This window comes from Bos taurus, chromosome 28, assembly GCF_002263795.3.
Source record: "Bos taurus isolate L1 Dominette 01449 registration number 42190680 breed Hereford chromosome 28, ARS-UCD2.0, whole genome shotgun sequence".
Taxonomy (NCBI): Eukaryota; Metazoa; Chordata; class Mammalia; order Artiodactyla; family Bovidae; genus Bos; species Bos taurus.
In genome coordinates, this window is record NC_037355.1 from 13,052,418 (window position 1) to 13,340,775 (window position 288,358).

The 288,358-nt window shown below is 41.0% G+C and overlaps 5 protein-coding genes and 3 pseudogenes across 13 annotated transcripts; 4 read left to right on the forward strand and 4 right to left on the reverse strand.

Moving 5' to 3' along the window:
* The first annotated feature begins 11,484 nt into the window (after positions 1 to 11,484).
* LOC107131926 (son of sevenless homolog 1-like) lies at positions 11,485 to 15,397 on the forward strand (annotated as a pseudogene).
* Positions 15,398 to 19,551: 4,154 nt separating this feature from the next.
* LOC104970930 (zinc finger protein 658B) lies at positions 19,552 to 20,942 on the reverse strand. Its single transcript, XM_059882656.1, is given in 2 exon segments — positions 19,552 to 20,477; positions 20,480 to 20,942. Coding segments are annotated over 2 exon segments (1,389 nt in total).
* Positions 20,943 to 21,475: 533 nt separating this feature from the next.
* Positions 21,476 to 33,945, reverse strand: LOC100138479 (zinc finger protein 33B). Its single transcript, XM_059882660.1, has 4 exons — positions 33,661 to 33,945; positions 31,652 to 31,778; positions 31,297 to 31,392; positions 21,476 to 21,582 (listed from the first exon to the last, which is right to left on the reverse strand). Exons 1-4 carry the CDS (start codon positions 33,790 to 33,792, stop codon positions 21,482 to 21,484), a joined length of 456 nt encoding a protein of 151 aa, XP_059738643.1. The 5' UTR covers positions 33,793 to 33,945; the 3' UTR covers positions 21,476 to 21,481.
* A 9,560-nt stretch (positions 33,946 to 43,505) lies between these two features.
* LOC132344125 (uncharacterized) lies at positions 43,506 to 75,991 on the reverse strand. 2 transcript variants are annotated; one of them, XM_059882661.1, is made up of 2 exons: positions 47,787 to 49,824; positions 43,506 to 47,698 (listed from the first exon to the last, which is right to left on the reverse strand). In XM_059882661.1, the coding sequence occupies exons 1-2, from the start codon at positions 49,419 to 49,421 to the stop codon at positions 47,621 to 47,623; spliced, it is 1,713 nt and encodes a 570-aa protein (XP_059738644.1). In that variant the 5' UTR covers positions 49,422 to 49,824; the 3' UTR covers positions 43,506 to 47,620. The 2 variants fall into 2 exon arrangements, 1 of the variants encoding a protein (XP_059738644.1); XR_009493241.1 differs by lacking the exon at positions 47,787 to 49,824 and adding an exon at positions 75,905 to 75,991 and having other exon boundaries at positions 47,610 to 47,698.
* Positions 75,992 to 76,044: 53 nt separating this feature from the next.
* ZNF248 (zinc finger protein 248) lies at positions 76,045 to 104,133 on the forward strand. Of its 3 annotated transcripts, none has more exons than NM_001191482.1 (6): positions 76,045 to 76,135; positions 77,734 to 77,879; positions 77,969 to 78,010; positions 91,084 to 91,210; positions 91,490 to 91,585; positions 96,864 to 98,764. In NM_001191482.1, exons 3-6 carry the CDS (start codon positions 77,996 to 77,998, stop codon positions 98,360 to 98,362), a joined length of 1,737 nt encoding a protein of 578 aa, NP_001178411.1. In that variant the 5' UTR covers positions 76,045 to 76,135; positions 77,734 to 77,879; positions 77,969 to 77,995; the 3' UTR covers positions 98,363 to 98,764. The 3 variants fall into 3 exon arrangements, with proteins under 3 accessions (NP_001178411.1, XP_005226318.1, XP_059738615.1); XM_005226261.5 differs by having other exon boundaries at positions 76,066 to 76,979; positions 96,864 to 104,133; XM_059882632.1 differs by having other exon boundaries at positions 76,066 to 76,135; positions 96,867 to 104,133.
* A 23,441-nt stretch (positions 104,134 to 127,574) lies between these two features.
* On the forward strand, positions 127,575 to 128,960 carry LOC784920 (heterogeneous nuclear ribonucleoprotein C-like; annotated as a pseudogene).
* Positions 128,961 to 145,362: 16,402 nt separating this feature from the next.
* Positions 145,363 to 177,568, forward strand: BMS1 (BMS1 ribosome biogenesis factor). 6 transcript variants are annotated; one of them, XM_005226258.5, is made up of 23 exons: positions 145,363 to 145,625; positions 146,944 to 147,158; positions 148,003 to 148,193; positions 149,180 to 149,259; positions 151,309 to 151,497; positions 152,112 to 152,254; positions 152,973 to 153,094; positions 153,769 to 153,962; positions 154,955 to 155,094; positions 158,135 to 158,898; positions 159,112 to 159,213; positions 160,041 to 160,198; positions 163,197 to 163,278; positions 165,132 to 165,205; positions 165,856 to 166,032; positions 168,777 to 168,965; positions 169,054 to 169,234; positions 169,432 to 169,490; positions 172,273 to 172,395; positions 173,360 to 173,507; positions 174,030 to 174,205; positions 176,204 to 176,365; positions 176,897 to 177,435. In XM_005226258.5, the coding sequence occupies exons 2-23, from the start codon at positions 146,983 to 146,985 to the stop codon at positions 177,125 to 177,127; spliced, it is 3,861 nt and encodes a 1,286-aa protein (XP_005226315.1). In that variant the 5' UTR covers positions 145,363 to 145,625; positions 146,944 to 146,982; the 3' UTR covers positions 177,128 to 177,435. The 6 variants fall into 6 exon arrangements, with proteins under 6 accessions (XP_005226315.1, XP_015316433.1, XP_005226314.1 ...); XM_015460947.3 differs by having other exon boundaries at positions 146,949 to 147,158; XM_005226257.5 differs by having other exon boundaries at positions 145,363 to 145,620.
* Positions 177,569 to 251,959: 74,391 nt separating this feature from the next.
* On the reverse strand, positions 251,960 to 263,490 carry LOC785075 (protein lin-28 homolog A-like; annotated as a pseudogene).
* Between the last annotated feature and the right edge of the window lie 24,868 nt (positions 263,491 to 288,358).

A 288,358-nucleotide genomic window follows, 5' to 3' on the forward strand; every position in this document is an offset into this window, starting at 1 on the left:
GAATATCTAATAACATATACACAGTCATATGCCCAATGGGTGAAAACTGCATTTCCAAAAGTGGTCACCAGAAACATTTGTGCTTATATAATGAATAGATTAAATATGTGAAAAGAGACACCAACCAATGTAAGCCTTAAAATCACACTGAAAAGGACCATTTTCTGTATTTACATTCTTAATCACAAATAAATGCTACAAGAATAAAACCATGACTGAACATTACCAAAACATGTGATCCATTATTTATGTCTGACTTAGGGACAAATAATAAAACAACTTAAACTGTACACGTCTTACAGACTAAAAATTCACTTGCTAGAGAATGAATGCTAAGAATACTAAGAAATAAAATTGATGTTGATTATTACACACAAAGTGATGCGTCTGATTTAAGTTGGCTTAAAACTCAACATTCAGAAAACTAAGATCATGGCATCAAATCCCATCACTTCATGGCAAATAGATGGGGAAACAATGGAAACAGTGACAGAATTTATTTTGGGGGGGCTCCAAAATCACTGCAGGTGGTGACTACAGCCATGAAATTAAAAGACACTTGCTCCTTGGAAGAAAAGATATGACCAACCTAGATAGCATATTCAAAAGCAGAGACATTACTTTGCCAACAAAGGTCCATCTAGTCAGAGCTGTGGGTTTTCCAGTAGTCATGTATGGATGTGAAAGTTGGACTATACAGAAAGCTGAGCACTGAAGAATTGATGCTTTTGAATTGTGGTGTTGGAGAAAACTCTTGAGAGTCCCTTAAACTGCAAGAAGATTCAGCCAGTTAATCCTAAAAAAAAATCAGTCCTGAATATTCATTGGAAGGACTGCAGCTGAAGCTGAAACTCCAATACTTTGGCCACCTGATGTGAAGAACTGACTCATTGGAAAAGACCCTGATGCTGGGAAAGATTGAAGGTAAGAGGAGAAGGGGGCGACAGAGGATGACATTGTTGGATGGCATAGCCCACGTGATGGACATAAGTTTGAGTAGGCTCCAGGAGTTGGTGATGGACAGGGAAGCCTGGTGTGCTGCAGTCCATGGGCTTGCAAAGAGTCAGACGTGACTGAGTGACTGAACTAAACTGACTGATCTGCAACTGAGACAAGTTTTCAGTTTGAGTCTAACCAAGTTAAATTGCCTACTAAAACAAAGTCATCCAGAGGAATTTAACAGAATCTAGTCTCCACAAATAACATTTTAAATGTTCAGGATACATTATAAAATTACTCAACATATGAAGAACCAAAAAAAATGTAACTCATTCTGAAGGAAAAAGATGACCAACATAGGCCAGTATCAATATTACTCAGTGTTGGAACTGTCTGATAAGAACTTTAAAGTGTCCATTATAACTAATTCAATGACATAAAGGACAATATACTCATGATGAGTGAAAAAAACAAGAAATTCTAGCATATAAATAGAAATGATGAAAAAGTACAAATTGGAAATTTTAGAACTGAAAAACACAAAATCAGAAATAAAAAATTCATTGGATGGATTTAATAGCAGGAACAAAATGGAAAAGCAAAGCATCAGTGATTTTGGAGAGGAAAAAAAAAAAGAAAATGAAGTATTTAAAGAACAGGTAGGAAAAAGCACTGAAAAAAATAAATAGAATACTAGACCTGTATGACATCCAAAAGTCTAATGTGCAAAATTTGAATTTAGAAATAGAGAAATGTACAAAGATAATATTTAACTCAATATGGGATAAATATGAAGAAAAGTCTAGATATTTGAAAGTCAAACTTCCAAAAACATGAATAAAAAGAAAATATTTAAAATATCCAAGATATATTACACTCAAGGGAGCAATAATCTGAATAACCAAAGAACTCTCACCAGAAACCACAGGCAGAAAACAGGGAAGCAACATCTTTTAAGGAAAAAAAAAAAAAAAAAAAAGTCAATCCAGCAGAAGTATCCTTAAACAATGAAAGCTAAAAGCAGACATTTTCAGATAATGGAAAACAAAGAGAACTCCTATATACCAGGCTTAAAGTTTAAGAAATGCTAAATGATGTTCTTACAGATAAAAGAAAATTATACCAGAAGAAAACACTCATATTTTTTTTAAAACAAATGAAGAGCACCAGAAATGTAAATAATTGGGTAAATATTAAAGAACAGTTTTTCTCTTAATTTCTTGAAGATACAAATAACTGTTTAAAGCAAAAAGCATGACATTGTACTGGGTTTATCCTATAAATTTTGATAGGTCATATTTTCATTGTTAAAAATATTTTAAAATTTCTTATGAGATTTAATCCATGTATTACTCAGAAGTGTGTTATTTAATCACAAACTATTTTAGAATTTTATAGCTATCTTTGTGTTATTGATATCTAGTTTTATTCCATGTTCTGAAAGCATACTTTGATATCTATTCCTTTAAATTTGTTAAGGTACAAATTAATGGCCCAGAGTATGATCTATACAAGCTTGAGAAGAATGTGTATTCTGCTGCTGTTAGATGAAGTATTCTATAAATGTCAATTAGATAGTTATATTAACTATAGCCTTACAGATTTTCTGACTATTGGAACTATGAACTACTAATAGAGGGGTGTTGACATCTACAACAAATAATATAGCTACTTTAGCTTTCTTATGATTAGTATTAGCATGGTATATCTTTCTCCACTGCTTAAAAGTGGGCTTTCTGTAGAAAACATTTAGTTGGGTCTTGCTTTCATTATCCACTCTGATAGTCCTTTTTAATTGGTGTATTTAGGTCACCCACATTTAAATTTATTGTTGATATAGTTGAAGTAATAGTCACCACATTTTTAACTGTTTTCCATGTTTTACCCTATTCTTTCTCTTGTCTTCCACTCTTTTATGCTTTCTCTGGTTTTGAGTATTTTATATTATTCCATTTTCTCTCCTCTCTTTGCATATCAGTTACACTTAAATTTTTATTGATTTCATAACTTTTTTATAATTTATAGACTTTTTAAGAGCACATTTAGGTAAACAGCACAAGTGAATATGAAGATTTCCAATATATGACCTGCCTCTATGTATATACTGCCTCCCTCACCATGAACATTCCCAGCTTCCATCTGCACAGAGTGGTGTAATTGTTACAGTTCATACAGATATTATTATTAACCAAAGTCCAGTTTATATTAGGGTTCACTACTGGTGTTGTACCTTCTGTAGGTTTTGACAAATGTATAATTAAATGTATCCGACATTACATTATATAGAATAGTTTAACTTCCCTAAACATCCTCTGTACTCCACATATTCAGCCCTCTGCTTCAATCTGTGTCAACCACTCATTCTTCTATGGTTTCCACAGTTTTGCATTTTCCATAATTTTATATTGTTGGAATCACACAATATTTAGTCTATTGGGTTCTTTCACTTAGTAGTATGCATTTAGGGTCCCTCCATGTCTTTTTATGACTTGGCACCCTCCCCCCACCCACCCCCCTTTTTAAGCAGTGAACGAAATCCATTGTCTGGATATACTAGAGTTTGGATATTCAGTTTTTCTTGTTGAAGGACATTTTGGTTGCTTCCAAGTTTTGGAAATTATGAATAAAGCTATTATAAACATCTGTGTGCTAGTTTTTGAGTAAGCATATGTTTTTCAGCACCACTGGGGAAATACTAAGGATCACAATGGCTGGATTATATAGTAAAAGAAGTATATTTGGATTTGTAATAAACTACCAAAGTATCTTCCAAAGTTGTACCACGTTGGATTCCCACTAGTAAGGAAAGGGTTAACTTAGGCACCTTATAAGGTATCCAAGCCTAAGGCCCCTTTTTGGAGGAGGTGAATTCCAGTTGAGCTATTCCAAATCCTGAAAGATGATGCTGTGAAAGTGCTGCACTCAATATGCCAGCAAATTTGGAAAACTCAGCAGTGGCTGCAGGACTGAAAAAGGTCAGTTTTCATTCCAATCCCAAAGAAAGGCAATGCCAAAGAGTGCTCAAACTACCGCACAATTGCACTCATCTCACACGCTAGTAAAGTAATGCTCAAAATTCTCCAAGCCAGGCTTCAGCAATATGTGAACCGTGAACTTCCTGATGTTCAAGCTGGTTTTAGAAAAGGCAGAGGAACCAGAGATCAAATTGCCAACATCCGCTGGATCATGGAAAAAGCAAGAGAGCTCCAGAAAAACATCTATCTCTGCTTTATTGACTATGCCAAAGCCTTTGACTGTGTGGATCACAATAAACTGTGGAAAATTCTGAAAGAGATGGGAATACCAGACCACCTGATCTGCCTCTTGAGAAATTTGTATGCAGGTCAGGAAGCAACAGTTAGAACTGGACATGGAACAACAGACTGGTTCCAAATAAGAAAAGGAGTACATCAAGGCTGTATATTGTCACCCTGTTTATTTAACTTACATGCAGAGTACATCGTGAGAAACACTGGACTGGAAGAAACACAAGCTGGAATCAAGATTGCCGGGAGAAATATCAATAATCTCAGATATGCAGATGACACCACCCTTATGGCAGAAAGTGAAGAGGAACTCAAAAGCCTCTTGATGAAAGTGAAAGTGGAGAGTGAAAAAGTTGGCTTAAAGCTCAACATTCAGAAAATGAAGATCATGGCATGTGGTCCCATCACTTCATGGCAAATAGATGGGGAAATAGTGGAAACAGTGTCAGACTTTATTTTTCTGGGCTCCAAAATCACTGCAGATGGTGATTGCAGCCATGACATTAAAAGACGCTTACTCCTTGGAAGGAAGGTTATGACCAACCTAGATAGCATATTCAAAAGCAGAGACATTACTTTGCCAACAAAGGTTCGTCTAGTCAAGGCTAGGTTTTTCCTGTGGTCATGTATGGATGTGAGATTTGGACTGTGAAGAAGGCTGAGTGCCAAAGAATTGATGCTTTTGAACTGTGGTGTTGGAGAAGACTCCTGAGAGTCCCTTGGACTGCTAGGAGATCCAACCAGTCCACTCTGAAGGAGATCAGCCCTGGGATTTCTTTGGAAGGAATGATGCTAAAGGTCAAAGTCCAGTACTTTGACCACCTGAAGCAAAGAGTTGACTCATTGGAAAAGACTCTGATGCTGGGAGGGATTGGGGGCAAGAGGAGGAGGGGACAACAGAGGATGAGATGGCTGGATGGCATCACTAACTCAATGGACGTGAGTTTCAGTGAACTCCAGGAGTTGGTGATGGACAGGGAGGCCTGGCATGCTGTGATTCATGGGGTCACAAAGAGTCGGACACGACTGAGCAACTGATCTGATCTGATCTGAACATCTTTCTTACTCACATTCTTTTGCCTTAGACACATAGGCCTTGTAGGCAGCAGTAAGTCTTGTTCAAGGACATACCTTTTTTGAGCTCAGAATGTGTGTTATGGGAGGTCTGGGTCCACAGCCTTGAGCTCTGGGTTAACCCTTCTTTCTGGCTAGTCTTGTGCTGATGTCATCCCAGGATGTATGTTATGGGAAATGGTCTGGGCAAAATTTTCACAGCCTTGAGATATTTTTTTCTATTCTCAGCAGCTGGCAGAAAAGTATATAATTTCCTGCTTAAAACTAGCAAGGCAGATCATCTTTCTACCCCCGTCTGATGTCTATGTAAGAAGCTTTTTTCTGCCAGTATCACTTTAACTAAATTTATAATACACAAAGCTCTGAGTGAGTGAGACTGTCTTTGGTCCCAGAGTTAAATCTTCTCCTTCAGAGGCAACGAATGTGGTAGAACACTAAGTTTTTATCTATCATCTTGGAGGCTCACTCGGGATCCTAAGACAAGGTGTAAGCTATCATCATGGGGGCTGAGCATAAAGCTTCCATCTTGGGGGCTCATCCGGGATCCCAAGATAAGCTAAAGCTTTCAGTAATGAAGAAGAGTTCTTGTTGCTTGACATCCTTGCCAGAGTTTGTTGTCAATGTTTTGAATTATGGCCATTCTAATATATGTCCAGTGTAGTTTGAGAATAGTTTGAATTTACAATTCCCTTATGATACATTTGTTGAGGGTCTTTTCATATGGCTATCTGCCATCTTTATGTCTCCTTTAGTGAGGTATCTATACAGGTCTTTGGCCAATTTTTAAATAGGGTTTCTTGATTTCTTATTCTTGAGTTTTAAGAGTTATTTGTATATTTTGGATAACAGTCCTTTATCAGATATGCCTTTTGCAAATATGTTCTCCCACTCTGTGACTTGTGTTCTCTATCTCTTGAGATACTTCTTGAAAATTTTTATACTCGTTGCCCTGGAATTTGAAATATACATGTACAACTAATTCAAGTCCACTTTCAGACAACACTGTATCACTTCACAGGTGGTGCAGGTACCGTATAACAGAGTATTCCCAATTCTTCTCTCCAACCCTTTATAATATTGTAGCCATTCACTTCATTTACACAAATCTATAATTACTGAGACTACTGGTACTAGTATTAAGTTGAACAAATTTTTATTTGTTAGATTAATTAATAAGAAACATGGAAGACAATATTTGGCCTTTAATAATTCCTGTTCATATATTCCATTCCTTACACAGCACAGGTAGAGCTTTCTAATACCATTTTCCTTCTCTCTAAAGAATCCTAATAACATGTTTTACAAGGTTTACTGGTGAAAAATGCCTTCAATTTTGTTTACTTGAGAAAGTTTTTATTTCTTATTTACTTTTGAAGGACAGTTTCACTGGATATAGAAATCTAGATTTTTAAATATTTAAATCTTTAAATATTTTGCTCCACTCTCACATGCATAGTTTTTGAAGAGAAGAACAATGTAATTTTTATCCCTACTCCTCTATAGCTATATTTTTCTCTAGCTTATTTCTTCTTTACCTTTTATTTTTCTGTAGTTTGAATATGAGATACCTATGTGTAGATTTTCCCCCCATATTTATCCTGCTTGGTGTTCCCTGAGCTTCCTGGATCTGTGGTTTTATATTTCTTTTGCTCCTTTCTCTCATTCTTCTCCTGATATTCCCATTAAAATGTGTTAATTTTTGTAAGTGTTCCACAGTTCTTCAAAATTGTGTTCCTTTATTCTTTTTATTATCCTTTTTCTAATTTTTAGTGTGGCAAGTTTCTATTGACATCACTGAGATCACAGATTCTTTCCCTGTTACGCTCAGCATACTGCTTCATTCTTCCTGCTTGATTTTGATTTCTAGCATTTCCCTTTTATTCTTTATTATCATTTCCATTCCTTTGCTTACATTAACCTTCTGTTAATACATGCTGTCCACATTTTCCAGCAGAGCTCTTAATATATTAATCATAATTATTTTAAATTTCTGTCCAAAATCTTTTCCATATCTGAACCAGGTTCTGAAACATGCTTTGCCTTTTGAACCTTTTTTCTTTCCTTTTAGCATGCTTTGTAATTTTTTGCTCAAAAGCAAGAAATTATGTATTCAATTAAAGGAATTGATATAATACACTTTTAATGTGAGGTTTGATTTTATGTGGCTACGAGGTAGGCTCTGTTTACTGTTTGTTATAGCTGTGCATCAGAGGCTAAAATTCCCTCTAGTGTCTTTTTGTCTCTCTCTTCTGTTGTCCTTATGTTTCCTTAGAGACTCCTTCTTAAATCAGATCTTAGGCTTGCAGTTCTTTCAGCTGTTGGTATTTTAGCTTCTTTTAGCTTTTAGTTCTTTCAGTTTCTTGGTATTCTATAGGAAGTTAATTGATACGGTGATAAGGTATTAGAGGAAGGAAGTGTTTATAGTTCTATGATTAGGTCTCAGTCTTTTAGTGAGCACGTGTGCCTATGATGTCACCTTAATAAGAGTTGCTCAATTTGGTTCTCCCCTGCCACACTTAGGTGAGATGGTAAGTTTAGAGGAGTCTGGGATGAGTCTCTTCTCTCAGGTTAGGCTCTGGTTTAACAGTTTATCTTGAGGTCAGGCCTTGTTAAGGAGAAAATGGTTTGCCCTAATTAAAGGCATATTTTAAATGGTTACTTTTCCCTTCTCCCTGCCAGAAGCACAAAGGGATTTTTCCATGATTTTCACAGTGAGAATTTGGTCATGTTCTTGGAGGACAAACTGATCAAAGACTGCCTCCCCTCGGAATTTTTAACTCTCAACTTAGCCTACAATTCATTAATTATAGGAATGCTGCTGTAAAGTAGTGGCTCCAGATGTGGGCTTCTCCTCCTGGGCTTCTGTCCTGTGGCTTCAATATTCTGACTAACCTAAAAAAAAATTGTTCATTTTTCAATGCTTGTTCAGTTTTTTTTTTTCTTGTTGTGAACATGCAGCTGCTGCTAAGTCACTTCACTCATGTCCAATTCTGTGCGACCCCATAGATGGCAGCCCACCAAGCTCCTCTGCCCTTGGAATTCTCCAGGCACGACCACTGGAGTGGGTTGTCATCTCCTTCTCCAATGCATGCACGCATGCTGTCGCTTCAGTCATGTCCGACTCTGTGTGACACTATGGACAGCAGCCCACCAGGCTCTTCTGTCCACAGGATTCTCTAGGCAAGAATACTGGAGTGGGTTGCCATTTCCTTCTCCAGTTGTGAACATGAGAAATGTACCATATATGGGGTGTCATATACTAGGAATAATGTAGTGAGTTGTATCATATCCTGGGTAGCTTATAAACAGCAGAAACTTACTTCTCACAGCTCCAGAGACTGGATGGTTGAGATTAGGGTGCCAGCATAGTAGAGTTCTGAAGACAGCCTGCTTCTGAGATAGAAACTACACACTTGTCATTATATCCTCATGTAGCAGAGACCAGAGAAAAGAGAACAAGCTCTCTGGTGACTCTTAAAAGGTACTAATCCCATTGTACCTAGAAGGTACAATAGGAGGCTCCATCCTCATGAACTCATCTAATGCTGATTAATTCCCAAAGGTGCCACTTGCTAACACCATCACACTTGGGGTAGGGTTTCCACAAATGAATTTGGGATTGGGGACAAACATTCAGTCTAAAACAACCAGACTAAAAGAAACTCACCTCTCATTTTAAGCTTATAATGTAGGTATGACAACAATAACAAAACGGACAGTGCCAGGTAGCTGGAAATGGACTTTTATATTTGCAAAGTTTCCATATTTTATGAGAAATGGTACATTATTAACTCTAAATAGATGGTGAAAAGTTGATGTATATTGTAACTGATAGAGAAATTACTATATACATAATGCAAAAGAGATACATGGAACAACAGACTGGTTCCAAATAGGAAAAGGAGTACATGAAGGCTATATATTGTCACCCTGCTTATTTAAATTATATGCAGAGTACATCATGAGAAACACTGGGCTGGAGGAAGCACAAGCTGGAATCAAGATTGCTGGGAGAAATCAATAACCTCAGATATGCAGATGACACCACCCTTATGGCAGAAAGTGAAGAAGAACTAAAGAGCCTCTTGATGAAAGTGAAAGAGGAGAATGAAAAAGTTGGCTTAAAGCTCAACATTCAGAAAACTAAGATCATGGCATCCAGTCCCATCCCTTCATGGTAAATAGATGGGGAAACAGTGGAAACAGTGGCTGACTTTATTTTTCTGGGCTCAAAAATCACTGCAGATGGAGATTGCAGCCATGAAATTAAAAGACGCTTACTCCTTGGAAGGAAAGTTATGACTGACCTAGACAGAATATTAAAAAGCAGACACATCACTTTGCTGACAAAGGTCTGTATACTCTAAGCTATGGTTTTTCCAATAGTCATGTATGGATGTGAGAGCTGGACCATAAATAAGGCTGAGCGCCGAAGAATTGATGCTTTTGAACTGTGGTGTTGGAGAAGACTCTTGAGAGTCCCTTGGACTGCAAGGAGATCACACCAGTCCATTCTAAAGGAGATCAGTCCTGGGTGTTCATTGGAAGGACTGATGTTGAAGCTGAAACTCCAATATTTTGGCCACCTCATGTGAAGAGCTGACTCATTTGAAAAGACACTGATACTAGGAAAGATTGAGGGCAGGAGGAGAAGGGGACTTCAGAGGATAAGATGGTTGAATGGCATCACTGACTCAATGGACATGGGTTTGGGTGGACTCCAGGAGTTGGTGATGGACAAGGAGGCCTGGCATGCTGCGGTTCATGGGGTCACAAAGAGTCAGACATGACTGAGTGACTGAACTGAACTGAGATATACATAAACAGTCAATAGATAAAGTGGAATTTTAAAAATATTCAAATTTAACAGGAAAAGAAACCATGAGCAAAGTGAAAAGACAACCTAAAGAATGGGGGGAAAAATATTTGTAAATGATGTGACCAACAAGGGCTTAATTTCTAAAATATATTAATACAAACAGCTCATACAACTTAACAACACCAACAACAAAAACAAACCCAACTGAAAAATGGGCAGAAAATCCAAAGAGACATTTCTCCAAAGAAGACATACAGATGGCCAAAGACATATGAGAAGATGCTCAACATCATTAATTATTCAGTTCAGTTTAGTTCAGTCGCTCAGTCACGTCCGACTCTTTGGGACCCCATGAATTGCAGCACCCCAGGCCTCCCTGTCCATCACCAACTCCCGGAGTTCACTCAAACTCACGTCCAACGAGTTGGTGATGCCATCCAGCCATCTCATCCTGTCATCCCCTTCTCCTCCTGCCCCCAATCCCTCCCAGCATCAGAGTCTTTTCCAATGGGTCAACTCTTCGCATGAGGTAGCCAAAGTATTGGAGTTTCAGCTTTAGCATCATTCCTTCCAAAGAGCACCCAGGAGTGATCTCCTTTAGAATGGACTGGTTGGATCTCCTTGCAGTCCAAGGGACTCTCAAGAGTCTTCTCCAACACCACAGTTCAAAAGCATCTATTCTTCGGCGCTCAGCTTTCTTCACAGTCCAACTCTCACATCCATACATGGCCGCTGGAAAAACCATGGCCTTGACTAGACAGACCTTTGTTGGCAAAGTAATGTCTCTGCTTTTGAATATGCTATCTAGGTTGGTGATAACTTTCCTTCCAAGGAGTAGGCATCTTTTAATTTCATGGCTGCAATCACCATCTGCAGTTATTTTGAAGCACCAAAAAATAAAGTCTGACACTGTTTCCACTGTTTCCCCATCTATTTCCCATGAAGTGATGGGACCAGATGCCATGATCTTCGTTTTCTGAATGTTGAGCTTTAAGCCAACTTTTTCACTCTCCTCTTTCACCTTCATCAAGAGGCTTTTTAGTTCCTTTTCACTTTCTGCCATAAGGGTGGTGTCTTCTGCATATCTGAGGTTATTGATATTTCTCCCGGCAATCTTGATCCCAGCTTGTGTTTCTTCCAGTCCAGCGTTTCTCATGTACTCTGCGTAGACGTTAAATAAGAAAGGTGACAATATACAGCTTTGTCGTACTCCTTTTCCTATTTGAAACCAGTCTGTTGTTCCATGTCCAGTTCTAACTATTGCTTCCTGACCTGCATATAGGTTTCTCAAGAGGCAGGTCAGGGGGTCTGGTATTCCCATCTCTTTCAGAATTTAATGGGAAATAGCTGTGGAGTATATGGCAACAGAAAACAATTTTAAATAAAATGGGCCCGGCCGGAGTGTCCCTCCGCACCCCTCCCACAGCCACCGGCTCTGCAACCGGGGCAGACCAGCCCAGAGTCCAGCGACCGCGGTGGAAAGCAACCTGGGGAGGCGACGGAGGGCCGGGGATGCGTGAGAGGCCTGGTCCTTGGGTGGCGTTGCCCGATGATGCCACCACCGCCGCCTACCGGCTGCGTTCTCTCTCCTCAGCCGGTGCCTGTGGGATGGGTGGCCAGGCACCAGCCTCACCCTCAGCCTCATCTCCAGGGCTAGCCCAGCAGCTCGGCCCCGTGCAGAGTCCGGGCCATCCGCTGAGACTGCGGCCCAGTTCCGCGCTAGGAGCTCACCCTCTGGTGACTCCCCCAGCCTGGCCACCGCTGGCCCTCTCCCTGCCCAGAGGCGGGGGCATGCAGGCGCAGCAGCTGCTCTGAGTGTTTAGCTGAAAAAAACACGCCCAAGTTAGGGCTGCTGGTGTCTGCGTTGAAAAAATGTTCAGGGGCAAGTTCATCCTACTGTTGAGTCTAGTGATGATGCTCTTCAGTATGCTGAAGAATTAACTTAGCAATTAAATATGCAATGTCAAGCTCAGCCCCTAAGTTCTTCAGATGTAGAGGAACATGTTCAAAAAAGTTTCCCTCATCCAGTTGATACATGGGCAATAGTTGATGCCCAGTCGGCTACTGAAAAGAGGAACCAAAGAAATTTTTTTCTCTCTCCCCGTAGAAAAAAATTCATCTTTTGTTAAAGGAGGTCCTAGATTATAAAACTGACCACCAGGTTTTATAATCGAGTAGTAGTGTTATAATTCAGTTCTGCAGACACTTTAAAAGTTGGTACAAAATATACAGCATTATGAAATTACAAAACAAGATATTAAAGTGGCAATATATGTTGATAAATTATTGATGGATATGGTTCATCAAGATGTAGAAGATATATTATCTTTAACTGGTGAAACAGCCTTCCACCTCAGGAGAGCAATGTTATTATCATTTTGTAAAAGCATTTATGGCAGAAATTTGACATACATAAGGGAAGTTAAATTATAAATGATTTTAGAGAGCGCTTTGTCATTAATACAAAACTGTTTTTCAGCTAATGTAGAAAATACATTTAGTCATATAGTGGATATACATGAACCTCGTGGAGAGTTACTGGGCCATATAGAAGATACTGTAGAAATGACAGATGAAGGCAGTCACCATCCATTAGTAGGAAGCTGCTTTGAAGGCAGCAGAGGAACTGGCATTTGGTCCATTTGAATCATACGCTCGAGATATTCTATTACCTGGTTTTCATGACCATTCCTTAGTCAGTTATCCAAGCCTGGAGTGGCACTCCTGTTGTTTTTCAGTCGCTAAGTCATGTCCAACTCTTTGCAACCTCATGGACTGCAGCACACCAGACTTCCCTGTCCTTCACCATCTCCTTGAGTTTGCTCAAATTCACGTCCATTGAGTCAGTGATGCCATCCAACCATCTTCTTCTTGCCCTCAGTCTTCTCAGTCAATAGGCAAAGGTTTCAAAGAAGCTGTTCAATATGTTTTACCCAGGCTACTTCTAGCCCATTTACCACTGTCTACATTACTTCAAACTTCTGAAGCAGTAAGAAGAGTAAAGAACAAGACAAGGAATGTTTGAAACAAGAAATAACAGCTTTGCTTAATGTTCATAGTGGTATAGGAAAAAAATATGTTCTAAAAGCCTTGCAAAATGTAGACTGGGTGAATCTGCATGTTGGATTTATAGTCACCAAATGAAGGGGAAACAACTAGCAATCAAGAAAATGAACAAGATTCAGAAGAATATTGATGGTTGGGAGGAAAAGACACTGGACAGTGCTGCAATGAATTTGCAATGGAAAGAACTCTTATACATGTAGGAGAAACATTAAAGAAACATATTTCTCTTTGATGGCTCAATGATTTGCTGTAAATCAAATCATGGGTAGCTAAAACTTCCTGGTGCTAGCAATGCAGAATATCACCTTAAAGAAAAGTTTTTTATGAGAAAGGTACAGATTAATGACAAAGATGACACTAGTGAGTACAAGCATACTTCTGAAATAATTTAAAAGACGTAAATAGTGTTATGTTTTCTGCCAAGTCAGATGAAGAGAACAACAGTTGGATGGCAGCATTGATATCTTTATCATATCAGAGAACACTGGAAAGGATGGTTGATGTGACAATACTTTAGGATGAAAAGCAGCAAATGAGACTCCCTAGTGCTGATGTTTATAGATTTGTAGAGCCTGACTCTGAAGAAAATATCATATTTGAAGAAAACATGTAGCCCAAAGCTGGAATTCCAGTCATCAAAGCAGGAATTGTTATTAAACTTACAGAGAGGCTCACATACCATATATACATGGATCCCAATTTTGTTCAGGCATTTCTTACAACATATAGATCCTTTTGTAAATCTTAAGAACTACTGAGTCTTTTAATAGAAAGGTTTGAAATTCCAGAGTCTGAGCCAACAGAACCTGATTGCATAGCTTTAGAGAAGGTTAGCCCTTGAGTGCAGAACTCAAAAAGGTTTAGAAAAATATATATACAGCCTGTGCAGGTGTAAGCATTAAATGTATGTTGGCACTGAGTAGTGCACCACTATGATTTTGAAAGAGATTCAGATCGTTTGCAGCTAATGGAGAAATTTCTTGGAACAGTAAGAGGTAAAACAATGAAAAAATGGGTTGAATCCATCACTAAAATAATCAAAAGGAAAAGAACTGAATTGCAAGAGACAATGGACCAGGTCATAATATTACATTTCAGAGTTCACCTCCCACGGATGAATGGCATATAAGCAGACCTGGTGGAAAGAGAGAATTTTGACCACATAGAGACTTTTGACCTGCTCTCCTTAAACCAACAGGAATTGCTCGACAGCTCACTCTATTTGAATCAGATTTATATCGAGCTGTACGGTCATCAGAATTAGTTGACAGTATGTGGGCAAAAGAAAACAAAGAGATTAATTCTCCTACCCTTCTGAAAATGATCCAGCATACCACGAATTTCACTCTGTGGTTTGAGAAATGTAGAGACGGAAAACTTAGAAGAAAAAGTAGCTGTGGTGAGCTGAATAATTGAGATTCTGCAAGTCTTTCAAGAGCTGAACAATGTCAATGGTGTCCCTCAGGTTGGCTGGGCTATTAAATTACCTGTTTACAGACTAGACCACATGTTTGAGCAAATACAAAGCTGCCAAAGGAAAATTTCAGAAACAGCTCATGAACTACGTGAAGATCACTGTAAGAAATATTTGAGGGGAAAAAAAGAGAAATATTTGGCAAAACTCAGGTCTATTAATCCACCATATGTGCCTTTTTTTGGAATTTATCTAACTAATATCTTGAAAACAGAAGAAGGCAGTCCTGAGGTCCTAAAAAGGCATGGAAAAGAGCTTATAAACTTTAGTAAAGGGAAGAACATTGCAGAAAATTGCAGGTGAAATCCAGAAATACCAAAATCAGTGTTACTGTTTACAACTAAAATCAGGTATCAAAAAGTTCTTTGAAAACTTCAATCCAATGGGAAACAGCATGGAAAAAGAATTTAAAGACTATTTTTCAACAAATACCTAGAAACATAACCATGAAACCCTAAGCCTCTCCCAAGATTTCCAAAAGAATATAGCCATTCACTAAAATCTCCCAGTATTTGTCCATTAAACCCAAGACCAGGTACTATGAGACATCCCACACCTCCGCAGCAAGAGCCAAGGAAAAACAGTTAAAGTAGAACCCCTGAAATTGAAACAGAAAATATAGCATCTGCACCAAATTCTCCAAGAACACCATTAGCACCTCCTGCTTCTGGTGCTTCCAGTACCACAGATGTTTGCAGCATACCTGACTCTGACCATTCAAGCCCTTTCATTCAAGATCTGCTTCAGTATCATCTGTAAGTTTAACCAAGAGCACTGATGAAGTGCCGGTCCCTACCCTCCTGTTCCTCCACTAAGATGACAAGAATCTGCTCCAACAGAATCTTCACCATCAAAGATGATGTCTAAGCATTTGGACAGCCACCCAGCAATTCCTCCGGGGTAACCCACGCCAAAAGCTTATTCACCACAATATTCAGTATCAGACCAGACCTCTATTTCAGGCCCTCCTGAAAGCTCTCCCTTGTTACCTCCATGAGAACCCATGAGGACATCTGATGTTTTCTTAAACTCACCACTATACCTCCAACCTCCCACTTTGGGGAAAAAAGTGACCATAGTAATGTCTTTGTCCCAAAGTGCCCTTTCCCCTTTACATCACCTCCTCCTCAAATACCTTCTCCACATGGCACAAGAAGGCATCTGCCATCACCACCGACACAAGAAGTAGACCTGCATTCCACTGCTGGGTCACCTGTTTCTTGATGACAAAGCACTTCTCAACATATTCCCTAAACTCCCTCCAAAATCTTACAAAAGGCAGCACACATCCATCCATGCACAGAGATGGACTACCACTCTTGGAGAATGCCCATTTTTCCCAAGTTCCTCTGTACCAGGATATAGGTTTTCTTGGCCCCAAATCCATTGCTGGTGGTGGATGCACTGAATGTGCCAGCACTGAGGGCTTAAAATGAGAACTCCAAACACTAATGACTCTACTTCAAGATGCAGTATAAGACAATAAATTTTAACCTAGATGTAATTACAAAATGGAAATGGTATCTGTTTAAAATACAGAAAGACTTATCTAGAGGAACTGGACAACAGATTGCACTTGAAAATCAAGAAAAGGGAACTTTTTCCAGCCAGTAAGCAGAAGTTCTCTTTTTGTGAGGTGATCTTTATCATTAAAGGAGTAGAAAACACAGTCTAGTGTCCAGCAGGCCCACAGGATGACAGCTTTTGTAATTCAAAATATTAGGCACTTTTAAAAAATAAATCTTAAACAGGGATCTTCAAATCCTCCTTTGTTTTTCTTTGCTTTTACTTGTCCTCCTTTAGAATATTTTCTTCAAAATCATTCAGAGGACTGTGAGAAAAGGATGTGGTACCTGACATTACTGGAATCAACGCCTAGCACTGTACTGCTGTTCTGCTTACAGATTATTACAGCGAACTGAATGGGTATTGAGGCTTCATCAGAGAAGTACTTCTATTTTTTAAGAATAATTATACCAATTTTATCAGAAGAGACCCTGATGCTGAGAAAGACTGAAGGCAGAAGGAGAGGGGATGACAGAAGATGAGATGGTTGGATGGCATCACTGACTTGATGGACATGAGTTTGAGCAAGCTCCGGCAGTTGGTGATGGACACAGAAGCCTGGCATGCTACAGTCCATGGGGTCACAAACAGTTGGACACGACTGAGTAACTGAACTGAACTGATACCAATTTTAAGAACATTCCTCTACTCACCCTCCCTACACAAACAAAATGTGGTGGTCTTGCCTTCAAACAAGAGAAGTTTTATGTCATTAACAATGACAGAAGAACTTTTTAAAATATGTAACTGTCAAGTATATGATTTATATTTAGGAAACTGTTAACTTATGCTAGATTGTCGTTTTCCCCCATTCTCAAAAGTTTACTGGTTTTCCATGTTCTGGCTTGTGGCCTCTAACCATACTATGGAAATGCAGTCACCCAGTGTGAAAGGAGCAGTGAACACCTTCATTTTTATTGCTGAGTGGTATTCTATTGTATGCATATATTACAATTTATTTATTCATCTATTGTTTCTAGTTTTTGATTAAGAATATAGCTGTAATGAACTTAATGTGCATTTTTGTGTAGACATCTGTTTTTATATTGATTGGTTAAATATTGAAGAGCAAGATTTCTGGGTTGTTACAGTTATTATATGTAGTGTCAAGCTTTTCTGACATGGTTGTTCCATTTAACATTTTGGTGATCAGTGTGCAGGAGTTGCAGTTGTTCCACAGTTTTGTCAATGCTTCATATTGTCACTTTTTTATATAGCTATTCTAATAGCTATTTTGGAGAAGGCAATGGCACCCCACTCCAGTACTCTTGCTTGGAAAATCCCATGGACGGAGGAGCCTGTTAGGCTGCAGTCCATGGGATTGCTAAAAGTCGGACATGACTGAGCGACTTCACTTTCACTTTTCACTTTCATGCACTGGAGAAGGAAATGGCAGCCCACTCCAGTGTTCTTGCCTGGAGAATCCCAGGGACAGGGGAGCCTGGTGGGCTGCCATCTCTGGGGTCGCACAGAGTCAGACAAGACTGAAGCGACTTAGCAATAGCTATTTTATTTAATTGTGGTTTTCATTTGAATATCCCTGATGAATAATGATGTTAGGCATTTTTAACTTATTTATTGGCCACTGCGTATCTTATTTTGTGAAGCATCAGTTCAAATCATTTGCCACTTTTTAGTTTGGGTTCTTTTATTTAAATGAATCCACTAAAGCAAATATACCCACATGTATAAATACCAAAACAACACATTTGAAGACAAAAGCAAGTTGTATAAAACATTCTCACTGATATTACTTGTAAAACAATGTTATTACACATATATACATGCAATGATATATATGCATTATTGTAAAAGTATGACATGTGTGGGATCAATATTAACCAAATTTAGAATCTGTGGAAGATCTAAATGGTTACAGGTTGTAGAATGGACTATGAAAAGCTTCCTGTGAATCTGGATGGGGGCACTGAAGTCATATATACCAGAGTATTCTAGCCAGTACACCAGCTCATTCACACTCAATGTTTCTGGTTACTGAACATAGTAAGAGGAAGCAGAACCAGTCCCAAAGCTACCTCTTGCTGATCCTGGCAATTGTTCTGATGTGGATCTAGTTCATTTTGAGATGCCCCAGAGGTAGGCCTGGGGCTGAACCAAACCATTAGGCAGTACAGTCACCCCTTAGCATCTGCTGGGGATTGGTTCCAGGATATCTCTTTGAATAACAAAATCAGCTGATGCTCAAGTCTTTCACAGTAGGCCCTCCATACCCTCAGGTTCTGCATCTGTGGATTCAACCAACCACAGAACCGCAGATAGGAAAACACAGACATGCAGGAACTGTATTTGCATGAGTAATTACACAGTTGGGGTTCAGATTCATCAAACACATGTAATAACTCATGATGGGGAGGACCATTAGCGACATGTGTTTCTCCAAAAGTAAAATCAGCGACTTAGAAGATTATTCAATGTGTGCTTTTAAAAAAGCTTCACATTCCACAGTTAATATTTTTGTAAATGTCTATTTTCAGTTTTATTTCTATGAAAAAATTTGAAATTACTACAAAACATAACATTTAGAATAAGGAAAATTTCTGTCCATATTTCCTAAGTTGATAGACTTCCTTCAAAACAAACTTCAGCTATAATAAAATCTGAATTCTGTTAAAACCATCACATTCAAAAAATCTTTAAGATTTCAACTTAGTATCAATTTTCTTGTTCAATAAAATGGCATTTTTTAACATAGGCTGGGTTATTGATATCATCCCTATTATTTACCTGACATGCAATAAGTACAACTTGTGTATGAAGGTCTCAAAAAACATATAAGATGTTGACAGCTTCCCCCAGGTGTGGTATATCTATTAGTAGTGGCCAACTTCTAGAAGAAAATTTTCTCACATCTGTTTGATTCATAAGATTATCTCCTACTGAAGTTATTTAATAAGCCTTAATTTATATTTCCACACACTCCCTACATATATTAGTAGGGTTTCTTCCACATGTATTCATTTTAAGTTGTCTTATTAACAATATTCACCACATTCATAGTAATTTCTCCCATGGTAACTCTTTCATTTGTTTTAGAATATGACTTAAGAGTAAAAAATTTACCACTTTACATTAATAAGGGCCATGTCCTGTATGAATTTTCCACAGTACTTCAAGGTATGAATAGCTAGGTACTAAGATTTCTCCCATTGCTATTAATATATTTAATGGATTTTCCCCATGTATGTAATTTTGAATATATCGGGAGAACTGATTTCTTAGAGGTTTTCCCAAATTCAATACATTCATAGGCTTTCTCCCTTATGTGCCTTCTCTGATGTACTTTGAGACCTGAGTTGCAACTGAAGGTTTTCCGACAATGACTACACTCATAGGGTTTTTCCCGTGTGTGTTCTCTGATGTTTAGTGAGATCTGACTTACGATAGAAGGGCTTCCCACATTCATTACCCTTATAAGGTTTTTCCCCTGTGTGTATCCTCTGATGTACAATAAGGACTGATTTTTCAGAGAAAGATTTCCCACAATCGTTACATTCATAGGGCTTCTCCCCTGTGTGAGTTCTCTGATGTGATCTGAGGACAGAATTGCAAATGAAGGTTTTCCCACACTGATCACAGTAATACAACTTCTCCCCTCTGTGTGTTCTCTTATGTACCGTATAGTCAGACTTATAGTAAAAGGTTTTCCCAAATTTTTTACACACATAGGATTTCTCCCCTGTGTGAGTTCTCTGGTGAACTGTAAGATATAAATTTCTAGAGAAGAATTTCCTACATTCCTTACATTCATAGGGTTTCTCACCTGTGTGAGTTCTCTGGTGTTTAGTGAGATCCGACTTATTGTAAAAGGTTTTTCCACATTCATTACACTTGTAAGGTTTCTCCCCAGTATGTATTCTCTGATGTACCGTGAGGACTGATTTCTCAGAGAATGATTTCCCACATTCATTACATTCATAGGGTTTCTCCTTTGTGTGTGTTCTCTGGTGTACTTTTAGGCCTGAATTGCGACTGAAGGTTTTCCCACACTCATTACATTAATAGGGTTTCCCCCCTATGTGAGTTTTATGGTGTTTGGTGACATATGACTTATGACAAAAGGTTTTCCCACATACCTTACATTCATATGGTTTCTCACCTGTGTGAGTTCTCTGATGTATTGTAAGGTATGAATTCCTGAAGAATTTCCCACACTGATTACACTTACAGAATTTCTCACCTGTGTGTGTTTTCTGATGTATTGTGAGAACTGAGTTGCTTATGAAGGTTTTCCCACATTGACTACATTCATAGGTTTCTCCCCTGTGTGAATTCTCTGGTGTATTGTGAGATATGACTTATGGTAGAAGCTTTTTCCACATTCTTTACATTCATAAGGTTTCTCTCCTGTGTGAATTCTCTGATGAATTATGAGGTATGAATTCCTAGAGAAGGATTTTCAACATACATTACATTCATAGGGTTTCTCTCCAGTGTGGATTCGCTGATGTAAAGTGAGAAGGAATTTCCTAGAGAAGCATTTCCCACATTCATTACATTCATAATGTTTCTCTCCTGTATGTACTCTCTGCTGTTTGGTGAGTTTTGACTTTTCACAGAATGCTTTTTCACATTCATTACATTCATAGACCTTGTCTCCTATGCACGTTTTCTGAGTTACATTAAGAACTGACTTCCAGAAAGGTTCCCCCAGGTTATTGCATTCAAATGTTCTTTCTGTGTCAAGAAAGTTTGATCTGCTGAAATTATCTACTGTCATTATGTTCGTAATCTTTGAGCTTCAAATGTCTCAAGAGAGGTACCTTTTCAAAGGTTTTACCATATTCACTAAACTCATAAAGACTTTCTCTTATCTTATGGACCATGAGAACTGAATAATTACAGAATGTTTTGTCACATTCATTATGTTCACAAGGACCTTGTATTTTGTGAGCTTGTTTATATGTGATGAAACTGTCTTCTCACAGAAATCTTCACCACATTCTTTATATTCAAAAGACTGCTCTACATGTTTAATTTTCTCATATGGAAAGAAGTCTTCATTTTGACTGACATACTTTCTATTCTGAATTAATTCATAAGGTTTCTCTCTTACATGAGCTTTTCATGGTTAACATGAAGGAATAATTTTTCATATGCACTGAGTTCACCAAACTTCTTTCTTAAATAGTTTTTCTCAATAATTAATTCTGAAATATATTTCAAACTCATCCCACTTGTGTCACATTTACAGGGTATTTTTATGAAAGGAACTGGGTATGTGCTGAAATTAAACATTTTCCCTAATACATTACCTTTCTATATAGTCAGTGTTTTGTCGTTGATAAATGGAGCTTGCCAGAAATCTCTGTCGTGCATTTCCTGAATCTGTTCCAGCCGATTAACAATCCTGCAGACTGCTAGAAATAAGCAAAAAACTGTACATTATTAATTTTATTATAATTATGATAAACTTACCCTTATATACAAATACCCTTTTATATGATTGACTCAGTTTCTTTAAATAAGAGTAATCCAAGATGTCTGTGTGCCCCATTGTTTCAGCTTAGAAGAAAGAAACAAAACTTGACACAGTGGAAATGGGGAATAAAAACTCAGAATAAAGACATCTACATTTGACAATGTTTACATAGGTAAATACTTCAAGACTTACTATAGGGGTTAAAAATAAATAAAAGCACAGTGAATAAAGGAAGACATATTTTGGGGGAAAAAGACTGAGCCAGGTCTGAGAAATGCAGAAAACCAGAAAGGAAATGAAGATTAGTATATAAGAGTACCCTGGAGAGATATCAGAGGATTGATTTGATCTTTTGAAGGAAACAAATTAGACGTTATCTAATTTTCTTATACTTAATATACTATAGATAAATCTCTATGCTTTACATGTTTCCAGTGTTTCTAGTTGAATTCTCTTTTTAAAATTATTTTAATGTTTTATATATTAATTTATTATACTGATTAAATTTATATAAAATTAAATTTATAGAAAAGCACCAATTTGTTCCTGCTTAAGAAGACCTGTAGCAGCCTACTTTCTTATTCTCCCTCTACTCATGTGACTTACAAAGTCTACAAATGTCTACCAGGAATGTAAAATCAAAGAGACAAGAAAGATTGAAAGAGGGCCAGATCTATTTGTTTTCAGTTTTGGTATATTCATATTATTCTCTAAGCTTCTGCAAAAGTTATCTTACCCTACTAACAAATGCTAACTTTTCCTCATCTTAAATTTGCTGTGATGAGTTTAATACATTAATACATTTTTTTAACTTCTAAACAGATCTCTACATTTCTGTGTTTTATTTATATTTAAAACCATGGAGGACCTAACCTAAAATAATTACTGATACTTATATTTATTTACCCTAAGAATTCTCAGCTAGACTTCACCTTATTATCTTCCTATTCAGTATATACAATATAACAATGATGACCTTACTCAAAAACCTGCCCAGATCCCTTTGCTTCCAAGCAACATTAGACAAATTAGACTATAGATACAATTCTAGGGGAAAAAATACTTTTTACCAACTATATTCATATTGGGTATCTATACTATCACACCACAAAGCTATAATAAATGTATTCTTTCTCAAAATGACAGACTATTAGATTGCCAGAAATTGATCAAGTTCAACCAAGACTTTCAGTAAACAGGCTTACATTTCCATTTTGGCTTTGCTCAGAACCTAAACATTAAACATCAGGGAAATTACACTGTGTCATATCTGTTTCCAAATAAATCTTTACAACATCTCTACAATTCCAAGTTATATTTATATTGAAATTTAAAAACAATTACATTCTGTACATCTAATTCTGTCACAACACTGAATAATACTCCTTTGTAGCATCAGATCAGATCAAATCAGTCGCTCAGTCGTGTACGACTCTTTGCGACCCCATGAATCGCAGCACGCCAGGCCTCCCTGTCCATCACCAACTCCCGGAGTTCACTCAGACTCACGTCCATCGAGTCAGTGATGCCATCCAGCCATCTCATCCTCTGTCGTCCCCTCCTCCTCTTGCCCCCAATCCCTCCCAGCATCAGAGTCTTTTCCAATGAGTCAACTCTTCACATGAGGTGGCCAAAGTACTGGAGTTTCAGCTTTAGCATCATTCCTTCCAAAGAAATCCCAGAGCTGATCTCCTTCAGAATGGACTGGTTGGATCTCCTTGCAGTCCAAGGGACTCTCAAGAGTCTTCTCCAACACCACAGTTCAAAAGCATCAATTCTTCGGCACTCAGCCTTCTTCACAGTCCAACTCTCACATCCATACATGACCACAGGAAAAACCATAGCCTTGACTAGACGGACCTTTGTTGGCAAAGTAACGTCTCTGCTTTTGAATATGCTATCTAGGTTGGTCATAACTTTCCTTCCAAGGAGTAAGCGTCTTTTAATTTCATGGCTGCAGTCACCATCTGCAGTGATTTTGGAGCCCAGAAAAATAAAGTCAGCCACTGTTTCCACTGTTTCCCCATCTATTTCCCATGAAGTGATGGGACCACATGCCATGATCTTAATTTTCTGAATGTTGAGCTTTAAGCCAACTTTTTCACTCTCCAGTTTTCACTTTCATCAAGAGGCTTTTGAGTGCCTCTTCACTTTCTGCCATAAGGGTGGTGTCATCTGCATATCTGAGGTTATTGATATTTCTCCCGGCAATCTTGATTCCAGCTTGTGTTTCTTCCAGTCCAGCGTTTCTCACGATGTACTCTGCATATAAGTTAAATAAACAGGGTGACAATATATAGCCTTGACGTACTCCTTTTCCTATTTGGAACCAGTCTGTTGTTCCATGTCCAGTTCTAACTGTTGCTTCCTGACCTGCATACAGATTTCTCAAGAGGCAGATCAGGTGGTCTGGTATTCCCATCTCTTTCAGAATTTTCCACAGTTTATTGTGATCCACACAGTCACCCTAACCCTTTGTAGCATAAACACCCTCTATTAACTGCTAAAATTTAAAATATTCAGCTGTCTTTTTTTTCTCCTCCTTTTTCTAACTGAAACCTATGATCTTACAAGTATTTACCTCAGATTTCCTTTGAGTACTGGAATTAGTGGTTCTTAACAAGTCGTGTGGTTTCAAAAACACAAATCTCAAGTTTTGTTCAAACCTTTAATTTCTGAACAGGAATCTAGAGGTTTATAACTCAATATCTGAATTGAAAAGTTATTTTCTTTCAGTGTTGTCTGAATGAATCAATATAAAGGGCCTCTCATTCATCAAGAGTTACAATTAAGAAATGATCCAATATCCATTATAAGTTATATAACAAAATAAGATAGGCTCTCTTTGGAGAAAGTATAACATAGATAAGAAAATAGCCTCATTCAATATCCATACACTACCAAGAATCAGAATCTATAGCTGGTAAGGCAAATCAAAACAAGCAAGAAACATTTCAAAAAGCTGGGCAAACAAAATAAAAAAACAATCTAAAAAGGAGAGTAAAAACAAAAGCTAAAAAATGTTAATAATAACAATAACAGGAAAATTAACAAACTATCACCACAACCCAGGCTCTGCTCCATGTACTTTCACATACTAATTCATGAGAATCATTAAGTATACAGAATCCAAGACATAGCTGTAGGAAAGGAAAGCATATATATGGATCATATTCATGAAGGATTAAATGGGAGTTTAGCAGCCCCAGTTTTGTTCCACAGAGATGAGATATAGCAGTATTTTAAGCATGATTAAAAAAGAAAAACTTAGATGTCATATATTACATTTTGGGGAAAAAGTAACTCAAGTTAATAACATGATAAACTAAATAGTTTGGGGAGAATATAATTTCATTTGGAAATTAGAACAAACTAAAAGAATATGGTTAGTGTTTTGGGTGGTCTCAGTGGAAAATGAGAAAATAAAAATATTTTTAACGCTTTTACAAAAGTATAACAATAGTATCTGTAAGAAAGGATGAGAGAAAAATAAAATGATGGTATATCAGTTTTAAGAGTAGAAGGTTCATAGAATCTAATGAATGAAAATAAGTATGGAAGATTGTGCTTTGTGAATGATGATTTCAATAGTAGTTCTTGCTATACTGGACGAACTGGAGTATCCTATAAGAGATACTCTGCAGACAGGTAAAACATTGAATACTGCAAAAGCAAAAGATGCTAAAGACAAATATCAAGTCACTAAAATCTGATGTCTTAGAGATTAATTTTATTTTTGAAGATCCAATGTGACAATTTTACTTCTGATTGGTAAATTTAGTCCTTACACAATTATGGTCATTATTATATCACATTGTCTCCTACATTTTACTTTCTGCTTTATATCTGTCAGCTTTATCACTACTTCTACTCTACCTTTCTTCCTTTGTTTTAGACTGATTTGGTTTTTTGTTATCTTTTCCATTTTCTCCTCTATACAACTTTCAAAGTTATACACACCTGTTTCTCCACTTTAGGTGGCTGTCCCTTAAATTTTGTCATTAATATTTAACTTAAAATCTAAAGTGATTCTATAATCTGAAACTCTTTTTCTAACAGAAGAATCAAATGCAATTTGATCAACTCCCAATTCAATTATGAAACTGTCTTTTAGTATATCATAGTCTTTTTTAGCCGTACAAATTAGGTATCATAATTTTTACCCATATATTATTTAGACTTACCTATAAGTTTACTAATTTCTTGTTGCTTACCACTCCTCTCAAGTATTCTTTAGGTTTCATTTTTTTTTCTCTTCCTGTAGTATCTCTGTTAGAATTATACTAACAAAATTATACACTAAAAGGTATTGCTTCTATAATTTATTTCAGAACCAATCCAAATTTAACGATATATCCTGACAAAGATTCTCTCCTTGACTAAATTTTAGTTAAGCTCCTCTGAGACCTATTCTTGACTAGGTCTCAACCTTGCCTTTCGTGTCTGTTTCTCCTGAGCAGTTTTAGCAAGAATCCTTGTCAGTCTAGGGAGAATCTCCTCACCCTTGGTATTTCCTCGCCCAAAGTTCCTCATGTTTCAACCTTGATATATAAACCCTTGGCCTGAATTTAGCAAGAATTCTGTAAGGTCAGTTTAGCAAGAATCTCCTTACTCTTGATGTTAACTCTTAGTAATTTTCTATTCACTTACCCCTTCACTCTGTTGGCTACAAATCCTCAGCTGTCTTTGCTGTATTTAGAGTTGAACTCAGTTTTAGAAAAAAAAACTTTATCCCCCTACTGCAATAGCTAATGAATAAAACCTATATCGCCTTTAACTAGTATCTGGCTTTATTTCTCTTCGACAAATCTCATCGTTTAAAAAATAGTTTGCTGAGTTCATTATTCTAGATTGACTTTTTTTTTTTTTGCTTCAATTTAGATGTCTCTAGCAGTTTCTCACACCACCCTTATGGCAGAAAGTGAAGAGGAACTAAAAATCCTCTTGAAAGTGAAAGAGGAGAGTGAATAAGTTGGCTTAAAGCTCAACATTCAGAAAACTAAGACCATGGCATCCGGTCCCATCACTTCATGGCAAATAGATGGGGAAACAGTGGCTGACTTTATTTTTGGGGGCTCCAAAATCACTGCAGATGGTGATTGCAGCCATGAAATTAAAAGACACTTACTCCTTGGAAGGAAAGTTATGACCAACCTAGACAACATATTAAAAAGCAGAGACATTACTTTGCCAACAAAGGTCCGTCTAGTCAAGGCTAAGGTTTTTCCAGTAGTCATGTACGGATGTGAGAGTTGGACTGTGAAGAAAGCTGAGCGCCAAAGAATTGATGCTTTTGAACTGTGGTGTTGAAGAAAACTTTTGAGAGTCCCTTGGGCTGCAAGGAGATCCAACCAGTCCATTCTAAAGGAGATCGGTCCTGGGTGTTCTTTGGAAGGGATGATGCTAAAGCTGAAACTCCAGTACTTTGGCCATCTCATGCGAAGAGCTGATTCATTGGAAAAGACTCTGATGTTGGGAGGGATTGGGGGCAGGAGAAGGGGACAACAGAGGATGAGATGGCTGGATGGCATCACCAACTCGATGGACGTGAGTTTGGGTGAATGCCGGGAGTTGGTGATGGACAGAGAGGCCTGGTGTGCTGCAATTCATGGGGTCGCAAAGAGTCGGACACAGCTGAGCAACTGAACTGAACTCAACTGAGCAGTGTCTCATTCCTTAGGAGGCAATGTGACTTTCCCTCTGGCTGTTATTAAGATTTTCTATTTTGGAGAAGAAATTGCTTTTATGGAATGCATATTGAATCTCTTTTATTCTGTTATTTACTTCAAATTTTATGTCAGTTTCTTCTTGCTTATTTTTCTCATCTTTCTGTATATAATTTTAGCAGTATCTATTCTTCCTTAAGATTACTCTAATTTGTTTACTTCACTGATTTTGTTTCAACTGTTTTCTGAATTTGACGTCCCATAATTGTTTTCTACCTTACTAGCATATTTCTTCGGAGAAGGCAATGGCACCCCACTCCAGTACTCTTGCCTGGAAAATCCCATGGACAGAGGAGCCTGGTAGGCTCCAGTCCCTGGGGTCACAAAGAGTCAGACACAACTGAGTGACTTCACTTTCACTTTTCACTTTCATGCATTGGAGAAGGAAATGGCAACCCACTCCAGTGTTCTTGCCTGGAGAATCCCAGGAACAGGGGAGCCTGGTGGGCTGCCGTCTATGGGGTCACACAGAGTTGGACATGACTGAAGCAACTTAGCAGCAGCAGCAGATTTCTTGAATTCTTCTATCACAATAGTAATTGATGCATTATCCTATTTAAAATTCATGATTCAATATTTTATAACATTTCTTATGTACTTTATAACTACTATGATCATGCTTCTGCTGCTGCTAAGTTGCTTCAGTCATGTCCGACTCTGTGAGACCCCACAGACAGCAACCCACCAGGCTTCTCTGTCCCTGGGATTCTCCAGGCAAGAATACTGGAGTGGGTTGCCATTTCCTTCTCCAATGCATGAAGTGAAAAGTGAAAGTGAAGTCACTCAGTCATGTCCAACTCTTTGAGACCCCATGGACTGTAGCCTACCAGGCTCCTCCATCCATGGGATTTTCCAGGCAAGAGTACTGGAGTGAGATGCCACTGCCTTCTCCCTGTGATCATAAGACAACTTTATCTAATCTACTCCTTTTGTTACCTTTTCCACCCCTTTTTTCTTGTAATTGTCTTGAATGAATTTGTGCTGGTTCCTTTTTGATTATTCAGCTTCAAAGAACATGAGCTTTTTAAGAAACAGCCAACTAAATGAGGTTTACTTGGGAGAAGGAATAGAGCCATGTCTTAGGCCAACAGGATAATTCCTTATGAACAAGTGCTTTACACACATACCAGACTTGGTATATAGATCAACTCAGATCTGCATTCCTTTCTCAAGAGAGTAGCAAGTGGCTTGCTCTGTTGGTAATCATGGAGTCAGGGTTGGCACCACTGCAGCTACCAACTGAGGAACACCAAAAGTTGTGCTGACTTCACAGAGACTACATTGCCTAAGGAGCTGAACTGGAGCCAGGAAGACTCTGGCTTCCCCAGCAGTTACCTAGAGAGGCTGTTTGATATAATCCATAAGTGAGAGGGAGTTAAACACTCTACAGACCAGTCTTATCTAATGAGAGAGAGGAACAAGAAGACAGAAACTTCCCTTCCACCTCTCTGGCAGACTGTTTGAGGACACAGTGGTTCACATGAAGACTATGAAGTCTTGCTGACTGTGAAATCAGAGGTGCTTATCATAGAGCCATAGCTAACTAGGTAATGGCCCCTTTGCACCTACCATTCCTCTTCACCAGCCTTACTCCTCATTTGCTCATTTTTTAAGGTGATCTGTACATGAGTTTGATTAAGCTCCAGGAATTGGTGATGGACAGGGAAGCCTGGCGTGCAGCAGTCCATGGAGTCACGAAGAGTTGGACACGACTGAGTGACTGAACTGACTGTACATCCTAGCTAATTACTATCAAGTAAGTTTTTGCTTTAAATTCAGTGTTCTAGGATTACCCACTAAGACAGCATGTAAGTTTATTAACCCACGTTTAGGTGTCTGAGAGGGTCTTTTTTTCCCCCCACAAACAGAAAGTCTCTTTTCTTACATTGTCAGAGAAATAAGACTGCTACTTAAAAATACGGTTTAAGTATCTGTTTCCACACTTAGCCCGAGTGAGTCTGCTTTACAGAACCAAACTGTATCCAAAGAAGTTCTACCTCCCTGGGGGCAACATTGTGGTTAATCTAAAGGTTAGGTTTCACACCTCAAGAGTATTTACTTGACTTTGTCCCCGAAAAGTACTTTGCCAACTTCTCTTACGAAGAGAAATGCTTTTTTCCATCCACCTGCCTACTCCTACTTGAGTTTTTCAGTGATTTTAACACTTTTATACTTGTGCTGATTTGCGATTTTAGATATTCTCTAGTGTCATAAACTGAATTTGTATTGCTCATTTATATTAATGATTGTGGATGACCTAAGGCAAGGATGGAGAAAATGCTGACTTCACACATCCTTCTTCAAAGAAGTTCATTCTGTCCTTTAAATACCATCTTCACTTAGCTATAGGACACCACATTCTCCACCCAATCTGCAAATGCTTCTTCTCTTTTTTCTTCTGAGTCATCTCATTCTCATGTCTTCTGAAAGGTAGTGTCCCAGGGTATAAGCCTTCAGACCTTTCAAATATGTGCATTCCTCCTCCTAAGGAGAGATGTTATCTAATCCCTTAGCTTTAAATACTACATTTTGAAGCTTTAAATACTGTGATAGCTGACACTTTTCAAATAAATATCTACCACCTGGATTCTTCCCTAATCTACTTCTGCTTATATACCCAAATGCTGATTCACAAGTAAACCTGGATATTTTATAGTCACCTGAAACTCAATGTGTGCAATTTAAACTCCTATTGCTACTGCTAAGTCGCTTCAGTCGTGTCTGACTCTGTGCAACCCCATAGACGGCAGCCCACCAGGCTCTGCCGTCCCTGGGATTCTCCAGGCAAGAACACTGGAGTGGGTTGCCATTGCCTTCTCCATTGTGTAAAAGTGAAAAGTGAAAGTGAAGTCACTCAGTCGCGTCCGACTTGTACCGACCCCATGGACTGCAGCCTACCAGGCTCCTCCATCCATGGGATTTTCTAGGCAAGAGTACTGGAGTGGCTTGCCATTGCCATTAAAGTCCTATTAAGTCCTCCCAAACTGTTTCTCCCCATTTTTTCCCAATCTTGGCAATTGGTGCTCATTGATCCAGTTTTTCTGGATGAAATCCTTGGAGTCTTTCTTGATTCTTGTCTTTTTTTCATATTCCTTGTCCAATTCAACAGCAAATCTTATAGGTTCCCACCTTCAACATACATCCATAAGCCAATCACTTTTATTCTTCCTCACCACTTTCAACCAAGGATAAGCTACCGTCACATTTACACAGACAGAAATACTATTCTGATTGATGTTCTTGCTTTCAGCCCTCTTCCCCCAATATTTTCTTCACTCAGCAGTTAGAGAGATCAATTTAAAAGACATATCAATGTATGTTGCTTACTGGGTTAAATTATGCCAATGGCTTCTCATCTCAGAATAAAATCAAAGTCCTTATCATGGCCCAAATGGCCCTACATAATTTGAGCTCCCAGTGCCTTTACAATGCCAACTCTTACTATTCATTGCTCATTCATTTCCCCCAATCCAGAGTGATATTTATGTGTCCTCAAACACATCAAATACATCATTGCCTTAGGAGACTGACATTTGATGTTACCTTTGCCATCAAGACTCTCCACGAGTCTCATTCTCATTTTATTCAAGTTGATATCATCAGAAAGCCCTTCTTGATATCCTTTCTAAAGTATAACACTCCATCATTCTTACCCTTCTCGATTTCCTTGGTATTTACTGGCATATTTTATATATATACATGTGTTGTTGTTTGTTGATTGTCCTTCTCTCCCTATCAGAATGTAAGCTCCATGAGGTCAGGGACAAAATTTAGTTCACTGATGTATTTCCAACACCTAAAACCTGAGTGATGCTCGTGGGTACTCAATATTTGTTGAATGAAAAAATGAACATATGAGCAAAAATTAAGAATAAAAAGAATTCATACCTGTCACCAGGTGTCCTATTTAACACACCTTAACTCACCTGGGTAGCTCTGGCTTGGAGACTCTGCCTCTAATACCCATGGATGCTCTCCTTGTTCCAACTTGAAGATCAGTTCTGGTTTAGGGATGCAATACCCTGTGAACAGGAAATGACATGGGAATTGGGCTAGACTCACAGGCTTTGGGGCTTCTGAAGAAAACAGAAAATGAAGCTTCAGACACCCATTTCAAACTTTTACTAGAAAAAGAAAAACATTCTTTACAGTGTTTCAACAATCCTTCTACTCACCCTAAATCTGAAGCCTAAATATGATCAAACCCAAAAAAGCTTCCACAGGATTTAGCAACCAAGCAAGGATGTGCAACTAGGAATCTACATGGAAAACAATCCCTACCCACTGAGATGAGGTGACTATAGTTCTCCAGCATCACATCCCTGTACAGGGTCCTCTGAGCAGGGTCCAGCTTCTGCCATTCCTCCTGAGTGGAGCCCACAGTTACATCCTCAAATGATAAGGATCCCTGAAATAGCACATTTGTGTTCAAATTCAAGTAATCATAACTGGGAGACATGGAAAATATGCATGAAGTGGTTATACTGTTCACTATTCTGAATTAATAAAAATGTGTGTGATGTCTACTTTTGCATTCTACTTGGTTGGAGAGGGAGAAATCATAATAGATATTCCCTACTATTGTTATAAGTTATTGGTGCCTGCAAGCCATAAAGAACTCTCCTACTTTGAGGGAATCTGAAGACAAAGCAATGTTATTTTTATCAAGGTGCATATAATCTGAAAACAAACATACATGCATATAACTACAATAAGAGGTTATTATAGTGAGAAGATGGCAAAGTTGATAGAGATTACAAAGGGGACAAAAGATCTATTCCTGCTATTAGGGTAGGTTTCACTGAGGAGGTTAAAAAAATATTAGAGTGATACTCATGAACATAGGGCCACAGCATAACCAAGTATACATCTAAAATATATAGTTAAAAGAATAACAATTAGCACATAAGAGAGTGCCATTCAGGACTATGATAAGATTAAAAGCTATAGAGGTATTCAAGGAATGAGTTATTGAATAATTTTGGACCTAACACCTGTAGAATAGGGGTGTCCAAAATATCTGGTTACTCTTGCATCTGGGAAATTTATTTACAAATTTATGATTTAGAAAAAAATGTAGGTAGGCACCTGAGTATTTACTTCCCATAACTGAACAGACTGTTTCACAGTTTTCATCAAGAGTAGATTCCATCTCAAGAAACCACTTTCTTTGCTCATTTATAAGAAGCAACTCCTCATCAGTAAAGTTGTACCAAGAGATTGAGTAATTCAGTAACATCCTCACGCTCCACTTCTGATTCTAGTTCTCTTGCTATTTCTACCATATCTGCAATTGCTTCCTCCATTGAAGTCTTCAATTCCTCAAAGTCATCCATGAGGGCTGAAATCAACTTCTTCCAAATGACTGTTAATGTCGATACACAAACCTCTTCCTATGAATTAGAAACATTCCTAACGGTTTCCAGAATGGTGAATCCTTTCCAGAAGGTTTTTAACTTACTTTACCAGATCCATCAGAAGAATCATTATCTATGGCAGCTAAAACCTTACAAAATGTATTTCTTAAATAATAAGATGTGAACAGCAAAACCACTCTTAGATCTGTGGGCTGCAGATGTTGTATTAGCAGGCATTGAAAACAACATTAATCTCATTGTACATCTCAATCAGAGCTCTTGGATGACTAGGTGCACTGTCAACAAAGTAATATTTTGAAAGGAATTTTTTTTTCTGAGCAGTAAGTCTCAATAGTGGGCTTAAAATATTTACCAAACCATGTTGTAAACCAATGTGAGGTCATCCAGGCTCTGTTCTTCCATTTACAGAGCAAAAGCAGAGAAGATTCTTAAGGGACCTAGGACTTTTCATATGCCAAATGAGCACTGGCTTCAACTTAAAATCAACAGTTGCAATAGCCCCTAACAAGAGAGTCAGCCTGTCCTTTGAAGCCAGGCATTGACTTCTCTCTAGCTATGAAAGTCCTGGATGGCATCTTCAAATTTTTTAAAAAATTGACATTTTAATGATTAAAAAAAAAAAAAAGATTTATTTATTTTGATGTGCTGGATCTTAGGTGCAGCACATGGAATCTTCACTGTGGCACGTGGGATCTTTTAGTTGCATTATGTAAGAACTTTAGTTGCAACATGTGAACTCTTAGTTGCAGCATGCAGAATCTAGTTCCCTGACCAGGGATCAAACCTGGGCCCCCTGCACTGGGAACATGGAGTCTTAGCCACTGGACCACCAGGGAAGTTCTGTCTTTTTCTGGCTATAGGATGTTTTGTCTACACTGAAAATCTATTTAGTATACCCACCTCACGAATTACCTTAGCTAGATCTCCTGGATAACTTACTGCAGTTTCTACAACAGCACCTGCTGCTTCACCTTGCACTTTGATGGTATGGAGACAGCTTCTTTCCTTAAACCTCATGAACCAGTCTCTGCTAACTTCAAACATTTCTTCTGATGCTTTCTTCACCTCTTTCAGCCTTCATGGAATTGTAGAAAAGAGAATTAGGGTCTTCCTCTGGATTAGGTTTTCATTTAAGGGAATGTTGTGGCTTGTTTCATTTTCTATCCAAACCACTAAAACTTTCATATCATAATAAGGCTGTTTCACTTTATCATGTGTGTGTTTACTGGAGTAGCACTTTTAATTTCCTTTAAGTACTTTTCTTTTGCATTCACAACTTGATTAACAGTTTGGTGCAAGAGGCCTAGTTTTTGGTCTGTCTAGGCTTTCAAAATGCTTTCCTCACTAAATTTAATCATTTCCAGCTTTTGATTTAAAGCAAGAGATGTATGACTCTTACTTTCACTTTGACACTGAGAGGCCATTGTAGAGTTATTAACTGGTCTAATGCCAATACTTTTTTGTCTCAGGGAATGTGGAGGCCTGAGGAAAGGTAAAGAAACTTGGAAACAGCTGGTTGGTAGAACAGCCAGAACACATACAATATGTAAGTTAATCTTACATGAATGTGGTTTGTGGGGGTCCAAAACAATTACAATAGTAACATCAAAGATCACTGATCACAGATCACCATGACAAATATAATAATAATGAAAAAGTTGAAATATTGTGAAAATTACCAAAATATGACACATTGATATCAAGCGCGTATGCTTTTGGAACAATGTGCCAAAGACTCAATGCAGGGTTAACATAAACCTTCAATTTATTAAAAAATAATAATAATGCAGTATCTGTTAAGTGCAATAAAGCAAAGCACAATAAAACAAGGTATGCCTGTATTATACATGACAATGAAAAAATGGAAATGACAAGTGTCTTTCAGTAAAGAAATGGAAAACTAAAATGTGGTATGGTCTCATAATAAGACATTATATGGCTTTAATAAATACAGTATTAATCAACTTGGACCAATCTTAAATAAATATTAGAATTTTTAAAAATTGCCTCTGTGACTCTAGACAGATATTATCTTTGCCTCCCCTTCATTTCTGATGGTAGCCAGCAATATGTGACAATTTTTAGATTGAAGGTGCAATACTCCAATCTCTGCTTCTGTAATCAGACAGTGTTCTCCCCATTTGTCTCTATCCTGGTGATACTGTGATATAGTAAGGATTATATATTCTTGTCTCTGGCAAGAAGAAAGACAATAAAAATTAGAGAGATAAATAAGTGGAGTATAAAAATAGAATGAACAAAGCCAAAAGTTGCTTCTCTGAAAATAAATCAACAATATTAACAAACCTTTAGCCAGAATGACAAAGAAAAAAGAGAAAAGACTCAAAATATTAAAATCAGAAATGAAAATACTTTTACTGACCTAACAGAAATAAAAAGAAAATAAAAATAAAAAGACAATACTACAAACAATTATATGTCAAAAAATTAGAAACTTAAATGAATAAATTCCTAGAAACACAGAAATAACCAATTGACTCAGGAAGAAATACAAAAGTAAATAGCAAGCAAAGAGATCAAATCAGTAATCAAAAATCTCTCAACAAAGGAAAGTCCAGAACCAGATGACTTCACTGGTGAATTTTAGCAAACATTTAAAGAAGAATTAACACTAATTCTTCCCAAGCTCTTCCAAAAATAAATGGAAGAAATAGTCGACCCCTGAAAAAAACAGGGTTAGGGGTGATGACCTCAGTGCAGTTAGAGTTGGCCCTCCTTATCTGTTTCTGCACCTGTAGACTCAACCAACTGTGGATTGTGCAGTACTGTAATATTTAGCACTTAAAAAAATCTACATGAGGACGACCCAGAGGGATGGTATGGGGAGGGAGGAGGGAGGAGGGTTCAGGATGGGGAGCACATGTATACCTGTGATGGATTCATTTTGATATTTGGCAGAACTAATACAATTATGTAAAGTTTAAAAATAAAATAAAATTTAAAAAAAAAATCTACATGAGTGGACCTATGCAGTTTAAACCTATGTAGTTCAAGGGTAAACTGTAATTCTTAATTCAATGAGGCCAGTGTTAATTACCCTAATATTTAAGCCAAATAAAGGAATCACAATGAAATGAAATTACAGGTCAATATGCCTTATGAATATAAATGTAATATACTCAACAAAATACTGTAAGATTGAGCCCAAACAACATATGAAAAGGGTCATGGGGAATTTGCTGGCAGTCCAGTAGTTAGGACTCTGTACTTCCACTGCAGGAGGCACAGATTCGACCCCTGATAGGGGAACCAGGATTCCACAAGCCATCTGGTGCAGCAATCAATCAATCATGAATCACGATGAAGTAGAATTTATACCAGGAATGCAACATGAGAAAATCAATTTAATATACTAAATAATGATAAAAATCCCCACAAATTGCTCAAATGAAGCAGAAAAAGCATTTGACTACAATAAAAACCTTTTCAGGATAAAATCACTCAATAAACTAGGAACAGAAGTGAACTTCTCAACATGATATAAAGGCATGCATGAAAAACTCACAGCTAAAAATATTCAAGGGTAAAAGACTGAAAGCTTTCCCACTTAAGTGAGGAACAAGACGAGAATATTCACTTTGGGCACTTCTATTCAACACTGTAAAAGAAGTTCCAGCTAGAGAAAATCAGGTAATAAAAATAAATAAAGGCATCCAAATTAGAAAGAGTTAAGTAAAACTACCTCTATCTGTAGAACATAATTCTATACACAGAAAATCCCAAAGAATCCATCAAAAAACTATTAAAGCTAATAAATTCAATAAAATTGTAGAACACAAGATTAACACAAAAAAAACTCTGTTGTTTTACTACACACTGACAATGAACAATCCAAAAGTAAATTAAGAAAACAGCTCTACTTATGATAGCATCCAAAAGAATAAAATACTTCAGAACAGAGTTAATCAATGAGGTACAAGATTTATATTCACTGATAATTACAAAACTTTGTTGAAAGAAATTAAAGACCTAAATAAGTGGAAGGACATTCCTTGTTCATGGGATAAAATACTTAATATAGTCAAGATCAGAATACTCCCCAGAGTTTCACATATTTGATGAAAAATCCACTGGACTTTTTTTGCAGAAATGGACATGATCTTTAAATCTGAAAATCATGGAAATGCAAGAAACCTCAAATAACCAAAACAACCTTGACAAAGAGAAACAAATCACAAAACTAACACATCTTAACTTCAAAACTTGCCACAAAGCTAGAGAATCTAAACAGTACAGAACTGGCATAACGAAACACATATAAATCCAGTGAACGAAACTGAAAGTCTGGAAATAAACCTATACTAACCAGGTGGGGCTAGTGGTAACGAACTCACCTGCCAATGCAGAAGACATAAGAGATGTGGTTCAATCCCTGGGTTGGAAAGATTCCCTTGGAGGATGGCGTGGTAGCCCACATCAGTATTCTTGCCTGGAGAATCTCATGGAGACAAGAGCCTGATGGACTACAGTCTATAGGGTTGCAAAGAGTCAGATATGACTGAAGCGATTTAGCACAAACCTATACATCTCTGGTCAACTAATTCTCAACAAGAGTACCAAGGCCATTCAATAGGGGGAAAAACAGCATCTTCAACAAATGGTGTGGGGACAATGGGATATCCACATACAAATAAACAAGATTGGATCCCTTCCTGTTATATATGCAAACTTAACTCAAAATAGATCAAAGACCTAAAAATATGAGCTAAAACACTTTTAGAAGAAAACATAGTAAATCTTCATGCTCCTGATTTGCCAAAAAGTTCTTAGATACGACATCAACAGCACATACAATAAAAGATAAATATATAAACTAAACTCATCAAAATTAAAACCTTTTTGATTCAAAGTATATACAATCAAGAGAATGGAAAAACAAGTCAAAGAATGGGAAAAAATACTTTAAAATCATATCTGATGAAAGCCTAGAACTCAAAATGCTTTGATATTAAACAACCCAATTTAAAGATGGACAAAAGACATGAACAGACACGTCCACAAAGTAGATATAGAACTACCCAACAAGCACATAAAAAGGTGATCATTGGTTATTAGGGAAAAGTAAGATATGACTTCACATACACTAGGAAGGCTATAATAAAAAAAATGTAGACAACAAGTGCTGTTGAGGATGAGGAAAAACAGGAAATCTCATATATTGTTAGTAAAAATGTAAAATTGTGCAGCTGTTGTGAAAAAGTTTAGTGGTTGCTCATGTAGTTAAAAATAATTAACACAGGACCCAGCACTTGCACTACTAAGCCAATACCACAGTTAAAAACAGGTTTTCTTTCTTTAAAAGAAAAAAGAGAACCATTACTTTAATGAGAATATTCAAGACAGGAAAAGATGCAATGATACAGGCAGTAAACAGGTTTTCGAACAAAAATGTATACAAATATTGACAGCAGCACTATTCACAGTAGCTGTAAGGTGTCTATTAATTGATAACTGTATAAACAAAATGAGGTACATCAATACAGTGGAATATTATTGAGTCACGAAAAGAAATGAAATCTTGGTAAAAGGATACTATTAGCTATAAAATGAAAAAGGTCATTCTCCCAAATCTTCCCACCCTCTCCCTCTCCCACAGAGTCCATAAGCCTATTCTATACATCAGTGTCTCTTTTGCTGTCTCGTATACAGGGTTATCGTTACCATCTTTCTAAATTCCAGAGGGATGGTATGGGGAGGGAGGAGGGAGGAGGGTTCAGGATGGGGAACACATGAGAAATAAAGGAATAAAAAATTAAAAAAAAATAAAAGAAAAAAAAAAGAAAAAGGTCTGAGAATCTAATGTATAACATGGTGACTATGTCGATAACACTGTACTATATAACAATGTTTGCTAAGTGTTAGAAATTTGCTAAGAGAGAACTTAAATATCTCATACACAAAAAAAGATAAATATGTGAGGTGGCAGATGTGTTTACTAGATGGGAGGAATCCTTTCACATCAAACTGTCATGATATACAACTGAAATATCTTACAATTTTGTCAATTATACCTTAACAAAGCTGGGGGGAAGGAATAAAGTCTGATACATACAACAATATGGATGAAGCTTGAAAACATTATATTAAGAGGAAGACACAAAAAAACACAAATTGTATAGTTACATTTATATAAAATAGCTAGAAGAGGCAAGTCTTTAAAATCAGAGCATAAATTAGTGGTTGCCAGTGACTGGGGTAAAAAGGGGAATAGATAATGACTTTAAAGGGTATTAGGTTTCATTCAGGGATGATGGAAATGTTCTGGGACTAGAGAGTGATGATGCTTGCACAACACTGTGAATGTATTAAATGCCACTGAACTTACACTTTAAAATGGCTAAGTAGGGGACTTAGATGTCTCGTGGTTAGGACTCTTCTTCCACTGCAGGGGGGAACGGGTTTGATTCCTGGTTAGGGAACTAAGATCCTGCATGCTGTGTACACAGCACAGCCAAGAAATACTAAAGTTAAAATGGCTAATTGTTTACATGTGTTTAAATAATATATATTATTGGTGACTTATACTGACCAAATTCTAGCAAACGATGAGGAAGAATTCTGCATGAAGGAGACTGAAATTTGATTATGTGCAGAAATTTCTTCTATTAACTGAACACTACATATCAAGCAAGATAGAGAATTTTATAAGTTTATTATAAGGACATGCAGTCAACTTATTCTGTAGATGTTCTAACAATAGTTTTATCCAGGAGTGGGGAAAAAAAATCCTGTAGACAACAGAAAGCTGTCTACACAAGCATCAGTAATATGGTCTCCTGAGAAACCTCATTAACTGAGTTTTACTTGGGACCATTATTGGCATCCATTGAAGAATGATTTCAGGCATTTATTTCATGGTTGTCACTAGAAGGATGTTCATCATTTACATGAAAAGAAACAAAAGGTTTTGTTTTGTTTTGTTTTCAGATTTCAATGCCAGAAAGTCTTTAGGTTCCAAAAGGAATCAGGCAGCTTTATTCACATGATCAATGAAAGCCATGTAAGAGTCTTATTTTTGGCCATAACTACCAGAACAGTCAGAAATATTTGCAGCTCACTCTGATAACCGCATAACCTCTTAGAGACAGAGAGAGAGCCAGAGAGAGAGAGAGAGAGTGTGTGTGTGTGTGTCTCCTTGCCAACTCTGCTCTAGTGACTTACTATTCCAATGCTACTGGCCTGGAAAGGTTAATATCACCATCACCTGCAATCTCAGGCCTCATTCTGGGTTTTACAAACTTTCCAGGTGATTTTAATGCACATTAAAGTTTGAGAACAATTATGCTAGACTGTTTCCCTCAGGTTCATTTGATATATTTCTACTGTTCTGTTTCAAGTCTAGGACTCATTAACCTCATAAAATACATTGTAAAACAAACTGTAGAAAGACTTACAACAACTCACACAGAATTTCTTCATATTTTGCTGGTCTTGGAAAAATGCTGAAATCTCTGAAGGTATAGCCGGAATAGAAAAAGAGGAATAAAATCATTAGAGGTACAGATTGCCTGCAACTCTTGGATTTGCATATTTAAATAGCTACAAACATCACCTGGTTAAAATGCTTCTCTGTGAAGGAATATCCTTTTCATCCTGGAGAAGGGGCAAGAAGGGACATATGGAAAAAGTATCCACATGTCTATGTGTGACTGTGATATGGTCATGCAGATATTGGGTGCAAAAAATTTTCACTGGCTGAATGAAATTAGTTTCTACTTTTTAAAAACAACATATGTAGCTCTTTATTTGAAAGAAATTAAAAAATTATAAGGAAATTGGTTAAATTACAATACTCTAAGTGAAGGAACACTAAGCCTTCATTAAGTTATACAGCAAATATTGTAACATACATGGTTATTTTCTTATTTACTACTTGAAACAGAGAATTCACCCAAAGCTATGAAAAAAGGGAAGGAGGCACTTTAAGGCAACATTACTTTTTTAAGTGTTTTTCCAATGTATATGTATAGATAAATAACAAGGACTTACTGTATAGCACAAGAAACTATATATATATTATAATATCTTATAATAAACTATAAGGGAAAAGAATCTGAAAAAGTATGTACACACACACACACACACACACACACACATATATACACACATACGCTTCACAGGTAGCACTAGTGGTAAAGAACCCACCTGTTAATTCAGGAGACATAAGAGACATGGGTTCTGGGTTGAGAAGGTTCCCCTGGAGGAGGGCACAACAACCCACTCCAGTATTCCTGCCTGGAGAATCCCATGGACAGAGGAGCCTGGCAGGCTACAGTCCATAGGATCACAGAGTTGGACATGACTGAAATGACTTATTAAGGATGCATCCATACATGTGTGTGTGTGTGTGTGTATAAATACATATGTAACTGAATCACTTTGCTGTACCCCTGAAGCACTGTAAGTCAATGATATTCCAATTAAAAAATCAACTAATTAAAAAAACCATTAAAAATGGATAAAAGTTTAAAATGTATAGATCCTCAAAGAGTTGCCTTTTAATAAACGTTTTACCAGTGATGATGCAGCAGCCACTGGCCTGGGTATCAGGAGACTCAACATATCTTCTCGGCTCTGCCACTAACACAAAACCAGGGAAATTCACTTGCACCCTCAGAGCCAATTTTTCCCAACTTTTTAACAAGACAAATAGAAAACTCTTCTTATACTGATATGCGTAAGAAAATCATCAGAATATTTTTAGATGTCAGATTCACTATGATAAGAGCTCAAAATCTGGGACCAGTGAGTGAAAAATAGAAAGTGGGGTTAAACCAGGATTGGTAAAACAGAATGTATTCCAATCTAGCTTAAAGCTCCTTTCCCCATACCTTTTCCTCAAAACCTTTCCAATGAAGTTAAGTTTCCTGAGTAGCCTAACCCTCCCTCATTCCTCTCAGCCCAGTTCCCCTCTCTTCTAAAACAAAGTCTGGACTTTGTTCCACTAGGCAGCCTATGATGGCTTCTGAATGTGGCAACATCATCCAAATTTCATTCACGTTGAACAGGTGCTTCAAACCTGGGACCTGCTCTGCTAAGAAACTCATTCAAATGGTGGAGCAGTTCTCTCCCACGTCGTATTCTGTTCCTAGAGGCTTCTCCTTCTTACTTCACAAGAGGCACTTTATTCCAAAATATATGAGAAATGCGTCTAAGGGACAAATTCATTTAACTGGAACCTTCAGTTCAACTCTTTGTACACTTTATTCCACAGAATATCACGTAAGACCTTGAATAAACTCAAACGCGTGCTGCTCAGAACACAGAGAAAGCTAGACTGTTAACAGAACTCAGAAACAATTATGCTGCCCGTTCCAAGGACTCCAAAAGCATTCAGAAATCTCAGATACAGAGGTGCTACATGGAAATATTCAAACGTTCAAATTATGTCTTAACACGTCAAATTATTTCTGCTAAGTGCTGCGGATGATGCAAAGCTGGCTTTCATAATCAAGACAGTAAAGGCAGAAGATCATACATTTGGAGAAAATGTTTGTCTTCTAGTTACCAGATAGTTTCATGACTTTTAATATATAACTGTCCTTTCAGTCTCAATGTCCTAATTTGTCACAAAGCGGAGAGTTACACTATCCTACATGAGAAGGTCTGAGCCACAAACTAATGAGTGAGAAGAATGATTATTTCTATGAACATCAGCAGCTAATATTTACTGGCAGGCACTATGTTACATTATTCAATCTTCTGAACAACCCCACGAGGCACATGTTATTAATTCCTTGAGTTTTACACATGAGGAAATCAAGTGTCACGAGGTAACTGCCGGATAATTCCTGTGTACCAAGTTCTGCCCTGAACCGAAGCGTCCCTCAAACCCGCCCCCTCTTTCAGGCAGGGCTCACCCATCACATCACGCCTATGCACTTGCCGGGCTCGCGGCTCGCGTCTACGCTGTCCACCTCGTGGAAAGGCCGGACACATGCGGAACCGCAGCCTCACCGAGGTCCCGTGTCCCCTCGCCCGACGCTGGCTACTTCCCCTGACGGAGACTCCGCCTAGGCAGCGCCTACCTGTCCGCCTTCTCAGGTTCTGACGCCGAGGGTCCCTGCCCCACGCCGGCTCGCTGGAGCTGCGTAGGGTACCCCTCAGCTGTCGCCCAACCATTCTGCTTCGTCTGCCACTCCCACTCGGGCCGCACCTGCTCAGCCGGGGGCGCAGACCCAGACTCTTCAGAACCGTCTGCCACAATAGCCCCTGAGACTTTTTAGAGGTAGAGCCCAAAGGGTATTGCACATGCGCAGAAGGAGCTGCAGGCGAGCAAGTCCCACACATAACCACGCGCGGCGAGCGCTCGAACTTCGAGACTCTATCTCCCAGAAGCCGGCTCCCGGAGGACCCTAAGAGAATTTTAGAAATCCGACACCTTCTTTAGGAATTCAGAGTTTGTGGGCTAGGGTTATCACTTCTGCTATATGCAGCCCTGAGGGTTTTTTTAGTACCTCAGAAAAAGTCTCATGGCCAATGTGCCTTTTAAAACAGCAGTTGCCCAAAGAAACAAAGTTGCAAATCAATGTCAATTATGAATAAAAATAGGAAAGTTACTTTAAATCCCAATAAATAAATGAATTAAATACTAGGAAATACTATCAATAAGATGGTACTGTTTAAAAGTAAGCAATAAATAAAAGCCTTTCTTTCAGCAGTGACAAACATAAGTTGGCACTTCAGCTATCAAGTAAAAATAAATCCAGGCTTCAGGTAAAGAGAAACATTTTAAAAAGACTTTTGCAGTAGAAATAATGCCCTGATTTAAATATCAGAAAGCATCTCAAAATTAAATAGAAAAAGGCTCTTCTTTCCTAGGAAGGAATAAGAAGGATTAACAGGAACAACAGGAACTAATTGGGCAAGTGAGTGGAGGAGGTGAACAAACAGCACGATGGGGTAGTCTGGCAGGAAATTTGTCTGACTCTGATTAGCCCTTTTTAGAATGAGCCCTTAGGGGACAGAGGGATATTCTGTATATCTGTGTTTGGTCAGACTAGGAGAAAGCCAAGGTTCAGGGGCTTATGAGGGTGAGATAAGCCTGATTAAAGTTTGACTCAAGCTACACCTACCATCGGAGAAGGCAATGGCACCCCACTCCAGTACTCTTGCCTGGAAAATCCCATGGACGGAGGAGCCTGGTGAGCTGCAGTCCATGGGGTCGCTAAGAGTCAGACACGACTGAGCGACTTCACTTTCACTTTTCACTTTCATGCATTGGAGAAGGAAATGGCAACCCACTCCAGTGTTCTTGCCTGGAGAATCCCAGGGACAGGGGAGCCTGGTGGGCTGCCATCTCTGGCGTCGCACAGAGTCGGACACGACTGAAGCGACTTAGCAGCAGCAGCAGCACACCTACCATACAAGAAATTCTTAACTGAGTCTGTTAGCCTAAGAAGGAAGGCTACTCAACAACAGGACAATAACTTAAAGACATAATAACATATAAAGAATACCAGTGAAGATTACATAGGTAAACATAAAAACCAGTATTGTTGGGGTTTTTGTTAGTAACTCTTTTGTTTCTCATGTAATTTAAAGACAAACCTACCAGTGGTAATTGTAAGACAATATTAACTCCAGCCTAACAGAGGCAATTCTGACCTAACAGAGGCAGAAGAGATTAAAAAGAGGTGGCAAAAATACACAGAACATACAAAAAAGATATTAATGACCTGGATAACGATGGTGTGGTCTCTCACCTACAGCCAGACATCCTGGAGTGTGAAGTAAAGTGGGCCTTAGGAAGCATTACTAGGAACAAAGATAGTGGAGGTGATGAAATTCCAGCTGAGCTATTTCAAATTCTAAAGAACGATGCTGTTAAAAGTGTTGCACTCAATAGGCCAGCAAATTTGGAAAACTCAGCAGTAGCTACAGGACTGGAAAAGTTCAGTTTTCATTCCAATTCCAAAGAAAGGCAATGCCAAAGAATGTTCAAATTACCATACAATTGCACTCATTCACATGCTACTAATGTAATGCTCAAAATCCTTCAAGCTAGGCTACAGCAGTACATATACGGAGAACTTTCAGATGTACCAGCTGGGTTTAGAGAAGGCAGAGGAACCAGAAATCAAATTGCTCACATTCACTGGATCATAGAAAAAGCAAGGGAATTACAGAAAAACATCTACTTCTGCTTCATTGACTATGAGAAAGTCTTTGAATGTGTGGCTCACAGCAAACTGGAAAATTCTTAAAGAGATGGGAATACCAGACCACCTTACCTGTCTCCTGAGAAACCTGTATGTGGGTCAAGAATCAACAATTAGAACCTTACATGTAACAGCTAACTAGTTCAAAATTGGCAAAGGAGTACTGAAAGGTTGTTGTTGAATCACGCGAATACACCAGGATTCTTGGCCCCTGGAGGAGAATTCAATCCGGGGCCAGAGACGAGGCTTGATCGCTCAGAGCTTTTGTGTAATAGTTTTATTAAAGTATAAAGGAGATAGAGAAAGCTTCTGACATAGGCATCAGAAGGGGGCAGAAAGAGTACCCCCCTGCTAGTCTTCAGCTGGATGTTATATAGTCACTAGCAGTCTGTTAATGAAAGAAAGGAATGTCTTACAATTCAGAATGGCACCAAGCCCATCACCCATAAGATGCATTTGGGGATAATCTTGGCACCAAATGGCTCATCCTGGGCCATAAAATGATTAACTTGAATCTTGAAGAAGGGCAGACCACTATACAAATAGTTTCATTTACATAGATTAGGGGAACAATATCTGAGTATAACATACTGGTTTGTCAAGTAGGTTCTGGGCCAAGAGGCGGAACCGACTTGGAGACAGAGTTTGGGGTAAAGGCATAGTACATTAGCATAGCTTAAGACAAACATTTCCATAAGAAAAAGGCATTGGTTATCTCTAGGTTTGAGAATAGTTAACTTCAGGCCAAACCAGGTGTCATTATGGCAACACAGTATTTTAAGAGAAACCTCCCTTTAAATTTGTATAGAGAAGGAAAAAATATTGCTCGTTTGTTTCCTCCTGCCGCTTAAGAGAGAGAAAAATGTCTGACACTTGTAGGCTATTTCCTCCATTTGGAGACCCCTGGCCTTCCTGCCTGTTACCCTCTCATTTTCATCAACTCCAGTCTCCAGGTCCTGGTCTACAGACTGTGAAGTTTGTCCTTTCTTCCTCCTTGAGAATTCCAGACCCCTCTCTCCTTGGGGACCCCTAGATTTCCTATCAACCTGCCTAGGAAATGACTCTCTCATTCCCCCCTTTTCTTTTAGGAGAATTATGTTGTCTAGGGAAAAGGGGTGTCGTTCTCATTCCATAACTACTTCCATAACTACTTCCGAGCTGACAAGGGGCGTTGTCCCTAAATTGGTGAGGCAACATATTCTCCTAATCCTCATATTGAGGATATCTGATCCAGGGGCCCCAAATAGTAGCTGGAGGAAGCTACAGCAGTAGCAGGAGTTTGAGCAACCATTTGTAACTTAAAAGCTTTCATGCGGCTAGAAACAAATCCAGTTATACAATTACAGATGCAGGGAGCAAACAGCAAGAACAAAACAACCAGAATTATTGTAATTAAGATAGTTGTCCACCATGGGGAACTTGTTAACGTTTCCCAAAGTGAAGCAATTGAGGCTTCAGGAGTATCCATGGCCCTAATCATCTTGTTCATGTGGTTAGTAAAATGAGTAACATTCGTGCTCATATCAGGTATATATGTACAGCATTGGGTATGAATAATGGCACAAGTTCCTCCTTGTGCAGCTGTCAGAATATCTAGAGCAAATCTGTTTTGTAAAACCACCTTTCTAATTTGTGCTTGTTCAGCATTAAGAGCTGAAATAGCCTTTTGAGAATCTTGTAATGCCTGTTGAGTAAAATTAGTTAAAGCATCCACTCATAACATAACATCTGTAGTTCCCAAAGAGGGAACAAACGCTGCAGCCAAATAATCATACCAATGAAATACAGACCTTGCCCACCGAGTTCTAAGGTGGGGTAAATTAGCAGGCTTTTCTGGAAGCTCTGAAAATATAAAGCCATGAGTAAAGGCTAGACCCAGGGTGCATCTCTCTATCCAACCAGGGGGGAGCCATGCCCATAGGTAAGAGCCACATATCCAATAAGTCCCGTTTGGAGCAAGCCAGCGCGACTGAGATATCCAGTCCCAATTTGTGCCTGGCCAGACAAAGGGAGAGCCTGAACTAGGATTGGAAAACACGGGAATGATTACATTGCATGTTTCCTGAGACAAATATCCCACTTGTTTCCAATCATTGTAATTAAGTTGTTGGCTAACTTTTGGGGACAGCTCTGTTTGTTCCCAGCATATAGAGGCAGTAGATATTAAACGTCCTTTTTCAGGAGTTAGCCATGTAACCTCATCCCATATTTGATAAACGTCAGGTAAAAAACCATTAGATCTAGACCTATTTACCTTATATGTAGCAAAATAGTCATTGAACCGAGACAATGTATAATCAAAATTAAAAGTCACATTATGTCCATAGTTAGAGTACAAAGTGTTGCACCAGTCCATTTTAGGGTTGGTAGATGTCATCAGATGAAGAAGAGGCATCGCATGTGATTGTTGTCGAAGGTATTCACAGACTTGGAGAAAGTCTTTTCCTTGAAGTGGGGATGTCCACCACAGGAAGCCTTTCACTGACGAAGAGGGGAGCGCTCCGCAGACCCAGCAGTTAGACCGATTGTGGAATGCAGCATAAGAGTGAGTGCAGGACAGGAAGACGTTGTCTTGAGGACAACGGCAGACTCAGGATATTTGGAGTCAGCAGAAGTAAGCTCACATAGGTTATCAGGCCCATCAAAAAGGTACAAAGTCAGAGCATAGAAAGTAAAGACATAAAATGAAGTCACTTAATTTTGGTCAGGGTGCCACCTCTTAACTGGAGTATGATGTACCCACGAATCAATTCCTGGCACTTTGACAGCTGTGGGAGAGGAAAGAATAACCTGGTAAGGACCTTCCCAGAGAGGCTCGAGGGATGGGCCCCCAGATCCCAATGTTTTTATGAGGACCTCGGTTCCTGGCTCAAATAGAGGCTTGCTTGTCTCGGAGGCTGGGTCAGGAGTCATCTCCCGGAGTTCTGTTAATGCCTGTTGAAAAGCTGAGAGCTGAGTTACATAATTAGTTAATTCCAAGGCTTCAGGGTCTATAACAATGTCTCTGCGTAAGAAAGGCCTTCCATAAATACATTCAAAGGGGGACAGTCCCTCTTTTTTGGGGGTAGTTCGAGCCCTCATTAAAGCTATGGGTAAGACTTTAATCCATTTGTCCTGCGTCTCTTGAGTTAATTTGCGCAGATGCCTTTTGATAATGTCATTAGCTTTTTCAACTTTCCCGGAGGATTGGGGTCTCCAGGAACAGTGTAAGTGATATTCTATTCCTAGAGCTTTAGACACCCCCTGAGTTACAGAAGCTTTAAAGACGGAGCCATTGTCACTCTGAAGGCTCCGTGGCAGCCCAAACCTGGGGATAATTTCATGGATTAAAATCTTTATAACCTCCTTAGCCTGTTCACTACGACAGGGAAAAGCCTCAATCCATCCAGTAAAGATATCTACCCAAACTTGTAAGCAAGAATATCCATTAGCTTTTGGCATATGAGTAAAATCAATTTCCCAATCCTCTCCAGGATACTTCCCACTTCGTTGTAATCCAGATTTTGCTAGCTTTTCAGTCTTTGGGTTATTTTTTTTTTTTTTTTTTTGACAAATCTCACACCTTTTGATAATATTCTTTAAAGTTTTCATTACCTTTTTACCTTCAAACAAACGAGAAACCATTTGGTGAGTACTCTCGGCACCCAAATGAAAACTCTGATGTAAACCCTTAAGAATTTTCCATTGAGCATTTTCAGGAATTATTAATCGTCCATCCTCAGACTGTAACCATCCTTTATCAGTAATCTTTGCTCCTCGTTTCTCATATCTTTCTAATTCTTCCTCAGTATATTGTGGTCTTTCCTGTTCCACAGGACCTGTCCAGATCAGAGGCGTCTGTAGTGAAGGGGTTTCGTAAAGTGCCGCTTTTCTGGCTTGACAGTCAGCCAGATGATTACCTTGGGCTATTTTACTCCCATCCCTGCTGTGCCCTTTGCAGTGCATAACAGCTACTTCTTTAGGACAATATATAGCAGTTAAAAGTCTCTCGATCTCTCTGAAATGCTTAATAGGTTCTCCTGTTGCTGTTTTAAAGTGTCTCTCTTTCCATATTGCAGCATGAGCATGTAAAGTCAAATAAGCATACTTAGAATCTGTGTAGATATTTACCCGCTGCCCTTTGCTTAACTCGAGAGCTCGGGTCAGGGCCACAAGCTCCGCTAACTGAGCATTGGTTCCCTGGGGGAGAGATTTTGCTTCCAAAACCTGTTCAGCAGTCACCACGGCGTAACCTGCTTTCCGCTTTCCATCCTGAACAAAAGAACTGCCATCTGTAAATATTTCCATGTCAGGATTGTCTAATGGGGTATCCTTTAGATCCTCCCGAGCTGCATAGTTCAAAGTTAGGAATTGAGAACAATCGTGATCAGGTGTTTCATTTTCCTTCTCAGGAAGGAAAGTGGCAGGATTTAAATTTCCACAAACTTTAAGCTTAATTACTGGTCCTTCTAACAACAATGACTGATACTTAAGAAGCCTACTGTCTGTCATCCAAATATTAACCTTAGAATTTAAGATTCCACTCACATCATGAGAAGTCAGTACAGTAAGGTTTCATCCATTAATTATTTTTAAAGCTTCAGGTGCTAATAAAGCCGCTGCCCCAATTACTCTTAGGCAGTGGGGCCACCCACGTGAAACTACATCTAATTCTCTGCTTAGATAAGCAATAGGTTGCTGGTAAGGCCTTCAGGGTTGTGTCAAAACTCCCAATGCCACACCTTTTCTTTCAGTGACAAACAAATTAAATTCTGACCCTGTGGGCAAGCTCAGAGCTGGAGCTTGCAGGAGAGCAATCTGAAGAACCTTAAAAGCCTTTTGAGTTTCTGGAGACCAAACCTGTTTGTTGGTTTGGGCCTGCTGAGTTTCAGCTATAAGTTTATATAAAGGCCAGGCAAGTTCCCCATAACCTGGAATCCAAATGCGACAGTAACCTGTGATTCCCAAAAATCTTCTCAATTGTCTTAAAGTCATAGGTAGGGGGGTGATTTAGTATAGGTTTAATTCTCTCAGGGCCTATGGCCCTAGTCCCTTCTGATATGATTAGGCCCAGATATCTAACTGATTGTTGACAAAGCTGAGCCTTTTCTCTTGATGCCTTGTAACCACAGTCTGCCAGAAAGTTTAAGAAATCTGAGGCTCGCGAACAAGCTTCCTCTGTCTCAGCACAGAGCAAAATATCATCTACATATTGTAACACCACTGCTTCAGAGCTATTAAAGTTTTGTAGATCCCGTGACAAACTTTGTCCGAATAAGTGAGGACTGTCACGAAATCCCTGGGGCAAAACTGCCCAGGTTAACTGAGAAGCTGGCTGCGTAGGGTCTTCAAAGGCAAATAGGAATTGACTTTCTTCCGCCAAAGGCACTGAATAGAAGGCATCCTTTAAATCAATTACTGAGAAATATTTGGCCCGTTCAGGAATTTCAGACAATAGAGTATAAGGATTAGGCACCACGGGGTGTAAAGGAACTACAGCCTCATTTATTATTCGTAAATCTTGAACTAGTCTCCATTTACCATTTGATTTCTTTATACCCAAAATAGGAGTGTTGCAAGGACTGTTACAGGGAATTAATAGTCCCTGCTCCTTTAAATTTTCGATGATGGGCTTTAACCCTTCTTTAACTTCAGGTTTCAGTGGATACTGCTTCTTATGTGGAAATACGTGTGGGTCTTTGAGCTTAACAACTACAGGAATAGCATTTTGTGCTCGACCCACAGATTTTCCATCAGCCCATACTCTAGGATTTACATTTTGTTCAACTAAAGGGAGAGAAAGGGAGGGCTCCATATTCATGAAAACAGAGGCATGGACCTTGCTCAGCATATCCCTTCCCAAAAGAGGTGAAGGAGATTCTGGCACAATCAGAAACTCGTGTGAAAACAGCACAGAATCCCAGTTGCAAGATAAAGAATAACTGAAATAATACCTTTTGGCTCGTCCAGACAGTCCCATTACGGAAGCGGATCAGGAAGAAAGTGGGCCGGGGCTTCAGTAAGCACAGAATAAGTTGCCCCAGTATCTAAAAGGAAATCGACGGATTGGCCCCCCACAACTATTAATACCCGGGGTTCATCAGGTGTAATTAGGACGGGAGCTTGTGTGGGGACCCCCGGGCACCTTCAGTCCTGATTGTCTTGAGAGTCCGACCCAGGAGACCTACGCCTCTGGGGGCAGTCTCTCTTCCAGTGTGGTCCTTTGCAGACCAGACATGGAGCCGGGGGCGGCTTAGATGCCTGAGGGCAATCCCGCTTGAGGTGCCCCTCCTTTCCACAGTAGTAGCAAGCCCATCCCTTTTCACCTGGGCCCCTCTGGGCATTTTTCTCAGGCTGTTTAAGAACGTTCTTCATAGCCATGGCGAAGGCTTCCGCCTTTTTCTTTGTCTTTTTTTGCCTTTTTTTCTTTTTCTCATATTCCCTACCATAATAGACTGTCTGAGCCAGTTGTAACAGAGTATCTAAAGACTGATTTGGTCCATAGGCCTGTTTTAATAGCTTACGGTGGATATCTGGAGCCGACTGAGTGAGAAATCTATCCTTTAAAAAGATCACTTTTCCCTCTTCACTTCTGGGATCAATCTCAGTGAATCTGCGAAGGCCTTCTCTCAGTCTATCTAGGAATTTACCAGGAGCTTCTTTCTCCTGTTCTATATCTGCCAATTTGCCATAGTTTAAAGGCTTAGAACGCGCCTGCCTAAGTCCCTCAAGAATACATCTAACAAAATGACTCTGATCCCATCTTCCTTTAGCTGTGTTGTAGTCCCAGTCTGGTTCTATAGTTGGGACCGCCCGATTCCCAGTGGGGAGGGCCGCTATCTCGTTCTCCCTCTTCCCTACTGATTCATTACCAAGCCACTCGTCTCCATAAGCAACCGCTTTTCCCAAAACTCGAGTCTTTGACTCAGGAGTCAGCGTTTGTCCCAAGATATACATCACATCCTTCCAAGTGAGGTCATAAAGCAAAGTAACACCTTTAAAAGCTCTAATATATTTTTCTGGGTCCTCTAAATAGTCTCCCAGATCCTCCTTGATTCTTTGTATTTTTTGATAAGAAAAAGGCTTATTAACTCTCACAGACTGATTATTTCTCCCGGTGGGTGTTTCATAAAGAGGCAACAGCTTGTGTGGCTGTTCCTCAGTCTCTCTGGCTGCTCTGCGCATATGATCCCAGGGATAGGTTGGAGAAACCTGTTTCTCCTCTTCTCTTTGTCTCCTGTCCTCCATCTCATCTCTTACTTCGATGGTCTGAGTTTCTACTGAAACCAGAGTAGTCTGAGGTCGTACTGAGACAGGAGTTGTTTGGACCTCCATGTGGGCAGTTTGAATCCCAGTTTGGAGTCCCCGGTATGGGGGCAAAGTAAGAGGACAGGAGGGAGCTGAAGATTTCACGCCCAAATCTATACCCTTAGGACATAAGTCTGGCATATTTCGCAGAGAGAAAAAGGGCAACACATATGCTACTTCTACCCATTTCCCTTGTTCCTTACAGAACCGGTCTAATTGCAGAACAGTATTATACTTAAGAGACCCTCCAACTGGCCACCGTTCGCCGTCCTCCAGTGGATACCGTGGCCATGCAGTATCACATAGGAAGACCAGGTGTGTCTTCTTTAAGCCCTGGGGATCAAATCTATCCCAGTTTTTCAGGATACAGTTCAAAGGAGTGAGGCTGGAATTGTTAGCTCCCATCTGTAAGAGAGAAAAAAAGCGACCAGCGCCATTTTTTCTACTGGAGGCGTCCCTCCCTGCTCTAGATGGGGGTGTAGACAGACGTTACACCAAAAGCTTTTCCTTCCTGGTCGGACTTAGTCTGTCCCTTACCGACGCAGGCGCCGTACTCGTCCCTCCCGGTTCTACCACCGAGATGGGGTGGGGATGTACCAGGGGTAGACTTGATAGCATCCCTACTTGACGTCCAGCTCTTCACCCTTAACCTTGCTTGCCTCTGATGTCACCCGGGGTGAATCAGAGTAACCTTCCGGAATGCCTCCCAAGCTAAGACTACCGGGGGAAACATTCGTCACCTGAGTGCCTGTGCACGGCCCTGAGTATTTCCTGACCACAATAAGACCGACGCGAACATAAAACTGAGATGTTCTTTCCAAGCATCACCACGCCAGGATAACAGCCTCCTCTGATCCACTAAGAGCTGGCATTACCAAAGGAAAAAACCCATTGCAGTCCCAATCTGAGTAACCTTTAACCTCAGAGATGTTCTGGGAGCTAAAGCTCCATCTAGCTTCCAAACTTTCGATTCCTAGCGAGGCTAGACACTTTCTTGACTACCAATCCAAGTTTGGGACCTAAGCCACAGTACACAGTAACAGTATAGATCACAAGTCCCTTGAAAGTCTATGATCCGATAGATTAGGTTAGTACTTCTAATTCCCAAGGAGTTGTGAAATGGTCAAAGAGACCGAAAAGTTTGACCAAGAAAGGAGAGTTCGGTCCACACGCTTTGCCCATTTCTGGTCGGTTCCCGATGGAGACATTGGGTGCCTCTTGGCATTGGGAGATCGGTATAACGCCCCGACAGGTTTCTGCCATAAGCCGTATGAGATCACTGTGGAACCGCAGAGCAGGGCCTCTTACTTGCTTCACGCAGGGCATGCCATTCATTCACACATTTACTAACGTGCCATTAGTAAAGCACGGCAGAAAACGTGTTCGCTAAGAGAACAAAGAACTAAAGCTCCAAGCATCCTTACCTTGTCCTGAAGGATCCCGGACGAACCCTCAAGATGAAAGGTTGTTGTTGAATCACGCGAATACACCGGGATTCTTGGCCCCCAGAGGAGAATTCAATCCGGGGCCAGAGATGAGGCTTGATCGCTCAGAGCTTTTGTGTAATAAAGTTTTATTTAAGTATAAAGGAGATAGAGAAAGCTTCTGACATAGGCATCAGAAGGGGGCAGAAAGAGTACCCCCCTGCTAGTCTTCAGCTGGATGTTATATAGTCACTAGCAGTCTGTTAATGAAAGAAAGGAATGTCTTACAATTCAGAATGGCACCAGGCCCCTCACCCATAAGATGCATTTTGGGATAATCTTGGCACCAAATGGCTTATCCTGGGCCATAAAATGATTAACTTGAATCTTGAAGAAGGGCAGACCACTATACAAATAGTTCCATTTACATCGATTAGGGGAACAATATCTGAGTATAACATACTGGTTTGTCAAGTAGGTTCTGGGCCAAGAGGCGGAACCGACTTGGAGACAGAGTTTGGGGTAAAGGCATAGTACATTAGCATAGCTTAAGACAAACATTTCCATAAGAAAAAGGCATTGGTTATCTCTAGACTCAAGAATAGCTAACTTCAGGCGAAACCAGGTGTCATTATGGCAACACAGTATTTTAAGAGAAACCTCCCTTTAAAATTGTATAGAGAAGGAAAAAATATTGCTAGTTTGTTTCCTCCTGCCGCTTAAGAGAGATAAAAATGTCTGACACTTGCAGGCTATTTCCTCCATTTGGAGACCTCTGGCCTTCCTGCCTGTTACCCTCTCATTTTCATCGACTCCAGTCCCCAGGTCCTGGTCTACAAAGACTGTGAAAAGTTTGTCCTTTCTTCCTCCTTGAGAATTCCAGACCCCTGTCTCCTTGGGGACCCCTAGATTTCCTATCAACCTGCCTAGGAAATGACTCTCTCAGTACGACAAAGCTGTATATTATCACCCGTTTATTTAACTTATATGCAGAGTACATCGTATGAAATGTTGGACTGAATGAGTTACAAGCTGGAATCAAGACTGCCAGGAGAAATATCAACAATTTCAGATATGTAGATGATATCATTCTAATGGTAGAGAAGAGGAACTAAAGAACCTCTTAATGAAGGTAAAATAGGAGACTGAAAAAGTTAGCTTAAAACTCGGCATTCAAAAACTGAGATCATGGTATCGGGTCCCATCACTTCATGGCAAATAGAAGGGGAAAATTTTTCTTTTTGGGCTCCAAAATCATTGTGGATGGTGACTGCAGCCATGAAATTAAAAGATGCTTGCTCCTTGGAAGGAGAGTTCTGACAAAACCAGATAGTGTATTAAAAGCAGACATCACTTTGCCATAGTCAGAGCTATGGTTTTTCCAGTAGTCATTACGGATGTGAGAGCTGGTCCATAAAGAAGGCTGAGCACCCAAGAATTGATGCTTTGGAATTGTGGTGGTGAAGAAGAGACTTAAAGGAAATCAAAACAAGTCACTCCAAAAAGAAATAAATCATGAATATTCATTGGAAGGATTCATGCTGAAGCTGAAGCTTCAATACTTTGGTCACCTGATGCAAAATCTGACTCGACCATGATGCTGGGAGAGATTGAAGGAAAAGGAAAGGGGCACAGCAGAGAATGAGATAATTAGATAGCATCACCAACCCATTGGACATTCATTTAAGCAAACTCCAGGAGATAGTGAAGGATAAGGAAGCCTGGTTGTGCGGCTGTCCACAGGGTCACAAAGAGTCAGACGTGACCTAGCAACTGAACAACAACAAAATCAAATATTTAAAGAATTTCCCAAACTCTCCCATAAAATAGCAGAGGAGAGGTGACTTCTTAACTCATGCTATGATACTAGCATTATCCTTGATACAAAAACATCAAAAAAGAAAAAATACAGATGAAAATTCCTTATCTCTATGGAAATAAAAATCCTCAACAAAATACTAGCAAACTATGGAATAAATCCAACACCATATTAAACAAAAAAGACTATACACCATGACTAAGTGGAATTCATTCCAGGAATACAAGTGGTTTAACTTACAGAGTTGCTATCACATACAATTAGCCATCTTGTATATTTTGCAAATTGGTTCATAATAACAGTTGAGAGCAACTTAAAAATAAACTGTACTGATGCATAACATGAAACAGTAGTTGGCATATAAAAGTAATAACATAGATATACTAACTCACAAGTGGGAGTGGTTTTACATGTTTTTAATAAAAATTGTAGTTCAACCAAGAATGTGAAAGTTCTCATTGTTTCTTACTAATGAGAGTTAATCCTTACTAATTGAAGTTAATCCTTCAATACTACAATCTGCTTTAATAATTCCTTATATTAAAATTTCCCAGTTCAAGTTACTAAGTACTATGTTGGCTCTGATCAATACAGAACTGATACCAGGAGTGATCTCAGGAGACACTCACACAAAATGGAATTTTAGGATTGGTTTGGCTCTGCCTTTTGATTTGAGTGCAGTGCTGCTCTCCTTGCCAATGTAATCCATGACATGTAGAAACATCACAATTAATGAATCTACCATGTATGAAGCACTAACTGAAACGTGTGTCTTGCTGGCCCAAGAGGCTACATACAGAACTTGACTATTGTAGCAATAATGATGAATATAAGGATTGTGGTGTGGAAGAAATTCTTCTGAGTGCCTTTGGGAATTTACAAAGAGGAAATCACAAACTTAGGTCTGTCAGCAAAATCACAGTGTGAGATTTCTCAGCAAAAATCACAGTGTGAGAGCCAGACAATTTCCATGACAGCCCTAAAAGAAGCTCTTATTCATTGCTGCTGTTATGTCTGACACTGATAAAATTCAAACAGACTTCTGTTTCTGGCCAAGGTGGAGTCGTCCCATTTTTTACAATTATTCTCTCTTACAATGAAAATATCCTGAACATAATACACCAAGAAACCATAGAAAGTCTCTGAAAGGTGGAAAGAAGGCAAACTGTCTGTGGGACTACCAAGGAATATAGTACCACTAGAGCAATGGTGATGATTTCCACTGGTTTTCTTGTTCCCTCTTATACATCTCAGACAGAGTACTGCAGAAGCCTGAAAATAAAACAAAAGCCAAGCTTTTTCCCTCTAGCCAAAGGGCCAAGAAAAGAGTTGCCTAACAGAACCCACTCACCCACTTTGTGCTGTGTGGTAGCAGATGATGGTGCTCTGATTCCCCTACTCATCCACCATTCCTTCCTAGTGAAAGTAGGCAGTGTTTCAGTTTCCCCTGCTGGGTCATGCAACACAAGCAGGGATGTGAATTTCCATCTCTGCTCAATAAGAAGCAGAAGGTTCTCTGATTAAGCCACCACAGAAGTGTCAATGGGACTGAGCCAGGAGCTGATTTTTCATCTCTCACCTAGTGGAAGCAAATGGTATTTGGATTCCTCTGCAAAGGCAATGACAGAGGAGTCCTGTGGTGACCTAAGCCTCTCTGATCCCTAGCCTCCCTGATTCCTGTGCTGACCTAAGCCTCAATGATCCGACTGAGCAAGGTAATACAACTCAGCACTCCACTTTCTTTCCATTTTTAGTATCAGTGAGGCCCAGTGGGTAGCTGAACCTATTTAGTGACCTGGCAGCAATGAGATTAAATAAGGCAATATAAGGGAGGGCTGGTCTGTAATTTGGTGCCTCCAACCACCTAATGTCAGGGGAGCCCAGTGAGCAGCTAAGTTTCTACCCCCACTGGCAACAATGAGGCAGAGCAAGTGATTCAAGGGAGAGCTAGTTGACACTCCACTTCCCATTTCTGTAGTGTCAGGTGGCCCAGGAGAAGCTGAGCCTCCACAACTCAGCATCAAAAAAGAAGAACTATGGGTGGAAGGCAGGTACTGAGCTACCTTGTTTTCCTGGTATCAGCGAGGCCTAGCAGGGAGCTGAGCTTACATGCACAACTGGAGACAGAGATGGTGTGAGTCAGGGCCCTTTCTCTCAAGGAAGATGTCAGTGAGACTGAGGCAGGGACTGACAATGTATCCCACCCATCTACAACAAGGCAAAGTGAGTCAGAACTCCACTTTTTCCAGGGTAGTATCAGCAAAGCCCAGCGAGAAGCAAAACATATACTTCCAACCAGGTTTTCATGTTGCAGCTAAACAATGGGACTGCCTATTTAAAAAGTAAATGAAATAGGTCCAATTGTCCTGAAATATAATATCTCAAGTGTCCAGGCTACAATTGCAAATCTCTCATCATACCAATACCTAGGACAATAACAACTTGAATGAAAAAAAGACAGACACCAACATTGAGAGGAATTAAATACTGGAATGGTCTGATTGGGATTTTAAAGCAGCTATCAATCATCAAAATTACAAATATGCCTGAAACCCAATGAAAAAAATAGAAAAATCTCAGCAAAGAGATAAAAGTTAAGAGAGGGAGAGAGGGAGGAACAGGGAGAAAGACAGAGAAAGGGAGAGAGAGAGAGAAGAATATGGAAATTAGAGAACTGAAAAAATTCAATAACTAAATTTTGTAAATAGCTGTGTGGGATCAATAGTAAAGTGGAAATTAAAAGGACAGAATCAGTGAATCTGAGATCAATAGAGTTTATTCAGTCGACATTAAAAAAATGAACAGAGTCTCAGGATCTCTGAGATAACAATAAAAGAGCTAACATTCCTGAAGAAGAGGAGAGAGAGAGGAACTGAAAAAGTACTTAAAGAAATAATGGCTGAAGCTTTCATAAATTGGGGGGGGGGGGGGGGGGGGGAGGGGAATTAAGCCATAATCATAAAATAAACTGGGCAAATCTCAAATAAGCCTGAAGAAATCCATACCAAGTTACATCATAATTAAACTTAAAATAAAAATCTATAGACAAAGAAAAAACCTTGAAAGCAGACAGAGAAAAAAGACACTTGGAAATTTACTGTCATTTGAATTGATATTCTCCTTAAATAATAGAGATGAAAGGAGAAACAGATGAATCCACAATTATATTAATAGTTCAAGACTTCAACACCCCACTCTTAGAACTACTAAACAGTAAATCAGTAACAATACAGAAGAACAACACAGTCAACTAACAGGACCTAAGTGACATATATAAAACACTCTACTCAAAATCAACAGAATATATATATTTTTCAAGTACCATAGAAACATTCACTATGAGAAACCATACTGAGTCATAAAATAAGTTCATAAAATTTAAAATTACTGAAATTATACAGAGTATTCTCTCTGATCACAATGTAATAAAACTTGAAATCAATAACAGAAAGACAACAGGAAAATCTCTGAACACTTGAAAATTTTAACAATATATCTAAATAACAGTTGATAAAAGAGGTAGTCTCAAAGGAAAATTTAAAAATATACAGAACTGAATGAAAATGAAAATACAGCCTATCAAAATATTTGAGACAGTTAAAGCAGTGGTGTGAGAAGTTTATAGCACCAAATGCTTATTTCAGGAACAAGGCAAGATCTCAAATCAATTATGTTAGTTTCTACTCCAAGAAACTTAAGAAAAAGAAGAACAAAATATACCCACAGTAAGTAGACAAAGGAAATACTGAAGATAGAGCAGAAATCAATGAAATTGAAAACTGGAAAGCAACAGAGAATATCAATGAAAGAAAAAGTTGGTGCCTCAGAAAAATCAATAGAACGGGTAAACCTCCAGCAAGACTGACAAAGATAAAAATAGACATAAAACATCAATGTGAGTAAAGAAACAGGGACTTTCACTATAGCTCATTTACTCACTAAAATGATAATAAGAGAATACTGTGAACAACTTTATAAGCATAAATTCAAAAACTTAGAAAAAACAGATCAATTTCTCAAAAACAACAAACTTACAAAATTCGACCAAGATGAAATAGACATCTGAAGAGTCCTATAGCCATTTTTTAAAATTGAATTTGTACTTTTAAAAATCCCCTTAAAAAAGAGGATGCCAGGCCCACTGAAGAATTCTATGAAAATTTTAAAGAAGAATTCATTTCAATTATATACAATCTTGTTCAGAAACAGAATACTTCTCACCTCATTTTATGACATCTGTATTATTCTGATATCAACATCAAATCAAGACAGTACAAAACTAAAACTATAGACAAGTATTTCACATGAACTTAGATGCAAAAATCCTCAGCAAAATACTATCAAACTGAATCCAATGATGTATAAAAAGAATTATACACCATAATCAAGTGGAGTTTATTCTAGGTTTGGAAGGCTGGTTCAGATAAAAAAATCAATCAGTGACATTCACCATATCAACAGGCTAAAGAAGAAAAGTCATATGATCATATCTGACTCAGAAAAAGCATCTAATCAAATCCAACATTTACTCATGATATAAAAATAAAAACTCTCAGGAAACTAGGAGTAGAGGGGAACTTCATCTTGATTATCTACAAAACATCATACATTTAACATCACAGTTAGTGTTGAGGGACTGAATGTTTTCCTCCTAAAGTCAGGAACATCATCATTCACCATGCTTATTCATTCAGCATAATACTGGAAGTACTAGATGGTACAATAAAGCATACATATAGATACACAAGCTATAAAAGGCATACAGTTTGGGAGGAAAAAGAAATAAAATTATCCCTGTTTGCAAATGACATTGTATATTGTATATAGTCTACGTAGAAAATCCCAAGGATCTATAGAAATCTTTGAGAATTAATAAGCAAGAACAAAAAGGATCATAGGGTGCAAAACCTATCACATTTTCATATACTAACTAGGAGCATATGGGAACTGAACTGAAAAACACAATACCATTTACAATTACTCCATAGAAAATGAAATATTCCGGTGTAAATGTAAAGCTAGCAACTTATGAAAGAAAACCAAAAGTATAAACAAATGGAAAGGCAGAACTTGTTAGGCACAAAATAGGAAAGGTGGTTGCTGACTGTGTACCAGGAATGAGGACTGAAACAAGCATCTTGAATTACAATTTTGTTATTTGTTCTTTACTTCATATGGGACAAGAAATCTTGGTGGCTCAGATGGTAAAGAATCTGCCTGCAATGCAGGAGACTGGCATTTGATTCCTGTGTCAGGAAGATCCCCTGGTGAAGGAAATGGCAACCCACTTCCTTGGGTTTTCTTGCCTGGAGAATTTCATGGACAGAGGAGACTGGCAGGCTACAGTCCATGGGGTCTTAAAGAGTCAGACACAACTGAGCGATTAACAACAAAAACCAAACTCGTGTGGAACATGGAAGAAGAGTTCAGGAGTCTCCAGAGCTGCTACTATAAGGCTTTGGGTGGAGTGAGCCACAAGCAGCTGCTCAAACCTGAAAGTAAATGTGTCTCTCTTGTGCGGAGATATTAGTATTTTCTATATGTCTCACTGATTCCTCATCCGCCATCTACCCTAACTTCAGCTGCTTCAAATGAGGGATAGGTTCTTCCTATCCTTAAGGGGATCAAAGACTCTAATAGATCAACCTGAATATGCTGGGGGGCCTCAGGGAAGAAAGAGTCTTAAAATTTTAGAGCTGTATGGGATACAGGCAGCCTAGTCCCCGCCCTACCTGGTCCCCTGGGGGAAAAGGCACTGGACAGGGATGCAGAAGGTACCGTGGACTATAGGGCAGAGCCATCGCTTCATGTAAGGGAGCGTAAAGAAAAAGCTCCTGAGCCCAGTGCTCCCCAGATGCTGGAAAGCACACAGGAGGAGATAAGACTGGGGATATGTACCAAAGAGAAAAATTAAATCTCAAATGTGTCAGCCATCTCCTTAACCTAGCATCCAATACTCTCCACCCTTCAATCCTCTCCTTCAAACCCCCAACCGAGAGGTAGCAAGATCTGGAAGCTGTTAACGCCTGCAACAAGCAGATGTTAAGCTCCTGTGTTCCTGTAGGAGAAAAACAAACAACTGTCCACATGTGTCCAATTGAGCCAGTTCAAAGAAACAATGCAGTGGAGAAGAAAAAAATGTAAACGTGACTTTGTGGGTGGGGCCCTTTGGACAGATTTGATGTACAATATATTAAAACAAGACGTTTTTTAATTTATTTCCTCTTTAAATTTTTGGGCCACATCCATGTGGCACATGGAATGCTCGAGCAGGGATCTAACTCATGCCCCCTGTGTTGGAAGCCTGGAATCTTAACCACTGGACCCTGGAAGTCCCTTGATGTACACTTTTACTGTTGTTTTTGCATTAGAATTACTGTAGAACATTATAAGCTCTAATTCCCTGTCTCATAAGTTTGACAGGATATTCACCCCATGGCTGAAGAGCTGCAGGTAGAGAAGAATGTTGGGCCTGACTTTCTTGTCATTAGCCACCAGTGATCAGGTCATGATTTAACACAAGTTCCCCTCACCTTATTCAATTCTTTTGAAATTGGAGATAGTACAAGGTTCTGACACTGATGTCTTTTGCCTATTGGAACCTCTGATAAAGGGACTGGTATTTCTTATGGGTTTGGACTTTGGGTTTTGGCATGGCTACTACAGCTATTACAATACCTTGTTACTGAGCTGTTGTCCAATTAAATTCCTGATCCTTAGAGACCTCCTGAGTCTCCTATGTCCATTTTGAGGGTGAGTAACCTTGAATCCATGATGGATAAGGTGGGAAAGGACCAAATAAACCTTCACTTGTGAAATGGATATGTACACTGGAAAATGCAGTAGCATCTCAGCTTTAATTGCAGCTATCTCTGTGGAGGAAATTTTATCTCCCTCTGTGTGGCCTCAAAAAAGCTCAAAGTCACCAGGTCTTTGGGGCTTTCATTTCACAGATGATTCTCTGACTGCTAGGTCCTGGTTTACTAATGCTCCAACTAAATTGAAACTCAATATTGTCCACTAATAGTCTCAGAACCAGCTTGACCAACTATACAGACTGAAAGGGCTTAGGGTTGCTCCTACTGTGGGCAGAATGAAGACTTTTCTTTCCTTCTTTTTTTTTTTTAAACCCAGTAAAGAAACTCTCTTTGGGGCAGGAAATTGGGAAACTGGAAACAAATTGCAGGTGATGATGAAACTGTTTCACTCATGTAGATGCCCACAAAGAGCTCTCAGTTCAGTTCAGTTCAGTCGCTCAGTCGTGTCCAACTCTTTGTGACCCCATGAACTGCAGCATGCCAGGCCTCCCTGTCCATCACTAACTCCCAGAGTCCACCCAAACCCATGCCCATCAAGCCGGTGATGCCATCCAACCCTCTCATTCAAGTTGTCCCCTTGTCCTCCTGCCCTCAATCTTTCCTAGCATCAGGGTCTTTTCAAATGAGTCAGCTCTTCGCATCAGGTGGCCAAAGTATTGCAGTTTCAGCTTCAACATCAGTCCTTCCAATGAACACTCAGGACTGGTCTCCTTTAGGATGGACTGGTTGGATCTCCTTGCAGTCCAAGGGACTCTCAAGAGCCTTCTCCAACACCACAGTTCAAAAGCATCAATTCTTCAGCACTCAGCTTTCTTCACAGTCCAACTCTCACATCCATACATGACCACTGGAAAAACCATAGCCTTGACTAGATGGACCTTTGTTGGCAAAGTAATGTCTCTGCTTTTTAATATGCTGTCTAGGTTGGTCATAACTTTCCTTCCAAGGAGTGTCTTTTAATTTCATGGCTGCAATCACCATCTGCAGTGATTTTGGAGCCCCCCAAAATAAAGTCAGCCACTGTTTCCACTGTTTCCCCATCTATTTCCCATGAAGTGATGGAACCAGATGCCATGATTTTAGTTTTCTGAATGTTGAGCTTTAAGCCAATTTTTTCACTCTCCTCTTTCACTTTCATCAAGAGGCTCTTTAGTTCTTCTTCACTTTCTACCATAACCTCTCTAAGACCAACTGGAATCAGCTCCCAGCATCCAGGTTGCAACAAATGTTGCCTGGATTCATCGCCTTTCTGAACGTGGCAACATGTCCACCTCCACAGACTGAGCATAAAGGGAAAAGACTGTTTCTGATGCAGAAGTTATTGCTGCATGCCACACCTGTGACTCCTGTCAAAGCCAGGCTTGAACCAGCCATTTCAGGGCCTGTGGACACACACGTGCCTGTGAGCATGTGTGCAGGAAGGCAGTGCAGGCAACCTTGGAAACAGGCTGGGCAGGCTGGGTGGGGTTAAGGGTGTCTGTGAGGCTAGAGTTCTTTTAAGGAGCAGCAGCCCTGGACCTGCATTTGTCTCTCGCTGGTGAGCCCACATTACATGGAGCATGGCCTCCCTGCCCACTCCTGGCAGGTGCCAGCTTCAGTATTTGACCTCTTCTGGGGACTATCTGGCACCTTACCACTGCTGACATTTTCTTCTGGTTCCTGAAACAACCAACTCCAGCCACATGAGTCCATTTCACATGTATGGCTTTCTGGACCATTTCCAGTTTGACAATCTGCACCTTTATATGGCAGAAGGTACTCAACACAGACTGGTAATCTTCAGATCTCAATGGCATATTTAAATTATGGCCATTGAGATATTGCCATATTAATGATGCCTTATTAATAAGGATGCCATATTAAATGATGGCACATCTGCCATCACATATGAGAGGAGGAATGGATAATTGGTTTAAAGCAGAGACATTGAGCACCAGTCAGGAAGTGTGTGCCCAGTAAGGACCTCAGAAGGTGCCCCTCAGAGCCTGGCCCTGGGGAGGATCTGGGCCTTGTTGACTGCCTGGCGCCATCTGCCCAAGGTAACATTCCCCATAAAAACCTCAGGTTCTTAACCATTTCCTCTGAGGTATTATCTTTTAGACCATTGCTCTCCTAGTCAGGACTTAAATGTTTAGCATCCTTGCAAAATTACTTGGGAATGCAAGCCATGTGGCACAGCCAAAATAAAATTTTTTTAAAGTGTATGTAAGGATATGGAAAAATAGGAACCATCATACACTTCAGGTGAGAATGAAAAATGGTGAAGTCACTGTGAAAAAAAAGTGGCAGTTCCTCAAAATATTAACCATAGAATTACCATGAGAATCAGCAATTCCTAGGTAAATACCCAAGAATAACAAAAACATGTTCAAACAAATCTTATACATGAATATTTATAGCAATGTTATTCACAATAGCTAACAGATGGAAACAACCCAAACGTCCATCACCTGATGAAGGGATAAAGAAAATGTGGTATAAAACAAAAATATTCCACATAACAGAATATTATTCAGTCATAAAAAAGAATGATGTATTAATACATGCTAAAACATGGATGAATTTTGAAAAACATTATGCTAATGGGAAGGAAATCAGTCACAAGAGACCATATATTGTTTGATTTCATTTATATGGAAACAATAGATTAGTAGTTGCATGGGATTGGGGGATGAAGGCACCGGGGATGACTGCTAAAGCATATGGCATTTGTTTTGAGTTGATGAAAGTGTTCTGTAATTGACTGTGGTGATGATCACTCTTATCTGTGAATACACTGAAAATGACTGAATTGTACAATTGTGCACTTTAAATGAATGAGTTGTATGTTACATGAATTGTATCTCAATAAAACTGCTATTTTTGGCACTTCCCTGGTGATCCAGTGCTTAAGACTCTGCACTTCCAATATATGGGGCATGGGTTTGATCCCTGGTCAGGAATTAAGATCCCATATGCCATGCAGTGCAGCCGAAGGGAAAAAAAAAAATATTATTTTTTTAAAATGATAAGAATATGTTCAGTTCAGTTCAGTCGTTCAGTCGTGTCCGACTCTTTAAGATGATTCAAAAGCTAACCTATGATAGCTCTTGATGCCCAAAGATAGAACACTTTGAACAACATAATAATATAGTAGTACTGAATGAAGTGAAAAGAGTGGGAGAAAAGGAACTGACCTAAAAAAGTGGGGAGCAACAACATAAATGAATCTTACATGAATTTTGCTAAGCCAAACCCAGGAAATACACATAATTCCATGTGACATTCTGAAAAGGGTAAAATTACAGAAAGAAAACAGATCAGAGGGTGTACCAGAGCAGGGTGAGCACAGCCCTTAGTAGGCAGCCATTGCTGTGCCTCATTACTCTGCACTCTGATACCAGGCAATAGATCTTGCTCAGCCATTGTTCGATGCTTCAGGGGGCCCTTCCCACAACCAACCGTCAGTAAGTGACCGTTAGTTGTCCTGCTCAGCTATTGTTCAGTGCCACAATGGGCCCTGCCTACAAGTAGCTGTTAATAAGGGACTGTTAGGGAAGTGATTCAGCCAAGGCTCAGTGGTGTGGTGGTCACCGGGTGGTGAGTGAGCTAAGAGTCAGATTCAGGTATTCTCCTTGAGGCCCTCCGGCTCATCCAGCCTTGGGCTGGAAGGCCCAGGGAACAGAGTGGGGACTATGTTCTGTAGGGCCCCAGAGCCCTTGCTAAGGCCCTCCACTAGGTATTGGCCCAGGTATTGAGGTAGCAGTGAACCTCTCCCCGATCCCTGTCTCTGAGACCTAACAGCAGTGGCCGTCTGTTTTGGTCACAGTCTCTTGAGACATGATTTTCCCATTTAGGAACCCTGAATAGATTGAGGGCCAGTTGGGCTGGGTGCCTCACTCCCTCAGGGATGACAACTGGGTAGGGTGTGGGAACCTGGCCTGAAGGAAATACCAAATGAGATCTGCCTCCTGTTAGCCAGGACTGGGACCTTGGAGGCTGAAAGCTATGCCTTGGGATTTTACCCTTTCTTTCAGGACAGAGAATAACATTCGTTTGGTAGAGATTTACAGTAACATCTGCCACGACCTGACCTCAAGAAGATCCTACAGCAAGAAATTTGCAAAACCACACCCATCCCTCACCTTTTGCTTTGAAAGGGGCTTGCCAAAAGCTTTCAGTAACTTTGGGATTCTGAGGGCATCAGTCACCCATCTCCTTGTATGAATCTGTAATAAGCCTTTCTCTGTTCTAAACTCTGTTTTAGTATTGATGGGCCTCACTGTGTATCAGGCAGAGACTTGTGATTCAGTAACAGGTTGAATAACCATGGTTGTGTTAGGCAGTTAGAATAGGAAAAAGGAGTCCAAAATGGTGGTGGCTAAAAGACAAAGAAAGGAAAAAGCCCATGAAGATGGAACAAAAGAAAATCTGCAGATGGAGTGAGAACCTCAGGTGAAACAAACAGCCCTCCTGGCTAGCCCAGTTTACACTGGGCAGGCTCAGGGGGAGGAGACAAAACATATAAAAAGAGGAGCCAGGATTGAGCCTCTCTCCTTTTTGGGTAAGCCCACCCTCACGCCTCGAGGATGTACTATCTTTTGCTTGCCAAATAAAACTGAGCTGTAACCCAGCTGTAACACAGGTCTGCCATTTCAATCTTTGCTGTGGTGAGACAGAACCAAGGAAATTACACACTCCCCCCGACATATCTGGTACCTTAAATCCGACATGTCTCAGATTTAACCTGGCTGAAACAACCCCAGCTCAGCCCCATCGAGGCAGAGACCAAGCACAGCAGAAGCCCAGCTTGGTGAAATCTCACATGGTGGAAGCTGAATGCAAAGGAAACCCAGTGCAGTGGAAGTGACGAGAAGCCTAGGATGCTGGCAACTGGGACAAGAACAAACAGCAGAAAGCTCACGTGGCTCAGTCTCAGATTCCAGAAGACCTCCGGTTAAGGTAGGAGGTTCTCGCCCCCATGTCTGGAAGGACATATGGCTAACAAAATCTTAATTCCTTTACAATCTCTCGTTTCTTGTTTCCTCAAATCCCCTGCAAACAGACGAGCAGCAGTGGGTGCAATTGAGGGACTCTGGCAGGGGCTACTCCCCAGTGTGTCCCAAAGGCTCTTCTGTCTGCTGCACCCTAGGAGCTGTTGCCCAGGCGGGTGAGGGTTCTTCTGTCCCTAACCTCCTTTGTGCCAGTGATCAAGCCAATGAAAATAGTGTGCACAGGTCAGGTATATAGCAGATTTTCCAGCAAGTTTTGAAAGGGGTTCCTTGGTACGTTTTTCCCACTGCTTTTTCCTCCCATCCTTCAGTTCCTCTCTCCATCTATGCCACTGTTTACAAAGTATAGAGCAGGTCATCATCTTTCCATTTCTGAAAGTTGTGTTTGAAACTGTTTACCCAAGACTGGGACTCAAACCCACGTGGCAGGTACTATGTGCTATGCTCAGTCACTCAGTTGGTTTCTACCAGGACTTGAGCTAGGCGAAAGCCCATGGTGCCTCGTTTCAGGACCTAATGAAGCTCAGGTTCTTGATATCTCATTGCAAAAAGAATTCAGTGAGAGACACAGCAATAGGTAAGAGGTAGATTTGTTTGGATTCAGAGAGAAGCACAGTCCACAGAGTGTGTGCCATTACAGAGGGTGAGTGTGGCAGCCATGAAATGTGTGCTTAGTTTTTGTGAGCTGGGTGATTTCATATGCTAATGAGTGGGAGGATCATTCCAACAATTGGGGAACCACCCAGTCCTTGGTCTTTTGATAGTGCCTTGGAACTGTTCTGGTGCCTCTGGGTATGTTATTTAGCTTGCAGATTGAGGATCAAGGTTTAGTTAAATTTGACTTGTCTGCTATCTTGGACCCATTTTATTGTAATCATTTTATGCTATGCCCTTGGGCTATGTTATTCTTTCAAAAGTTGCGCCCTGCCCCCTTCAGTCCTGTTTCAGGCTCTTTTCATGAGGCCCATCTGGGCCCACAATATTGCGTCTATAATCTTCTGGCAGGACCACCAGAAGACAGCTGGCCCTTGGGAGGGAAATACTGTATACCCCTCTAGAGATTCAGGCCTTCATCTTCCACGTTTCCTACATGTGTGACAACAGCCCCTCTCAGTGGACCTGCTAGGGTGGGTGAGGCACACAATACCTGCCAGAAGTCCATCTGTGGGTGGCATCCCTTCAAGGGCAACTGGGCTTCCAGGGACAATGTTTATTACCTTGGGAGTTAGCCCTTCAGGCTGTTTGAGCCCAAACCCTTACCACCCTTCTCCTAAAGTTACAAACATACCCTCAGATCAAATCTCCACTCCACTTTTATGGAACATCTGGTCTGTTGCCTATTATCAATTTGTCCTTAAGCCACTTACTAACTCCTACAACCAGGACTCTGCACCCATGTAGGCAACAATGCTCCACCAAGTTTATTATTAAAATATTCTTAATGCCCCTAACAGGACCAGATAACCCACTCATTTGTCATTACTTCTGTTATTACCTAAAGTGGGCCTATTACAATGAAATGTTTACCATTGGAAACATCCTAAACTGCTCTTATTGAGGACTAGAGGAGGAAATTATACTATCTCAGAGCAATAAGAGGATAAGGCTTATGGCTATTTTGCCAGGTTCAGTCTCAGGCCACAGGCTTGGATTGCTTTACATCATGGTACCTATTCCCATCCGTGGTGAAGAAACTGGCAATGAGTTAAGATTACAACCCCTTAATCCTACCCAGCCCTAGTCATGCTGGAGACTTGGGGATGCCCAACTCCAGCCTGGGATCCCAGGAGGTCGACCTGCCTCGACCTGCCTAGGGATCTGGTCCCTGGGAGGTTGTCATGCCTCAGCCTGCTCGGAGATCCACCAGCCTGGGGTCCCAGGAGCTTAACCTGCCTTGACATGCCTAGAGATCTGGTCCCTGGGAGGTTGTCACACCTCAACCTGCTCAGGGATCCGCCAGTCCAGGGGTCCCAGGAGGTCGACCTGCCTAGGAACCAGGTCCTCGGGAGGTTGTCACACCTCAACCTACTCAGGAATCTGCCAGTCCAAGGGTCCCAGGAAGTCGACATGCCTCCACCTGCCCAGGGACCCAATTCTCAGGAGGCTGACTTGCCTCAACCTGCCCAGGGCTTTGATCTCCAGGAGGGTGTTATGCCTCAATCTGCCTGGGGATCTGCACCCGACCCAGGGATGCCCAGCTCTCAGGTTGCAACAGTACTAGGTAGGATAAACTTCAGAAAAACTCACCCCTAAGGAAGTCCACCCATGGAAATAGAAGGAAGCCTATTAGTTGTGGGAATGTGCCCGGTCTCAGCAATAACTCAGGAGTCTAACAAGAACATCATCGCCTTTCTGGAAAGTCTAACAGAGGCCCTCCAAAAGTTTACCAATCTGGACTTAAAGACTCTTACGAGGGACAGGTGATTTTAAAGGACAGATTCCTTTCCCAAAGTGCATCAGACATCAGGATAAAATTACAACAGCTAGAGAAGCAGGACCTTGCTGCCTCTTTAGATGAGATGGTCCAGACAGCCATAAATACCTTTTATAACAGAACAGGAGAGGGAGGCCAAGGCCCAGGAAAGGGAGAAAAGGAAAGAGACAAGGCATGCCCAGATGCTGGCCGCCATCCAGGGAAGCCCTATGGCAAACTCCGAGTACTCAAAGGACAAGGCATGAGGTAAATGCCTAATCTGTATACAGGCGGGACTTTGGGCCAAAGAGTGTCCAAACCGTGGCAAGTCTCCTAAAATGGCTTGCTACAAATGCCATCAATTGGGACACTGGACAGTACACTGTCCTTGGGACCTAAGAGCCTCAAGGTTAAGCACCGAGCTTTCCCTCACGATGGTTGACAGGACTGAAGTGGCTCACTCCAGCCAGCCCACCTGTCACAGATAACCATCATGGGGCTGGAGCCAAGAGTGCAGCAAGATGTGCCAGGTAGGTCCGAGAATTTCTTGGTTGACACAAGGGCTACCTACTCTGTCCTGACCTCCTATTCTGGAGCCTTCTCCTCCCAAACCCGTACCATTGTGGGTGCTACAGGAAAAACAACTACAAAAAGATTCACCCAAGCACTTCTTTGTTGCTTGGATGGACAAATATTTTCCCACCAGTTTCTGGTGGTCCCTGAGTGTCCTACTCCCTTACTGGGAAGAGATCTTTCTCTGCTTTCGAAATCTTGCAGCTATTGCAGTCCTGATAGAAGATGCTTTAAAACTTTCTCTTGGGGGCAAACTATTTTTACCAACTACCAAATGAAACAACTCCTGAATGGGAGAAGCCATTTATAGGTGTCTGATCAAAGGATCCACAGATATCAAGCAGTGCTGATGGAAAATCCGGGCCTCACTATATCCCCTTGTGAGGTTCTTAACCCAGCTATCCTCCTGTCTACCCCCAAGGGCTCTCTCCCTTCACTCTTGCCTAGAAATTTTGGACCATTGTTCAAAACCCCAAGAGAGATTGTCAGAAGATTTTCTGACCAATTCTGAGCAAATCTGGCACACTGATGGAAGCACCTTTGTCTTGGATGGAAAAAGAGCCAGATATGCAGTAGTCTCCGATTTTGAGATCATAGAGGCTAAACCTTTGCCACGGGTACTTCAGCCCAATTGGCTGAGCTCATAGCCCTGATTCAAGCTTTAGAGCTGGGAAAAAGAAAGAGTAGTCATTTACACTGACTCCAAGTATGCCTTTCTGGTGCTACCTGCACATGCCACTATTTGGAAAGAAAGAGGCTACTTGACCACCCCAGGGTTCCAAATCAAGTATGGTGATCAAATCCTTAGATCTTGGAGGCAGTCCATCTGCCCGCTGAGATTTCAGTCTCCCATTGCAGAGGACACCAAAAAGGGAGCACGGAAGTGGCACAAGGGACCAAGCAGCCAATCAGGCAGCTAAGAGAGAAGCATTACAGAACCATGACCTAATAGGGGTTGCCACCTTAGTTCCGCAGACTAATTTGCCAGAAACTCCTTCATATATTGAAAGTGAGACTCTTAAAGCTAAGAGTGAGGACTTTCAAGAAGACGATATGCTGTGGTTCCAAAAGGAGGGACTCCTTGACTCTTTTTTCTGCCTGGGAACCTCCACTGGAAGTTGGTTAACTCCTTACATGCCACCACTCATTTAGGGGAGAAGGCCCTCCAAAGATTACTAGAAAGGTCCTTCAGAGGAACAGGCCTCCAAAATGACTATAAGTCAAGTGGTTTCCAATTGTTCCACTTGCCAATAACAACTCCAAGGAGCTAGAAGACTCCAGTTGACCCAGGCTGTCCAACAGCGTGGGACATACCCAGGAGAGGACTGGCAGATGGACTTCACACAGATGCCAGTTTCTCAAGAGTATAAATACCTACTAGTCATGATAGACGCATTCACAGGGTGGACTGAAGATTTTTCCACCTGGACTGAGAAGGCTGAGGAGGTAGTATAAAAAAAAAAAACTGCTCGATGAAATCATTCCAAGATTTGGTCTGCCCAGGTCATTACAAAGGGACAATGGGACATCATTTACTTCTAAGGTCACCCAAGGGGTCTCTAAAGCATTGGGCATTACTTATTGCCTCCATTGTGCCTGGAGGCCTCAGTCTTCAGGCAAAGTAGAAAGAGCCAACCAATTCTTAAAATCACCAATAACAAAGATAACACAGGAGACTTCCCTTGAATGGAAGAAGCCTTTACCCATAGCTCTCCTCCACACCCATATTGCCCCTAAGGAATAGGTTGGTCTTAGCCCTTATGAGATGCTATATGGGAGACATTTTGTTTATATCAATGACCTCTTCCTAGATCCAGAGGCTCAAGCCCTCTGGTCTTACACCATGGCCACTGGGCAATTCCAACAAGAAATACCCTTGTGGGGTGTCAACCAGGACCCAAAAGATTCTAAAGAGCCACCACTATATGCTCCAGGGACTCAAGTCCTAATTAAAGTCTGGAAAGATGGATCCCCAAAGGCTCAACTCCAGCCTACACGGAAGGGCCCCTACCCTGTTATACTTTCTACCCCCACAGCAGACAAGGTTCCAGGGCACAACTCTTGGATTCACTACTCAAGAGTCAAGCCATGGAAGAAAATATAAGAGGGCACTCAGTACACCTGTGAGCCCCTGGGAAATCTCAGATATCTATCAGATCACATCAGATCAGATCAGTCGTGTCCAACTCTTTGCGACCCCATGAATCGCAGCACCCCAGGCCTCCCTGTCCATCACCAACTCCCGGAGTTCACTCAGACTCACGTCCATCGAGTCAGTGATGCCATGCAGCCATCTCATCCTCTGTCGTCCCCTCCTCCTCCTGCCCCCAATCCCTCCCAGCATCAGAGTCTTTTCCAATGAGTCAACTCTTCGCATGAGGTGGCCAAAGTACTGGAGTTTCAGCTTTAGCATCATTCCTTCCAAAGAAAGCCCAGGGCTGATTTCCTTCAGAATGGACTGGTTGGATCTCCTTGCAGTCCAAGGGACTCTCAAGAGTCTTCTCCAACACCACAGTTCAAAAGCATCAATTCTTCGGCGCTCCAATTCTTCGGCGCTCCAATTCTTCGGCGCTCGGCCTTCTTCACAGTCCAACTCTCACATCCATACATGACCACAGGAAAAACCATAGCCTTGACTAGACGAAACTTTGTTGGCAAAGTAACGTCTCTGCTTTTGAATATGCTATCTAGGTTCGTCATAACTTTCCTTCCAAGGAGTAAGCGTCTTTTAATTTCATGGCTGCAGTCACCATCTGTAGTGATTTTGGAGCCCAGAAAAATAAAGTCTGACACTGTTTCCACTGTTTCCCCATCTATTTCCCATGAAGTGGTGGGACCGGATGCCATGATCTTCGTTTTCTGAATGTTGAGCTTTAAGCCAACTTTTTCACTCTCCTCTTTCACTTTCATCAAGAGGCTTTTGAGTTCCTCTTCACTTTCTGCCATAAGGGTGGTGTCATCTGCATATCTGAGGTTATTGATATTTCTCCTGGCAATCTTGATTCTAGCTTGTGTTTCTTCCAGATATCTATCCAGGACTACAAATGAGTGTCATTCTAATGAACATTCTCAATTTAAGTTTCCAGGAATAAGGTTTCTCAGGATAGCTCTAAAGAGCCAACACAGCTTGACAGTGGTTGTACAACAAAACAGATAGAAGATAGATTTCCTGATCCCTGAACAAGGAGGGACTTGAGGCGTCTTGAATGAGACGTGTTGTTGCTGGGTAAATACCTCCAGAAAAGTTAAAGAAAGTCTCACAGTCCTCAAAAAAAAAAAAAAAATTAAGATCCTATGGGATCTCAAAGAACGAGCTGGAGAGTCCTCAAGGTGGCTATAATCTCTCTTTGGGGGATCCTTCTTCTGGCGAAGGGGAATTTGGAGTTGGCTAATGCATCTACTAACCCATGTTATCACCATATTAATGCTGCTTATGACTGCTCCATATATTAGCAATTGTCTAACCCATTTTGTCTGCTCAGGTCAACAAGCTACAACATGCAATGCCACTTCAACAAGGATATAGAAAACTACACCCAACCACAGAAAATATCATTCACCCTTAGATGAACACTGCTATAAGGACTCTGACGCTTGAGACTAGCAAGAGAGGGAGGCCCAATGCCCCTCGTCATCCCAGCTCAGCAGGAAGTAGCCAGAGAGACCTCAACACCCCTATTCCCAAAGAATTGGGCCTCCCATCTCTTGAGGGGGGAATGTTAGGTAGTTAGAATAGGAAAAAAGAGTCCAAAATGGCAGTGGCTAAAAGACAAAGAAAGGAAAAAGCTCGTGAAAATGGAACAAAAGAAAATCTGAGGACCAGAGTGAGTACCACAGGTGAAACAAACAGACCTCCTGGCTAGCCCCATTTACACAGGACAGGCTCAGCGGAAGGAGACAAAACGTTTTTATAAAAAGAGGAGCCAACATTGAACCTCTGTCCTTTTTGGGTCAGCGTGTCTTCACATCTCCAGGATGTACCATCCTTTGCTCGCCAAATAAAACTGGGCTGTAACAAAGCTGTAACACTGATCTGCCATTTCAGATCTTTGCATTGAGACAGAACCGAGGAAATTACACACTCCCCCGACAGTTGGGAATAAAACAAATATCCATACTGATATAAATAAATGATGTTATAAATACATTTGGGGAATGAAAATCTTCCCTTACAGAAGATTTCCAATTAATAAAGAAGAAAAAGGTGAAATATTAAATTGGAATACCACAGTAATAAGTGTTGCGTGCAAGATCCACCAATGAAAGGTAAAATTAGTGGCCAAAACTCTAAGCAGGAAGAGTATATCTGCGTAACCTCAGAGTTTCTCAACCCAAATTTACTACTAAATGTGGCAGTTTAAAAATATCACCCTAAATTTGAGATGCAGCTTATTTCTGCCCCCGCTGAGTGCACTAGACTTTGTAACCAGTGTATACACTGCACTTCTAAGCATAGATTGGAAAGGGAAAAATCCTAAAGATAATGGAGAAACTTGTCAGACACGACCTTAACGAAGTAACCAAGGCTAATATAAGTTATGTTGATAATCATGTGTCCCCTCATATATAGGAAGGACACATCCTCTCTGAGATATTTCTAAAAATTTAAAACCTTAGTCCAATCAGGAGAAAATATCAGACAAACTTAAATTCAGGGACACTCTTCAAAATATGTGACCACTAGTCTTCAAACATCTGAAGGTAATAAAAGAGAAAGACCAAGAAATTATTATAGATTGGATGAGACCAAACATGTGATGACTAAACATACTGTGGTAGCCTGGATTGAATCCTAGATCAGTAAAAAAGGGCATTAATGGAAAAACGAATAAACTCTAGTTTCATTAGAATTGTACCCATATCACTTTCTTAGTTTTGCTAAATGTACGCGGTTTTGCAAAATGTTAACAATTAAGGGAAACTGGGTGAAGAGTACATGGGACCAATCTGAGCAACTTAAAGTTATTAAAAAAATTTAAATGACGTTGACCAGAAAGAGTTAACTACATATTCTTTTATGAAAAGTTCATCATAAACTAACAGGTCATATGATTATACTGTGTTAAAAATGTCATGAGAATGCCCACATAAAAGAATATATATTTGGTTCCAGGGAAAACATAGTTGGTTTGGAGAGATGAGAAAGTCTTAATGTATGAACAGTTTCGCATATATGAACAACTTTTATTAATACTGAACTGCTAGGTCGCTTTTTTCCTCATTCCAGAGAACAACTCTGCTGCTCACAGATATCATTTTACTTTACATAAATTTGCTGTCTAAACTGCTAGAAGATAAGTTTATCAAAACTAAAATAACATCTGTTCACTTTCATAAATAAAATTCATGTGCCACTTGATGTGTCTAGTCAAAAATGCACACTGCTTTGACATATCTCTATGGGACACGGACAGAATCCAGGGTTCAGGTAGCAGGAGTGAGTATAACAGATAGTAATCTCTCAGTTCAGTCAATAAGGCAGAAACTCTCCAGCTGATTTCTAGAGTGGGCATGGTGTATATTTGGAAAGATAATCTTAAGAAACATACTGAACAATTTATGTGCCGGAACTCATCCTAAGTGCTTGTACAAGACAAACATCCCGAATCTTCATAAAAACCGTTAGGTACTGTACTACTATTAGCTTACTTTTACAATTTAGGAGCGAGGCATGCTTCTAAAGGTAGAGCCAGTTTTCCAAAGCAAACTACCAGGAGCTAAGTTCCAGCTCTCTGCTACCGCACCGCGCCGCGCCGCGCCGCTCCCTCCCTCTGCGCATGTGCATCCCCGCCTTCTGCTGCTGGCTCGTCCTTCCGCGGCCTCCAGCCCCTCGTGGGAAACAATCCCTATCCTTCAGGTCCACGGGCGAGGGAGCTGCGGGTGAGCCCCGGAGGGTGGGGGCGAGGGCCGAGCGGGCTCCGCGCGACTGGGAGAGCCGGCCGAGGCAGCGGTGCCGGGTGGTGGGTTGGAGCCCCGCGAACACTGCGTGACCCCGGGAGTCTGCAGCGTCTGCAGAACTGAAGGGACGGCAGGCGGGGGCGCTTCCGACTTAAGGGGCCAGAGTCCCGTGTGGGAACGCGGCCTCTCAGGCTCACTCGGTCTGCAGGTGTTCCGCCCCTCAGCGGAGCGGGCGGCGCTGTCCTGTGGCCGCGGGTGGGGAGTGCGCGTGCGTGAAGTGTGAGCTGGGCCCACGGGGGTGGGGGGGCGGCGGACAGGAGGTAGGGGAAGAGCGATTGCGCCTGTGTGACATGTTTGTGCGCACTTCACGTAGTGACGTATACGTCTCTCCTGCGCCAGGCTTACGGGGAGCCGGGAGGCTGTAGGAGACCATTGTCTCCTGCAGGGCCCAGAAATAAATGAATTTCCCGGACCAAATTGCCGCCTAGAGCCTTGGTTTTCTTATCTGTAAAATGCAGACCTCTATAGTGCTTGCCTCTTTGGGTTGTTTTGAGCGCCCACGTTTTGTCAGCTGCTGTTGTATTTGTTCTGTATAGGCGGCTGGAGCTTGGACCCCTCTGTTAAGTCGTTTGTGAAATGGATTGGAAGGGGCTGGACCACCTAGCCACCAAAGCCTTTTCCTGGCTCTGTTAACATTACTCGGATCCTAAGTTATTATTTGTTATATCTTCATTTGTTATTTGTTGTATATAATCATGACACGGTGTCCTGAAGCCATCGAAGGCTGTGTGATGGTGGAAGGTCTGGGACAAATTTAAGAAGAGAGGTGAGCTGGAGATGAGCGGGGTGGGCACACAGGCTACACAGGAAATGTCACCTCTTTAGAAATTTGTGAAGCCATAGTTCGGGTTGAAAGGCTCACCAGCCATAGTTAAAATTCTGTCATTATCCGAGCCTAACACCTCTTCCTCCTAACTCTCCATTCACCTTTTCCTGAGGTTAGCTGCCCTCGAGCAGTGTTCCATTATTGATGGCTTCTAGAGAAATGCTGAGATTCCTGCTCCCAGGATGGTAGTGCAGACAGGTCCTTTTTGGGTTATCAGTTTCTTATTGAAAGATGCAAAAAGAAATGAGCCCGAGAAGATGACTGGCTCAGATCATGCAGTTTGTTAGTGACAGAATCACAGTTGAAAGTCAGGTCTGCAGATTCTTGGGCCACAGCCCATTTTGTCATTTTGTTAGGTCAGAGTTAGTTTTTTATTAAAAGATCCTTTTGAAAATTGTAAGCAGCTTAGAACAGACTTTTTTAAAAAATAAATCTTGCCTTAAACACTCCCATCCCTTTTTTCAGAGGTTTCTTTGATTATCTGATCTCATAGGATTAATGGTGTCAGCAGATGAGAGTCAGATAGGATTAGTGACTAAACAGCAGTGAGAAGGTGTTTTTACCCCCTAGAACCTCAGTTATGACAAATCCCTAGTGTATCCTTTACTTTACTGTTCTGTGTTAAAAATCCTCTCATGTTTTTAATTTTTCTGTGTTACAAAACCTAAATTGGTAATAAATCTTCCCAACCTAGGGATCGAACCCAGGTCTCCAGCATTCTTTATGGACTGAGCCACCAGGGAAACCCGGTAATAAATCAGTAAGAAGCAAAAGTTTACATTCACTCGGTGAAAAGTATCAGGTCTAAGGTCAACATAAATGGGAGCCACACATGAGCAGGTAAGTGTCTTGTGTGTGGAGCTGTGTAGGCTGGTGAATCCAGAAACTACAGGACAAGCCAAGTTCTTACTTCCTTCTTTCTCCCTCAGCTCTCCCTCCTCCACTAAGAGTGAAAAATGAACAAATCCCAGGTGAGTTTTTTTTTATTCCCACTTTATCTAAAATGAGTTTTCTAAAGTTTTTAAAGGGATCAGCTCATTTGTGTTTCTAGCTTCAGTAGCAGATAGTCCTGGCTTTTGTTTCTGCATTTCCACTTAAATTTCAACCTAATACATGCAGTCTTGCTCCTTTAATACCTCTCCACCTGAATCATTTCTGGAAAAAGCCACCAAATTGTAGTCAAATCCAGTTTTTGTCTTTGTCTTAGTCTTAGTGGACCCTTTTGCAGCATTTGATACTATTATGCATAGTCTGTTTTGAAAGTCTGCTCTGCTGTTGTCTTTGACGCTACGCTCCTAGTTCTCCCTTTCCTAACTTCTTCCAGCGTGAAGTTGTCTTTGCCTTTTGCCCCAACATTGCTTATCCCTGGGTTTATTGCTTATCCATTGTTTCTCTGTTCTTAGACAACTGCTCTTCTCAGATACCTATTTTTCCTGACAACTTTTGTCTTTAAAAATTAAAATACTTTAAAATTGTTAGTATATTAACATGGTTTTTAGAAAAATGTAAGTGATACAGAGAAAGTAAAAATTCACATCCCTTCCTCTCTGTACCTTAGGCTTCCTCCACGTAGGGTGACATTTGTTTCTCATCTAAACCGTGTCTCTTTCACTGAGAGTGAGAGAGGTTTTATTAACGATTATGCTGGAACAACTGGCATATATTGGGACAGTCCCAGATAAACTGCAGTGTACAGTCACTCAGCTATAGGTATACATTCTTTCTGGTTTCTTGTTTGTCCTTCCAGTGTTTCTTTATTCAGTTGAAAGAAAGTATGAGCCCTCTTTTATTTAAATGGGAATCTATTATATTAGGGCTTTTTAAGTTTAGGTGCACCTGTACATACCTGGCAATGTCTTAAAATGCAGATTTTGATTCAGTAGATCTGGGTTGGGCCTTGGAAGGTGCATTTCTAATCAGATGGAGCTGATTCTGCTGCTCAGAGAACCACACCAAGTAGTGAGTCTAAACACTGTTTCCCATTCTTTCTTTTTTTGGTTGCTTTTTTCACTTCTTTTTTCAGCTTGTCCCAGGGAATCTGTCTGTAACAGAACGTGGATTACTTCTTTCTTTGTTATAATCACATGGAAATTCAATTCTGAATGTTCCATAGTTTATTAAACTAGTAATTAACTATTTCCAACCTTTTGCTACTATAAACTATGTTTTGATGAATAACTTTGTACATTAGGTTTATTCTATCATATACATCCCCAGAAATGAGATTTATTCTGTCAGGTAAATTTCCAGAAGTGATATTTGGGAATATATAAATTCCCAAAGGGTTGACTACAATTGATAAACTTGATCTGTTTGGTGGGATTATAGATACTTTGTACTTACATTGGCATTGCATGAGAGTGCTTTTTCTCCACAGCTTCTCCCATAGAAATAATGTGGTTCACTTTTGGATTTTGACATCTGATAGGTAAAAATTAGTATTTTATGTAGTTTACATCTGTACTTATCCTAATGCTCAGTGAGATTGAAGATTTTTTTCACATATCTAAAAGATGTCTTGTTTTTATGTTTCTGTGATCTGTTCATGTCTTTTACCCATTTTGCTCTTAGGTTTCTGGCTTTTTTTTCTTTTTTTCAATGTCTGGTTAGCTCTTTGCATGTTAGTGATACTAATGCTTATCTTTCATATAAGTTACAGAATATTATTTTCTTGTATATCATTTGTCTTTTGATAATTGTTCCTGGTCTCCCTCCCCTCCCCATGCAGGTGTTCTGCTTCAGGATACCACATTTCACTTAGTCATCATGTTTCCTTAGGCTCCCCTTGGCTGTGACAATTCCTCAGATTTTCCTTGTTTTTGATGACCTTGTCAGTTTTGAGGAGTATAAATCAGGTGTTTTGTAGAATGTCCTTCACATGGGAATTGTCTACTGTTTTTCCTATGATTGATTATATTGGGGTAATTGTTTTCTTGGAGAAAGACCAGAGAGGTAAAATGTCATTTGGTCATGTCTTATCAGGGGTAAATTCTCTCAAATGACTTTTCACTTTTCAAAAAATGATGTACCACTGTTGATCACCAGCCTGAAGCTGTGCAGTATTAACTTTCTCCACTGTAAAGTTACCCGTTTTTCCCTCTGTTTTCGTAATATACTGTTTGGAAGGAAGTGGGGGGTTATACCACCCCTCCTTCTCAGTGGCGTATCCACATAAATTAGGCATTCTGCACAGGAGATTTTAATATTTATTAACTCAGTCAGTGTTTAATATCAATATGAGCTCATGGCTAGTTACTTTTTACTTATTATAGTCCAAGTACTACCTTGTTCACTTTGTTGCTCAAATCGTTTGTCCCACCTTGGTTATTAAATAAACCACTTTCAACGAACCCCATTGTTGTGTTTCTGTTTGAGTACTTCTTCTATACTTTCTGATGCTAGAAGATAGTCCAGGCTCATATTTCCTGCCCTAGAATAAGCCATTTTCCCCTGAAGAGCTCTGCTTCCTTTTATTGGAGTTTAGTGTTAGAAACCAAGACTGGAGGGCTGAGTATGCTATTGGTTTGTAATTCCTTATAGATCCTGTCAGCTGACTGAACAAGAAAATATTTATGTATACTAACACATATCTATGAATATTTCAGCATGTAACCATCTGTATTTATATTAAGCTAAGTATTAGTTCACACTAATGTCTCCTGCTGTAATCATTATCACCTGAAACATTCTGACCTTGTCCCCTTGCTTGTCTATAACTCCCATTCCAGCATTTTGGCCACCACCATCATCATTTCTTTACTTAATTGTTCAATTCCAGCATACATATATAAGTTATTTCAAAGTTACTAACCTATGGACTCTTGGTTCCTTCCAGTTTTTGGTCATTATGAATTAAGCTGCTAGAAACATATGTAGGTTTTTACCTAGATACATGTTTTTTAAATAGCTAGAGTGTGAAATTAAAAATACTTGATCATATGTTAAGACTTCAGCTTTGTACAAAGTTGAAACTGCCCAATTATTTTACAAAAGTGCTGTATCATTTTATATTTCTAATTATGAATGAGAATTCCTCTTGTTCTGCATCTGGACCTGAAATTGACATTGTCATTGTTTTAGATTTAATGGTTCTAATAAATGTGTTATGGCATCTCACTTTTGTTTTAATTTACATTTCCTTAATACACATAATGGGCTTCCCTGGTGACTCAGTGATAAAGAATCCGCCTGCCAGTGCAGCAGATGTGGGTTTGATCCTTGGGTAAGAAATATCCCCTGGAGAAGGAAATGGCAATCCACTGTACTATTCTTGCCTGGGAAATCCCATGCACAAAGGAGGCTGATGGGCTACCGTCTGTGGGGTCACAAAGAGTTAGACACAACTTAGTGACTGAACAACAACAATGACAAATGACATTGAGCATTTGTTCATAAATTTATGAACTGTCTGTATGTCTTTACTTGACCTGTTCACATTTTTTATCCATTTTTTAATTAGGCAATTTATTTTCTTACTAATTCTTTTGTATATTTTAAATGCAACTTCTTTATTAGATATATATGTTGCAAATATTTTCTCCCACTCTGTGGTTTGTCCTTTCATTTTCTTAGAAATGACTTTTGCAGGGTAAAATATTTTTAATGAAAGCCAATCCATGTATTTTTTAAAAAAATGGAATGTGATTTTTCTGTTGTATTCAAAAACTTTTCATGAAACCCAAGATCACATAGATCTCCTATCTTCTGTGTTCTAGAAATTTAATAGTTTTGCATTTTATATCTAGGTCTGTGATTCATTTTTGTTAACATTTGTATAAAGTGTAAGGTCTGTGTCTAGGTTCATTTTTTTTGCATAGATGTAGAGTTGTTGAAGCATTTGTCAAAAGACTGTCTTTTCTCAATTTAAATGCCTTTAGGGCTTTGTTGAAAATCAGTTCACTAAAACAAACTGATGAATATGACAACAAAGAAACAGACTCACAGATACAGAGAACAAGCTAGTGGTTATCAGTGGAGAGAGGGAAGTGGGGAGGAGCATGGTAGTAGGTGGTTAAAAGGTATAAACCTCTATGTATAAAATAAATAAGCTATAAAGATATACTGTATAACACAGGACTATTGTCAAAATTATATAACCATTATAAGTGGAATATAGTCTTTACAACTTGTGAATCACTGCGTTGTACACCTAAAACTTACATAGTATTATGCATCATCTATACCTTTTTTTATTTCATCAGGTGACTATATTTCAGTGGATCTGTACCTGGACACTCTATTCTGTTCCATTAAGCTATGGGCTTCTTTCACCAATAACGCCCTGTCTTGGATATTAGTTGTTGTTGTTTGGTCACTCAAAGTGCTCGACTCTTTGCGACCCCATGGGCTGCAGCACCATCTCCCAGAGCTTGCTCAAACTCATGTCCATTGAGTCTGTGATGCCATCCAACCATCTCATCCTCTGTGGTCCCCTTCTCCTCCTGCCTTCAATCTTTCCCAGCATCAGCATCTTTTCCAATGAGTCGGTTCTTAGCATCAGGTGGCAAAAGTATTGGAGCTTCAGCTTTAGCATCAATCCTTCCAATGAATATTCAAGGTTGATTTCCTTTAGGATTGACTGGTTTGATCTCCTTACAGTCCAGGGGACTCTCAAGAGTCTTCTCCAGCACCACAGTTTGAAGGCATCAATTCTTCAGAGCTCAGCCTTTTTTATTGTCAAACTTTCATATCTGTACATGGCTACTGGAAAAACCATAGCTTCGACTATATGGACCTTTGTAGGCTAAATAATGTCTCTTTTTTAATATACTGTCTAGGTTTGTCATCGCTTTTCTTCCAAGGAGCAAGCGTCTTTTAATTTCATGGCTGTGGTCACCACCCACAGTGATTTTGGAGCCCAAGAAAATAAAGTCTGTCACTGTTCCCATTGTTTCTCCATCTATTTGCCATAAACTGATGGGACCAGACGCCATGATCTTCATTTTTTGAGTGTTGAGTTTTAAGCCAGCTTTTTCATTCTCCTCTTTGAATTTCATCAAGAGGCTTAATTTTTCTTTGCTTTCTGCCATAAGGGTAGTGTCATCTGCATATCTGGGTTATTGATATTTCTCCCAGTAATCTTGATTTCAGCTTGTGTTTCATCCAGCCCAGCATTTTGCATGATGTACTTTGCATGTAAGTTAAATAAGCAGGGTGACAATATACAGCCTTGACATACTCCTTTCCCAATTTTGAACCAGTCTGTTGTTCCATGTCCATTCTAACTGTTGCTTCCTAACCTATATACTGGTTTCTCAGGAGGTTGTGTGGTTTCTGAGGAGGTTGTGAGATGGTCTGGTATTCCCATCTCTTTAAGAATTTTCCACAGTTTGTTGTGATCTACACAGTCAAAGGCTTTAGCATAGTCAATAAAGCAGAAGTAGATGTTTTTCTGTAATTCTCTTGCTTTTTTGATGATCCAACAGATGTTGGCAATTTGATCTCTGTTTCCTCTGGCCTTTCTAAATCCAGCTTGAACATCTGGTTATTTGTACATGTTATTTGGTAGCTTTGTATAAGTCTTGAAATCAGGTAATGTGTAAATCCTCTTTTTCCTTCCATATTCCATTGGCTATTCTGTTGCTTTACCTTTCTATATAAACTTTAGAATCATTTGTCAGCGTCTCCAAAATAGCTGGGATTTTAATTTGAATTGCATTGAATTTGTAGATTATATTGGAAGGAACTGACATCTTAACAATACTGAATTGTCTTGAGTGATGAATATGGACTGTCTTTCCCTTTATTTAGATCTTTGATTTCTTCCATCAGTTTTTGTTTTTCTGTATATCCCTGTAATGTATTAGTTTTATATTTGAGTCCTTTTTTTGGTGGTGGTGGTGTTGTAAATGGTTTTTTTTTTCATTCAAAATATGAAATTCCAGTAGTTTATTCTGATATGGGAAAATAGTTGGCTTTTTTATATTGACCTTGTATCCTATGATGTTGCTATATTTGCTTATTACTTCCAGGATTTTTATTCTTTTCCTTTTTTCAGAGTCTTTGGGATTTTCTGCATAGACAATCATGTTGACTTCAGATAAAGACAGTTTTATTTTTTCTTCCTAATCATCTACCTTTTATTTCAGGTTTTTCTGTTTGTTTTGTTTTAGGTCTTTCTGTACTAGCTAGGACTTGAATAATAGTCTTGAAACAGAGCATCCTTGCTCTTTTCCTGCATTTCAGGGAAAAGTGTCAAGTCCTAACAGTAAGTATTGAGGGGGTAACAGGCAGGAAGGCCAGGGGTCTCCAAATGGAGGAAATAGCCTGCAAGTATCAGACTTTTTTTTTTTTTTTTTAATTTCTTTCTTAAGCAGCAGGAGGAAACAAACTAGTGATATGTTTTTTCCCCTTCTCTGCTGCTGCTGCTGCTAAGTCGCTTCAGTCATGTCCGACTATGTGCGACCCCATAGACAGAAGCCCACCAGGCTTCCCCATTCCTGGGATTCTCCAGGCAAGAACACTGGAGTGGGTTGCCATTTCCTTCTCCAATGCATGAAAGTGAAAAGTGAAAGGGAAGTCGCTCAGTCATGTCCGACTCCCAGCGACCCCATGGACTGCAGCCCACCAGGCTCCACCGTCCATGGGATTTTCCAGGCAAGAGTACTGGAGTTCCCCTTCTCTACACAAATTTAAAAAGAGATTTCTCTTAAAATACTGTGTTGCCATAATGACACCTGGTTCCACCTGAACTTAACTTTTCTCAAATTTTGAGCTAACAAATACATTTTTCTTATGGAAATGTTTGTGTTAAGCTATGTTAATGTACTATACATTTACCCCAGACTCTTGTCTTCAAGTCGATTCCACCTAAAGGCTTAGAACTGACTTGGCAAACCACTACGTTATCCTCATACATTGTTCTCCTAAGTCATGTAAATGAAACTTTTTGTATGGTAATCTGCCTTTATAGGAGATTCAAGTCAATCATTTTATGGCCCTGGATGACCCCCCTGGTGCCAAGATTACCTCATAATGCATCCTGTGGGTGAGGGGCCTGGTGCCATTCTCTGAGTTTTGAGACATTGCTTTCTTTCATTAACAGACTGCTAGTAACTATATAACATCCAGCTAAAGACTAACAGGTGGGTATCTTTCTGCCCCCTTCTGATGTCTATGTCAAAAGCTTTCTCTATCCGTTTTATACTTTAATAAAACATTATTACACAAAAGCTCTGAGCGATCAAGCCTCATCTCTGGCCCCGGATTGAATTCTTCTCTGGAGGCCAAGAATCCCAGTGTCTTTCGTGGTTCAGCAACAACCTTTCAGTATGATGTTCTCTTCTTCATCAAGTTGGGAAAGTTCCCCTCTATTCCTAGTTTACTGAGAGGTTGAGAGGTTGGTTTTTTTTTTTCATTATGATAAATGACTGTTTTTTCTTCATTAGTTGCTATTATTGTGTCATTTTGCTTCTTTGACTTCCTGATATGTTGGATCATGTTCTTGTTTTGTTTTTTTTTTTAATGTTGACCCAGCCTTTCATTGTCGTCATGGTCGTTGTGAAGTCGCTCAGTCGTGTCCGACTCTTTGTGACCCCACGGACTGTAGCCTACCAGGCTCCTTTGTCCATGGGATTTTCCAGGCAATAGTACTGGAATGGATTGCCATTTCCTTCTCCAAGGGATCTTCCCAACCCAGGGATCGAACCCGGGTCTCCCGCATCATAGACAGACACTTTACCGTCTGAGCCACCAGGGACCCTTTCATACCTGCAATAAATTCCACTTGGCTGTGTTTATATTTCTTTTTATACATTGTCAGATTTGATTTACCCATGTTTGAGGATTTTCGCATCTCTGTTATTGAAAGATAATCTGATCTTTATTTTTCTCATAATATCCTTATCTAGTTTGGTATTATGGTAATGTTGGCCTCAGGAAATGACAACCCACTCCAGTACTCTTCCCTAGAAAATCCTATGGATGGAGGAGCCTGGTGCAGGCTACTGTCCATGGGGTCACAAAGAGTCAGACACGACTGAGCGACTTCACTTTCACTTTCACTTGGCCTCATATAATGAGTTTGGAAGTGTTATTTCCTGGAGGAGATTATGGAGAATTGTATTAGTTTTTCCTTAAATGTTTATTAGAATTCACTAGTGACACTGTCTGGGTTGGTGCTTTCTCTTTTGGAAGTATTTTAATTATTGATTTAATTTTTTTAGCAGAAATGAATCTTTTCACGTTATCTCTATCTCCTTTGTGTGAATTTCATAGCTGTGTCTTTTAATTTCATCTATGTTACCAATTTTTCAGGGGCAGAATTGTTTGTAGTATTCTCTTATTATTTTTTAATGTCATTAGGATTAGTAGTGTAAATCTGACTTTCATTTCTGAGATTCACAGTTTGCTTCTTTTTTACTTGGTTAGATTGGAGGCTTTTAAAATTTTTATTGATCTTTTCAAAGAAGCAACTTTCAGTTTCATTGACTTTTCTATTTTTTTCCACATTTTCAATTTAACTGATTTATTTTAATAAAAATTCCTTTATTTTGCTTGCTTTGGGCTCAGTTTGCCTTTTTTTCCCTTTAGTTTACTAAGATAGAAGGTTAGATTATTGATTTAAAATCTTTTCTAATATATGCATTTGATGCTATAAATTTCCCTCTGGTACTGCTTTCACTGCATCCCACAAATTTTGATATATCATATTTTCATTTTTATTCCATTTCATTTAAAGTAGTTTAAAATTTTCTTTGAGACTTCTTTTTTGACCTATATGCTATTTAATTTTCAAGTATTTGAGGGATTTTTCAGCTATCTTTTGCTTATTGATTTCTCTTTAATTCCATTGTAGTCTGATAATATATTTTTTATGATAGCTATTGTTTTAAATTTGTTATGGTGTGTTTTGTGGCCTAGACTATAACCTATCTAGGTGAATGTTCCATAAGAGGTAGAATAGAATGTACAATGTGTGGCTTATTTTTTTGGATGGAATATTCTAGAAATTTCAGATCATGTTGATTGACAGTACTGTTCAGGTCATCTATATACTTACTGCTTTTCTGCCTGCTTTATTTCTCAGGACAATTGGAGGGGTATTGAAGTCTCCAGCTGTGGCTATAGATTTGTCTGTTTCTCCTTTCAGTTCTGTCACTTTTTGCTGTATGTATTTTGATACTTTTGTTGGATACATACAAAACCATCTAATGAGTTCTTAATTTCAGATATTATAATTTTCAACTTTGGAATGCCCATTTTATGCATGTATGTATGTACATGTACATGTTTGTATACACATTTATCAGAGGTCCCCAAGACTATCACTAGGTGCAGTGATTTTCTGGGACGACTCAGCATGTAGTTGTACTTAGGGCTGTGACTTATTAAAGTGAAAGGATACAAAGCACAGTCAGCAAAGGGAAAAGATACTTGGGGTTTAGTCCCAAGTAGAGGACCCCAGGCATAAGCTCCTAAGACTTTTCCCAGGACAGGCTTAAGTCCTACAGCAATGAGATGTGATGACAAATGTGAAATGTCTGCCAGGGAATCTCATTAGACACTCAGCGTTCAAAATGTTTATTAGCGGCTAGTCACGTAGGTACTGTTTGCTTAACATATAACAAAGTCTCAGACTCCAGAAGGAATGTACATGAGCAGAAAAAACCATATAGTTCACACAAACAGTTCAGGCTCAGTGAACCATTCTTACCAAGGACTGGTAAGAACCATCATGAACTCCAAATTCCCAGATACCAGCCACAAGACACCCTTGTAGCAGATCTTTCAGAAGATAGCAGTCTCAGGCCTGCTCTATTAATTCTTTATCTACAACAGACATACCATGTATCTGTTGACTTCTCCCATCCTTTCATTTATTTTGTTCATATTTTCCTCTTTTATATTAATTATAATTCATTCTGAAGTTCTTTTGTGTTATAATATCTGAGTCTCTATGTTGTTATTCACTCAGTCATGTCTGACTCTTTGTGACCCCATGGACTGCAGCATGCCAGGCTTCCTTGTCCTTCACCATCTTCAGGAGCTTGCTCAAACTCATGTCCTGAGTCTGTGATGCCATCTAACCATCTCATCTGTTGTCCCCTTCTCCTCCTGCCTTCAGTGTTTCCCAGCATTAGGGTCTTTTCTAATGAGTCATCTCTTTGCATCAGATGGCCAAAGTATTGCAGTTTCAGCTTCAGCATCTTTCCAGTGAATATTCAGGGTTGATTTCCTTTAGGATTGACTGGTTTGATCTCCTTGCAGTCCAAGGGACTCTAAAGAGTCTTCTCCAAAACCATAATTTGAAAGCATCAGTTTTTCAATACTTATCCTTCTTCATGGTCCAACCCTCACATCCATACAGGACTACTGGAAAAAACCATAGCTTTAACTATACAGACCTTTTGTAGGCTAAGTAATATGTCTGCTTTTTAATATGCTGTTTAGGTTTGTCATAGCTTTTCTTCCAAGGAGCAAGCATCTTTTAATTTCATGGCTGCAGTCACCATCTTCAGTGATTTTGAAGCTCAAGAAAATAAAGACTGTCACTGTTTCCATTGTTTCCCCATCTATTTGTCATAAAGTGATGGGACCAAATGCCATGATCTTCGTTTTTTGAATGTTGAGTTTTAATCCAGCTTTTTCACTCTCGTCTTTCACTTTCATCAAGAGGCTCTTTAGTTCCTGTTTGTTTTCTGCCATAAGGGTGGTGTCATCTGCATATCTGAGGTTATTGATATTTCTCCTGGCAATCTTGATTCCAGCTTGTGCTTCATCCAGCCCGGCATTTCTCATGACGTATTTTGCATATAAATTAAATAAGCAGGGTGACAATATACAGCCTTGACATACTCCTTTCCCAGTTTTGAACCAGTCCATTCCATGTCCAGTTCTAATTGTTGCTTATCGACCTGCATACAGGTTCCTCAGGAGGTAGATAAGGTGGTCTGGTATTCCCATCTCTTTCAGAATTTTTCACAGTTTATTGTGATCCACACAGTCAAAGGCTTTAGTGTAGTGAAGCAGAAGTAGATGTTTTTCTGGAATTCCTTTGATTTTTCTATGATCCAACAGATGTTGGCAATTTGATCTCTGGTTCCTCTGCCTTTTCTAAAACCAGCTTTAATTCTGGAAGTTCATGGTTCACGTACTGTTGAAGCCTTGCTTGGAGAATTTGTAGCATTACTTTACTAGCATGTGAGGTGAGTGCAGTTGTGCGGTAGTTTGAGCATTCTTTGGCATTGCCTTTCTTTGGGATTGGAATGAAAACTGACCTTTTCCAGTCCTGTGGCCACTGCTGAGTTTTCCAAATTTGCTGGCATATTGAGTGCAGCACTTTCACAGCATCATCTTTCAGGATTTGAAATAGCTCAGCTGGAATTCCATCACCTCCACTAGCTTTGTTCATAGTGATGCTTCCTAAGGCTCACTTGACTGGCTCTCGGTGAGTGGTCACACCACTGTGGTTATCTGGGTCATTTAGATATTTTTGTATAGTTCTTCTGTATATTGTTGCCACCTCTTCTTCATATCTTCTGTTTCTGTTAGATCCGTACCATTTCTGTCCTTTATTGTGCCCATCTTTGCATGAAATGTTCCCTTGGTTTCTCTTAATTTTTTTGAAGAGATCTCTAGTCTTTCCCATTCTGTTGTTTTCCTCTTATTTCTTTGCATTGTTCACTTAGGGAGGCTTTCTTATCTCTCCTTGCTTTTCTTTGGAACTCTACATTCAGTGGGTATATCTCTCCTTTTTTCCTTTGCCTTTTGCTTCTATTCTTTTCTCAGCTTTTTGTAAGGCCTCCTCAAACAAACATTGTGGTTATGCTATCATTGTCCTTTTCCTTTGGCCTTGTCTCTTCGTATAACATGACATTTTCTGTTGGATGGTGAGCATTATCTCTAACAACACAGATATTAGGAGAGGCTCCAAAAATTATCTGAAGTAGAGAGGATTCATCCTTTTCTCTGCTGGGCAGGTGGAATACAGAACTGGTCACTTTAATCAGACATGAGTGAGCTTGGTTAGGGCCCATAACATATTAGTTTTAATCCTTCTTTTCATTTTAACAACTGAAATTTTTACTTCCTTAGTAAAAGTTAACTTTATAATACAAAAGATAATATGAAATAACTTTTTCTTGGTCATCCCATTCTACGTTTTGTATAGTGCTAGCTCCTACAGTTTCCAGTTTAATACATGTTAATGTGTATGTCTTCTCATTAAGAATAATATTTGTAGCAACTAGGACCATTCCACCCTCTCATGGAAACTCAATTTATACAAGATACTACTTTTATCCTACATAGTATAGCATTAAAGGAAAGCAAAAGTTGCTCAGTCGTGTCCGACTCTTTGCAAGCCTATGGACTATACAGTCCATGGAATTCTCCAGGCCAGAATGTTGGAGTTGATAGCCGTTCCCTTTTCCAGGGGATCTTCCCAACCCAGGGATCGAACCCAGGTCTCCCACATTTCAGACAGTTTCTTTACCAGCTGAGCCACCAGGGAAGCCCAGCATTAAAGAAAGCAGTCCTAAATTTTTAGTAAACTAAAGAGATTCATTTCAGTTCAGTTGCTCAGTCATGTCCGACTCTGTGACCCTACGGACTGCAGCATGCCAGGCTTCCCTGTCCATCTCCAACTTCCGGACCTTGCTCAGACTTATATCCATTGCATCCATGATGCCATCCAACCATCTCATCCTCTGTCATCCCCTTCTCTTCCCGCGTTCAGTCTTTCCCAGCATCAGGGTCTTTTTTAACATCAGTACTTCACATCTGGTGGCCAACTTATTGGAGCTTCAACCTCAGCATCAATCCTTGCAATGAGTATTCAGGATTAATTTCCTTTCAGACTTTATCTGATTTTATCTCCTTGCAGTCCAAGGGACTCAAGAGTCTTCTCCAACACCACAATTCAAAAGCATCAATTCTTCAGCACTCAGCTTTCTTTATAGTCCAACTCTCTCATCAATACCTGACTACTAGAAAAACCATAGCTTTGACTAGACGGACCTTTGTTGGCAAAGTCATTCTTTTAAATATTTTCCACTCGTATAGCTCTGACAATTTCTTATAGAAAAGGAATGTACTGTTACAGGAGCAAGTGTCATTCAAAGATGTATGTGTGGACTTCACCCAGGAAGAGTGGTACCTGCTGGATCCTGCTCAGAAGATATTATACAGAGACGTGATCCTTGAAAATTATAGCCACCTTGTCTCAGTAGGTAAGAATTCTTTTCCACATGATTACCAGTAGCATGCATTTCTTAGCTGATGAAATGTAAAAACTCCCTGTGAAATTTTCTGATGGAGATTCAAGGCCCTAAATGACTGGTCCCTTTTGCCCACTATAAAGTATGCTGTAGTCTTACCTCCTTGGGAATTGGTTTATTTAGGCACCTCTTTTAGATAGTTCCCAAAGCTGTACCTTTCTTCCCCATCATTTTTTTAGAGTTCTTGAAGCCAGACTGTTCAGCCATAGTCCTGTGTTACTCTCTTTACAGGGAATTGCATTACTAAGCCAGAAGTGATCTTCAAGATCGAGCAAGGAGAAGAACCTTGGATACTAGAGGAAAGATTCCCAAAACAGTGGCACTCAGGTGAGTTAGTGAGTTCACAGGCAGATGGAAGCCAGAGGAAATGAGATCTTAGGCCATTGGTATATGATTCCAACCCCTGACCTTTGAAAGTGATTGACAGTTGGCCCACATACTTATGTTACCTTAATCACATTCTTCTGTATGTCACTTTCACTCATAAATCTTTCCCTTTCTTCTTTGACATTTTAGAGTCATCTACCTATAGTCATAATCCAAACTCATTTGGCTCCGTCTGAGATAATTTTTCTTGATTATTTTAAAACTGTCCACCTTCCATCTATTGTCTTTGGACATCTTTTGTTAGATGGTATGATTCATGTAATACTTTCATATATTCATTTAACAAATATATGGTGAGCATTCAGTATGACCCAATTATGTTTATACATAATTAAAAGACTGTCCCTATTATCAGAGTGTGTAATACAGTGAGAGACAAAAAGCATTCGTGTGTGTGTATGAAGATGTATGTGCATGTATACACACACACATGGTGTTGGGTGGTGGTAAGTACTGTGAAGAGCTGAAGCAGTGAAAAGGGGGTTAGAGAATGATAACATCCTATTTGTAATCAAATATACAGAATTCAAGAGAAAATGGGCTTCCCTCGTGGCTCAGCTAGTAAAGAATCCGCCTACAAAGCAGGAGACCTGAGTTCAATCCCTGGGTTGGGATGATCCCCTGCAGAAGGGAACAGCTACCCATGCCAGTATTCTAGCCTGGAGAATCCCATGCACTGTATAGTCCATGGGGTTGCAAAGAGTTGGACGCGACTGAGCGACTTTCACTTCACTTCAAGAGAAAATATATTTTATGAGGTACACAATAGATATGAGTCTCTAATAAATTAAAGTGTGAGCTCTGTGGATTCTGAATACTCCCGGCAGAGGGAACATCAGGTGCTGGTGTTAAACTTGTCAGACTAGTGTGCCGTTAGAGTATCTAAGGAAGTATAACGATGTCATGGTAGCTGGAGGTGAGTGGGCATGGGGGAGATTGGTAGGAGATGATGTCATAAGTAGCATGGACTGTGGCAGATATATTAATTTTATTTTGAGTGATGTGGGAAATCCTCAGGCTTTTTTCAGTATATATAAATCAAATTAAGCTAGCAGATTGGATTTACAGTTTAAAAGACTCTCTCTGACTTCTCTGTTGTGACCATGTGATGGGTGGATGGTGCTTAGGCACAAGCAAGGAAAGAATACCAGTTAGGATACTATTGTATACCCAGAGGAGAGAAGCTAGCTGCTCAGGCTATGTTGGAAATGCTGAAAAATGGTGGATTTGTACATATATCTTGAACATGAGGCCAAGAGGATTTGTTACTGGGTTGGATATAGAGTGTGAAAGGAGGAGGAGTTGAGCATGAATTCAGTGATTTGTTTCCAGTACCTGATAACTTAGAGTACTATTTACTGAGAGAAAAAATTTGGAGGAGCGATTAGAGGAGAGTTAGTACAGTTGGTCACAAGAAGCTTGGGATAACTGCTAGACTCTGGGAGAGACATACATAGAACTTCTTTGTAAAAGACCATACAGTAAATATTTTAGGCTTTGTGGGCCACACATGGTCTCAATTGCTGCTGCTGCTCTTCCTCCTCTTACATCTTTCTCTTCTTTCTCTTCCTCCTCACTCTTATATTTCCCTTTAAAAACATCCTTAGTTCTAGGCCCACAACCTTACAGTCAAGAGTTTGCTGACCCCTTTTCTAGAGAGTGGTTGTTTGTAAATGAGAGAGGTAGTTGTGGTGCAGTACTGCTTTTACAAGGTGTGTGAATCCACTAAATCTTGTCATTAGAGGAGATTGAGGGGAACAGTCTGAGTCACTTGAAAATTAGAGAGCCTGGTTTCCCAGGGGTCAAATAAGGAACATTCAGCCATCCATTACTACCTTAAATGGCAACCATGGGTTCAGTGTCCTAAACCTGTTATCCCCTGTTACTAGTTTTTTCAAATTCCTAATGTTATTTTCTTTTCCATCTTCTTCATATTCATCTATTCATTTTCTCACTTGTCACTGATACCTGACTTGATCTTCCTAGTTGTTGTTTTTTCCTGCCTAAAGCATCCAATTTATCTTTCACTAGCCTAACAAAGTTGATCCTTATTAATAAATGAAATCAAAATCTCCTTTCAGTGACTGTCACAGTCTAGCGCTGTTTTACATATCTGTATCTTTTTTACTGCTCTTCAGAGTTCATTTTAAACTTCATGCTATCTTATGTCTTAAATTTCACTTTTAAATATTTTTTCTTTTTTCTATAATTTTCACTTTAGTTTATTTTGCCTTTTAAGTAACTTAATTAAAATTGGGCATGCAAAGTGTTTAAACATTGCATGGTCTATAATAATGGCTTGTTGTTATTATTTTGGGCTTCCCTAGTGGCTCAGAGGGTAAAGCGTTATTATTGTTTCACTTACTTTAAGTTAGTGATCAATTTTTTGCTGTAACTTAAATAGTCTGTATTTTATAACCCTAATCCACTAGCATCTGTAGCCCCAAAACTCATACCTGATGATATGATTGTTGCTTAGGGTTTCTATCATTGCTGAGATGTTGTTTTCCCAAAGCGAAGCTTGAGATAATTATTTGAATCTGAGCTGGAATAAGTTTCATACATATATTACTCCAGGATTCTTGGGCTTCCCTCATGGCTCAGCTAGTAAAGAATCTATCTGCCTGCAGTGTGGGAGACCTGGGTTCAATCCCTGGGTTGGGAAGATCCCTTGGAGAAGGGAACAGCTACCCACTCCAGTATTCTGGCCTGGAGAATTCCATGGACTGTATCGCCCATGGGGCCACAAACAGTCGGACACAACTGAGCGACTTTCACTTTCAGTATATATAGATATATATGTACACATATATATGTAATGTACATATATATCTATATATACACACACACATACATATATATACATACACACCATATATGGTATAAAGTACATAGTTGAGGCCAGAACTAGAAGTATCCATACTTTCCTTTCATACTTTTCCTGATTCTGATATTTTAATAATTACTTTGTTGAACCAAGTTTAGAAGAGATCACTCTTTTTCATCCATTCAGAAAGCATTCTATAGTATTTTTACTAAATGCACATTCTCTTATTTTATCCTGAAGTACAGGTTGAAAATAATTCATACGCACATCAGTTTTTAAGAATCATAAATGTCCTGTCTCCTCAGTGAAGTCAGAGGAAATAGAATTTTGCTAACACCTGCCTAGACTGTGATCATGACACAGGGTGTATCGTTGAGCAATGGACTTGTTTCATCTTACAGTGAATTAAACAGGTAGTAACTTCTAAAGGCAGCAGGTGGAGACTGAAAATGATAGGGATGTTGTAGAGTTTGTTGGCTTTGTTATTTTATTATTAGTTTTGTGGTTTGTTGTTTTAAATTAAAGTAGCATTTCCTGGAGGATGTTCAGGTCCCAAGAAGAGCCAAGGCTGGAGTGTAACTAATTACATAAAAGGTGTGTTTTTGAGAATGAGCAATTTGTTAAATATCCAGCTAGAACTGCACATATTTTTTAATGGACTTACAGAATTATGACTTGAACTCATAATATGAATTCAGTTTTTGTTTTAATTTGTGTTTGTCAAGGTAGTAACTATTATCAGTTAGTCTTTGGAGCCATGGACTCAGGACTGTTTTAGATTTTTTTTTTAACATATATTAATATTGTTTCACCTAGTTAGTCACTCAGTCATGTCCAACTCTTTGTGACCCCATGGACTGTAGCCCACCAGGCCTCTGTCCATGGAATTCTCCAGGCAAGAATACTGGAGTGGGTAGCCATTCCCTTCTCCAGGGGATCTTCCTGACTCAAACAGTCGAACCTGGGTCTCCTCCTTTTCAGGCAGATTCTTTACCATCTGAGCCACCTGGGAAGCCAGTTTCATTGAGTAGTGACAGTAAAGAATAGCCAAGAATTTTTACAATAAAGTTTGTTGAAGGCCTCAGAACCATATATTAACAGAAAAATATGATCGTTATAGGTCTCATCTGTAAGCAAAAGCCACAGATAGTCTAGATATGAAAGCAGAAAACCTTGATGTAAATGATAAACTTAGATATGAAAGCAGACTTAAAGATCAGTATTGGTTCAGGAACAAAATTGTTTTGGGGGAAAGTAAGGCAGCAGATTGAAATAAAGAAACGTATGCCTTGATGGTTGGGACAACTTCATTAACAGCTGTGAGTCCACAGAATGAGCCTGGTCCTTTTGCAGAGATGGTCTGTCCATCATCTGTTTTGTATTTCCTGTTGGGCATTTGTGTTGTTGCGAATCACAGCTTGATAGAGAGTTAGAGTCTGGATTAAAGCATTGTCCTTTAGAGCATGAGGAAGTAGGTACCTTCAGAAATTTGTTTTGATGTTCATATATCAAATGGGAAAAAGGAATAGTAACATGCACATTAGTGAGGCTCCTACCACAGTAATCAAGCTGTGGGAAGGTAAGGACAAGAAAGCATGATCTGCCTCTGTCAAACTGAGTTCATCCTCTAATATGTTTCTTAAACAGTCTATTTTTCTTGAGAAACAAATGAACAAAACAAAACAAAAAAACCTCTCTTGTTAAACTCATCCAGTTCTTGGAGTTTCCTGTTCCCTAAATGAATAACTCTTACAAAATCTCCATCCCTTGCTTACCATGTCTTATTATAATTATTCCATGTGAATTAAAGGAATCCTGAACTCTCAGACTATTCTTCTGAACCTGAGGCAGTTGGTGTTTTCAGAACTTTAGTCTGGTGTTGATGTGTAGAGTAGAAGTGAGTACTCTAGTAGGAATCACACCAGGTAATCAGTGTCTGAGGGGGTTAGGACTCGACTGTTTGGTTTCCACAAAACATAGTTCATTTTCTGAAAGCCCTTGTCTACTAATCTTCAGTGTAATGATATTCAGTGTTCAATGTCTCTGTTGGGCTCACTCCATTCTCTTGAGTTTCCTGATTTCTGAATCAGCCACTCTCTGGTTCCCTGTGTTTTGAATATATTTCACCTTTTTCTGTCTAGTTTTAAAGTGTGTATTAATAAAGTATTAAATGTTACTGCCAGTTTCCTTCCCCTATTTTTACTGAAGCATGTTTTTATTTTCCACTCAAACCAGAAGAGTAAAGAAAATGTATGCTGGATTTTAGTTCACACCAGAAAACTGAGCCTAAAGCAAAAGAACTAACTGTGTAATAGGGCATTTGTGTAAAAGTCGAATTCAATTAGAAATGTACTAGGATTCATAAGATGTGGTTATTTTTCTCATTTCTAGAAGACTGGAAAGTTGATGACCTAATAGACAGCACCCAGGAAAATCAAGATGAACATTTTTGGCAACTTGCTTTCACCAGCAACAAAACATTAAGTACAGATAGTGGTGACAGAGTAAAGAAAACTTTAAATCTAGGTACAGACTCCATTCCTTCGAGCAATTTTCTATATAAAATATGTGACTCATGTGAAGTGAGTTTGAAAAATATTTCAGGCTTAATTATTAACAGAAAGAACTATTCTGGAAAGAAGCCTGATGAGTTTAATGTATATGAGAAATTGCTCCTTGATATTGGGCATGACAAAGCTCCTCTTGGAGGGAAATCTTATAAATATAATCAAAAAAAGAATGTCCTCAATCATGGACAGGATCTCACTCAGTCAATTTTTGACCAGCCTTTTGAGTATAATGAAAATGGAAGAGGCAACCATGGAGAGGCAGCCTTTTTCACAAATAAGAAAGTTCAGATAGGAGAGACACACTGTAAATATAATGAATGTGGAAGAAACTTCATCCAAAGTTTGAAGCTCAGTTTATCTCAGAGAACTCTTTTTGAAATGGAGCCATGTGAATGCAGCATTTGTGGTAAGTCCTTCTATATGGATTTAAGATTCGGACATCAGAGAGCTCTTATGGGGGACAGTCCTTATGAATATAATGAATATGGGCAAATTTTCTGCGGCAATTCAACTTTTGTTATCCATCAGGGAACTTACACAGGAAAGATTCCCCATGAATATAAAGTCAGTCACAAAACATGGGAAAAGTCAGCTCTCTTTAAACATCAGATAGTACACATGGGGGGAAAACCTTATGAGCACAATGAAAATGGAAATACTTTCAACAAGAAGTCACATCTCACCCAACTTCGAAGAGCTCACTCAGGAGAAAAAACCTTTGTGTGTGGTGAATGTGGGAAAACATTCTGGGAGAAGTCAAACCTCACTCAGCATCAGAGAACACACACAGGAGAGAAACCCTATGAATGTACTGAATGTGGGAAATCCTTTTGTCAGAAACCACATCTTACCAACCATCAGCGAACACATACAGGAGAAAAACCCTATGAATGTAAGCAGTGTGGGAAAACATTCTGTGTGAAGTCAAACCTCACCGAACATCAGAGAACACACACAGGGGAGAAACCCTATGAATGTAATGCATGTGGAAAATCATTCTGCCACAGGTCAGCCCTAACTGTACATCAGAGAACACACACAGGAGAGAAACCCTTTATATGTAATGAATGTGGTAAATCCTTCTGTGTGAAATCAAACCTCATTGTACATCAAAGAACTCACACAGGAGAGAAACCCTACAAATGTAATGAGTGTGGGAAAACCTTCTGTGAGAAATCAGCTCTCACTAAACATCAGAGGACTCACACAGGGGAGAAACCCTATGAGTGTAATGGATGTGGGAAAACCTTTAGTCAGAGGTCAGTACTCACTAAACATCAGAGAATTCACACAAGGGTGAAAGCTCTTTCAGCATCCTGAACATTAAGAAGCCTTCATCCACGCTTTCAAATATGTTATACAGGTTTTTAAAATGAGATGAATGAAACCCAAAGAATATCACAAATTCCTTTAGAGAGTGAGATTTTGTTGTAATTCAGATAATTAGTACTAGAATAAAACCTTATTCATGTTTTGAATATGTGAAAGCTTTCCAAAAAAAGTAAAACTTTTCATCAGAAAATTTATATTGAAGGGAAATTCAGTTACATAATATGGTGGAAAAAAAAAACACCTTTGTCTAGAATTTATGTTGTGTAGTGCCATATTCTGGATGTGATACAAAAATTTTATTGTTGTTAATATAATAGGTGATACTCATTTGCAGTCATATTCACAGTGGAATCTGAAGTTTAAAGACATTAAATGACAACAGCATTAAACATTTATGTGAAGAGTCCTTGATGTTTGCAGGCCTTTTGTTGGTATGCTAATATCATAGAAATTTGAGGTATTCTTGATTGGTATATTAGAGCCTAACATGCTTATGAAGAGAAAATCTAAACTCTTAATTAACTGTTAGAGTCTATATTAACATTTCCCACACTAGATACCATCAATGTCTTTTTAGGTTGTAATAATTATGTATATTTGTATATGTAAATGTATTTATATACACTTACCAATACACAGTGATGTGCTACAGTAAGTTTATACTGACTTGCAAGCACTGCTGATAAATTTTCAGGAAGTTTATGAGCCAGTTGTTAAACACAGTCATTATTTTAAAGTATTAATTTACAGTTAAATATTCAAAAAACAAAGGTAATACATACTCAACACTCATCATTTCCTAATTATTTCACAGTGTTTTGCTATTATCTTTGTTCTTTAGGTTATCTGTATTGTTAAATCAGCATGATGAATATTATATAATGATGTAGTACTATACATCTGTGACCAGCCCTACGTTCAGTGCCATTGTATTGGTAGTGTGGCATTAGTGGCAGTATTTACAGTGGTACATCACTGTGTATATATGCAAATACATTTGGCAAATTTAAAATACTAGCCACATACCCCTTCTCCCATTTCCATAGATAAATGGCTCTGTCCATTACTGCTGAATGGCCTCTTCAAAAAAGAAGCCAAAATATGTTTTGGGGGAGGTTTTTAACTACCTATGCATCAATCCTATTTTCAGTACTACCAGAGACTCTCTGTAATGTGGCCAGTATATGCTGTTTTACTACCTGTTGCTTACCTTTCTTCTAATTTTGCTGGCATATGTGAATGAGTATGGCCATTATTACTGAGCTTCCACTTCGATAAAAAGGCCAAACAATATTTTCCTGAAGTTACTCGGCTGCCTTGGGTCAGTCAATAATGTGAATGCTGTTAATAATAATGATAATTACATAAATTTTGCAAAGGTTAACATCAGTTATGAACAGTAACGCTCACGGTATTCGGCAAATAAAAGTAGCGTTGTATAATGAAATGCTTCTGTTCTACTCTTGGTGCTTTATTGCTGTATCTATTTGGGCATGATGTGTGTAACCCAAGTTGTATGTAACTCAGGAACTATGCATTTGTATCTAATTTAATAGAATGTAATATACTATCTCTCTCTCCTTTGTCCTACCGTTTTCTTTGCTTCTTTGGAAAACACTGATAAGCAGTTCCAAGAAACACTGCCCCCCAAATAGCCATTCCCTGCTTCCTCCTTGTTGGGCCATGTTTTGTCTTTTTGTCCATCCTTTCCCCAGATGATTTAGGGGTAAATCCATATTAGTCTAAGTTAATCATGAATATTCTGTTCTAATGATTTTGTTGGGATGGACAGGTGAATAATGAGATACTTGGAAAATATTCTCAGTGCTTCGGGGAAAGAACTCAGTGATAAAATATTGTCATGACATGAGAACAGATTGTCTCTCATCTGCTGAACTTTTTCATGGCTGTATGTTATCCTAGATTATAGTTGTGGCCTGGTAGGGCAATAGCCTGAAGAGAACAGTACACAAGATGGGAAAAACCTGACTCAGAGGTACTGTCACTGAACTGCACAACTCTTTCTGGACCTGCTCTCTGCTCAGTATTTAATTCAAATACTAGGACAAAAGAGGCTTCTTGTTTATTCTTGGAGATGTCTGTTATTTAGCACTGAAGGCATTCACCTGATTCAAATGAATTCTTTTCTAATAGAAGTGTTAATGTTCTATTTAATGTTCTGGTGTTACTGTTCTAGTTTTAGAGATGAATTATTTTCTTTGACAGATTAATGTAGGGAGGGCTGTTTGTATCAGCCATGGTTCTAGTGAAAAACCATTCTGATCCAACTAAGAAGACTTTCATGGCAGACTTACTACAGTGGTTTGCCAGAAACAAGGGATATTGAAGCACCTAGAGATTAGTGTCCCCAGGAGGCCATTACCCTTCTAAGTCCATAAGGGCAAAGGATGGAAGCAGGTGTTCACCAGAGCCCAATAAGAGCCGCTGCTCTTGTGGAGGAGGGGCCATCTCATGGGAGATATTGTCATCTCCAAAATTATGGACCACATTTCTGGAACCCAATCAGATGCCATCTGCAAGTGAGCCCACGTGGGCACAGAGAACGTAGAGGGGAAGGTCTGGGTGGAGCTACTGGAGAATAAGCAGCACAGTGTTTTTTATTCCTGTAAACTCCTATATAATGGCTCAGTATTAGAAATAAAATTATTCTTCTAGTTGAAAGTTAAGTATTTCTGCTTCATTGTGCTTTTATGCTGTCATAAGTAAATTCCTTTTGGAACTGAGCACTGTGGCAGGTATGTCTCTCGTTTGATATATGTGAAGCAGACATGTTAACTTGATTATTCATATAACCCCACATGATATTTCTTGTCATATGTGGTGTGAGGTTAGCAGCTCTGTGTTCTTCCAAATAAATAGCAAGTCCTCTCTGCACTGTTTGATTAATTCGTTCTTTTTCTTGTTGGCTTGATATGACCACTGGGGTAACTGGGTACCTCTCTAGGTAGCATAATAGTAGATGTTAACTCACATATTATAATAAGTACATTTTATGGGATTTTTAATTCAAATATAATATTTTGACAGTATTTCTGGTTGGTAAAATTCAAATGCCCATAAAATAAGACTCTGGTATGTTATAAATTCTCTATAGGTAGATATATAAGGTTAAGAAAGTGAAAGTGTTAGTTGCTCAGTGTGTCTGACTCTTTGTGACCCTATGGACTGTACCCCACCAGGCTCCTCTGTCCGTGGAATTCTCTAGGCAAGAATACTAGCATGGGTAGCCACTCCCTTCTCCAGGGAATCTTCCCAACCCAGAGATTGAACCCGAGTCTCCTGCATTGCAGGCAAATTCTGTACTATCTGAGCCACTAGGGGCGCCCATACATGTGTTAAATTACATGTCAAAAGGCCCAGGATACATGCTGATCTAAAAGCCAATTGTTATTTTAAGGGTGGTAACTATTGAGTGGGGAGAAGGCAGTGGCACCCCACTCCAGTACTCTTGCCTGGAAAATCCCATGGATGGAGGAGCCTGGTAGGCTGCAGTCCATGGGGTCGCTAAGAGTCGGGCACGACTGAGCGACTTCACTTTCACTTTTCACTTGCATGCATTGGAGAAGGAAATGGCAACCCACTCCAGTGTTCTTGCCTGGAGAATCCCAGGGATGGTGGAGCCTGGTGGGCTGCCGTCTCTGGGGTCACACAGAGTCGGACACGACCAAAGTGACTTAGCAGCAGCAACTATTGCATGTAGAGATTGAAGAACACTCTTCTGTTATACTCCAAAGAGTATGTATGCCCTCTTCGCACAGTATGGGCCCTGGCATAATCAGCATAGTCCTAGGAAAGCTTAGGAAATTCCACTACCCCCTGGGCACAAATCAGCGCTGCCATACTTCACCAAGTTCTTCCATTTTAAGAAATATAATTAAAGAGTGACAAGAGCAGAGCTTGTCATCACTAGGGGCTTCAAGGAATTCTGAAAACCCTCTTTATTCTCTAAGGACTTGAGCCTCTTTTGAGGGGTTAGACAACTGAGAACGTTTGGCCTGTGTGTTACTGGAAGTAAGTTCAGGATACGATCACCTCTTTTACATAGGGATAACAGCACCCCACTCCAGTACTCTTGCCTGGAAAATCCCATGGATGGAGGAGCCTGGTAGGCGGCAGTCCATGGGGTCGCACAGAGTCGGACACAACTGAGCGACTTCACTTTCACTTTTCACTTTCATGCATTGGAGAAGGAAATGGCAACCCACTCCGGTGTTCTTGCCTGGAGAATCCCAGGGACGGGGAAGCCTGGTGGGCTGCTGTCTATGGGGTCACAGAGAGTCGGACACTACTGAAGTGACTTAGCAACTTAGCAGCAACCTCCCCTATTTTGTGGATGAGGAATCTGAACCCAGAAAGGATCAACCATCCCATACTCTAGATTCCAAACATGTTCAGGGTGGCATGAAAAATATTAAGCCTCACTTCTCCACCTCCCCAAGTATCTGAGGGGAACCTGCTCTTAAACAGTGTGTGTCTAAGAGTAGACACCAGTTTCTCATTGTCTGGAAGACAAGCCTGAGTGTGAAAGGAGAGGCAGGCTGGGAAAGGGGAGACTTAGTTCCTCAGACAACAGGAAGGAATTTGAGATTATGTACTTAAAAAGATTATGTAGTGGCTACTGCAACTCTTATACGTTCTTCTAGTAATATAACCTATTTTTGTGTACATGGAGTTGGAATTTACCTCAGATGATACCATCTCTTCTGGCCCCATGTCTGTATTCATCCAGGAATAATCCTTTGTTAAAAATAAGCCAATGAGAACCCATTCTAGAATATTTTATCAAAAAGTCATCATGACCAGATAGCTTGTGTCCTTCTTGCTGTCAGCAGCCATATAAAGAAAATACATCTCCATGGGAGAACATGATCAGTATAAAATTTTCCCACTTATAGACATACAATGGGAAAAGTTGTCAGAAAGAGTGATTTTATGTAGTGTGGAAAGGGAAAGACCTCAATGGGGAGGCCAGCATGGAGGGACGGAGCCATTTGAATATCTGGAGGAAGCTGTGTGTGTGTGTGTGTGTGTGATGCATATATATGTATAACCTGTTTTGTTTTGGCATTGGGCCCATTTTCTATCTTGAACTTGACCTCCTCTTGCCTGATACGACCCATCACTTCATATCCAGTCTATACTTGGCAGGGAAGGTATATTTGGCAGAGCCATAGACTCTGGGAGGGTTCAACTCATGAGTAGACTATATGTCTTCAGCCACTACCCCTGTTATTGCTTCCAATTGGAGACTGCAGCTTCCAATTGATAGGTTGTCCTGAACCTACCCCTTTATCTGTGTTTTTTGGGGAAGGCTTATCCTGTTGAATCCCTGTTATTTTCACACTATCTTACTCTGCCATCCCAACACCACTTATTGAATAGGCCCATTTCTCTCCACTTCTTTGAAACACTATCATAGACTAAATTCTTATCACAATCTTAGGACTTAACATGTATATTTCCCCACTCAAAGCTAAAATATTTAGATTATTATAGTCGTTAAAGATACATTTTCAGATAAGTATTAGTCTCCATTTTCACAAAATGTTTGGCTCTTCCCAATATTACACATAAAATTTACATTTGTTCTAACAATGAAACCAAAAGAAATAAATAACTTGAGATTTTGTTGGGAATGTTGTGCCATAATATGCTTCATTTTTTATTCAGAAAAGTGATTTGTACCTCTAATTACTCAAATCTTTTAAACTGTTGTTTAATAAAGTTCATTTCCTTCATATAGATTCTGCATATTTGTTATTTATGTCTACATATTTTTCTTTGAACTTGTAAACCTCTTGACTGTATTATTGTGGACATAAGAGGGACACTTTATATTATTAAAATTTATATACCAATAAAGATTTTCACTGTATGCTCAATGAAAAGATAGTCACAAAGCATTTGTTTAAAAAAAAAAGAGCTGGTACTTAAAGTTAACTTTGAGAGAAGGGGGTTTCTTTTGGGTAATATTTGTTTTTTTGTATGTTTTCATTTTTGTTTCATAATTGTGTAATTTTTCCCATTTAACATAATTTGCAACCCAGGAGAATCCCTGATTACCATGGATATGACACTTTTTAATTGTTGGCCTCTGTTTTCAGCTTTATTTAAATGTTGTACCTGTATTCATAAATGAAGTGGATATATTGGTGACATACATCTGTGGTAGTTTTATGTTAGTATAGAGTCAAGGTGTGATTATAGCCCATTTCTGAATCATCTTCTTGGGATTATAAAAGAGGAGTATCTCCAGAGAGAAGAGGTTATTTATTTAGGAAGCACTGAAGGAGGGACCATAGAGGCTAATGTCCACTGAATCCAGAAAAGTGACGAACTGGGCCTCTGACACTGGGAAGGCAAGGTGCAGCCCTCTGCTCTGCACGTGTGCAGTTCACTGCCTCCAGCTTCCTAAGGCTCCAGCGTCTCACCTTCAGAGACCTAGTTGGGGCAGAGAGCTGGAAAGGAAGTTTGTGCACTTTGGGGTTCTGTGGAGTTTGACAGTCAGAAAAGAAGATTATTTTACAGTGGATAGATTCCAAAATTTCTCCAGATGCTTCTCAGTTGGGTCCATTTACATTTTAATTTATGCCCATAATATTTTTGTGCTTGCCCTGGACTTACCTTCAGATAAAGGCCTCTGAAGACAGGCTATGCTCCAGGGTCTGTGTTTCAGTGTAATGGGAACAATGCAGAGAGAGAGGATGCAGACTGGAATTAAGCAGGGGATGGGCTGTGGTTGCATTTGTTACTTTCCTTGAGGAAAGCTCCTTATGTCAGCAGCCAGATGTGTGCAGTAAAATGTATACATCTTAATTCCAGAAGATCTTTCTAGAGCTGTACATGCCAGGGCATGACCTCATGCCCTGTTATTGAGGAGAGTTGTTAAAGGCTCTCTGATAAAAGCTAAGGCTATGGGGTGTTAGTGGTGTGTAGTAAAGCACACTGTTCAGAAGCATGGACTTTGGAGTTAGGTCTGCATACATGTCCAGATTCTACTGCTTAATAATACATCTGTGATTCTACATAGGCATTCTGCATCGAGCCACTGAAAACCTAAGTTTATCCCTCTCTAAAATGTGAATGACAGCGGTGCCTACTTTATAGAGCTATAGGACTTAAATAAGCAAGTAAATTTTAAATTTATTCATTCAATTAATAGGAGTCAGACAATTTTACAGTTGATTAAGAGTTACTTGAAAATCAAACAAAAAAGTCTTTGGAGACTTACGTCACCAAGATAGTGAAGTAGGAGACCCCAGCATCCCCCAACAAAGATCAAAAAATAATTACCCAGGAACAAAAACAGCTCTGGGAGATCTCAGGAGTCCAATTAAGCCTGGAATACAGAGCAAAACAAGAAACCTGAGAAGAACTCAAAAAGAAAAGGAAGTACCACTTCATTTTGCCTGCATCATCACACTCACCCTGGCCAGCAAGGCTCGGTGCCAGACGGGACAACCCTGCTAGAAAGTTTTCTTGGAAAAGGAGGAGCAGGCAAGCAGCCAGCCTCCCCAGCCTTTCAGGGCATCACACAAAGGACTCACTTAGGTTTCACTCCACCCAGAAACTGGCACAGCTGAGGTGAACAGAGGTAGCTAGGAACAAGGAAGAAGAGCAGGGGCCACCAGTATCAGTCACACAGTGGAATAACCACGGTTCTGAGTCACCTGTTCTGCAGAGGATCCCAGCAGCTTTCCCACTGAAGAAACCAACAGCCAGCACAGCCACACAGTCCCTTCAGATTTCACCAGTTTTTGCCCAACAGATATTTGCATTTACCGACACCAGCTGCCTGAGTCCTTCTTTACTCCCTTCAGCTCCACCCCCTCCTCCAGAGCCTGGGATCCACAAGAGCACATAGTCAAGACCTCTGCAGCTGGGAGAGTGTAAGACACCAGCCTAGACCCCACACTAACCTCTACCACCATAGGCACCCTTGAGGTTAGCTCCTTTAGCTGTGCTTTTGCATAGTGCCAGCCTCTTTTTTTTTTTCCCCCCGGTCTTTATTGAATGTGTTACAGTATTGTTTCTGTTTTATATGTTTTGGTTTTTTAGCCACAAAGCACTGGGATCTTAGTTCACCAACTAGGGATCAAACCCACACTCCCTTCACTGGAAGGCAAAGTCTTAACTACTGAACTGCCATGGAAGTCCTTGCCAGCCTGACTTTTGTCACCAATTTCTTTGGCCATGTTCACACCTGTTGTGCTATCCTGTGGCCATGGAAGTGCATGCTGTCAGCCAAGTTCCCCATAAATGCTTGTGGGCCTGGATTCAGCCATATCTCAAGTCACTGGACTGTATCTCTCGATTCACTGGCAGAAAAGACCCTGATGCTGGGAGGGATTGAGGGCAGGAGGAGAAGGGAATGACAGAGGATGAGATGGCTGGATGGCATCACCGGCTCGAACGTGAGTCTGAGTGAACTCCGGGAGTTGGTGATGGAGAGGGAGGCCTGGCGTGCTGCAATTCATGGGGTCGGAAAGAGTCGGACACGACTGAGCGACTGAACTGAACTGAACTGAACACACTGCCAGCTTTGCACTGCATTCCTCTGGCCTGAACTATGTCACTAGCATCTACTGCTGTGTGCCTGTGGCTATACCTTATAGCCATAGGAGTGCAAGGCAATCAGTTCATAGGGGTACACACCAACAGCCAGGGCCCCCACAGCAGCCAGTGAGCCCACAGCTGGTGCAGGCCCTTTTTGCTGGCGTTGGTCCTCACCGCTGTGTGTCTGCAACCAACCCCTGTATGAACACCTATGCAAGAATACAGGGATTATGAAAAATTAGGGAAATACAACAATAGCAAAGAAACAGTAAACTTACGGTGAAAGTGGAAGTCACTCAGTCGTGTCTGACTCTTTGCAATCCCATGGACTGTATAGTCCATGGAATTCTCCAGGCCAAAATACTGGATTGGGTAGCCTTTCCCTTAACTGACCACAAAGAAATAGAGATTCATGAATTGCTTGGTAATTCAAAATGCTTGTTCTAAATATGCTCAGAGAGCTACAAGAGAACACAGATTAAGAATTTCATGAAATCAGGAAAACACAAAAACAAAATAAGTTTAATAAGGAGAAAGCATTAAAAACAAAAAAACAACAAGATTTTAGCTGAACAACACAATGAAGAATAACTTCACCAGCAGACTATACCTTAAAGAAGAAAGAATGAGTGAACCCCACAAAAAGATCACTTGTAATTTATCCAGACAGGAGGAGAAAAAAGAAATGAAGAAAGACTATGGGACTAATGTGACACCATTAAGTGAAGCAATATATGTATCATGTAGACCCAGGATAAGAGTGAGAAAGACAGAAAATTTATTTAAAGAAATAATGGCTGGAAACTTCCCAAACCAAGAGAGAGATTTGGACAGCCAGGTACATGAAACCAATAAATCACCCAATCATTTCAATCCAAAATAATCTTTTCCAAGACACATTTTAATAAAACTATCTGAAATCAAAGACAGATAAAAAGCAGCAAGAGAAAAAAAATTTCTCTCATACAAGGAAACCCTCATGAAGCTATCAGTGGATCTTTCAACACAAATCTTGCAGGCCAGGTTACGTTTGAAGTGCTGAAAGAAAAGAACTGTTAATCAAGAATACTTTACCCAGAAAAGTCGTCCCCTTTCCCAAACAAAAGCTGAAGGAATTCATCACCACTAGATTGGCCTTTGTCTAAATTATTTCATCTGATTGATGATTGTCACATAACTTTATTGCTACTTCTGTCTTGGGTATTCCTTTGGAAAAGGTGTATGGATTCATTACATATTCTAATATATTGTCTATAGATTATAAGATAAAGTCAAGTATATATCTGCTGATACTTTTTGAGTTGCCCTGTCTTTATACTTAGAAAAGTCTCTTTAATAGTAGGCTTCCCTGGTGACTCAGATGGTAAGGAATCTGCCTGCAATGCAGGAGACCAGGGTTTGATCCCTGGGTCGGGAAAATCCCCTGGAGAAGGAAATGGCAACCCACTCCAATATTCTTGCCTCAAGAATTCCATGGACAGAGGAGCCAGGCAGGCTCTAGTCCATGGGGTCACAAAGAGTTGGACACGACTAAGTGACTGTCACTCACTCACAGATCAGGGCTTATGAGAAATGCTGGAAGGAGTTACTCAAGTAGAAACAAAAAGATGCTAATTAATAACATGAAAATATACAACAGACTGGTAAATATAGGTATTCTAAGTCAGATTTGGAATACTCTTAATACTGTAATATGTGGTGTGTTAACCATTTAATTCTAGTATCAGTATAAACCTTAAAGGACAAAAGCATTAAAATAACTATAGCCGTAATAGTAAATGGACATACAATACAAAAATATGTAAATCAACAGCATAAAATGGGATTTAAAAAAGCACAGATTTTGTACATGATGGAAACTGTTTTGAGCTTAAACTGTTTTGTCAGCAAAATGTTTCAAATAAGCCTCATGGTAACCAGAAAACAAAAACCTATAGTAGATTCACTCAAGAAAAGGGAATCAAAGTATACTTTATGCAAAAGAATGAAATTGGACTGTTTATATGCAAAAGAATGAAACTAGACCTCTATGTTACATCACTCACAAAAATTAAAATGGATTAAAGTCTTAAACATAAGATCTAAAATGATAAAACTCCCAGGTGAATGCATAAAGAGCTCCTTGACATTGGCAATTATTTTTTGGATGACACCTGAATCACCAGCAACAAAGGCAAAAATCACAAGTAGGACTGCATCAAGCTAAAAAGCTGCACAACAAAAGAACCAAACTATGTAGTGGGGGGAAATATTTGCAAATAATAAAAGTGGTAAGGGGTTAATATCCAAAATATATTAGGAATTCACACAACACAATGGCAAAAAAAAAAAAAAAACCTGAAATAATTCTGTTTTAAAATGGGCAGAGGAACTGAATAGACATACCTTCAAAAAAGACATAATTGATGTTGAAACAACATCGCTAATCATCAGGGGAAATTAAGTCAAAGTGACCATGGCATATCACCTCACACTAATAACTCTTATCAAAAAGACAGTTCAGGGCCCTCCCTGGTAGTCCAGTGGTTAAGAATCCATGCTTTCACTGCAAGGGGTATGGGTTCCAAAAGACAGTTAACAAGTGCTGGTGAGGAAAAGAGTACTCTGGTGCACTGCTGGTAGGAATATAAATTGGTAAGGCTACCAAGGAAAACAGTACAGAGATTCCTCAAAATGTTAAAAACAGCACTACCATATGATCCAGGAATCCCACTCAGTGTATATCCAGAAGAAATGAAATCACAGTCTCAAAGAGATCCCTGCACCCATGTTCATTGCAGCATTATTCACAATAGCCAAAATATAAAAACAACCTAGGTGTCCACTGACAAAGGGAAAAAATAGAAATAATATATACATATTTTACATATATACAATGAAGGATTATCCAGCCATCAAAAAAGGAGAAAATCCTGCCATATGAGATAACACTGATAGACCTTGAGGGCATTAGGTTAAGTGGAATAAGTCAGACAGTGAAGGACAAACACCGTATGTTCTCATCTATGTGTGGAATCTAAAAACTCGTAAAAACAGTGTAGAATGCCAACGGGCTGAAAGGTGGGGGAAATGAGAAGATGTGGGGCAAAGGGTACAAACTCATTCATTAGATGAATAAATTCGTGGATCTAAGGAAGAGCTTGGAGACTGTATAGTCAATACTATTGTATTATATAATTGAAAGTTGGTATGAGAGCACAGCTTCATTGTTCTCACCATAACAACAAAATAGTAATTAACTAACCTTATGGTGGTAACCATTTTGCCATCTACAAGTGTATCAAATCATCACATTTTACACTTTAATCTTACACAATATTATATGTCAATTATATTTCAATAAAACTGGGGAAAATCTCTGTCTTCTTATAGAGCTTATTTTCTAACAGGGACAACAAACATAAAAATGGTTACTTATTACTCCCAGAATGGCAGCAAATGTAAAAACAGTTACTTTTGACTCCACAGACCCACTCCCATGTGAAGCAAGCAGATGCTTCACATTATGTGTAATGAAAGTTTTTTTTTAAAGCAAAGTCTCTGGAAATTGTCCTAAAGGCATATGGCAAAGAGGAAACATTCAAGAAAATCTACTCATGGTCATTAAGAACAGCAGGAGTTTGTGGTATTTGAACCTCAACTCCCCCACCCCTGCCTCCCTAGCTCTAGTCACATGCTATGGCCTCTGCCTGGGAAAGGCAGGCTTCCAGTCATTTCTTACATTTCTCCTGCAGCCTCTTTTACAGCCTGCGTTGTAGACAAGTGCAGCTGAAGAAAAGCCAAGAGCTTCTATTCCCCAGCACACTGAGAATACTGAGGCCCCAGTCACCCCCAATTTGACTATGTTGGGTAGAGGTTCCAAGCCAAAAGGGAAAATGAGAAGATCAGAGGCTACTATGTCCACACAGCATTATCCTAAAATATGGGTGTCACAGAAGAATGTCACTGTCTCCACTCCTACATCTGGAGCATGGCTCAGAGATTTCTGCAAAGGGGAAAAGGCAGATCATAGAATCAAGAGGTCCTATGCTCTCTCCAAGGAGACTGAAGGCATCATGAGAGATGTAGGCTAAATCATGGAACATGTAGTTTACTAGAAAGAAGCAAGGAAAAGACAAATAAGTGTCTACCTGAGCTCAAAATGCGTCTCCAATATTGACCTCAGAAACTTTTCACAGAAAGGCTGTCCAAAGCCAGTCACAAAAAGAGAACCTTGAAAGCAGCAAGAGAACCAACTTATCGCATATGAGGAATCACCAAGAAGATTATCATTAGATTTTTCACCAGAAACCTTAGATGCCAAAAGGCAGTGGGTGGTATATTCAAAGCTCTAAAGGAAAAACAAAAACACAACAATCTGTCAAGTCAAGAATCCTATATCTTACAAAACTGTCCTTCAAAAATGAGAAGCTAAGACATCGGAAGATAAACAAAGGCTGAGGAAGTTTGTTACCACTAGATCCATCCTTAATAAAATGTTTAAAGGAGTCCTTAAGATAGAAATGAAAAGACACTAGACAGAAACTCAAAACTGTTAAATAAATATCTATGGTAAAGTTAAATACATAAATAATTATAAAAACTAGTGTTACTATAATTTTTTTGTAACTCCATTTTTTTCTATGTTAATATATAGATGCATTGAAAATTATTAGTGTATGTTTTGGGATACATAATGCACAAAGATGTAATTTTATGACATCAGTAACTGAAAGGGGTTGGGATAGAGCTGTAAAGAAACAGATTTTTCATATCTTATTAAAGTTAAGCAGGTATAAATTGAAATTAAATGTTATTAACTGTAAAGTGTTAAATGTAATCCCTATAATAAATGCAAATAAAAGTAGCTATATAAAATACACAAAAGGAAATGAGAGAATTAAAAACACCAAATACTTTGGCCACCTGATGCAAAGAACTGACTCATTAGAAAAGACCCTGATGCTGGGAAACATTGAAGGCAGGAGGAGAAGGGGACGACAGAGGATGAGATGGTTGGATGGCATCACCAACTCGATGGGCATGAGTTTGAGTAAGCTCTGGGAGATGGTGATGAACAAGGAGGACTGGTGTGCTGCAGTCCATGAGGTCACAAAGAGTTGGACATGACTGAGTGACTGAACTGAACTGAACACTTCACTACAAAAAGACTAAATGGAAGACATTGATGTAGAAAATAAGGGGGAAAAGTTATTAGGCATATAGAGAATAAATAGCAAAATGACAGAAATAAATCCTTTCTTGTAAGTGATTAAATGTAAATGGATAAAACTCTCAAGTCAAAAGACAAAGATTGGCAGAAGGATTTTTTATAATGAGCCAATGGTATGCTGTCCTACAACATATTCACTTTTCATCTGAAGACAAAAATGGATTAAAAGTGGAAGGATTGAAAAAGATATTATGTACAAATAATAGCCAAGAGACAGCAGAGGTCTCTATACTATCAGTTTTTTTTTAAGGCTTTAAAATTTTAAGAGATAAAGCATTATATTTTGTTAATAAAAATTGAGAAATACAGATGTACCCCAGTGTTCACTGCAGCACTATTTACAAAAGCTAGGATATGGAAGCAATCTAGATGTCTATCAGTGGATGAATGGATAAAGAAGCTGTGGTACATATATAAAATGGAATATTACTCAGCCATAAAAAGGAACGCATTTGAGTCAGTTCTAATGAGGTAGATGAACCTAGAGCCTATTATACAGAGTGAAGTAAGTCAGAAAGAGAAAAATAAATATCATATATTAACACATATATATGGAATCTAGAAAAATGGTATAGATGAACCTATTTGCAAGGCAGCAGTGGAGACACATAGAGAACAGACTTATGGACATGGGGGTGGGGAAAGGATGAGAGGATGGGGTGAATGGAGAGAGTAACATGGATACATATACACTACCATATGCAAAATAGATAGCCAATGGGAATTTGCTGTATGTCTCAAGAAACTCAAACCCAGGCTCTGTAACAACTTAGAGGGGTGGAATGAGGTGGGAGGTGGGAGAGAGGTTCAAGAGGGAGGGGACATATGTATCCTATGGATAATTCATGTTGATGTTAGCAGAAACCAAGGCAATATTGTAAAGCACTTATGCTTCAATTAAAAATAAACTTTGTAAAGAAGTATAGTGATGTGAAAGTGTTAGTTGCTCAGTCATGTTTGACTCTGCGACCACATGAACTTGTGGCCCACCAGGCTCCTCTGTCCATGAAATTCTCCAGGCCAGAATACTGGAGTGGGTAGCCATTCCCTTCTCCAGGGGATCTTCCAAACTCAAGAATCCAACCCAATAAAAGGTTCCACCCAATAAAAGTTTCAAAAATAATCATTTATGCACCTAATACAGACCATCAAAATAGATGAGGCAAAAATGAACAGAAAAGAAGAGAAATATATAGTTCTGCAATACTTCTTGGAGACTTTAATACTCTATTCTCAATAGGGGATAGAGGACCGAGATAGAGAAATAAAGGATTAAAAAAACACAGTAAATCAACTAGATATAACAAATGCATACAGAAAACTACCAAACAATAGGAGAATACACATTCTTCTCAAGTGCACATGGAACATTCTCCAGAATAGGCTATGTTAGTCCACAAGTTAACTCTCAATAGATTTTAAAAGATAGGTGTCATAAGAAGTATCTTCTCTGACAACAACAGGATGAAGTTAGAAATCATAAATAGAAGAAAAGCTAGAAAACACACAGGTTTGTGGAAATTACAAGACACACTTAAAAAACCAAAGGGTCAAAGAAGAAATTACAAGGGAAATTGTAAAATACTTAGAGACAAATGAAAGCAAAAACAATATATCAAAACTTATGGATTCCATGAAAGCAATACCTATCAGTAGTTACATTTAAAAATAAAACGGAGCTCAAAACAACCAAACTAGGAACTAGGAAAAGAAGAACTAGCTAAATTCAAACATAACAGAAAGAAGGAAATAATAACAGAGTAGAAGAAAATAGAGAATAGAAAAGCAACAAAAAAAAAAATCAGCAAACTGAAGAATTGATTTTGAAAAGATGAATGAACTTGACAAAACTTTAGCTTGATTTAAAAAAAAAAAAGAGGGAAGGCTCAAATTACTAAAATCAGAAATGAAAGTGGGGACATAGCTGCTCATCCTACTGAAATAAAAAGAATTAAAAGAAAGTACTGAGTAATTTATTCCAACAAATTGCATAACATAGATGAAACAGATTCCTAGAAACACAAAACCTACAAAGATTGACTCATGAAGAAATAATATCTACGAAGATTGACTCATGAAGAAACAGAGAACATGAGCAAGATAAAGATGGCAAATAGGAGGATGCCAAGCCCACCTTCCTTCACAAACACGTCAAAACTACAACAACATATAGAACGACTTTCCCTCAAATTGACTTGGAGACTAGCAAAACAGCTCTTCTACAACCAAGGCTGTAAAGAAAGCTCCTTACAGGGTCTGGCAGGAAGAGAGGAGTGACCTGGTTGGGACCCACACCCCTAGTGGTAGACACAGAGGAGGAGCTACATCCCTGAGGAGTGAGAGGTTTGAACTACACATTAGGCACCTCAGCTATGGGGGTCTGATACCAGAAAATATGAGCCTTCTTAGCTTGTTAGGAGCTTCTTAGCTCCTTCTTAGTTTGAGGAGTATGTGCACAGTTTTGCTTTACTCCTGGTCACAGCACAGAGGCAGTAGGTTGAAAACTGCCTGGGACTCTGGCAGGCATGCCATGACCATCTCAGGGTACCTCCCAGCCTACATCAGGCTCCTGCTCCAGCCCCTCTTGCAGCGATGCTATTTCCCAACCTAAGGTAGAGACTACTATTGTTAATGATAGTGTGCATATGGGGAGGGAACAATTGGGTAACGCCAATTAATCAATAGTAGAAACAGCAGACAGAAAAATCATCAAGGACATAGAAAACTTGCATAACACCATCAGCCAACTATGATTTACAGGACAGAAATGGTATGGACCTAACAGAAGCAGAAGATATCAAGAAGAGGTGGCAAGAATACACAGAAGAACTGTACAAAAAAGATCTTCACGACCCAGATAATCACGATGGTGTGATCACTCACCTAGAGCCAGACATCCTGGAATGTGAAGTCAAGTGGGCCTTAGAAAGCATCACTACAAACAAAGCTAGTGGAGGTGATGGAATTCCAGTTGAGCTATTCCAAATCCTGAAAGATGATGCTGTGAAAGTGCTGCACTCAATATGCCAGCAAATTTGGAAAACTCAGCAGTGGCCACAGGACTGGAAAAGGTCAGTTTTCATTCCGATCCCAAAGAAAGGCAATACCAAAGAATGCTCAAACTACCACACACTTGCACTCATCTCACATGCTAGTAAAGTCATGCTCAAAATTCTCCAAGCCAGGCTTCAGCAATATGTGAACCGTGAACTTCCTGATGTTCAAGCTGGTTTTAGAAAAGGCAGAGGAACCAGAGATCAAATTGCAAACATCCACTGGATCATGGGAAAAGCAAGAGAGTTCCAGAAAAACATCTATTTCTGCTTTATTGACTATGCCAAAGCCTTTGACTGTGTGGATCACAACAAACTGTGGAAAATTCTGAAAGAGATGGGAATACCAGACCACCTGATCTGCCTCTTGAGAAATCTGTATGCGGATCAGGAAGCAACAGTTAGAATTGGACATGGAACAACAGACTGGTTCCAAACAGGAAAAGGAGTAGTCAAGGGTGTATATTGTCACCCTGCTTATTTAACTTCTATGCAGAGTACATCATGAGAAACACTGGGCTGGAAGAAGCACAAGCTGGAATCAAGATTGCCAGGAGAAATATCAATCACCTCAGATATGCTGATGACACCACCCTTATGGCAGAAAGTGAAGAGGAACTAAAAAGCCTCTTGATGAAAGTGAAAGAGGAGAGTGAAAAAGTTGGCTTAAAGCTCAACATTCAGAAAACTAAGATCATGGCATCTGGTCCCATCACCTCATGGCAAATAGATGGGGAAACAGTGGAAACAGTGACTGACTTTACTTTTTTGGGCCCCAAAATCACAGCAGATGGTGACTGCAGCCATGAAATTAAAAGACACTTACCCCTTGGAAGGAAAGTTATGACCAACCTAGATAGCATATTGAAAAGCAGAGATATTACTTTGCCAACAAAGGTCCGTCTAGTCAAGGCTATGGTTTTTCCAGTGGTCATGTATGGATGGGAGAGTTGGACTGTGAAGAAAGCTGAGTGCCAAAGAATTGATGCTTTTGAACTGTGGTGTTGGAGAAGACTCTTGAGAGTCCCTTGGACTGCAAGGAGATCCAACCAGTCCATCCTAAAGGAGATCAATCCTGGGTGTTCATTGGAAGGACTGATGTTGAAGCTGAAACTCCAAATTTTGGCCACCTCATGCAAAGAGTTGACTCATTGGAAAAGACTCTAATGCTGGGAGGGATTGGGGGCAGGAGGAGAAGGGGACAACAGAGGATGAGATGGCTGGATGGCATCACTGACTTGATGGGCGTGAGTCTGAGTGAACTCCAGGAGTTGGTGATGGACAGGGAGGCCTGGCGTGCTGTAATTCATGGGGTCGCAAAGAGTCGGACATGACTGAGCCACTGAACTGAAGTGAACTGAACTGAGGGCCCTCTTTCAGTTTGCAGATGGCCACCTTCTCTTTGTATCCTCATGTGGTTGAGAAAGAGGGCTGGGGAAGGGCAGGCTGTCTTGTGTCTTTTCTTCTAAAGGAACTAAATTTATCATGAGGCCTCCATGCTGACGAGCCAACTACCTCCCAAGGACCCCGTCTCCAAATACCATCACACTGGGGATTAGGGCTTCAACATACAAATTGGGACAGTGAAGAGGGGACACAAATGTTCAGTCCATTACAGGGTTTAAATAGACAATTTTCCAATGGTCTTGCTTGGTCCAGCAGTAAGATCTAGAATATTGGAAGGCGGTTGAATGCTCTGCATGCCCTTAAAATAGCTCTGCATGAGTATTTTCCTTAGCTAGATGGTGGAGCTGTGCATAAGACTGCCACTTACCCTGCTTTCTTGCCAGCAATCAGCAACTGGTATTGTCAGACTCTAGATGTATTACCAATCTCATTTCTTTCTTTTTTTTAAGAAATTTGATTATGACTATTTTATTTATTTATGGCTGCACTGGGTCTTTGTTGCAGTATGCAGGCTTCTCTTATTGTGGAGCATGGGCTCTAGGCTTGCAGACTTCAGTAGTTGTGGTGCCTGGGCTTATTGCTCCTTGGCATGTGGAATCTTCCCAGAGCAGGGATCAAACCCATGTCCTCTGCATTGGCAGGCAGATTCTTAACCACTGGACCACAGGGGAAGTCTGCCAATCACACTTCTGAAAAAAAGCTCATAATTTTAATTTGCATTTCTGAAATTACTTCCAGAAATGATTTCCCATGTAGCTCAACTGGTAAAGAATCTGCCTGCAATGCAGGAGACGCTGGTTCGATTCCTGAGTCAGGAAGATCCACTGGAGAAGGGACAGGTTACCCATTCCAATATTCTTGGGCTTCCCTGGTAGCTCAGCTGGTACAGAATCCCTCTGCAGTGTGGGAGACCTGGGTTCAATCCGTGAGTTGGGAAGATCATCTGGAGAAGGGAATGGCTACCCACTCTAGCAATCTGGCCTGGAGAATTCTATTGACTGTATGGTCCATAGGGTCACAGAGTTGGATACAACTGAGTGACTTTCACTCTGAGATTACTAATGAGCTTGTACATCACATATATTGGCTTTTCATTGCTTTTGTGAATGACTTCATTTTTAAATTGTATTTTTCCATATTAATTTAAATAATATTTTATATATTTTAAACAGTAATTCTTTGTCTATTGTATTTTTTGTGTATGTTTTCTCTAACTCTCCCAGACTCCCTCTGCAGTGCCTTTGGCCTTATGAGAGTTTTGTATTTTTGTGTAGGCTGATCTTTTGATCTTTCCCATTTGATTTTTTTTCTTTTGAATTTTATTTTAAAATTCTTCTCTAACCCAAGATCACAATATTTTCTTTAATTAACATTAATACTATTTTAAAATATTTAAGTAAAATATTTAAGCCTTGAATCAATATGGAATTCACTATTGTAGATAGTTTGAGGAAGGAATCTAGTTTTACCTTTTAACACATAAAGCCAGGTGCACCAACTCATTATTAATGTTTGTAATTGTAGTTTAATTGCAACTGTAATGCCACAGTGTATTAGCATGTCTCCACACATCTATTTCTGGACATTCTAATTTATTTGATTAGTTCTTAATTCATCTTAGAGTGTGGAATCCTGGATTAGATCTTGGAACAAAAAAGGGATATTAATGGAAAAATTGGTGAAATCTAAATAAAGAGTATAGTTTGGTTAATAGCATACCAATGTTAATTTCCATTTTTTTTTTTTTTTTTTTTTGGCCTGTGGAATTTTAGTTCCCTGACCAGGAATTGAATGCAGGCCCTTGGCAGTGACAGTGAGGAATCCTAACCACTGGACCACCAGGGAATTCCTATGCTGTTAATTTCTTGATTTTGATAATTGTACCGTTTGCAGATGGGACATGGAAAGTATAAAGTAAATTCTGGAAAATCACTTTATGCTATAAATAAAAATGTACTGAAATACCTGATTAAAAGAACACAGAAGGCCACCACTGACCAAACTGAGACAGCTTAGCTTCAAAAAGAATAACTGGTAATGGATTATTACACAACAACCAAAAAAATGTCATGAGTTCCTAGTGATACAGAAGAGAGATGTAGAAGAAAGAAAGAAAGCTCTTCATCATGGAAAAAAATGCCAGCTAGCAAATACAGAAGGAATGAGAATAAGAAAATCACCATTTTATAAGCCCCACAGTATTAACTGACTTTACAACAATCATCCATTGGTACTAAAACCATTGACTGAAATGTTGAAGGTGAACAGGTTAAATAATTATAAGGCCTTAAAGCATTGCTTCCTCTCTCTCCCCAGAGTACTTATCAATTCCAGGAGAAAGTGTACCTTTACAATGGAGATTGCTGGTGATCAAACTTTAACCAAATACTCGTACTCATTTTCACCAGTAGAGGGATAATCTGGTGTTTAGTTCCCCTTTCTGTTGCAATAAGAGGTGTGCAAAGCACCTGTGTTGTGCTCTTTTCCAAAATATAAAAAGCTGATCTGCATTTAGCCATAAGGAAACAATCTGACAAATCCAGGATATGGGATATTTTACAAAACAGCTGGTCTGGATTTTTTTTTATTTAATTAATTTTATTTTTGGCTGCTTCCACATGTAATGTGAGATCTTCCCTGACCAAGGATCAAACCTGCTCCCCCTGTGCTGGAAGCATGGAGTCTCAACCACTAGGCCACTGGAGAAGTCCTGGATATTTAAAAAAATCAAAACAAAAAGATAAACTTTGTTCTTAGATTAGAGAAGATAGAAGACAACAACCAAGTGTAATATGTGAGACTGGATTGAATTCTGGATTGGGGAACTATTTTGAAACAATTGCATAAATAAGAGTTGTGTTAGATTATATTATTGAATTAATCTCCTCAGGTATGAATGTGATGTATGGGAATGTGACTTTATTCTAAGGATATACATGCTGAAATATAGAAGAGTGAAGTGTCATGATCACTGCAAATTTCAAGTAATTCAGCAAAAGTTATATATAGAAAGAAGTACCAAAAATATTACAAAAAGGAATTTAGGTGATGATTATTCAAGTGTTCATTTTAGTTTTTTCAGCTTTTCTTTAAGTTTGAAAATCAAAATAAAAAAATTAGGGGTAAAAAAACAGCATTGTGGTTAAAACTTCCCTGATGGTCCAATGGATAAGACTCCATGCTCACAATGCGGGGAGGCCAGGTTCGATCCTTGGTCAGGGAACCAAACCCCACATGCTGCAACTAAAAAAAATAAGATCCCCAATGCCACAGCTAAAGGTCCCACATGCTACACTAAGGCCTGGCTCAGCCAAAAAAAAAACCCAGCATTTTGGCATACACCTTGCATCTGGAGCTTGATGTCTAATACCACTCCCCACTGAAAGGAACCAGAACTCACTGGAGAACTGATTGTTCCAGGGCTGGAGCAGGATGAGTGTAAGATGAATTTGGGACATCGTGTTATGCCCTAAAGGAAAGAAGTATTCAAAGTAACCACAGGGCATGTCAGGTTGAAGGGGCTTCTACCAGTCAAATTTGAGATAGTTGAACACCAATATAATTAGGTACAATAATGAATTGTAAACCACTGGGAAAAATAGGAATTTGTGAGTCTATATGTATAATAGGAGAAGGCAATGGCACCCCACTCCAGTACTCTTGCCTGGAAAATCCCACAGACGGAGGAGCCTGGTAGGCTGCAGTCCATGGGGTCGCTGAGTCGGACACAACTGAGCAACTTCACTTTCACTTCTCACTTTCATGCATTGAAGAAGGAAATGGCAACCCATTCAAGCGTTCTTGCCTGGAGAATCCCAGGGACGGGGGAGCCTGGTGGGCTGCTGTCTATGGGGTCACACAGAGTCGGACACGACTGACATGACTTAGCATAGCATAGCATAGCATATGTATAGTAAATTGGCAGAAAGGAGATTTCTTGCTTATGGTAGATTAAGAGCAAATTGGTAAATATGGAAGGAGTACAGAAGCTGAAAAACATTTTGCATTTATCATAGTGAAGATTGTATCAGGCAAGAATCATGAATTGGGGCTTCCCTGGTGGTACAGGGGTTAAGACTGTGCTTTCACTGCAAGGAGCACTGGCTTGACCCCTGGTCGGAGAAGTTCTGCATGCCATGAGGTGTGGCCAAAGGAAAAAAGAAAATTTGCAAATTTAAAAAAGAATCATCAACTGATGCTAAATCTGATGAGGACTGAGGGCTTTTCATGGTCTTAAAGTCTCCCCAGAGATGGCTTATTAGTTCCAAGGGAATTTAAAAAGGCAGTAATTATGTGGTGGAGAAATTCAACAACCCTTTGCCAAAGGGATCAGAATTAGCATTTTCACTGAGGGAGAGTGGCAGCATATGCTGTGGATGGGATGTCTATGGAGGGAACAACATCACCTATGCACTTTCCAGCCTAGTTCACATAACCTGAACCTAACCATGAGAAAACAGCAGACACACTGAAAGTAAGCATTCTAATTTTTTGAAAGGCTGTGCTCAGTCGCTTAAGTTGTGTCCAACTCTTTTTACCCTACGGACTGTAGCCTACTAGTCTCCTCTGTCCATGATGTTCTTCAGGCAAGAATGTGGAATGGGTTGCCATGCCCTCCTCCAAAAGATCTTCCCCACCCAGGGATTGAACCTGTATCTTCTTTATCTCCTGCATTACAGGTGGATTCTTTATCTCTGAACCACCAGGGAAGCCCATTTAGAAAGGGTTGGGAACCATATTTTTCAAAGATGCCAATGTCATAAAAGACAAAAACTGTGGAAATGTCCTAGAACAAGAGAACCTAAAGAGACATGGCAACTAAATGCAATACTTGACCCCAGATTGAATCTGCTTGGAAGAGGAAAGTTCTGTAAAAGAGGTTATTGTGTCCATTAACAAAACTGACATAAGAAAGATAACAGATAAAAGTACCATGTCAATGGAAGCAACCTAGATGTCCATCGGCAGACAAATGGATAAGAAAGCAGTGGTACATATACACAATGGAATATTACTCAGCTATTAAAAATAAAGCATTTGAATCAGTTCTAATGAGGTGGATGAAACTTGAGCCTATTATACAGAGTAAAGTAAGTCAGGAAGAAAAACACCAATACAGTATACTAATGCATATATATGGATTTAGAAAGACGATAATGATGACCCTATATGTGAGACAGCAAAAGAGACACAGATATAAAGAACAGACTTTTGGACTCTGGGAGAAGGCAAGGGTGGGATGATTTGAGAGAATAGCAGTGAAACATGTATATTACCATACATGAAATGGATCGCCAGTTGAGGTTCGATGCATGAGACAGGGTGCTCAGGGCCAGTGCACTGGGATGACCCTGAGGGATGGGATGGAGAGGGAGGTGGGAGGGGGGTTCAGGATGGGGGACACATGTACACTCATGGCTGATTCATGTAAATGTATGGCAAAAACCACTACAATATTGTAAAGTAATTAGCCCCCAATTAAAATTAATTAATTAATTTTAAAAAAGAAAAAGCACAACTTATATCTGAGCATATCAACTCAAGCAAGACATATTCATACAATTACTTGACTTTAAAAAAGAAAAAAAAATAGGAGCAATAACTAGATGAAAAGTGCAAGTGACTTACAAAGGAAAGAAAATTAGATTATCAGATTTTTGCCAGCAATGCTTTATGCCAGACCCCCCCCCCAAAAAAAACCCCATTATTTACATTGAATGAGTAACAAGTTAAACTCCAACTTCTCAAACAATATATGTAATGTAAGACAGATGCAGAGTTCTCAATAAATTTAAGAAACTTTAAAAAAAAGTACTATGTCGATGTGATATGTACTGAATTTGGTAACTATACCTTGGTTATATAGGATAATATCCCTATTCTTAGCAATACACACTGAAATATTTATGGCCATGATATATGTAACTTAGCTTCAAATAGTACAGGAAAAAGTGTGAGTGTATGTTAGCAGATATGTGTTTATAGGTAAAGAAGAAGAGGGAACACCTACAAATGACAAAATGGGTTAAATGTTAGCAAAAAGTGAATCTAGGTATGTGAGTATTCCTTGTACACATTTTATTTTTGCAGTATTTCTGTGGGTTTGACCACTTTTGAACATTTTTTTAAAAACTAACATTATAGAGTCTGGTCTATATACTTTCCAAGGTGACTCAGATGTGCAGGCAGAATTGGGAACCACCATTCCAGAATGTTAAATCTGAAATTATGTAAGTCCAGGACTTATTCACATCTTTTTACTGATTCCACATTTTCTGGAGTGGGGGCTTTCAGAATGGGAGATGGGCATTCCAGGATATAGGTAAGACTGTCCATCAGAATCTCTGAATAAGATATTACAATTTGTATTAAATTTTTATCTAAAATTGAGAAAGTGATTTTCATTAAATAATCCTTGAGTAGTAATTACATGTACTTATGTACAATATATACAAATAGTATACTTCAAATGATGGAGTGATGATCAAAGGATGTTTGGAGGCCACTGATTTATAGAAACTGGTTCTGAATTATTCCATGTCTGGCCTAGTTTAGTTCTTTATCTTACCATATCCCTTTACTCTGTTGATGTAACACACACTCTAGTTGCTCTCCTCTGAACTTAACTTCTAAAATACATTTTAAATGCCTACGAAATGCATTTGACCATGTGGAGGCTAATGCATATTTTTACGTAATACAACTACTCAAAGACTTTCAGCCTCATAACAGCCACAAAATAATAGAATGGAACTAATTTTTCCTTCCTTATGTCTACATTATATACCTTGTACAGGCTTCCCTGATGGCTCAGCTGTAAAGAATCCACCTGCCAGTGCAGGGCATGTGGGTTTGATCCCTGGGTTAGGAAGATCCCCTGGAGAAGCAAATGGCAACCCACTCCCATATGCTTGTCTGGGAAACCCCATGGACAGAGGAGCCTGGCAAGCTACAGTCCATGGGGTTGCAAAGAGTTGGACATGACTAAGTGACTAAACAATCTTGTAAGCATTTCTACATAGTTCCTATAATACCTTATTGTAAACAGATGCTTGTATATCTATTTTGCTACTAGAATTTAAGCTTATTGATCTTGATTTTTCTGGGCAATTAGAATGTTTCCATGTACAGAGTAGTGAGCTCAATAGAAGCTTTCCTAAAGCTTCTTTTCTTTATTATTTATGTATTTTATTTTCAACTGCACTGGGTCTTCATGGGTGGGCACAGTCTTTTTCAAGTTGCAGCAAGTGGGAGCTCCTCCCTAGTTGCAGTGCATGGGCTTCTCATCACAGAGGCTTCCCTTATTGAACTACAGCACAGGTTCAGTAGTTCAGTAGCTGCAGCTCTTGGGCTCTAGAGCACAAGGCTTAATAGTTGCAGAGCACAGGCTTAGTTGCCCTGTGGCGTGTGGAACCTTCCCAGACCAGAGATCGAACCCATGTCACCTGCACCGGCAATCTTAACCACCACACCACCAGAGAAGTCCAACCGAAGGATTTTTTAATTCAGTAATTAATTACTAAGCTTGTTGACAAGCTATTTCTAATACCTATTTCTCCTATAAAAATGAAAACATCATATACTGTATGCATCAAATCAAATTTTTATAACTTTTATAATTTTTATATCAGTGCAGCAATAAGGTCCATTTCTTATACATATTTTTCACATTCTCCAATTGTTAACAATTCAGATTAAATAAAATGTACTCTTACAGGGACTAGTATCATTCAAGGATGTGTTAACCAACTTCATCCAGGCAGAGTGGCAGTGGCTAGACTCAACTCAGAAGACTTTGTATAGGGATGTGATGCTGGAAAACTATAGCAACCTGGTCTCAGTGAGTAAGCCGAGCTTCCCACGTTACTTCTGGAACCTGATTTCCACTTTCAATTGATGAAGCATCAAACCTCTGAAGAGTTGAATTGTTTTTAGTGTTAAAGTTTTGGGTTCAAAAATTCTTTTCATAAAACATTAATTTTATGGCGGCACTGGCTTTCTCTAGTTGGAGTGAGTGGGGGCTACTCTTCATTGCTTCTCATTGTGATGGCCTTTCTTGTTTCAGAGCACAGGATCTAGGCAAAGTTGCAGCACATGGGCTCAGTAGTTGCGACTTGCAGGCTCTAGAGTGGGGGCTTAGTAATTGTGGCACACAGGCTTAGTTGTTACACAGCATGTAAGATCTTCACAGACCAGTAATCAAACCTGTGTCCTCTGCATTGGCAGGAGGATTCTTAATCACTGGACCACCATTGCTGTGTGCTCAGTAACTTAGATGTATCTGACTCTTTGCCACTATTTGGACTGTAGCCCGCCAGGCTCTTCTGTCTATGGGATTTTTTCAGGCAAAAATACTGGAATGGGTTGCAATTTTCCTCCTCCAGGGGATCTTCCCACCTAGGGATCAAATCAGTGTCTTCTATGTCTCCTGCATTGCAGGTAGATTTTTTACCCACTGAGCCACCAGGGAAGCCCTCAGAATTACTTAATTACTTTGAGGCTCTAGGAAGGATGTCAGTGTCTTTGCCCCTTGTGAGAAGTCCTACTCTGCTGAGGCTGATATAAGCACTGTCGTCATGCATGACAGTCTTTAGGTGCCATGAGGCACAAGTGTCTGAATATGAGCCCTGTGTCACTTCCCATTGACAGGGTGTCTCATAACCAAACCTGATGTAATCTCCCAGTTAAGCTGGGAAAAGAGCCATGGATAACAGAGGTAGAGTTCTCAAGCCAGAGCCTTCCAGGACAGTCATTGTGTACCAAAAGAGTGGAAGCTAGTGGAAATTAGATCTCAAGTGGACAATGAGTTGCTTGACACTTACACAGTTTCTTTGGCTGCTGTAACAAAGTAACACAAGCTGGGAGGCTTAAAACAACACAAAATTTATTCTCTCACAGTCCTGGAAGCTACAAGTGAAAAATCAAAGTGTCAGCAGGACCACACTCCCTCCACAGACTCTAAGAGGGAGTCCTTTCTGCTTCTTCCTAAATTTTGGTGGTTGCGACAGCACTTGTCCGTCCTTGACATACAGCTGTATTACTCCAGTCCCTGCTTCCATTGTCACATGACCTTCTTGTGTGTCATCTTCTTGTAGCGACAGCAGTCCTGTTGAGTTTAGGACCCACCCTAATCCATTATGACCTCATCCTAATTCATTACATTTGCAAAGACCCTCATTTCAAATAAGGTCACATTCTAAGATCCTGGGTGGACATGAACTTGGAGTAGACATTAGTCAACCCAGTATAATATCTTTGAAACCTTTTTGGAAATCTCTTTTTAGAGACTTCATACCTTTTCAAAGTTTGAGGATTTTCCAACCACCATTCCTCAAATACTTAAATTAACACCTTGAAATGTCACCTCCTCACAGGAAGTGCTCCCTCTATGCTTAGTGTTTATAGAGAAACTTCGTGCTCTGACATTACTCAAATCTAATTCTTGGTTACTGCTTCTTGAATATTTATTTCTTCATAATTCCGCTCTTTCAGTAGCACTTTCAGTTGCCAAATTTCCTCTTATTTTCACATAGTCCTTTGACCATCATCATTTTTAGATATCTTCTTTAGAAATTATTATAAACATCTGTGATTCTTGTGTGCCTTCAAGCTTCTCTGCTCATTCCTTCTTTCCTTTTGTGGTAAAATGCCTCATATTTTTTTTCTGTATCCTGACTCACTTTCTCAGTTATCCCTGCTGTTAAAGATTTCATTACCATTTTTTTTGCCCAAATTGATAATTACCTTCTGTACCTTTGTGATTTATTTTTGTTTTTATATATTTATTATTTTTAAATTTACTTTTATCTTTGGCTGCACTGGATCTTTGATGCTGTACTGGGGCTTTCTCTAGTTGTAGAGCACAAGCTTCCAGTCACACAGGCTTTAGTAGTTGTAGGCAAAGATTTAGTTGCCTCGAGGCATGTGGGATCTTCCTGGGTCAGAGATAGAACCCATGGCCCCTGCATTGGCAGGAGGATTCTTCACCACTGGACCACCAGGGAAGTCCCTGTACTTTATTTGATAGCACTCAAAATCCTTTCTAAAATACACTTAAATTTGCCTTTGGCAAGTAGAACTAATTCGATCACACTCACCTTTCCTAAATATTTATCCTTCTGTTGTCTGTCTACTTTACCAACCAGCACCAGTTAATTAAATCAATAAATTTTAATTTATGTAGTCATTTGTTCAATCTGAGATGTCTGTAAAGGCTCTGCTTTTACCTTCTGCTCTTCTCAGATGTTTTTAAGTGATTATTAACCCATATTCAGGGCTTAAGCTTTCTTTATGACTTCGAAATTGGTGGCAATCTCATAATCACCATAATCAACACTTGCATTATAGCCCACGGTGTACTGGGCACCATTCTAAGCAGGTTATGTATATTAATTCATCTACTTCCCACAATTACCCCATGATATAACAGTATAAATAGGCTTACTATTTTACTGGATTAACACACTGAAGTCCAAAGAGACTAAGTAACATGCCCAAGGTCCTCCTTTTTTTCCTGTTAGCATGTATGGAGTCATCTTAAACTGCCATCTCTATCATTCTTTCTTATAAATTTTCTCTCAGTATCGGTTATCTGTTATTATTATGCCTAAGTTCCTTTAGTGTGCTCAGTTGTCATGAGTTTTAACTAGAACCAGAACCGTATTATCACATATCTGGATTCTTATTGCATTTGACAGATCTGGTACCAAAATTGTAAAATATATGTTGATACTAGCCTAAGAAGATAAGTCTATATGTACTATAATTTCCAAATTTATAATTCTGTTTTTTATAAGGACTATCATTATGGCCCTGTGTTTCCTAATCAAGTTTTACTTTTCTCTATTTGTCCTAAACTTAGGCTTAATTTCATCTAGATCCATATTCTTAAATATCCTGAAACATATATAGATCTTTTATTAAAGTTTATTTTGCCTCATAAGAAACCTTAAATCTTTAATTTAAAAAAATGTTATTGGATTTTTTTGTGAAGAGGTGAAGACTGAGCAGTTGCCACCACGTTGCTGACCTTGAACAGCAATCAGCTTCTCCACGTAGAACCCAGGGGTAGGCGATTCAGAATGGAATCTCTTCTTTCCCCATCCTGGGAGATTTTTTTTATCTTCAGCTACATTTTTCAGCTTTGTGAGGCACCTTATCATCAAAGACAATGGCCAGCAATGTTACCAACAAGACGGATCCTCACTCCATGAACTCTCATGTATTCATTGGGAATCTCAATAACTTTGTGGTCAAGAAATCTGGTGTGGAGGCAATCTTCTCAAAATACAGCAAAATCGTGGGTTGCTCTGTTCATAAGGGCTTTGCCTTCATTCAGTATGTTAATGAGAGAAATGCCCAGGATGCTGTGGTAGGAGAGAATGGCAGAATGATTGCTGGCCAGGTTTTTAGATACTAATCTGGCTGCAGAGCCAAAAGTGAACCGAGAAAAAGCAGGTGTGAAATGATGTACAGCAGAGATATCAGGCTCATCTTTTAACTTGGACTATGACTTTGAACGGGACTATTAGGACAGGGTGTACAGTTACCCAGCACATGTTCCTCATCCTCCTCCTATTGTCTGGGCTGTAGTGCCCTCAAAATGCCAGCGTGTATCAGGAAACACCTCATGAAGGGGCAAAAGTGGCTTCAATTCTAAGAACAGACAGCGGGGAGCTTCTTCTAAGTCTGAAAAGTTGAAAGGAGATGACCTTCAGACTATTAAGAAGGAATTAACCCAGATAAAACAAAAAGTGGATTCTTTACTGGAAAGCCTGGAAAAAAATTGAAAAGGAACATAGCAAACATGGAATAGAGATGAAGAATGATAAATCAGAAGAGGAGCAGAGCAGAAACTCCCTTAAGAAAGATGAGACTAACGTGAAGATGTAGTCTGAGGGGGAGGCAGAGGGGTCAGATTCTGCTGAGGAGGGGAACCTACTGGATGATGATGATAATGAAGACTGGGGGGATGACCAGCTGGAGTTGATCAAGGACGATGAAAAAGAGGCTGAGGAAGGAGAGGATGACAGAGCACCAATGGCGAGGATGACTCTTAAGCACATAGCAGACTTTAGAAATCTTGTCCCATTATTTCTTTACCTAGGCGCTTGTCTAAGATCAAAATTTTCACCAGATCCTCTCCCCTAGTATCTTTAGCACATGCTCATTGTTTTCCCCATCCTTGTCCTTTCCATATTCATTAATTCACATTTCCCTGTGCCTAATCCCATTTTCACTTCCTTTGAAGTAAAAGGAAGTAGTAGTTATGTTGTCTTACCTTACTAACCCTCCTAGTAGTTATGTTGTCTTACCCTGTAATTTTTGCTTTAATTTTGATACCTCATTATGACCTAACAATAAAAAGGATGTATGGTTATCAACTGTCTCCAAAATAATATCTTGTTATAAAGGGAGTACTCCTCTCGTCTCGTTCTCGTTCTCGTTCTCGTCTCGTTCAAAAGCAGAGACATTACTTTGCCAACAAAGGTTCGTCTAGTCAAGGCTATGGTTTTTCCTGTGGTCATGTATGGATGTGAGAGTTGGACTGTGAAGAAGGCTGAGCGCCAAAGAATTGATGCTTTTGAACTGTGGTGTTGGAGAAGACTCTTGAGAGTCCCTTGGACTGCAAGGAGATCCAACCAGTCCATTCTGAAGGAGATCAGCCCTGGGATTTCTTTGGAAGGAATGATGCTTAAGCTGAAACTCCAGTACTTTGGCCACCTCATGTGAAGAGTTGACTCATTGGAAAAGACTCTGATGCTGGGAGGGATTGGGGGCAGGAGGAGAAGGGGACGACAGAGGATGAGATGGCTGGATGGCATCACTGACTCTATGGACGTGAGTCTGAGTGAACTCTGGGAGTTGGTGATGGACAGGGAGGCCTGGCATGCTGCGATTCATGGGGTCGCAAATAGTCAGACACGACTGAGCAACTGATCTGATCTGATAAAGGGAGTACAGTTCTTTCCATTCATATAGTAATTGCTTCCCTAACTTCTCATTAGTTGAGTAGCCCCTGAGAGCAGCTTTGAGTTACAGGTATGTGTGTTATACCCCACATAAGAGTGCTATGTGAGGCTTTTCAACACAAATGTAACAATGTATTTTTGTGAATAAGAGTTGGCATGTTAAATGCATCTTCTAGAAAAATAACTAGTGTAATTGTCTTAAGATTTGTCTTCTAAAGTTGATACTCTGTGTTATTTTTGTGAACAGCCTGATGTTTGGGACCTTTTTTCTCAAAATAAATAAGTCCTTATTAAGCCAGGAAAAAAAAAAATGTTATTGAAGTATAGTTGATTGACAATCTTGTGTTAATTTCTGCTGTATAGCATGGCGATTCATTATCATAATATACGTACACCCTTTTTCATATTCTTTTCCATTATAGTTTATCACAGGACTTTGATTATAGTTCCCCGTGATATATACTTGTCATTTATCCATTCTATACACAATAGTATCCATCTGATAATCCCAAACTCCCAATCCATCCCTCCCCTACCTCCTCTCTACCATGGTAACCACAAGTCTGTTCTCTATGTCTATGAGTCTGTTTCTTTTTTGTAGATAAGTTAATTTGTGTCATATTTTAGATTCCACCTATAAGTAATATCATATGGTATTTGTTTTTCTCTGTCTGACTTGCTTCATTTAGTATGATAATCTCTAGGTCCATTCATGTTGCTGCAAATGGCATTATTTCATTCATTTTTATGGCTGTATACATTTGTATTCATCTTCTTTTTCCATTCACATGTTGATGGACAATTGGGTTGTTTCCTGGTCTTGACTTTGTCAATAGTGCTGGTATAAATATAGGGGTGCATGTATCTCTTTCAATTATAGTTTTGTCTGGTGATATGCCCAGGAGTGGGTTTGCTGGATCGTAAGGCAACTCTATTTTTTAGTTTTTTGAGGAACCTCCATACTGTTTTCCATAGTGGCTGCCCCAGTTTACATTCCCACCAACAGTGTAGGAGGGTTCCCTTTTCTTCAGACCCTCTCCAGCATTGGTTATTTGTAGACATTTTAATGATGGCCATTCTGACCAATGTAAGTGTAACGTCATTGTAGTTTTGTTAAATCTTTAATTGTAAGCTCAAGTTGTAATTGCTTTCAAGAAACTATTCTTTACTGCTCTAGCTATATGACTTTAGATGAGTTCTTAATCTTTATATGCCTTAGTGTCCCCTTTGTGAAATGGGGATGAAATAGAACCAGTCTCAAAGGTTGTGAGGATTAAATCAACTAAGTGTTAATTCATATTAAATGTTATTGTTGTTCTCTTCTTTCTTGTCCTCCATTTGCTCCTAGGAGCTCTACTAACAATTACATATGTTGATTTGTGAGTTTCTTTTTCTCACTTGTTTATAATCCTGTTAGATAAGTGCATTAATTTTTCCCTTCCTAATGTTCATGTGTAAGAGAACAATATATTCAGTGATTAACTGATTGATGGAGGAGTTACTTGAGAAATAAACCTTTTTCTGCGATCCTAAAATTAATAAAAAATCAGAGATGTGTTAGCCAGAATGTAAAATTCAGTTAAGAAGTATGACTATTGCAAGAGTAAGACTTCTTTGCAAAATGAGGTAAGTTTAGAATATTGATTTGGGAAAAACTAGGAATTCATTATTAGCATAGATTTAGTATTAAATAACTCTGATAGACCAAAATGGCTGTATCAGCATTCAAAATGAAGCTCTTAAATATTTGATCTTGATGCAAGGATCACCACCTGGCCTACTTATTTCTTGCTGCTGCTGCTGCTGCTAAGTAGCTTCAGTTGTGTCCGACTCTGTGCAACCCCATAGACGGCAGCCCACTAGGCTCCCCCATCCCTGGGATTCTCCAGGCAAGAACACTGGAGTGGGTTGCCATTTCGTTCTCCAATGCATAAAGTGAAAAGTGAAAGTGAAGTCGCTCAGTCAGGTCCGACTCTTAGCGACCCCATGGACTGCAGCCCACCAGGCTCCTCCGTCCATGGGATTTTCCAGGCAAGAGTACTGGAGTGGGGTGACATTGCCTTCTCCAACTTATTTCTTACCTAGCATTAAAGATCACATTTGGAGAAACCAAAGACATGTATCAAACTGCCTGTTTTCTCCCCCTCTCTTTTTTAATTTTTTTTAAATATAAATTTATTTATTTTAATTGGAGGTTAATTACTTTACAATATTGTATTGGTTTTGCCATACATCAACATGAATCTGCCATGGGTATACACATGTTCCCCATCCTGAACCCCCCTCCCACCTCTCTCCCCCTACCATCCCCCTGGGTCATCCCAGTGCACCAGCCCTGAGCACCCTGTCCCATGCATCGAACCTGGACTGGCGATTCATTTCATATATGATATTATACATGTTTCAATGCCATTCTCCCAAATCATCCCACCCTCTCCCTCTCCCACAGAGTCCAAAATACTGTTCCATACATCTGTGTCTCTTTTGCTGTCTCGCATACAGAGTTATTGTTACCATCTTTCTAAATTCCATATATATGCGTTAGTATACTGTATTGGTGTTTTTCTTTCTGGCTTACTTCACTCTGTATAATAGGCTCCAGTTTCATCCACCTCATTAGAACTGATTCAAATGTATTCTTTTTAATGGCTGAGTAATACTCCATTGTGTATATGTACCACAGCTTTCTTATCCTTTCATCTGCTGATGGACATCTAGGTTGCTTCCATGTCCTGGCTATTATAAACAGTGCTGCGATGAACATTGGGGTACACATGTCTCTTTCAATTCTGGTTTCCTCGGTGTATATGCCAAGCAGTGGGATTGCTGGGTCATAAGGCAGTTCTATTTCCAGTTTTTTAAGGAATCTCCGCACTGTTCTCCATAGTGGCTGTACTAGTTTGCACTCCCACCAACAGTGTAAGAGGGTCCCCTTTTCTCCACACCCTCTCCAGCATTTATTGCTTGTAGACTTTTGAATAGCAGCCATTCTGACTGGTGTGAAATGGTACCTCATTGTGGTTTTGATTTGCATTTCTCTGATAATGACTGATGTTGAGCATCTTTTCATGTGTTTGTTAGCCATCTGTATGTCTTCTTTGGAGAAATGTCTGTTTAGTTCTTTGGCCCATTTTTTGATTGGGTCGTTTATTTTTCTGGAATTGAGCTGCAGGAGTTGCTTGTTTATTTTTGAGATTAGTCCTTTGTCAGTTGCTTCATTTGCTATTATTTTCTCCCATTCTGAAGGCTGTCTTTTCACCTTGCTTATAGTTTCCTTTGTTGTGCAGAAGCTTTTAATTTTAATTAGGTCCCATTTGTTTATTTTTGCTTTTATTTCCAATATTCTGGGAGATGGGTCATAGAGGATACTGCTGTGACTTATGTTGGAGAGTGTTTTGTCTATGTCCTCCTCTAGGAATTTTATGGTTTCTGGTCTTACGTTTAGATCTTTAATCCATTTTGAGTTTATTTTTGTGTATGGTGTTAGAAAGTGTTCTGGTTTCATTCTTTTACAAGTGGTTGACCAGTTTTCCCAGCACCATTTGTTAAAGAGATTGTCTTTTCTCCATTGTATATTCTTGCCTCCTTTGTCAAAGATAAGGTGTCCATAGGTGTGTGGATTTATCTCTGGGCTTTCTATTTTGTTCCATTGGTCTATATTTCTGTCTTTGTACCAGTACCATACTGACAAACCATTAGCCAGACTCATCAAGAAACAAAGGAAGAAAAATCAAATCAATAAAATTAGAAATGAAAATGGAGAGATCACAACAAACACAGAAATACAGAGGATCATAAGAGACGACTATCAGCAATTATATGCCAATAAAATGGACAACGTGGAAGAAATGGACAAATTCTTAGAAAAGTACAACTTTCCAAAACTGAACCAGGAAGAAATAGAAAATCTTAACAGACCCATCACAAGCACAGAAATTGAAACTGTAATCAGAAATCTTCCAGCAAACAAAAGCCCAGGTCCAGATGGCTTCACAGCTAAATTTTACCAAAAATTTAGAGAAGAGCTAACACCTATCCTACTCAAACTCTTCCAGAAAATTGCAGAGGAATGTAAACTTCCAAACTCATTCTATGAGGCCACCATCACCCTAATACCAAAACCTGACAAAGATGCCACAAAAAAGAAAACTACAGGCCAGTCTCCCCCTTTCTAAGACTACAAAAGGGTCTTTGACATAGAGAGATAGATTAATCAATAATTAAATAGAACACAACTAATTAAGAGGAATATACATTTTCTTCCTGGACAACCATGTCTGAAGCCAAAAGTTAACTACATTTAAATACAATTAGAAAGCCAATTCAAAACCAATGTTAAATTCATCAGATGTTTTCAATCTTCCTCTGTTCTAGAAAAAGTCTGAAGAGGCCAGAACAATCACGATCAACAATCCAGGCAGCTTATATTCATCAAAAACAAAACACTGATTAAAGAGAGAAATACTTCATGTGAAAAAACACTTACTATGGGTATAAATCCTGTAGGTTCAAGAAAAAGACACTATAAATGTGATTCATGTGAGAAAATTTGAAATATATTTCAGAATTAATGATCAGTAATAGAAACTGTTTAAGAAATGATTGATGAAGGTATTGTATGTGGAAAGTCACTTTTCAATACCAAGCTTAGAGAACTGTCTGCTGAACTTAATGAATATAATAAAAATAGGAAGGATATCAGTCATTATGAATACCTTGCTCATCTTCAAACTGTGGAGCCAGACTGTGGATTTAATGAATCTCGAAAACATTTTTACAAGGCAGGCTCTGATAGCTAAAAGAAATCCAATGCTGGAAAAGTAATGAATATGAAAGAACTTTCATCCAAAAGTCAGTCATCATATATGAGAAAACTCATAGACAAAAGCCCTTTGGAAGCAGTGAACCTGAGGAATCCTGCAGAGTATCAAAAAATTTAAATCAGAGAACACATATAGGAGAGAATCCCTTTGGGTGTGATTCATTCAGTTACTCATCAACCATTATTGTACACTGCATAAATCAAACAAAGGAGACACCCCACGAGTAGCCTCAAAATGTGAATGCCATAATTCAGACAGCACAGCCCACTGAACACCAGAGAGCTCATACAGGACAGGAACCCAGTGAATGTAATGAATGTGAATAAGCATTTAATATTTCAAACTTTAAATATAAGAACAATGACACAGTGGAGAATCGTTATGAGTTCACTGAGTGTAGGATGCCTTATACAACAAGACTCACCTCACCCATACTCAGAGAACGCACATAGGAGAGAAATTCTATGAATGTAATCGATGTTTCAGACTCTTCAACAAAAAACATACATACTTCACAACACATCAGAGGATACACACAGGGAAGAATCCCTATGAATGTTCCAAAAATATTGGAACTTTCAGTGTGAAGTCAGCACTTACTGTGCATCAGAGAACACACACAGGAGAGAAACCTTATGAATGTACTGAATGTGGGATAACTCAGTGACAAGTAGACACTGACTGAACATCAGAGATCACACACAGGAGAGACCCTTTGTGTGTTCTGAATGTGGGAAAACCCTCTATGGAAAGTCAAAACTGATTATACATCAGAGAACACACACTGAAGAGATATGTTATGAATGTACGGAATGTAGGAAAACCTTAGTGGTAACTCACACCTCGTTGGATGTCAGATAAAACACACAGGAGAGAAGTCCTATGAATATATAGCATGTGGGAAAACATTCAGTCAAAGTCTTCTCTTGTTGAGCATCAGAGAACACACACTGGGGAGAAACCCTTTGAATGTAGTGAGTGTGGGAGAACCTTCAGCAGCAATTCAAATCTCAAACTGCATCAGAGTACACACACAGGAGAGAAGCCCTATGAATGTACTGACTGTGGGAAAGCCTACAGTCACAAATTAAGTCTTAATTATCATTGTGGAACACATACAAGGCAGAAGCCCTGTGAATATGATAAATGGGACACATCGTTCTGCCAGTTTGTTCCCTCCTTGGAAGGAAAGTTATGACCAACCTAGATAGCATATTCAAAAGCAGAGACATTACTTTGCTAACAAAGGTCCGTCTAGTCAAGGCTATGGTTTTTCCTGTGGTCATGTATGGATGTGAGAGTTGGACTATGAAGAAGGCTGAGCACGCAAGGACTGATGCTTTTGAACTGTGGTGTTGGAGAAGACTCTTGAGAGTCCCTTGGACTGCAAAGAGATCCAACCAGTCCATTCTGAAGGAGATCAGCCCTGGGTGTTCTTTGGAAGGAATGATGCTAAAGCTGAAACTCCAGTACTTTGGCCACTTCATGTGAAGAGTTGACTCATTGGAAAAGACTCTGACGCTGGGAGGGATTGGGGGCAGGAGGAGAAGGGGATGACAGAGGATGAGATGGCTGGATGGCATCACTGACTCGATGGATATGAGTCTGAGTGAATTCCGGGAGTTGGTGATGGACAGGGAGGCCTGGCATGCTGCAATTCATGGGGTTGCAAAGAGTCGGACATGACTGAGCGACTGAACTGAACTGAAATACCAGGGAATTCCAAAAGGAAAGAAGAACTGTAAGTATAATCTATGTAAGAAATCTTTTTTGGTAGAAGGCAAACCCCATGGTACATCAGATAGCACACCTGGGAGAAAAATAAATAAAAATCAAATTCATAAATCAAACTCATTGTATGTCAAAGAATGGATGAGATGAAACACTGAGCATGAAGGAATCAGAATAATGCAATACATTCTTCAAAATCCACTTCCATAAGTAGGTATAACTAATTTTACATCAGAATGTTAGTCTATGATTAAAACTTTGTAGACAGTTTGAATATGTTGTAGCCTTTGATAAGATTTCAAAAAAGTTCACATCAGAGAATCATTTAGAGGACTCTTAAGATGGAAAAGTATATTACAAAGAAATAGCATAGCATCACAGTTTTAATATAAGATGTAATATGAAATACTTTATAGTATATAAGCCAATATTGTGATATGTATATGAGAATGTTGAGAAAAAGGAAGTCCTATTTTGTATTTTCCTCTTTTAATGCTCTAGTGCAAGAAATAAATAGCCTAATAAATTACCTGGTGTTCTTATATGTAACTATATTTACATCTTAGTTGAGAGAGAGAGAGAAATCTTCACTGTCCTGTCCCTTGCAAGGAAGGACACCTACTAAGAAGCTGATATCAAAAAAAGACATGCTTCTAAGTGGTTTGTCTTTCTGGGTTACCATAAAGTGTCATCTTAACTGATAACAGTATTTAGTAGATACCTTCTATTTGAATCTCCTTTGAAGTGTTTGCTCTCTCCACCTAATAGTGAGCTTATAGAGCCTGAAAAACTAATCTGTAGAGAAAATATTGTTCCTAGAAGAAGCTTCCTTTGGCCTTTTTCCTTTTTTGGCTGCACCTGGTCTTAGTTGTGGCACCCGGGATCTTTTTTTTTTTTTTTCTTTTAGTTTTGGCAAGCAGGAACTTTAGTTGAGTCATGCTAACAGTTGTGGCAAATGGGATCTAATTCCCAAGGGATCAAACCCAGGCCCCCTGCATTGGGAGCTCGTGGTCTTAGCCCCTGGACTGCTAGGCAAGTCCCTCCACTGGCTTTTTAAACAGCTTTATTGAGGTATAATTTGCATACCATAACATTCACTCACTAAGTGTACAATTCAGTGATTTTCAGTAAATTTTCTGTTGTGCAAATATCACTGTAACCCAAATTAGGGACATTTCTATCATCCAGAAATATTCCCTTGAGTAAATATGCTCTCAGTATCCACCCACAGCCAACCATTGATTTGCTTTTTGTCTCTGTAAATAGATGACTTTTCTGAATGTTTCAAACAAATATATGACCCTTTTCATCCAATTTCTTTTATTAGACAAAAATTTTCTAATCTAGATTTGTCTAATCCTTAGGTTTTTTCATCTTATGGAGATCCAATTTCTCTATATCCTGACTACCATTTAGTATTGTCTTTTTATAATAGTCATTCTAGTGAGTGTGAAATGGTATCTCATAGTTTTAATTTGAATTTCCCCAGTAACTAATGATGGTTAGCCCTACAAATGACTAACCATTTGTATATCTTCTCTGGTGAGGTGTCTCATGCAAGTCTTTTGCACCTTTTTGAATTGATTTGTTTTACTTGCTTTTAGATATATGCCTACATTTTCTAGTTACAGGTCTTTTATCAGAAATCTGATTTGCATTACATAAAGTACAAACTTCACTGCTTGTTTTTCAGTTCACAAATCACTACAAAATAACAGACATACATCAAGAACAATGATCAGTCATGTCATCTTCAAGGTCTATCTGCCAATCATTCATGCATACATCATACAGACAGCAAAGCATGTAGTTATATTGCCTCCTTATCTCTCAGCAATAAGACATTTGCAAGAACAGTTAACTGCAACAAGGCCAACAAAGATGAAAGAGCAGTAAAGAAATGCAAAGTGACTATATTAGACGTGAAATTCAAATTGAATATATATGGAGTTTGAGAAGAAATAGCTGACTGTGGGAATGTTGATACTTGCTGCCACTGGAGACATTTGAGATCTGTAGCCAGAGGAACTTAGTGAAGGGGAACTTGGTGCTAAATATGAGCTCTACTATTTCATAATAACTAAAAATCTGACCTGTTGTTTGGCTGGTGTTACTCAACTAAACAGTGGTGACTGAAATTCGTGCATATCAAAGCCATGCAAAGTTGGACAAGCTGTGTAGACATAGATTTTCATGCATACCTATCAACACAAATTTGTAGATGCTTAAAAGTTTTTCCTGGCAGAGTGGGTCTTCAGATACTTAGGAGAACTCTTATGTAAAGGAGTGTTCCCAAGATTACACATTATCTATGCCCTGAACAGACCAGGGCATTCTATATCATTAAAGACCCAAATTCAGTTCTCTCCTGACTTTATGCTATTTGTTAATCCAGTTTGCATCCATACCAGATTCTAAGCTTCCTGAGAGTAGAAACAGTGTTTTATGTATTTTATATATCCACAGAAACTAGGATGCTTTCATGCCTACAATGTATTTTATGTTTGTGTGTACTTATCTATACGTATATAGTGTAAGGGAGCAAAATTTGCAACCACAAAATGTGTCCTTTGGTATGAGGATTAACTTAAGCTGATTATTTTTAAGAAACAGAAGACTCAGGACATCTATCTTTTTACATAAAGAATTTAGATACAGGGCCAGTTCCTGGAGTAGAGCTGCCACCAGAGAATCTGCAAAAAATGAAGGCTAGGCATGGTGGGGGAAACTGCAGTCTAGAGATCCCAGCCTACTCTGTGTCCCATTGTCTCTGCAGAGCCCAGCAAACATTTGTTCATCAAACGTTTGCTTTTCCATCTCCAGGTAAATTGCTTTCCTCCCTTTTGAAATCCCAAATCCCTGCCACCAACATCCTCTTTTGTCTTTTGCTGAAGATGGTGTCTAAAGTGAGGGTTTGGGGCCATTTTGACAAGTTACTTAGTTTTCCTGGGTCTCGCCTCTGTATACATTTTATGAAATTTTTGTTTGATTTTCTTTTGTTAATCTGTTCCATGTTAATTTATTTTATTTTTATTTAAGTATAATTGATTCACAATATTGTGTTAGTTTCAGATGTACAGAATAGTGATTCAGTATTTTTGCAGATTATACTCCATTACCAGTTATTACAAGATAATGGCTATAAGTCTTTGTGCTATACAGTATATCCTTGTTACTTATCTGTTTTATGCATAGTACCTTGTATATGATAATCCCATACCCTAATTTGTCGCTCTCCTTTTCCCTCTCCCCTTAGTAGAATTGTGAATTGGTGCACCCATCATGTAAAACAGTATGGAGTTTCTTCAAAAACCTAAAAATAGAACTCCCATACTATCCAGCAGTTCTGCACCTGGCTGTATACCCAGAAAAAAAATGAAAACACTAATTCAGAAAAGGTATATGCACCCAGTGTTTATAGCAGCAGTATTTTTAACAGCCAAGACATTGAAGCAACGCATGAGCCCAACAGAAGACTGAATAGGATGTGTGTTACGCAGTCATAGAAAAGAATGAAACTTTGCCATTTGCTACAGCGCAGATGGACCTAGAAAATATTTGCTTAGTGAAATAAGTCAGACAGAGAAAGACGAAACTATATGATATCATTTATATGTGGAATCTAAAAAATAATACAAATGATGCATATGCAAAACTGAAACAGATTAACAGATACAGAAAACAAGCTTGACGTAGAGAGTATTATCTTTTGTTAATGTGGTGTATCACATTGATTGATTTGCAAATGTTGAACCATTCTTGTGACCCTACAATAAATCCAACTTGGTCACATATGATCCTTTTTATATATTGTTGGATTTGGTTTGCTAATATTTTGTAGAGGATTTTTACATTTGTATTCATCAAACAACCTGGCATATAATTTTATTTTTTGTAGTGTCTTTGTCTGGTTTTGCTATCAAGGTAATGGTAGCCTCATAGAATGAATTTAGAAGTGTCTATCCTCTTCAGTTTATTTATTTATTTTTGATCCTCAAGTTTCTTTTTTTTAAATTTTTTTAGAATTTATTTTTAATTGGAAGATATTATTTAACAATGTTGTGTTGGTTTCTGTCATACAGCAGCATATCATCAACATGAATGATAGACATCATGCAAGTATACATATGTTCTCTCCCTCTTGAACCTTCCTCCCATCCCCCTTCCCACCCATCCCTCTAGGCTGTCACAGAGTACTAGTTGAACTCCCTGTGTTATATAGCAACTTCCCACTAGCTGTCAGTTTTGCGCATGGAAATCTCTTCAGTTTTTTGTAATAGTTTGAGATAGGTGTATGGTAGAATACCCCTGTGAAGCCTCTTGGTCCTGAACTTTTTGTCCAGGGTGTTTTAAAATTACATATTCAACTTCACTTCTAGTGATTGGTCTGTTCAAATTGTTTCTTCTTGACTCAGTCTTGGCAGGCTACATGTTTCTAGAAATGTGTCCATTTCTTCTAGATTTTCCAATTTGTTGGCACATAACTGTTTCATAGTATTCTCTTATAATTTTTTTATATCTTTGTGATTTCAAAATTTAAAAGGAAGAGGTAAAACTCTCATGTCAATTTAATTCTTAGACCAGTCAGAAGAATCTAGAATGAAAGAGGAAAATTTCTTCCTCCCTGACAACATTAATACATGAATTAATAAATTAATTGGGAATTTTCACTATGTTTTTCTTTCTCTCACCACAAATAACACAAAACAGGTAGTGTACTAAACATCTTATGTAAACTTTTTCTAATTAACTCAACAGTGAACTTGGTGAAGAATTAGTTCCTAAATGTCTTTTCTCTATCTTACAATTGTGATTATTTCAGATTAATCAGATATTTCCTGTTATAAGGATCAACTTCATTTGAGGATGCGACTGTGAACTTCACCTGCTCAGAGGGTCTTGTACAGGGACATAATGCTAGAGAACTACAGCATCCTCATCTCACTGGGCAAGCAGAGTAACAGCATTGGCCTATCCTCTCTTTGTTACCAGAACATATGGATCATTTGTAGAGTTTAATGATATTTGATTTTGGATACCAGGAATATAAGGTGGCTCAATGGTAAAGAATTTGCCTGCCACTGCAGGAGATGTGATTTTGATCCCTGAGTCAGGAAGATCCCCTGGAGGAGGAAATGGCAACCGACTCCAGTATTCTTGGCTGGAAAATCCCATGGACAAAGGAGCCCGCTGGGCTGCTGTCAAAAGTGTCGCGAAGAGTCAGACACGACTTAGTGGCTGCATGGACCAGGAATATTGTTTGTGTTTTCACCTGCCCATTGAAAGATTCCAGTGGATTTTTTCATTATGCAGCTCCTGAAGCTGGATCTTGGTTTTTCTTCTAAATTCCTGAAGTCAGAGAGCTTTCTCTATGTCCTATATCACTTTCTACTCAGGGTATTGCATTACCAAACCAGAGGAGATCATCAAGTTAGAGCAAGAAGCACCATGGATATCAGAGGAAGAATTTACAAGTTAGTGTTACCCAGGTGAGTAATCCAAGGGAAACTAGATCCTTGGTGGTTGTTTTAGGTACAGGGATCTTTGGAGCTTCAACAACAAAAAATCTTTGGAGCATTTTCAACAAATCCTTTAGAAGCTCAATCTATTTGGAAATGACTAAGGATATTTAGCTTACTTGCCTCAGATTCCTGAATTCACCACAAGATATAGTCTCACACATAAATGTTTTCTTTCTGGCTTGGTTTTTTTAGGAGTTTAATCCCTATTACCTGTACCTTGAGTTTCATTTCTGTCTTGTAATAAGTATTTTATCTTTATTAGTTCTCTTTCCTCTAGCATTCTCCGTTGCCCACATTCCCTCCTATCAAGGACTTCTTTTGTTTTCAGGAGTTAATTAATTAACCAATACTAAATTGAGTATTTGATCCATTCCAATGATGTTCTAAGTGAAAGAGCTACCACAGTGGATGAACTAAGTCTTTTGCTATTAGGGAATTTACATATTTGAAGGAAACAGACACAGGAAGGTGACTGCAAAAAATGGTTTAGAAGAGTGGCAAGAGTAGAAGCAAGGAGATCAGTCGGGAAAAGTGATAGGGCCATGGACCAGGCCTAGGAGGACAGAGTGTATATAGTGATGGAGTTCTATATGATGACAGTGGGGTTAACAAAATTAGCATGCAGACTCTAATATACCTCCTCTGATCATTTCTTGGAACACTTTCATTCCTCTGATAAATTCTTGGAACAACATCCTTGTCTGCTTGTGCTCCATGTCACATTTACTGCATAATTCTCTGATTGAGCATGTTTTATGGTGAACTCCATTCTTGGTAATTCATCCATTCTTACTCAACCTTTTATTCTCTATTCCTGGTGTTTCTTTCACCTCTTCTATCCATTTTGAAAGGTATGTATGTGAAGGGCCACATAAATATATGTACATTCATTGCCAACTTTCCTCTCCCCTTTTCTACCCCAAAGTAGCTTTGATTAGTTGGTTCATTGTCACCCCTTCCCCTCAAATCCTCAGAAAAGTGGAGGAAATGGGAAAATGTATTTGGGAATTTTATCTCAAAAAGATGGTTCTGAAACCAAAGAGATAAATAGAGTGTATTTGTGTATTAGCCCAATTTAAGAATTATTTTCATTCATAACATATGTTTAATTTTTCTTGTCTTTAGAAGAGTTGAAAGTTGATGGCATGATAAAGAGCAAAGAAAACCAAGATAAACATATATGGCAAGGTACATTTATTATTAATAAAAAAGTAATTACAGAGAAAGAGAATATATTAAGAAAGTCATTTTATTTTTACATAGACTATTCCTTCCAGAAAAATGTGGAATAAATATAACCTAGAAGAAATCAGTTTAGAAAATAAGTCAGAGTTAACCACTAATAATAGAAACTATTCAAGAAAGAAATCTGGTGATGCCAATGGATGTGAGAAATTACTTCCTGAAATTAATCATGAGAAAACTCATACTGGGGAGAACATAATGAATTTAATAAAAATGGGAGCACTTTCTATCTTAATGAGGATTTTATTCAACAAGAGAGAGGCACAGTGTGGAGCAACTATTTGAATATAATTAGTGCATTAAAGCCTTCCAAAGTAATGCTCTTTTCATTACTCAAGAGGGAACTCACACTAGAGAGAAACTCTGTGATTATGATGATTGTGAGAAAACCATCAGGGATGAGTCAAATCTTATGTTACTTCAGATAATTTACTCAAGGAAGACTCACTATAAACAATGCATCTAAGGAAACCTGTGATAAGTCAGTCTTCTAGAGGAAATGTTGTCCACTTTAGACGGGTGAGAAATACCACGAGTGTAACATATGTGGAAAAAGTCTTCTTCCAGAAGCCAAACCTCACAGTACACCAGAAGGCACACACAGGAGAAAAACCCTATAGTGTAATGAAGTGGGAAATCTTTTTACCATAAGCCAGCCCTCACTGTACATCAAAGAATTCATACAGGAGAGAGACCCTAAGAATGTACTAAGTGTGGGAAAACCTTCTATCAGAACTCAGCCATCCATCAACATCAAAGAACACACATGGGGAGAGGCCTTATAAATATAGTGAGTGTGGAAAATCTTTCTCCCAAAAGTCAAATTTGACTGTGCATCAGAGGTCTCACATGGGAGAAAAATCTTATAAATGTGACGACTGTGAGAAATCCTTCAGTATAAGGTCAAAACTCACAGTACACAAGAGAATACACTCAGGGGAGAAGCCTACAAATATAGTTAATGTGGAAAATTTATTAAATGAAGTCAACCCTTGGTAAACATCAAAGACTTCACACAGGGGAGAAAATATATGAATGCACTGAATGTAGGAAGACCTTCTGTGGGAAGTCACTTCTTCTTAAACATCAGAGACCTCATACAGGAGAGAAACTTTGTGAATGTGTTGTATGTAGAAAAATAGTCAACACTTAGCAAACATCAGAGGATGTTTGGGGAGAAATCCTATGAATGTAACAAGTGTGGCAAAGCTTTCTGCCAAAAGCCACAATTCTTTCAACATCAGAGAACTCATACAGGGGAGAAACCCTATGAATGTCAAGAATGTGGGAGAACATTTTGCCAGAAGGCATCCCTCTAGGTACATCAGAGAACACATACAGGAGAGAAGCCCTTTGATTGTGAAGAGTGTGGAAAATCATTCTATGACCGTTCAACCCACCTTAAACATAAGAAAATTCACTCAGGGGAGAAACCTTATAACGGTAAAGAGTGTGGGAAGACCTTTGGATACAAACCAACTCTTGTCACACATCAGAGAATACATGCAGGAGAGATACGATGTAAAGATGGGTGTACAAAACATTCCTCCCATAATTCAGAGCCTTTGGTATGATAGAAACTGTATCTGGGAAAGAAACTTTATGCATGTAATGAATGTGGGAAGTCCTTGCACCCGAAGTCAGCGTTCAGTTTACATCAGAAAACTACATGGAAGGAATCCTGGCAGTGTTTTTATATGCAAAAATGCATTTCCCTTTGCTGCTAGACACATTGCTCATCTATATTTCTCAGCCTCTCTCACATCCATATGGGACAATGTGAATGAGATCTGGCGAATGGGATGTGAACATAATGATGTCATTCACCTCCGGGCTCCATGGCAGTCCTTCATGTTCTCTGTTCTCTGTGAGGTAGGAAGGTAGTTGACTTCCATTGAGAGGTCTGTACACATTGTATACTGGTGAACTGACACAAGAGTAGAGACTTCTGTCAAAATCCTGAATTAAACATGTGCACACGGAACAATCAGCGCGACTCTCAGTGGAGTGCTACTCCATTTGGCCAGTTGGAGGATGCAGTACCTGGGGCTTTTGAAGTGGATGGGCTTAGTGACTCCGGTGTGACTAGGACAAATGTGTCATTTCTAGCTTTTGTCCCGAACCAGGGAACGGGTACCATGCCGCACCATCACCACGGCTTCGGGACGAACCTGAGCGTGTGCGACGCCGGGATGGGGTGCGTAGAGGGGCTCCCAAACCCATCGTAGCAGCGCGGGTGGGACTGGGCTGTGGCCCGGGGCGGGGTGGGGCTCCGGGTAGAGCGCACAGCGTAGTCGTTGCAACATCTGCCCTCAGCCAATCACAAGCCTTCCTTCTGGCTTTCCTCTGAAAGTCTTCCTCCCACTGCTCTTTTTCTTTTGCCTCCTTGTTTCCCGCCGGCGTTTAGAGTCCGCTGGTAGGTTACATTTCCGCTTCCGGCGCTGTCCATGCGGGCCTGAGGAAGAGTAGCAGTTGTGAACCCGGTAACGGCCGCGGGCTGGGGGAATCGGCGGCAGTGGGGTCTTCCGGCCTGGGGCTCCAAGAGAGTCGCGAGTCGCGCGCGTGTTAAGGTCCTCCCTCGGTTCTCCTGGACAGTCTGCTCCTGAGGAGCGTCTCTTCCGCGGGCAGACATATTTCGTACCTGCCAGACAAGTGTTGAATGAAATTCACTCAAGAGAGCCAGGACCAGGAGGGAAGGTGACAAGGTGAGGTGAGAGGTCGTTTCATAGCTGGGTAATCCTAGCAGTGACTTAGACCTGAGCCAGATCTGTTGACTGTAAATTGTGCTTTTCTCATCACCCCCACCCCCACGCCACCACGCCCCACCCAGCCGTAAGAAGGAGAAAGTCATCAGTACAAGTTCGGAACCAAAATATATTCATAGTAGAGAGGAAAAATAATGTCTCTGAAATTCTACACGTGTTTAGTCAAAGTGTTCCTAGAACCCAGCACTCCCAACTCCCTGCTAGTGTTTTTCTGGGTATTTGTTTTTATTTTTTACATTATGCTGGTATATGTGGTCTTTCTGTTTCCTCTGGTGAGTGTCCGTGGGAAGTCTTTGCCAACAATTGTGCAGACTTCTGATGTCCCTATAGAGTATCACAGAACATGGGTTTGGGTTTCCTCCACTAGATCTTAGCTGTAGTCGTCTCCGTGTACAATGTCTAGCTTATTATAGGCCGATGCAAATATGTATTGAACTGAAATAAATTTAGTACCTTAATTGAATTAAGTAACCTCACCCCCCGCCCCCCAAGCAAGCACCAGATTGTATGCGACCTGTTTTCCTAAAAAACTCTCCAGTCTAGTGGTTCCTAATTTATGGGCCATGAATTCCTGGGACTCAGAAATCATTGTAAGGGTTTCTGCAAACCCATGTGGTATCCAGGCAACATCCAGAGTCAGTCACATCTCAGCAGGGAGATATTGCCATTTTTTTTAAATATATATATACACATGTATTAGAACTTAGAAATGTTGCATATTCAACAGTTGATAAAAGTAATACTGCTAATATGTTGGAAGATGATCAGATCAGATCAGTCGCTCAGTCGTGGAAGATTATAAAATGATTTTATTTTTCAAAATAAAATATCTTAAAAATATGTAAGTATGAAAGCCATTTCATTAATCCAGTTGATTTTTAAGGCTGAGTTTATAGGGTAACCACTAGTCACATGTGGCTATTTAAATTTAGAGTTGAATTAAGTAAAGTTAAATAAAATTTAAAATTCAATTTCACTAGTTCTCAATACCTACATGTGCCTGGCAGCTACTGTGTTGAAAAATACAGGATATTTAAGACAAAAGTAACCTAAGCAGAGGTAACCAATTTATAGCAAAATAGAAAAAAGTGAAATTGGGGATAATATTAAGCAGTCCCCCCTCCCCACCCCCGTTGAGTAACAGGGGTGGGAAATATGTATCCCTTCATAAAGATTCAAATGAAATTTACTATGTTTCTCTGGGGTTTTATTTTATTTTATTTTTTGATTGTAAAATGCTTCTCTTGCCTTCATCCCACTCAGTGTAGGTTAGAGTTACTTGTGAATTGGTAAAAAGCCACTATGGAGACTAAGGACCAGAAGAAACACAGGAAGAAAAACAGTGGGCCCAAAGCTGAAAAGAAGAAGAAACGGCATCTGCAAGATCTCCAACTTGGTGATGAGGAAGATGCCCGGAAGAGAAACCCCAAAGCATTTGCAGTCCAGTCTGCTGTGCGGATGGCGAGATCCTTTCACAGGTATGTTTAACTGGAATCTGAAGGAAATGGCAACCCACTCCAGTGTACTTGCCTGGAGAATCCCAGGGATGGGGGAGCCTGCTGGGCTGCCTTCTATGGGGTCACACAGAGTCGGACACGACTGAAGCGACTTAGCAGCAGCAGCAGCAGTGGTTCTTCCATTTATTCTTTTTAAATAGTAGGAGCCTCTCCAGTTATTTCAGTTCATGAGTCTGTTCCAACTCTGAAGGACATGGAGGTGCAAGCTGTGTTTCTTTTACTGAAATTTAAGAAGTCTTTCCTGTGGAAGCCACTTAGCCTCCAGCATCTGCATACAGATTGGCTTCTTTTGTCCAAGAGAAAAGCTTAAGAATTTATAGAATTTGTAAATTTTAAACAATTTCTATGATAACAGGTACACTTGTGTTACTTTCTGGATATCTTTTATAAAGTTACAGTGTGTAGTATTAAATAGCTTTCATTAATGAGTCCTTATTATAGGTATGTTAAACATTATTGAATTAAATTCTTCTAGTAGGAGAGCCAAATTTAACCCCAAAGCCTCCTCTTTTATTTATTATGGTACACTGTCTCCATGTTTGTCTCTTGTTTTCTTTTTAAACTATTGAAGTCAACTAATAAGGCAAACAGATTTAAGGTGTGTATAGTTTTCAAATCTGTACTATTGAAGTCAGCCTGATATAAGTATATTTACTGAAGTGGTTATTTGGATTGGGACCAGAAGTTAACAATGTATAATTGTATTCACATATTGTCTGTTCTGCTCGCTTTAAAGTCTTTGCTTCTAGGAATAATGCTGTCTATATTAAAGTGAATTTATTTATTTTTTAAAAAAAACAAATAGGACTCAGGATTTGAAGACAAAAAAGCATCACATTCCAGTGGTTGATCGAACTCCACTAGAGCCCCCACCAATAGTGGTGGTAGTGATGGGGCCTCCAAAAGTTGGAAAGAGCACTTTGATTCAGTGCCTCATTCGGAACTTTACCAGACAGAAGCTGACAGAGATCAGAGGCCCAGTAACAATCGTGTCAGGTAAGAGGTGCTATCACAGACTGGCATGGCAAGTGTTGTCATCTAGGGGACATGCCTGTCTTTGTTGAACACTTTCTTGACTGGTAAATGTTAAAGTAATACTGTCGCTTCATGTTACTGCTCTTGTACTTTTATTGTGGCTGTAGCTTCAGAAAAGGATAGATTCCCCAATGTAATAATAATGTAGATTTATACCTTATTCTGACTGCTATATGGATTTGCAAGCTGTGCTCCTCTGAAAGGCTTGGCTGACCTGGGTGGGCTGACTTGGTCATGGTGAGCACCTTCATTTAACAGATAATGAGTACCTGCTTTGCACCAGGCACAGCTGCTTGCCCTCATGAAGCCACATTCTTGTGGAAGTGAGTTTTTCATTTCTTTTTCCTGTGAGAACTCATCTGTTCTGGGAAATGGTGACCTTTCTATAAAGTCTGAGGGAAGATGAAACAAATTCCCATGTGACAGTGGTAAAATGTGAAGTCTCTTCTGATAGCAATAATATATTTGGATTAAGGCTTTTCTTTTTCTTTAAGGCATTCCCATGATTATGACTGATTTCTTTTAGTTTAATTTAAAAATAATGATTGCTACAGGAACTTTCTGTTGCACTATGTTTGAGGGTTTTTTCCGCTGTTATGAGAACAGGGAAAACTTTTATAGAGATAGAAGTGTTAATCCACTTCTAAATAGCATGATCATGGCCATCATGAAGCCTACTTATCTGCCCATCCAGTTGGAATTTTACCTGTTTGAGCACTTAATTCATAGGATGGACTTTTGATACTCTTTTAAAGTTAGAGAACATAGCAAGAAAACTAAGATGGAATTTGTTTGATTAGTTTTCTCCCATAAAAATGAATTTCTGATATACTCTTGTGAATGTATAAGGTGCTTTACCAGATGCAATTAAAAAATAATAACAATTATAGTTAACAGATTTTTTCCAAGATTTTTTAAAAGTAAAATTTTCATTTTTTCATTTATAGGTAAAAAGCGCAGACTCACCATTATTGAATGTGGCTGTGACATTAACATGATGATTGACCTGGCTAAAGTAGCAGATTTGGTAAGTCACTGGGGACAGCATGGGTTTCTGATGGGGACTTATAGCAATGAGATAGGTTATTTATCCCATGTTGAAGGAAAGAAAGGTTTAAGATTATAGAAAGAATGATGAGTATCATCAGGAATACAGAAGATGTGTTTGAATTGGTGATGATAATGATAATTGTTATAATAAAAATAGAATGTGCGTAATGAAACATATTTGGAAATCTAAAGGCAAAGAAAGGTCAGAGAAAACGTTTAATGAACGTAGCTAATAAAAGCACATTGATGGAACTTCCTTGGTTGTCCAGTGGCTGAAACTCCATGCTCCCAATGCAGGGGGTTCAGATTCAATCCCTGGTCAGAGAATTAGATTCCTCCATGCTGCAACTGAAGATCTTGCGTGTTGCAGCTAAAACCTGGCACAACCAAATAAATAAATATATATTTTTTTAAAGCTCATTAAGATATACATACATACATACATACAAGTTTATAATAATACCACTTCTTGGACCTTTACTAGGCACTGTGCTAACCGTTTCTACAAATTTAGCTCAGCTAATCCACCAGTATGTCTTTGCAGTAAGTAGGTATTAACTGTAGTTTACATATGATGAAATTGAGGCTCCCAGAAACTAAGCAACTTGTCTCAGGATGGAACCTCTGTTCTTGGTTGTATCAGAAACTCTGTTCTTAAATTATGATCAAATATGGATCTTTTTACCATATTGGGCAAAAAAATCTCATGACAACTTCTGAGTATTTACAATAGAAAAATCTGTGTTTTACTTAGCATAGGGAAATTTTATAGCCTTGATTGCATTTATAGAAATGTTAATTTCTGTTAATTACCTTTAAAACTAGCAAAAATAAAGCCAAAGAGAAAAAAAATTAAACCATATTGATTAGTAAGTGTGGGTTGACAGATACCTTTTTAAAAAAAAAAATTTTTTTTGTTTAGCACCTCTGAAGAGCTATTTGGGACAAAGAGCTGCAGATTTTATCCTTTGGCCCAGGAACTCTCCTAAAACATAAAAAGTAATTTAATATAGGTGTTACAGTTATGCCATCTTAATATCAGAGAAATAAATACCATTCAAATTTTGAATATGTAATGCTACCATTAATAAAAATGTGTTATTGCCTATACAAAATAGTATAAACTTATTAAATCTTGTATACTTAAAGTGATTGAAATAGTTCAGCATGTCATTAGTTTTTCTTTTATGTAATGTACACCATATACTAACTTTAAAAGCATACACATATTAAGAAAAGTGCCTTTCATATACATACAAGCTTTTAAAAGGCACACATGCCTTTGATGAGATATTCACATTGCTACAGGGTATGCACAGCGCAGGATTTTTGCTTTCCTTTCTCTGACCCCTCATTCTCAGTCGCCCTCCAATATCTTTCCAGATATGTATATAAACACACATAAAACCCTTTTAAAGCTAATACTATTTATCATACATGCTGTCTGTGCTTTGCTTTTTTTTCACTTAGTATGCCTTGAATGTGTAAAATAAGTACCATAGTTCAACCTCATTCTTTAAATATCCAGTTATGTAGATACTTAAAATATTTATTGATTTATTTATTCCAGCTTAATTTGATTGCTCTGTTCTGGGTTGTCACAGAGCCTCTGAAGTCACAGTGAAGGCACAATGGTATATGGATTTGTGTGCACGTGTATGAACATTGAAGGAGTAATAGTGGCTTCATTTATCTTGAGTTGACAAAGGGTAGTGCTCTTCTCTGTCACAGTGATTCCCGAAATAATCATTTGATTTAGGCTAGAGCAGGAATTGGCAAGCTTTTTCTATAAAGGACAACACAGTAGACATCTTAGGCTTTGTGGGTCCCAGTTTCTGTTGTAGTTACTGAGTTGGCGGTTGTAGTGCAAGTGCAGTATAGACTATATAAACCAATCAACCTGGCTGCACTCCAGTAGAACTTCAGTGATAAAACAAGTGATAGGCCAGATTTGGCTCATGAGCCATAGTTTGGTGGTGGTCTATTTTGGGTAGCCTCCTTAAGAAATTGTGTCTTCTGTTTTTAGGTTTTGATGCTTATAGATGCCAGCTTTGGGTTTGAAATGGAAACATTTGAATTTCTAAACATCTGCCAAGTACATGGCTTTCCTAAAATTATGGGTGTTCTTACTCACCTGGATTCCTTCAAGCATAATAAGCAACTGAAGAAAACGAAGAAGCGACTAAAACATAGGTTCTGGACGGAAGTCTACCCGGTAGGAAAAGAATTAATTATTGAATACTAACACTGTAATCCTTTGAAAATAGAATAAGTAGGAGAGATTAACAAGCGTCTCTACAGGATCACCTCCTTAGTTTCCTTAATATATCTGTTCATAGTCCCTGAAATATTGCCTTTAGATAGTCTTTGTTCTGGACCTCTTTCTGTGTCATTTGTCTCTGCATTCCTCCTGCACCAGGCAGTGTCTCGCTCTTAGGTATTTTGAATTTGTGATTTAAGAGAATTTATCCAAAGTTTTTCCTTGTTGCGGGACCAGGAACTACAGTGCACACACACTGCCCCTCGTTCCTCTCCGCAATACCACTGTGTCCCATCCGTCATAGAATTTTTTCTGTGCCAGGGAGCCTGTGTTCCTTATGTACCATACTCCAGACACATGCCACTGCTTAACTTGAAACTAAATATATTTGCAGTTCTGTCCTTACAAAGCCCTAACAATATGAATCCTGAGAGAAGCCAGAGAAGTTCTGGAAGCGTTGGCACAGTGGGTTGCTAGAAGTCTCCCTTTCTTAGAATTACTTCTTTAAAGGGCTTTATTTTTGTGCTGTATTGACAAGAATTTGATTTTTTGTTTTTCGTAATATTTAGGGTGCGAAGCTATTTTACCTTTCTGGAATGGTACACGGAGAATACCAAAACCAAGAAATTCACAACCTGGGCCGTTTTATTACAGTTATGAAGTTTAGACCTCTTACGTGGCAAACTTCTCACCCTTATATCCTGGCAGACAGGTAAAAAGTGAATGTAAACTTTTTCCTTCCTGACTCATGTGTTTCAAAGCTAAAAAGTTAGCTTGTTTTGTCTTAATTATTGAAAGTATGGAGAGAAGTATAGTTGATGGAAAATATCTACTGTTTTTGTACCATTACTTATAGATACTATGGCTTCAGGAGTAAAAAAAAAGTATGAAATGTTCAAAAAAATGTGAGGATTTTGAAGGCTATAGGATGTGAGCCCCGTCCTGCTGTTTGAGCCTTAATTCTCAGTGATGCTGTTTTTGGACTGTGGTGCTCCGGTCACTCTGATGTGCTGTGCGCTCTCCTTTCTTTATGCTTTTTTCATATTTTTTTATCAACCTGGAATACCCTTTCTCCACCTACCAAAGTCTAAGCCACACTACAAAACCCAGATCAAAGCTTATCTTCTCCTTATAGGGTTTTTCTGGATTTGTTCTCTACTTTTCCTTAACCCCAGGTACATGTCGTTTCCCATTTCTGGTGTCTCGCTTATGGAATGTGGATCCTGTAGAGCCTAAGAGAGATATAGTCAGGCGTTGCTTCTTTTTCTCTGATAGATGGTGAACTCTGCTCCCTTATTTTTGTATTTTCTATACTTTTCTAAATAATATGTGTAGTGAATTACTGAATGTGAGAATCATTGAAATGTGAAGAGAGTTATAAGAGCTCTGACATTCATTTCTGACATATAATATTGGGTTTGTTTTTCTAGGATGGAAGATTTGACAAACCCAGAAGACATTCGAACAAATACCAAGTGTGACCGGAAGGTGTCTCTTTATGGTTATTTAAGGGGAGCACACTTGAAAAACAAAAGCCAAGTTCACATACCAGGTATCCTTTTGCTGTAAAATATATCTGTAGAACTCTTGGCCTGACTTCAGTTCTCTGTTCAGTGGCTCAGTCATGTTCAACTCTTTGCAACCCCATGGACTACAGCACACCAGGCCTCCCTGTCCATCACCAGCTCCTGGAGCTTGTTCAAACTCACGTCCATTGAGTCGGTGATGCCATCCAACCATCTCATCCTCTGTCATCCCCTTTTCCTCCTGCCTTTAATCTTTCCCAGCATCAGGGTCTTTTCCAGTGAGTCAGTTCTTCACATCAGGCCAAAATATTATAGCTTCAGCTTCAGCATCAGTCCTTCCAATGAATATTCAGGACTGATTTCCTGTAGAATAGACTGGTTGGATCTCTTTGCAGTCCAAGGGACTCTCAAGAGTCTTCTCTTTTGAACCACAGTTCAAAAGAATCAGTTTTCAAGAAAACTGGAAAATGGCCAAACAAGATAAAGCCATCTTGCTGAAGTTTTAAGAGTAACTCAGGTCTATATTGGTCGCCAGAGGTGTTGAGTTGACCACATTTCCTCTACTTTGATGGTGTTGTTCAGCTGGACAGGCACAGTGCTAGTGTCAGGCTCCGCCCTTGTGGTTGAAGCCTTCTGTCTGTGTCATTTCTGCCACCAGTCACTTGTCAGCAAACGCCGACTTTCTGTGTCTGTCTTCCAGGTGTAGGAGATTTTGCTGTGAGTGACGTCAGTTTCCTCCCAGACCCTTGTGCGCTGCCTGAGCAACAGAAGAAGCGCTGTTTAAATGAGAAGGAGAAGTTGGTGTATGCACCTCTCTCTGGAGTTGGTGGTGTGCTGTATGACAAAGATGCTGTCTATGTGGACCTTGGGGGCAGCCATGGCTTCCAGGAATCGGTGAGAAGGAAGTCATGGGAAGTAATGTAGTCAGCTTTTATTTAACGAAGCTTTTTATCTTTATTCATATCTATGGTAAAGGCCACAGTGCATGTTGTAAATGTTCAGAATATGTAAGTACAACAAGCAGAAAGGGAAAGTCATGCTCTCCATACATCCCTGTTGCCAAGACACACCAGGGATCCCATGTCACCCAGTGTGAGCTTTGGAAGCAGTTTAGTGCCTGTACTTCCCATTTCTCCAGCTCTCTTGGTCATTGTCTTCTTTCTGTTTTTCTCTAAACATATACGTATTTACTTAGATTATATTCTAGATGATTATATGCAGATATCATATACATAGTATTTGTGTGTTAGAGAGACAGAGATAGTATTTGTTAGATGCTGACTGTAAATGCTTTTGCAACTTCTGGGAAGCACCTAAGAATATGTGAATCTGTTTTTCCGCATATTTGCTTCAGGCTTTTCATAGCCATGTTGTATTTCATTGTGTAGATAAACTTTGTTTACTGAACCAATCATTGGAGGACTATGGGTCTCAGTCCCAGTGTCCCCCTAGTTTGAGCAATTGAGTATTATAGTGAGTGCCCTCACACATGCAGCTTTGGTCACTGGGAGGGATCTTGTTATGTAGTAAATTCCTTGAATTGCAATGTTTATATCAGAAGATAATATATTTTTAAAAACTAGACTCCAGATTTTTATTTCTTTGTTCTGAAATGAGATTTTTCTGTAATTGCTCTCTATAGCATTGGCAACACAGTATTCAGGTTATTAGATTATTTACTCCATGAACTTTGGAAGAGTTTAATGAGGACAGAGATCAGTTGTAGGCTTTGTTGTAGAAATTCTTTTTTTTGTTTCTTTGAGGCAGTAAGAAAGGTTCTCAGAAACTGTGTTTAAGGTAATTTTGAGAAACTGATTGAAACCAGTGTGTTTTTCTTCAGAATCCTTGCGCGTTCCTCACTTTCCCTTTCTTGGTGACCTTGACAGGAGGAGGTGAGGCCCACTCATGAACTGGTCCAGAGTCTCATTTCTACCCATTCCACTATTGATGCCAAGATGGCTTCAAGTAGAGTGACACTGTTTTCTGATTCCAAACCACTGGGGTCAGAAGATATAGACAACCAAGGGTAAGTGTGCTGTTTTTCTATTCTTAATATTAAAAAAAAAAAACTTTATTATGTAAGATTATATCATACATCATTTTGCCATCATAAAACATTTTGGTGGGAATCATTCCTGGTGGTTTGGTCCTGCTTTGCTTTGTATGTGCTTCTGTTTCTGAGGGCTCTTCATTTATGTAACGATACATGGAAATATTTTCTTGAAATTATATGAAGGATTCAGTTTTCACAGACTCAGAATACTTCTCAAACATTACAAAGCCTTTTCCATGGGTTGTTTTTATTTCTTAGGAGTCCTGAAGCCACTTGACTTTAATTGGCCAAAATAACAGGCAGAGTTCAGGTCTCTGTCTAGAAATCACATACCTTGTCTCTAAAATTTTTACTTAGATTGTGTTGTAATATCTCTTGTGGGTTAATTTGGACTAATATCTGACTTATGTGAGTTATTTTCAGTCTGGGTTGGGAATTTGTACATATCTATACATAGTGGGTATTTTGGTTGTATATAAGGCAGAAAGTGAAGAGGAACTAAAAAGCCTCTTGATGAACGTGAAAGAGGAGAGTGAAAAAGTTGGCTTAAAGCTCAACATTCAGAAAACTAAGATCATGGTGTCTGGCCCCATCACTTCATGGGAAATAGATGGGGAAACAATGGAAACAGTGTCAGACTTTATTTTTTTTGGCTCCAAAATGGTGATTGCAGCCATGAAATTAAAAGACGCTTACTCCTTGGAAGGAAAGTTATGACCAACCTAGATAGCATATTCAAAAGCAGAGATATTACTTTGCCAACAAAGGTCCGTCTAGTCAAGGCTGTGGTTTTTCCAGTGGTCATGTATGGATGTGAGAGTTGGACTGTGAAGAAGGCTGAGCGCCGAAGAATTGATGCTTTTGAACTGTGGTGTTGGAGAAGACTCTTGAGAGTCCCTTGGACTGCAGGGAGATCCAACCAGCCCATTCCGAAGGAGATCAGCCCTGGGCTTTCTTTGGAGGGAATGATGCTGAAGCTGAAACTCCAGTACTTTGGCCACCTCATGAGAAGAGCTGACTCATTGGAAAAGACTCTGATGCTGGGAGGGATTGGGGGCAGGAGGAGAAGGGGACGACAGAGGATGAGATGGCTGGATGGCATCACTGACTTGATAGACGTGGGTTTGGGTGAACTCCGGGAGTTGGTGATGGACAGAGAAGCCTGGCGTGCTGCGATTCATGGGGTCGCAAAGAGTCAGACACGACTGAGCGACTGGACTGAACTGAACTGAAGTAATAGTGATTTATGACTGCTAATAAAAATTAGTCTGAAAATGATTGAGATTATCTACTTTATAACTTACTATATATATATATACAAAAACAGGAAAACATTTTTAGAAAAAGATCGTCAGCTGCCCTCTAACTCAGTTCAGTTCAGTTCAGTCACTCAGTCATGTCCGACTCTTTGTGACCCCATGAATCGCAGCATGCCAGGCTTCCCTGTCGATCACCAACTCCCAGAGTTTACTCAAACTCAGGTCCATCGAGTCAGTGATGCCATCCAGCCATCTCCTCCTCTGTCGTCCCCTTCTCCTCCTGCCCCCAATCCCTCCCACCATCAGAGTCTTTTCCAATGAGTCAGCTCTTCACATGAGGTGGCCAAAGTATTGGAGTTTCAGCTTTAGCATTAGTCCTTCCAATGAACACCCAGGACTGATCTCCTTTAGGATGGACTGGTTGGATCTCCTTGCAGTCCAAGGGACTCTCAGAGTCTTCTCCAACACCACAGGTATATTGTGGTAGTTAAATTCAGTGTGTCTGCCAGTTTGGAGAAATCCGTTTCCTAATATCTCATAGGAGTTATGATGATTAAACACAGTAGTGCCCATGCACTACTTAGCATGGTGCCTGACAGTTAGGAAGGATCACTAAAAGATCCCTGCTATTATGATCATTATTATTATCTTTTACCATTTTTGAACATTCCTCTAATCATTCTTGTGTACATGGATACTTTAAGATAGTTACAGTTAGTTATAAAACATGTAGAATTCTTGTATCTAATTGTAAGCACTTGCTTTTTCTATACATTCTCTTTATATAGTCATCATTTTGTTATTGATGTATTCTAACTTACCCATTTTCATTTAGTACAATTTTTAATATTTTTCTAATTGATTTTTTTTCACAGTTTTATATAATGCTGCTACATTAAATAGCTTGATAGTTTTTTATTTCTTACCCCAATTTTGGCATCTTGATTCTTCTTTATCAATTATTGTATTGGTATTTTCAAAATGGCAGTATTTGTCATCTGTTACTGCTTCTATGTTTTTTAGCTGGCATTCTTTGACACAGAACTTTCACCTTTTTATTTTAGTATCACAATTGAATAATGGGGTTTCAAAGGGGAATTTCCCAGCAGTCTAGTGGTTAGGACTTGGTGCTTTTACTGCTGGGGCCTGGGTTTGATCCCTGGTTTGGAAACTAAGATCCCTCAACCTGTGGGGGCAGCCCCCCAAATAAAAAATCTACTTGTTATTATGCGATTACTATCATTATTGCTTGTGATGCCTTTATTGCCCCTTCAGTCTGTCTTCTGTGTCCTTTTGGCATGTTCCTGTTAGTGCCAGAGCACATCTTGCTTTCTAATAATAGGATATTTCAGGCTTGCTTTGTACTTTCCCTGCCTTGGACCTGGAGTCAGTTATTTCCCTGAGGATCATCTGTTTCAAGCTTGGAAATAATGGGTTTTCTAAAAGATCTATTAAGCGCCCACTTCCCTTTTGAGCCATTTCTTTATAAAATTAGACTTTTTTTTTTAAAATGAAAGTTATTTCTCTATTTTCTCTGTAAGTTCTTTTGAAGAGTGGTACTACATAAATATACATGAGTTTGCATATGACTATAACTATTCCAGTATTTATCAAATCATTCCATTATATCTTGTGTCATTAAAACCATTTCTTGACATTTTTTTCTGTTTCTTTGCATATTTATTGACCTGCCATCTCTGGCGTAGCTGATTATTGTACAAATAGAATTATTTTGCATTTTTTTGTTCATATAGGCAGTGGATGCCAAAAGAGGAAAAGCAGGTGGATTTGAAAACTGGTCGAGTGCGTCGGAAAGCCATTTTTGGAGATGAAGAAGAAGATGAGTCTGGAGAGAGTGATGATGAAGATGATGAAATGTCTGATGGTGACAGATTGGAAAATAGCTATAGTGATGATGAAACAGAAGAGGGGCAAGATGCTGAAGTGACTGATAAACAGTATATGTCTGGTAAAGGTATAAAACGGCAAAAACTTGAGACGGAAGAAGACTTTGAGGTGGATTTGCCAGCGTTTGCTGACAGTGATGATGACCTTGAGAGGAGCTCAGTGGAAGAAGAAGCAGAGGAAGCTGATGAAAGCAGTGAAGAAGAGGATTCCACTGCAGAGGAAGAGAGGGATATTTTAGAATCTGAGGCTGTTAGAGAAGGTGGTAAGCCAGAACTGTTACAAACTGATGATTCAAGTGATAGTTTGAATATGGAGAAGTCTTTGACAAGGAAAAAAGCAACTTTCACCACTTCAGATTCAGGTCATTGCACAGCTGAAGAGGCGTTTGCATCTGAAGATGAACCTGAAGGAAATTCCTCTCTCAGTACAGAGGAGGAGGATTCAGAAAATGAAGAGGCTATTGGGAAAAAGTTTCCAAAACCTTCTCAAGTTGTCAGTAGTCAGAAACTGGGATCAGGGAACTTAATTGATGAGACCAGTGATATAGAAGACTTACTCAAAGAAGAAGAAGATTATAAGGAAGAAAATAACTATTCCACAGAAACTTCAGGTATGCTTAAATTTATTTAACTGCCATTGTAAACTTGGCACTGAAAGGGTTCTACAGATAGAATGTCTACATTTGAGTTTCAGCTGTTTTGGAGATTTTGTTAACTGTTCAAATATTATAACTCATAAAAGGTTTTCAGGATGAATGAGCAATGAGCACGAAGCATAGGGACAGATAAACAGACTTAACTGGATGTCTGTGTTGTCTTTTCAGGTGCCCTCAAGTGGAAGGAAGACCTTTCCAGGAAGGCAGCTGAGGCCTTTCTGAGGCAGCAGCAAACAACTCCAAACCTTCGAAAGCTTATTTATGGGACAGGTAAAAGAGCTCATTCTAATCTTTTAAACTGTTTTCTGAAAAGGAGATGAGATTGGTTAGAGGATTTCTGTCATACTTTTGACATCCATAAGATATTCCTGGGTGTCATATTTTATGTTTGGCAGATGTTTTTAATCTTCAGCTGATGAGGACTGTAAATCAGTCATACAAAGTAGATTTACGGGTTTGCCATAAAACAAAACTTTTGATAAGAATACTCTTCTGTTATGTCATTTTGTACCCCCTGTAGAAAATCCTTCATGGGAATTTTTTGTAGAATTTAGTAGCAGAAAAAATTCTCTAAAGGTGTTTTTTTTGCTCTCTGAGAATGAGTGCTCTGTATAACTCATTCTGTTTTTTCCTTTTACCCTTCTCTGATCTAATTTGTATATATGTTCTTTATGGAAAGAGCTTGACTCAGTAATGCAAAAGACAAAGTGGTGAACCTGATATTGCAGTTCCTATTTACTATATGATTAGAACAAAGCCAAAGAGTATATGTGACCTAGGAGCTTTGAATTGGGTTGGTGTTTAATGATTTCTGTTCAAGTTTTGCCTGAGTAATCTTAGTGATTAGAGACTCAATGCTCTTAAAGAGAAACTCTTTATGATATTTGAAAGCTCTGTCTTTAAACGTCCCCTCCCTGCCCCAACCCTCAGTATTCTCCCTCCAGACTACATGCTGAGCAGAAGTTTCCTGGCCTTTCTGTGTCTGTGGCTGATGTGCTTAGGGGCATCACCATATCTACCGCAAAGAGGGAACCTCAGTGCCAGGTCCTCTAGTGGGTAGATTTGTTCTCACCTTTCTGTCATGGTGATTTCTTCAGTGACAGAGGATAACGAAGAAGAAGATGGTGATAATGGAGAAGAGCTTGGAGGGTTGTTTCGTGTCAGCCAGCCTGCCAGCGAGTGTAAGCACAAGGCTGACTCTTTGGACTGCTCCAGATTTCATGTAGAGGCGCCCCATGATTGGGATTTAGAGGAGGTAAGGCTGAATATGAATAGCGTATTTGACTTACAGAGAATTCAGGAATTGTTCTAAAAGATTATATAATTTCAAAATTGCCTACCTGTTATTAGGCTTATTTTTATAATATAACAGAGGACATTTCTCCAGATATTGGAATGAGTATTTCATGCATCCTAAGCAATACTATGTTCTGAGTTTAGTCAGACCATATACATGTGTTAATGGAACAAAGGAGAATGGTTAGCTCTTAGTGTGGATAGTATTATTAATCTTTATTTCGAAGTGTTGCATGTAGGTTTTCATACATGTGAGATATTTTGTATTTTATAACTAGGAGATGTATAATATCCTTGAGTTAACATTTAGAATTTCTACTATTTATAAGGAAACAGATATCCATAACACTGGTAAATTTTCATCTCCCACTCATCACTGTCTAGTCACAGAATTCATTCAGTTCTCAGACTTTCAAGGTTTAATCCCATCTTAGACCTCTTGCCTTCTATTTTCTGTTCTGGAATGTTCTGACATTTCCGTGGCTGGCTTCTTTTGATCATTCAGTTTAGTTGAAATGTCAGGGAGGGCCAGTCACTGTCAATTATCTGTTTTAATTTATTTTATATAATCCTTTTTTGGAGGGGGGGCAAAATTTAATACAGATTATAGAAAAACCACATAAAGTAATTGTTTGACTTAATGGCTGACTGGGTGAGTACCTCTGTAGCCACCATGTGTCCATCCTAGTCACAGTCCACTCTTCTCTACGGAAGAGGGATAATAAAATGATCTGTGAAGAACCATCCTGTGTGGCTACTTGTGGCTATTGAGCACTTTAAATGTGGCTACTGAGACAGAAGAACTAAAATTTTGTTTGTTTTGTTTGATCTTAATTAGAATTTAAATAACCACATGTTATAGCTACCCTCTGGACAACACGTCTCACTGTGTTTTTGTTGTTCCTTGTTTGGTATCATATCTAGGAAACCATTGTCAAATCCAGAATCATAAAAATTGACTCCTATGATTTTGGGTTAGAGTTTTATAGTTTAACTCTTACATTTAAGTCTTTGATACATTTTGAATTAATTTTTGAATTTGGTGTGAGATGAGCCCAACTTCATTCTTTTGCATGTGAATATCTAGCTGTCCTAGCCCCATCTTTTGAAGTCTGTTTTCTCTTCCATTGACTTGTCCTAAAACCCTGGATGAAAATCACTTGACCTTAATACATGGGTTTACTTGTGAATTCTTAATTATATTCCATGTATCTATCCAACTATCCTTGTGCCAGTATCATAGTATTTTGATTATCATTTCATTGTAAGTTTTGAAATTAGGAAGTGAATCTCCTGACTTCGTTCTTTTTCAAGAATATTTTTTCTTTACTGCATCCTTTGGATTTTCTGTATGTTAGAATCAACTTTTCCATTTCTACAAAGAAACCAGCTGGGATAAGAATTGCTTTCGATCTGTATTTTGGGTAGTATCAATACCTTAACAATATTGTCTTCTAATGTGTTAACACAGGATGCCTTTCCATTTATTTAAATATTTTCTGTGAATAATGTTTTGTAGTTATCAGAGTGTCAGCTTTGCACTTTTGTTTAATTTATTCCTTGTGTTCTTTTTTTAAAAAAATCCTTACTTATTGGGCTGCATCTGGTCTTGATTACAGCATGTGGGATCTTTGTTGTGGTGTGCAGGCTCTAGAGCACGCGGGCTCAGTGGTTGCGGTGCTGATAGTTTTTCTGTGGATTCCTCAGGGTTTTCCATATGTAAAATCATACCACCTGCAAATAGAAATAGTTATTCTTTCTGAACTGGATTCCTTTTATTTCAATTTCTTGCCTAATGGCCCTGACTAGAACATCTAGTACAATGTTGGATAGAAGTGGTGAGAGGAGACATCCTTATCTTACTCCTGATCTTAGAGGGAAAGTTTTCTCAGTCTTTCATTGTTAAGTATGATGTTAGCTATGGGTTTTTTAAAGGATGCCCTTTATCAGATTTAGGAAGTTCCCGTCTAAGTTGTTGAGTGTTTTTTATCATGGAGGGTCTGTTTTTGAAAATTTATTTGATCCCTGGTTTCCATAAGTCAGTTGTTAAGCTTCATGACAGCAAGGATCTTCTTAGAACAGTTTGTCATTCAGTGCCTGCAAAGCTTCTTGGCATAGAATAGATGTTCAGTAATAATTAGTGAGTGAGTGTAGACATGAAGGGATGAGTGAATGCACAGACTTGCTTTTGCAACCATTGTAATCATACTAGCTTCGAGGCTACTTTTTCTTTTTTTTGGAGGGCGCCACTCCATGTGGCATGTGGGATCTTAGTTACTTGACCAAGGATTGAACCTGTACACCTTGCAGTAGAAGTGCAGAGTCTTGACCACTGAACTACCAGGGAAGTCCCCCAAGGCTACTCCTAGAGAGTGGGGTTATATATGAAAAACATGAATCATGGTCAAAATGTTATGTGAAGATTTGAGCCCTTGGCAGTGAGGGCCGTGTGCTGTCTTAGGTCAGGTTCCCTAGGAAGCACTCTGAAACACAGAGTTGTGTACAAGTTTTAGTCTATATTTGAGAAGTGCACCTGGCATCCACTGCATGTATATACTGGATGATCTGGCAGATCTGGGACTGAGAGCCTCAGTACTTCTTTGCAGTGTTGTACTGATACAAGACATTTTGTCTTTGTTAGAGTATTGGCTAGAGGAATTAGGTTTTCAAACAGCCACGATAAGTACAGATTAATGAATTGTTAAATGTCTGATTGTTTACTTATGAAGTCACTAGGCAGATAGTATTTCCCTATCCACTGTTAATGCTATGATATATATGTTTTTATCTGTTATTATACTATCTACGTCAAAGTTTGGAATGAAAATATCCATAGAATTAAAATGAATATATCTGTAGAAGTATCTTGAAAAATATTTAAAGGCTACTGTTTCTAAAAGTGGTTATTTATTGAATGATTGGAGCCTGTCAACTGAGTGCTGACTTTTCTGTATAAGGTTATGAACAGTATCAGAGATTGCTTTGTGACTGGGAAGTGGGAAGAGGATAAAGATGCAGCCAAGATCTTAGCAGAAGATGGTAAGTAAAGTACTGTATTCTTCAGAGAAGACTGCCTTCTCTATGTCTTATTTTCGTCCATGTCTTTAATAGTCAAGTTGAAGATGCTAGTCAACTGTGAAGTGCTTTGGGCATCTCCTTTGCTTGGTTCTGCCTGGATGCATATTGTGTCTAAGGTGGAAGAGGAGAGTCTCATGGCCAATGGAATTCCCCCTTGCTGATAACCCCTGGGCACCTGCTGTATCTCAGGGGAGGAAAGGAGATTCAAGCTCTTTGGGAAAGTGAGCACTTTCCTTCATCACTTACTGTCAGTGGGATTCCTGATTTATCTGGATTGCTGGTGAGATCTAGCTCAGTCTGAGGCAAGAATGAGCCTGTCTGGGCTGCCTTCTCTTGCTGCTTGGCAGTTGGGAAACACTGGCATTAAGTTGCTTTTCTGTGGGTTGTGGTATAGGGAGACACAGGCCACTATGTCATTCCTCTGCTCCTGGGGACTCTCACCAACCCATCTTTGTCTTTCCACCTTTGAGAGTTCTCCTTTGGTTATCCCTTGTGCTCTTGCATCATTTCTGGAGTTGATGGTTATACACAGTCAGGAGGAACAGAGGAAATATGTCTATACCATCTTTTCCAGATTAGAAAGCCTTGGTGATTATTTTCATTGTAACTATATAAACAAGAGAATTAAAATCTTCATGATACTGAATCTTCCTTTCCAAACACATGGTAGTCGATTTGTTCAGTAGATAATACCTTCTCATTGAGCCATGTTGAAGAAGTTGGTTAAGGAACTTAGAGCAGTGCTTAGTATGTGAAGCACTTAAAAGCATCAGATAAGGTTATTCCATGTGTCCTTTAAAAAGCATATTAAAACTTTCAGCATTTTTTGAATGAAGTTCCAGCACATTTCTTGTTTAGATTAGTCCTAAGTATTTTATCCTTTTTTATTTTTATTACAAATGAAATCTTCCCATCTTTTGTATCTCTTCTGGTCCTTTTCCTTTATGTTACATGAAAATATTTTGATACCTTTCTAAATGATGCCTCCCAAAGTTTAACTTCTCTGTTTCTTTTAAGGGTAGGATCCATAACTAAACTTAGAGCTCTAAAAATGAACGAATGAACACTTCTTCTGGGCTCGATATCCTTTTGGTTACTACTGTTACTCTCAATGCTGTGTTTTATGTAATCTGAGATTTTCCCTGGGCTTCCCTGGTGGTTCAGTGGTGAAGAATCCATCTGCTAATGCAGGAGATTTGGTCTTGATCCCTGAGTTGAGAAGATCTTCTGGAGAAGGAAATGGCAACCCACTCCAGTATTCTTGCCTGGGAAATCCCATGGACAGAAGAGCCTTGCGGGCTACAGTCCATGGGGTCACAGAAGAGTCAGACACAATTTAGTGACTAAAGAATAACACAACAACAAGATTTTCCCTAGGTATATCATATGGTTGTACTGTGTTAATCTTATATTGAGACTCCTTCACATGTGTTGTTATCATGACAGGGATTTTCAAGTCACTCTTTGAACTTTTGGTTTGGGGACTGATGTACATGGCCATGCTTGCTACCTCTGTATGCTTCTCTACTGCAGAATATCTATCACTAATCCTGGGAAAATAGCTCTTGGCTAAGTGGGATTTTGAAGTAAAATATGGAAAAGTGGATTAAGTTCATTTACTTAACCTAAATAGGTGATGAAATACAAAATTTGACAAGAAAAAGAAGGCTGTGTAAATGCAGGATTCTTTAGGGGTAGGTAGCTATACGAACAATGAAAATGAAGTTTGAGATGCAGAGCAACTAAACACTCTTACTGCTAGGTGGTGCTAGAGTGTCACATGCAGGGGAGTTATTTGAATGTTCTTTTCCCAGAGGAACTCTATGGTGACTTTGAAGACCTGGAAACCGGGGACGTGCACAAAGGAAAACCAGGCCCAGATACTCAGGTATGACTTGGCCGTGGCTCGCTGTCAGCCACTGGCCCTGCCTTGATCTGTGGTCGGTACGTTCTGCAGGAGGCCCCATATTGAGAAACACAAATCTTGCTTATCTGTGTAGATTACAGACTGGATGAATTTCTTCCTAAAAGTGAAGTGGGTGAGAACAGAGTAAAAAATGTTGGTTTATTTGTTATCCTTGATTCCTTGAGTTTTTTGAGTGATACTTGTTATCTCTTCTTGTTATGATTCTTCAGTCATTGAAAGTTTTAGCTCCTGGGTCACTGTAATTTGTCATCATTTTCCTCTTCTTACACTAAGTGCCGTTTTAAAAAAACGAATTCCCTGTTCTCCCTAGTATTTTTAGAGAAGTTCCTGGGAGCATTTGGGTTGGGGATGCTTGCTGTTACTTCTATTCATGTTTGGCAGTCCCAGCCATATTAAGGAATTGCAGTTCATTGTAATGGAGTTGTCTAAATGTCTCTTGTTGCAGTGCATGTTATTTAGAGCCAAAGGCTTTGTTTTATTTTGTTTTCATGATGGGCATAACTATGATTTTTGCAGCTCAAATAGAACTCTTAAAATCTGCCTTAGTATTTAATATGTAAAGAAAAGGTCTCCACAAATTTTCACAAAATTTACTCTTCTGGAAATTTAAGATTGAAGATGTGGAGGAAGAAGTTAAAGAAGAAATTGACCCCAGTGCAGAGGAAAGTGCCAAGAAAAAGCATTTAGATAAAAAGAGAAAATTGAAGGAGATGTTTGATGCAGAATATGATGAAGGAGAAAGCACATACTTTGATGATCTTAAAGGAGAAATGCAGAAACAAGCACAGGTGAGAAAACTCAGTTCCTATCAGCCTCATTTCAAGGTTGTAGTAGTGATGTGAATATGTAACTTTGTTTAGGTCTCTGCTCCGTGACCGGCATCTGGGCCTCTTGTTTGCACTTCTAGGTCGAGATGCAAATGAGTGTGTTTATTCATGCAGTCATCTAATTATGTCTTCAGTCAGACATTCACCAGAATTATATCCGTATCTATTTTGTACCAAGCATTATATGTTGAGGAGGCAGAAATGGCTGAGACATGGCCTCCATTTTTGAGGATCTCACAATGTGGTGATTTGAGACAGTGTGTTTTGATTACTGCTCCCTGGAGTGATGATTGAATATTTTGAATGGGCATGTGATTCTTGGCCTTGTGTGGCTTATGCACATACCAGTGCTCTCCAGGGAAGATTTTCTGAAAACCCTCCTTGATCAGAGTTCAAAGGATACTTTGAATGTAAGGTCAGATACAGAGGTAAAGGGAGGATGTAGAATGCTGGAGATGGTCTTTCTCTGCTGTCTAGGGATGCTGAGCAGGCTGTTGAGTTGATGAACTCTAAAGTTAGAGACACAAAGATGTGTACATAGTTGATGGTGAGTGTTTAAGTTATGCTTTGACAGATGGGGCCACCAAGAATCCCTGTAAACTGGAGCACACCTTAATATGTCTTAAGCAGATTAAGTATATGATGATTTATTAGGGAGTTTTCTGGTGGTCCAGTGGTTAAGAATCCGTCTTCCAGGGCAGGGGTTGCAGGTTTGCTCCCTGGTCAGGGATCAAAAATCCCACATGCCACAGGGGAACTAAGCCTGCATGCTGCAACTAAGACCCAGTGCAGCCTTATAAATAAATATTTTTAAAAGTATGCGATTTCTGAAGATGCAGTTGAAGGATTTGCTCAACCTAGTCCTTTATTTAGTCAAAGAAGTATGGTTAGTCATTAACGTAGTGATTCCTACTGGGTATTCACCTTTGATAGAAGTGACTAGGGAAGTGTAAGGCTGCTGCTGCTGCTAAGTCGCTTCAGTCGTGTCCGACCCTGTGCGACCCCATAGACGGCAGCCCACCAGGCTCCCCTGTCCCTGGGATTCTCCAGGCAAGAACACTGGAGTGGGTTGCCATTTCCTTCTCCAATGCATGCAAGTAAAAAGTGAAAGTGAAGTCGCTCAGTCGTGTCCGACTCTTCGCGACCCCATGGACGGCAGCCCACCAGGCTCCTCTGTCCATGGGATTTTCCAGGCAAGAGTAATGGAGTGGGATGCCATTGCATTCTCCAAAGTGTAAGGCTAGTTCTGTTTAAAATCACCTGGAACATTGTGGGTCATTTATAAAGAACTTTGAATGTGAGATGTACAAGGGGAAATAAGGATGACTTACTTTAAGGACTGGGTTGTCATAAGTAAGATAGAAAAGCCTTTCACTGGTGTCAGTCTACCAAGGAAGATGAAGTTGGGATTGGTTAGGTTTGAGATACTTTTTGGACAAGAGCGGTGTCAGGTGGTCAATGAGGAGAGCTGTTGGGGTCCAGGGACTGAGATGTGCTGTCCTCAGCATCTGGGTGCTTTTTAAAGTTATGAGATGGGTGGAGTGACCTGGGGAGTGAGTGTAGGGGCAGGAAAGGAGAAGACTGAGACTGACCCCAGGTACTCTGTGTGGCTGGGCAGAGAGGATGAAGCAGCAGTGGGGACTGAGCAGCACTCAGGAGATAGAAGAACTCTAAGAGGACATGAGGTACACGGGAAACCACTGTAGATGGAAGTGATAAATTGTTTCAGATCCTGCTGATGTATTAATTTTGGTGAAGACAGAATTGACCACTAGATTGTGAGGCCTTTAGTGACTTTGACAAGCATTTCAATGGAGTGTTGGTTAAAGTCTAATTTTAGAGCATTTAAGGGGATAGGAGTGGCATAACTGGAACCAGCCTTTAGAACACATCTGTGGAATTTTGCTTCAAAGGTAAGTGGATAAATGGGGCAATAGTTATAGGAAGTGAAGTCAAAATGTTTTAAGATGAGAGAAATAACAGGCAAGATTTGTTGGAATAAAGTCCAACAAGAGTACATGATCTAGGGTGCAAGTAAAGGTTGGGATTAAATTGAGGCATGGACAGTCTCTTAACAGCTGCCTAGCAGAGCTTCCTGTGATAATGGAATGCCACATGTTGATACTGACCTCTTGAAATATGGCTACTGTGAATGACAACTTAAATTTTATTTAGTTTTGATTAATTTCAATTTAAATAGCCATGTGTTCCTACCATATTGAATAGTGCAGAGCTACAAGGCTGAATATGGGTATAAACCCTGGTAGAAGGGCTAATTAGAAGTTCTTTTACATTGCTTAAATTTTGAGTGAATTAGGAGACAGTCAACAGTTGAGAATGGAGATGAGGAAGGAGATACTGATTGATGAAACGAGAAGTGTGAAATAATTGGAGAGTAAAAAGACAATGTGTGGATGAAAAAGTTCAGGGTGTGTGTCAACCAACATTAAGGGCTTCCTTCAGAGTTGTTTGTATTTGCTGTGCTATAGCTTGGAGCACCAGAGAAGACAGTTGGGACATATCCTCAGCAAACTATAAAGATAAAACATACACTATTTTTAACTAGTATAAAGCCTAAGTAATTCTGTTCATGATTGCTTTATTTAGAAATTGGCTTTTTTTTTTAATGTTAATCTTACATTTAGTAAAGATAACAGCCTTGTGGATTTTTAATTGTTTTCTTTTTCCCCCTCTCACGTATATAGCTTAACCGGGCAGAATTTGAAGATCAAGAAGATGAAGCCAGAGTTCAGTATGAGGGTTTTCGACCTGGGATGTATGTCCGAATTGAGATAGAAAATGTCCCCTGTGAATTTGTGCTTAACTTTGACCCTCATTACCCAATTATTTTGGGTGGTCTGGGCAATAGTGAGGGCAATGTTGGATATGTACAGGTAGGTACCCTTTGCTGCATACTTAACAGCTGAGGTTCTTTGGTCATACTTGAGGCAATAATCTTACTGAAATCTCTTCTCCCCTCAGATGCGTCTGAAGAAACATCGTTGGTATAAGAAAATCCTCAAGTCCCGAGATCCAATCATTTTTTCTGTAGGGTGGAGGAGGTTTCAAACCATCCCACTTTATTATATTGAAGACCACAATGGAAGACAGAGGCTTCTAAAATATACCCCACAGCACATGCATTGTGGAGCAACCTTTTGGGGTAAAAACAGATTAGAATAGACTTCTTTATAGGTTAATTTAGACCTTTTAGGATTATCATTGTAGTTTTGCTTTTTTCCTTTTATGAAATCAAAATTCATAAGATTTTTCTCTTTTCTGGGGTTGGAGTATATATGTGAAACAGAATCCAGAATGTGTGGTTCACTGTATTTTTTATTTTTTTCTGTTTCCTTTAAGGTCCTATCACTCCACAGGGTACTGGGTTCTTGGCAGTACAGTCTGTCAGTGGCAGTATGGTAAGTATCTTGGTTGTTTTATTTTATAGATTGTGTTTGAGAAATAATGTCTTGATTATGAATATGTACTGAAACTTTAAGTTGAAAATTACTCATTTTTGGTATTTATAGTCTTCAGGGAATGGCAACCCACACCAATATTCTTGCTGGAAAAATCCCATAGACAGAGGAGCCTGGTGGGCTATCGTCTATGGGGTCGCAAAGAGTTGGACATGACTGAGTGACTAACACAGTCTTCTCTTTACTTTCAATTTTCCTTCGTCTTTTTAATAAGTAAGGTGTGGGAGCAGAGAAGAGGGAAGTAGAATTATAATGGTACTGATAATGTTTTATATTTTTATGTTTTTACGGACATATTTTTCTAAAATTACTTAAGCAGTGCTCACCATGAGCTAACCACTCTACTGGGTTCTGACTTCCACTGGATACCAGCTAGACATTAGACTACCCCTAATGATGCTGGAAAAGAAATGCAAAAAAGCAAAATGGCTGTCTCAGGAGGCCTTACAAATAGCTGTGAAAAGAAGAGAAGCAAAAAGCAAAGGAGAAAAGGAAAGACATAAGCATCTAAATGCAGAGTTCCAAAGAATAGCAAGAAGAGATAAGAAAGCCTTTCTCAGCGATCAATGCAAAGAAATAGAGGAAAACAACAGAATGGGAAAGACTAGAGATCTCTTCAAGAAAATTAGAGATACCAAGGAAACATTTCATGCAAAGATGGGCTCGATAAAGGACAGAAATGATATCAACCTAATAGAAGCAGTAGATATTAAGAAGAGGTGGCAGGAATACACAGAAGAACCGTACAAAAAAAGATCTTCTTGACCAAGATGATCACGATGGTGTGATCACTCACCTAGAGCCAGACATCCTGGAATGTGAAGTCAAGTGGGCCTTAGAAAGCATCACTATGAACAAAGCTAGTGGAGGTGATGGCATTCCAGTTGAGCTATTTCAAATCCTGAAAGATGATGCTGTGAAAGTGCTTCACTCAATATGCCAGCAAATTTGGAAAACTCAGTAGCGGCCACAGGACTGGAAAAGATCAGTTTTCATTCCAATCCAAAGAAAGGCAATGCCAAAGAATGCTCAAACTACCGCACAATTGCACTCATCTCACACGCTAGTAAAGTAATGCTCAAAATTCTCCAAGCCAGGCTTCAGCAATACATGAACCCTGAACTTCCAGATATTCAAGCTGGTTTTAGAAAAGGCAGAGGAACCAGAGACCAAATTGCCAACATCCGCTGGATCATAGAAACAGCAAGAGAGTTCCAGAAAAACATCTATTTCTGCTTTATTGACTATGCCAAAGCCTTTGACTGTGTGGATCACAATCAACTGTGGAAAATTCTTCAAGAGATGGGAATACCAGACCACCAGACCTGCCTCTTGAGAAACCTATATGCCAGTCAGGAAGCAACAGTTAGAACTGGACATGGAACAACAGACTGGTTCCAAATAGGAAAAGGAGTAGTCAAGGCTGTATATTGTCACCCTGCTTATTTAACTTATATGCAGAGTACATCATGAGAAATGCTGGGCTGGAAGAAGCACAAGCTGGAATCAAGATTGCTGGGAGAAATATCAATAACTTCAGATATGCAGATGACACCACCCTTATGGCAGAAAATGAGGAACTCAAAAGCCTCTTGATGAAAGTGAAAGTGGAGAATGAAAAAGCTGGCTTACTGCTCAACATTAAGAAAACGAAGATCATGGCATCTGGTCCCATCATTTCATGGTAAATAGTTGGGGAAACAGTGGAAACAGTGTCAGGCTTTATTTTTTTGGGCTCCAAAATCACTGAAGATGGTGACTGCAGCCGTGAAATTAAAAGACGCTTACTCCTTGGAAGAAAAGTTATGACCAACCTTGATAGCATATTGAAAAGCAGAGACATTACTTTGCCAACAAAGGTCCATCTAGTCAAGGCTATGGTTTTTCCAGTGGTCATGTATGGATGTGAGAGTTGGACTGTGAAGAAAGCTGAGCGCTGAAGAATTGATGCTTTTAAACTGTGGTGTTGGAGAAGACTCTTGAGAGTCCCTTGGACTGCAAGGAGATTCAACCAGTCCATTCTGAAGGAGATCAGCCCTGGGATTTCTTTGGAAGAACTGATTCTAAAGCTGAAACTCCAGTACTTTGGCCACCTCATGCGAAGAGTTGACTCATTGGAAAAGACTCTGATGCTGGGAGGGATTGGGGGCAGGAGGAGAAGGGGACGACAGAGGATGAAATGGCTGGATGGCATCACTAACTTGATGGACGTGAGTCTGGGTAAACTGGGAGTTGGTGATGGACAGGGAGGCCTGGCGTGCTGCGATTCACGAGGTCGCAAAGAGTCGGACATGACCGAGCGACTGAACTTAATGATGCTGGTTTAGCCTTCATTTGACCAATCAGAGCAGGTTTTTGGCCTCATTTAACAGCAAAGAAAACAGAATAATGGGCAAATGTAATCCATCCTAAATGTCAAAAAATTTAATTTTTCAGCCATTGTAGCCAAATTTTCATATTCCCTTTCATTTATTCATATTTGTGAAACTATATTACTATGAAATCACCCTGAGTAAAATGCTCAAGATATCATCAGTTTTGGCTTATGTGTATTATAATTTCAGATAACTTTTGTTAAAATACTGGTTTGTATGTTCACATATTCTTTTTCTTAGGTGACTGTAAGTGAATTGGACTTCAGTAATTTATTGCATTACAGAGAATGTAGTTTTTCTCTTGTTGATATTATTCCTGTATTCAAATTTTGGGGGTTCCTTTTTAGCCTGATTTCCGGATAGCTGCCACAGGAGTTGTCCTTGATCTGGATAAATCTATAAAAATTGTAAAGAAATTAAAACTAACTGGTTTTCCATATAAAATTTTCAAGAACACTTCATTCATTAAGGTCTGTATATCTCTTTATATATTCAAATATTTTTAATGTATATATTGTTAAAGGAGGCATGAAATACTTCTCATTTAGGTCTAAGAGATCTAATGCTTTCAGAAAAGTATTTGAAATCTTATCTAAACTTGGTTTTTTATATTTTTAGTTTACTCCTTTATATTATTCTCTATGTTACTTAAATGTGCTCAGAAATCTTAAGGTGAAATAAAATAGAGATATTTAATAATTAAGGCTATTACTTATTATTTCCCTGTGAGATTGTCACAGAGCCAATATTGAAAATATGTAATCTCATTCACTAGGTTTTGTTTCCTACCTTTTTGGTTTGTGTTGAGAGAGGGGGAAAATCATGGGTTTGTCAAACAGATCAGTAGAAAAATAGACAAAGCAGTTCTCAAAATACTTGATTGGCAGGGGTATGGAGAAATGGATGTTATGTCAAGCAGTAAGTATAACATGAGAGGGTAGTTTGAGCAACATTTATTGAAAATTTCATTAGTGGGTTGTTTCCATTAAAAATATAGAGTTAAGATGATCATAAAATGTTCTTAAGGTAATATACAACCATCAGCATTTATTTGTCTAGCTTTCTTTATTTTTGAAGTGTGTACATGTAAGTAATAGGATATGAGCTGTAGTCCAGCCCCGTGAGATGACAGCAAAGGCCATCTAGGCTAGTTCAGCCAATAAACATCATTCGTTCCTTTCTTCTACAAAGATAGCAGTAATGAGCATATGTATGAGCTCACAATAGTCTTAGTGTTATTTCAGGAAAAATAGAGTTGTACTCCTGTTGACCTAGTAATTCTACTTTTGAGGAGAAATACATTTTGATTATTTTATTACCCTTCAATGAATTATTGTCTGTTTTTTAACCAAGGATATATTTATGAACTAAGAGATAAAATATCTGACTTTGTGTCTATATACTTTTTAAATATTTTTATATATATATCTCTAGGGAATGTTTAATTCTGCCTTGGAAGTGGCCAAATTTGAAGGTGCTGTGATTCGAACGGTCAGTGGAATAAGGGGACAGATCAAGAAGGCGCTCCGGGCTCCAGAAGGAGCTTTCCGGGCCACGTTTGAGGATAAATTGCTGATGAGTGGTAAATCTCCTTTGTGGTGTGTTCTTAACAGCATGTTACTGTTCTGTATTGATTTCTAGCCAGTGTGAATTATAGGTGGGAGTTTAGATCTTTAGAAACAGAGGAATCGGGACTTCCCTGGTGGTCCAGTGGGTAAGACTTTGCCTTCTAATGTGGTGGGTGTGGGTTCAGTCCCTGGTGGGTTAGCTAAGATCCCACATACCTCATGGCCAAGAAACCAAAACATGAAACACAAGTAATATTGTATCAAACTCAATTAAGACTTTAAAACGGTACACATCAAAAGAAAAGAAAAACAGGAGTCAGCTGTAGTTCTCCCCGCTTGGAACATCTTGCGCACTGCGCCCAGCAACAACCAGAGAACTTATATACTATTCAAAAGTAGTTCACTTGGCACAGTCTCTCTTCAAATACTATGCAACCAGCTAGAGAAGTTTGGAGTATTTTGTTTTTGTGTGTGTGTACTAACATGGATATGAATCGTCTCCTCAAAACAGTAATGTAAATACACTCTCTTTCCAGATATTGTCTTCATGAGAACTTGGTATCCTGTCTCCATTCCAGCCTTCTATAACCCAGTAACATCTTTGTTAAAACCAGTTGGCGAGAAAGACACCTGGTCAGGAATGCGGACAACTGGTCAACTCCGGCTTGCCCATGGCATCAAACTAAAAGCCAACAAGGATTCTCTCTATAAGGTATAGTTGCGCATGTGTTCTGTAGATGCGTGTCATTCAGAAGCTTTGTATGTAATGGTTTTTTGTGGTTTGAATTTTCAAGTAGAAAGTCTAACATTAAACTTGAGTGAATCTGTTTATGTTCATAGACTATTTTGGAAGGAACACAGAAAAAGTGGTAGAAGTGGTTTTCTCTGTATTGGAAAGGAGACTTAAACTTTTCACTGTATATACCTCATTTGAACTGTTTTTCTTGGCACTAAACATATATTACTCCTAAAAACATTAATATACTTATTCTCATAGAAACAATGTGGAAGGTTATTTTTGAAGGTTTTAATAAACTTTTTTTTGAAGTGTTAACATACATACAACTTCCCTGATAGCTCAGTTGGTAAAGAATCCGCCTGCAATGCAGAAATCATTGCAGGTTCAATTCCTGGGTTAACAAGATCCACTGGAGAAGGGATAGGCTACCCACTCCAGTATTCTTGGGCTTCGCTTGTGGCTCATCTGGTAAAGAATCTGCCTGCAGCGTGGGAGACCTGGGTTCGATCCCTGGGTTGGGAAGATCCCCTGGAGAAGGGAAAGGCTACCCACTTCCGTATTTTGGCCTGGAGAATTCAATGGACTATAGTCCTTGGGGTCGCAAAGAGTCAGACACAACTGAGCGACTTTCACTTTCAACATACATACAGAGAGGAGGTACACAAATAATAAGTGTATACAGCTCAATGAATTTTTTTTTTGCTTTCTTTTTAAACTGGAGGATAAGTGCTTTACGGTATTGTGTTGGTTTCTGCTGCACAACATTGTGAATCAACCCTAAGTATACATATGTCTCCTCCTTCTTCAACCTTCCTCCCATCCCCACCCCATCCTACCCTTTAAATCTTAAGTTCTCAGTCCCTGCCTGAATGCCCATTTTCATTCAGGTTTTAGTCTCTGAGAATGTCCATTATTTTGTTCACAGCTTAACAAGGCATTTGAAAAGATTTGTTTGTGTTAATGGTGGATATTTAATTGTTTTGTAATAAGTGGATAATTCAGGGTTTTGGTTTATCATTCTGCTAGAAACAGTTTTCCAGGCATTAGTTTTTCTGTAAAATAGTTAATAAAATTTGAGTCATGTTGCCATGAATTGCCCTTAAAATATACTTGAGGACACAGTACCTGTTGTCCAGTTTGTGGAGCTTACTTATTTTTGAGAAGGATATTTCTCTGAATTCTTTCATTCTAAAATATTTTGGTTTTTAAACAGAGAATATTGAATATTATTGTGGGCAATGTCTTTAACAATAAATATAAAGATACTGCAGAAATATTCTCTATGTAGTCTACTTTAGTAAAGGTTTAGGGCAAAACTGTCAGCTTACTAACTACTTTTGAGGCAGTTAAGGATTTTTGTCATCTCAATTTAAGTATAGAATTTGGTTAGCTTGAAAATTGAATGTAGAGAGAGTTTTGCCTTCATTTGTCATTTAAATCTCGCTTTTTTAAATCAGCCTTTTATTAGAAACACAATAAACTTCTTAATGAGAATCAGGGGTGGGGGCACTTTGGCTCTTCATTGGAGGAATAAATGTGTCCTTAAATCCAGAGAGGCTGATCAAGATGAAAAGCTAGATTATTCTTGTCAGGCTAGAAAAAGCCATCTCAGTGCTCCAAAGATAAGGCCTGAATTTGCCATTAACAGAAAGGTTGGATCTTTTCATCAAATCTATTAAGATCCCATTGCCCATACTGTAGAAATTTGCACAGTTGATTTCTTGGAAGAATTATAAATATGTATGCTATATATATTCTATATATTCCTTTGTTTTTCCTGTAGCTGTGCATGCTCACAGAAGCGATTTATATTTGATGGATGATTGAGTCCTCATTTCTCATGGTCAGCAAACTGTGGTATTACTGATTTGTGGAAAAATCAATCCATTGAGAAGATTTCATGCAAATTTTAAGTGTGCATAGATCATAATTTAAATATGTCATAGTCTTTGTTTTCTTTTTCTTTTTCAGCCAATTGTGAGGCAAAAGAAACATTTTAACTCACTGCACATTCCAAAAGCCTTGCAGAAGGCCCTGCCGTTTAAGAGCAAGCCCAAGACCCAGGCAAAGGCAGGCAAGACTCCAAAGGACAGAGTGAGACCAGCCGTCATACGGGAGCCTCATGAAAGGAAGGTACTGTCAATGGATGGCTTCCAGTACTTTGCATTTAGATGTGAAAATCATGCTGTCAGTAACACACTTGGCGTTCTTACTGCATTCTCACTTTACATGAGGAAAGGATAAGGGTCAGACACTCAGGGCACTAGATCTGGAAGTTAGAAGAAAGGCCAGAATCCATTTCCCTTCTTTTGTTTAGTCATGCTCTGCCTTATGCATTTTAATGGGGAATAAGAAGCACACAGCTGGCACATCACTCTATCAGCTGTACAGAGTATCCATAGAGTGATTAACAAAGGTGGTTTTGTGGTCAAGGCTGTTATATAAGTATTTTGCTAAGTCAGTATGCTCCTACTTATATTTCCATGCAAATTATAATTCCCTAGTTCAGGATCCGTTTTCACTAGATTAATATTCATTTGGATAATGAATTGATTCTCATTTTGATACAGTCAGCTGCAGTGTTTAAGATCCCTGAAACTTAGAACGAAGGCATGCTATAACTGTAAGAATATTTTGATGCTCAGTGGGTTTTGTCCTTGTCAGATCCTTGCACTGCTGGATGCTCTGAGTACAGTGCACAGTGAGAAGATGAAGAAAGCCAAGGAGCAGCGACATCTCCACAACAAAGAACACTTCAAAATGAAGCAGAAGGAGGAAGAAGAGAAACTGAAGCGACAGAAGGACCTCAGGAAGAAGCTCTACCGAATTCAGGGTCAGAAAGAAAGAAGAAATCAGAAGTCCAGTCTAAAGGGGCCTGAGGAGCAGTTGAAGTGAGCTGCAGACAGACAGACTGTCATTCGAACCCGCAGTGATGAATGTTTTCGCATTGTAAGTGACAGGTCAGGGGACTGGACAAGCCTATTTGTCGGGGCATTACCCAGACTGTGCCTTTGAGAGGAGAAATGAGACTGCTCAAAGGACGCCTGTTCATTCTCAACATCTAGGTATCCTGCTCATAGGACATCTAGGTTATGGCAAAATAAAGCTACATAATTTATGGTTTTCTAGATCCCCTCACATTCCTCTTAACCTGTCTCAGTTTAATTTTGTGCTACAAAAGTATTAAAATATTTTCTTGTTAATTTTGCCTGAGTAGTTTTCATTAAGGATGAATACTTGATAATTGCTTTTTCAAGCAACTTCATGATGCGTTTTCCAGGAGCGAAAAAATGTTAACTTGAATCCTTGGCATTAAGGTAAAATTTTAGAGACGGATATGTAATTTTTGGTTTTTTGTCTGTTACATGTTGTGTTCTTTGATCATTGATCCTAATGGACATTTTACATCTTCACGTTTTGCAAGTTAGTGTTAGCTGTGCATACTCAATCACTTCAGTCGTGTCCAACTCTTTGTGACCCTATGGGTGGTAGCCCACAAGGCTCATCTGTTCGTGGGAATCTCCAGGCAAGAATACTGGAGTGGGTTGCCATACCCTCCTCCAGAGGATCTTCCTGGCTTGCGGATCAAACCCACATCTCTTACGTCTCCTGTATTGGCAGGCAGGTTCTTTACCACTAGTGCCACTTGGGAAGACAATAGTAGCTAGTTAACACTAAATACTCATTTAATGTTTTAGACCAGGGATGATGTATACTGTCTGAAGTTCATATTGGTAAACCCTCTAGGTCTAAAGCACATAACTGAGAGACAACACCACCTACCTGGGAGTGAGCGGAATCATCCAGGGATAGGAAAGGATCAAGATGAAACAGCCAGGTCTCAGTGCAGTGTTCCTGCCATTAGTTAAGTGTCTCCACATACGTCAAAGAACATCATCAAGTCCAATCCCCATGTTCAGGCCAGGGCTGAAGAAGCCCAAGTGATCCTGCTAAGACATCCACTCATCTAAAAGCTGAACAGGTCCAGCTAAGCCAGGCTGTGCACAGAAGCCAGACACATAACTTACATAAACAAAGAGGGCAGCCTGTCCTTCCCAGTGTCCTAGACTGCTACATGCAGACTTTACCATCACAGTGCTAGATGCAGGGAGGGACTCGGTGGGGCTCCTGGCTCTGCCACTCTTTATGGTGTGACTCTGGAAGATGATGCTGTGAAAGTGCTGCACTCAATATACCAGCAAACTGGGAAAATTCAGCAGTAGCCACAGGACTGGAAAAGGTCAGTTTTCATTCCATTCCCAAAGAAGGGCAATGCCAAAGAATCCTCAAACTACCACACGATTGCATTCATCTCACACACTAGTAAAGTAATGCTCAAAATCCTCCAAGCCAGGCTTCAACAGTACATGAATTGTGAACTTCCAGATGTTCAAGCTGGATTTAGAAAAGCCAGAGGAACCAGAGATCAAATTGCTAACATCCACTGGATCATCAAAAAAGCAAGAGAGTTCCAGAAAAACATCTGCTTTATTGACTATACCAAAGCCTTTGACTGTGTGGATCACAATAAACTGGAAAATTCTTTAAGAAATGGGAATCTAGACCACCTGACCTGCCTCTTAAATCTGTATGCAGGTCAGGAAGCAACAGTTAGAACTGGACATGGAACAACAGACTGGTTCCAAATAGGAAAAGGAGTATGTCAAGGCTGTATACTGTCCCCTGCTTATCTAACTTCTATGCAGAATACATCATGAGAAACGCTGGGCTGGAAGAAGCATAAGCTGGAATCAAGATTGCCAGGAGAAATATCAATCACCTCAGATATGCAGATGACACCACCCTTATGACAGAAAGTGAAGAAGAACTAAAGAGCCTCTTGATGAAAGTGAAAGTGGAGAGTGAAAAAGTTGGCTTAAAACTCAACATTCAGAAAACTAAGATCATGGCATCAGGTCCCATCACTTCATGGCAAACAGATGGGGAAACAGTGACAGACTATTTTGGGGGTGCTCCAAAATCACTGCAGATGGTGACTGCAGCCATGAAATTAAAAGATGCTTGCTCCTTGGAAGAAAAGTTACAACCAACCTAGACAACCTAGTCAAAGCTATGTTTTTTCCAGTAGTCATGTATGGATGTGAGAGTTGGACCATAAAGAAAGCTGAGCGCTGAAAAATTAATACTTTTGAACTGTGGTGTTGGAGAAGACTCTTGAGAGTCCCCTGGACTGCAAGAAGATCCAACCAGTCCATCCTAAAGGAAATCAGTCCTGAATATTCATTGGAAAGACTGATGCTGAAGCTGAAACTCCAATACTTTGGCCACCTGATGCAAAGAACTGACTAATTTGAAAAGACCCTGATGCTGGGAAAGGTTGAAGGTGGGAGGAGAAGGGGACAACAGGATGAGACAGTTGGATGGCATCAGCAACTGGATGGACATGAGTTTGAGTAAACTCTGAGAGTTGGTGATGGACAGGGAGGCCTGGCATGCTGCAGTCCATGGGGTCACAAAGGGTCAGACACGGCTGAGTGACTGAACTGAACTGGGCAAATTCCCAAGTTATCTCTGAGTTTCAAGTTTCTTATCTGTAATATGGGGGTAATAAACTAATCTTGCAGTTTGTGAGGCTTTAATGAGACCTAATGCAAAATGACTGGCACAGAACAGATTTTTAAATTTTTTGTTTCTCCTGGTCCTATTTTAAAGAGTTGTATAGGATCCAAGAGTTTTAACACTTACATAGATTTTAACACATTATATATATATGTTCATGTAACCACCACTGTCAAGATACCAGAGTCCCTTCTCCAGAGCACTTCCTCATGTTGTGTAGCCCAAGCCTTCCTCACTTCCAACCCCCATTAACTGCTGATGAGTTTTTCATCACTACAACTTGTCATTTCAAGAATATGTAAGTAAAACAACAGAGTATGTAATCTTTTGAAATTGGCATTATGTCTTTGAGACTCATCCCAATTGTCCTGTGTATCAGTGGTGTATTCTTTTTGTTTACTAAATAGTTACCAGCTGTACAGACAGACCACAGTTGGTTATCCATTCTCCAGTGAAAGGCCTTGTGGTTGTTTCCAGTTTGGGGCAATTATGAATACAGCTGCTATAAATATCTGTATAGAGGTTTTTGTGTGAACATGTTTTCATTACTCCAGGGTTAAAAAATAACCCAGGAGAAACACTTCTGGGTCATATGGTTTAAAAGAACTGTCAAACTGTTTTCTGGAGGGGTTGTACCATTTTGCATTCCCACCAGCTAATGGATATGTAGTGGTATCTCACTGTGGTTTTAATTTGCATTTCCCTAATGACCAATAATGTGGAGCATCTTTTCATATGCTTACTTGCCTTTCATGTACTGTGTCTGTCCTCTCTGGTGATATGTTTTATTTTCAAGTCTTTTGCCTACTATTTATTTGGATCATTATTGTTGATTTTGAGAGTTCTTTGTATATTTTGGAAGAAGTCCTTTGTCACATATATGATTTGCTAATACTTTCTTCTAATCTACTGCTGTTTTTTCATTTTCTTAAGAGTATCTTTAACAAAATTTAAAAGATTTGTCAAGCCTAATTTATTAATTTTCTCTTTTATGGATTGTGCATTTGGTGTCCTCACTAAGAATTCTTTTCCTAGCCCCAGGTCAAGAAGATATTCTTGTATGTTTTCTTCTAAAAGCTTTATAGCTTTATGTTTTTCATTTTGAGTTAATTTTTATATAGATCTGAGATTTAGATTGGAGTCCTTTTTTTTTTTTTAACTTAAATTGTTCTAATACCATTTGTTGAAAGGCTATCCTTTCTCCATTGAAATACCTTTGCATCTTTGTCAAAAATCAGTTGGGCGTATTTGTGAGGGTATATTCTGGGCTGTATTCTCTTTGATTGATGCATCCATCACTTTTCCACAATATCTTGATTATTGTAGCTTTATATTAGGTCTGAAAACTAAGAAGTGTGATTCCTCTATTTTTTGAAAATTGTTGCTGCTGGTCTAGGGCCTTTCCCTTTTGATATAAATTTTAATAAGCTTGCCTACATTTACCAAAGAATCCTGCTGTGATTTTCATGGCTTTTGATCTATAGATCAACTTGGAAAGAACTGAAATCAATATAGAGTCCCACAGTCCATGGCATATCTCTCTGTTTATTTAGGACTTTTTTTGGTTTCAAATTGGTTGCTGCTAGTTTTTATAAAAATGATTGGTTTTTGTGTGTTAAACTTACATTCTGTGACTGTAATGCGCCCAGTTAGTCTAGATCTTTTTGTGGGGAAGAGAGCAGATTTCTTGGGATTTTATACTTAGACTATCGTGTTTTCTGCAAGTAGAGAGGGTTTTTATTCCTTCCTTTATAACTGTGAAACTGATGTGTTGTGGTGGCTAGGACTTTCAGGATAATGTGAAATTGAAATATTGAAGGTGGACATTCTTGCTTTAGTCCCATTGTAGATACACTTTCTCAGTTTGAGGAAATTCCTTTCTATGCCTGGTTTAGCTGGGAATCTTTATCATGAATGAATGTTGTAAGGGATATGGTTCTGTAAAGTTCTTACGTCTATTTGATTATGGTATCAGGATAATGCTGGCCTTATGAGATGATTTGGAAAATGTTCCCTCTCCTTTTACATTCTTGGATTGAGGGTAGAATTGTTATTTCTTCTTTAAATGTTTGGTAGAATCTGTCAGTGAGGGAATTCCTCAGTGATCCAGTAGTTAAGACTCCATGCTACCAAGGCAGGGGAAATGGGTTCAATACCTGATTGAAGAACTAAGATCCTGCAAGCCGTGAACTGTGACCAGAAAGATTTTATTTTAATGTTTATTTAACAATGAATTTAATATATTTAATAGTTATAGGACTACTCATTATTTCATCCTAAGTGAATTTTCATAGGTTATGAAATGGAATTGATTTATTTCACCTAAATTGTCAAAATTATGGGTATAGAGTTATTTGTGTGTCCCTTGTATGTGTGTATGCTCATTCACTTGTGTCTGACTTTGTGACCCCAAGGACTGTAACCCACCAGACTCCGCTGTCCATGGAATTCTCCAGGCAAGAATACTGGAGTGGGTTGCCATTTCCTTCTCCAGGGGATCTTCCCTATCCAAGGATCAAATCCGCATCTCCTGCATTGGCAGGTGGATTCTTTACCACAGCACCGCCTGAGAAGCCCCCTGTATGAATCTCTTTATCCTTTTACTATCTTTTGTGTCTGTAGTGACATCACCTCTTTCATTCCTAATATTGGTCATTTGTGTCTTCTCTACTTTTGTTCTTTGTCAGTATTCCTAGAAGTTTATTAATTTTTATTTCAAAGAATGAGCTTCTGGTTTCATTGATTTTTCTCTATTCTTTTCCTGTTTTTAATTTCATTGGTTTCTGCTCTTTATTATTTCTTTTCTTATGCTTGCTTTGATTTTATTATGTTCTTTTTTCCTAATGTCTTAAGATTGAAGCTTAGATTAATGATTTGAGACTTTTCTCTTTTCCTAAAATAAGCATTTAATGGCATACATGTCCTGCAGAGTGCTACAGCCTTCTATGGGTTGTGGCCAGTGTCAGTTCCATTTACAAACAAAGCCCTTGCAGTGTTATTTGGGTCAGTCTCACATGTGCATTACCTATAGCCTGTGTGGGCCTGGGACATTGATCTAGTTCTTTGACCCTTCTCAGAGTCAATGATATGCTGCTTAGAGTCAGATCTATGCGTGCATAGCTCAGGAGGGAGCCCAGGAGCTCATTAACAACTTTGAGGGGTCACTGTCCTGAACTCTTCCCACTCCATGACTTCCTGGTACTTTCCCCGTTTCCTTTTCAGCCCTCAGTCTAAACACTGCAGCTTCCATACCACGTCTGTGCCCAAATCCAGAGTCAAGCCAAGGACCAAGAGAGTAAGAAAACAATGATTAAAACACCACCAACAAAACTCCTTCCAACCTGGATCCAAAAAGGGCGTGCTTATGGGCTGCAGGGGGCTGGGCAGGAGAAAACGGAGTAGAGAAGAGGAGAGATTTCTTGCACTCTCTCTGGGTTTTAGGAGACTCTTGTTCCTCAGCCTGAAGGCTTTCTTGAGTGGTCTCTGTTTGCGCCTACATCCACCTCGAAGTTTAGGCTGCCTCGCTTGGGTGAGGATAGCTGTGAGGTACCAGGAAAGGGAAAATGGTAAAACTCACCACCAGCTCAGTGTTACTTTGAATTATGGTCTCCTGTCCCAGTTCTCCTGCTGTTGTTTTATTTGACTTTCAGTTCAATTCAGTCGCTCAGTCGTGTCTGACTCTGTGACCCCATGAATTGCAGCACGCCAGGCCTCCCTGTCCATCACCAACTCCTGGAGTTCACTCAAACTCACGTCCATCGAGTCAGTGATGCCATCCAGCCATCTCATCCTCTGTCGTCCCCTTCTCCTCCTGCCCCCAATCCCTCCCAGCATCACAGTCTTTTCCAATGAGTCAACTCTTCGCATGAGGTGGCCAAAGTACTGGAGTTTCAGCTTTAGCATCATTCCCTGCAAAGAAATCCCAGGGCTGATCTCCTTCAGAATGGGCTGGTTGGATCTTCCTGCAGTCCAGGGACTCTCAAGAGTCTTCTCCAACATCACAGTTCAAAAGCATCAATTCTTCGGCCCTCAGCCTTCTTCACAGTCCAACTCTCACATCCATACATGACCGCTGGAAAAACCATAGCCTTGACTAGACGGACCTTTGTTGGCAAAGTAATGTCTCTGCTTTTGAATATGCTATCTAGGTTGGTCATAACTTTCCTTCCAAGGAGTAAGCTTGGCTGCAGTCACCATCTGCAGTGATTTTGGAGCCCAAAAAAATTAAGTCTGACACTGTTTTCACTGTTTCCCCATCTATTTGCCATGAAGTGATGGGACCAGATGCCATGATCTTCGTTTTATGAATGTTGAGCTTTAAGCCAACTTTTTCATTCTCCTCTTTCACTTTCATCAAGAGGCTTTTCAGTTCCTCTTCACTTTCTGCCATAAGGGTGGTGTCATCTGCATATCTGAGGTGATTGATATTTCTCCCGGCAATCTTGATTCCAGCTTATGCTTCTTCCAGCCCAGCGTTTCTCATGATGTATTCTGCATATAAGTTAGATAAGCAGGGGACAGTATACAGCCTTGACGTACTCCTTTTCCTATTTGGAACCAGTCTGTTGTTCCATGTCCAGTTCTAACTGTTGCTTCCTGACCTACATACAGATTTCTCAAGAGGCAGGTCAGGTGGTCTGGTATTCCCATCTCTTTTCAGAGTTTTCCACAGTTTATTGTGATCCACACAGTCAAAGTCTTTGGCATAGTCAATAAAGCAGAAATAGATTCTTTTCTGGAACTCTCTTGCTTTTTCTATTATCCAGCGGATGTTGGCAATTTGATCTCTGGTTCCTCTACCTTTTCTAAAACCAGCTTGAACATCTGGAAGATCACGGTTCATGTATTGCTGAAGCCTGGCTTGGAGAATTTTGAGCATTACTTTACTAGCGTGTGAGATGTGTGCAATTGTGCAGTAGTTTGAGCATTCTTTGGCATTGCCTTTCTTTGGGATCAGAATGAAAACTGACCTTTTCCAGTCCTGTGGCCACTGCTGAGTTTTCCAAATTTGCTGGCATATTGAGTGCAGCACTTTCACAGCATCATCTTTCAGGATTTGAAATAGCTCAGCTGGGATTCCATCACCTCCACTAGCTTTGTTCATAGTGATGCTTTCTAAGGCCCACTTGACTTCACGTTCCAAGATGTCAAATAGCTCCTCTATGCATTCCATTCAAGTTTTTACACTTGCATTTCTGTGGAAGAGTGAAATGTACTTACTGAATGTTTTTTCCTGATCTGAAGTCCCCTTTTGTTTTTCCCTTTAAAACAAATTCCTATAAATAAGATTCTGAGGCCACTTTTTAAAAATTGCTTTTTATTTTGAAATAATTATAGATTCACAGGAATTTGCCCAAAAATTTGCAGGGAGTTTTCCTTGGGGCATTTACCCAGCTTCCTCCAGTGCTAACATCTGGCAGAACTGTAGTACAATATCAAAATCAGGAAAACTGACCTTGGTACAAATCCACAGTTTTTCAGATCTCATGAGTCATTTATGTACTAATTTATGTGTGTTATCCTGTGTGATAGCATGTGTGTAGCTTTAATGATCACAGTCATACATAACTGTGACATCACTGGAAGGCTTCCTCATGCTACCACTTTAAAGTCACACACACCTCACCCATCCCTAACCTCCAACAACTATTAATCTGTTTTCTATCTCTATAGTTATGTTACTTCACAACTTTATGGAATCATATAATATGTGTCCTTTTAAAATCAGCTTATTTCACTCAGCATAATTTCCTTGAGTTCATGCAAGTTGTTGCAAGTGTCAATAGTCTCGTCCTTTAAAAAACATTTTTAATTATTTATTTTTGGCTGTGCTGGGTCTTTACTGCCGCCAGGACTTTTCTCTAGCTGCAGCGAGTGGGGGCTACTCTAGTTGCAATATGTGGGCTTCTCATTGCAGAGCATGGGTTCTAGGCACGTGGGCTCAGAGTTGCAGTGCGTGGGCTTAGTTGCTCCACAGCATGTGGAATCTTTCCAGACCAGGGATCAAACCCACGTCTCCTGCATTAGCAGGCAGATTCTTTACCACTGAGCCCCAGGGAAGCTCAATCTCTTTCTTCTTAATGCTGCATGGTATTTCATAATATTTATTATGTTCTACAGTTTGTTCAGCATTCCACATTGAAGGACATGTGCATAGTTTCTGAAAAGTGAAAGTGAAAGTTCAAGTCGCTCAGTCATATCCGACTCTTTGCAACCCCATGGACTTTACAGAATACTGGAGTCGGTAGCCTTTCCCTTCTCCAGGGGATTTTCCCAACCCAGGTATTGAACCCAGGTCCCCTGCATTGCAGGCGGATTCTTTACCAACTGAGCTATTAGGGAATCCCTAGTTTTTTACTATTACAAATAAAACCGCTCTGAACATACATGCATAAGATTCTGTATAAAAATAAGTTTTCATTTCTCCAGTAAAATGCCCAACATTGCATTTTCTGGGCCAAATGATAAGTCTGTTTTTAGTTTTCAAAGGAACTTCCAAACTATTTTCCAGAGTGGTGGTGCCATTTTACAGACTCACCAGCAATGTACGAACACTCTGGCTCTCTGCATTCTTGCAAGCATTTAGTGTTAGTGCTTTTTTAAAGCCATTCTAATGGGTGTGTAGTCATAATTCATTGTGGTTCTAATTTGCACTTCCCTAATGACTAATGATGTTGCCCATATGTTCATGTGTTTATTTGCCATCTATATAGCCTCTTTGGTCAAATATCTGTTTAAATCTTTAGTACATTTTCAATTTTGTTTAATGTTGACTTCTGAGAATATTTTTTTTAATAAATTCTAGACATCTTAAGTTCTTTGTTAGGTATGCAATTTGCAAGTATTTTATCCCATCTGTAATTTGTCTTTTCATCATCTGAACAGGATGTTTTGCAGAGCAAAAAAAAATTTTAATTCTGATGAAGTGTGGTCCAATCTATCAACTTTTCCTTTCATGGATTGTACTTTTGGTGTCAAGGTTTCGGAACTCTTTGTCTAGTCTCTCCTCCCTCCACCCCCTATTTCTGCCTGTGCCTTGATCGCAGATTTCTCAGCCTCCAGAACTGTAACAAAGAAGCTTCTGTTGTTTAAGCCACCCAGTTTAATGGCATTTATTTAGCCCAAATGGACTAAGACAATGGGAGAAACCCAGGAGCTCAGTACAGTGCCATCTCTCAAGTCTCCTTCTTCCTGCCAGTCTGCCTTCCTCTTCCCACCTTACAAATCCTTTTATGATTGAAGGGATTTCCAATGCATTTAGTCATATTTAGAGGGAAGGAGTAGGAACAGATGAGTCTATACCATCTTGTCATGGAATGCCCAATCTTTCAAGTGTTTGGAATGTGTTCCATTCAATGTCTGTCCCTTGGGATGGCTGTAACAGTTCATAACCCCACCAGTAATGTTTGCATGCATCCATTTGCTTCATCCATGCAAAAGCATCTGATGTTGAGATCTTGGTTTTAAATTTTGCTTCTTGTTCCTATATTAGGAACACCTATATTAGATGATTAATTAATATGGGCTGCTAACTCTAGTCTATGAACCCAAACCTTCGAGAAATCACAAATGAAATAACTGATAGAGCCCAGAACAAAGGTGAAAATGCAAGACAAATCCAGAGGAGGCAGAGCCAAGCGGGGTAAGGGGGGAGGGGAGACATTCCAGTTTGGAAGCTGCTGCTCAGCTACCTAGGACCAGGCCAGAGCAGCATCTCTCCTACTTGTACCACCCTGGGGTCCCTGCCTGCCCAGCATTGCTCTTGTGAGGAGCAGATTCTGTGCCAGACACAGGCAAGACCAGAGCAGCCTGGAACCTACCTGGAGTGAGTGCCACCCCACCTGGGCAGATCAGCTGGCTGTCCCACGGCACCTCCCCATCCCCAGGCACAATGCAGGTTGACAGCCCCAGGACAAAGACGACAACCAGGCTAGAAGAGAGGGAGGTTCCCTAAGGCCAGAGTGGCCTTGCAGGGATGAACGAAACAGAGGATGCTGAGCCAGCCCATCTCGCCCTGTGCTCTGCCCTGAGGAGCATCCTGCCCGCCTTCCCTAACCGACCTGGAAGGTGCGGCCTAGGGCAAAGGCTGCCGGCTCCTCCTCCCAAGTGTACTCAACCGGCTATGTTGGCTGACCTTCATCAGGGAAAGTGAGTGGCTTGGACTTCCTTGGTGGGCCAGTGGTTAAGATGCCATGCCTACACTGCAAGAGCAGTGGTTAAGGGAGCGTGGGTTCAATCCCTGTCAGGAAACTAAGATCCTACATGACTTATGGTGTAGCCAAAAACAAACAAAAAACCCAACCAAATAAGTGAGACAAAACAAAACAAACAGAAATAAAAGAGAAAAAAAATGGCTGTAGGGAAAAATGAGACATGTGAGAAGAGTAAACATCAAGAGGAAAAGATCACAAACTGAATACCAGAGGGAGCAGATAGACAGAAAAGACAGGAAAAGCATTTACATGTGACTAATAAATACCCTCAGTAGGGTACTGGAAAGACGAGGCTAGATGAGGCAGTTATGAAGAAGAACCAGCTGGGGATAAAGGGTGTAAACAATGAAGAAATGATGAACTTAAAGGGAAGGTTAAAGGGGAGAAGAACAAATGAATGAACGGGGAGGAACCAACGAGATGGAGAGTTAAGGGAGGATGGAGGTGAGAAGGGAAAGTGTTCCTATTTATCTATTAATAATATGAGTGCCAGAGGGAGAGGGAAAGATCAACAGATAAGAGGAAATATTTGAAAAATAACAGAATTTTCCCATTTCCGATTCCTGCCAGTGACACTTGTGCTCAATGCTTTTAATTTTTGCCAGTCTGGTGGGTACAAGAAATATTCCATTATCATTTAAATTTGCATTTTTATTAGATATCTAGAGGGCTTTAGCATCTCTTCAAGTGTTTATCAGCCATTCTCATATCTTCTGTAATTTGTGCATATTCTTTGCTTGTTTTTCTGTTGGTCCATATTGACTTTGTAAAAGCTCCTAAGGTATTCTGGATATAAACTATGTGTTTATATCCAGTTTATAAATCTTATAAATATTTTTTCTCCAGTATAACACTTGTCTTTTGAGAAGTCCATGATGCCTTTCCTTGTAAAGAGGTTTTAAATGTTGATATGATCAAATCTGGTGTTTTCGTTTTTGGCTTTGAGGTTTTATGTCCTGTCTGAGTGAGTCATTCTTACCTCTTTAATTACAAAAATGACCCTCTATTTTAAATATCCTCTTATTTTTTCAAAAAATATTTCTGTATGTTTTCTAAATTTTTAATTTTTATTCTTTAGCTTAAAATATTAATAATTATTAAAGTATTTTTCTTTTCAATTTCATATTTATCAGGTGATTATTGGTTTTATTTTGACTAATTTATTTACATTTAGTTTAATTATTTTGAAGTAATATATGAACATAGATTGTAAACATTCCAACAATATAGGAATAGCATAAAAAGAATGATTTCTCTTTAACTTCCTTCCAAACTCTCTGCCTCACAGTTAACCATGTACTCTGTCTGATGTGTATCTTCCTGATCTCTAATTTTAGACACTTATATTCATGTATATTTATTTTCTTCCATGGAAGCTCTCTATTTTCACTACTGTATGTGTCTGGAGGATCTTTTATATCACTGCAGCCTGTGTGTGTGTGCGTGTGTGATCCTTGTCCAGTCTGTTAATCCTGTAGAGAGAACTGGGAGCTTCCCATTCTCTCCTGTGTTCTGGTAACATCCGTAACAGCAATCCCTTGTCTCTGGAGGTTGAGGGAGCCCTCCTTCATTACCTTTTCAGTTATGTTTATTGTTCTTTTCGGGCTTCCCAGGTGGCCCTACTGGTAATGAACCCACCTGCCAATGCAGGAGATAATAAGAGACACCAGTTTGATCCCTGGGTTTGGAAGATCCCCTGGAGAAGGAAATGGCAACCCACTCCAGTGTTCTTGCCTGGAGAATCCCATGAACAGAGGAGCCTTGTGGGCTACAGTCCATAGGGTCTCATAGAATCGAACACGATTGAACCAACTAGCCTGCACACACGTCCACATTGTTCTTTTCAGGTTTTCTGCCTCTTGTTAGGCCTATTTTGGTGATTTATATATTTCAGGAAAATCTTCCACTTGAAACCAATCAGAGTGAAGCTGTCCCTACCATCTTCTTGTGGTTTAAAACATCTCCTTCATATCTGCAGTTGTGTCCCTTTTTTTAACCTCTTATTTTCAGCTTCATACTTTTTCCCCTTTTTCTTTTGATTTTTCAGAGCTCTGCCTATTTTAATGGTCTTTTCAAAGAACTGGCTTTTGGTTTTGCTTATCAAATCTACTTTTATTGTTGTTTTAAAATTAAATTAGTTTATGTCTTATTTCAGCCTTTTTTTTTTTTTTTTTAAAGCTTGCCTATATCTTTCCTATATTTAAGAATACCTATCGATACTCAGGGCTTACCCAGTGGCTCAGCAGTAAAGAATCTGCCTGCAATGCAGAAGTTGTAGGAGATATGGGTTTGATCCCTGGATAGGGAAGATCACTTGGAGGAGGGCATGGAAACCCACTCCAGTATTCTTGTCTGGAGAGTCCCATGGACAAAGGAGTCTGGCAGGCAACAGTCCATAGAGTCACAAAGAGTCGGACATGACTGAAGTGACTTAGCAGGCAAGCATGTATACTCAAAGCTAAGAAATGTCCCCTTATTTGTACATATACTATAGGTTTTGATAGATCATGCTCTTATTGTACTGATCTTTCTTCACTTACAATGGGGTTACATCCTGATAAACCCATTGTAAGTAGAAAATATCATAAGTTGAAAATGCATTTAATACACATAATCTACTAAACATCGTAGCTTAGCCTGGCCTACCTTAAATGTGCTCAGGACACTCAGGTTAGCTATAGTTGGGCAAAACCATCTAATATAAAGCATATTTTATAAGAAAGTTGTTGATAGCTCATGTAATTTACTGAAAGTGAAAAACAGAACAGTTGTCTGGGTACAGAATGGTTCTAAGTTATCAGTCATTTATCCTTGTGATCGTGTGCCTGACTGGGAGCCTCAGTTCCACATCACGAGACAATACTGTACCACACTTCCCTAGCCCAGGAAAAGATCAAAACTCAAAAGCTGAAGTATGGTTCTACTGAATGCGTATCACTTTCACCATATTATGAAGTTGAAAAATCGTTAAAACATTTTTAGTCAGGGACCATCTGTAAAGAGTTTTTCATTTTAGCTCTTATTTTCTTTTCAACACAAGCTGCCTTTCTCTTACCCCACCCCCCCCCTTTATTCTGTTTACTACAAATTCATTTGTGGATATGGATTTCTCTCTACTTCACAATTTTTTTGAACTCCATATTTTATATAAATACCTTATGGCTGTTGAGATCCAACATTTTATAATTCCCGTTGCGGAAATTAATTGGGGTTCCAAAATGCATTTCTAATGTTCTTATTGTCCGTAATTGTACTGCACCCTGGCGACAGAATGTGATCTGTGAGAGATGCTGACAGCTCCTCGCTCATCGGGCACAGCATCAGTGTTTCCAAATGCTCTACAGGAGCTTGACAAGAACATATGTTCTCTGCTGGGTTCAAATCTGTCTGTAAAAGCACATTAGAGATATTCCAATCTGTTCTCTTGTTTTGTAATAGCCTCATTTGTTTTGTTTGCTGAAATCTCTCAAGCTAGTGAGACTTTTAATGTATCCAGGATGTTTCTCTGCTTAGGCTGAAGGGGTAGAGTAGAGAGGGCCCAGATGCCTGTCGTCCAGGACTGGCACCTTTTCATTTGCTCTCGTTGCATCTTGCCAGGTAAGCACTCCCCTGTCTCAGAGCGTAGTGAGCACACTGGCCGGGTGGGGTGCATTTCCCTTGGGTCGGGGGCAGTCCCACCTGTGCTGTTGCAGCTGAGACACTGCCCAGTCCCCTGCCTCATGATAGATCTTGTTGGTCAGCTGGCTCCCACCTGGCCTGGGATCCTGGCCAGCCCACAGTGTGGACATGGTCCCAGCAGGGATGGAGAAGAACTTAGGTTCCTTTGAGAGAACCAGGGTCTCCCCAGGCTGCTGCTGCTCTGATATCAGGATGTCTGGGAAGCCCCATACCTCTTCCCCAGTGGGCGGTCCTCTTCCTGTGGTGGCTTTCAGGGTGTCCCTCTCACAGCCTGTCTCTCTTGTACTCTGTCTTGCCCTGCTCTTTCACTGCTTATCCTCTGCTCTCCCAAACTGACTCACATCTTCCATGAGGTTTATGAAAACCAACTCCCACACGGTGCTCTCAGATCAGATCAGTCCACTCAGTCGTATCCGACTCTTCGCGATCCCATGAATCACAGCACGCTAGGCCTCCCTGTCCATCACCAACTCCCGGAGTTCACTGAGACTCACGTCCATCGAGTCAGTGATGCCATCCAGCCATCTCATCCTCTGTCGTCCCCTTCTCCTCTTGCCCCCAATCCCTCCCAGCATCAGAGTCTTTTCCAATGAGTCAACTCTTCGCATGAGGTGGCCAAAGTACTGGAGTTTCAGCTTTAGTATCATTCCTTCCAAAGAAATCCCAGGGCTGATCTCCTTCAGAATGGACTGGTTGGATCTCCTTGCAGTCCAAGGGACTCTTAAGAGTCTTCTCCAACACCACAGTTCAAAAGCATCAATCTTTGGCGCTCAGCTTTCTTCACAGTCCAACTCTCACATCCATACATGACCACAGGAAAAACCATAGCCTTGACTAGACAAACCTTTGCTGGCAAAGTAATGTCTCTGCTTTTGAATATGCTATCTAGGTTGGTCATAACTTTCCTTCCAAGGAGTAAGTGTCTTTTAATTTCTTGGCTGCAGTCACCATCTGCAGTGATTTTGGAGCCCAGAAAAATAAAGTCAGACACTGTTTCCACTGTTTCCCCATCTATTTCCCATGAAGTGATGGGACCGGATGCCATGATCTTCGTTTTCTGAATGTTGAGCTTTAAGCCAACTTTTTCACTCTCCACTTTCACTTTCATCAAGAGGCTTTTGAGTTCCTCTTCACTTTCTGCCATAAGGGTGGTGTCATCTGCATATCTGAGGTGATTGATATTTCTCCCGGCAATCTTGATTCCAGCTTGCGTTTCTTCCAGTCCAGCGTTTCTCATGATGTACTCTGCATATAAGTTAAATAAGCAGGGTGACAATATACAGCCTTGACGTACTCCTTTTCCTATTTGGAACCAGTCTGTTGTTCCATGTCCAGTTCTAACTGTTGCTTCCTGACCTGCATACAAATTTCTCAAGAGGCAGATCAGGTGGTCTGGTATTCCCATCTCTTTTAGAATTTTCCACAGTTTATTGTGATCCACACAAAGACTTTGGCATAGTCAATAAAGCAGAAATAGATGTTTTTCTGGAACTCTCTTGCTTTTTCCATGATCCAGCGGATGTTGGCAATTTGATCTCTGGTTCCTCTGCCTTTTCTAAAACCAGCTTGAACATCAGGAAGTTCACAGTTCACATATTGCTGAAGCCTGGCTTGGAGAATTTTGAGCATTACTTTACTAGCGTGTGAGATGAGTGCAATTGTGCGGTAGTTTGAGCATTCTTTGGCATTGCCTTTCTTTGGGATTGGAATGAAAATTGACCTTTTCCAGTCCTGTGGCCACTGATGAGTTTTCCAAATTTGCTGGCATATTGAGTGCAGCACTTTCACAGCATCATCTTTCAGGATTTGGAATAGCTCAACTGGAATTCTATCACCTCCACTAGCTTTGTTTGTAGTGATGCTTTCCACTTGACTTCACATTCCAGGATGTCTGGCTCTAGGTCAGTGATCACACCATCGTGATTATCTGGGTTGTGAAGATCTTTTTTGTACAGTTCTTCTGTGTATTCTTGCCATCTCTTCTTAATATCTTCTGCTTCTATTAGGTCCATACCATTTCTGTCCTTTATCAAGCCCATCTTTGCATGAAATGTTCCTTTGGTATCTCTGATTTTCTTGAAGAGATCTCTAGTCTTTCCCATTCTGCTGGTCATAACTCCTCTATTACCTCTATTTCTTTGCATTGATCGCTGAAGAAGGCTTTCTTATCTCTTCTTACTATTCTTTGGAACTCTGCATTCAGATGCTTATATCTTTCCTGTTCTCCTTTGCTTTTCACTTCTCTTCTTTTCACAGCTGTTTGTAAGGCCTCCCCAGACAGCCATTTTGCTTTTTTGCATTTCTTTTCCATGGGGATGGTCTTGATCCCTGTCTCCTGTAGAATGTCACGAACCTCATTCCATAGTTCATCAGGCACTCTGTCTATCAGATCTAGGCCCTTCAATCTATTTCTCACTTCCACTGTATAATCATAAGGGATTTGATTTAGGTCATACCTGAATGTTCTAGTGGTTTTCCCTACTTTCTTCAATTTGAATCTGATTTTGGCAATAAGGAGTTTCTGGTCTGAGCCACAGTCAGCTACTGGTCTTGTTTTTGCTGACTGTATAGAGCTTCTCCTTCTTTGGCTGCAAAGAATATAATCAATCTGATTTCGGTGTTGACCATCTGGTGATGTCCATGTATAGAGTCTTCTCTTGTGTTGTTGGAAGAGGGTGTTTGTTATGACCAGTGCATTTTCTTGGCAAAACTCTATTAGTCTTTGCCCTGCTTCATTCCATATTCCAAGGCCAAATTTGCCTGTTACTCCAGATGTTTCTTGACTTCCTACTTTTGCATTCCAGTCCCCTATAATGAAAAGGACATCTTTTTTGGGTGTTAGTTCTAAAAGGTCTTGTAGGTCTTCATAGAACCGTTCAACTTCAGCTTCTTCAGCATTGCTGGTTGGGGCATAGACTTGGATTACTGTGATATTGAATGGTTTGCCTTGGAAATGAACAGAGATCATTCTGTCGTTTTTGAGATTGCATCCAAGTACTGCATTTCGGAATCTTTTGTTGACCATGATGGCTACTCCATTTCTTCTGAGGGATTCCTGCCCGCAGTAGTAGATATAATGGTTATCTGAGTTAAATTCACCCATTCCAGTCCATTTCAGTTCACTGATTCCTAGAATGTCGACATTCACTCTTGCCGTCTCGTTTGACCACTTCCAATTTGCCTCGATTCATGGACCTGACATTCCAGGTTCCTATGCAGTATTGCTCTTTACAGCATCGGACCTTGCTTCTATCACCAGTCACATCCACAGCTGGGTATTCTTTTTGCTTTGGCTCCATCCCTGCTCTAGCAGGTGCTAAGAGTGCGTAATTCCTTAAAGCAGGGACTCAAACAGATATTTGCACATCCGTGTTCTCAGCAGCATTATTCCCAATAACCAAAACTTAGAAGAAACCTAATTGTCCATCAGTGTATGAATGGATGGACAAAACGTGGTGCATACATGCAATGTAATATTATTCAGCCTTAAAAAAGGAAGGAAATTCCAATATAGGCTATAAGATGGATGAACCTTGAAGATATTATGCTTAGTAAAACAAGCCAGACACAAACGGGCAAATATTATGTTATTTCACTTATATGAGATATCCAGAAAAGACAAAATCGAAGGGATAAAAAATAGAACAGTGGTTGCCAGGGGCTGGGGGAAGGGAGGACCAGAGTTGTTTCATGGGTTGGGAGTTTCACTTAGGGAAGATGAAAAAATTCTGGAGATGGTGGTGACATTTGCACAACATTGTGAATGTACTTAATACCACTGAACTGGACACTTAAAAATGGTTAAAATGCAAGTTTTATGTTATGCAAATTTTATCACATTTCTTTTTTTAAGGCCTGGATTTTGGAACCTGTCTGTCTGCCTTGGGTGTTAAGTCACTGGGTCTTAGGCAGGTTACTAAACCTCTTTGTTCCCCAGTCCTCATCTGTAAAATGGAAATCCTAGTATTTTAAGCATGATTCTGGGGGCTAACACTGGCAGAGTTGTTCGATCGGCCCCGCCCAGTGTTAGCAACGGCCACTGCCACCTTCCCTGGCTGCCTCCTTGGGGGTGGGGATTGCAAGAAGAAACTCATTTTATCGTCTGGTTTATTCCCAGTCTTCTTCCAGGAGAGCTTAGCCAGGTTTGCCCTCCCGCTCAATCCTCAGCACCCCTCCTCATCCTGCCCTACTTGTTCCTTGACCTCTAATAACATCCGTTCATGCTCAGCTCTAAAGAGGCCGCCACCAGCCCCTGACCACTGACGTCCGGGTTCTCGGTGAGCTCAGCGCAGGCGTTCATGTGATGTCTCCTAACACTTCATTGCATGTTTGTTGAGACACCTGCTTCTGCCACTGAATGTTAAGATCCTGGACAAGGTCCTCAGCTGTGACTGACCGAGGCCGTGGGGCCCTCCTGGATCCTCCGCTACCACAGTCAGCTGGCCGGGCTCGGCGTTGCGGGCCCCACCTGGGAACTGATCACAAGGTTACGTTCTTTGCTGCCCTAACATCCGGCCCTGCCGCCCGTCAGCAAATGCTGTGGGGCTGGACTGGACACAGTGTCTCCTCTTCTGGGGCGTCACTTTCCCCAACTGTGATATGAACCAACAAGGCTATCGTAGCACAGATACCGTGTGCCTGCCTTCCTGATAGTGAGCTGTGTCTAACCGGTGTAAGCGGAGCAGAGCCATCCAGGTGCAAAAGATTGTGCACAAGTGTCCGTGCGTGTGCGTGCATGTGTGTCACGTGTACGTGCGGGTAAGCGTGCACAGGTGTGTGTTCAGACACAGGACGGCCCGAGCTGCCAGCAGAGCGGAAGACTTTCTTTCTCTTCAGACCCTGGAGGATAAGAGGAGGAGGACTGTTTCCGACGTCTTGGGTGAGTAAATTCGCCGCTTTCGGGGCTTGGGCTCCGCTCCCCGGCCTTGGGCTCCGCTCCCCAGCGCTCGTCCAGGGAACTACACGCAGAGGCCAGGAGGGGGCGCCCCAGACAAGCAAATGCAGAGCGACGGCCGGTGGGCCTCCGGCGGATGGCGAGGGAGCGAGCAGCGGGTGACGCTGATCCTGGCCTACCGCAATTGGTGAGAGTAATAATTATGACTGTTCAGGACAGTTAGTGCTAATTTAGCGCTTATGCTCCCAGGCACTGGGCTGACCGCATAATGTGCATTGTCTCATTTTATTTCGCCAAAATTTGGAACTCTGTATTTTTGTACATCTGATGTTAAACACCCCTGCTCAGGATTGAGCTAAAAGTATAGAGACCTGAGTTCTGCCACTCAGTAGTTGTGTGACTTTGGACACATCTTTGAGCCTGAGATTCTTCTACATAAAATAGATTTTTTTTTTTTTTTAGCCTGTGTGTGTACATACACAGATGTGTGCAGGTGTATGCAAGAGTGTGCATGCACACGTGTGTTTTCATGGATGTGTCTGTGTGAGTGTGTGCTTGCACGTATACATTAAGGCTGTGTGAGCTGGACTTGGAGAAGTCAAGCGAAGCCAGGAAGGCAGTTAACACGGGGCATTTGGTGCCCAGGAGAGATGCCGTGGTCCAGATGCATCCCCGGTGTCGTGTTTTGGGGAGAGGCTCAGAACCTGCTTACAGGAAGAAAAGAGGAGCACTGGTGACTGGATCAGGACAGTCCCGTACTTCAGGGGAGGTGAAGAGAGAGTGACTGAGAAGACGGAGACAGTGGTTGGAGAAGGCAGTGGAAAGAGGGGGCACTGAGAAATGCACACGCTGCCAGGAGGGCATCCTGGCCCCTGGGCTGAGCCTGTCCCTTGGGAAGGAGGCTGCAGTAGGAACTATGCTCACAGCTTGGAGTAGAAGCCCTCGAGGGAGGCCCACAGAGTGTGAACAAGTGGGCATAAGGTGATGTTGCCACTTCATGGCACCACAGGAGAGGTGAAGCAGGAGGCAAAGCAGGAGAGAGATGGGTTAATCTACAAAGGTAGTTGAGACAGGTAGTTAATCCAACTCATAAACTCACTCCTTACACTATGGTTTAACAAAGATTCCAGATGGTTTAAACCTTTAAATGTAAAAAAGAGAGGAAAATTTAAACAGAAGACTTGCGAGCGCGTGGTTAATTCGAAGATGAGTGCAGGAAGCAGGTGTGAGGGAGTGGAGAGGAGACGGGTAGAGATGCTGACCTCGGGCCTCTGAGGCTGCCAGCTTGGTGGCGCGGTGCGGGTGTGGTGAGGGGGTGGGGAGCGTGGGGGTGGGACTCCTCCTGCCACTGCTGCCTCGGGAGTTCCTCCGAGGTCTGGATGCCTCTCACGTACAGGCTCCCTGAGTCAGGAAGGACAAGTGCTAGGGAAGACACAGTATTTGACATCACAGGGTCCACCGAGACCTTCCAGGGCACAAGCAGCATCTGCTTCCACAGGTTTGGGGAAGAGAAAAGTCCTGACCCGCCAAGACCATGGCCTGAGGACCTACTTGTACTTGCTTAGACCCTTCCATATCCACTCCAGTGTTCTTGCCTGGAGAATCCCAGGGATGGGGGCGCCTGATGGGCTGCCGTCTATGGGGTTGCACAGAGTCAGACACGACTGACGTGACTTAGCAGCAGCAGACCCTTCCATGCTTTTTTTCAGGTCTGCATATATTTCCATGGTTGCAGTCATGGAATGGTGCACTACTAAGCAGTCTGGACTTAGGCACTTTGCTTTATTTATTTTTATCATTCATTTATTTGGCCATGAAACTTTGGGGTTCTGGTTCCTCAATCAGGGATTGAACCTAGGCCCTTGGCAGTGAGAGCTCAGAGTCTTAGCTACTGGACTGCCAGGGAATTCCCAATCTACTTAATATGAGTACCTGGATCTCTGTCCTGATATTGCCATTGCTGAGACCTCCCCCGTGGCTAGACACTCAGGTTGCTGCCATCATTATGCTCTTCCCACTATAAGGGTTCTGCCCTGGGGCCTCTGTGCGGCTGGCTGGCATGGACTTTCCAAGGTGGACCACACTGTGAACTGCCTTGTTATTTCCATCCTCACCATCATTGTCAGCACTGATGGAGAACTTTCTGTGCACAAAGCCCAATTTCAGGTGCTTTATAGGAATTTAGTCTCAGCTCTTATCTGAGAAGCAGAGGTACAGTTGTCACCTGATTTACTGATGAGGTGCTGGAGCTTGCGGAGGTTAAGGAACAAGACCAAAGGCCTACCATTTTCATCTGCTTTGTCCCCAGACCAGCCCTTCTCCCTCTGCCTACTCCCCTTCCCAGCATAACAGAGACACCACCAGGAATCTTGCTGGGTCCATCCAGCCGGCTCAAGGGGTTTCGTCAGCCCCTCGGTCCCTGGGCTGCCCTGAGATATGGAGCTGACCGGGCTCTCCTAGCTCTGGGAAGGTGGACTGTAGTGTGTATCTTGCCACCAGAGCCTCCCCTGTATGCACACACACACCCACACACACGCCCTCTTGTCTCCGAACCTTGAATTATACCCTCCCTTGCCCATCCCTGCCTGTCCTTTAAAGCCATATTCCAAACCCATCTCAGCCATATCTGGCCCTGTTTTCTTCCCTTCCTCCGCCACTGAACATTCATTGGGCGCTTAGTGAATGTCAGGGCCTCCCCTGTTAGGTGCAGCCACCGAGTGCAATCTATGTGCCAAGCCTGAGCTCCTCTGAGAGGCCCGTGATGGCCACCCCTGTGCTCGTCAGCAGGCCCATGTCCTGGTTTCTGTGTTGTTCCTTAATCCCTGTATTTGTCTGTTTGTCCAGCAAATCAATGTGGAGAAACTCTCATGTGTACTTTCTCATCGTGGTCAGGACATCGGACTATAGCTGACCTAAGAACTATTATAAAAAGTACTCTTAGAGAAGAAACCAGGAGGCATCGTTATAAGACATTGGCCTTGGGTGTATCCCTTGGGTGTGGTTGGGTTAGTAGGAGTTGTGTCTCCAGGCTACTGGATCTGCAAAATGAAGAATCAGGCTTTGAGATCATCCCCTCATCCCCACCCCAGCCACTAACTCCAGTGGGAATGGTCCTGTCTTTTCTTTCTAATAACAATCAACTTAACAGCCACTTGGAGCTTCCCTGGTGGCTCTCAAGGTAAAGAATCCACCTGCAATGTAGGAGACCCCAGTTCGATCCCTGGGTCAGAAGGAAGGGAATGGCAGTCCACTCCAGTATTCTTAACTGGAGATTTCCATGGACAGAGGAGCCTGGTGGGCTGTAGTCCTTGAGGTTACAAAGAGTCGGACATGACAAACGTCTAACATCCAACATCTACTATCATATACTAGGTGTTTTCCCTGGGCCAGGCTCTGTGTTTAGTGCTTTACATACATTCTGTTATTTGGAATCTCAAAACCACCCTATACTTGCCCCAAGTATAGGATAATGAGCTTAGAGAGGTTAAGAGTTAATTAAGTCCCTTAGCCAGTAGGTGGCAGCACTGCAGTTGGTCTCACCCCTGGAGCTCTTAGGCTTGCGTCCAGAGCCCTGCATGGTATAATCTCTTTTTAGCAGTCTTGACAAGCAGCTGTGATTGGTCCTGCCCTACTGAGGTTCAGGCAGGCTGGAGCGAGGACCATCGAGCTGAAAGACCTGGAAAGAGAGTCCAGAGCTCATGCCCTTGAGCAGGGGGCCCTGGTGTGAGCCAGTGAACTCAGATCCGTGCCCACCTGCTGCACACAGTTTTCTTAGGCAGCCCTCCTTACCTGTAAAACTAGGGGGACCTGTGATGTGGGGCTGCTGGGCAGGTAACTGGGCCTTCCAATGTCAGGTGTCTGCACACGTGGTCACGGGAAAGGCTGCCTCCTGGGACTTGGCATCCAGTGCTGGCTGGCCCTGTGATATCCTTGATCCCCAGTCGGGTGGCCCCCCAGCCACCCCGCCCTGGGTCCCAAGCACTGGCCTTCCTCTCTCCTGCTCTGTCTGGTCCTGGTTACCCTAAATTGGCCACAAGTGAGCAGTAGCCCTTCTGGAAGCCACGTCCTCCAGAGAGATTTGATTATGTCCTGGTGGTGCCACCTCGCTAATGCAATCAGGAAGTTTCCTCAAGACTTCAGCTGCTTTGCTGGCAGACGGGCCTGGCCCCCTGGACGACTGCGCTGCTCCTTGGCTCACGGCTTCTCTCCAGGCTGAACGGGCCTCAGGGACCCTCCGCCATCCATGCCTGTGCCCACAGGGAGAGGCTGGCTCTGGGACATGGCCTCGCCAGAGAGTCTTCATGTTGCCTTCTTCTCTCCTCCCTCCTTTTGAGGTCCTTGGCTCTGGTGTTACTCAGAATCATTGAGAGTTTGTTTTATCTGCTTAGAAAAAGCACTTAGCATTGAAGAATCAGTACTTTGGGCATTCCAGACAATGGCCATTTTCCATCAAGGTTAGGCTCTTAATTGAAAATTTTAGGAAGAGAGGAAAATTGGGGAGAGTCCAGAAATTCTCTCCATTAAAAGCTGTAATCAGAACGAAAGAGTTGTGTTAATTCCCGAGGGTTCTCTCCTGGGAATTGTCCAGAGTGCGGCTTCAACAGACACTGGCAGTCAGGGTGAGACGGAACTGAAGGAGTCAAACATTCCAGGAAGCAGATACAGGTGCGGCTGGGGTGCACCTTGCTCGTTGGTTTTTCTGCACCCCCACCTCACTCCAGCCTGTACCCAGCACTGACCTCAGAGGCAACTTGATGTCGTGCAGTCTGAGAATGTGGGGACTGGCCCTCCAAGGGATGAGTTTGAGTTGTAGCTGCATGAGCAGGGGGCATTGGCGGCCATGCAGGGTGTTCAGTGGTCAGGGTCTGGGGCTGAATTTAGGGTCTGGGTTTTCCCAGCCACGCAGGAACTAGAGATTGAGACTGAGGTTGATGTGGGGGTTTAGGGGTGGGGTCCCTGTGGGGTCCCCGTTTCCCGGGACGTGGCCAAAAGAACCACTTCTCCAGGTGCATCTGGCCTGGCTCACTGGCACAGCCCCCAGTCTCTCTCTTGATTTTTTAAAATATTTATTTGGTCGTGCCAGGTCTCAGCAGTGCATGCAGGATCATCAATCTTTTTTGCGACATGTAGGATCTTTAGTTGTGGCATATGAACTCTTAGTTGCAGCACGTGGCATCTTGTTCCCTGACCAGAGATTGAACCCCGGGCCCCCTGCTTTGGGAACTCGGAGTCTTAGCCACTGGACCATCAGGGAAGTCCCTCTCTCTTTATTAAATAAGACTGTTCCTCAATTTTTGTCCATTTTCCTCCCATTATTGCTGATGTGGGACATCTTTTCTGGAAGGAGGTCAGGCATAAAGAGTGAGTTAGAAATAATAGGAGATGACTGTCTGTGAAGGGCTCTCTGCCCAGGATGGGTTATGGCTGTGGGCTGGAAAGGAGTGGGACTGATAGCCTCAAGGAGTAGGTGTCAAGGAGCACACACCTACAGGGACACCATGGCATGTCGTGTGACATGGACTCTAGAAATGCACAGAAGTGTTGCACATGAGCATGGCTGAACCTCCCTGTGCACAGGAGTGAAAACCAGATCACAGTCCGTGCCCCTCATTCAGTTGTCACTGCTTTCGTATTTCTTGGCTGTCTGGGCTTGTACCTGCAGCAGCACTGTGTAGGTTTGTGTTGTGCTTTGCTCACTGACCTCATGCCAGAGAGAGGAGCCTCAGGCTCTACGTGAGCTTGTGTCTGACAGTGGCCTGCCTGCCTCTTGCTGAGATCCAGGTTGTCCCTGTTTCTCTGCCCCCTGATGAAGATAGTGTATAGTGAGCCTGTTAGTGCACAGTTTCTCTTCTCTTCAGTCATTTCTGAGGGTAATAAATGGGGGATTAGTGCACCTGAGGAGGAGCATTTGCATGCAGGTTGTGTGTGGGGCCAGCCCAAAGCACGGCACCTGTTCCCCGGCCACTGCTCCAGACACTTGCTCCTGCACTCAGACTTGTCACTGCTGGCTTTGGCATTAAGACATTAATTTGGTGTAGCACTCAATCTGAATTTCTTTGACTGCTATGGAGTTGGACAGATTGCTCTACTTTTTGTTCTTGTGTTTTGTTTTGCTTTGCTATTTGTATTTCATTCTCTTAAACTATTTCTTCAGACCCATTACAACTTTATCAAGGACTTGTTGAGTTCATTAATACCTGAGCGAATTTTTTATGTATCATAAAACTACCCATAGGTCAGTCATATTTGTTTTTTTGATATGTGTTTCATTTATTGGCTACACCACAAGGCTTGTGGGATATTAGTTCCCCGACCAGGGATTGAACCACATTCCTTCTAGCGGAAGGTTGAAGTCTTAACCGGTGGACCACCAGGCAAGTCCCTGGCCAGTTTTATTTAATAGAAGTATTCTCTAGTTTGTCTTTCCTTCTGGGGAAGGAAATGGCTAACCACTCCAGTTGGAGAAGGAAATGGCAACCCACTCCAGTATTTTTGCCTGGAGAATCCTGTGGACAGAGGAGTCTGGCAGGCCATGGTCTATAGGGTTGCAGAGAGTTGGACAAGACTGAAGCGGCTAAGCATGCAACCACTCCCGTATTCTTGCCTGGGAAATCCCATGGACAGAGGAGTCCGGCGGGCTATAGTCCATGAGGTTGCAAATGAGCCAGACACGACTTGGAGACTGACTAAATAGCAACAAGGACAGATGTCCTTCTAATTTTAGTTTTTTTTTTTTCCTTAGAAATTCAGATTGTTTTCTACCCATGTCATGGGAAGAATGTTCATGTCATGGCTAGAATATTCATTGGAAAGACCGATGCTGGAGCTGAAACACCAATACTATGGCCACCTGATGCAAAGACTGACTCATTGGAAAAGACTCTGATGTTGGGAAAGATTGAAGGTGGGAGAAGGGGATGACAGAGGATGAGTGGTTGGATGGCACAGCTCAATCGACATGAGTCTGTGTAAGCTCTGGGAGTTGGTGATAGACAGCCTGGCGTGCTGCAGTACATGGGGTCGCAGAGTTGGACATGACTGAGCAACTGAACTGACTGAACCCATATCATGGCCCTGATTTTTCTGGGGACCACCCCTGTCCCAATGCAGTTCCCCACCCAGATCTGGGGATTAACAGAACCAGGCTGGGAGTGTTCTTGAGGCCCTGCACACCACATCACATTGTATTCCTGTTCAGGACTAAAGGCCTGGGAGCTGGGGAAGGGCACACACCTGGACGAGGGCTGGGGCACACAGTGCCTCCTGGGATTGGAAGGACCAGGAGGGTGAGCTCCCCACTTGGCCCCGGGAGGGCAGCCACCAAGGAGTTCTTACTCAGGCTGTGTGGCTCTTCAAGGCTCGCCCACGTGAGAAGGAGAGTCCCAAGGACACGGCCCTCAGGGGCCTCACAGTCCTCCACGTTAGTCCCGCACTGAATGGGCCCTGGAAGTTGCTCTGGGGATGGGGTTGGAGCACCCCCAGGGGAGGGTTATGTGCTACAGAGTCAGAGTTAGGGAGGATCTGAGCCACACGTGCTGAGCAAGAACCGCCCCCACCCCCCAGCGCTTCCCATTCTGCAGACCCAGCATCTCCTCAGCCTCCTGCCCACTGTGTCCTCCCCTTGGGGTACCTTGGTGGCAGTCAGTCCTGCTGATCATCCACCATACCCTGCTCATGAGCCTTCCCTTGCTGGCTGCTGCAGTTGATCCCCAGGCCTCTGCATAGCACTTCCTTGGTGCTGCATCCTGGAGGACTTCCTGGTAGAGGTGTTCCTGTTGGCTGTGTACCTGGCCCACAGCTAGGTGTGGAAGATGGCTGTCAGGCTAATGTGTTTGTTGGATGGTGTGGTCTGAAGGGTGAGTAAGGTTCCTTTCTGGTCCCTCTGGGATCCCCTCAGCTCCCGCAGATGTGAGTGTGGACTTTCGGGATTCTCCGGGTAGAGTGGGAGGTTGGGAGGTGTTCCTTTCCTGCCTCATCACAAAGCCTGGGCATAGTTCCGGAAGGCAGCCAGCCATCTCCTTGTCTCCGGCCTCCTTCGTGTGTGAGTCACCAGCTGGAAGTCGCCTTCATTTATTTTAATTTAACGGGACTCAGCTCATCCTGGGAGCACGGCCACCAGCTTGTCCTTCCTTCAACTGTAGCTTTACGCTTCTGTGGAGAAAGGGGGCAGGGTGCAGAGTGCTTTGCAATAAAGCACTTCCCCCTCATCATCTTTTAAAAAAATTTCTTAACAGAAGCAATGGGAGAAATTTACTGGCCTGTCAGAAAAGCCATTGCTCATCAGACTGGAGAAAGGAAAAGCAGAGGTCATCAATTCATGGGCAGTGTCTCAGGAAGGGATTAAATCATTTAGCAACATGTTCTTAAGAAATCATTGCAGCCTCACACTGCCATTTTCTTTCTTGGACCTTCCCATCAAATACATTTTCCAAATGCAAGGTGAGTCAGCTGCTGATGGTCAGAAGGCTGAGCCTGTTCCATTTCTAGAAGATGATGCAGACCTGTGTGTGCGTGGGTGTGTGGATGATACACACATGTGCCTATGTGTGCCAACAGACCTGTATTTGTGTGATATGGTTGCATAAACACACACATAACCATTGTCTAGCTGTGATGTTCAGTTTGTTGGATTTTTTTTTTTTTGGATGCATCATGGCATGTGGAATCTTAGTTCCTAACCGGGGATTGAACCCATACTCCCTGCAGCCAGAAGTGCAGAGTCTTAAGTACTGGGCCTCCAGGGAATTCCCTGATGTCCAGTTTTCTTATGTTTGTGTTATTTGTAAGTTGCCACAAATTTATTCTGATAAATATATATATGTATACAATATGTGTACATATATGTATGTATGTATGTATGTATACGCCCCAACTATAGGGTTTCAGAGGCTGGGTTAGAGCCCCTGGGTGTGTCACTTCTGGCATGTACAGGGCTCTACAGCACTTGGCATGGTGTCATCAGGTGACCAGGGAGGCTTTAAACTGCCCCAGGCCAGAAGACCCCTTGAGAGTCAGTAGCCCAGTAGTTGGGAGCTTTGGCTTTGAAGTCGGCTAGAACAGGTTCAAACTGCAGCTCTGAGCTAGTGAGTCATGTGGCCTGCCCTCTCAACTGTCTCTTCCTGGGGCCACATGAGCCCGGAACACATGATGCTGTGACTGGTATTCATTCCGGTTGATGGATGCAGGTTGATGGTTGACAACATCCCTGAAATTCTGGCAGCCTCTCTCAGCAGAACAAACAGGGGACTAGGATACTTGACTAGGCATGAGGGGCGGATAACTAAGATATTGTGGTGGCTAATTTTATGTGTCAAACTTGCCTGGGCCATGGGGCAAGCAGATTAAGCATTATTCCTGGGTGTGTCTGTGACGGCATGCATGGACAAGATTAGGACTTAAACTGGTAGACTGAGTAAAGCAGATTGCCCTCCCCAGGGGGGTGGGCCTCATAATCAGTTGAAGGCCTGAACCAAACAAAAAGTGGAGGGAGGATCTGTTGCCTTCCTGCCTGTCAGATTGAGCTGGAATGCCAGTGTTCTCCTGTCCTTGGACTGGGCTAACAGCATCAGTCCCCCAGTACTCAGGTCCTTGCACTGGGGCTGGAATTACAGCACTGACTCGCCTGAGTCTCCACCTTGCAGATCGTGGGGCTTCTCAGCTTCCATAGTCATAAGAGCCAGTTCCTCATAATCAGTCAGTCTATGTATGTATCTGTCTCATCAATCAATCTATGTATTAGTTCTGTTTTTCTCTCTAGACCTTGACTAATACAGACATGAAGGTGATCAAAACAACCAAGCTGGTCATGAAAAACAACATAAAATGGATGAAATATCCCTGTTGCAATTAAATAGGAAAACTTTCTAAGCACCGATTGCTTCCTTTTGTTCATCCAAAAAAAAACACTTGCTGAGTGTCTCCTTGTGCTGGGCCCTACTCTAGGGATCCAGGGTGGATCTGGATCCTGTCTGTCCCCGTGGGGCTCAGGTTCTTTGGGGAGATGGGCTGTGAACTGGTGAACAAGTAGAGAGATGCAGAGGGTGGGCACTGTGCAGGCAGCAGCAGGGCCATGGCAATGAAGGGTGAGGATGGCCACACACCTGTGGAGGACTGAGCACTCTGGGCACCACCCACCTCACGAGGCCCGGGGGGCTGGGTGGGCAGGTGGGAGAAGCTCTGCAGGTCTGTGAAGCAGCACGGGGCTTGAAGAGCTGCCAGACCCCCAGGAGCCGCCCCAGGCGAGGCAGCCAGCACTCAGCCAGGCTGACACGCTACATCTTCAGCCTTCATTTCATCCTACAGGTGGCATTCAGGCAGGGACTGCCCGAGGCAAGGCAGGCGTGTAGCCCTTGCAGGGCTCTGAGGGCCTGGAGCATCCCTCTCCGGCCTCCCTTCCTGGAGCATCTTCTATTTTCAGCTCTGCTCGACAGTGGCACGCTTCCTGCCCAGGCTCAGAGGGGCCAGCCACACTCCTTCATCTGGTCCTCCTACAGTGTTACCTGCAGTCGCCCCTGGCCCCTCGAAGGAGTCAGGGGTGTGACCGGGTGCTTGCTAAGCGGTCAATGGCCTCAGCCAATGGGTTCTGAGAGTCCCTAGTGGTGGCATGGTGCCTGGAGATGAGCCCATTCAGCCACCTTGGTGGGCATCACCTGGGAACCAGCCCAGCCTCACCCACAATCACTCCTGGAAGGTTCATGGGGCAGTTCTCACTCACCACCCCTTTCCCTATTCCTATGTAGGTGGTGACAGCTGGAAGTGCCCCTTGGGCAGCTGGAAACAGTGGTGGGCAGAGCTATGCCAGGGATGGAAGACTAGTGTGATGGCCGGAGGCATCCTCCTGTCGGAAGGCAGTGGGATCTGTAGTTGGTCTGGCCCCCCTGTGCTGCCTCCACCTCCGTCCTGGAGTCGCCCAGGCTCTCTGTGTGTCCGCCCCACACCCGGGGACTCAGGGCTGACCCTTAAGACATTGGGGTCCCTCCCTGGAGCCTCGCTGTTCCTTGGTCCTCAGGGGCCACAGTTACAATCACAGCCTGGCCTAAGAGCTATCTCCGGGGGGCCTCTCTCCTGTCCCTCCCGCCATGACCCTCTCCCTCTGGGTGGGTATGAGTCATGAGAATCAGGCACTGAGCTTTACCATGTTCTCCATGGTTCTGCTTCCCCCAAGAGAGACCCAGGGCTGAGGTCAGAGACGCACCAAATCCATCTTTCATGCCTATTAAGCAAGCTGTAAGCAAATATGCCCTGTGCCTTTGGGCATTAACTGGATGGGGGATACAGAGTTAAAAACTATGGTCCCTTCTCCCCAGGAGCCAGAGCCTATGGGAGTAGGGCATTAAGTCCTTGGGGCCTGCGGGAGCACACAAGAACCCTGCCCAATGGGGTCAGAGGTAGGGGAGTCGGGGTGAGAGTCTCCCCAAGTGAGTCCTGGAGCAGGAAGAGCTGACCTTGATGGGGAGAGGGCGATTCAGGCTGAGGACACAGCAGCACAAGACCGAGAGGTGGAGGGACATGGCTCGTCCCTCTGATCAGGACTTCCCTGGTTTTAGCAACAAAAGTCCTAAGGGCCGGAAAAGCACTGCATCCAGGTCCAGCTTGAATGGTTGGTCCTCCTGCTGGGAGGCAGGGTGTGGGTGTAAGAGGAGAGGTCAAGGAAGCAGGCCAGGCTCGGAGGGTGACAAACATGCCCAGGAGCTTTAACTGGGCCCTGTGTGGTGTAGTGGATCCTGGGGGCCCACTGGGTCACTGTGCTTCTGAAAGGTCCTGAAGCTGCACTCAAGGATGATGGGCGGGAAGACAGAGGTGAGCCAGGAGGCTTCTGGGAATGAAGGCCGGGCATCAGGGTCCCTCAAGTCGGCTGCAGTCGGGGGAAGGGAGGCATGGAGGAGGAGGTCAAGGGCTGGGAGACCCAGTGAGTGTTCCAAGGAACTGACCGGCTCCGTGTTGGATCCATGGAACAGGAGGCGTCCTGCATTGGTCGAGACAGAAGTGCAGAGGACCCAGACTGGAGTCACCCTGATCGCAGGGTTCCCAGTGAGTGGGTCACAGAAGATCCAGAGGCCCCAGGAGTGTGCAAGCTGAGGGTAGCTGGCAGGCAGATGAGAGTAGAGAAGAACCAAGGGGCCTGTGGAGAAGGTCAGGGGGCATGGACAGCAGAAGGGAGAGGGTGCCAAGTGAGATGGCCATCAAGGCCAGGGAAGGGACAACGAGCAGAGGGGGACCCTTCAGGTTTGCTAGGTCCATGCTTCACAGGGAGACCAGTGTGAACCAGTGGGGACAGAGGTGTGACCGTTGGTTCCCCAAATGGGCGAACAGCTGCCTCTTGATCTCCCTTGGTAGTGGAGTGTGTGTGTGCAAGAATGAGAGAAAAAGATATTGGAGGAGGAGAACCAGCCAGGCGGACCCCACCCAGGGGAGACCTCATTACCTCAGTCTCCTAATTTGAGTGGAGCAGTAGGTCCCCTTGTCCACAAACTGGCAGAGCTTGTCTGAGCCGAGATTGATCAGAAAACATCTGACGAACACAGCACCTGGATTTCTGCATCTGACTTTGTTGTAGTTGGTGGGTAGATTTTAAATCCCGAATGTTCAAGACATATTCAGGTTTTCTCTTTCTCTGTGAGATTCTGTGCAAGCTTTTGTTTCTTCAAGTTATTGTCCATTTTGCCGATATTTCAAATGCACTGGCATAATGATGTTCTGTATTTATCTTAAATTTTATGTAATATTTAAAATTATATCCTCTTCTGTCCTATGTGCTAATAATTCTTTCTCTTTCCATTCTTTTCATCATTTGCTCTAGAAGTTTGTTTGTTTTTATTAGTATTTTCAAAGAACTACCTTTTCATTCATTTTATTTTTGATGGCACTGGGTCTCCTCTTGTTGCTACGTAGGGGCTCGCTCTAGTTGCTATGAGCAGGGGCTACTCTTCCTTGCAGTGCGAGGGTCTCATCGCAGCGGCTTCTCTTGTTGCAGAGCATGGGCTCTAGGCACACGGGCTTAGTTGCCCCACGGCATGTAGAATCTTCCCGGATCAGGGATCGAAGCCGTGTCCCTGTATTAGCAGGCGGACTCTCAACCACCAGATGGACCACCAGGGAAGACCCAGAACTACCTTTTTGATTTGGCTGATCCTTTATGTTTTATTTTCTCTTTCATTGCTCTGATCATGGTTATTTCCTTCTAGAGATTATTTTATTTTTATTAACTTCTTCCTCTTCATTTGGACTCTTTAAATATTCTTTTCTAACAGATAACATTAAAGATCATGAATTCCTCTAGTGCATTTCAATGGCATCCCTCAGGTTTTGATATGTATTATTTTCATCAATGATGTGTTATAATCAATCATACAGTATGAATTATTTTATGCCTCAATTTTTGCACTCAGCATTTTGTTTGTGAGTTTTATCCACATTGTGGCCTGTGGCTGTAATGTATTCATTTTCTCTATTATATAATGTTCCATTGAATTATTATGTCATAATCTGTCCATCCTAATGTTGGTGGATATTTGGCTTGTTTCTGATCCTTGGTTTTATGAATGATGCTACTGTGACCATTCTGTACATGACTGTTTATTTGCCTGTGCCAGGTCTTAGTTTTGGCATGTGGGTTGTTTTTCTTTCATTTATGGCATGTGGGATCCAGTTCCCTGACCAGGGATCAAATCTGGCCCCCCTGCATTGGGAGCATGGAGTCTTAGCCACTGGACCACCGGAGAAGTCCCTTGAGATACATGCCCATACATTTAGATTGGGTATATATCTAAGAGTGAAATTTCTGGGTCATAGGATATGCTTATATTAACTCCAATTAATAGTGCCATCTGTTTTCCAAAATGTTGGTACAGTATAAACTCTTGCCAGCAGAGTGTGAGTACCCATCCCATTCTCCACAGTCTCCACCCACCCCATTGTCAGTCTTTTAAACTTTAGCCATTCTGGTGAGTGTGTAATGGTTTCTCAAAGAGGTGTGAATTTGCATTTCCTTGACCGATATTGAGACTGAGCAATTTTGCATGTGTATATTACCCCCTGGTGTATCTTTTGTTTGAATTCCATGTTCAGTTTTCTACACTGTTTTTCTTTTGATTTCCTGTCTTTTCCTTATTCAAAAGGCTATATAGAGAAAATTAAAGTAATTTGGTCTTTTATATGTATTGTAAATATATTCTCCTAGTATGTGGGTTGCTTTTTTCACTCTCAGTGGTATCTTTTGATGAATAGATATTCTTAACTTTAATGTAGTTCAATTTAGCAATCTTCCTTTATGGTTATGCTTTATGTATCCTGTTTAAGAGGTCTTTCCCTACCCCCCAAATCATTCTCCTGTATTATCTTCAGTTCACTTAAAATGGATCTTTATGTATGATATGAAGTAGGAGTCAATCCTTATTTTTTTCCCCACATGGATATCTGGTTGTCCTAGCACTATTTATTGAAAACACCATCCTTTGTTCTTTGACCTTCAATGACAACTAAAATCAAGTGCCCATGAGTGCATGAGTCTGTTTCTTGCTTCTTTATTCTGTTCTGCTAATCTGTCTATTCTTGCACCAAGCTGTCAGACAGCTTAAAATAATTTTTATTGATATCTGATAGAGCAAGTTCCGTCACCTTGTCTTCTTAAAGCGTGTTTTTGCTATTTAGGGTCCATTTCATTTCTATTCTAAACATTTTAGGAATTAGTTTGTCAAATCCTTCTAAAAACCCTGGTGGGATTTTGACTGTGACTGATTGATTGCATTGAATCTATCTATGTGGGGATGATTGACATCTTTATTGTATTAAATCTTCCAATCTAAGAACATGATACATCCCTCCAATTATTTAGTTGTTGTGTTTCTGTATAGCACACACAGTTTGTTAAATTTATTCTTTTTTGATATATATGATATATATATCATAGCTCGTAACTCAGTCGGTAAACAATCTGCCTGCAATGCAGGAGACCCCGCCGGTTCGATTCCTAGGTTGGGAAGATCTGCTGGAGAAGGGATAGGCTACCCACTCCATGATTCTTGGGCTTCCGTTATGGCTCGGCTGGTAAAGAATTCACCTGCAATGCGGGAGTTCTGGGTTTGATCCCTGAGTTGGAAAGATCCCCTGGAGAAGCTAAAGGCTACCCACTCTAGTATTTTGGCCTGGAGAATTCCATGGACTGTACAGTCCATGGGGTCGCAAAGAGTCGGACACAACTGAACGGCTTCCACTTTCTTTCACTTTCACTTTCTATATGATATCACTTAAAAATGTAAAATTCATTGTTGGGACTTCCTTGATAGCGCAGTGATAGGAATCTGTCAGCCAATGCAGAGGACATGTGTTCGATCCCTGGTCTGGGAAGATTCCACATGCCATGGATTAACTAAGTCTGTGAGCCACAACTGCTAAAGCCCATGCACCTAGAGCCTGTGCTCTGCAACAAGAGATGCCACCACAGTGAGAAGCCCACACACCTACCACAGTGAAGAGTAGTCCCCACTAGCCGCAAGCTGAGAAAGCCCACGCAAAAGCAACAAAGACCCAGCTCAGCCAAAAATCAAAATTTAAAATTTCATTGTTGTTGCAGATGTATAACAATGCAATTATTTATTTATTTATTGAAATATAGTTGATTTATAATGCTGTGTTAATTTTTGCTGTACACCAAAGTGATTCAGCTATATATATGCATATATTTTTAATATTATTTTCCATATGGTTTACCACAGGATATTGAATATAGTTCCCTGTGCTATACAGTAGGACCTTGTTGTTTATCCATTCTAAATGTAGTAATCTGCATCTGCCTCTTGAGAAATCTGTATGCAGTTTAGGAAGCAACAGTTAGAACTGAACATGGAACAACAGACTGGTTCCAAATAGGAAAAGGAGTATGTCAAGGCTGTATATTGTCACCCTGCTTATTTAACTTCTGTGCAGAATACATCATGAGAAACGCTGGACTGGAAGAAACACAAGCTGGAATCAAGATTGCCGGGAGAAATATCAATAACCTCAGATATGCAGATGACACCACCCTTATGGCAGAAAGTGAAGAGGAACTCAAAAGCCTCTTGATGAAAGTGAAAGTGGAGAGTGAAAAAGTTGGCTTAAAGCTCAACATTCAGAAAACGAAGATCATGGCATCTGGTCCCATCACTTCATGGGAAATAGATGGGGAAACAGTGGAAACAGTGGCTGACTTTATGTTTCTGGGCTCCAAAATCACTGCAGATAGTGACTGCAGCCATGAAATTAAAAGATGCTTACTCCTTGGAAGGAAAGTTATGACCAACCTAGATAGCATATTCAAAAGCAGAGACATTACTTTGCCAACAAAGGTCCGTCTAGTCAAGGCTATGGTTTTTCCTCATGTATGGATGTGAGAGTTGGACTGTGAAGAAGGCTGAGCGCCGAAGAATAGATGCTTTTGAACTGTGGTGTTAGAGAAGACTCTTGAGAGTCTCTTGGACTGCAAGGAGATCCAACCAGTCCATTCTGAAGGAGATCAGCCCTGGGATTTCTTTGGAAGGAATGATGCTGAAGCTGAAACTCCAGTACTTTGGCCACCTCATGCAAAGAGTTGACTCATTGGAAAAGACTCTGATGCTGGGAGGGATTGGGGGCAAGAGGAGGAGGGGACAACAGAGGATGAGATGGCTGGATGGCATCACTGACTCGATGGACGTGAGTCTGAGTGAACTCCGGGAGTTGGTGATGGACAGGGAGGCCTGGCGTGCTGCAATTCATGGGGTCGCAAAGAGTCAGACACGACTGAGCGACTGATCTGATCTGATCTGATCTGAATCCCAAACTCCCAGTTCATCCCCACCTACTCCCCTCCTCCTTGGCAACCGTAAGTCTGTTCTCTATGTCTGTGCATCTGTTTCTGTTTCAAAGAAAAGTTCATTTGTATCATATTTTAGATTCTACAGATAAGTTGTATCATGTGATATTTGCTTTTCAATTTCTGACTTACTTCAGTTTAATATAATAAACTCTAAATCCATCCATGTTGCTGCAAATTTCATACTTTTTATGGCCATGTAATATTCCAACAATGCAACTGTTATTTCTAAATATGTTGATCTTTTATCTATCAAGATTACTAAAATAATTTATTCATCTAAAATTTTATCTGTTGATTCCTTTGGATTTTCTATGTATACCATTAGATCATCTTCAAATGAAAGCAGTTTTATGTCTTTCTATTTTAACTTGGTTGCCTGACTAAGGCCAAAGTTGATAAATGTTAATAACAACCTTTCAAGAAATACCTCAGATCCTTGTCTTGAATCCCATTTTACTACTATTCTTCTCTACTATTTCAGTTCCAACTTGTTTTGTAGAGCAAACGTTTTTAAATTTTGAGAAGATCCAACTTATTAATTGTACTTTTGTGTCAAGTCTAAGATCTCTTTGCCTGGCCTCGACTCCAGAGATTTTCTCCTGTATTTTTTTCTAAAAATTTTTATAGGTCTATATTTTATATTTGAGTCTGTGATCCATTTTGAGTCAATTTTTGTATAAGGCATGAGGTGTGGGTGGAGATTTATTTTTTGCTATGGATATTCAATTGTTACAGCCCAATATGTAGAAAAAGTTATCCTTCCTTCGTTTTCTTTTTAAAATTTTTTACCTTTCCTTCTTGAAGTACTCTTGCACCTTTGTCAAAAATAAGTTGAGCATATTTATGTCTGTCTTTTTCTGGGTTCTTGAGTCTATTCTACTGATTTGTGTGTCTGTCCATCCACCAATACTTTGATTACTGCACTTATAGTAAGACTTAATATCAGGTAGAATGATTCTTCCTACTTTATTTTTGTCAAGATTATTTTAGTTATTCTAGGGCACATGTTTTGCATTTAAGTTTTAGAATAATAATCACTTCTTGGCCTTTTGGCTAAGATCAAGTGTAAATTTTAGAATAAGTTTGCTTATGCCAAAAAAAACCTTGCTGAGAATTTGATAGGAATTGCATTAAATCTATCAATCAGTTTAAGAAGAACTGACATCTTTATAATAGTGAGCCTTTCAGTCCATGAACACAGTATGTGTTGACATTTATTTAGGTGTTCTTTGATTTTTTTTTTCTATCAGTATTTTGTAATTTTCAGCATACAGACCCTGTACATGTTTTATTAAGTGTATACTTAAGTATTTAATTTTCTTTGGAGTGATTAGAAATAATATTGCATTTTAGATTTCAGTTTTCACTTGTTCATTGTTAGTTTATAGAAATACAGTTAACTTCTGTGCATGATCTTATTTCCTGAGGGGCTTCCCAGATGGCTCTAGTGGTAAAGAATCCACCTTCCAACTCAGGAAACACAAGAGACATGGGTTCAATCCCTGGGTTGGAAAGATCCCTTGAAGTAGGAAATGGCAACTCACCCCAGTATTCTTGCCTGAAAAATTCCATGGATAGAGGAGCCTGGTGGGCTACAGCCCATGGGGTTGCAAAGAGTTGGACATGATTGAGTGACTGAACATACACTTATTTCCTGAGACATTGCTGAACTCACTTAGTTCTTTTATATTTTTTGTGTAGGTTCCTTCGGTTTTCTATATAGACAATCATGCCCTCTGCAAATCAGGACAGTTTATATCCTTCTTTCCAATTGTTATGCCTTTATTTCTTTTTCTTTTCTCATCACAACAGCTAGAACTTCCAGTACTATGTTAAATAACAGTGATGAGAGTGGGCATATTAAGGGAAGGAATCCGGTCGTTCATCATTAAGTGTGAGCTTGTGCTTAGTCGCTCAGTCGTGCCTGACTCTGCAATCCCGTGGATGGTAACCTGCCAGGCTCCTCTGTCCACAGGGGTTCTCCAGCCAAGAATACTGAAGTGGGTTGCCATGCCCTCCTCCAGGGGATCTTCCCAACCCAGGGATTGAAACCAGATTTCCCGCATTGCAGGAAGATTCTTTACCGTCTGAGCCATGAGGGAAGTGATCTTAGTTGAGTGTGATGAAGGTGCTCTTTATCAAATTAAAGTACTTCCCCTTTGTTACTAACATGATGAGGGTTTTTTGGGGTTTGTTTTTGTAAAAAAATGGGTGTTGTGATTGTCAAATGCTTTTCCCACATAACTGATACGATCACGTGATTTTTCTTCTTAAGTCTTTTGGTATAATTAATGAAATTGCATACTTGGAATAAATCTCACTTGTTAATTGTCCAACAAACCAATTGTTTTTGCGTCTGAGTTTTTGGACAATATTGGTCTGCAGTTTTCTTTTTGTATACTTATTTTATCTGGTTTTATGTGATAATACTGGCCTCATAAAATGAAAAGAGTTTCTTCTATTTTTGAGGGGTTGATAATGTGTAAAACTGGTGTTGTTCCTATTTTAAATACTTGGGAGGATTCTTCAGTGAGACTCCCAGGGCCTGGAGATTTCTTGTTCAGGAGATTTTAAATTACAGATTTAAAGTTCAATTTTGTTAATGGTCATAGGATTATAAGACTATGCATTTCATCATGGTTGAGTTTTGGTAGTTTTGGTTTTCACTCATTTGAGAAATGAGACTTTTCCTCCATTTTAATATAAGCATTTAGTATTAGAAGTTTCCCCTTAGCATTGCTTTATGTGTATATTTTAATATGTAGTATTTTCACTTCATACAGTTCTATGTATTTTTAAAATTTTACTTTGAGACTTTTTCTTTGACCCATTTCTTCTAAATTGTTGAATATGTGAGCATAAAATTGATCATGCTGTTACTGCTGCTAAGTCGCTTCAGTCGTGTCCAACTCTGTGCAACCCCATAGACGGCAGCCCACCAGGCTCCCCTGTCCCTGGGATTCTCCAGGCAAGAACACTGGAGTGGGTTGCCATTTCTGTCTCCAATGCATGAAAGTGAAAAGTGAAAGTGAAGTCACTCAGTCGTGTCCGACTCTTCGCGACCCCATGGACTGCAGCCCACCAGGCTCCTCTGTCCATGGGATTTTCCAGGCAAGAATACTGGAGTGGGGTGCCATTGTATTTTCCTAATAGCCTTTGAATGGCTTCAGGATCTTCTGTGAGTTGTTTTATTTCTGATTTTGGTGATTTGTTTATTCTCTCTTTATATCTGTCAATTTTGCTGTCAGTTTTACCGATGTTTGTTGAAGTATCAGATTTTTATTTTATTAATTTCTCCACTGCTTTTGTGTTTTAAATTTTGTTGATTTCTGCTGTATATTATTTCTTTGCTTTGCTTTGGTTTATCTTGCTCTTCTAGTTTCTTAGACCGTTGATTTTGAGACCATTTCTCTATTAAAAATCCTTTTAATCCTTTTCAGATTATTTTAACTGCATTTCACATTTTGATATATTGTATTTTTACTCTCATTCACTTCTTTGTATTTTTAAAATTTCCTTTGGAACTTCAGCTTTGACCACGGGTTATTTAGGATTGGGTTGCTTAACTTGCATGTGTTTAGAGATCTTCTCGTTTTTATGTTATGGATTTCTAGTTTGATTATATTATGGCTAGAGAAAACGATCTGTGTGACATCTATTATTTTAGATTTGTTGCAGTTTGTTTTGTGGCCCTGGATATGGTATGTTTTGATGTCTACCCAACAGACAGTTGAAACCGAGGTATATTCTGTTGCTGTTGTATGGAGTGACCTACTGCTGTCGTCGGATCTGTTTTTCATATCAATATCCTTGCCAGTATTCTGTCTCGTAGTTCTAACAGTTGCTGCAAGGCAAGTATTGAAATCATCAACTATAATTGTTGATTTTCTGTTTTTCCTTTCAGTCCTGTCAGTTTTTGCTTTATGTATTTTGAGGCCCTGTTTTTGGTGCATACAAATTTAGTTTTTACAACTTCCTGGTGGATTGATTCTTTTATCATTTTATAACATTCCTTTTTGTTTCTAGTAATTATCTTTGCTGTGAAGTTTTTACTTAATTAGATAATATAGCCAGTCCTGCTTTTTAAAAGCTAATGTTCATATGGTATGTATTTTTCTATCATTTTATTTTTAACCTTCCTATGTCACTGAATTTGAAGTGAGTTTTTATGTTTTGTTGTAAATAGTAGATAGTTGAACTATGGGTTTTTAATTTTTTTGTTTAATCCACTCCTTCTGTTTTTGTGTTTGTATATTTAGACCATTTACATTTAAGGTAATCTTTGACATGTTAGAACTTGAACTTGCCACTTTATGATTTGTTTTCTGTTTGTTTCCTCTAGTTCTTACTATTGTTTCTCTTTTGTTGTCTTCTTGGTTACTTGCACAATTTTTAGTATTTTGTATTTATTTATTTATAGTGCTTTTGAATATATTTCTTTGTATAGTTCTCATTTTGGTGGCTCTGTATATTACAATATACACATATGACTTATTACAGAGTGAAAGTGTAGTTGCTTAGTCGTGTCTGACTCTTTGCAACTCCATGAACTGTAGCCCGCCAGGCTCCTCTGTCCATGGAATTCCCCAGACAAGAATACTGGAGTAGATTGCCATTCTCTTCTCCAGAGGATCTTCTCAACCCAGGGATTGAACGCACGTCTCCCACATTGCAGACAGATTCTTCACTGTCTGAGGCACCAAGGAAGTGCATTATTACAGAATACTGGTATCAATGTTTTACCACTTAAGGTGAAATTTGAAAACCTTTTTTCCATTTAGGTTACTTTACTTTCCTTAATTTTATATACTGTAGTCCTGAGCATCAGGTAATGCCATAATTTTTATTTCAGTCTTTAAATATGATTTATGAAACTCACAAGAAAAAGGATGGTCTGTTTTGTGTATATTTCCAATTATTCTGTTGTTCTTTCTTCCTTTCTGATGGTCCATGTTTCCTTCTTTTTCAATTTCTTTCCTTTTTGAAGATTATCCTTTAGCCAATTTTTAAGGATATATCTGGAGGTGACAAATTATTTGTTTTCCCTTATCTGAGAATGTCTAACTTTCACCTTAATTTTTTTTTTTTTTTGGCTATGCTGGATCTTGGTTGCAGTATTCAGGCTTTCTGTAGTTTGGTGAGTGGAACCTACTCTTTGTTGTGGAGAACAGGCTTCTCATCGTGGAGGCTTCTCTTGTTTCAGAGCATGGGCTCGAGGGCCCATGGGCTCAATGGTTGTAGCACCTGGCCTTCGTTGCTCCCCAGCATGTGGAATCTTCCTGGGCCAGGGATTGAACCCATGTCCCTTGCATTGGCAGGCTGTTTATTAACACTAGACCACTAGGGAAGTCCTCTCCTTAATGTTTGAAGGATATTTTCACCAGATGCAGAATTTGTGGCTGACAGTTCTGTTTTTTTTAATACCTGAAAAATGTACCAATACTGTCAGGCGTCCATAGGTTCAAATGAGAAATCCACTGCTGTTCAAACTGATATTCCCATATAGGTGTCATTTATTTCTGGCTATTTCAATATTTTTTATTTATTTTTAGTTTTAAGAAGTTTAATTATGATATGTTGTGGTATGTATTTCTTTGGGTTTACCCTGTTTGTGGATGTTATACTATTTTGAATCTATAGGTTTATGTATCGTTTATCAAAATAAGAATTTTCAGCCATTTTTTTCTTCAAATACTCTTTTGGCTTTCCTTTTTTCTCTCTTTCTGAGAATCTGATGATATGGAGGTTGGATCTTTTCTTATTATTCCACAGGTCTCTGTTCATTTTTTCACCCTATTTTTTCCTAGTATTTCAGTTAAGTTCAGTCACTGAGTTGTGTCCAAGTTTTTGCAACCCCATGAACTGCAGCACACTACTCTTCCCTGTCCAACTCCCAGAGCTTGCTCACTCTCATGTCCATCGAATCAGTAATGCCATCCAGCCATCTCATCCTCTGTCGTCCCCTTCTCCTCCTGCCCCCAATCCCTCCCAGCATCAGAGTCTTTTCCAATGAGTCAACTCTTCACATGAGGTGGCCAAAATACTGGAGTTTCAGCTTTAGCATCATTCCTTCCAAAGAAATCCCAGGGCTGATCTCCTTCAGAATGGACTGGTTGGATCTCCTTGCAGTCCAAGGGACTCTCAAGAGTCTTTTCCAACACCACAGTTCAAAAGCATCAATTCTTAAGTGCTCAGCTTTCTTTATGGTCCAACTCTCACATCCATACATGAATACTAGAAAAAACATAGCTTTGACTAAATAGACCTTTGTTGGCAGAGTAATGTCTCTGCTTTTTAATATGCTTTCTAGGTTGGTCGTAGCTTTTCTCCCAAGGATAAGCGTCTTTTAATTTCATGGCTGTAGTCATCATCTGCAGTGATTTCGGAGCCCAAGAAAAGAAAGTCTGTCACTGTTTCCATTGTTTGCCCATCTATTTGCCATGAAGTGATGGGACTGGATGCCATGATCTTAGTTTCTTGAATGTTTTCACTCTCCTCTTTCACCTTCACCAAGAGGCTCTTTAGGTCCTCTTCACTTTCTGCCATAAGGGTGTTGTCATCTGCACATCTGAGGTTATTGATATTTCTCCTTGCAATCTTGATTCCTGCTTGTGCTTCATCCAGCCTGGTATTTTGCATGATGTACTCTGCATGTAAGTTAAATAAGCAGGGTGACAATATACAGCCTTGACATACTTCTTTCCCAGTTTGGAACCAGTCCGTTATTCCATGTTGGATTCTAACTGTTGCTTCTTGACCTACATATAGATTTCTCAGGAGGCAGGTTAGGTGGTCTGGTATCCCCATCTCTTGAAGAATTTTCCACAGTTTTTTGTGATCCACACAGTCAAAGGCTTTGGCATAGTCGATAAAGCAGAAATTGATGTTTTCCTGGAACTCTCTTGCTTTTTTGATGACCCAATGGATGTTGGTAATTTGATCTCTGGATCCTCTGCTTTTTCTAAAACCAGCTTGAACATCTGGAAGTTCATGATTCATGTACTGTTGAAGCCTGGCTTGGAGAATTTTGAGCATTACTTTGCTATAGTGTGACATGAGTGCAATTGTGCAATAGTTTGAATATTCATTGGCCTTGCCCTTCTTTGGGATTGGAATGAAAACTGACCTTTTCCAGTCCTCTGGCAACTGCTGAGTTTTCCAAATTTGCTGGCATATTGAGTGCAGCACTTTCACAGCATCATCTTTCAGGATTTGAAACAGCTCAGCTGGAATTCCATCACCTCCACTAGTTTTGTTCATAGTGATGCTCCCTAAGGCCCACTTGACTTCACATTCCAGGATGTCTGGCTCTAGGTGAGTGATCACACCATCATGGTTATCTGGGTCATTAAGATCATTTCTGTATAGTTCTTTTGTGTAATCTTGCCACCTCTTCTTAATATCTTCTGCTTCTGTTAGGTCCATACCATTTCTGTCTTTTATTGTGCCTATCTTTGCATGAAATATTCCCTTGATATCTCTAATTTTCATGAGGAGAACTCTAGTTTTTCCCATTCTATTATTTAGATGGGTAAATAATAATCAACAGATCTGTTGATCTGTCTCAAGTTGCTGATTTTATCCTCCATCATCTCTACTCTAGCCCATCCAGCAAGTTTTAAGTTTCTGTTACAGTATTTTCAGTTCTATACCTTCCATTTGATTTTTTTTATTACTTAATTTCTTTGCTGGTGTTTTATGTTTCTTTATTTACAGCTGATAGTTGAAGCATTTTTATGATGGCTTCTTTAAAGCCCTTTCCAGAATATGTCACCGTCAGATTTATCTCTGCAGTGGTGTCATTTGATTATCTTTTCTCAGTTAAGTTGTTATATTTCTGGTGTTTCATAGGATGGGTGGTTTTTAAAATTATATACTAGAGTCTTTCCTGGTGGCTCAGTGGTAAAGAATCTGCCTGCCAATGAAGGGGACATGGGTTTGATCTCTGGTCTGGGAAAATCCCACATGCTTCAGACCAACTAAGCCCGTGTGCCACAATTATTGAGCCTGTGATCTAGACCTTGGGAACTGCAACTACCAAAGCCCATGCACCCTACAGCCCGTGCTCTGCAACAAGAGAAGCCACTACAATGAGAAGACTGAGCACCACAGCTAGAGAGTAGCCCCTGCTTGCCGCAGCTAGAGAAAAACCCACACAGCAACAAAAACCCAGCACAGTCAAAAATAAGCAATACATATTAATAAATATAATTTAAAATTGCATACTAGACATTTAGTCTATTAGAAGACTGATTCTTTTATTAAGTTTTTTATTGTATATTGGAGTATAGTTGATTACAACGTTCTGTTAGTTTGAAGTGTACAGCAAAGTGATCTAGTTATACATATTCATATATTTATTCTGGTTCAGATTCTTTTCCCATACAGGTTACTACAGAGTAGAGTTCCCTGCGCTGTAAGTAGTCCTTGTGACTAGCCATTTTACATACAGTAGTGTGTTTATGTTAATCCCAACCTCCTAATTTATCCCTCTTCCCTCATTTTCCCTTTGGTAACCGTAAGTTTGTTTTCTAAGTCTGTGAGTCTTTTTGTTTTCTAAATGAGTTCCTTTGGATCATTTTTTTAGATTCCACTTATGATATCATGTGATATTTGTCTTTCTATGTCTGACTTACTTGATTTAGTATGATAATCTCTAGGTCTATCCCTATTGCTTACAAATGGCATTATTTCATTCTTTTTTGAAAATACTTTATTTATTTTTGGTTGTGCTGGGTCTTCATTGCTTCACAGGCTTTTCTCTAGTTGCTGCGAGCGGGGCCTATTCTCTGGTTGCAGAGCACAGGCCCTTGGGCTCTGACTCCTGGGCTCTGGAGCATAGGCTCAATAGTTGTGGTGCACGGGCTTAGTTGCTTCAGGGCATATGGGATCTTCCGGGATCAGGGATTGAACCTGCATCTCTTGCGTTGGCAGGTGGATTCTTTACCACTGAGCCACAAGGGAAGTCCTATTTCATTTTTAATGGCTGAGTAATATTCCATCATATATATGTACCATATCTTCTTTATTCATTCATCAGTCCATGGATACTTATATCGCTTCCATGTCTTGGCTACTGTAAATAGTGCTACAATGTATATTGGGATGCATGTATCTTTTCTAATTACAGTTTTATATGGATATATGCCTAGGATTGGAGAAGGCAATGGCACCCCACTCCAGTACTCTTGCCTGGAAAATCCCATGGACGGAGGAGCCTGGTAGGCTGCAGACCATGGGGTCGTGAAGAGTCGGACACGGCTGAGTGACTTCACTTTCACTTTTCCTTTTCATGCATTGGAGAAGGAAATGGCAACCAACTCCAGTGTTCTTGCTTGGAGAATCCCAGGGACGGAGGAGCCTGGTGGGCCACCGTCTATGGGGTCGCACAGAGTCGGACACGACTGAAGCGACTTAGCAGTAGCAGCAGCATGCCTAGGGGTGGGATTGCTGAATCATATGGTATTTGTATTTTTAGTTTTTTAAGGACCCTCCATACTGTTCTGCATCATGGCTGTACCAATTTATATTCCCACCAACAGCGTGGGATGATTCCCTTTCCTCCACACCTCTCTAGCATTTGTTATTTGTATACTTTTTAATTATGGCCCTTCTGATCATTGTGAACTAGTACCTCAATGTAGTTTTGATTATTATTTTCTCTAATAATTAGCTCAATTGGTAACGAATCTGCCTGCGATGTGGCAGACCTGGGTTCTATCCCTGGGTCAGGAAGATCCCCTAGAGAAGGAAATGGCAACCTACTCCAGTATTTTTGCCTGGAAAATCCCATGAACAAAGGAGCCTGGAGGGCTGCAGTCCATAGGGTCACAGAAGAGTTGGATGTGACTTAGCAACGAACAATAATAATTAGTGATGTTGAGTATCATTTCATGTGCTTTTTGGCCATCTGTATGAAGAAGACGCTGATTCTTATTTAAATTTTCTATTTTAGCAGACCATCACCTTGTTTAGGTTTAGTATAAGGTGCTAGTTTACTTCTGTGGTTCCAATGACAGTTTAATTTTCAAGCACTTTGTGGTATTATTTTCATTTTCTTAGTTTAAGTCATGCTGTCAGGCTCCCACTGGTCCCTGCTCTTGCTACCTGGAAGGCTGATGAGTTTCTCTAGGCTTGTCAGCCTGTTGTCTCTGAGTAGGGGAAGGGAGTCTAAGGCCCACAGGGACAAAGAGGCCTTCCCGTCTGTGTGGGAGGTTCTGTCCTGCTGGTGGGGTACAGAGAGTGCCTCCCCAGTTAAGCGCTTGTTTTGGTAGAATTTCCTTGGCCAGTGCTCTGTCCCCTGTCCTGCTATTGCTGGATAGTGAGACAGATCTCAGGCCCATAGAGAAGTGAACACTTCTTCTGTCCATTTATTGATAGTGGACTCCCAATCTGCCTCCCTGGCAGGTGGTACTGAGCTTTTCATAGGAAGGCATTAGGATGAACCCTCTCGGCTAATGGTGTGAATCCCTGTGACACGCATGGAAGACTCATATGGTTCTTGGTGATGTTACACCAGTGGAAACACTGCCAGACTGGACTGAAGAGTATAGAGAGAATACAAAATGAAATGAATACAAAAACAAAAACAAAAGAGGCTGTTGGACCCCTAAAATCCTACAGGCAAGCAACGGGAGCCCATAAAACTACTCATGGGTTAACCTTTAAGAAAAAGGAAGGATGACTCTGAGGGGCAGAACCACTAGCTCAAAGGACTGAGCCTCGCATCACAGAGGATTAGTCCCAGACCATGAAACAGAGTCTATATGGTGGGGGTGAGCAAAGAGGTCTTCTCTGTTACCCTCACTGTGTCCTTGTGCCCTCCCTGTCTCCGGACCCCTGCAGCCATCCCCTCGGAGGGCTGAAAGCATCCACCTCGCAGGCTCTCTGCCCACCAACCCCAGTACCTCTGTGTTCACAGATCTCTTGCTTCCCCTCTGTCTCCTAAGCCCACCTTCCCTGGCACCCAGCCTCCTGCTGAGCTCCTCAGGTGTCATCTGTTCCATCAGTGCTTCCTACTGGATGGGGGTGGGGAGGAGGTGTCTTAGGAGAGAGGAGACCGTGTCCTCCGTGACCTTTCCTGAGGCCTTCTAACACCGCATGAACTAATTTTTCTTTTCCATGGCCAGTTGGTTGGATTAACAGTGGCTACTGTCTAAGGATCGTATTAAGCAAGGTGCCCCACGGTCTTCATGTTCTATTCTAGATGGGTTATCCATTTTCCCAATCCCCTATTAAGAATCCTTTGTTGTTTGAATTCATGCTTGCTTTTTATAGATCCATAAAAGACCAGGGTGAAAACTGCCCATTACTATCTCAAATAAGGTAAAAAAGAGGTTACAACTGGGTGTTGCCTTAGTAACACAATAAAAGAATACAAATACTTGTTTCCAATGGGATGGTCGTTTGGCTATTCCTATAGGGGCTTGGCTAAAAGTTGAGAGCAAATATTGTGTTTTAGCTACTCATTTCTGTGTGACAGCCACTCCATGTATAATTTCTTGAGTGAAGTAGTCTTTTATACTGTTTACACTATGAAGATGAACCTCCCGCTCATGTGTCTCTAGCCATTCGTGCTAACAGAGCATGTGTGTCCCTCTGTGTTAGAGAAAGCTTACTTCTTTTGCCTTGACCTTTTAAAGTGTCTAGTTCCAGGAGGAATATGTGTATGCTGGAGAGGAGAAGGAAGGATATATTTAAAAAAATTATTTAAGATAATTTCTCTCTTCTTCCCCATCACAGTCTCTACCTACATCAGTGAATTTGTTGTTCTGACTCTTTGCAACCCCCATGGACTGAAGCCCATCAGGCTCCTCTGTCCATGGAATTCTCTAGGCAAGAATACTGGAGTGGGTATAGCCATTCCCTTCTCCAAGGGATCTTCCTGACCCAGGGATCAAACCTGGGTCTCCTGCATTGCAGGCACATTCTTTACTGTCTGAGTCACCAGGAAGACAGAGGAATAATTTGAAATTCATGGACCCTAAGAAGGGGTTTGGGGTGTGGCTCTATTTCATCTTACTTTTGGAGAGATGTGGGCCTGGCAGATAGTTGATGAGTAGATTCTTAGGTAGAATAAAGAAAAAAATCCCCTTGTAATGTGTATTTTATTTGTCTCTCTTGTGAGCCAACATGTGGTGGAAGGTGGCCTGATCAGGACTGTTCAGAAGCAACAGGGAAAAAGCCTCATGTTTCATATGGTCTTGGCCGCCTGTGTTTGCCAGGAATAAAGTGAGAGGAAGAAACTGCCAGATCACCCAGCAAGAGACCCAGTGAGAGCTGGAAGCCTGGCCTGTCACAACTAGAGGGCAAGTTCTTTCAATCTTGTGCGTCCCAACACCCAAGTACCCCCTCCCATAAACACATAAATCCATTTTCTCATCAAGGCCATAACTGTCCTTGGAATAGGGCTTCTCCATGAAGAAGGTGTCAGAGATGCTGGCTCAGGACCTGCGGTGCTGACTGCTCACTCTGCATCTGGTCTGGAGAAATGTTTGGAAATCACGATCATTTACAGTTCAAGAGGCTGGGGTTGCTTTTCAGATTAAGGAAGGCATGTGTCTGTATCTTGGATCCTTCTGTCTCTTTTCTCCTCCCTGTCCCCTCACCCTCCCCATAATTAAACTAATACAGTCAGGAGAAACCTTAAAATGCTGACCTTGGAAAAGGAAATGAATTTCCTCTCATTTCTTGGAAAAGGAATGAGAACTAGGCCTGGCAGAAGCGCAAATTGTTACAAACAAGCCCTGAGGCCTCTGCTGTCCCTCGTCCCCAAACTATCAGTGTAAAATAAGGGCCCCTGCTTGCCTCTTTGAACTAGGAAAGTGGCTTTGGCTGAGCAGGGAGGATGTTCTTGGGCAGAGGAGAGAAGGTGGCAAAGTTGTTCCCTCAGCAGTGGGTGCTGGCTTGACCACAATAAAAGGCACAGTCAAGGTGTGTGGCTCACATTCCGGGGCCCTGGGCATTGGGCAGGGGCTTTTAGAGATGCCCTGAGCACAGTAGAAAGGAGCTTGGGCTGGGGGCTCTGAGTCTTTCCCCTTACTTCCCTGCTATTCTGTGGGGCCACTTCTGCAGGAACTGAGAAGATGGTCCCTCAGGAGCACTGACTCCACAGGGAGGCTCCACCCTGTCTTCTCTGGTGGAGGGACACTTTTCACAGGGACACGGGGCAAGACCCCAGCTGGCTCCCTGTTGTCGGCTGAGTGGCCTGGGTCACTCTGAGCTGTGCTGTCAGAAGTAAAGACACAAGCGTCGCAGCTTGCAGAGGAGGTATTCATGCTGCTCTGAAAGAAGAAGGGCCCCACCAGCCAATGGAAGAGCAAGCAGAAGACTTCTAGGGCCCAGTAGCTATGTGACCACAAGGATCCAGCTTTAAAAACCAGACAGAGGTGATGGCCGTTGGGTTATGAAGACTGTTGTAATGATGGAATGAGAAAGTCACAAGTGGAATAAAAAGGCACAACTAGAGGGAAGACGTATGCACACCTTGCATGTGTATGTGTGGTAGGAAGAAAGGCGATGAGGTAGGAAAAAAGGAGATTGACAGGCTAAATTCTTGCTTCTCTTTTATGGACCTCTGTGAGTTAGCTTGGCTATACATATGTTTATGCATGCATGTGTGTACATATATGTGTGTGTTTTAGGTCAGGCAGTGAGGGGTTAAAGAAAGTGAGGCCAGACAGACTGGAGTTCCACCTGTCAGCTAGGTGACCACTGGGCCTTTGCACATGATGTTTTTTTTTCTGCCTGGGAGACTCGCCCACTGCTCCTCGCCTGGCTAACTCCTATCGGTAATTCACTTCTCGGTTTGCAGTTTGGAAGCCTTCTCCCATGCCTACTCCTGCCTCTGGGTTAAGAAAGATACTCCTCGGCAGCCTGCATCCTGGCCTCTCCCCACATGTCACACTGCTCATGCCGTCCTGTGAGTGCCCTTTCACACACATACCTTTTGATGAAGCAAAATGTGCATATACATAGAGAAGAACCTTATGCAATGCAATGGCACTATTTAAATAATAATAATTTGAACATCTGTGTACTCGCACACGATTTAAGAATAGGATATTTCTAGCTGCTCAAAATATACCCTTCCCCTTCCTTTCTCACTCCCCTGCCAGAAACAACCATTCTTCTGAGTTCGGTGATAAACATCCCTGCTCTTCTTTATTAGTGTATATAATGAACTTTATATTATTGCAATTTTATTGCATGTGTTCTGTGATGCTCACTCTCTATGAAGGTTTTGGAATTTACTCATGGCAATGTGTGTCACTCTGTACAATTCATTCATTTTCACTGTTATGAAATTTTATTCCATCTTATGTATATACTACAAATTATTTATTTTTTGTGCTAATATTGATATGGGTTGTTTTCACTTTTTTCCTGTTGCTCATCATGCTCCCAGGAACTGTATGGGATACATGGGAAAGAATTTCTTTAGTGTATATGTGTGTGTGTGTGTTGCATGAAATATATATATTTATATTGTATATATATTTATGTTGTATATATATTTATAGGAGAGAAAACCCTGGGTTGCAGGGTTTGCACATTTCACCTCTTCTAGGAAATGCTAACCTGTTCCACCAGCAGTGAGTCAGAATTCCCATTGATCAAGTTCCTGTTGTTCAACATTACCAACACTGTATTGCCAAACTTTTAAACATTTGTCGATATGAAGGTAATATAGTATCCAATTGTGGTTTTTATTTGCATTTCTTTTATCAGTAACATAGTGAAACATCTTTTCATATTTTATTATCCATTCAGGTTTTCTCTTTTATGACTTCATAAAAATCTTCTCAAGTCTCTTGCACATTTTCCCATTGAATTTTCTTTTCTTATTGATTTTTGTAATGGAGCCGCTCAGACCAGCCTCATGAGAACCAACTGTGCCCATCTCTTCCCTCTACACTCAGAGACCTCATGTTCTCATGTTGGTGGCTTGAAATCAGCCAAGTGGGCCAATTAGATAAAACTAATAAGTAATAACCTCAGATGAACAGATGACACCACCCTTATGGCAGAAGGTGAAGAGGAACTAAAGAGTCTCTTGATGAAGGTGAAAGAGGAGAAAGAAAAAGCTGGCTTAAAACTCAACATTCAAAAAATGAACATTATGGCATCTGGTCCTATCACTTCATGGCAAATAGATGGGGAAACAATGGGAACTGTGACGAACTTTATTTTCCTGGGTTCCAAAATCACTGCAGATGGTGACTACAGCCATGAAATTAAAAGTAGCTTGCTCTTTGGAAGAAAAGATATGACTAACTTAGCATATTAAAAAGCAGAGACATTACTTTGCCAACAAAGGTACATCTAGTCAAAGCTATGGTTTTTTTCCAGTAGTCACGAATGGATGTGAGAGTTGGACCATTAAAGAAAGCTCCTTCTGCTGCTGCTAAGTTGCTTCAGTCATGTCCGACTCTGCGACCCCATGGACAGCAGCCCATGAGGCTCCCCTCTCCCTGGGATTCTCCAGGCAAGAACACTGGAGTGGGTTGCCATTTCCTTCTCCAATGCAGGAAAGTGAAAAGGGAAAGTGAATTGATGCTTTTGAACTGTGGTGTTGGAAAAGACTGTTGAGAGTCCCCTGGACTGCAAGGAGATCCAACCAGTCCATCCTAAAGAAAATCAGTCCTGAGTATTCATTGGAAGCACTGATGCTGAAGCTGAAACTCCAGTACTTTGGCCACCTGGTGCAAAGAACTGACTCACTGGAAAAGACCCTGATGCAAAAGACCCTGATGCTGGGAAAGATTGAAGGCAGGAGGAGAAGGGGACGACCAAGGATGAGAAGGTTGGATGGCATCACTGACTCGACAGACATGAGTTTGAGCAAGCTCTGGGAGCTGGTGATGGACAGGGAAGGCTGGTGTCCATGGGGTCTGAGTCCGCTCAGAGTCAGACACAACTGAGCGACTGAACTGAACTAATCTGTATAAATAATCTATTTATCAATTAACTTGTCTGATGGTTTTAGCATCCCTTGATTTTTTTTTTTTTTTTTTGACTGAATCAATTATTACAATTGTGCTACAGAATGGTGGTTTCTAACTCTAGATCATTCCTTGTAAAGAAGAACAGTCATCCATTCATTCATTTGCTAACCTTTGGTAATAGTATGATACTGTGTATTCTATTTTTATCTGCTGTCTTATAATCTATTGCTGCCGTTTTTCATTTTCACTCTCAGATTATCTCGGGTTTTGCCAGCGGGAGCCTCTTCACTCTGAATACTGTGTCCTTCGTCATGCCTAATGAGTTTTCAAGCACTTTCTTGCTTTCTGGTACAAGAAAATGTACCACAATGTACTTTTCCTGCTTCATTCTTGGATTTAGCCATTTTGGCCAGAATTTGTTTGGATGGTTATTTTGAAGAAGGGATGAGGGTAGAAAGGAGAGCTTTGACTATCAGTTTAATTTTGTTAATTTTTCCTGGTGTAACTATCCACATTCTTCTTATGTACTTTTGACTTTCTATATTTTTGTAGGATATTATTCATTTCACTTAGAATTTAAAATTTTTTCACATGTAACAAAACTATTCATCTATTATTCTAAAAAAAACATCCCCTGTGTTTGTAGTTATTACCCTTTTAGTTCTGCACTTTCTGTCTGTCATACTTTCTTTTGTATTAATACTTGTCTTTTTTTCCTTGAGGAGTATTGTGAGACACGTGTCTGTCTTTTTTTTTTTTTAATTTATTTTTTTATTGAAGGATAATTGCTTTACAGAATTTTGTTGTTTTCTGTCAAATCTCAGCATGAATCAGCCATAGGTATACACACATCCCCTCCTGTTTGAATCTCCCTCCAACTCCTACCCCACTCCACCTCTCTGGGTTGATACAGAGCCCTTGTTTGAGTTTCCTGAGCCATACAGCAAATTCCCTTTGGCTATCTATTTTACATATGGTAATATGTTTCCATTTTTAATTTTTACAATGACTTGTTTTGCTTTTGTTAATCTTTACTGTTCTATTTACTTGATCTCTGTCCTGACAGTTATCATTACTTTCTGTCTTGTTTCTTTCTTTGGCTTTGCTGTTTTTCCAACTTTTTAAATTGAATGCTTAGCTTGTTTGTTCTTAATCTTACTTTTTCAAAAATGCACTTAATGCTATAATTTTCCCTCTGAAAATGGACTTTTTTTTACAAGTTGTGTTTTTATTTTTTAGTCTTAAGTATCCCTCAATTTCTTTTTTTTAACCCAAGGATTATATTTATTTCCAAGAATTGTGAGATTAGAAAATAAAAACCTCTCTTATCCTGGTTTTGTCTTGTATTGTGCTTAGGAATCACATTCCGTGTGAAATTCATCCTTTAAAATTTATTTGTTTCCTAGTGCATGGTCAAGTTTTGTGCATGTTCCAATTGTGCTCTAATTCAGTGTGTTCCAACTATCTGTTGGGCTTGGAGTTCTCTCTCTATGTCTGTTTATTATAGTTTCACATCTTGATGTGTGAGAGTCTTTGTCTGCTTGATCTATCAGTTTCTGAAATGGCAAGTGAAAATATTGGTCCATCTCTGTACAGTTGCAATTTTGTTCACTGTGGCTTTCTGTATTTTGTTACTAGCATGGTAGTGGCATATATTTTCATGAGTGTGATATGTATATTTTATTTTTCCTTTAAGTAGTTCACAACACCTTAATTTTGCCTAACATTTTATCCTAAATTCTGTTTTGTGAGATACCATATTTCATTGTTTCTAAGTCAAGCAGCTTTCCACATTTTAACCTCTCTAAATTGAGTTGCTTCTTACACTTGCTGTCACAGAAACAGCAGATGTGACCCAGTTGTCATTGCTTGTATTTATGTGCACATAATGATAGCTGTTCTTCTTGTCAAAACTTCAGTCGAATTATGTACATCTTTGGCACTATATCGGAGGAGGCAATGGCACCCCACTCCAGTACTCTTGCCTGGACAATCCCATGGATGGAGGAGCCTGGTAGGCTGCAGTCCATGGGGTCGAGAAGAGTCGGACACGACTGAGCGGCTTCACTTTCACTTTTCACTTTCATGCATTGGAGAAGGAAATGGCAACCCACTCCAGTGTTCATGCCTGGAGAATCCCAGGGATGGGGGAGCCTGGTGGGCTGCCATCTATGGGGTCGCACAGAGTCGAACACTACTGAAGCGACGAAGCAGCAGCAGCAGTTGGCACTATATAATGTGTTGAGTTTAATTGCTGTGTTATAATTTGCTAGTGAAATAATGAAAAGTTATAATAGATGCAGAAAGACATGGAAATAGGTAATACATTCAATATTTAAAAGACTGTCATTGAAAAATGACTGAAATTCTAAATTATTATGCAAAGCAATAATCACATGCTTTGTGGAACCGGAGAATTGAAGATACAAGTAGATGAGGTGTATTTCTTTTGTTACTAAGAATCATGCAGAAGGGCTGCCTATTATCACCACGTGCTCCAGTCAGAGGGAAGATACTTTGTTAGATTTCTTGGAATGGATGAAGAAAATTAAAAACAAGTGGCAGGCATGGCCTACTGATATGTCATGTAGGACTTTAGTCAAGATATCATGTATCAATTTTGTCAGAAAATTCCTGCTGACTTGATCTGAAGCTATTTCACTTCCAGTAACACATGTTTCAGTGGCTTCGTAGGTGGTACTAGTGGTAAAGAACCCACCTGCCAATGGAGATTAAGAGATGTGGGTTCGATCCCTGGGTCGAGAAGATTCCCCTGAAGGAGGGCATGGCAACCCACTCCAGTATTCTTGCTTGGAGAATCCCGTGGATAGAGGATCCTAGCAGACTACAGTCCTTGGTGTTGCAAAAGAGTTGGATGTGATTTGACGACTAAACAACAACAACAACACATTTCAGTTGGGAAAAAACGTGAAGCTATGAATTACATCAAATAAATACTAATAAAACCCTGATGCTTTCATGGAGCCACTGCTAACATTGCCTTGTTCTGAGCACAGGTTATAAAAAGTACTGCGTCACTGTGTTGCTATGAATAACTACCCAAATCAAAAGTTGCCACCGGATTTAATTTTAAACCACAGAGCAATAACCAAGAGTGAGATGTTTCCCCAAATATGCTACTGTGCTTGCGCTAAAAAGAAAAGTAGGACATGAGGTAAACTGACAGCAGGCTAACTTAGAGAATCTGGAATAGGTGTCTAGGCAACCTAAGCAGCCAACCAAGTACATCTGTTTTGATGCATCTGATCAGCTAAAAAATAAACTCACTGAAAAGTGAATTGAGTTGGTTGTTATTTCCACAAGGCATGACCAGAGTATGACCCCTTGATGATTCCACCGACAAACCGTTTAAGATCTGCTTGAAGAAGGAAAAGGATTTCTGTTTGTTATCCAAAAACCTTCCACTGGCAAGTTCTGGTAAGATTGTAAAAACACTCATCAACTTGCAGATTGATGTCAGTGTCTTGGAAGAGAGAACCGTGCCAAAGGGAAGAGTGGGGCATTCTTAAACAATGTTTCATCACGAATCTCTTATTGTCCCAGAGGACCTGTTAGTGTACTTAAAAGCTTGAGTAACTGAATGAAAAAGTAATTCAGAAGAGTTATACTCAGATGTGAAGAAGTTTTAATTTTCCTTTTTATGTATGAACAAGGGTGATATATGATAAAAATCTGTATCTAAGTGGGTCTAAAGAATTTTTCATTTTATTTGTTTATCTTTTGGCCATACCGTGTGGCACGTGGGACCTAGTTCCACAAGCAGAGCTCGGACCCCTATCCCCTGACTGGAGGTACGGAGTTTAACCACTGGTCCACCAGGGAAGTCCCAAGAGTTACTTTAATATAGATATTAAAAATTCTATGTGATAAGAAAGAATTGTTTCATGATTTAGCTGGTAGGGATTTTTCTTTCTTAATTATACATAAAATAGTATAACAGATGAAACCTCAGATACAATGTAAGTATTACAGTTATTCCATAAGCTTTTTGTTAGACATCTATTTTCATGGAATGGCTATTTGCACCTTTTATGTTCAATTCTTCTGTGACTCTTTGTTTTAAAAGTTTCTTCTGGAGACCACATATTGTTGGATACTGTTTTGTTGCTGTTGTTTTACTCTCAGCCTTTTAATTGTTGGATTTAACACTTTTTATATACTTTGTAATTATTTCTGTGTACTTGTTTCATATTTCTTTTTACTTTTTTCCATTGAATACATTGTTTTCTTTCAGATTTAAGCTTACAACTATTATTTTACTTATACTCATGAGGCAATTGCCTTAAAATCCACATACCTGTTTATTTACCTCTTCTGGTTTCTTAAGCATATTAATATATACATCTTTCCTCTAACAATGAAAGTACATTAGATGTTCACAGTGCTTTCAATGTTTTATTCTTGTTCCTCCAGTCCTTGTCATGTTGACGTTGTTTAGAATCTCAGTTCTTAGTTGCCATAAATACGCTTTCTTCTCTTTGGTGTTATACTTTTTTCCTCCCTCTCTACCTCCCTTCCTTCTTCCCTGCTTCCCTTCCTTCCTGCTTTCCTTTCTCTTACTTCAATTTTTCCATGTCTTCCTTTCTTTCTTTTTTCTATCCCTCATTTCTTTCTAAAACAAAGACAATGTTTGCTGATGTATTTGAGGATCCTTATTGCCTACATCTTCTAGAGCATACTTCTGAATTTCCTTCTCTTCTTATTTCTGTATTTTCTCTAGAACTATTCTCATGAGATGGTTAGATAACATCACCAACTGAATGGACAGGTATTTGAGCAAACTCTGAGAGATAGGGGGCTTCCCTGATGGCTCGGACGGTAAGGAATACGCTTGCAGTGTGGAGACCTGGGTTCAATCCCTGGGCTGGGAAGATCCCCTGGAGGAGGGCATGGCAACCCACTCCACTATCCCTGCCTGGAGAATCCCAAGAACAGAGGAGCCTGGCGGGCTACAGTCCATGGGGTTGCAAAGAGTTAGACATGACTTAACAACTAAACAACAATTCTCACTGTGGATTTTTTTTTGAATCTTTGAGTGAAAACCTGAGGCCCTATCTATGGCTCAGCGTATTTTTAATATATCCTTAGGTTTTCATGAAAAATTGGCTGGAGATTAAAATTCTAGTTTCAAAAAAAACCCTTCTAGTTTCAAATTTCTTTTTCTTAAATACTTTAAAATATTTTTCAATTGCCCTGTTGCTTCCCGTGTTGCTTTTGAAAGGTTTAAAGCCAATATGATTGTTGTTGTTGTTTAGTCACGAAGTCATAACTGATTCTTTGCAATCCCATGGACTACAGCATGCCAGGCTTCCCTGTCCCTCACTATCTTCCAGAGTTTGCTCAAACTCATGTCCTTTGAGTTGGTGATGCGATTTAACCATCTCATCCTCTGCCTCCCCCTTCTCCTTTTGCCTTCAATCTTTCCCAGCATCCACATCTTTTCCAGTGAGTCAGCTCTTCACATTAGGTGGCCAGAGTTTTGGAGCTTCAGCTTTAGCAACAGTCCTTCCAATGAATATTCAGGGTTGATTTCCTTTAGGATTGACTGGTTTGATCTTGCAGTCAAAGGGACTCTCAAGAGTCTTCTCCAGCACCACAATTCAAAAGTATCAATTTTTTGGTGCTCAGCCTTCTTCTATGTAAGTGTTCTCTGGAAGCTTTCAGAATTTTCTCTTGTCTCTCATTTTCTTAAGTGTCACTGTAATGAGAGTGAGTGTGTCTTTATCTTTTCTGTTTGACACTTTATGAGCCCCTTCAATCTGAAGTCTTTATTTCTGGGAGATTTATCTTTACCTTTATTCAGATCTCTCTCTCTCTTTTGGAGGATTCCATCGCCTCCTTCTCTTCTGGATGTTGGCACTTCCATATCTATGCTCCATATCTTTTAGCTTTCTTCTATAGTTTTTTTTTTTTTTTCCAATATTTATTTATTTATATGGCTGTGCCAAGTCTTATTTGCGGCTTGTGGGATCTAGTTCCCTGACCAGGGATTGAACCTGGGTCCCCTGCACTGGGAACATGGAGTCTTAGCCACTGGGCCACCAGGGAAGCCCACTTTTATAGTTTTAAATGCTTTATTCTTTGCTGTCTTATGAAATGTTCTCAACCTTTTCTTTCAGTCTCCTGACCTGCTCCTCAGCTCTCTCCAGCATGGTATAAGGCCCAGTCCGATAGACATTTTGGTCGTTTCCAAATAACATTTACCATGAAAAAACTGCAGTGAGTAGCCTGCACCACTTCACATGTGTGAAAGGATGTCTGTAGGATAACCGCCACCTTCAGATTGGACATGCTGAGTCAAGGGCATCTAATTTTGTCATTTCTGATAATTAAATTGCTCTCCATAGGGGTGGACCAATTTATACTCCAACCAGCAGTGGGCAAGAGCCCCAGCCTCAGACAGAGTATCTCACATTTTAAAAAGATTTTGCCAATCTGATAGGTGAAAATAGTTTTTAGTGTGGTTATAATTTGCATTTCTCTCGATATGATGTTAAGCATGTTTCCAGAGTTTTGTATTTTTTTTTTTAATGAACATTCTAGTGGTGGTGGTGTAGTTGCTCAGTCTGTCTGACTCTTGCAACCCCGTGGACTAGCCCACCAGGTTCCTCTGTCCATGGAATTCTCCAGGCAAGAATACTTGAGTGGGTTGCCATGCCCTCCTCCAGGAATCTTACTGACCCAGGAATGGAACTCTCTGTCCTGCATTGCAGGCAGATTCTTTACTGATTGAGCCACCAGGGAAGCCCATCACCTTTACACATTTAGAACTGAATTATTGGTCTTATTCATGATAATTCTTAGAAGTTCTTTGTATATTAGAAGGATTAGCTCTCTGGTCTGATATGAGATACAGTGTTTCCTCCAGGTTATTATTTCTCTTTTGATACTGTTTATAGTATTTTTTTAAATTCTCTTATAGACACATTTATCAATCTTTTCTTTCATGTACTTTAGATTTTGAGTCATGGTAAGAAAGGCTTTCCTTCCTTCAAAGTTTTAAAAAGAATCTTCCAAAAATTCTTTCTTCTGGAACATTTTTGTTCAGTTTTTAATATTGTAGTCTTTGATCTGTTTGGAAATTTTTCTGGTTTAATGGATCAAGTACAGATATACTAATTTTATTTCAAAATGGGTACCAAGTTGTCACCAAATTATTTATTAAAAAATCCATCTTCCTTCATTCTTTGAGATTCTACCCTATGTTGCACACTAATATGCTCTTTCTGAATCCATCACTGGGTTTTAAAATCTATTCCATTGATCCATCTGAATGTCCATGAAATCAATACCGTACTCTTTTAGTCACTGAGGCTTTAGAAAAATTTTAATAACTAATGGAACTGTTGCTCCATCCTTGCTTTTCTTCCTCAGAGTCTTACTCAACAGTCTTTGGGTTGTTTTTTTTTTAAACTTTCCAGTGTATATTTAAGGACCAGTTTGTCTAGTTAAAAAAAGTCTATTGATATTTTCACTGGGTTCATATTAAATTTATGAAGTAAATCAGAGAGAATTCCCCTTTTTATGTTATTGTTTCTTCATACCCACTCCCATTTGTTCAAAAATTCTTTTTTGTTTCTCCAGTGCTAATATCTTAAGGCTTTCTTCATTTTATTAATTTTTGAAATGTATCTACTTTATTCTTTATTAATTAATTTATTTTAATTTTTTCTTTCTTTTTTCTTTTTTGGCTGACCTAGGTCTTCACTGCTGCGTGTGGGCTGTCTCTAGCTGCAGCAAGCCAGGGCGACTCTCCAGTTGCAGGGCACGGGCTTCTCACTGTGGGGGCTTCTCACTGTGGTGGCTTCTCTTGCTGCGGAACGTGGGTTCTAAAGTGTGTGGGCTTCAGTAGTTGTGGCAAAAGGGCTTAATTACCCCACAGCGTGTTGAATCTTCCTGCACCAGGGAACCCGTGTCAGATTCTTCACCACTGGACCACAAGGGAAGTCCATCTTCATTTTAAATTTAACATATAGGTCTTGCATATTTCTGGAGTTTACTCCTAGGCATTTTGACTTAATAGTACTATATTGAAATTGAAGCGTTTTCATAACTGATGTTTTCTTTTTTAGAACTTTATTGACATATATTTCACATGCCATAAAATTCACTCATTTAAAGTGGATTTTAGCATATTCACAGAGTTGGGAAACATCACTACACACTAATTTTAGAATACCATTGACCCCTAAAAGAAACCAGGTGATTATTAGCATTCAGTCCAATTCCCACTCCTCCCCCTACCCCCACCTGTTCCAGCCCCAAACAGCAAATAATTTACTTTCTATCTCTGTAGATGTGTCTGTTCTGGACATTTTACGTAAATGTAATCATACAATATGTGGTCTTTTGTGAATAGCATTTTTTGCATAGCATAGTGTTTTCAAAATTCATTAACGTTGCAACATGCATCAGTACTTCATTTTTTACTGCCAAATAGTATTTCACTGTGTAGCCACACCACATTTTGTTTATCCATTCATTTGCTGATAGATATTTAGGTCATTTCCATATTTTGGCTGCTATTAATAATGCCACTATGAACATTCATGTACAAGTTTTTGTGTGGACCTGCCTTTAACTCTCTTGGTATTAAGAGGTTCTGAAATCAGTTCCAAGGTGTGTGTAGGGTGATTTCCCTCACCATCATGCAATTCTTGGACTTCAGCTAAGAGTCCTACAACTCAACTCAATTCTGACACTGTTTACAGATTCTACAGGTTAAGGGCTCAGTCCCACGAGACCACCTTCCCCACATCTGTCACTTCAGATGCCAATCAAAAGTCCAGGCTCTGGCATCTTTAAATGATAAATAAATACTAAAAACTCAGGTCGTCACCCGAGCTTCTGCCCAGCAGCTATAGATTGGAAGTTCCAATAACCTCCTTCTTGGGTTGGATTAATTTTCTAGACTGGCTCATAGAGCTCACAGAAACATTTTGCTTACTAGATCACTAGTTTATTATAAAATGATATAGCTAAGGAACAGTCAAATGGAAGATATGCATAGGGCATGTGAAAGTTGTGCAGAGCATCCATGCTCTCTCCCTGAGGGTGCCCCTCTCCCCAAGTCTCCATGTATTCAACCACCTGGAAACTCTCTTAGCCCAGTCCTTTTGGGTTTTCTAGAGGCTTCCTTACATGGGTGTGATTGATTAAATCACTAATCATTGGTGACTGATTTAACATCCAGCCCTTCCCCCATCTCCGGAAATCAGAGGGTGGGACTGAAAGTTCCAACCCACCATTTATGGTCAGTTCCCTTGACAACCAGCCCCTATCTTTAGGTGTTTACCAAAAATCACCTTATTAACATAAACCTAGTGTGGTGGAAAGGGCCTTGTTACAAATAACAAGACATTCTGAAGCCATTTCAGGAACTGAGACAAGAACGAAATATAAATATTGTAAAAGAAGATAATCCCATTTTTCTTATTACTCAGGAGATAGAAAGCGTTTGGGGAACTGTAAGCCGGGAACTATGAACAAAGACAAAAATATATGAGAAAAATATATTGGTCATCTGAGTGGCCAAATATATATTTCTTATAAATTACAATATTGTAGATATATCTAAGGGTGGAATTACAGGGTCATATAGTAACTCTATTTTTAGCATTTTAAGGAACTGCCAGACTTTTCTAAAGTGGCTCACCATTTTATATTCCCATCAATAGTTTATGAGAGTTTCAGTTTCTATGCATCCTCATCAGTACTTGTTATTGTCCATATTTTTTATTATAACCTCCTGGAGAGCGTGAAGGGGTATATCATTGTGGTTTTGATGTATGTTTCCAAGTGACTAATCATGCTGAGTGGTATATCATTGTGGTTTTGATGTATGTTTCCAAATGACTAATCATGCTGAACACTTTTTCTTATGTTTCTTGACCATTTGTGTGTCGTCTTTAATGGTATGCACTCAACTGCCCAGTTTAAAAATTACACTATTTGTCTTTTTGTTATTGGGTTGATAATTCATATTTTCTGCTTGATTATTGCTTTTATATGTGAAAAGCTATGGATTTTAGTGGATTAATTTTGTTATCTGCTAATTTTTAAAAATGTTTATTTTAATTATTCGGCTGTGCTGGATCTTAGCTGTGCACACTGGATCTTTACTGGTGGCATGTGGGAGCTATTTTCCCTACCAGGGGTCAAACCCAGACCCCCTGCATTGGTAGCATGGAGACCTAGCCACTGGATCACCAGGGAAGTCCTTGTTCTTTGCTAATTCAATAAATGTGTTTTGTTTGTTATACTGTTTCAAAACACTGATTATCTTGGATTTTTCAGATATACAGTCATACCATGGTTTCTCTTTCCAATATTTCTGCCAATTTATTTCTCTTATCTAATTGTATTGGCTGCTTCCTTGAGTACTATATTAGATATAATGTCATAGAGGACATCTTGTTTTGTTTCTGACACTGATAGGAATTTTTCTAGTGATATGAATTTTTGATGTAGATATACATTTATCATATTATGAAGTATTAATATATTCTTTTTCATTTAAAATATTTAAACTAAGACTGGATATAAATTTTTTATGGTCTGTGAAGGCAATCTAATTTTTTTATTTAGAGCCATCACATTCATGAATTAATTTCCTGATATTCAGTTATCCTCTTATTCTTGGAATAAATTCTACTTAGTCATACTGATGTATTTTTATTTTAGTCCACTGATAAGTTTTGTTTTTGAATATTCAATTTAGGATTTTAAAATTGGAATTAATAATTCAGATCGGTCTATATTTTCTCCCTTTTTATTGGTACACTCCTCGTCAGGTTTCAATGTTAAATTTACTTCATAGGAAGACATTAGAAGTTTTTTCTCATTTTCACCACTTTGTAGTAGTTTAAAAAGCACTGAAAGTATCATTATTTATTTTTTTAAAAAACTGTGTAAATTATCTTTTTTTGTGTGTGTGTGTAAATTATCTTATACAATTATCTAAGGCTATCCTGGAGAATAATTCATTGAAAACAATATTAGTTTGCTGGTGCTGCCATAGTAGGGTACCTCAAACTGAGTGGCTTCAATGACAGAAATTTCTTGTCTCCAGTTCTGGAGTTCAGAAGTCTGATATCAAGGTGTTGGCAGGGCCACGCTCCTCCGAAGGGTCTAGGGAAGGACCTGTCCCAGGCCTCTCTCCTAGCTTCTGGGGACCGCGTGTTCTGTGGCTGCATAGCTCCCATCTTCATGTGGCATCTCCCTGTGTGCCTGCGTCTGTGTTCACATTTCCTCTTTTTATAAGGACATCAGTCTTGCTGTATTAGTCCCAACCTGCTCTAATGCAAGTTAGTGAGACTTCATCCTAACTTGGGCTTCCCTGGTGGCTTAGGTGGTAAAGAATCTGCCTGCAGTGTAGGCAACATGGATTCGATCCCTGGGTCAGGAAGATCCCTTGGAGAAGGGAGTGGCTACCCATTGCAGTATTCTTGCCTGGAGAATCCCATAGACAAAGGATCCTTGCAGGCTGCAGTCCCTGGGGTCGCAAAGAGTCAGACACAACTGAGCAGCTAACACATCCTAACTTAACTGTTTACATGTTCAATAACTGTATCCCTGAACAAGAGCACCTTTTGAGTTGCTGGTGGTTAGAATTTCAATATATAAATTTTGGAGGACACAATTCAACTTGTAACAACAATCTTATTTCCTTCTTGCAAATCACTCTATTTAAATTTCCTAACTCTTTTGAAGTTAGTTCTAATAAAGTTATATTTTTCTAGGAAATTATTAATTTCTTAAATATTTTCAAACATATTTGAATATAATTGACCACATAAGTATTTGTAATTCTTTTAATCTTCTGTTTCTGGTTATTTCTCTCTTATCATTTGTTCTTTGTGACATTAATAAAACCCTTTTTCCTCATGTAGGTGGTGTATAGATTCTAGCCTACCACCAGCCTTCCCACAACCAGGTTTTGAATTTATTCATCAATTATGCTATTTTTCTTTTTTCCAAATCACCAATTTATGTTTTTATCTTTGTTAATGACTTCTTTAGGTTTTCTCTCAGTTTATTTTTTCTTTAAATGACTAAATGCATTTATTTAAAAATAATTATACAGTAAAACTGACTTTTAAAAAATTCTTTTGGTGTATAGCTCAATGAGTTATGAAACATGTATATGTATTTGTATACAATATATATATATATTTACATAGCGATCACAATAATTAGGATACAAACTTGTTCTATGACCTAAAAAAAAAACTTATGCTATTCACACCCTCCCCTCATTTCTAGCTCCTATAGACCACTGATCTGTTCTCTATCACTATAATTTTGTCTTTTAGAAAATTACGTTGGAGTAGAATCATATGGTCTATAACCTTTTGAGACCAGCTACTTTCACTAAGCACAATACCTTGAAATTCATCCAAATTGTTCTGGGCATCAGTATTTTGTTTCTTTTCATTGTGAAGTAGTATTCTATTGTATGGCTATATGACATTTGTCTATCATAGAAAATTTGGGTTGGTTTTGGCAGTTATGAGCTGGTGGTTCAGACGGTAAATAATCCACCCCCAGTGTAGGAGACCTGGGTTTGATCCCTGGGTCAGGAAGATCCCCTGGAGAAGGGAATGGCTAGCCACACCAGTATTCTTGCCTGGAGAATTCCATGGACAGAGGAGTCTGGCAGGCTACTGTCCCTGGGGCTACAAAGAGTTGGACATGATTGAGGGACTAAAACTTTCACTTCACTTTTCTGGCGGTTATGAATAGAGCTGCTGGGTACGTTTGTGTACAGGTGTTTGTGGGAATGTAAGTCTTCTCTTCTGTAGGATGAATCCCCAAGAGTAGGATTACTGGGTCATATAGTAAGGGTATCTATAACTTTTTAAGAAAATTATTAACTGTTTTCAGAGTGGCTATACCATTTTGCATTTTCATCATGAACTACAGGAACCAAACACTTCTAAACACAGCATTTTATAGAGTGATACTCTGAGATATGTTTCAACGCTGCGTGACAAGATGAACACAGTTGTCTTTGTAAAGCCTTTAGTTTGGAAGTGTGTAGTTCTTGCAGTTCGTGCTCGGTGAGACATGTTTAAAGAATGTGATTAACAGAGAGAAGTGCATGAGGGAGTGATTTTATTTATTAACGTTTGCCTGGTATATTTGTCCATCTGTTGGTACTTATCTTGTATTTGCTTAGAGTTGGGTTTTATTTTGTGATGTAATCTGAAAATCCGTTTCTAAAAAACAGATGAGGGACACTTACAATTATTTATACGCCAAATATGTTAACTCTGATCTCTGTCTCAAATCCTTCTTTCTTTCTCTCAAACTCTTTTAGCTCTTTCTTGTGAGTTTCATTTTGATTGCCTATCTCATTTTTATCCTCCAGGTCCTTTAATATGTTTCCCTCGTGTGTATACTCTTTTTAAAAAGAGTTTTCTTTATTTATTTTTGGCTGTGGGTCTTTGTTGCTGCACACAGGTTTTTCTAGTTGTGGTGAGCAGGGTCTACTCTTTAGTTGGGGTGCTCAGGCTTCTCATTGCAGTGGTTTCTTTTGTTGGGGAGCATGGGCTCTAGCGGAGAAGGCAGTGGCACCCCACTCCATTACTCTTGCCTGGAAAATCCCATGGACGGAGGAGCCTGATAGACTGAAGTCCATGGGGTCGCTAGGAGTCGGACACGACTGAGCGACTTCACTTTGACTTTTCACTTTCATGCACTGGAGAAGGAAATGGCAACCCACTCCAATGTTCTTGCCTGGAGAATCCCAGGGACGGGGGAGCCTGGTGGGCTGCCATCTATGGGGTCGCACAGAGTCGGACACGACTGAAGCGACTTAGCAGCAGCATGGGCTCTAGAGTGCGAGCTCACAGCATGTGGGATTTTCCTGGATCAGGGATCCAAGCTGTGTTCCCTGCATCGGCAGGTAGATTCTTATCACCACAAAGGAAATGCTATACTCTTTTTTTATTCTCTTTGGTTTTCTCACTATTTTGTATTTCTGCTTTGTGATCTTCCTTCAAATACGTTGTTACTTTGTAAAGTTTTTTTTAATTCATAGAAAGATGTTTTGTTGTTAACATTTTATGGTAACATTTTTCAGATGAGGTTTTTTTTTTTTTTTGGCCTGGTAATTTTTGCTGATCTTACTTACTTTCGCCCCCTGGGATTTTCTTTATGTTGATGCCATGCCAGCAGCCTTTTAGTTCACTGTGTAATGAGTTGGATATTCCTTGCTTCAATATCAGCGGGAGGTTATTTTAGGGAATGTTTTTTACTGGAAGTTTCTGAGAATTGCAGCCTCACTCTCTGGATGTTTTTATAGCACTTCTTCCTTTTTTTTTTTTTTTTTTTGTTAGAAACAGTTTATTTATTTATTTCACCAAGCTGAGTGGAATCTGGGATCTTAGTTCCCTGAGCAGGGATTGAACCCATGGCCCTTGCAATGGAAGCATGCAGTCTTAACCACTGAACCACCAGGAAGTCCCAGCACTTCTGTTGCCTCCTGCTTACTGCTCCCGCTGTCTCACAGTCATGGATATAAGACTATCACTCCAGAGTGTGCCCCTTGCCTATAGGAAAGGTGGGTTTTGTGATTGTCTCCTGAGATCTGCTGCTCACAAGGAATCCTCTCCAGGTCATCTTCTCCCTGTGTGAATTCTAAGCAGATTTCAGTTTATTAAGTGCACAATACAAAGAAATAGAGAAAAACAAGAGAATGGGAAGACTAGAGATCTCGTCAAGAAAATTAGAGCTAACAAGGGAACATTTCATGTAAAGATGGGCACGATAAAGGACAAAAATGGTATGGGCCTAACAGAAGCAAAAGATAGTAAGAAGATGTGGCAAAAACACACAAAAGAACTATACTAAAAAGATCTTAATGACCCAGATAACCATGATGGTGTGATCACTCACCTAGAGCCAGACATCCTGGAATGTGAAGTCAAGTGGGCCTTAGGAAGCATCACTACAAACAAAGCTAGTGGAGGTGATGGGATTCCAGCTGACCTGTTTCAAATCCTAAAAGATGATGTTGTGAAAGTGCTGCATTCAATATGCCAGCAAATTTGGGAAACTCAGAAGTGGCCACAGGACTGGAAAAGGTCAGTTTTCATTCCAATCCCAAAGAAGAGCAAAGAATGTTCAAACTACTGCACAATTGCACTCATTTCACATGCTAGCAAGGTAATATTCAAAATCCTTCGAGCTAGGCTTCAACAGTATATAAACCAAGAACTTCCAGATGTACAATTTCCTGGATTTAAAAAAAGGCAGAGGAACCAGAAATCAAATTGCCAATGTCCATTGGATCATATAAAACACATGAGAATTCCAGAAAAACATCTACTTTTAATTCGTGGGCTACACTAAAGCCTTTGACTGTGTGGATCACAACAAACTGTGGAATATTCTGAAAGAGATGGGAATATCAGACCACCTGACCTGCCTCTTGAGAAATCTGTATACAGGTCAAGAAGCAACAGAACTGGACATGGAAAAACAAACTGGTTCAAAATTAGGGAAGGAGTACATCAAGGCTGTATATTGTCACCCTGGTTATTTAACTTACATGCAAAGTACATCATATGAAATGCCAGGCTGGATGAAGCACAAGCTGGAATCAAAATTGCAAGGAGAAATATCAATAACCTCAGATATGCAGATGACAACACCCTTATGGCAGAAAACGAAGAGGAACTAAAGAGCCTTTTGGTGAAGGTGAAAGACGAGAGTGAAAAAGTTGGAAATGGAAACAGTGACAGACTTTATTTTCTTGGGCTCCAAAATCGCTGCAGATGGTGACTGCAGCCATGAAATTAAGAGACACTTGCTCCTTGGAAGAAAAGCTATGACCAACCTAGACAGCATATTAAAAAGCAGAGACAAAGGTCCGTCTAGTCAAAGCTATGGTTTTTCTAGTATTCATGTATGGATGTGAGAGTTGGACCATAAAGAAGATTGAGTGCTGAAGAATTGATGCTTTCAAACTGTGGTGTTGGAGAAGACTCTTTGAGAGTCCCATGGACTGCAAGATCAAACCAGTCAATCCTAAAGGAAATTAACCCTGAATATTCATTGGAAGGACTGATGCTGAAGCTCCAGTATTTTGATCACCTGATGCGAAGAATTGACTCCTTAGAAAAGACCCTGATGCTGAGAAAGATTGAAGGCAGGAGGAGAAGGGGACAACAGAGGATGAGATGGTTGGATGGCATCACTGACTCAGTGGACATGAGTTTGAGCAAGCTCCAGGAGATGGTGAAGGACATGACTAGAAACAGATAATTTCAATCCATAGATCATTACTGTGTCTTACTTTTGCTGAGGATAAAGTCTATTCCTTTTTTTTCCATTGGGCTTCCCTTGTGGCTCAGCTGCAAAAGAGTCCACCTGCCATGTGGGAGACCTGGGTTCAACCCCTGGATTGGGAAGATCCCCTGGAGAAGGGAAAGGCTACCCACTCCAGTATTCTGGCCTGGAGAATTCCATGGACTGTATCGTCCATGGGGTCACAAAGAGTCAGACACGACTGAGCGACTTGCACTGCACTTTTTTTCCACTACCCTATAATTTTTGTAATCTATCTGGGGTAAAAATTACTTTCACATGCTACTCCCATGTTTGTACTCCAGGTCTCTACATTCCACTCTGAAATGATTTGGTCAAGGTATTACTGGTCTGTGTGACCCACAGCCATCATTTTTAAACTGCGATCCATGGTCACCCACAGTGGCTTGTCTCTAACACCCTAACCACATATCTCATATGTCCAAGCATCATTTTGTGTAATCTTGTGATCATCTTTAACAACAGAGAGAAAAGCTGGCTCTACATATGGAGATTTTGCTTCCCAGGTGGTGCTAGTGGTAAAGAACCTGCCTGCCAATGCAGGAGATGCAGGTTCTATCCCTGGGATGGAAAGATCCCCTGGAGGAAGGAACTGCAACCCACTCCAGTATTCTTGCCTGGAGAATCCCATGGACAGAGGAGCCTTGTGGGCCATAGTCCATAGGGTTGCAAAGAGTTGGTCAGAACTGAAGCAACTTAGCACATGGAGATTTTAGAGTGTTAAACCTATCCTGCCTACTTGCTTTATCATGTCAATTCATCTATCATTAATATTTCCGTTCCTTTCTCTTGACTTCATGCTTGTCAAACAGGCTCGCCATGGTACAGAAACATTCCATAGGGGGTTTCTGAGGAGCTAAGGCAGGGGCTGGGCTGTCCCCTCTGGGATCATCAGTGATTCCTAGCGAGTGACTTCTTTGCCCAGTCACATTTACAGGTTCATCTGCTCCAACAGAACACCTTCTTTGGCACTCTCCATGTTTTCAGATCTTGCCAGAACCACCCGCTTAAGTGTCATCACCATCATACTAAGTGTTGTTCTAAATTCACTAGGCACCTTCATGAGGTTGTCTTCCCCTGAAGATTTACCATCTTGGAACATCACTGTAGGTATGGACTGCATGTTTATGACCTCCCCAAATTCATATGTTGCAACTTTAACCACAATACAATGGTATTCAGATCTGGGGCCTTTGGTGATAACTAGGTCATGAGGGTAGAACCCTGATGATGGGATTAGTGCCCTTATAAGAAGCAGAAAAGAGCTAGGCCTCTCTTCTTTCTCTGCCATGTGAGGATACATCGAGAAGGTGGCTGACTAACCCAGAAAGGGTGTTCTTAGCAGAACCTGACCCTGCTGGTATCCAGATCGTGGCCTCCCAGCCCCCACAGCTATGGGAAGAACGTGTTCATTCTTTAAGCCACCCGGTCTGTGGCAGCCCAGACTCCCTGAGACAGGCACCAGTGAGTGACGGCCCCTGCTTTGAGCCAGCAGACACTGGCTGAGTCTCTCGGAGTTTCACTTCCTGCTGTGTTGTCTGTGACCCTTATTTGGTGGTCAGGCTCTCAGCCTGGCTCCCACCCCTCGATGGGGACCAGGATGTTGCTGGGCTACAGGGCCCAAGAGAAGCTTGGCAGAGGGTTGGCTGCAAGGTCTCTGCTGCCCATGGGGCTAGTGTCCTCTGGGCCAGCCTGCTCACTGCCTCCTCCCCACTCACCACCTCTGAGTGGGCCAGGTGCCCTGGCACTCTGGTTTCTAAGAGGAACCTCAGATGGCCAAGAACCATAATTCCTGACAAATTCCTGTTCTCCCTCATGACAATATGTATGATTTATCTTCTGGGAAGGAACATCCCAGCCCTTGGCATCAGTTCCTTAAGCATCAGTTCATTCATTTCAAGAGAAAGAAAAGAATCATTCATTACAGAGAGAGTGCTGAGAGTGAGGAGAGACAGGGAGACTCAGCCCCAGAAAGGCTGATCTGGCTGAGGGTCCCTGCATGGCTTGGAGGTGTGGCTCTTGGCCACCCCTCTGGTCTCCAACATCCTCTGCTAAACTGCTAGTCCTATTTCATGGCTCCCCTGTGTTCCCATTCCTGATCCCCAAGCACTTTGCAGTCAGAGGGTTCTTATGAACCCACTAGGGCACTTCTCCATTTTTAGATAGCCTGGCCTAGCTGCATCTTTTAACTCTGCTGGCCAACCTCCTTTTGTTTTTTTTTTATTACAAATGTAATGCATGCTACATGCAAGAAAATGCACCTAAGACAGAAGCATATTAAGTGAAATATAACACTTTCTTCTCTCATTGCCCTCCTCCAACACCCATCTCCAATTCTGGAGGTAGCTGCTGTTGATACATTGGAGAATATTCTTCCAGATTTTTCTCTGTACACCTGCACACACACACACATATTTGCACATCTACATTGGATACTGTTAGTGCTTGCCTAGATGTTGTTCATCTGACCAATAAACCCATCCTAGCTGCTAATGGTTCAGAGTTGCACCTTTTCTGGAGAATCACCCTTAGCAGAAATGATCTGCTTCACCCAGCAGTGTCTGGGAGGTCAGAGCATGTCCCATGGGGACAGCCCCCAACCAATGACTGCATCATATGTGTTTGTGCTGTGTGCTCAGTCATGTCCAACTCTTTTCGACCCCATGGACTGTAGCCCACCAGGCTCCTCTGTCCATAGAATTTTCCAAGCAAGAATACTGGAGTAGGTGGCCATGTCCTCCTCCAGGGAATCTTCCCAACCTAGGGATCCAACACGTATCTCTTGCGTCTCCTTCATTGGCAGGTGGATTCTTTACCACTGCCCACCTGGGAAATCAATGACTGCATCATGAAGGAACAGAAATCTGGTCCCCTTTCTTTGAGGTGGGGCAGCTCTGTGGTTCCATTCATGCTCTAGAGCTCCCCTGGGGATTGGGTGAGGCTTTCTATGGTCCCAGGATCTTCCCTGGCTTATTTCTCTGCCCTTTCCTGCTTCCCTCAGTCCCTTAAAAATTTCACCTGAGAGCACTTTCTAAACAAATCCCTTGCAAATAAATGTTACTATATAATGTATAATATACAGGTGTGGGCATGCCAAGTCACTTCAGTCATGTCTGAATCTTTGTGACCCCATGGACTGTAGCCCACCAGGCACTCCTGTCCATGGGATTTCCCGGGCAAGAATACTGGAGTGGGTTGCCATGCCCTCCTCCAGGGAATCTTCCTGACCCAGGGATCAAACCCATGTCTCTTATATACTCCTGTATTGGCAGTTGAGTTCTTTACCACTAGGTCCACCTGGGAAGCCCATAAAACATAGGTGTATATTTGCAAATATACACATATGTATTTTCAGAAAGGAGTCCATTTGGTGACTTTTTCACTTTACAGGACACCATAAACACCCTTGAATGTAAGTCTACTTAATGTTTTCATGGTAGTGGAGTTGCCTAGGGAATTGATCTTCCATAATTTAGGTGATCAGTAGTCCTATTCATGAAATTGAATTTATTCATTCATTAAATGAATGGCTTATGAAGTGCTACAGCATGCCAGCTGCTGCCATATGCACTGGGGTTGCCTCCAATTTTTTCTCTCTTACAAAAACTATGAATATCTTTGTAAGCGTTTTCAAGCATTTGTGTAAGTGGTTTTGAAGGACAGATTCTTGGAGGTAGCTTTGTGGGTCAACAGGAAGCTGCACTTATACCCCTAATGGATCATTTTTAGGAAATGTTCCTCCTTCAACACCTCCCTGTGTATTCTTTCTTGGACCCTCTTTTGCAACTTCTCCTCTTTGCATCTTTTCTATCTGCCCAGTGAATGTCCAGAAACCCTCGGAGGGTCAGGGCTTTCTGCTCAGCCCTCTTTGCTCTGGTGATGCTCTTTCCCTGAGCTGTGTCCACCCACCCTACCTGCTTCACCAGGCATTGAGTCCAAGGACTCCTAGACCAACTTTCTCATGGGTTCCCACTGGATCTCAGGAGGGTAAGTGCCTGTACTAGTCAGGGTTCTCCAGAGAGACAGAACCAATCGGATATAGGTGGATGGATATATAAGAGCAGATTTACTGAAGGAATTGGCTTATGGAGTTATGGAGGCAGAGAAGTCCCACCACCTGCCATCTGAAAGCTGAAGAACCAGGTAAGCCAGAGGTGAAATTCAATTCCAGCCTGAAGACCTGAGGATCAGGTGGGGCTGGTGGTGCCAGTTCCCATCTGATTCTGAAAGCCTGAAAACCAGAAGCACCAGTGAGCTAGGGCAGGAGAAGATGGACATCTCAGCCCAAGCAGAGAATGAATTTATCTTCTCTCTGTCTTTTTGATGTCTGTCTATTTGGATGCTCAGTGTGAAGCCCACTCACACTGGAGAGGGCCCTCTGCCTTATTCAGTTCACCAACTTAAATGCCCATCTCTTCAGGAAGTATCCTCACAGACACACCCAGAAATAATGTTTTACCAGCTCTCTGGGCATCCCTTTTCTCAGTCTAGTTGACACTAAAACTAACCATCATGGTGATCAACTTTTCCCGAGCCTCTTGTCCAAATTTCTACCACATGTGTCCACTGGGCTAGCCCAAAGTCATTCCAGATTCACCTGTGTCCTAAATTCTCTTAACCTCTGCCCCCATACTTTCTCTCTCTATGTCCTGTAATACCCAGAGGAAAATGTCCCATCACCATAGACACCATGCTCTCCTTCCCCTCTTTGTCAGGGATAGGTCCTCTTGACCCGCCCTCAGATCCATTTCTCCAACTGACCACTCCTGGGTGTCCCTCTGTTTCTGTCCTAGTCCAGGCCTGGTTTTATGGTCCCTGACTGGCTTGCCACCTGCCCTGGCAGCATAGTTCCTCCTCCTCCTCACCCTCAGGGGAGAGCTCAGCAGGAGTTGCCCCCCCCCCACCCCCAGCTCTGAGGGCAGTAGGGACACGGGAACAAGTAAGGGCTGGTACCGCATCCCAGGCTGACTTGGGCCATTCATACCAAGTGCATCTTGGGTCCTGAGGACTTGGGACCAGCACCATGCACGCCCGGTCCCCAGGAGCGGATGGACATGGCTCAGGTCGCTTCAGCTCTCTCCCTGACAGCCTCCTCTCCCCTCACACACCCACCTCCATCACACCCCCAGCAGCCTCCTCATGACCTAGGAGCTCGTCAGAGACCTGAGTGGGTTCAGTGTGTCATATACTCACTCTCCATGTCTGCATATGGGACGATGAGGGGTTTTCATCCCTTCTTTATGCTTATTTATTTACTTGAGATTTTTAAAAATTTATTTAACTTGATATTTAATTTTTTAAAATTTAATTTATTTGGGGTTTTTAAAAAATCAAGTATAATTGATTTACAAGGTTGTGCTAATTTCTGCTGTATAGCAAAGTGATTCAGTAATATATATATATTCTTGTTCATATTATTTTCCATTATAGTTTATTACAGGGTATTATACAATAGTTCCCTGTACTATACAGTATGGAGAAGGAAATGGCAACTCATTCCACTATTCTTGCCTAGAGAATTCCATGGACAGAAGAGCCTGGTGGGCTGCTGTCCATGTGGTAGCACAGAGTCGGACACGACTGAAGCGACTTAGCGTACTATACAGCGGGACCTTGTTGCTTATCCATTCTAACTTCGTGTCTTTTAACCCCAAACTCCCAATCCTTCCCTCCCCAGCCCCCTGCTTATTTATTTTTGATTAATGTATATTATTGGCATAAAGAGGGGGAAAGAGTGATAGGCCTTCTCCACAATGCACACTGGTGGGCTTCATTGTCATCAGACCTTTCCTGGTTCTTTTCCATCTGAAAATGTGGCAGATGGGCCAGGTCAGCAGTCTGGGTTCCTGCCGACCACTCTCATTTTAAGCCTCGTTTTTCTTGGGTGCATTTCTCTCCTCCACTTTGGCTCTTGGCTTCAAGACTATTGTGTTCAGAATCATTGCTGCTTTCCAAGGGACTCTGCTGCTCCTGGGGCAGCGCCTGAGATGGAAAGTACTCCGTGCCCCCGACCCCAGGCTGGGACAAAACCCCCTTCCAGCCCTCCCACCCCACCGCATGGTGTTCCTATTAAGATTCAGGCTGGCTTGGCGGATGAGCTCATTTCTTTTCCAGTAAGCGAGTTGGCTGCTTATGTATTCTCCTGCGGCACCGATGCCAGACACATTTCTCAATCCTCCTCTGGTCGGAGAAGGCCAGGAACAGGCCGTTTCCACCTTTCTTGCGTCAATCTGTCAGGCGGTGGCAGGTGGCTGTGTTGGAAGGCCACCGCCCTCGTCCCCTGCTGTCCAGGGGCCTGTCTGCCTCCAGCTCCGGTGACGTCAGGCGGATGCTCCACCTGCGAACGGGAACAGCTGCCTTTCCCGAGAGGGACTTCCGGTCAGAATCCCCATATGCCTAATGGGACCATGACAGAAGCTGGCAGCTCTCAGCACGCATTCACAGGCACAGGCATTGTTCTCCAAAGCCTCTGAAACAAGCAAGATTTTCACACACACACACACATACACACACCCCACGCCCGTCACTCCCTCAACCCACCCCCAGCAGAGGGGGTAAACTGAGCCCTGTGGTTTCTTCAAATTGAGTGAGGAGGGTCTTGGGTTCCTGTCCAACTCCGGTTCTAATGACAGATGACCTAAAGTGGAGATGCCAGTGCAAATATTTGATGACGGTTTCCCATGATCAGAGTATTATCAGTTAAGACCCAGAGTGTGCTGAGCCCAGTGGCCTGATTTCATTTGCTTTATTCATTCCTTGCTGAGCACTGGCATCCCTTCAGGTTTAGGGACAACTTATATGGGTGTGTTTAAGGGGAGGGGAGAGAGAACCAAGATACCTAAGACGGGATTGCACATCAAGGAGCCTGTCATATGACCGAGAAGGTCATAGGATATGGCTGCTTCAAGGACACAGGCTGAGGAGCAGGGCCTGGGATGACCTCTGGGCTCAGCAGTTCATTTTCAGAAAGGTGCACCCAGGAAAGGGGAGGGTCCGTGCACACAGCTGTGCTGGGAGGACCAGCGGGGGCCTAAGGCCCCAGTAGGGACGTGGTAGAGGCAGAGCCTTCTCCCCTGCCGTCTCTTCCTCCATCACTTCTCAGTCCCCTGCAGAAGGCACGTGCACCCAGGCGACCCATGTCAGCCCAGACTGTGGCAGGGGACCTGTCCCCACTTTTGGCACTAGCCCACCTTGTCCTCACCACTCACTCCAGGGACCTGGCCCTGCACTACTGTCCTTCTCAAGGTGGCACACGTTACCCCGCGAAGCTTCCCCAGAGCAGCACCAGCAGAGAGACGTGAGGCAGGATGTGCTATATTGTTCCAGCACTCTCCTGATTGTCCCCCAAATGTCTGACAAGACCAGAGGACAGGGCTTCCCTGGTGACTCAGTGGTAAAGATTGAGGAGACATGGGTTCAATCCCTGATCTGGTAAGATTCCACATGCCACAGAGCAACTAAGCCTGTGTGCCACAAGTATTGAGCCTGTGCGCTAGATCCTGGGAGCTGCAACTACTGAAGCCTGAGTGCCCTAGAGCCTGTGCGCCAAAACAAGAGAAGCCACTGCAATGAGAAGCAGCTAGAGGGTGGCCCCCACTCTCTGCAACTAGAGAAAGGTCTGCACAGCAGCAGAGACCCAGCACAGCCAAGATTAAAAAAAAAAAAAAAAACAGAGGACACACCAGGATTCCTTGGCGACCCTTCCTCTCCCCTCTTTGGGCTTCTTTATTGTCTTTTACTTCCTTCCCATTCCTACTTGCCTCCTTTCTTCCTCATCTCCCCAACACTTCCTCCCCATACCTACCTGCATGGACAGAGCACGCTGTGCTGGTCCTCAGGGTCCCAGGCCTCAGGGGTGCCTTCGATGATAGCTCATCTTGGGGCTGACTCCATACTTCACTATGTGCGTGCTTCAAAGGAGCCCCCACCTCAGTCTTAGTAAGATGTGTTATTCTTATATATACGGCTTCTCATGGCTTGCACATGATGCTATAATCCCAGAGCGCCCATGAAAGGAACGCCTTGGCCTCTTGCTCTTCCCAGGGACAAAGCAGAGAGGTGTGAGAAGTGATTCCAATAACATCTACATATTGCTTGGTATATTACTACTGGTGTATTATTGCTTGGTATAATTTTATTGGCAAAACTACAGTGGCTCAGACGGTAAAGTATCTTCCTGCAATGCAGGAGCCCCAGGTTCAATCCCTGGGTCAGGAAGATCCCCTGGAGAAGGGAATGGCAAACCACTCCAGTATTCTTGCCTGGAGAATTCCATGGACAGAGGAACCTGGTAGCCTATAGTCCATGGGGTCGCAAAGAGTTGGATACAACTGAGCTACCAACAGTTTCACTTTCACTTTCATAGTATTATTGAAACAGTCTTGTGCAAGGTCCTGGCAGATGGAGTTGGGGAGGGACACTGAGCCAGATCAGATCTGGTGCTCTCCCACAAGAATTGCTCTTTGCAGGAGATGGAGAGCACTTGGCTGAAACAGGAAGGGAAGAATCAAGAAACAGTATCCATCTGGAGTAAGTCATCCTGACAGAAATCAGGAACGGCTCCTTGGAAGGGGCAGCATTTGAGACTTTGATGATGCGTTACAATTGAAGGGATTGAAGAAGAGATGGGAGAGGGCAGTCTGGGCTGGAGAAGCGCTGGAAGAGGGCGAGGAGGCCTACAACATATGCTGTGTATAGAGAGTGTGTGAGCACCAGGCTGTGCGGAGTGTGCAGAGGGAGATGAGCCCAGGCTGAGAGATCAGGGCCGGGTTCAGGGTGGCCCAGAGGGCAGGTGAAGCAAAGGACCCGTGTCCTGGAGGCAAGCAGGAATGATGAAGGCCAACAGGGTGCCTATCTGTGACTGAAAGGACAGGTCCAAGGAGACACTCGAGTGTTGAAGGAAGAAGTGATCGGCCCTGTACTTTAGTTAGCTCTTCTCAAAATGCGAAAGGACTTCATGATCAGATAGATGTGGGAAATGTTGCATGTTTATTTGCTGCAGAATCTCTCAGAGCCTTTTATCTGCATTAAAAATTCAGAAGCAAGATTGGCAGTGAGTGGAGGGGAGGTGGGGTGCGGCCTTTTCCAGTGCACGTGACAAAAGGACTTTGTGGGTTAGGGTTAAGGACGCACTCCCGTGAACTGCCGACCCCAGGGGCCGTCATTCTGGGGCTGTTGGAGGGTGGGCGGAGTTGGGGGAGAGCTCAGAACCTGTCCCTGGGGATGCTGAGGAGGGGGGTGGCTAGTAGCCAGGGTGGGATCCTCGCTGGGTGACAGCTGGTAGCTGCATGGTTCCTCCTCTTGGTGGGCCAGGTACCTCGGAGGAAGGAAGTAGGACACAGAAGGCCTGGAGGCTGCAAACTGGGGTGGGACTCAGGCTCCTCCGGTTTCTGCAGAGCACAGGCCGGGCAGACCCTGGCTGAGGCCTCATCCCTGCTGTTCCCTTTCTTTCCCGTCATGGCTCGCCTTTTCCAGGAGGGTTGTCCTGCTGGAGCCTTGCCAGCTTCCTTCCTTCCAGGCACCTGAACAGCTTTTTGGGGGTCTGCTCCCTTCAGTCTCTCGGGTTTCTGCTCAGAACCGCGTGCTCCGGGCAGGGCTCTCTGGGCCTGAGTGCAGGGCTGGGTGCCCTCCACAGTCATTCCCTGCTGGCCCCGACATGGGAACCTCCCAGGGAGCAGTGCCACCCTGGACAGTGACCTGGCCTCTCTCTACAGGAAGCATAGAGGGGACCGGTGAGATTCCTGAGGCAAAGGGAAGCGAGGGCCAAGGTGACGGCTCAGGAGGGGCCCTGGGAAAGCCGGGGAAGCTGTGGATTGCTAGGGGGAGGTGGGGCCGTGGGGCTAACTTCACTGGACAGCAGGGTGCTGCGGGTGGCTGGTGAGCAGGAGGAGACAGTGAAGGCCCGGTGTGCAAGGATGTGAGGTGTGAAGACTGGCATGGTGCCAGGGGCTGGGAAGCCACCACACCCAACTTCCCAGACCTCAGCCCTGCAGTTCTCAAGGGGATGTGGAAGGACACACAGCAGACTTCAAGCCCGGCGGGTGCAGCCGGCTGTCCCCTTCCCTCCCTTACACTTGCTCTGCGCTGTATTCTGAGGCAGCTTCTGAGTGGGTCTGGACTCTTCTTCTGGAGACGCCTATGTGAGAGGTGGGGAGAGGCTGGGGCAGCAGAGGAAGAGAATGGGCTGCCGGTGGAGGGGAGGCGCTTGGGCTGCAGAAGACAGGTAGGCACTGACCTCCAGCCCAATGGAGACCTGGATGCATTTTACCTGCAGTTTCACGCAGTCCCACAGGCCGGGGCCAGGCACCCACCCCGCAGCACCAGTCACACACACTCGGAAGTAGCCCAGCTGTGAACAGACCTTTCCTGCTCAGAGCTGGGGTCACAACCCCAGACAGCTGCACAAGCGGGGCCCCTCCAAAAACCAGCAGGAGCATTCCTGGCACAGCCCTTACAGCTGACGCCATCCCTCCCCCAACCTCCCTGATGAGGTATTTGAACTTCTGACGCCCTCTACGTGCAGGACAAGCCTGGTGATGTCACCGACTGATGTCACCGGCTGCAAAGGAACAGGAGTATGCTTCGGTTTTCCCCCTGAGTGCCCAGGTGTGCAGTCCATCCCCCACTGCTGCTGGAGTGTGGTGGGGCTGGTGGGCAGGTAGGGAACTCCTGAGGTTCTGATGTCACTCAGGCTCAGGCCACAGGTGGAAGCCCTGAAGGGCATGCTCCTGCTGCTGCCTTCTTCTCCCCTCTCACACCAACAAATGGCCCCAAGGAGGTGGCAGGCCTAATGCTGTCCACGTAGCTCTGTCCGGCGGCAGGCTCTCTGACCTCTGGCTCCTGCTGGGCTCAGACGTCAGGAGGCACCGACAAATCGCGAAGAGGGACCTGGGAGCATTTCTTCTCCCTGTTCCTCCACTGCCAGGTTGCACTGGGTGGCCACATCCTCTACTAAATGCCTGGCTTCTGTCAAGCCCCGTCTCCAGGGCAACGGCCACACCCTCCCCTTGTCCCTTCAAACCTCAAGACGTCACTGCTCACTGCTCTCTGCCCTCCCCCACCTTTATAGACCGACTCTCTATTATCAGATGTCCTTGTTCGGGTGCACCGAGGTCCCAGCTGGTGCCACTGGCTGGAGGCTGCTTGTTCTACCATGGCTCTCCTTGGATTTATTCCATGCCTTTGACAGGCATTCAGTGGGCATCTACCGGGTACACCAGGCCTGTGTAGGTACCACTATAGGGAAGAGTAAGACTTGGGTCCTGACCCACAATAGCCTGAGCCACAGTGGGGAAGGAGGTGGGAGGGACCGTCAGGGGCCTGTGATCCCAGGGCCCCCGGTGTCCTTCTCAATATCCCAATGCATGTCCCAGGAGGGGAAAACGGTACCTGTGTCAGTGTTGTGGAGTGGTTCACTGCATCATAAGTCAGTGTCCACATTATTTTTATTGGTACTCCAGTGCTACCATTTCTCATTCTTTATCAGGATGGTCAAGAAAACCATCTACGGCAGGATAGATTGTCCTCCCTTCATTCTTGCCATACTCTGGTTTGGCACGTGGGACGAGAAAGTCATGTAGCTGGGTACACACACACCAGCATGCAAAACATTATTTCTGTAGGAACAAATGTATGTGCATAGACACACAAATAGTCTACAGGTATCCACACCAGCTTACAACTGTGCCCCCTCTGGGGTTGTATTAATAGACAGCAGCAAAGAGGAGATTTAACTTTATCCAGAAGGTCTGAGTTTTATTTTTTTTTCAGGAGTCATTGTTTGTTTTGTAAATCAGTACAAGTTCCTGGATTGGTTTTGTAACTTAATCTTATTGAAGTATAACTGATTTACAATGTTGTTTTAGTTTCTAGTGAAACTATTAATATCAGGGCTTCCCTGATGGCTCAGTTGGTAAAGAATCCGCCTGCAATGCAGGAGACCCCGGCTCGATTCCTGGGTTGGGAAGATCCGCTGGAGAAGGGATAGGCTACCCACTCCAGTATTCTTGGGTTTCTCTTGTGGCTCAGCTGGTAAAGAATCTTCCCGCGATGCGGGAGACCTGGGTTCAGTCCCTGGATTGGAAGGATCCCCTGGAGAATGGAAAGGCTACCCACTCCAGTATTCTGGCCTGGAGAGTTCCATGGACTATATAGTCCATGGGGTGGCAAAGAGTCGGACACAACTGAGCAACTTTCACTTCACTTTCTTTAGTTTCTGGTGAAACTACTAATACAAGGTGATTCAGATGTATATAACTGATTCAGGGGTGTGTGTGTGTGTGTACACGCGCACACACGCGCGCTCAGTCGTGTCCAACTTTTTGCAACCCCAGGGACTGTAACCCACCAGGCATCTCTGTCCATGGGATTCTCCAGGCAAGAATATTGGAGTGGGTTGCCATTTCCTCCTCCAGAGGATCTTCCTGACCCAGGGATCAAACTCGCGTCTCATGTCTCCTGCATCGGTAGGTGTGTTCCACTAGCGCCTCCGGGGAAGCCTAATATAGATATTGTTTTCCATGTTCTTTTCCATTATGGTTTATTATAGGATATTGAATTTATCTATTTTTATTTATTTATTTATTCTATGGCTGTGCTGGGTCTTCGTTGCTGCGGGGGCTTTTCTGTCGTTGCGGCGAGCACTGGCTACTCTTCGTGGTGGTGTGCGGGCGTGTCTTTGCCGTGTCTTCTGTTACTGTGGAGCACAGACTCTAGGTGTGTGAGCCTCAGTAGTTGTGGTTCCTGGGCTCTTGAGGACAGGTTGGATAGTTGCAGCACACAGGCTTAGTTGCTCTACTGCATAGGGGATCTTCCTGGACCAGGGATTGAATCTGTGCTTCCTGCATTGACAGGTGGATTCTTTTTCATTGAGCCACCAGGGAAGCCCTGTTGTTTATTTTAGATATAGTAGTTTGTATCTGAGCCTGGTAGGCTGCAGTCCATGGGGTCACGAAGAGTCGGACACTTACTGAGTGACTTCACTTTCACTTTTCACTTTCATGCATTGGAGAAGGAAATGGCAACCCACTCCAGTGTTCTTGCCTGGAGAATCCCAGGGACGGTGGAGCCTGATGGGCTGCTGTCTATGGGGTCACACAGAGTCGGACACAACTGAAGCAACTTAGCAGCAGCTGCAGCAGGTTATATCTGCTAATCCCAAACTCCCAATTTATCTCTTCCCCACCCTTTTTCCTCTTTGGTAACGGTAAGTTTGTTTTCCATGTCTGTGAGTCTATTTCTGTTTACGTTTCATAAGTTAATTTATGTCATATTTTAAATTCCACATTTAAGTGATATCATATGAAATTAGTCTTTCTCTTTCTGAGTTACAGTACTTAGTATGATAATCTCTAGATCCATCCATGTTGCTGCAAATGGCATTATTTCATTCTTTTTGATGGTTGAGTGGTAGTCCATTGTATACATGTATCACATCTTCTTTATCCATTCATCTGTCAACGAACATTTAGGTTGTATCCATGTCTTGACTACTGTAAATAGTGCTGCTATGAAAACAGGAGTGCATATATCTTTTCAAATTATAGTTTTGTTCAGGTACATGCCCAGGAGTGGGATTTGCTCTTCCTATGTTAATCCTATCTTTAGTTTTATGAGGAACATTCTTACTATTTCCTATAGTGGCCACACCAGTTTATATTCCCACAAACAGTGTCGGAGGATTCCCTTTCTCCACACCCTCTCCAGGCTTTGTTATTTGTAGACTTTTTAACGATGGTCATTCTGACTAGTGTGAGGTGGTACCTCACTGTAGTGGTGATTTGCATTTCTCTAATAATCAGTGATATTGAGGATCTTTTCATATGCCTGTTGGCCACCTGTATGTCTTTTTTGGAGAAATGTTTATTTAGGTCTTCTGCCCACTTTTTTTTTGTTTGTTTGTTTTGCAGTTTCAGTACCAATAAGGTTTTATTCATTGTATATTCCCAAGGAAAAGAAAGGGAAGGGAAAAGGGTCAGCAAATACGTTACAAAATGATAGCAAATGGGAAGGGAAGTACCTGGCACAGCAAAACCAGCCGTCAAATGAACACTGCCCAGATGGGGTCACCAAGGCCCAGGGGGCTATGTCTCCTGCAGTTCAGGAATGAGAAGGGATGAGGGAAAGAACAGATGGGTACATGCTTTTCTACCCTCCCTCCCTATAAATTCAAGATTTCATACAAAGCTTTGGTTTCTAGCAGTAAACATGGAGTTACATTGGCCCATCTGCTATTAAACAATGTTGTGGCTACTTTGACGTAAGTTTCTTGCACCCGCATAATCGTTCCTGAGTGACTTGGATATATATTCATCTTTCCTTTCGTGGTCTCCCAGCCCATCTTCTACATAGAAAGCCCTCTTTATTGCTCCTCTCTACCCTTGGATTATAAATTAAAGTTGGTCTTAATCCATCCAAATATAGCAGTCCTAGCATGAATCAAATCAAGGAATGGACATGACTCAAGATTGGGAACAAGGGATGGAGAGATCTTAGCTTCTTCAGGATTTTTGCACAAATCGTTTAATTGCAGATACCCCACAAATTTAACATATAGTTATATGGTCTGTTTTGGGAGGCACAAAGGTGGAAAGAGGAGGGGGTAGAAATTTAGTTTTTAGGACAGATCTTGTTTGAAATAGGAAATAAAGGAAGGGGAACACAAAAGAAAGTGCGATTCAAGATGATCCTGCTTCAAGAAATGGGGCCCCCAAGCTTATGTTTCTTTTTGCCTGGTGCAGAACATTTTGTCAAAGATGCTTTGGCTATTTTTCTCAATATAAAAAGAAGTTTGTAAAAAATAAAACCCCAAAAGAATATGGAGAAGACCAACACGTTATATTTACACAAACTAGACCACCTAGAAGTCACCAAATCAGCTACTTGTGAAGTCCTACAAAGCCCAGACAGATATAATAACTAGAAGGGGCAGCAGTTGGCGGAGGTAGGGATCAGACACGCATCACCCAATGCGTTCTATTGTATTTGCCCCATGACAACACAGTGAGGTAGGTCAGCAGTGATCTCACAGCATGTAAATGAACCCCGCCTCCACTTTCTCCTTTAGCTGCTGCCAAGTCGCTTCAGTCGTGTCCGACCCTGTGTGATCCCATAGATGGCAGCCCACCAAGCTCCCCCGTCCCTGGGATTCTCCAGGCAAGAACACTGGAGTGGGTTGCCATTTCCTTCTCCAATGCATGAAAGTGAAAAGTGAAAGTGAAGTTGTTCAGTCATGTCCTACTCTTAGCGACCCCATGAACTGCAGCCTACCAGGCTCCTCCATCCATGGGATTTTCCAGGCAAGAGTACTGGAGTGGGGTGCCATTGCCTTTTCCGTCTCCTTTAGCTGCCATGATACTAATCACTGCTTCAGCAGGGCAGGACCCTGGCTCTGGGAACCAAAAGAAGCCATTGCTGATGGTCCCTCTGGAAGCCAAGGAGAAAAACCCCAGAATAGTTTAAGATCTTGTCCTTGCTTCACATATCCATCCTTGGGCAGCTCAAGATGGGTACAGAGGCATTGTTCTTAAAAACCTCTCCTTACCAACTTCCATTTCTTATAAAAACACACACTTACACCCTGTTGTGCAGGGTCGGCCTAGCCCAGTCAGGTGAAGGATGGATCTGGTACATAAAGCGAGTCTTGTGCCCTGGGATTATTGATCTGGAACAGGAATCCTTTATCACACATATAGATGACCTTTGCCTAATCTTGGCTTCCCCTCCCTGCACTTCTTACCTGACCCAGCCTCTCCTAACCTCTCTGCACCATGTTTTCCTGTTCAGACCAATTTCCAATCTTTCAGTAGGAAGGAGACCCAAGTCATAGGGCAACCCAGTTAAAACCTAGTCTTTCATGAAACGCTGAAGATGGAGGGGTTTCAAGAAGATACTATAGCAGAAGAGCCACCTCTAATTGGCAAAAATAAGGTAGTTCAATAGGCTGTTGCTGCTGCTGCTAAGTCGCTTCAGTTGTGTCTGACGCTGTGCGACCCCATAGACAGCAGCTCCCTGGATTCCCCGTCCCTGGGATTCTCCAGGCAAGAACACTGGAGTGGGTTGCCATTTCCTTCTCCAATGCATGAAAGTGAAAAGTGAAAGTGAAGTCGCTCAGTCGTGTCCGACTCTTATCGACCCCATGGACTGCAGCCCACCAGGCTCCTCCATCCATGGGATTTTCCAGGCAAGAGTACTCCAAATAGTTGTTCTCTCTGGTGGTGCAGTAACAAAAAGCATTCCTGCCATGCAGACCTGGAGCTGCTGCCTACTTATCCCTGAGATTACTCATGAACCTGAGAACACAGTGCAGGAATGAGGGCCTTAGATTAAAATACACAAAATACAAAACCAGAATATTTATATTACAGGGAAAAAAAATTAAAATGCACAAGATACGTCATTCACACACAGCCAGTGCAGTTGACATTCTGGAGAAAGCGGGACCCAAGGTACAGTCAGCAAAGGCAGCAAATAAATAATATTGTGTTGGCCCAGGTTGGGGTGAGAATGAGCTTAGAAGCGGCAGGTCTGCAGCTGTTCCCTCGATCACCCCTTTTGCCTGTCATCACAACCCACTCCTTGAGACATTTCTCAGCATTCTGTCCCAAGAGGGGGTTATGAGGAGAGAAAATGAGGAAAACCCTGCCACCCCGCTGAGATGTTTCCTCCCACGGAATGTAGTGGCTTGTGGGTTGGGTCCATCAATCTGTTCTCTTCTTAATCTTTACGCTCTGATATGGGAAATATTATTCCACATTCTTCTTTAAGAGTCAGACAACTTCCCTACCCAGGCCACTTTCAAAAGCTGGAGATTCTGGGGTTGGAGACTCAGATAAAGCATGCAGGGAGGGTTAACCCCCAAAGCCCTCATGTGCATTTGGATAGGGCTGATTGGAGTTTCTTTGCCTCACCCCTTCTTCCCACCAAGAGGGAAGAAGAGGTGATTCTGTGGACTCTAGCCTCAGATATATGGCAGTGCCAGCTGCTCCCTACCCACCCTGTCCCCACTTTCTCCACTCTGCCGATTGATGCCTGCTCCTCAAAATTTTCTGATCACAAAAGGATAGCCCCCACCCACTGTGACTTGATTCTGGGCCTTAGGGAGCATGACAGAGCTATGGATCTCTTCTTCCTCCTCCGGAAAGTAGGCTGGCTTTCCCTGGGAGCTGGGAGCTTGCTGGGCCTTCAGTGGGCACGAGGCTACCACGTGGCTGATGCTCTGGCAGAAGTGGCACTTCTTGGGCTGGGGTGGCAGTTTGCATTCCTTGGCGTGATGGTCTAGACCTGCACAGTTGTAGCGCCTGTCTCCCTTGATGTGTGTTTCTGCATATTCTTCCCTTTGGGCCGCCTTTCACTCTCAATACAGAACACCCCACCAGGGCCGGTGACTCGGATAGATTCCAGGCCCTTGGTGGACTTCTTAAAGGTGAACTCCACGGCCTCACCCCACTTCAGGCTCCAGAAGCCCTCCATGTACAGCTTACTCTGGTGCACAAAGACATCCACCGGGGGGTCGAGTGCGACCCCTGTGCGAGCGGTCATGGACAGGAAGCCAAACCCCATGTGCTCGTTGAACCACTTACAGATGCCAGCAGCTGCAGCTCCTCAGCTGCGCTGCCCTCGTCCTCCGGCATCTTCTCCGGCGCTTTGGTGCAGCCACCTGCAAACTGCTGGTTTGACACAGAGCCCATGGTAGTCAGCTGAGCCGGCGATCCCGGGCCCCTTCTCCGGTGGCTGCTGGCCCCAGAGAAGTCTAGAGGCAAAGGGGTGGCCCGGGGAAGAGGCAGCTACATCTTCCCCAGGTCTGCCCACTTTTTGATTGGTTTATTTGGTTTATATTTTGGTTGTTGTTGAGCTGTTTGTATATTTTGGAAATAAGCCCTTATCAGCTGCATTGTTTGCAAATATTTTCTTTCAGTCCATAGGTTGTTTTTGTTTTGTTTATGGTTACCTTTGCTGTGTAAAAGCTTATTAATTTGATTATGCCTCATTTGTTCATTTTTGCTTTTATTTCTGTTGCCTTGGGAGACTGACTATAACGTCTGGGTTTTTAATGAAAAATGTATTTGTGTATTTCTTGAGTAAATAAAATGCAATAATTTAAAAGAAAATATAATGAGGAAATATCTTATTCAGAATGCTGCTGCTGCTGCTAAGTCGCTTCAGTCGTGTCCGACTCTGTGTGACCCCATAGACGGCAGCCCACCAGGCTCCACCGTCCCTGCGATTCTCCAGGCAAGAACACTGGTGTGGGTTGCCATTTCCTTCTCCAGTGCATGAAAGTGAAAAGTGAAATAGGACCTCTGTAATATTGAAAGTATATAGAATGCTCAGAAATTGTGAAAAAAGCTAAACACATAAAAAACTAGAACTACATATGGTTGGTCCAGTAACTCTTACCTAATCAGGTCTGTTTAGTCACTGTTTACTGAGCTGATGGTCTGGATAGAGGAAGGTGGACTCAACCTTCTATCCCAGGAGGGACTGGCCTCTGAGAGCCAGGAGAGGGACTCACCCAATCAGCGAAACAGGGGGAGGTTTCCAGGAGTGACCCTAAGCAGTAAGGCAAGTAAGGCAAGTGGCAGGTGGTGGTGGGGATGGGAAAAGGGGAGAAGTGGTCCTGGCAGAGAGAGAAGCATGAGATAATCCTTTTGGTAGAGGGACCCAAAGCTTCCCCCACTTTCCTGTCCTGGAGGAAGGGGCCCAGTCCCTGGCCTTCGTGAGCCACCACCCTTGCAAGGGAGGGCCCGTGTCACACTTCACCACTCACTGGCTGACCAGGGCACTCACTCTGATCTTAGCTGATGGACATGGTCCTCAAGGCCTCCATCGCAGCGGGGAAATCCTTGGAAAGCCGGGGTCATGGAAAAGAAGGCTACACGCCTTGGCCATCTTGTTTCTCCAGGGACCCTGTCATTACACTGGTGATAAACCTGCTGTTTTTCCCAGTTAGCAGCCTTAATACCTCATGAAAGCCATTAACAGGCTGGTGCAGTGGCTACACATCTTTTGATGTAATTAGCAATGTTGTTAGCCTAATCCATAATCGATACTCGGGTAATTGCTTCCTTGGGTTTGTATTTAGTCCTTGGGGTCTTGGCATCATGAGGATCATCTGTCTCCAGATGTGATAATGAGTGTGTGTCAGTCACTGACAGCCCTGCTTACCCAGGACCCCTCAAGGGACAGCTCAGCAAGCAGACACTGATGGTCAGGCTTTGTCCCCAGTGTCCAGGAGCCTTCGGAGGATGTGGTTGCAGCGAAACCTGGGTCCATCAAGGGCTTGGGTTCCTGCTCTGGGAGTAGAGGTCAAAGGGTGGTCCCAGGGAAAGCTCAGACCCTCCCCCTCTGTATACTGACACTCTTCCAGAAGATTCTAGGGATAATACTGAGGATGGTCCCCCAACTAAAGGTGATGAGACATCATGTCCTTCATATTCTTCCTCCTCATGCTCCCTCAGCTCTTCCCCTCCAAGCCCAGCACACTGTGGCCTGCCTTCCCAGCTTGCTGGGAAGTCTGGGGCTGAGCCCAGTGCAATTTCCTCTCTCTCTGAGGCTGGCGACAGTGATGGCAGCTCAAGGTCAGGCCAGAGCGGCAGGAGAGGAGCCTGTCAAAGGCAGTCCTTATGAATGGGTTCTCATCCGACTGTAATTGGAATTAATATTGAGACTCCGCTTCCAGGAACTTCCCCAGCAGACAAATCTGGGCTGCAGAGGTCTGGGCTGGAATGCTCCGAGAGCCAGCCATAAATCTCTCCCCAACATGACGATGCACAAGCTAATTGCTCTGGAAGTACACAGCATGTCATTCTGTGTCCTCCCAGGCTCGATCCCCTTGCTGGGAACAGGGCCAGGGAGAGGTGGACGGGAGCTGGCAAAGTCACGGTGAAGGAAAACATTTTAATTCATTTAATTATGAGTCTCAGAAAACCAAGCTCTGTTTCTTCTTGAGCTAGTCAAAGGAAATGAGATATGACACTTCCCACCCCCACCTTCCCCTTGGATAAGCTGGAAGTGTTGGATGTGGGCAGCATCAGGCTGAGTGCATCCAGGAGCAGGTCCTATAGGGGGCAGTGGTCCAGCCCGAGCAGGCCTGTGCCCCCCAGCCCCTGATCAGCACCCTCCCCCTTCCTCTCACTCTCTCACACACACATAATCAGCATTATCTCTTTCCCTTCACAATGGACAAAGTTTCATGTTGGATCTACACTTTCTAAGTATGTGCTTGATAAATGGCAAGATGGTAACAGATATGAAACTTCAAATAATAATCATAAACTTTGAAATAATAATCAATAAACTTTTAAATGATAACCATAAGCCTTTCACCAGAGTATCTGTACCTATCTGTCCCTCTATCTATCCATGACAGTGATGTATGTTAGTGTATCCACAACATGCCCCACTTAAGTACTGGGCACTGTTCCTTATTGAGGATGCAGGCAGGGCTTGGGTTCCATTCTAAGGGCAGGACATTAGGGTTTAGAGCAAGAGTTGCCCTGGTTGATGCTTTTAGAAGAGTCAGTCTGAGGGACCCTGGATGCTAGCCTGAAGAGGTAAGACATTCTCCTGGAGGAGATAGGAAGCTGGAAGGGGCTTTTCAATAGGGAACTGGCAGATTGTTCTTGCTTGTCTTTGGCCCCTTGGTCTGCCCAAGTGCTAAGCCTGGCAGGCCTCACACCTGGCAGCCTGGGGAACTTGTCCCTCCTTAAGGAGCTTGTGTACTTGCGCAAGCTCGGGGTGCTGCCAACAGCAGAGCTCCACTCCTCCCACTGAGAGGCCTGGGACAAGGTGTCCTTGCCGAGTTCTTTGTTTCCTTCTCTACAAAACAGTATACTGAATTTACACCATCTGACGCTGATGTACACTTTAAAACACTTAAATGGTAAATTTTAGGTTATGTCTATTTTATGACAAAAATTTTATAACAATTTAATATCCAATTCATGATAAAAGTCTCAGAAAAATTAACAACAAAGGGGAAATAGCTCAACTTGATAAAGTGTTTTTATTAATATCAAAAACCTACAGTTGACATTATACTTTTTTAGCTACTATCCTTAACTTACTAGGCATTTATTCACATTTTTTAATACTAGAACTATTCCTACCTGCAAAGAGAGCCCTCATCCAGACTCACAGTCAGTACAGGCTGCCTTAAGTGCTCAAAGTAATTTACTAATTAATCGTAGCAATAATCTTGTATATAGTTTCCATTGTTCTTATTGATTTCTTTTGTCTTTATCTCTCTGGGACTTTTGCATTAACAAATCAATTGGATAACATTCTTCATTTTATAGATATTGTTTATTAATAATTAAAATAGTTGTTTATCATTAATTTCACTAACAAGTGCCTTTTGAAATTAATAATTGCCTTCCCAAGGGTTTAATAGAAAAAATTACCCTCTTAGGGTGAGAGAAGACTTATAAAATTTAAAATATATTTTATTCTGTAAAAATCAAAATTTAAATTTTGATTTAAATTTTATTAAAATAGTTATTTATCATTAATTTCACTAACAAGTGCTTTTTGAAATTAATAATTGCCTTCCCAAGGGTTTAATAGAAAAAAAGTACCCTCTTAGGATGAGAGAAGACTTATAAAATTTAAAATATATTTTATTCTGTAAAAATCAAAATTTAAATTTAAATCAGTCTTTTAGGCTGAAAGACTAAATGCTTTTCCCCCCAGCTCAGGAAAAAGATAAGAATGACCACTCTTGCCACAATATTGTACTGATGGGTCTAGATGGTGCAATAAGACAAGAAAATAAAATAAAAGTCATTCAGCCTGGGAAGGAAGAAGTAATGTTTTCTCTGTTTGCAGGTGACTTGATTGTTTACATAGAAAATGCAAAAAAACATGCAAAAACCCCACCAAACCCTCTGAGAACCCTTGTTAAGTAAGTTCAACAAAGTCACATGATAAAAGATGAACAAAATCAATGTATTTTTATATATTAGCCTGAACACAGGAATACTGAAATTAAATTTAAAATAGACCTATTATACAATTTAGCAGTCCCACTTTTGGGTATATCTGAAGGGAATGAAATCAGTATCTTGAAGAGATATCTCCACTCCCGTGTTCATGGCAGCCCTACTCACAATAGCCAAGATAAGGAAACTACTTGAGTGTTGTAAATAGATAAAGAAAATGTTGTATATAATTATCCATAAAAAAGAAGGAAATCCTCCCTTTGCAACATCATGGATTAATCTGGACATTATGCTAAGTGAAATAAGCCATATAAAGAAAGACAAATACTGTATGATCTCATCAATATGAGGAATTTTTTAAAAAACTCAGAGAAGAAAAGAGGAAAAGAGTGGTTTCCAAGGTCTTGGGTGGGGGTTGGAGGAGGAAGTGGATAGATGTTGGTCAAAGGGTGAAAGCTTTCAGTTATAAGATGAATAAATTATATTATAACTTTCAGTTATAAGATGAATAATGCACAACATGGTGACTATGGTTAATAATACTATATTGTATACTTTAAATTTGCTGCGAGTAGATTTTTAAGCTTTCTGACCATGTACAAAAAAGGTAACTGTGTGAAGTGGTAGATGTGTTAACTCGATTGTGGTAATTATTTCATAATGTCTATATATATCAAATAATAATATTGCATACTTTAAATAATCTTCCTTAGTAGTTCAGATGGCAAAGAATCTGCCTGCAATGTGGGAGATCTGGGTTAGACCCCCAGGTCAGGAAGATCCCCTGGAGAAGGAACTGACAAACCACTCCAGTATTCTTGCCTGGAGAATCCCATGGACAGACCATGGAGTTGCAAACAGTCAGACATGATTAAGTGACTAACACTTTCATTTTTCATACTTTAAATACAATTTTGTCAATTATGCCTCAATAAAACTGGAAAAACACAATACTATTTATAATCACTGAAACAAAACATGTAGAGTATTTGAATGCCGAGAACTACTAAACACTGATGAAAGAAATCAAAGATCTAAATAAAGGGAGATACATACTGTGTTTGTATACTGGGAGACTGAACATGGTAGAGATACCTATCAATTCTTCCCAAATTGAGATTATTCTAAAACTTACATGGGAGGTCAAAGGAACTAGAATACCCAAAATCGTTTTGAAAAAGAAAAATAGAATAGGAGGAATTAGTCCACATGATTTAAGACATTATACAGCTACAGTAATCAAGACTGTGGTACTGGTAGAGGTTAGTTACATAGATGAATGGAACAGAATATGGAACTCAGGAGAAAACCCACAGAATAAAGCCTGCCTGATGAACAAAGCTGGTGGAGGTGATAGAATTCCAGTTGAGCTATTCCAAATCCTGAAAGATGATGCTGTGAAAGTGCTGCACTCAATATGCCAGCAAATTTGGAAAACTCAGCAGTGACCACAGGACTGGAAAAGGTCAGTTTTCATTCCAATCCCAAAGAAAGGCAATGCCAAAGAATGCTCAAACTACCACACAATTGCACTCATCTCACATGCTAGTAAAGTAATGCTCAAAATTCTCCAAGCCAGGCTTCAGCAATATGTGAACCGTGAACTTCCAGATGTTCAAGCTGGTTTTAGAAAAGGCAGAGGAACCAGAGATCAAATTGCCAACATCCGCTGGATCATGGAAAAAGCAAGAGAGTTCCAGAAAAACATCTATTTCTGCTTTATTGACTATGCCAAAGCCTTTGACTGTGTGGATCACAATAAACTGTGGAAAATTCTGAAAGAGATGGGAATACCAGGCCACCTGATCTGCCTCTTGAGAAATTTGTATGCAGGTCAGGAAGCAACAGTTAGAACTGGACATGGAACAACAGACTGGTTCCAAATAGGAAAAGGAGTATGTCAAGGCTGTATATTGTCACCCTGTTTATTTAACTTATATGCAGAGTACATCATGAGAAATGCTGGACTGGAAGAAACATAAGCTGAAATCAAGATTGCCGGGAGAAATATCAATAACCTCAGATATGCAGATGACACCACCCTTATGGCAGAAAGTGAAGAGGAACTCAAAAGCCTCTTGATGAAGGTAAAGTGGAGAGTGAAAAAGTTGGCTTAAAGCTCAACATTCAGAAAACGAAGATCATGGCATCCAGTCCCATCACTTCATGGGAAATAGATGGGGAAACAGTGGAAACAGTGTCAGACTTTATTTTTCTGGGTTCCAAAATCACTGCAGATGGTGACTGAAGCCATGAAATTAAAAGACGCTTACTCCTTGGAAGGAAAGTTTTGACCAACCTAGATAGCATATTCAAAAGCAGAGACATTACTTTGCCAACAAAGGTCCGTCTAGTCAAGGCTATGGTTTTTCCTGTGGTCATGTATGGATGTGAGAGTTGGACTGTGAAGAAGGCTGAGCGCCAAAGAATTGATGCTTTTGAACTGTGGTGTTGGAGAAGACTCTTGAGAGTCCCTTGGACTGCAAGGAGATCCAACCAGTCCATTCTGAAGGAGATCAGCCCTGGGATTTCTTTGGAAGGAATGATGCTAAAGCTGAAACTGCAGTACTTTGGCCACCTCATGCGAAGAGTTGACTCATTGGAAAAGACTCTGATGCTGGGAGGGATTGGGAGCAAGAGGAGAAGGGGACGACAGAGGACGAGATGGCTGGATGGCATCACTGACTCGATGGACATGAGTCTGAGTGAACTCCGGGAGTTGGTGATGGACAGGGAGGCCTGGCATGCTGCGATTCATGGGATCGCAAAGAGTTGGACACGACTGAGCGACTGATCTGATCTGATCTTTGGCAAGGTGCAAAAGTGACTCAGTAGAGGAAAGATAGCTTGTTCAACAAATAGTGTTGCAGAAATCAGATAGTCATTGGGGAACAAAATGAGTTGAACTTCAATCTAAACCTCATATCTGATTTTAAAAAATTAACTTACTAAGGATGATAGACTTAAATGTAAAAGTTAAAACTATAAAGCTTTTGGAAAAAAATAAGAGAAAAAATTCGGGACCTAGGATTAGGCAAAGTGTTCTTCGACTTGACACTAAAAGCTCAATCCATTTAAAAAATCAATAAATTGGGCTTCTTCAGAATTAGAAACTTTTGCTGTGCAGAATATTCTATTAAGAGGATGAAAGACAAGCTATAGACAATATGTTTGGAAAATATATTTGTAGGCCACATATCTGATAAAAATATAAAATATACAAAGAACTCTCAGAAGGCAATAAAGAAAAAAAAAACCCAATTAGAAAATGGGCAAAGGACATGAAGAGACATCTCACCAAAGATGGCGAATAAGCACATGAAAAGATATTCAACATCACTGACCATCAGAGGAATGTGAATTAAAACCACTACACATCTATCAGAATGTCTAAAATAAAAATAGTGACAGCACCAAGTGCTGGTGAGGATGCGGAGAAACTAGAGCCATTGGATACATTGCTCATGAGAACATAAAATGGTAAAGCCACTCTGGGAAACAGTTTGGCAGTTCTTTAAGAACAAAACAAAACAGAACAAGCAGCAGCAATAACAACAACAACAAAATCCCTAAGTATGCAACTACACTGTGACCCAGCAACTGCATTCCTAGGCATTTATATACGAGAAATGAAAACTTAGGTTTACACAAAAATCTGTACAAGAAGATACATAACAGCTTTTTTGGTAGTAGCTGAAAATTGCAAACACCCTAGAAAACAGTCTTTCATTGAGTGATTGGTTAAACAAACTATGGCAAATCCACACCATGGAATTTTACACAGCATTAACAAGGAACAAATTATTGGTCCATGCATCAACCTGAATGAAACTCCAGAGGATTATGCCAAGTGAAAAAAACCAAAGCCAAGGATACATACTTCATGACTCCATTTGCATAACATTCTTGAAATGATTGATGTTTCCCAGGGGTTAAGGATGGGGCAGGGTTAAGGGGCAGGGAGCTCCTTTCCTTGGGGGAGCTGAGGCGGGGGGACATGTATAACAATAAAATGGCAACATGAAGATCCTTGTGGTGATGGAAATACTGTGTCTCTCCACTGTATCTATGGTTATCCTGATTGTGACATTGTAGTATAGTTTTACAAGATGTTATCATTGGAGGAAATTGGGTAAAAAGTACATTATAAATGTACTAATAAACCTCTGTATTATTTATTAGAATTTCATATGAATCTGTTTTTAAAAATTAAAAGTTTCATTAAAAAGTACTAAGAAAGTTGCCTAGATTTAACAAAATCAAGCTAAGCTGTGAATTTAATGACATAAAGCATTAAAACAAAGTTATCTTTGATTACCTGACTTTTAAACTTCATCCAAGTGATCTGTATACATTGTCGATATAAAACGTTTAAGCCTATTACAAGGCTTATAAAGAAAAATGGCAGTCCTTTGCCCTAACGCTCTCCACCCCTAGAAGGATCTCATTTAGGCTTTATAGATCTTCCATCTGGTATATACTTTCAGATTCTAAGAAAAATGCTTACATTGCTATTTCTTGATTTTTCCATTTAGATGTCAACTAAGTGATGAACCTGCTTTCAAGGAAACTAAGAGTTTGGTTCTGCTTACATCCCCTCCTCTCTCCACCCCCTGCCCTCAACTTCCAGTGGCATTATCTCATGACAGCTTCTTTTTAAAAAAATAATATGTATTTATTTATTTGGCTGTGTCAGATCTTAGTTGCAGTGAGCAGGGTCTTCAGTTGTGGCACGTGGGATCCAGTTCCCTGACCAGGGATCGGACCCAGGTCCCCTGCATTAGGAGCACGGAGTCTTAGCTACTGGATCACCAGGGAAGTCCCTCTTATGATATCGTTTTAAATTAATTTTACTTTTTAATATATGATTAAGTAAATATCTTTTATAGCCAAGTCAGATCCTTTTCTATTCGTTCACCCAGGCATGCACACCTAGTGTAAGCCAGGCACTGTTCTGGGTACTGAGGACCCAGCACGGAACAAAACAAATGAAATGCTTTGCATTGAGGCTCAAGGAGCTGGATAAGAAACAAATATGTGAGTATTTTTTTAGTCTTAAGCACTACAGAGGATTAGAGAATGGGGTGCAAAATGCTCTTGAGCAATAACCACAAAATATTATATAGTAGATGAACTGCCAAGAATTGACTATATTAATAAGAAAAGGAACATGTCAATACAGCAAATGCTTGAGTGTCTACTGTTATTCCTAGTGCTGTGTTAGACTATGAGTATTCAGAATGAGTACTAGTCCTCCCCTACAAAAGCCCACAATATAGAAGTATTGTCAAAAGTTCGTTTGGGTTTTTCCATCACAACTTACAGAAAAACCTGAACAATCTTTTTGGCCAACCCAATAATTCTGTGTCAGGTATTTCACTGAATGTTAAGTAACTGTCAATCATATTGTAACTTTCATGCTTAGGTCAAAACGCAGTACCAGCAGCAGCATCACCTTTTGGTGATAATTTGACATTCATGATTTTTTTTCTATTAACTTTCATTTTTTGATTTTTCTATAATCATGCAATGTCTCTTTTTATTAAAGATAGTTGATTTACAATGCTGTGTTAATTTCTGCTGTATAGCAAAGTAATTCAGTTATATATATATGTATACATTCTTTTTCATACTCTTTTCATTATGGTTTATCACAGGATACTGAATACAGTTCTCTGTGCTATACAGTAGGGCCTTCTTGTCTGTCTATCCTATATGTGATAGTTTGCATTTGCTAACTCCAGATTTCCAATCCATTCTTCCTCCTCCCCCATCCTCCTCTCCCTTTGCAACCACAAGGCTGTTCTCTAGGTCTGTGAGTCTATTTCCTAAGTTTATTTGTGCCCTATTTTAGATTGCATGTTTAAGTGATATCATATGATATTTGTCTTTCTTTATCTGACTTACTTCACAGTAAACAATCTCTAAGTCCATTCATGTTGCTGCAAATGGCATTATTTTGTTCTTTTTTGTGGCTTATTAGTATTCCACTGTGTATATATACCACATCTTCTGTATCCATTCACTTATCTGTGGACACTTGGACTGTTGCCATGTTTTGGTCATTGCGAATAGTGCTGCTATGAACATAGGGATGCATGTATCTTTTCAAATTATAGTTTTGCCTGAATATATGCCCAGGAGTGGGATTCTTGGATCCTTTGGCAACTCCATTTTTAGTTTTCTGAGGAGCCTCCATACTGTTTTCCCTAATGGCTGCACTGCCTTTTCTTGTTAGGATTTTTAGTAGAGCTTTGATTAAAATGCTTCTTTGGTATTATAGCAGAGATATGTGATTTTCCAATTTATTATACATTCTTGTTTTCCTAAAATATCAAGAATAATGGGGAAAACCTTGTCTTTAAAATTTAAAAAAAAGAGGACAGTTTTGTTTTAAAGGTGACAAGTTGCAGGAATAAGGAAGGAGAACAACAATTCTAATATAAAGACACATAGGAAGCATGTCAAGTTTTTTTTTTTTTTTAAGGCAATGGAGAAAGCTAAGTCTCATATATATATAAAGCTGGCCCTGTTGCATACCTTAGGGATACTTCTTGAAGCCAGTTGACCTATTTATGTATTTCATGTAACTGTGTCTCCACTTCCCCAGAAGCACTGATCGCTTGTTTCAGAGAAACAGAGGTCTCAGAAGTCAAGCAGAAGTTTGCAACTGGCAGAGCTATAGGATTCCCAACATTGTAGCAAATCCAACGTTTGAAGCTTAGATTACCTTTCTTTTTAAAAGAATGAAATTTACTTATTATAATTGAAGGATAATTGCTCTACAGCATGGTGTTGTTTCTGCCATACATCAACATGAATCAGCCCTGGGTATACCGGCATACCCTCTCTCTTGAACCTCCCTCCCACCTCCTTCCCCATCCCACCTGTCTAGATTGTTAGAGAGCCCTGGTTTGAGTTCCCTGCATCATACAGCAAATTCCCATTGGCTGTCTATTTTACATATGATGGTATATATGTTTCCAGGGATGTATGGAGAGAGTAACATGAATTAGCTTTGTTTGTAGGGGAAACAGTGGGAACAGTGGCTGACTTTATTTTGGGAGGCTCCGAAATCACTGCAGATGATGACTACAACCATGAAATTAAAAGACACTTACTCCTTGAAAGGAAAGTTATGACCAACCTAGACAGCATATTAAAAAGCAGAGACATTGCTTTGTCAACAAAGGTCCGTCTAGTCAAGGCTGTGGTTTTTTCAGTGGTCATGTATGGATGTGAAAGTTGGACTATAAAGAAAGCTGAGCACCGAAGAATTGATGCTTTTGAAATGTGGTGTTGGAGAAGACTCTTGAAAGTCCCTGGCCTGCAAGGAGATCCAACCAGTCCATCCTAAAGGAGATCAGTTCTGGGTGTTCATTGGAAAGACTGATGTTGAAGCTGAAACTCCAATACTTTGGCCACCTGATGCGAAGAGCTGACTCATTTGAAAAGACCCTGATGCTGGGGAAGATTGAGGGCAGGAGGAGAAGGGGACAAGAGAGGATGAGATGGTTAGATGGCATCACTGACTCAATGGACATGGGTTTGGGCGGACTCTGGGAGTTGGTGATAGACAGGGAGGCCTGGCGTGCTGTGGTTCATGGGGTCACAAATAGTCAGACATGACTGAGCAACTGAACTGAACTGTAGCAGCCTGAGATATGTGAACGATAACATTATCTTTCTGGGCCCAGGGCAAAGCAATAGGTGAACAAAAAAATGATAAAAACCTTTATGGTGTAAGAATTAGGAAAAGAATGGTCAGAGATGGAAAGAGGAATGGGAAGAAATATTATTGGGCCAGCGTCTTGTGGGGAAGCAGCCAACCTCCATGTCAGTTACTTCTGTTCCTAGTCAATTGGATTTGAAAGTCTTCAGCATTTGCATGCTTTCTTTTTTTTTAATGTCACGAGCTTGTGTGTTAGAGATGTAATAATGTCTATGTATTGGAATACATCATGGTTTGATCTAAAAATTTATCTAACTTCTACTGTTAAAAAAAAAAAGGAAAACCCAAACCCAATGCTCAAGTATTTGGACTTTTTAAAAGTTATTTTGATCAAGTATCGAAGACACGAAGTTCACCTTGTAATGGCCAGAAGAATTTAGGAAACAGGACTACTGAGAATTGCCAACTCTCAGATCTGTGCAGCATGTGTGTGTGTGTGTGTGAGAAACGGTGTATAAAATGGTATAGGTCCTAAAAAGGGAACAGTGTTTGCACTCAGCCTTTAAACAAACATAGAATACAGAACACAGTACTTAAAAATTGAAGTAGAATTTAATATCTACTTAGTTATTTCCTCTCAGTTCAGTTCAGTCACTCAGTTGTGTCCGACTCTTTCCTTTAGGTAATATGAAAAACTGAGATGCAGAAGTAAATTGATACCAGGGATGAAATAAGAATAGATAAAAATGCTGACGACTCTGGGTGTTGTTCTTCCCAGCAGCTTTCAAACCCTCCCTGGATCTCTCAGCAGAGCCTTACCGACTACTAGCTGAGGACAGCTCCAGGGAGGGCTCCAGTCTTCTCAGAGCGGACGGAGGAGACACTAGGGGCCTGACAAGGGAGATCTTGTTTCCTAAATTCTTCTGGCCATTACAAGGTGAACTTCGTGTCTTCGATACTTGATCAAAATAACTTTTAAAAAGTCCAAATACTTGAGCATTGGGTTTGGTTTTTCCTTTTTTTTTTTTAACAGTAGAAGTTAGATCACCTGACAAGGGCGATCACGGATCTGAGCCCTGTGGGTTTCTGGAGGAAGAGCTTATCCAGGCAGGAGGAACGTAAAGCCCCAATGCCCTGGGTGGGAGTAAGCTTGGTGTGTCCCCAGGCTGATGAGACAGAGCGATGGAAAAGAGGAGGGAACCAGAGGAGATGACATCAGAGCCCGGGCAGCGGCGGCAGGGGGTCGGAGGGAGCTAACAGTCCCCCTTTCCACCCGGGGCCCCCCACCGTGTTGGAAGTCAGGCTCGCTTCTCACTTACTGATGCCCTGCCTGCCCTTGGTGCTAAGATTCGGCCTTTTCCACTCTGTGAAGTTAGGTACCGCTCATCCTCCAAGTTTCCATCTTTCAAAATTCTGTGACAGCCTGCATCTGCTGTCCTGTCTTCTCCCCACAGAGCTCCGTCACCTCTTCCTGCCACTCATCTCCCAGGGATAGAAACTCCACACCCGAGGGAGGGGCGGGGGGCCCACCTGGAGGGCTGAGGCAGTCAGCAGAGATGTCACCAGGGAAATGGAGCTCAGCTGAACGGGAGCAAGTGAGGAGGAGGAGGAGAGGGTGCTGCGTTCCCAACAGCTGGGCTGTGTGGTCCTTGTCACGCTCGGCTTCCCCAGCTCGGGCTATTTTGGGTCAGGCAGCAGGCACCTGCCGTGGTAGCACCGTGGGTGGTGAGTGGCAGGCTCGCCTACCTCCTCCAGCTGCCTGGGAACAGGGCCAGGCTGGTCCCAGCTCAGGCTGGGTGAGGGGTCAACACCCCTGGAGGAGAGCCTGGAGGAGCCCTTGGAGCAGGGAAATCAGATTCCTGTCAACATCAGCTTCTGTGGTGCTCAGTTTAGGGAGGGGACAGGTGTCTAAGCAGATACCTGCCAGGCCAGCCAGGCGAAGGATGCACCCCATGACGCAGGCCATAGGCACTGTCTCTGGGTGGGCTGGGGTCTGGGGACGGTCTTCACTACCAGTCAGCAGTTGAATAGGGCAAGAGCATAGGAGTTTGTTAAGCTGAGCAGTTCTGGGCAAAGAGCAAAAGGCAAGGAAGGAGGCTTAGGGAGTCCTTGTGGGGGCAGGAACCTCTCCTGGGGATGCTCTGGCTTTGTCATAGGGCCAGGAGTTGGGGGGCTCCCAACAGGGCTGGCATAGTGGAAGCAGCTGCTTCCCACAGCTCTGAGCAACCCTTACAGCTACCTGGGAGGTGACATTCCCTCATCTGAGGGGGCAGGATGTGTCTCCTGGCCAGTTTCACCTTCTTATTACCCTCACAACTGAGTGTGTGCGTGTTTAGTCGCTTCAGTCATGTCCGACTCTTTGCAACCCTATGAACTCTAGCCTGCCAGGCTCCTCTGTCCATGGGATTTTCTGGAGTGGGGTGCTGAGCGGGCCACTGGAGTGCTGGAATACTGGAGTGGGGTGCTGGGCGGGTCCTCCTCCAGGGGATCTTCCCCATCCAGGGATCGAACCCAGGTCTCCTGCATCGCAGGCAGAGTTTTAGAGCTGAGCCATGGGGGAAGCCCAACAACTGAGTGAAGCACCATCAAAGTCAACCTTTTGAAAAGTCACAACTCCCCACTTCTTAGGTGCAGGAGCAAAAGGGAAAGATAGAAAGAATCCTGATTACCCACTGCGGTCCCCAGTCCCATGGCAGAAACTTGGGGTCTGAGTGCAGAGGCCACGTGCTGTAGCAGCAGGCGGGGTGTGGCTGCACTGGTCAGAGGGTTCACCCTGGCCGTGGACTCCGGGACAGAATGTGTTGTCGTCCTTCAGAGCAGGGATGTATCTGCCGGTAGCAGGGCTTCCCTGGAATCCGGCAGAGGAAAGGCCTCTTGACCTGCAGCTCAATCACCCACACGTTTGCTCAGCAGGGCCATCAGGGAATCGCTCTGAACCGCCCTGACTCTTAGGGAGGCTTGGTGTGAGTTAAGAAGAGGAGGCAGCCTTGAGTCAGGGTGGGTGGTGGGCTGGGTGGGCTCCTGGCTCTGATCTCCAGGCTGGCGAACACCCTGACTCGGGGTGTGGCTCCCATAGCTGCATGCAGCACCTCTGTACTGTGGGCCCCACATAGTTCCCGAGCAGGCTGGCTCCCAGATTTCTGACCTCTGCAGGGCCCAGTCTTGGCTGTTATCTTCGCTCCCAGGAGCAGGACAGGGGGCCTTTCTCCTTCTCTCAGGGGAGCTGCAGCTGTGGGTAAGCAGTCCCAGCCCCTGGCAGTGGGGTGCTCAGGTTCCCTGCTGGACTCAGGGCAGGTTGGTCTGAGAAAAGGAGGTGGCAAGTGTCTTGGACTCTGTGTGGTCTCTGCTGTTGGTGGCTGTGGCCTTCCCACCTGGGTCCCAGCCAGCCAAGTGGCACAGTGTGCTCTTCACACACTCACCAGCGTCATCCCACTCCCACTGATTAATTGCATAATTAGCTCGAAGCTACATGTTGCCACTCAGGGTGAATCTGGTCTAAAAATATTTTCTTATGAAAAATACAACAGAACCTAAAATAGCCCCTCTGCGGTTGCCCAGGGACACCTCCTGCTGGGGCCACCCCAAGCTGTGACTCAGGTTTTTGAGAGTGTAGAATCCTCAGGCAGCAGGCATGCTGGGCATTGTTTCCCTCCCCAGGGCAGGTAAGCTAGAGCTGTCCAACCTGTCTGGGCACTGCCAGGGCCCACAGACCCCCCAGCTCCCCAGAGCCAGCCAGAAGTCCATCAGGACTTCCAGGAGGCTCCATTTGTATTGAGGCAGAGTCCTAACATGAGCTTGGAAAAGAATTTCCAGACCCAGAGCATGTCAGAGGGAATGAGTTTATTAAGAGCAAAGAGCAGAGCTAATGTGGGCACTGCAAGCACAGCTGGCTGACCTCCTGAGAGACCAGGGGGAATCGACGCTTTTCATGGGTTAGTAGTCAACTTTTATGGCCTCAGGACAAAGAAAATTCCTGCTGGAAGTTTGGCATTAGGTGATTGGTTAGGGCACTCTAGAGTGACTAGCAGGATGGGCATTTTTGCCTAATTTGGGGTTAGGAAGCCCAGGGGAGCTTTTGGCAATGGTTGCAAAGGGCTCAGACATCTTTGGAGGTGACCTTGATTCAAGCCCATCATACAATATCTCACAGACTCAACAGGTTACAGAGAGGACTTGCAGAGAGCCTGATTCCAGGGAAGCCACGATGGTCCCATGAGGAGTTACAGGCCACACGATATGGGGTCCTGTGAAAAGCCCTCATCACCCTGTCTGAGCCATCAGAGGAGTCTCACAAAGGACCAAAGCTGAACTGGTGTGACTTCGAAGGCTAGAGACACCAGAGAGCGTGGGCCTCAGGACAGGCATGAGGAACAGCTGCAGCAGTTCCCTGGGAAGAGGTCACTGACAACCTGTGCAGAGGACTGAGCAGGGCTGGAGAGAGGGTGGGCCTAGGATGGAAGGACGGGGCTCAGGGCTAGACCCCCTAAACCGAACTTGCCAGGTGCCTGGCCCTGTGCCTGCACAGGACTTGGACAGTTGGCTGCATGTTCAGTGGTCAGTGGGGACAGGCAAGAGCTAGGACACTGCCTCTGATTGTGCTCCAAGCTTCATGAGCAAAACCATACCCCTACTCTGATACAGATGTCTCCCTGGGTGTATTGACCAAGGGGGATGATCAGGAACTTATTCTTCCTCCCTTATAGTCTCCTTAACTGTGAGCCATTGCCTCCTACTGCTACAGTCTGTCCAGGCCGTGCCTGCACTCCATCTGATCCCTGGGTAGGTGGCCAGCACTCCTTGCCTCCACTCCCTCCTCTGGCCAACTGAAGCAGCTAAGCACACATCTGGGGCCTTCTCTCTGGTCCCAGGCCCCTCTGGACCATACAGGGAGATAAAAGGCTCAGCAGTGTGCACTGCCTTCTCCCGAGCCAGGCGGTGGGTACTCTGGGGGTTCCTGCATGAACAGAATAAGGGGATGCTCCCTGCACCCCACCAGCCTTGAATCTCTCAAGGGTGATAGGGTAAGCTGGGAGCAGAGGATGGCCTGTATGAGTCATATTCACTGGACTTGACCCTGGGTGCTGCCCTTGGCCAGCAGGGGACCTTGGGCGGGTCCTTTATAGCCACTGAGCCTTGGCTTCTTCATCTGTGAAAAGAACGAACAGTCCCATTGCTCAGGGTATGTGTAGATTAAATGGCAGTGTATGTAAACCCTTGGAATTTGATAGATGTTTTTAAAAATAGATGGTGACTGTGTAGTTATTACCTGAGTTAGTCAGCTCTCCAGTGATACAGCTGGAGACGTGGCCATCTCTACCGCAGTGTATCACAAAATCCAGCACCCCTGGAGGGTTTGTTAAATATAGATGACTGGGCCAATAGCACTTGAAGGGGCGGACTGTGATCAGGTAATGATATGTACTCTAAACTTTAAAATAAAATAACAAAACAGGGTTACAGCTCATGAGCTTAAAAAGGAAATAAAATGGATTCATAACACAGACTTGATTTATGTAAAAGGAAAATAGGAAAAGAGAAAAGGGAAAACAAAAACAGAGTTGCCCTTCTGCAATTGTACCGTGAGTACTTTCATAAAAAGTGAATTTCTGTTGTTTTAAGCTACCGACTTTGTGGTCTTTTGCTAAAGCAGCCACGACAAGCTAATACACATTTTGACACTGGGGAGTGGAGTGCTGCAGTAACAAACACCTAAAATAGGCAAGTGGCTTTGGAATTGGATAATAGGTAGGGCTGGAAGAATTGTGAGAACACGATAGAAAAATCCAAGATTGCTTTGAACAGACAGTTGGTAAAAATATGGTTGTTAAAGATTCAGCCTGTGAGGGCTCAGGTATGCAAGGCTGCATTGTCATAGAGAATCCATATATCATCATAAACAGAACACTGTTAGAAACAGGAACATTAAAGGAACTTCTGGGGAAGGTTCAGAAGGAAATGAGGAACATTTGGAAACTGGAGGAAAGGCAATCCTCGGTATTTAATGTCAGGAAACTGAGCTGAAGTGTGTTCCAGGTTGTATGGAAAGCAGGGTTTGTAACAGTGATGTTGCATATTTGGTTGAGATTTCCAAGCTTAGTGTGAAAGATGCAGGTTTTTTTTGTTTTTCCTTCCTTGTTGCTTACAGAAAAATGTGTGAGAGAGAAATTGAGGAAAGAACCGATAGGCAAAAAAGAACCAGCCTTTGATGAGTTAGAAAATTCTCAGCCTATCCAGTTTGCAAAAGATGCTACAATTAGGGGATTTGCTGTTAGGAAGCGTACCCTTCAGCCAAGGGTGTGGCTGAGCAATCCTTTATTTGTGAATGCAGGGACTAGCTATGAGAATTTCCAGAACCGCGTTCCCAGAGCCAACATAGAAGTATTGGAGGTAGTGCTCAAGTTTTCACCTATTAAGTGGTTGAAGGTGGACCTAGAGAAAAAGTATCTGTTCTGTGTGAACCTGAGTTATCTTAACATGCTGAGTGATACCTCGGGGGCCTCTACATTCTAGATCTGACATTCTAGTCCTCTCTGGAGGGCTTCGTCCTCCTCTCTGACTCTTATTTATGTCATTCTTAGACTACAACTTACCATGTATCTTGTATTTAAATTTATTATTAGTTTGAGCTTTGTTCAACCACTGTAGTGTATAGAACATAAAATTTAGTTTTCACACATTTTTTTCTTAGTATCTTTTTTCTCCCATTCCCTAGACTTTCTCCACCCAAAATCTCTATCAAATATTCCTTTTTAAAAAGTTAGAGGATAATTACTTTACAATATTGTGATGCCATACATCAGCACGAATCAACCATAGGTATACATGTGTCTACAGATACACAGGCATACATAGGTATACCCCGATGCTGGGAAAGATTGAAGGCAAGAGGAGAAGGGGACGACAGAGGATGAGATGGTTGGATGGCATCACCGACTCAATAGACATGAGTTTGAGCAAGCTCCGGGAGTTGGTGAAGGACAGGAAAGCCTGGTATACTGCAGTCCATAGGGTTGCAGAGTCGGACACGACTGAGCGACTGAACTGAACTGACTGATACATGTGTCCCCTCCCTCTTGATCCCTCCTCCCATCTCTCTCCCCACCCCATCTCTCTAGGTTGTAACTGAGTACCGGCTTTGGGTTCCCTGTGTCATATAGAAAACTCCCACTGGCTATCTGTTTAACATGTGGTAATGTGTATGTTTCAATATTATTCTGTCAAATCAGCCCACCCTCTCCTACCCACACTATGTCCAAAAGTTTGTTCTTTATGTCTGTGTTAGCTTTGCTGCCCTGCACATAGGATTGTCAGTACTATCTTCCTAGATTTCATACATATGCATTAATATATGATATTTGTCTTTCTCTTTCTGACTTACTTCACTCTGTATAATAGGTTCTAGGTTCATCCACCTTGTTAGAACTGACTCAAATGCATTCCTTTAAGCTGAGTAATATTCCATTGTGTACACATACCACAACTTCCTTATCCTTTCATTTGTCAACAGACATCTAGGTTGCTTCTTTGTCTTAGCTATTGCAAATGGTGCTGCAATGAACACTGGGGTACATATGTCTTTTTCAATTATGATTTCCTAAGGGTATTTGCCCAGGAGTGGGATTGCTGGATCCTATTGTAATTTTATTCCTAGTTATTTAAAGAATCTCCATACTGTTCTCCATAACAGCTGTATCAATTTGCATTCCCACCAACAGTGTCGGAGGGTTCCCTTTTCTCTGCATCCTCTCCAGCATTTATTGTTTGCAGACTTTTTGATGATGGCCATTCTGACTGGTATGAGATGACACCTCATTGTAGTTTTGATTTGCATTTCTCTAATAATGAGCATGGAGAAGGAAATGGCAACCCACTCCAGTATTCTTGCCTGGAAAATCCCATGGACAGAGGATCTTGGTAGGCTACAGTCCATGGGGTGGCAAGAGTAAGACATGACTTAGCGACTAAACCAATAATGAGCAATGTTGAGCATCTTTTCATGTGTTTATTAGCCACCTCTATGTCTTCTTTGGAGAAAGTCTGTTTAGGTTTTCTGCCCAGTTTTTGATTGGGTTGTTTGTTTTTCTGGTATTAAGCTGCATAAGCTGCTTACATATTTTGGAGATGAATTCTTTGTCAGTTGTTTCATTTGCTATTATTTTCTCCCATTCTGAGGGTTTTTTCACCAAGCAAGGTCAAATATTCCTTTTTTATTGAGGTAAAATTCACATCACATGAAAGTTATCACTTTATTTATTTGGCAGTGCTATGTGGCGTGTGGGATCTTATTTCCCTGACTAGGGATCGAACTCGTGTCCCCTTCATTAGAAGTGTGGAGTTTTAACCACTGGCCTGCCAAGAAAGTCCCCTGAAAGTTACCATTTTAAGGAGTACAATTCAGTAGCTTATAGTATATTTACAATGTTGTAAAGCCATAGCTACTATCTAATTTCAGAACATTTTTATCTCTTCCAAAAGAAATATTGTACCCATTAAATAGTAACCCCCCCTCCTCACCCTTCCCCCAAGACCCTGGCAACAATTAATCTGTTTACTGTCTCAGTGGATCTGCCTGTTCTGGATGTTTCATATACGTGGAATCATACAATCTGTGGCTCTATCTGGCTTATTTCGCTCAGCATGTTTTTGAAGTTCATTTATTTTGAAGCATGCATCAATATTTTATGCCTTTTTGAGGCTGAATATTATTTCATTAGATGGATATACCACATTTGTTTATCTGTTCATCACTTGATGGACATTTGAGTTGTTTCTGCTATTTGGTTATTATGAAGCCAAACGTGAACGTTTGTGTAAAAATTTTTGTGTGGACATAAATTTTCAATTTGCTTGAGTACGTACCTGGGGTGGAATTGCTGGATCATGTGGTAATTCTATGTTTAACTTATTGAGGAAGCATCTTCTATAGACAGTGTACAGTTGGACCATGTTTTCTTTAATCTGAAAATCTCTGCCTTTAGGTTTCATTGTTTAGTTCATTCACATGTTTTGAAGAAAGATTTGCATTTTAATTAATTTTTCTATTGAAGTATAGTTGATTTACAATGTTATGTTAATTTCTGCTGTAAAGCAAAGTGATTCAGTTATACACATGTATACATTCTTTGTAATATTCTTTTCCATCATGGTTTATTACAGGATATTGAATACAGTTCCCTGTGCTATACAGTAGGACCTTGTTGTTTATCCATCCTATATGTAATAGTTTGCATCTGCTAACCCTAAACTCTCTTGCTTTTTTGATGATCCATTGGATGTTGGCAATTTGATCTCTGGTTCCTCTGCCTTTTCTAAAACCAGCTTGAACATCTGGAAGTTCACAGTTCACGTATTGCTGAAGCCTGGCTTGGAGAATTTTGAGCATTACTTTACTAGCGTGTGAGATGAGTGCAATTGCGTGGTAGTTTGAGCATTCTTTGGCATTGCCTTTCTTTGGGATTGGAATGAAAACTGACCTTTTCCAGTCCTGTGGCCACTGCTGAGTTTCCCAAATTTGCTGGTGTATTGAGTGCAGCACTTTCACAGCATCATCTTTCAGGATTTGAAATAGCTCAACTGGAATTCCATCACCTCCACTAGCTTTATTCGTAGTGATGCTTTCTAAGGCCCACTTGACTTCACATTCCAGGATGTCTGGCTCTAGGTAAGTGATCATACCATCGTGATTATCTTGGTCTTTAAGATCTTTTTTGTACAGTTCTTCTGTGTATTCTTGCCACCTCTTCTTAATATCTTCTGCTTCTGTTAGGTCCCTACTATTTCTGTCCTTTATTAAGCCCATCTTTGCATGAAATGTTCCCTTGGTATCTCTAATTTTCTTGAAGAGATCTCTAGTCTTTCCCATTCTGTTGTTTTCCTCTATTTCTTTGCATTGATCACTGAGGAAGGCTTTCTTATCTATTCTTGCTATTCTTTGGAACTCTGCATTCAGATGCTTATATCTTTACTTTTCTCCTTTGCTTTTCACTTCTCTTTTTTTCACAGCTGTTTGTAAGACCTCTTCAGACAGCCATTTTGCTTTTTTGTATTTCTTTTCCATGGGGATGGTCTTGATCCCTGTCTCCTGTATAATGTCACGAACCTCCATCCATAGTTCATCAGGCACTCTATCTATCAGATCTAGTCTCTTAAATCTATTTCTCACTTCTACTGTATAATCATAAGGGATTTGATTTAGGTCATACCTGCATGGTCTAGTGGTTTTCCATTCTTTATTCAATTTAAGTCTGAATTTGGTAATAAGGAGTTCATGATCTGAGCCACAGTCAGCTCCTGGTCTTGTTTTTGTTGACTGTATAGAGCTTCTCCATCTTTGGCTGCAAAGAATATAATCAATCTGATTTTGGTGTGGACCATCTGGTGATGTCCATGTGTAGAGTCTTCTCTTGTGTTGTTGGAAGAGGGTGTTTGTTATGACCAGTGCATTTTCTTGGCAAAACTCTATTAGTCTTTGCCCTGCTTCATTCCATACTCCAAGGCCAAATTTGCCTGTTACTCCAGGTGTTTCTTCACTTCCTACTTTTGCATTCCAGTCCCCTATAATGAAAAGGACATCTTTTTGGGGTGTTAGTTCTAAAAGGTCTTGTAGGTCTTCATAGAACCATTCAACTTCAGCTTCTTCAGCATTACTGGTTGGGGCATAGACTTGGATTACTGTGATATTGAATGGTTTGCCTTGGAAATGAACAGAGATCATTCTGTCATTTTTGAGATTGCATCCAAGTACTGCATTTCGGAATCTTTTGTTGACCATGATGGCTACTCCATTTCTTCTAAGGGATTCCTGCCCACAGTAGTAGATATAATGGTCATCTGAGTTAAATTCACCCATTCCAGTCCATTTTAGTTCGCTGATTCCTAGAATATAGACGTTCACTCTTGCCATCTCCTGTTTGACCACTTCCAATTTTCCTTAATTCATGGACCTGACATTCCAGGTTCCTATGCAATATTGCTCTTTATAGCATCGGACCTTGCCTCTATCACCAGAAAAACATCTTTTTCTGCTTTATTGACTACGCCAAAGCCTTTGACTATGTGGATCACAATAAACTGTGGAAAATTCTGAAAGAGATGGGAATACCAGACCACCTGACCTGCCTCTTGAGAAACCTGTATGCAGGTCAGGAAGCAACAGTTAGAACTGGACATGGAACAACAGACTGGTTCCAAATAGGGAAAGGAGTACGTCAAGGCTGTATATTGTCACCCTGCTTATTTAACTTCTATGCAGAGTACATCATGAGAAACGCTAGGCTGGAAGAAGCACAAGCTGGAATCAAGATTGCCAGGAGAAATATCAATAACCTCAGATATGCAGATGACACCACCCTTATGGCAGAAAGTGAAGAGGAACTCAAAAGCCTCTTGATGAAAGTGAAAGAGGGGAGTGAAAAAGTTGGCTTAAAACTCAACATTCAGAAAACGAAGATCATGGCATCAGGTCCCATCACTTCATGGGAAATAGATGGGGAAACAGTGTCCGACTTTATTTTTTTGGGCTCCCAAATCACTGCAGATGGTGACTGCAGCCATGAAATTAAAAGACATTTACTCCTTGGAAGGAAAGTTATGACGAACCTACATAGTATATTCAAAAGCAGAGACATTACTTTGCCAACAAAGGTCCATCTAGGTAAGGCTATGGTTTTTCCAGTGGTCATGTATGGGTGTGAGAGTTGGACTGTGAAGAAGGCTGAGTGCTGAAAAATTGATGCTTTTGAACTGTGGTGTTGGAGAAGACTCTTGAGAGTCCCTTGGACTGCAAGGAGATCCAACCAGTCCATTCTGAAGGAGATCAGCCCTGGGATTTCTTTGGAAGGAATGATGCTAAAGCTGAAACTGCAGTACTTTGGCCACCTCATGTGAAGAGCTGACTCATTGGAAAAGACTCTGATGGTGGGAGGGATTGGGGGCAGGAGGAAGAGGGGACGACAGAGGATGAGATGGCTGGATGGCATCACTGACTCAATGGACATGAGTCTGAGTTAACTCCGGGAGTTGGTGATGGACAGGGAGGCCTGGCGTGCTGCGATTCACGGGGCCACAAAGAGTCGGACACGACTGAGCGACTGAACTGAACCAAACCGAACCCTAAACTCCCAGTCCATCCCTCTCCCACCCCTGCCCTTGGCAACCACCAGTCTGTTCTCTACGTCTGTCAATCTGTTTTGTAGATAAGTTCATTTGTGCCGCATTTTCAGTTCAGTGCAGTCACTCATTCAATCCAACTCTTTGCACCCCCATGGACTGAAACACAACAGGCTTCCCTGTCCATCACCAACTCCCAGAGCTTGCTCAAACTCATGTCCATTGCATCGGTGATGCCATCCAACCATCTCATCCTCTGTTATCCCCTTCTCCTCCTGCCTTCAACCTTTCCCAGCATCAGGGTCTTTTCAAATGAGTCAGTTCTTTGCATCAGGTGGCCAAAGTATTGGAGTTTCAGCTTGAGCATCAGTCCGTCCAAAGAATACTCAGGACTGATTTCCTTTATGATTGACTGGTTGGATCTCCTTGCAGTCCAAGGGACTCTCAAGAGTCTTCTCCAACACCACAGTTCAAAAGCATCAATTCTTCGGCGCTCAGCTTTCTTTATAGTCCAACTTTCACATCCATACATGACCACTGGAAAAACCATAGCCTTGACTAGATGGACCTTTGTTGGCAAAGTAATGTCTCTGCTTTTTAATATGCTATCTAGGTTGATCATAACTTTCCTTCCAAGGAATAAGCATCTTTTAATTTCATGGCTGCAGTCACCATCTGCAGTGATGACTCCAAAAATAAAATCTCTCACTATTTCCAATGTTTCCCTATTTGCCATGACGTGATGGGACTGTGTTGGGGGCCAGAGTGAGGCACTCGGCCCATGGCAAAGGTCATCAGGAAGGAGGCTCAACATACGCAAAGGCGGGATCGAGCCTCAGGAGTCCCCCTGGAAATCCTCGAGCATCTACCCCCATAACCAGAGCCTGCCTACTTTACTACTTTGTG

Bases quoted from the DNA above. Each gene is read 5' to 3' on its own strand.
- BMS1 (XM_005226258.5), top strand. From the start codon at position 146,983: ATGGAGACTAAGGACCAGAAGAAACACAGGAAGAAAAACAGTGGGCCC. The intron at 155,095-158,134 runs GTAAGTGTGCTG...TTGTTCATATAG, and splicing joins GAAGATATAGACAACCAAGG to GCAGTGGATGCCAAAAGAGG. The intron at 159,214-160,040 runs GTAAAAGAGCTC...TGATTTCTTCAG, and splicing joins AAAGCTTATTTATGGGACAG to TGACAGAGGATAACGAAGAA.
- LOC100138479 (XM_059882660.1), bottom strand. From the start codon at position 33,792: ATGTTTGAAGTTAGCAGAGACTGGTTCATGAGGTTTAAGGAAAGAAGC. The intron at 31,779-33,660 runs GTAATTCGTGAG...GTGCTATTTCAG, and splicing joins ATCCAGGAGATCTAGCTAAG to GGATCCTTATCATTTGAGGA. The intron at 31,393-31,651 runs GTAGGGATTGTT...TCCTGTTCACAG, and splicing joins TAGTCACCTCATCTCAGTGG to GGTATTGCATCCCTAAACCA.
- ZNF248 (NM_001191482.1), top strand. The intron at 91,211-91,489 runs GTAAGAATTCTT...CTCTCTTTACAG, and splicing joins TAGCCACCTTGTCTCAGTAG to GGAATTGCATTACTAAGCCA. The intron at 91,586-96,863 runs GTGAGTTAGTGA...TCTCATTTCTAG, and splicing joins CCCAAAACAGTGGCACTCAG to AAGACTGGAAAGTTGATGAC.
- LOC132344125 (XM_059882661.1), bottom strand. From the start codon at position 49,421: ATGACAGACAGTAGGCTTCTTAAGTATCAGTCATTGTTGTTAGAAGGA. The intron at 47,699-47,786 runs GTCCTCATAAAA...CCTCTCCCACAG, and splicing joins TATTTGAGCCAGGAACCGAG to CTGTCAAAGTGCCAGGAATT.